Genomic DNA, 263,954 nt, shown 5'->3' with positions numbered 1-263,954 from the left:
CTATGGACCCCGGATGACAAATACAAGGTTCTTTCCTTTTTTTTTTTACTTTTTGGGTCACACCCAGCAATGCTCAGGGATTTCTCCTGGCTCTGCACTCAGGAATTACTCCTGGCAGTGCACAGGGGACCATTTGGGATGCTGGGAATCGAACCCGGGTTGGCTACGTGCAAGGCAAACACCCTCCCATCTGTGCTATTACTCCGGCCCCCAAGGTTCTTTCTGTGTAGGACTAAATATTATATTGCCAAGTGCTTTCAGACAATTTCGTGTATTGGACGTATCTTTAATCTGGGTTATGTTCCAAAGATTGGAAGTGCTGATTGCACATGGAACACTAGAATGGACAGTCTTGGGGCTGGGGGAGGGAGAGGTGAGGTCAATAAGAGGGTGCTGGGGGAGGGAGAGGTGAGGTCAATAAGAGGGTGCCTTGGCCATGGCCCCAGAGGCACTCGACCTAATTCGGAACCCAGCAGCTGCTGGCAGAAATGTGAATGGACTATGCAGTAAGCTACGGTGCCGTGCCCAGCCCCCAGGGAAAGGGTGTCTGTCTCTTCCACCATGTCCCCCTCCCTCGGCATGGTGGCCACGGCCTCAGAGCTTATTGAACAGCCAGGTATGAGCTGGCGGTGACCAGGCAACTGCAGCCTCATGGGATGGGAGACAGAAGGGCACATCCTTCTTGCCCTGTCGAGACCAGGAGTTGCCCCCCACGACCAGCTCTCTGGCATGGCCATGGACCCAGAGGCACACAAACCAATCTCAGAACTATTTGGCTTTTGGCAGAAATCCCTCCAGACTTAATTAGTAAAATATCGATTTGCTCAAGCAGGCCCAGTAACGTCTCCACTGTGAGACTTGTTACTGTTTTTGGCATATCGAATACGCCATGGGGAGCTTGCCAAGCTTTGCTGCGCGGGCAAGATCCTCTCAGTAGCTTGCCGGGCTCTCCAAGTGGGGCGGAGGAATCAAACCTGGCTCAGCCAGGCCGGCCACATGCAAGGCAAACACCCTACCACTGTGCTATCACTCCAGCCCTAGTAAAATATCAGAAATCCAAAATCTTATGGTCTTCATAACCAGCAATAGAAAACAAATTATTTCTGATGCCTTTTCAGCAGGTTTGATTGTTGAGGGAAAATTCCAAATAATAATGGTGCATCTTTTGTCGAAATAATGAATTTAATCAAAGTAGAGAGAGAGTTAAGTGGAAATCATCTGCCTCACAGGCATGGGGAGGGGTGGCATGGGGGGTATATTGGGGTTCTTGGTGGTGGAAAATATGCACTGGTGAAGGGATGGGTGTTTGATCTTGACTTAAACCTGAAAGCTTTCTAACTGTTCACACGGTGATTCAATACATAAATTTAAATAAATAAATAAAAATTTAAAAATAAAAATAAGAGGGTGCCTATCACCTGTCCCAAGGAATCCTGGGAAGGGCTATCCACATGCCCTGCACTGGGCACAGGACTTGGTGAGCAACGGGCCTCTGCACTTCAATCCCTGCATCAAGGGACTAGACCATCATGCGTCATGGATCATAAAACCTCAGAGAAGGACCCGTGCATAGTCCCGACACCACATTCAGCTGAGGATAATGTTGACTTGGTATTTCAGACCGCCTTTTTCAGGGAACCAGAGCCCTGCCCTTTTCCATGGTGGCTGCAGAAGCAGCATCAGCCTCGAAGGTTCCAAGTTCGAGGCTCTTTGGATCACCATCTGCTTTAATGGTTTCTGAGATTGGTGGGTAGCACTGTAGCACTGTCTTCCCAATCATCAATTTGCTCGAGTGGGCCCAGTAATATCTCCATTGTGAGACTTGTTGTTACTGTGTTTGGCGTATCGAATATGTCATGGGTAGTTTGCCAGGCTTTGCCATGCGGGCGAGATACTCTCAGTAGCTTGCTGGCTCTCCGAGAGGGGTGGAGGAATCGAACTCGGATCAGCCCTGGTTGGCCATGTGCAAGGCAAACGCCCTACGCACTGTGCTATTAGCTAGGGACAAAACTATTCTACCTGGCATGATTTTTAATTTTCATCTTCCATTAGAAGCAACTACACAGAATGAAGGCAATCATAACTGCCCCACTAGGCTGAGCCAATAGGCTGTCATCACCTACTTGCTGTGTTTTGAGCATCTTTCTGGGTAGGTTCCACCACTTCCATAGAGAACTTGGAGAACCCCTTTGTGTAGGGTCACTCCCCAGTGATGACTATACCAGTGATGCTTTGGGGTCTTTTTAGAAGCAAAGGATATAAAGGATTTCCCAATTTTATGTTAAACTTTAAAAAAAGAAAAACTTCTGGTGGAGGGGCTACATTTGATGTTGCTCAGGGGTTAATCTTGGCTCTGTGCTGGGGAATAACCCCTGACGGTATTCAGGTGACCCTAGGCAGGCTGAGATAAATTGGGATCAACCAAGGATGCTTTGAGCCAGGCAAGAAAGAGCCTTACCTTCTATGCTATCTTCCAGAGTAGCATGTTTTAGTTCAAAGACAAGTCACCAAAGTAGGACAACAATATGAACCTGAAAATGCTAGGACAACCCACACCAGTCCCACTAAGCAGTGACCCCATCAGAAGAGAACTGAAAAGTGAAATAGCCTTTTAGTATCAGTCAACTTTTGCAAAGCTTTTCCTAAAGTTGGGCAATTCCTCTAAATCATTTGCCAGCAGGCAATTAAGCAGAAAATCCATTACCATTGCCTTTAGGAAGAGAACACCTGTCATGCTTCAAAGGAGCACCGGAGTGCCTTCTAGATAGCTGGGCAGCGTTACAGAGATCCAGGAGAAGAGTGGGCACTGTGTACTGCTCTCTCTTGTGAAACGAGGAAATAGGTTCAGAGAGGTCTACGTTTGCTTTTTGAAGGCCACCCCCAGAATTTATAATAGGCCCCAAATTTCTGTTCAGGTCTTTGAGTCCCCAAGCTTTTCTTCTCAGTACACACACACACACACACACACACACACACACACACACTTGCACTGATGCAGCTGAACGGACAGTTGCTGCTCTTCAGTGGCTTTCCTGATCAAAGATTTTGTCCAGGACAATCTCACAATGTGAAGAAGTGATATGTGTACACAAACACCTGTAATTGGTGATTCATGTACAGTCAGTAGATTTCAAGGTTTTAAAAAATAAATTAGCAGACAGGGATGTGCTCCAGTGGCCTGGCCTGTGCCTTAGCATGTATGAGGCCTTGAGTTCCATCTCTGGCATCACAAAAATGAAAATGTAAAAAATTAACAGACCAATTTTGCAGGCTCAGGAACAGAGAGCTTCCAATGTTTCTGTACAATAAGCAGTATTTTCTTATTTTAAAATACATGTAGGCTGGTGGAGAGATGGTTGTTGGACCATTGTATGACTAAAACCAAATTGTGAACAACTTTGCAATGTTCTATCTCATGGATATTCAATAAAAAATTAAAAATTAATAAACATTGTGGAAATATAAGTAGCTGCAAAAAAAAAGAGCTCCAAGAATATGAAATTTTAGTGTGTTAATGAAACCCAAGAAAATCTTATTGAGGCACACTGATTCAGTGGGTCTATGACAGAATTTGAGGTTTTGCATTTTTGATGAGAAGTTGCAGATGCTGTTGGTTCATGCACATTCATTAAGTTGCAAGGTCCTAGGAAATATTCCGACCTAAGTGAGAGAATTGGGAGTGGAGAGAGAAAAATAGAATTAGATGGCTAAAAGTGGAAATCACTTAGACTAAAAGAAATGAATTACAGATTCTAGGTGCTTAATCTAGCCAGTCTAAATTATTGAAGTAACTCATAATAAATAATTCCTGAATTTTTGTTATTCAAAAGGTTAATCTTTTATGGTAAAAATCCTGTCTTATTTCTCACTGGCCAGTAATGGTTTGCTTGTTTGTTTGTTTGTTTTTGTACTGCGCTTTGCTCCTTTCGAATATCTATGTCCTTTTTTGTATATCATAGTACCAAAGGTTATGCACCCTAACTCAAATCTGTAATGACCAATAACCAAAATGAAACAACAATTTCTTGCTCAGTAGCATGCTATAACACTGCATTTTAAATTTACAAACCAGAGATCCTGAATTTCTCTTGCAAGTTGTCCTCATATTAAACTTGCACTGATTTATAATGTTAAAAATATATTTTTTCCGGGGCTGGAGTGATAGCACAGCAGGTAGGGCGTTTGCTTTGCACGCGGCCAACCTGGGTTCGATTCCCAGCATCCCATATGGCCCCCCAAGCACGGCCAGGAGTAATTCCTGAGTGCATGAAATGAACCAGGAGTAACCCCTGTGCATCGCTGAATGTGACCCAAAAAAGCAAAAAAAAAAAAAAAAAAAAAAAAGAATTTTTTCCTGTTCTTTAAAAAAATTTTTTTTTTGACACAGTGGTTTATACAACTTAGTGTCAGATTTTCGTGCATAAAATATTCCAGCACCACACTCTCCACCAGTGTCCACTTCCCTCCTCTGTTGTCTCAGTGTCCCTTCCTCCCACATCCCCCCTAACCCTACCCCGTGGTAAGTTTCCTCTGAAAAATAGTTCCCAGTTTCTGTTGCCTTTGGGCTTTTATTATTTTCATACTATGTATATCCCACAAATAAGAGAGCTCATGCTGTTTCTCTCACTTTCCTTCTAACTTCACTCAGAATGATACTCTCCAGATCCATTCATGTGGCAGCAAATTGCATGATTTCATCTCTTTTGCATAGCTGAGTAGTATTCCCTTGTGTGTATGTACCACAGTCTTTTTTACCCCATCATGTTCTTGGACACTTGGGTCATTTTCAGATTTGGGACTATTGTGAATAGGACTGCAATGAGCATAGGAGTGTAAAGTTTTTTATGAATAGAGTTGAGGGGCTCTTGGGATTGATGCCAAGAAGTGGAATTGCTGTGTCATATGAAAGGTCTGTTCCTTATTTTTTAATAAGTATCTATCCTGTTTTTCTAAAAGGCTGTATCAGTCAATATTCCCAAGAACAGCCCTCAATATCAGACCTGAATTCATAAATCATATTGAGGAAAACATAGGCAGAACCCTTCATAATATTGAATCTAGAGGCATCGTAAATGATTAAATGCCATTGGCCAAGCAAACAGAAGCAAAGATAAACAGGCAGGACTATTATACAAATCTAAGAAGCTTCTGCACTGCAAAGAAAAAATGATGACAAGAATAAAAAGACACTCTGCAGAGGGAGAAATTATTTGCTCACCACTCATCTGGTAAAGGGTTGATATCCAAGATATACAAAGTACTGGTATAACTTTACGAGAAAAAAAACAAACAACTAAACCCATAAAAAATGGGGGAGAGGAAAGAAATGAACAAAACTTCCTCAAAGAAGATATACAGATGGCCAAAAGGTATATAAAAAAAATGTTTTGCATCACTTAATGAGGGAAATGCCAACCTAACAACATTAAGATAACACTTCACACCACTGTGACCGGTACACATCACAAAAACACAATCAGTGTTGGGGGTGGCTGTGGGGAAAAGCTGGTGGGAATTTTTTTAAGCGATCTAAGAAACATATTAAGATGGACTAGTAAGTTAAAATGCAAATATGTTATGGTATCGTTAAAACAAAATTACATTCACTGTGGAGATTGCCTGAAAGAACAGAATAAGAGTAGAAAGTTGCTGTTTTTCTAATTGTTCACATCCTTCAATTTTTGTTGATGTGCATTTAGTCTTTGTATAATCAAACTATTAGTCCTGTGCCAGTTTGAATGTTATAATATAAATATTATCTTCAAGTCTTCATCTATTGCTTAATTTTTTCCATGGGGCTCTTCCTGTAAATGAGTCCTTTAATTTTGACCTGGTGAAACCAAAATTAAATGAAGGGAGTGGAGGGGCTGCTTTGAATCCAGGCCCAGCAGGTCCAAGCCATGGGTTGGTAAAATAATTTACCAAGAGAACCAGATGATAAAGGTAGAGTAAAATGAATCTATTAAAAGAGAAAACGCACCAGTCCGACTGACATGGTGGAGGCCTCCAGAGAGAGACACACACTTTGCACAGTCCTGAGGAATCTTTTCTTATGTATCACTGGGCTTCTGTGAAGGGAAGTTTCTGCTTTCTATAGATTCCTTCCTTCTGGGAGGTGGTGAGCAGGAGATGTGTAGCCGATCTAGCAACTGAGTTGGGTCTCAAGAGTCTCCTAGGCATAGCTGATTATGTTGGCAGAACAGTACAGCTGATTGCACCAGCAGGGATGGTCTCAGACTGCAACCATACATGGATTAAATGAGGTAAGATCCTTTGGGGGGAGGGGAGGCTTGCAAAACTACTTCAGTAATCCTTAGCATTTGCGCTTTCATAATGGCAAAATATCTTTCTTAATTCCAAATCACAAACATCTCTGCATTTTCTATAGTATTGTGGTTTTACTCCTTATATTCAAGTTCATTACAGTACAGATTTACACATGCTGGGAGATAGGAAGGTAGTTCAAGTGCAGGAGAGATAGTACAGTGGGTGAGGAGCTGGACTCTCCTATGGCTGACAGGACTTGATCCCCAGCACTGCATATGGTAAGCATTGCCAGGAGTGTTCCCTGAGCACAGAGCCAGAGGCAAACCCTGAGTCTCTCCAGGGGGGCTGGTTATCTAACCGCAAATAAAGGAAGGCAGCTTTTTTTTTTTTTTTTTTTTTTTTGCTTTTTGGGTCACACCCGGCAATGCACAGGCATTACTCCTGGCTCATGCCCTCAGGAATTACTCCTGGCAATGCTCGAGGGGGGCCATATGGGATGCTGGGAATCGAACCTGGGTCAGCCGTGTGCAAGGCAAACGTCCTTACCTGCTGTGCTTTTGCTCCAGCCCCAGGCAGCTTCATTTTTAAAATATCAACAAATTCAGTTTCTCACAAGGTATCTCATGAATCAGGGTTGGGAAGCTTTTCTGTAAAGGACTAGATGGACAAACATTTGCAGTCCTATGGCTGTATTTTCTCTTTAGGAACTCTGACTGGTGCTGTAGTGGGAAGGCACACACTAGCTAAACAAGAGTGATCATGATCCACATGTCATCACATACTATTCTTATTTGATTTGTAACGAGTGAACTTTATTTTCTAGAGGAGCTTTGGGTTTACAGTAAAATGAAGCAGGAAGTACAGAGTGTTCCCATAGACTTCTTCTGCTTACGCTGCCATTAACATTCTACCTAGAAAGGCATATTTGTTCCAATCAGTGATCCTACATCGCCACCCAAAGCCCATACTTTTTATTAGGCTTCACTCTTTTTTTTGGGTAGTCTGTGACCTTTCAGATAAAATATAATATTATGTATAATAGGGCTGGAGAGATAGCACAGCAGTAGGGTGTTTACCTTGCGCACAGCCGGCCTGGCTGAGCCAGGTTCGATTCCTCTACCCCTCTCGGAGAGCCCGGCAAGCTACCGAGAGTATCTCACTGCACGGCAAAGCCTGGCAAGCTACCCGTGACATATTCAATATGCCAAACACAGTAAGAAGTCTCACGATGGAGACGTTACTGGGCCCGCTCGAGCAAATCGATGAACAACAGGAGGACAGTGCTACAGCAAATATATATATATGTAATATAATATTTATTATTATAGGTGGGTTGGTGTGATAGCACAGCAGGTAGGGTGTTTGCCTTGCATGCGGCCAACACAGATTCGATTATTGCGCCCCTCTCGGAGAGCCAGCAAGCTACCGAGAGTATCCTGCCCGCACAGCAAAACCTGGTAAACTACACGTGATGTATTCCATATGCCAAAAACAGTAACAACAAGTCTTATAATGGAGACGTTACTAGTGCCCATTTGAGCAATTCGATGAACAATGGGAGGACAGTGCTACAGTGCTATTATTATAGACAGAAGTTTCACTATGTGCTGTGAATATTTATATTTATAGACTGAATATTTGTGTCCATCCCCCCACCTCCTGTAATAGAGTTAAATTTTTTTTTTAGTGGACGAAAGCCTTGTACTTTCTATTTTAGAATGATTATTGGATTACTTCTATTTTTTATATTGTAAGTGGTTGGTTATATTTTCTAGATTCTTATTAATAGTAGAAGGGAAGCTTAGAGAGTTGTTAAGTTGTTTGTAAAGCAACAATCTTACTGAATCCTCTAGTTTTGAAAACTTATTATTCTAGTGAGATCTCTATGTAGATCATATCTATGTAGGTAAATCTTGTATTTTTTCTTCTAATCCATCACCTTTATAATTTTATATATGAATTTAATTTGAAAATGTTGTGCTAGGACAAAATGTTAACGTTTAAAGGGCCAGAGAGAAAGCTTAAGACTGACTGCATGCTTTGTGTGCAGGAGGACTAAGTTTGATCCCTGACACAAGGTGGTCACCTGAGCACTACTAGGAACAACCTCTGAGCACTACCTGCTGTGGCTTCCAAAACTCTCCAGAACAAAAACCAAAACACTCAATACAGTCATCCCCTCAGGTCCAGTTACAGACTTTTTCCCCCACTTTGTTTGGGAGGCTCCTGAGGCACCAGCAGTCCTTAGGGCTCCAGGGGATCATATGCCAACCTGGGGATCAAACAGAGTTGGCTACATGCAAGGCAAGTGCCTCACCCCTGTATTATAGCCCCATCAGATTAACTTTCCACAGTTCCAGAAACATAAAAAACAAACCAAACCAACCACAAATACCACCATGGTCAGCACTATCCAAACATATTACATACAGTAAGGTTTTTTGAGAGACCACATGCACATAAATGTTATCATAAGATTTTTTTTTCCTTTTTGGGTCGCACCAGGTGATGCTCAGGGGTATCTCCCGGCTCTGCACTCAGGAATTACTCCTGGCGGTGCTTGGGGGACCCTATGGGATGCTGGGAATCGAACCCAGGTCAGCTGCATGCAAGGCAAATGCCCTACCCGCTGTACTATCTCTCCAGCCATCATAAGATATTTTTATGATAGTTTGTAACTGGTTATTGTTTTTCAGCTCCCACTATACCTAATTTATAAGTTCAGCACAGTCTGTTTGTGCGGGTGCAACACTGTTCAGTTAGCAGGCACCCACTTAGGATCTTGGAATTTGTTCCCTATAGTTAAAGAGGATCTATTATAAGCATTGGGCATTTCAAAGTTTAATTCCAGTGGTAGAAGAAAGTAGTACCTGAGAAAAATCATTTGCCTAAAAATGATTGTAATAGATAACATGAATCCTTAGTTATCTCTTGTGAAGGCTTTAAACCCTCTTACTGGGGATTTCTCTCCAAGTTTTCCTTTTTGTTTTTGGGCCACAGGAGACGGTGCTCAGGGCTTACTCCTGGGTCTGCACTCAGGGATCACTCCTGGAGGGTTTGAGGGACCATGTGTAGTGCTGGGGATGAATTCAGCAGAACCAAGAACCAAAAAAAAATCGCTCTACCCATTGTATCTTTCTGGCCCGCCCTGCAGGGATTTGTTTGCTGACCTCATGAAACAGAAGGTCACTCTTAGTCCTGAGGTTTAGTTCCTTATTTGAAACCCTAACAGATGGATTTGTTTTGTTCCCTCAGCCCTGCCACAGCCAAGAACTAGTTGCTTGTATGCCTGCTAAAAATGCAGATTCCTAGTCTCTACCTAGGATTTAACAGAAAAGAATGCCAGCCAACTGGACTGGATGGCTCAGTTCTCAGGACAGGAAGGATGGCCATGCCTGGGCTGGCAATGCTATGCTGGCACACTGGTGCTGGGGGCTACTGGGCCCAGGCCTAGTGGTTCTAAGCAGCCCTGGGCATATACAAGGAGTTCTTCAGGAGGCCACCTAGTTCTGGAGACTGGACTAGGGACCTCATGTATGCCTTATGTGCAATCCTTTGAGTTATATGCCTCTTATCCCACCACCCAACTCCCCAGTAGCATTATTTTAAGTGCAGTTGGCAGACAATCTAACTCCCAAGTGAATAGACACCTGTTGGGAGCCTGTGCTAGCTAAATATTAAGAAAGTTCTTGTCCTGGGGACATGTTGTCTAAAAGCTGGTTTATAGAAACCATCATCTTGGGGTTATAAAATCTAAGGGCTGACTTTCTTGTTTTTCTAGCTCTTTCCTCGTTCTTATGGCAGAACATGTTGCTAACGTGTATCAATATATAACCAAGGAAAATATTATGGAAATGATGTAATTATAGAAAAACATCATTGACCTCTAGAAGCCCAGTACATTCTAAACTTATATATCCTGAACATTCCTGTATATTTTTCCAATGTATGCTTCCTTCCAGAGACCTATAAAAGTCTGTTGCTTGTTCAATAAAGACGCTGCATGAGCACTGCTTGTACAGCCCGCCTTATCCTGTTGCCCTTCTCCCTTCACCTCTGGATGCAGCAGACACCATCAATAGAAATCTTTTTTTTTTCCCTTTTCAGAAATCTCTTTCATTTATTTTGATGCTTCTCTCCCCTCCCCCCCATCTTCTGCTATTGTTTGGAGATATTATGTACCTTGTTGTGGAATTCACTGATTATGTCCTCAGCAGCTGTTACTCTGCTGTTGAGGCCTTCCAGTGAGGTTTTTTTTTAAATTTTTATTAGTGAAACACGATGAGGTACAGTTGTAGACTTACAAATTTTTGTGCTTGGGTTTCAGTTATACAATGATCAAGTACCCACCCCTCCACTAGCGCCCATTTTCCACTACTATGGGTCCCAATATCCCTCCCACCCCCTCCATCCCTCCCCCATCCCACCCTTGCCCTATCTTTTCTTTACTCCTCCAATCAAGAAACCTGGGAGAGTGGAGGCCAGAGTGATAGTACAGCAGGTAGGGTGTTTGCCTTACACATGGCCGACCTGGGTTTAATCCCCAGCATCCCATACGGTCCCTCAAGCACTGCCAGAAGTAATTCCTGATGCAGAGCCAGGAGTAATGCCTGAGCATCTCTGGGTATGACTCAAAAGCAAAAACAGAAAAAGAAAAAAAAAACCTGGGAGAAAATAAATGTCGCCTATTCGTGTTCTTACAACAATCATGATATTACTTACTGTGCATGTTTTATGCAAAAGGAGAAGAGGAATGCTGAAAGGACCGCCCATGACTCATTGATCCGCCACCCAGATCAACCCATTGCATGAGTTGGAGACAGTTAAAACAAAGTGCCATCTCTCTCGTGGAATAGTAGAAGCTCTCCATGGCTGACAAGGGAAGCCTTGATACTTCTCAGATATCCCTGCCACAGTAAGGGGGCTGATGAGTTAGCACTAAGGGGGCCATATCCCTGGCTATGACCCCACAGCAGGAGACTGGTGACTGCGGGACAGAGAGAGGTTCTAGGAGAGGTTCCAGATCCAGCGTGGGCTGTTTCCTCTTTCTGTTTCCAGGAAAAAAAAGTGTGTGTGTGTGTGTGTGTGTGTGTGTGTGTGTGTGTATTACTGTCATGAGCCAAAAATAAAAAAAAAAATCTCAAGGAGTCAAGTATTTGTCAGATAATAAACATGGTTTTAAAAATCCATGTTGCAATTTAGTAAATTCTAAAAAAAAATGTTTGATACAAATCACTTGATCACTTGATACCCCGTTACTCATCGATTTGCTCGAGCAGGCACCAGTAACATCTCCATTCATGCCTATTGCATGCTAGTGTAGCCCAATGGCATCTACTCGTTCTAGGAACATGAAGAGCCTCAAACCGATCATTCAGGGTCTTCACAAAGAAGTCTGACCATCTCGTAGGTGGGCGTTCACGCGATCTTTTGACGTCCCGTGGAATCCAGTCAGTAATGGCTCTACTCCAGTGGTTGTCTGCAAACCTCATTACGTGTCCAGCCCATCTGATTTTTGATGTCTTGGCAAATGAGACGCGTTATAGCACAGCGGTAGGGCGTTTGCCTTGCGCACAGCCAACATGGCCGACCCGAGTTTGATTCCTCCACCCCTCTCGGGGAGCCTGGCAAGTTACCGAGAATATCTCGCCCATACAGCAGAGCCTGGCAAGCTACCCGTGATGTATTCGATATGCCAAACACAGTAACAACAAAGTCTCCAATGGAGACGCTACTGGGCCTGCTCGAGCAAATCAATGAACAATGGGAGGACAGTGACAGTGACAGTGGCAAATGAGACAGCGTCCCTGATTCTTGAGCTTTGACGGAGATTGGAACTCCGGATTCTATTTCTCATTTGAGCGAAGCGTGATACTCCACGCATAGCTCTTTCGATTCCTCTTTGAGAGACCCGAATAGCGTTCTCATCCTGTTTTCATAGGGCCCTCAGGTCTCTGAGGCATATGTTAAAGCAGGAAGAACATATAAGAAGAGATGTGCTTGGAGCTGGAGCTTCTTTGTCCTCTTAGTTATTCAACGCTCTTGAAGGCAATCCAAGCCGCTCTCTTCCTCCTGCATAACTCATGTGCCAGGTCATTCGTCATGTTGACTTCTTGACCTAGGTACACATAACTGTTGCATTCGGAGATGGTCGTTCAGTTGAGAGTGAATGGAACATCAGGAACAAGACTGTTTCTCGTGAACATTGTCTTTGTGAGATTCAGTTGTAATTTGACCTTTCCACACTCACGGTCGAAGTCAGTTAGCATTTGTGCCGCTTGGCTGATGTTTGGTGTTATTAGAACCATGTCATCAGCGAAGAGGAGGTGGTGTAGTTGGCGATCGTCTATCTTCACTCCCATTCCTTCCCATTCCAGTCGTCACATGATGTTCTCGAGGGTGGCATTGAAGAGTTTTGGTGAAATGGTATCACCCTGCCGAACCCCTCTCTTGACATGGATGGTTACTTCTTTGTAGAATGGTGAGATCCTGGTAGTGAATCCGTAATACAGCTCCCAGAGGATCCTGATGTATTGAGTTTGAATGCCCTGATTGGCTAGGGCTTCGATGACCGGTTCGGTCTCAACAGAATCAAAGGCCTTCTTTAAATCAAGAGTGGCATCTTGAACTCCTGAGAAACCTCAATGAGCTTGGTTATCGTGTGGATATGGTCAATGGTGCTGAATCCTTTGAGGAACCCGGCTTGCTCATATGGTTGTCCTTCATCTAGTGTTCTGCCAATCCTATTCAGGATGACTCAAGTGAACAGCTTGTAGATGACAGACAATAGGCAGATTGGGCGATAGTTGCCAATGTTGTGGATATCTCCCTTCTTGTGTAGTAATACAGTCCTGCTGGTTTTCCATTGGGATGAAACCTTAAGAGCAGAGCCAGTGTATTGATGAATACTGACGGCAGGTTCTTCAGGTGTTCAGGTCTGACTTTGTCTGGGCCAGATGCTCTTTGTTTTTTTACCGACGAGATGGCGTGGTGGATTACGGAAGGGAGAATGTTGGGAACAACATATCCATCCTGCAGAATTTGGTATGTGGGCAAGTGGACCTGGCTATTAAAAAGATCTGAGTAGAAGTTATGAATAATCTTCTTCATTGCCCTTCTGGAAGATGTGATAGATCCATCAGGTGTTGGAGGGCAGTCATCTTGGTCTTGTAGGTGGCGAAGGACAGGCGGGCATTACGAATGCTTTTCCCGGCTTCTGCCGCATCTGCCAGCACTGCTGCTCTTCTGTCTTTGAGGTCGTCCTTGATTGCTTCTCTGCACTGTTTTGCCAGCTCAGACGTTCACTTGTGGTTGCCTGAGGCATGCACCAAGCCACATTGGCGAATAAGTTCAAGAGTGTTCGAAGAAAGGCATTTTTTTTTTTGTGGTTATCTCTCTCTTGGCATTCCTCGCACAATCATGGAGGTGCTGAATCATTCAATCGTATTCCTCATCAATGTTGTCAACGACGGCATCTTCCCATGTTGCTGCAACAGAGCCAAAGAGCTACCAGTTGGTGGTCGTTCTGGGAGTTCTTCTTAATTAAACTTTGCATTCTTTTCTCCCCGCTCTGTGAAGTAGAATTTTGCATGAAGGAGACGTGGTCCGATCCCATTTGGAATTTTGGGACCATAGCAACATCAGTCAGGCAAAACCGCCGATTGAATATGATGTGGTCTATTTCATTGTGGAACCGTCCACCAGGAGACTCCCATGTCCAACGTTTAGATTCGGCCTTTTGGAACTGTGAGTTACCATGGATGGTCTTGGTTGACATGATGAACTCAGACAGTCTGTCACCCTGTTCATTCCATTCTAGGCCATGGGTCCCAATGTGGAGTTCATCGGCTGATCTTCTTGTTCCTATCTTGGCATTAAAATCACCAACAATGATCTTGTAGAAGTTGTGGTCTTCTTTATAAAACTTCTCCAGCTCCATGTAGAACTTCTCAATTTCTCCTTCACCATAATTGGATGTTGGTGCATAGATGACAAAGATAGAAACTGCCGGCAGTGAGCCACATCTATTCAAGTGTAATCATCTGATTCGGGTTGTTAGGCATTCGAATGAATCAATGCTCATGGCTAAGTTCGTGTTGACAAGAATACCGACACCACCGATGCCTCTTTTGTCACATGTTCCAAGGAACAGTTCTTCTCCAGTGTAGAAAACGGTGTGATGTGATTGATGCCTTCTCATTTCGGTCAGACCAATGATGTCGTACTTGATCTTTCGTGCTTGTAACATCAGGTCCTCGATGGATGCATCAGATGCCAGTGTACGTGCACTGAAAGTACAGACAATCATTTTTATCTTTCTACGTTTTGGGAGCCTAGTTCGGCCTTGAGATTTTATCAGCCTCTACTTCCAATTCCTTCTCAACTCTGCCGTATTCAGAGTTGGGGAATGAGATCCATTTTTTTTACTGGATTTGGCATATTGAATATACCACGGATAGCTTGCCAGGCTCTGCCGTGTGGGTGGGATATTCAAGGTAGCCTGAAAACATAAATAAACTTTACAGGTGTTCCTATTCAGGCATATGTTCTGTTATGATACTCTCGGTAGCCTGTTGGGTTCTCTGAGAGCGAGAGCTAGAGAACAAGAAGTCGCGCGCTCCCAGGAGCTTGGTGTGATAATCTCTGGATCCTGGCCGTTGTTGGGGTTACACGGGAGTTGGTGGGTGTAACTGTCTAGCTACTGGAAGGTCCAGTCCCAAACCGTGCAGGCTTGGAGATCTCAGCCCCGGGTCCTGCAAACCTGGATTCCTCTGCCATTTCCTATATGCGTGAGGCTCATCCAAGCGTGTGGAGAGTGGTCTCAGCATAACTTTGGCTGGGTCCCGGAGGTCTTCAGCTGTCGGGCCCTGGTGAGGACAGTCAGGCACGGGGTAGGAGACTCTGCTTTGTTCTCTTGCGGGAGCTTGGTGTGATAATCTCTGGATCCTGGCCATTGTTGGGGTTACATGGCAGTTGGTGGGTGTGACTGTCCGGCTACTGATATTTGATACAAATATCACAAATCAAAAAGAAAACTCACCTATAGGTCTGATTTTTTTTTCATGAGAGTGAGGGGGTAGCCATATTTTTGTTCAGGGATCATTTCTGGCAGGGCTTGAGGTACCATATGTTATGTTGGGCCAATTGTGTGCAACACAAACACCTGAATTGCTCTACTATCTTTCCTGCCCCAATTGTTCTTTTTTTTTCAATTTTTCATTTAAAAAAAGCCACAGGTATTACAAAAATAGCTCACTCTTATTTCAACACCTAAAGTCATATTATTATGATCATTATTATATTTAAAAAGATATCAGTACCTATCAGACACTGTCAGCGTTTATCTTTACTTAATCCTTAAAAAAATGACAAATTGTTTTTTCTTAAAGTTTTTTGCTTTATAAAATTCTTTATTGCACATCATGGAATTTATTTCAATTCCAGGGAAATGAATATACATACTAGTATGCAAAGAGGAGATTCATGCTATGAAGATCCATGAAGCTTCCAATCACTGGTCTGCAAGGAGTAGGAACTTGTTTTTGTTTGTGGTGTGTGTGTGTGTGTGTGTGTGTGTGTGTGTGTGTGTGTGTGTGGATTCCCTTGCTATGGGTGATACTCTGCTGTGTGGTTGGCCTGATGTGATCTGTGCCATATCCCAGGCCCAGCAATATTGAGGCTACCAGGACCACCCACAGCAGTGCCAGGTGCAGTGTCAGATAGAGGAGCTAGACCCTGGCCTCCACAGCAAGTCACGTGCTCCGGCTCCTTTTCATGTCTATTTTTTTGTTTTTGCTTTGGAGCCACACCTGGTGATACTCAGGGGTTATTCCTGGCTTTGCACTTAGGAATCACTTCTGGCAGTGCTCAGGGGACCCTATCCACTGTACTATCTCTCCAACCCTTCTGTATCTTTTTATTGCTTACACTTCCAGTTGTTTTTACATTTTGAGAAAACTCGTTTGCTGAAACATTTTCCATGTGAGTTGTAGAATCTCTCCCCTGATACTACAGCGTCTGATGCTAAAATCCACATTTTATTTTTAAGTAGGACTATATATAGGGTACACTGCATCACACAAAGGTCATGCAAATCCTAATCCTAATGATTTGCGTTTCATCACTGTGTGATAAATAGACATTTGGTTTGTAATTCAATATAATATATATCTGATACTCTTTTTAACCTTGTACTTTGAACACTGAAGGAAGGAGAAAAACTTGTAAATGATGGATTCTAGCCAGAGCCAAAAGCAGTTGTTCCTCAGAACTTAAGACTGAAGTACTGACTGGAGCCAGTTGTTTCTTCCTCATTCTGGCTGTTCCTAATAGATTTTAAACAGCTATGGTTACTGGATATTAAGCAACCATAGCTGTCTCTCATGGAGGGACTCTGGAGACTATCCAGACTGGGTGAGTGAGTTGTCCAAAGTCTCGGTCAGACTATGTATTGTTTCCCACAGGTGACATAGCACAGTTGGAGTTCTGGGAAGCCTGGAATAGAGAAATCTAGAGGGTCAGAGATAGTCCAAAGGACTGGAGCGCAGCTTTTGTACACTGGAATCCTGGCTTCAATGCCCAGTCCCCAGTCCTCTGATAACTGACTCAGAAGTTGGCACCAAGTGCTGCTAGGTGTGGTCAATCTCCCAGAAATACACACACACACACACACACACACACACACACACACACACGCACACGCACGCACACACACAGTAGTATTCAGTGAATAAATTTTTTAAATGAAAGAAAACAATAAAAAAAGTTCAGTTTAATTTAAAAAATCATAAGAAATAATACAAAAATGAGATTAGTATAGAAGAGCATTTCTCAACTAGGGTTCACCTGGTCCCGAGGGTCCCCCAGATGTTCCAAAGGGGTCAGAGGTGCAACTCGTATAAATGGTGGAGCTATAGTGTGAGTTTAGAAGACCAACTGATAGGATAAGGGGGCTACAGGAAGGAAACAAGGTCAGAAAACAGTTGAGAAACACTGGTATTGAGAAGACATTATAAAAGTTATAGTGAAATAAACAAGGTAAACGTAAGGTAAAGGCCCTCCCGTTGATCGTCGATTTGCTCGAGCGGGCCCAGTAACGTCTCCATTGGAGACTTTGTTGTTACTGTGTCTGGCATATCGAATACTCTCGGTAGCTTGCTGGGCTGTCTGAGAGGGGCAGAGGAATCGAACTCGGGTCGGCCATGTTGGCCGCTTGTAAGGCGAACGCCCTACCCGCTGTGAACGATAACTAAGTGGCGACGCTCTCTGCCAGGCAGGGCAGGTGTGCAATGGCTGCAGGCAGCAAGCCGCTCCTCATACACAGCAGGCTGGTATGGGCTGTTCTAAGGGACCTTGGGAATAGTCCTGCACGGCGGACCTTTCTATCTGCTCTGATGCTGGCCCCAATCTCAGACTCCAAACAGAATAAGCAGCCTGTGAGTGAGGCTCTGCGCTGGGCCACGTTCCGTTTCTGTGTCTGCCAAGAAGACCCACATCTCCAAGGAGGAGGGCTTTACCCTGTTTCATGCAGATGAGTCTGAAGACGTGATGGCTGAGAAATGACTCATCCCAAATCCATCCCTTACTGGCCAAGTGGTGGCACTGCACTCCTGTGAGTCTTGGAGCTGTCCCTCCACCCAGTCCCTACTCCCCACCCCAGTCTTCACCAACCATCCCACCCCATCACAATCAATCCTGCTTCTTAACCAAAAAGAAAAAGGGGAGGAAAAACCCAGCAACCCCAAATTCCTCATCAAAGTAAGTTTATTTTTAAACACGCCATAAAAGCTGCAAAGACTTCAATTTTCTAAAAATATAAATAGTTTTTGATGAATTACAGCTATTAATTTTCTCAGAGTAATAGCCTTTGAACGTAGTACAGCTGATCTTAAAATGTCCAATTCATCTTCCAACTCAGTTGTAAGTTCTGTTTTCCTTCAGGGCACAGAAAATCCTGACAGTTATTTTTTACAACAACAGAATATAGATACTGTAGGGTCATCTTCTAATCTGTATTTTCCAGAATTGGGTAAATCTTTGCACTCGGATATAAATGTACGAAGGTCAGTCTCCGGGAAGCCGTTTTGTTGGTAATGCTATACAAAGGAGGAGGGAAAAAAGCTTGCATCAGTAAGTCCCCTAAAAAAACTTTATTTGACATTTTAAATATATCCTTTGACAAGGGGGTGGGGAGGAGTTGTTCTAGAACATTTTAGTTACTTGTAAATTCAGGAAGATGTCACCTCTGGAGCCAATCCTGGACTTGGCTGAGGTAAGGTGCGTCTGAGAGTTTGTAGTGTTCCTGAGCTTTCTTGTAACTGTGGTTCAACCCAAAAGGGACCTGGTAAACTGAGTCTGAATCTTTCTGTCAGGAAGATTCAACCCTTACCCAGGTCTAAAATTTTCTGTTATCACTCTCTCTTGGAGCCGAATGTCTATTTTTGTTTTTCATTTGTTGTTTGTTTTTCATTTTGGGGCCCACACCCAGCTGTGCTCAGGACTTCAGGATCACTTTGGGTGGTGCTTCGGGGACACTGTGTGGTGTTGGGGATTAAAATCAGGTCAAGTGCCTGCACAAGGCAAGAAGGTCCCTCACTGCACTTATTACTACAGTGCAAACCCAATGTACAGTGTAAATGGGACAGTGTAAAACTGCCACAAGTAGTCCAGCTGATGTCGGTTAAGAATGGTACTGTTGGAGACAATTATGCACGTGTGTGTGTGTGTGTGTGTGGTGTGTGTGCATGTGTGTTTCTGTGTATACACATGCACATGCACATTCTTAGCCTTCCTCGGGAGATTTCAGCCAAGCACTGGATGTTCCTGGCAAAGATTTGAATGCTATATGGGAACACACATTTTTGGTATCTTTCTTTTGGACAGACAGCTTTGTCAAGTACCTCACTCATATTTATGAATGAAGCGAGAAAGAATCAGAAATAGCTTAGCTAGCCCATTGATAAGTGCTTAAGTCCACAGAAAGAGATTATCATCTGAAATGTGGTGTCAAGCTTGTCATGGGGAGTTTTCAAGTCAGGCTACTCGGGTATCTTAAAAGTCTCCCTTGAGTTCTCTGCGTGTAGAGTTGAAGGTAGTGAAGTTTGGGGGCACCACGGGGTGGGGTTTGGATGGATCCAACTACGTTCTTTCCTGTCACAATGGTGACTATCAACACACATCTGCAATTGGTGAAGACATTCAGTTTCTGAAATCTCATAACCACATTGAAATATCCAGGGATATTTAGTCTGTCTTTCTATATTTCAAACAACTAAACTGATTTTAAAAACACCCATGTGAGGGACTGAGAGATACACAAAGGTGAAGGCACATGCTTGGCATGTAATCTACCAGGTTCAATCCTGGCATCACCAAACGGTACCTTGATCATAACTGTGGCCCTGAAGACCACTGAGCACCTCCAGGGTGACTTGGTAATTTCCAGCACTGCACTGAGCTGGTGGCTGAAAACTGCCGAAAGAGCCCCTGGGCTCTGGGAGCCTTGGTGTCAGTCTTATGTGAAAATGACAATATAAATTGTATCTTTTCAAAGCCTTTTCCAACTACCTATTGCATACACAGCTGGTCGTTGGTGTATTAGAACCTTTCTTGTTCTGAAGATTGACTCAAAGTGTAATTAAAGCCTTGCAGGGTCTTGCAAAGAGAAATGGGCTTTTTTGTTGCATATTTCTAATAAAGAGGTGAACTGAACAAGTCTTACACAAAATTTTTGCTTTCTGAAAGGTTGTTTACCTCACTATACATACTGGGCTAGAGCAATAGCACAGCGGTTAGGGCGTTTGCCTTGCACGCAGCCAACATGGCCGACCCGAGTTCGATTCCTCCGCCCCTCTCGGAGAGCCCGGCAAGCTACCGAGAGTATCTTGCCCGCACGGCAGAGCCTGGCAAGCTACCCGTGATGTATTCGATATGCCAAACACAGTAACAACAAAGTCTCCAATGGAGACGTTACTGGGTCCGCTCGAGCAAATCAATGAACAACGGGAGGACAGTGATAGTGGACAGTGACTATATATATTGATCCTTATAGTTATAATAAGAAGCGAGGAAGTTTAATTAACATAATTAGAGGCATAGTTTTCAGCATTTATAAATAGAAATAGAATAGAAATAGAAGAAATTCTATTTCTCCTCCATTTCTGTTGTTTAGTAACACTAAAGTCCTTTTTCACCCTGAAAAAATAAACAATTCATCAAATCTCCACCCACCTCCCTGCCAATAGACACTATAATTTGTTGACACACCACGAATTCTAGAAATAATCCTGGATTTTGATGAACCTACCTTAATTGTTTCATATGTATCAGTGATGAGGGCAATGAAAAGGCTTAAAATCATATATATAAAGAGGCTGATGAATGAGTAGAGATAAATTCTGCTAAACAGCCAAACCAAGTAACTCTTCTGCTGCATTCTTGCAAATGTGGCAAACATATCGTCTCCATTTATTAGAGAGAAAAGGCACTCAGAGACCATGTTCAGAGAACGGAACTAGAAAAAAAGGAAAAGGAAAAAGTCACTTTATTCCATGCTCCTTCCCAAAGGAGCAAAATAATACTTTCCACCATATGCAAAATAATGGGGCTAGATACCCCCTATCCTTCACACACACAACCCAAGGTAACTATAGGCATTGGCTTTGTTATGTACATAATAGGTATAGTTTTCCTAGAATAACCTTTCTTGATGCTCCTCTTAATAGGATTCAGTTGAGTTGAAGTATGATGGGCTGGTCCACACCCTCTGAGCTCACACTGACCTGTCCCTCCTCTCTTTGCAAAAAGTCATTCTTGAAATGCTTCTGCAGAGAAACTCAGGTCCCAGCCCATGTCTCAGGTATGTCTCTGCTTCTCATTTGTAAAAGATTCATAGTTATTTAAACACTCTCTCTCTCCTCTCTCTCTCTCTCTCTCTCTCTCTCTCTCTCTCTCTCTCTGTGTGTGTGTAAATTGGGTGTATAGTAAAAAGTGATTCATTAGTACCTGAAGCATTAGGAGATGTCTCAGGCAGAAATCAGAAAAACTACTGGGCCTGAAAACTTAAGGCTCTATAGTCAAAGAGGACAAATTCTAAGGAACAGCCAATTCAAATGTAAATGGTGAGGGGTTTGTTTGTTTAGGGGCCACACCCAGTGGTATTCAGTGGTCATTCCCAGGTATGCTCAGAGATTGCTCTGTGTTGGGGATTAAATCCTGGGCTCCTGCATGCAAAGCAGGAGCTTCATAGGCATCTTACAGTAAAGTTATGTAAGGGTACTTAGGCCCAAGGAGATAATGCAAAGGGTTCGCGAATGTTTGCACATAGGGGACTCAGGTTCAATCCCCAGTACCACATGTTTCTCTGGGCATTGTCAGGAACAGACGTTGAGCACAGAATAGGGAGCAGATTCTGAGCACCACTAGATGTGGCTCCAAAAAAGAGAGAGGGGGAGAGGGAGAGAAGGGCAAAGTGAAGATTCTTGACTTTGGTAACACACCTTTCAAATATTACCATAAGTTTCAGCTGGTTATACTCTCTAAAATAAAGCCATACTTCAAGAAGGCTTTTCTAAAGAGCTTGCTTTAGTGGATCAAATTGAATAAATATGACTGGTGACAGAAAGGACTTAATTACCTAGCCTACTCCACCAAAGGAAAAACTGAGGCGGCCGAGAAAACCCATCCCCCTCCTGAGTTGGAAACGGTTTATAAACATGGCAACAGATATTCTACCTTCCACATTTTCAGGCCAAATCATAAAATAAATGGAGCACAGTTTAAAAGGGTAATAAGCCAAATGGCACCACTTCAAGAATGTAATAGTAATAGGGGGGAAAAATGCTGTTTACCAGTACCTTGTCATGGTAAGGCCCGAGCACAATCCATCCGCAGAAGCAGTAGCCTAAATAAATCATTGCTGCACAACAGCAGAACCTGATGACATTGGGCAGCGCTGCTTGAAGCGTCAGTATAATTAACTAGAAAAGTTCAGAGAGGCCATTAACATTTTTGTCCTTCAGCCAAAGCAATGCAGTTAACTTTGAAAGAGAGAAATACCAACAATCTGAAGATGGCTGGAATTCCTTACATTGTACTTCTGAAAGAAACCCAGGTATCGAATGACTCCAAGCCACACCAGCATGGTGGAAGTACCCAGAAGGATGCTACAGACATCATAGCTTGTTAGACTCTGAAATAGAAGAGAAAAATAGCTCAGTCCAACAGACTTTCATCTGGTCAAGAGACACTTATTAGGTAGTGTTGGAGATAGAGAAAACTGACCCTTCACCCAAACTTAACCTGATAGTTATTTCAGCCTCACCCAGGAGTGTAATCTTAAATCAAAGTTTCAGGTCAACACTATCTACATGATAATACACCCCCTTTGCCCTGAGGGAAGATGGAGTATCAAAAATAATTTCATCTTTAACTAATAACCATGTGTCACTGTGATTTTGTGCAACACTTTACTTTTTGCAAGTCCTTCCAGGAATTTTCACTTATTAGAAAGGATCCTATCCATTAATGACTCATTTAATAAGTTAATTAGAGTACCAAGTTTATGAGCTTGATTTTTATGGCACAGGTGATAAGGCATTTGTTTGCACACAGTCGACCCTGGTTCGATTCCTTCGTCCCTTTTGGAGAATCTGGCAAGCTACCGAGAGTATCTCGCCTGCACAGCAAAGCCTGGAAAGCTCCCCATGATGTATTCAATATTCCAAAACAGTAACAAGTGTCACAATTTGTTGTGAGACATTACTGGTGCCCACTTGAGCAAACTGATGAACAACGGGAGGACAGTGCTACAGAGTTACCTTGAATTAGGCACTCTTCTGGATGCTAAGGACTAAGCAGTAAATGGAACAAAACTCACTCCATTATGGAACTTACATTCTAGTGAGGATGAAAGAGACAATACCAACAATAAGTGAATAAAATCGCTTTCTGTGTTAGCTGATGATAGGGCTGAGAAAATTTAGGGAAGGGAAAAGAAATGAAGTTGGGGGGTGCATTTTAATCAGAATGCTCAGAGACCGGAACATATGGTTTTCAGGATAGCAAGCCAAGTTTGCTACCTGTTCTGCCTGGTCCACCGATCACATCCAGAAGTCATCCCCAAGTGAGAAGCCCAAAGCACCACTAAGTGTGTCTCATCCAGAAAAATATAAAAAGCAAAAATTAATAAATAGTAAAAAAATAATAAATAGTTTTCAGAGAAAGTGGCAGTTGAAGAAGGACCAAAGGAAGGATGCTAAAGACAAGCTACCCAGGCACAGGAAACAGCTGGTATAAAGACTCCAGCAGGGGCTGGAGCAATAGCACAGCGGGTAAGGCATTTGCCTTGCACACGGCTGACCCAGGTTCAATTCCCAGCATCCCATATGGTCCCCCAAGCACCGCCAGGGGTAATTCCTGAGTGCAGAATCAGGAGTAACTCCTGTGCATTGCCAGGTGTGACCCAAAAAGAAAAAAAAAAGCCTCCAGACAAGCAGTGGCTGGCAAGATGATCATTCTGGCTGAAATGGGAGGCAGAGAGGGGATCAGGGGGAAGACAGTATAGGTTAACTTAATCACTGTAACTTTTAATATGAATAGGCTGAGGAGACTGGGGAATTCTAAACAGGAAAGATATGATCAAATGCTGGCTGTTCAAAAGCAGACTGATGGAGTGAGAAGTTCCTTGTAATATAATAAGAAAAATGTGATGATAGTGTGGACCAGACTGGTAATGGTGGAGGTGCTGCAATGAAGTCTGAGGGTAGATCAATGGGATTTCCTCTAGATAAGATGTTAGGAAGGGAGGATTAATAAAAGAGGAGAACTAAGGATGAATATTTTTTGAATAGCTGCAAAGAGTTGTTATAAATTGAGTTTTGAAAGGCTATGAAGAGGGCTGGAGAGATAGTATAGGAGTTAAGACACTTACCTTGCACATGGCTGACCCTAATTCAATACATACCACCACATATGATCCCCTGAGAACTGCCAGATATGACCTACCACCCCCTCTCCCAATATCCATCCTCACGTCCCCAATAAAACACCATGGAGAGAGCTGAGGAGATAGGGATAGACAGGACAAAGGGACAGAATGCAAATCTGACATATAGAGACACCAGGTTTGATCCTCGGCACCACATGGTCCCCCAAGAACAGCTGGGGAGTACCCACCCCACCAAGTATCAAGGCAAAAGTAGTCTCCAAATACCACAGAAGAAGGCCCTCAAGTGAAAAAGGCCATGGAGGAAGAGGTTTGGACTGGATATGAAGAGGTGGGGGGGGGGGGGGGGAGGGATATTTTAGGGTATAATTTAAATCTAGAGCCCAGGTAGGCATCCAAACGGTAGTGTAGAAGTAGATCGCTGCATTTTTGAGAATGGATTTCTGTGAAGAATTCCAGGCTGGAGATTAAAACTGGAAACTACCACAAATAGATTTTCACTTCAAACCCTGGGACTGGATGAAATTACTAAGACAATACAGTTCTCTCATGCTCCCCTTATTGTTTTCCCTAAAGTGAAACCTGTGTTTTAACAATAGATGTCACAGCAATAGACGATAATGGTTATTCCGCTCTGGCACAAACCCACTTTCCCCTTTTGAGGTCCTTGCATGACTGTATTCCCAGACCCCCTCACCCCCTGCCTTCCTGGTGGCCGAATTGTCTCTAGTGGGATGTGGACAGTAACGAAGTCCTCCACTCCAGAGACTTGACTCTAAGAGCTACTGCCGTAGCATGCTTTCCCTTCCTACTGGCTGAAACCTGTCTGTCATGTAACCAAGCATCAGTCATATGGGGGTGGGGGGGGACCCAAATGACTACCAGGGAAACATGATGAAAGAAAGTCTGCCCCTGGGTGGCTGCCTGGAGCTAAGCAAATGGACAATCTGGAAAACCTTGACAGGTACCCAAGAGAGGAAAGCTCTTAGCTCAGCTGAATGCTGGCATTTTTAGATCTCTTCCCAGGAATCTAAGTCTTATAGGCACCCCAAGTACTTCATATGTATATTGAGTTGCAATCAAGGCTAGAAAATTAGAATTTTTATTAAGATTCACTTGAAATGACTGTTTGGTTTAATTGTTTATGGTTTGCAGTGTCAGGCGCCAAGTCCAGGGCCTCACACATACAAAGCAAGTTCTCTACCACTGTCAAGTTCCAATAATTCCCAGAAGTAAAACAATTAGTTTTTCATTTGATTTTTTTGATTAGCTAGAAAAGACTGGCATCTAGTCTTGGTTCAGAATTAAAACAGGAAAATCCAGAAACACCGTCAGTATGATTGAATAGGGGAAACAACATCCAATAGCAATATCTTGGCCATACTTTCCCTTCTCAGTCTCATTCTTCTTCTTTTTTTTTGGCTCAAGATCTTGGCATTTATTGTAAGAACAAACTAAAAGTATTCCTTACCTTTGTATCTGGTTGTGTACATGAATTTTTGTGTGTAGAAGAATTCACAGCCTTCCCCCAAAGCTCAGATTCATTAGGTCTCATGGAACACTTTGATCAGGAATCCAGAATGATTATGACACAGAGGTTCATACTTCAAAACACTATGCTTAAAGGATTTGCAGACTAGATTTAAGAAGATTACTATAAATTTCAACTTAGTTTGATATAAAATTTAAAGAAATCATTTACTTTGCAAATATGAATTCTGGAAAAACAATATACATTGTCGTTAATGTATACCTGATATTAGGAATGGCATTTAAAAAATTACCTTAGCTTGAATTTCCATTTTCAGGATTGATCCAATGATTGTCAATATATCACTAATAATAATCATAATATACCATCCATTGACAAATTCCATTCGATCAGAAACAGAAACTTCCTTCTTATAGTGGAGGAGGAAAAAATTGACAAATTCCTGTAGGGAAAAGGAAAGGCAGTGAATTTATCTGTCAATCAAACCATCCTTAGAATTCTTGTCACGCAATGGTCCTTACCTGCTGAAGCTGAAGTCCTCTAGCTACAGATCGAATGCAGAGGATCAAAGAAGCTAAGCACGTCAGAATAACGAAAGCATCAAAGATCATCATGTAATGTGTGTTCTTCTGAACTAGAAGGAAAAAGGGTTACTTGCTAGTGGAGTTGAACATTAAAATGATGACATCTACTTCCTACTTAAAAAAATGTAGCCTATTTACTTTCTTGCTATATTGCATACCACGGCATAAATGTTTATAATATTGACAAGTATAAACTGTAATCTATTTTCCCCCTACTACAATTCTCCAAGTCTTATCTGTGTATAGGTACAAGTGATTCTTTTTTTTTCCCTATCTCTCCTTTTTTTTTTGACACACCTAGCAGTGCTCAGGGATGGCTCCTGGCTCTGTGCTCAGGGATCATTCTTGGTGGTGCTCAAGACAACCAAATACATTGCTGAGTATGAAACCAGAGCCAGCAACATGCAAAACAAGCACCTTCACCCTTGTACTATCTCTCTGGCTCCACAAGTGATTATTTAGGTGAGTGACTATCTAAAGGTAGAATTATTGAAATTAGGCATATACATGTTTTTGGAAGGAAATCCTAGGCTACTACCCTTTAAAAACAACCCTGCCTGTTTACATAGCGACATATCTTCTCCACCACTGTGAGTAACCTGTAACGCTTGCTATACAAAGGAGTGACTGTCATTCCTAGTGGTATGAAAGGCTAGCCTTATTAGGTATCAAAGAGCTATATATATTCAAATTCAGATCTTGGCCTTTTGATTTTTTTTGTTTTAATACCTAAGGCAAAAAATTATTACTCTGCTGGAACTTTTGTTATGTATTCATGCTTATTTTTTCCGTGTATATCCTTGATCAGACTGTCAAGTTCCAATAATAGTTCTACTGACCAGCCCGGGGAAGTAGCTCAGAAGGAGAGCACCTGAGTGTTCTGAGCGTGAACACCGCAGGTACATGTGTCTCTTGTGCCCCCAGTGTGTGCAGGACTAAGTATCTGGCCCCCAGACACTGCAACATCAACAAAAGGAAGAAGGGTAAAGTCCAGCTGATGTTCCACATATCTTGGAGACCAGCAATTAAAAAATTATCCTGAAAACTCATCACTTACTTGATCCAGATACATTCCAGTCTTTACATTCTCTGATGGAAATGTCATTATCTAAACTTATCTTAATTCTTCCACTATGGGCCTTGTTGTCAAATGTAATCTGTGTAAAATAGATCAGAGAAAAGGTCAAAAACAAACCTGTAGTTTTGAAGCCAAAATACCTCTATGTTTCAGTTATGAAGTAGCATTTCTCTTAAGACTCAAGGCAATGTGAATTCTCATCCTGACTTGTTACTAACTCTGGTTCAATCTTGGGAGGTTTCAATTACATCTCTCTACTTTGATTAAATCATAATTAAAAGATTGATTGAGATGATTAAATTTTGAGCACTGTCTGGGATGCTCCCCTTCTACACACAATGCCTGTCATATAAAAGATTTTACTGGAGCTTCCTCATGGGGGCAATGAGATATCACTTCAGACATAAGATTTCAAATAGACTTGAGTTTGATCACTTTATCCCCGTGCTGTTTGGGGTGGTGGACATCCTTCTTTCAGATGATTCTAGGGGCAGCTTCATATCTGACCATTCCCAGAGCTGCTGGTTTCTAGCCACAGTCTCACACAAGGAAGAAACTTGGTATTTAAAAAAAAACTCAAGAAATGGCACTGAAGTATACACATGCACACACACACATGCACATACACACGAAGAAAACTATACTAAGGCACATCACTATCAAAGTTGTTAAATCAGAAATAAAAGAGAACATTTGTACCAAAAAATATTTTACAGGAACCCTATTGCAGAGCTTGGGAGCAGGGAGTCTTGGTAAAGTTCAGCTATGATTCTTGGGCCAGCAGTGCTGGGGACCACCTGGGCCCCACCCAGCAGTGTCCAAGGGGCCATTTCATGCCAAAGATCAAAGTCAGGATATCACACATGCAAGGCACATTCTCTAGCCACCTGAGCTACTTTACTATTTCAGAGAAAAGTTTTATTTGTTCTATTTGCTGTGCTCAGAGGCCCATGGATCACTCCATGTGATAGCCAATCAGGCCAGCACTTCAGTGCAAGGGTTCAAGGATCCAGTACTGCTCTGACCCTGCAGTGCTCGTGACCACCGGATCCATCCCAGTAGTGCTTTAGGCCCCCAAGGCCAGTAATGCTCTAGATAGCAAGTGGTGTCAGGGATTGAACCCAGGTCAGGGGCATGAAAGGCATGTGTCCTAATCCCTGGACTATGTCCCCAGCCTGATTAAGTTTTCATTTATTTCGCAATTGTGGCCATGGTGATGGCAGTGCTCAGGGAACCATACAGCGATCTGGATTGAACCTAGTGGGTCACACAGGCAGGCATGTCTTCTACTATGTAAGTCACATCTCTAGACTCCAGAACATTTTCGAAGTAGCGCCAGGAGAAAAATAGAACATGTTTAAGAACAATAGTGAAGATGACAGCATATTTTTCAACAGAAACAATACAAACTACATGAGCAAAAGCTAGAAGTGCTCGGGAAATAGTGACTATAGGCTGGAGTGATAGCACAGCGGGTATGGCATTTGCCTTGCATGCGGCCAACCTGGGTTCAATTCCCAGCATCCCATATGGTCCCCTGAATACCACCAGGGGTAATTCCTGAGTGAAGAGCCAGGAGTAACCCCTGTGCATCACCAGGTGTGACACAAAAAGAAAAAAAAAGTGATTTTAGACTTTCAGACCTCGTGAACAACCACTCAAATATGTTGTCTTGTGCATTATTGGATCACACCTTAATTCAAACAGACAAGACCTACAACTAGATGAAAAAAGAACCAGATTCTGCCTAGCGCACTTACTGTGAGAGTAAAGTCATAACAGTCAGGGAGCTCATGATGACGAATAGTCTGGAGATTAATGGCCTTCAGTTTAAATTGCAGATCCACGGTTAAGAGTCTAGAAACAGAAGAGATTCCCATATAGTGAAAATAGATAGACACAGACTAGTTACGATCCCACTGCTTCCCTCACCTGTGAAAGTCCAGTGTTAAATTGAGCTTGTTTTCTTCTAAGGTTCCAATGTGGAAAGAGTCCTCTGGTTCTACAAAAAAACATTCTGTAAAAAAATGAAAAAAGCACAAGTTATCAACTGAAATAAGTAAAACTGTACCTTGAAAGGATAATACACATAAGACTAGATATTCAGATACTCAGAATTTTCTTGAATTACATTTTATAACTAAATCTTGAGACTGGCAGCATAACTCAGTGATTACGGCACCTGCTTTGCCTATATGGGACCCCAAATTTAATCCCCAGTATCCTGCCCCCACAAAGTTACCTATAACACTTGGTTACAATGATTCACTTAAATACCACCAACATTTCTAGAGAAAATAGAGATAAAGGAAGATGAGGGTCGGAGAGACAGCACATCCTGTAAGGCACTTGCCTTGCACAAAGCTGACCCCGGCACCACATATGATCCCCTGAGCCTTGCCAGGAGTGATCCCTGAGCAGAGCCAGGAGTTAAGCCTTAAAACTGTAAGGCATGCTATCCTTCTGAAACAAACAGACAAAAAAGAGGTGAACTATATCCCATTAGTATTTTTTTTTGAGAAAGCATGGACCACACCTCATATTAAAAAAAGCTGTGCTTAGGGCTTACTCCTGGGTCTGTGTTCAGGGATCACTCTTTTCAGTGCTCAGAGATCCATATATGGTGCTTGGCTGGTTATATGCAAGGGAAGTGCCTTAACCACTGTACTATATCTCTGTCCCAAGTATACCCACATATTCTTATCTTTTGTGTGTTGGAGGCAGGATGGTGAGGAGCTTACCCAGTGGGGCCCAGGAACTGTTTTTGGTTCTGCACAATAGGGATCACTATTGGTGGTATTCAGGGAACCATATTGGGTGTTTGAGATCAAACCCAAGTTGATCATGTGCAAAGTGAGTAACCCTAAACTCTCTCTAGACCCTACATTTGTCTTTTTAAGCCAAAACTTGGAATCCTTCTTCCTTTTTTGTATATTTGGCAGCGATTTGAAACACAGTGTCTCCAAGTTTAAAATATCTATTTTTTGATAAGATATTATGTGTTGACAATTTTTCCTCAATAAACACTAAAGAAAAGGAGTCAGAATCTTAAGATTTCACCAGTTGGTGTTAGAATATTTTCCTAACTTTCTTGGGGGAAAAAGTCTGTGTTTGTTAAAATTATTTCAATATGTGGACCAGAGAAATAGTACGGGGGTTATGGGACTTGTCTTACATGTAGCCAAGCCTGGCTAAATCCCCAGCATTGTCCCCCATCACCTCCAGAACTCAGTCCAGAGCACAGAGACAGGTCACACCAGCAGTGTGACCCAAAGCTCTCACTTCCAATTATTTCAATATTTATTTCAAAATTCAGTGACCTAAACTTATGCTTTAGGTACATGTTACAAATATAGCTTTATTACTAATAATAAACTGTTGCTACTCCTCCTCGTTCTCCTTCTTACTGTTATCCCTACCTATCCGCAAAGATTCTGCCTTCTGAAGTGACATTGAGGGAAGGGAACTCTATGGGCATCAATAATTTTCAGCATCACATCTTGTTTGATATTTTCTATCAAATGACTGATTTCATATGAAACATCAGGATAGAGTAGTTAAGAGCACTGGATCCAGATGCTAACACTGCCTCTTATTAACTCCTTCTTGGTCAGATTACTTAGTGCCCTTCAACTTCATACTTTAGTCTTCCACCAAATAGAGATTTTAACAAACCTTGCTTTGTTGTTGTCATTGTTGTTTTGTTTTTGTTTCTGGCCAAATCAGGAATGGAACCCAGGACCTCATTGTTCTTGTTTTAAGAATCATGAGTGATAGAAAAGGGCTTAGAACAGTACCTGAAACATATCAACTCTAATTGGTGCATAAAATACTGGAACAGACTGCTCTGATCAATGTTTTCAAAGATGAAATCACTGATCATAGGCATAAATCAAGCAGTAAGAACAGAAACTCTAACATGTAGAAGAACATCACCGGTTTCAACTTCTGGATCGATGTCAAAGGTATCATTCCCAGGGTAGATGTTCCCTTGCTTGTAGTAGTGCTGACAGATGGCCATAGCACACTGCTCCGTTCCCTTGTTTTCATAAGCGTGATTGCCAACTGAGATGTTGCGGAGCTGCAAGTACTTCAACAAAAGAGAGAAACAGAAAGTGTGACTGCCTGCCAGCACCCAAGTGAACTAACTCATGTTTCCTTTCCTTCCCCTTTTTAGGAACCAGTAGTTGCCCGCTTGCCCTTTGGTGGGGACAGTCACACTGAAATGCAGAGTGACAGTCTATCATGCACATGCGGGCAGTGGCAAAGAACACAGGTGGATTACAAATGTGAGCTCAAGTCTCATTTCTGTGATTCTGGGCAAGTCATGGAAGTTCCCAAGCTTCTGGTTTCCTATTTTCATAATTGGAGACTCTAAACAGATGACTCAGAGGTTCTGTCTTCTTTAAAGAACTATGTTCAGGAGCTGATATTTACATTTAGTGTGGATACAAATTTTATTTAGTTTGAACTATTTCCTGAAAGGTCATAGTCAGCTTAATTATTGTAATATATGAAGTGAGATGCAACTTTTCCAGACTAAGAAGCAAAGCTTCTTCATTTTAAAAAATGTGCTGCATCCGACAAGGGGTTGATATCAAGGATATACAAAATACTGGTTGAACTCCACAAGAAGAAAACAACTAACCACATCAAAAAATGGGGCGATGAAATGAACAGAAACTTTCTCAAAGAAGAAATACGAATGGCTAAAAGGCACATGAGAAAATTCTCTACATCATTAATTATCAGGGAGATGCAGATCAAAACAACGAGATATCATTTCACACCACAGAGACTGGCCCACATCCAAAAGACCAAAAGCAACTGGTGTTGATGCGGATGTGGCGAAAAAGGGACTCTCCTTCACTGCTGGTGGGAATGCCGACTGGTTCAGCCCTTTTGGAAAACAGTATGGACGATCCTCAAAAAATTAGAAATTGAGCTCCCATTTGACCCAGCAATACCACCCCTGGGAATATATCCCAGAGAGGCAAAAAAGTATAGTCTAAGTGACATCTGCACTTGTTTGTTCATTGCAGCACTCTTTACTATAGTCAGAATCTGGGAAAAACCTGAGTGCCCGAGAACAGATGACTGGTTAAAGAAACTTTGGTACATCTACACAATGGAGTACTATGCAGCTGTCAGAAAAGATGAAGTCATGAAATTCATATACAAATGGTACTACATGGAAAGTATCATGCAAAGCAAAATGAGTCAGAAAGAAAGGGACAGACATAGAAAGATTGCATTCAGCTGGGGAACACAAAGTAACAAAATAGGAGACTAACACCCAAGAACAGCCGAGATAAGTACCAGGAGGATTACTCCATGGCTTTGAGGACAGCCGCACACGCTAGGGGAAAAGGCAGCTCAGATAGAGAAGGGAGCACCAAATAAAGGGTGTTGGGAGGTTCCTCTCAGGATGGGAAATGCATGATGAGAGTAGACTATAGACTGAACAAGATTGCCACTCAATGTCTCTTTTGCAAACCACAGCACTCAAAAGGAGAGAGGTAACAAAAGGGAATGCCCTGCCACAGAGGTAGGGTGGGATGGGGGATGGGGGTGGGAGGGATACTGGGACTGGTGGTGGTGGAGAATGGACACTGGTGGAAGGATGGGTATTCGATCATTGTATAACTGAAACCCAAGCACAAAAATTTGTAAGCCTACAACTGTACCTCACGGTATTTCACTAATAAAAATTTAAGAAAAAAATTTTTTTAAAAATGTCCTGGGGCTGAGTGATAGTATAGCAAGTAGGACTTGCACATGGCCGACCCGGGGTTAAATCCCTGGCATCTCATGTATTCCGCCAGCACCACCAGGAGTAATCCCTGAGCATTGTCAGGGGTGGCCCCAAAACAAAACAAAAATGGGCCCTTTTCCTAACTCTATTATAGATTTGCTTTAAATAGGGGTCACACCAAGTGCTGCAAGAGGAAGTGGCAAAGATCAGACAGAGGACCTGTCCCATACTAAGATATGCTCTTCCATTGAGCTGTATATCTGCTCCCCCATAACCTTTTTCTCTAAAAACATTTTTCATCTTATTTTTGTGAGAATACAGTTTAGTCATGCTCACAGCAACATTCCTTTATCATGCAAGGATCCTCTAAATAAACAAAACATTGCTTTTACAAATAATCTTATGGATCAGAATTGTCTACTGAAACTCAAAGGATTTCTGAAATGAAAATTACAAAAAGCGACCAATGTTGTTTGGCATAATTTGTGATATTAAGATAAGGATGTGATAACCTTTCTCTTGGAATTAATGAGGTAAAGGGAAGGACACAATGATAAGTTTACTAACAGATACATGTGAAGTGAGCTACGATAAAAGAAAGAAATGATTTAAATTCTGGGTCTACAAGATGAATTTTTTGTTTGTTCATTTGGTTTTTTTTGTGGGGGGGTCACACCTAGTGATGTTCAGGGGTTACTTCTGGCTCTGCACTTAGAAATTACTCCTGACAGTACTCAGGACACCATATGGGCTGCCAGGGATCAAACCCATATTGGCCACAAGAATGGTGGGAATCAAAGCTGGGTTAGCTGCGTGCAAGGCAAACACCCTACCTGCTGTACTCAGGCCCCAACAGGATGAATTCTGAAGTAGGTCTTGTTGAATTCCAATGAACAGCCAATTACCAGAGCTGACTCTGAGTTCTCCCTCCTCCTCTAATTTAGCTTCTCTTGTTTCGATGCAGTTAAAAGCTTTTTCACCTTTCATGGGAGACACTTTTCTCTTGGTTTCTGGTGTTCCTTCATAATTTTCTTTAATGAGTCCTTCTTTAGCTACTCTCTACTTCTCTGACTGTCTTTTGATTTAGTCCCCAATCTTTCTCCACATTCTCTTTGTTACTGTGACTTTGGTGGATGTGTGTGAGTGTGTGTGTGTGTGTGTGTGTGTGTGTGTGTGTGTGTCAGATTTAAATTCATATCTTCAAATCTCAATTTTACTGTTGAGTCCTATCCTCCAACTATCTACAAGACAGCTTGAGATCTTGGTCCCATATTTTAAACACCACTTATAAGCTCACAACTTCCTGACTTCTCCACAAAATTCCACCCGTGTGTAGCAATCTGCTACATGACACCTTAATTTCTAAGAGGAATCTTAAATGTACATACAGAAAAACTATTCTGAGAGTATGAGTGAAAAATGTTTGCCATAGAGGCAGGGGGAGGAAAGGGATTGGGGAGATACTGGGGACATTGGTGGTGGAAAATTTACACTGGTGGAGGGATGGGTGTTGGATCATTGTATGACATAAAAGCTTTGTAACTGTATCTCATGGTGATTCAATTTAAAATAAATTAATTAACTAAAAAAAAACTCTTCTACTATATCTCTGGGGCTGGCACAATAGCATAGCGGGTAGGGCATTTGCCTTGCACACAGCCGACTGGGGCTCAATTCCTCTGCCCCTCTCGAAGATCCTAGCAAGCTACTGAGAGTATCTTGCCCACACGGCAGAGCCTGGGAAGCTACCCATAGTATATTCAATATGCCAAAAATAGTAACAAAAAGTCTCACAATTTGTTGTGAGACGTTACTGGTGCCCGCTCAAGCAAATCAATGAACAACCAGAGGACAGTGCTACAGTGCTACTATATCTCTCCTCACAATAAATAAACTTTGTCAGTCAATCAACAGTTCAGGCCCAAACCTAGAAATGATCCCTTAGTCTCTTTCTTTTGTATTTCTCTCCTAATCAATAAGAACTTTATACATTGGAGCGATAGCACAGCGGGTAGGGCGTTCGCCTTACAAGCGACCAACATGGCCGACCCGAGTTCGATTCCTCCGCCCCTCTCGGAGAGCCCGGCAAGCTACCGGGAGTATTCGATATGCCAAACACAGTAACAACAAAGTCTCCAATGGAGACGTTACTGGGCCCGCTCGAGCAAATCGACGATCAACGGGAGGGCCTTTACCTTTACCTTTTACCTTACATTACTTTCAAATAATTCCCAGATCTAACTGTTTCTCCTCACCTTTACTGCTACTTCCTTAATCCTACAATCTGTGTCTCTTTACTGGACAAATAAAACCTCTTGTTTTGTTTGATTTGGGTTGGTTTGTTTGGAGCCACACATGGCAATGTTCAGGGCTTACTCCTGGCTCTGCACTCAGTGATCACTCCTGGTGGGTTTGGGGACCATAAAAGGTGCCAGAAATCAAACCTGATTGGCTCTAAGTCAACTGATAACTACATATTTGGAGGAAGTGGAGGGAAAGTGGTGGCAAGAAGGAGACAACCCTCTAAATGAAAAAGAAGGTAAAAGACTTGGGGAGAGGAAGTTGGAGACCTAATACAGTGGGCAAGGCACTTGTTTTGCATACAGCAGAACTAGGTTTAATCCCCGGCATCATATATAGTGCCCTGAGCATTGCCAAGAGTGATTCCTGAGAGCAGTCAGGAATAATTCCTGAGCATCACCAGTTGTCCCCAAACAAAGCACAACAAAAAGATCTAGGGAGTGGTACATTGCACACGAACCTGTGTACCTAGACTTGGGGTGTGTAGTGGAGATAACGCTGGAAAGGCAAAGGAATTACAGAACAGGTTCATACCTGTGAAGGGACCCTAAAAGCCCTTCTGAGTGCCTCCATGCATGGGGCATTCCCTACAGGCACTGCCTCCTGAACACAGAAACCTGTGTGTCATGAACCTCCTGAGCTCTTGAAACACAAGAAGAGTCAAAGTGACAGCTTCCGCTCAAATTCCAAATTGTACTCTGGCCAGACTGCCCTGCTGTCTTCAGGTGGTCTTTGGGGGTGGTTTAGCACCTGCACCAGCTGGTCCAGGTGTCCAGTTCAGGAGCAGCTGGGAACCCCTTCTAAAGCCTCTGGGAATCTGGAGTGGCACGAGTGAATCTAGAAGACAATGACCCACGGAGCTGAGTAATGTAGCACTTGTATTTCCTGAGGGGCTCTGTGGGGTTTTGATCAGGCTGGACCTCCGTCAACTCTTGCATCTGTAGTCCTACCTTGAGAGAAAATTTTTCTGCAGCTCCATTCATGCCAGGTCATCTCTTGGGAGATCTTTTAGAAATACATGAAAGGCTGGAGCTGGGTATGGGGTTCAGTGACATCCAGTTTGTGTATGAGACCCTAGGCTAAGTCCCTGACACCAAAATGGCCTTACCTCAATGAGGAGCCACTCCCCTCCCCCACCAATAAAGCAGATTAAAGTCAATTGCTCCTTGACTATAGATCATTTGTCTGTGGTTCTAATGTGATCACTGATCCTAGCACATATAATGAAACTTTTGAGCCCTTTCATTCACACACTCTTGAGTGAATGTTATGTACTGAACTCTGTGATAAATGTAGATGATGATGATGATGATGATGATGATAATGATGATGATAGGAAGATAGGTAGAGAGATGGATATATAAAAAGCTATAAGTATGTATATGTATAGGACATAGATAGATGATGCAATCAGATTGATTAATTTAGGCGAGTTCCTGAGAAAATAGTAGCCAAGCAGTGGTAGCACAGGGAGATGAGAAAGAGGGAAGCCCACTAGAAGAAGTTTATAGACTATTCTTGAGCTGCAAGAGTAAATGGTTCCAAGAATATCAGGAATTTGTTTATTTAATTTTGTAATACCAGTGGTCATGACCACATCAAACAGCAAGACAGATGCTCTATCACTGAGCCACATACCAAACAATGCTATTCTCTCTCTCTCTCTCTCTCTCTCTCTCTCTCTCTCTCTCTCTCTCTCTCTCTCTCCTTTCCTCCTGCCCCGTCCCAGCCTCCTGACCATCCATAACTGTCTCTCTGACCCCCAAGCTCATTTGCTGCTATGCAGCCACCTGCCTCCCATTTCTGCCTCCCTTGCCACCTTCTGGGCCTGTCTCGAGCTCTCCTGGGTCCTTCAGTCTAAACAACTGACCAGAAAGAGAAGCAGGCCTGGTAGTAGGTGAGAAGGAACCACAAACCTGCTCTGGGCAGAGGCTTGTGAGAAGTTTTTGGGCAACATGGTACACCACAGGGAGCAGAAGTTAAGGGGTCACCTGACCATAGTAGGGCGCACATATGTGCTGCGGGGGATTTTGGCTGGAAAAGGACAGACCTTATTAGGATTGCCCATATTTTAAGGGGAAGAAAAGAATTCAGAAGAGATGACGACAGCCAGGATACAGTATAAACACAAAATAACTTAAGACTTTGATATTGAAATATATAAATACGTGTAAAAACAAAAACCTGTGGTTGTAATACAGTGTTACATCAAACTGAACCTGAGAGATTTTCCAGGCCAATGACATCTTGAATCTAATCCCATTAGTATATCTAACTCTTTGGTCTTGGAATTACTTGGGAACTGATAAGCCTGCTCAGATCAGGACTGGGCCTCCTCCACCCAGATCTCCCATCTTCCAGTAGCTAGGCATTACACCCACCAACTGCCCCCCGGCGCAACATAATCCCATCAATGGTCAAGACCCAGAGACTATAAAACCAAGATCCCGTAAGTGACCTCTTATTGTCTAATAGGACACCTCTGCTACCGAGAGTGTCCTGCCCACACGGCAGACAGAGTCTGGCAAGCTCCCCGTGGCACATTTAATATGCCAAAACCCAGTAACAATGATGGGTCTCATTTCCCTGACCCTGAAAGAGCCTCCAATGTGGCACTTGCTAAAATCTCAGGGCTAGAACGAATGGAGACGTTACTGGTGCCTGCTCGAGGAAATCAATGAACAACGGGATGACAGTGATACTCTGAGTACCACTTCAATTGCCAAACTATTCCTTATGACACCCAAAGTTATCTCTATCAGTTCATAGTTTCCCTAGGCAATTCTCTGGACATAAGTAGACAGAAGAACTGAGCTGATTAATCACAAAACCTTCCTTATTCATCAACATTATGTTAAAGATGCTTTTTTATCTTCAACTAAAAATGCCTGCTAGTGCTTGGAAAACAGTGAGGAATCATCTACCCAATGTAAACCTCCCCACTTAATGTCCTAGGGAGGGAATTCATATATATTTCACTATTAAGATATGCATAGATTAAAAAAAAGATATGCATAGAAATTTGATATCCAGAATGGGCTGCTCATGAATGCCAACTACTAGCTTTTTAAGATTGTTTTTAAGTCCTACAAGTAAAAGTGGGCTGGAGCGATAGCACAGCGGGTAGGACGTTTGCCTTGCACACAGCCAACATGGCCGACCCGAGTTTGATTCCTCCGCCCCTCTCAGAGAGCCCAGCAAGCTACCAAGAGTGTCTCGCCCATTAGGCAAAGCCTGGCAAGCTACCCGTGACGTATTCGATATGCCAAACACAGTAACAAGTGTCACAATGGAGACGTTACTGAGCCCACTCAAGCAAATCAATGAACAATGGGAGGACACTGACAGTGACAGTGACAAGTAAAAGTGTTTTAGAGAAATGTAATTGCATTCTATCTCCATATCCATTGACCTTATCATAGTCCCCAGCTTCCAACACCACTATACATGTGCCAAAAGGAAAACCATAGCTTTCAGGAAACTTACTAAGCTGAATAGCACAGCGGGTAGGGCATTTGGCTTGCACGCGGTTGGCATGGGTTTGATTCTTTCATCACTCTCGGAGAGACTGGCAAGTTACCGACAGTATCCTGCCCCCATGGCAGAGCCTGGAAAGCTCCCCGTGGCGTATTAGATATGCCAAAAATAGTAACAACAAGTCTCACAATGGAGACATTACTAGTGCCTGCTCGAGTAAATCAATGAACAACGGGAGAAAGTGCTACAGTGCAGTGCTTACTAAGCTGAAAACAAGAATCATAAAACTATCTCCAGCTATGTCCTATTTTCCCTTACAAATGATTGGAGATTATTCTGTTTAACAATTTATGGAAGTTTACTCAATAGAAGTAAACTAGATTGTTGGCATATTTTCCCAACACAAATGCTCACTGAAAGACTGGAGACAATAAATGCGTTTTTTATCCTAGTGGTCTACAATCTCTCTCTCTCTCTCTCTCTCTCTCTCTCTCTCTGTGGATTGTGTCTTATTAAGAGTCATGTTGCACTAGAACAAGTTTTTGAAGAAGTGATAATTTTGACATGTGTTCTTCAAACTAACCAACATGGGAAACCCTGACTTGAAAAACACTTTCAATGATACCTATAAAACAAGAGGTTAGGATTTTGTATACTGTTAATTGCAAAAATTAGTTGATTAGCAACTCAGGATAGAAATCCGATTCATCAAAAAAAGGTTACTTGGTAGGGGGAGGGATATTATTACTTTATGTTATAATAAAACCATTGTTTATTTGACACAAAGGCTTATCTATTTTCAAAATGAATTTTAGAGCTTTAGTTGTTATACTCTGCAAAGTTAATATGCACACTGCAGAGTTAGTAGTTTCATTGTTTGCTAAGGACTCTTGAAAATATAAACCCTGAAAACTTAATGACCACTTACAACCTGTATAATAAGCTCTAGTTTTGAATTATTGAGGCTCCTTGGCCATATTATAGATAATGATTAATTTAATTAACTCTTTACAATTTCTGTCTTTCTCTTACTAAAGAAAAACTTTTCTCAATTTTGAATTTTGTAAAGGTTGTTGATGATTTTTTAAAAACAACTTTAAGTACTTTGCAAATGTCATTTTTACATGTCACTATAAAAACATTCACCCTCTACACCTGAATGTCAGTTTGTTCTGTAGAGGGATAACCATGTTCACCTCTATTCTCTCTCCCAATTAAAGAATGAGTACACTTGATTTACCTGGTTCACTGCAAAGATGATCTGATCGTACACATCACTTTGTGTATACACGGCATATGTGTCATCCATACGCTCCATGTATCCTTTGAGGAAGAGGTGTTTGAATGCTATAGTATTTTCTTCCTTAAAAGCTACCACCATCTGGTTACTTAATCCAAAAAGTACCAGCTTAAAAGGGAAAAAAAAAGAGGGTGAAATCAATAAAATTAAAAGGTTCCCATACAATGATTGAATTATCTATACAAGATTCCGTGTCTAACTCATCTGAATTCCATAGAAATTCAACATTATTTGTGAATTAGTTTGTTCTTAAAGACAAAAGATCTGACCTTCTAGTTTTCAAGTGAAAATGGCATTGCCCCTGTGATTGCCAGGTTCTGACAGTCCAAATACTTGCCATAACAGAATCCTTTAAAGTTTCAGAAGAGAAAGATATTCTCATGAAAACAAACTTGGAGGGAAAAGAATTATTGGTTGGGATTCCCAGGTCAATTTAGAAACTTTCAGCTAGGCCAAACATTAAAATTTCCTCTTCCTGAAAACTAATTAGAATTATGTGAATAAAATTATAGTTTAATGTAAGATAAGAAGGAAAAGGGGGAAACCCTCAAAGTCTTCTTACACAAGTATTTAAGATAAAAGGATCTAAAATCTTTTTTTTAAAAAAACAGTTCAGCTAAATGTTATATTTAAGGGGGCTGGAGCAATTGTAAAGTGTGTAGGGTATTTGCCTTGCACACAGCTGACCCAGGTTTGATCCCCAGCATCCCATATGGTCCCCCAAGCACCACAGGAGTATTTTCTGAGTGCAGAGCCAGGAGTAACCCCTGAGAATGGCCAAGTATCACTCAAAAAAACAAAATTAAAAATTATATTTAAAACTCACTATCCTCTTATTAAGAGAAAAGCTCTCACTGAATTTGTGATCTGAGATGCTTACCTGAATAGTCACCATTGCAATTTTTAGAATTTGTATGGCCAGTTTCCATGGTTTTCTACCTCGAGCCCAGAACTTCTCACAAGGGTTCATGAAAAAGAATTTGAGTTTGCGTCTCATCTGATCTTCTAATAGGAGCTCCTCGGTTGGAGATGTCCCCTGGTTATAATTGCAGCGATTTTCTTCTTCATGGGAGCTGCAGCTACTAATAACAACCTCAGGATTTGCCATCTCTAGGGGAAAGGAAAAAAGAAAAAACATTTCTATTTTGGTTTTTTTGTTTGTTTATTTGTTTTTATGTAGGAGTACTGCTATTATTCAGCCACTGATTAGCTGATTGAATTGTGCATGAACTCCACCTTCCTTTTTTTTTCATTTTTTATAATTTTATTTATTGAATCACTGTGAGAGCAGTTACAAAGCTTTCAGGTCTAAGTCTTGGTCATACAATGAAACACCCGTACCTTCACCAGTGCCCATTCTCCAAAACCAAAAACCCCAGTATACCTCCATCACACACCCTCCCCCTACCTGTGGGGCAGATGATTTCCACATTACTCTCTCTCTACTTTGATCACATTCAATATTTCGACACCAGACCCACCATTATTAAATTTGAGATTTTACCCCAACACTCAGATCTGCTGAAAAGGCAACAGTAAACAATTTGTGTTCTATTGCTGGTTATGAATTACATATGATGTCGTGTGGCTGCAGTAGGGCCACATGATTTTGAAATTCCAAAATTTTAACACTTAAATCTGGAGGGATTTCTGCCAAAAGCCACTGGGTTTCGAGATTTGCTCCTGAGTCTCTGGGATCATGGCCATTGAGCAGCTTGATCAGGAGCCAGAGAGGTCGTTTGTGGGCGATGACTTGGGGTCTCGTTGGGACGGGGAGACCAGGACCGGCTCCACCCAACAAGTTTCGTCACTGTGGGCCCAGACCTGACTGTCCAATGGCCTCTGGGGGATGACGGCCATTGAGCCGCCAAGGGGGAGCAGGCAGAGGGACAACACCCTTTCACTCCTGGGGTGGCGCAGCGACAGTAACCTACTGCGTGGTCTGGACACATTTCTGCCAAAAGTTGCTGGGTTTCGAGATTTGTTTCTAAGTCTCTGGGATCATGGCCATTAAGCAGCTTGATCAGGAGCCAGAGAGGCCATTCGTGGGTGATGACTTGGGGTCTCGTTGGGGTGGGGAGGACAGGACCAGCTCCACCCCCATCCCGTGAGGCCCTGCGTGTCTCATCACTGGGGGCCCAAACCTGACTGTCTAGTGGCCTCTGAAGGATGGCAGCCACTGGGCCGCTGGGGGGAACAGGCCAAGGCACGAAACCTATTCCCACCTGGGTTGGACCAGCACGGGTAACCTACTGCAGGGACCGGACACATTTCTGCCAAAAGCCGTTGGGTTTTGAGATTTGTTTCTGAGTCTCTGGGACCATGGCCATTAAGCAGTTTAGTCAGGAACCAGAGAGGCCATGCCTCCAAATATATAGCTGAGCCAGAGGTGGTTTGTGGGTGTGTTTCCCACATACCTAACTTTTGGCCATTTATTTTCTTGGTAAACTTTGCCCCAAGTTTTTGGGGTCTGGCCAAAGGTGCAGCAGACATTTGGGGGTATCTGGAAGTCTGAAGGCGCCATCAGGCTGCTGATGCACTCACCTCACAGGTACAGATTGACCTGCTGACGGCACTATACCCCCAATATTTCAATTTTGTAAGTAAAGGCAGACTTCTATAATTTTTGCAATTGTAGGATAATTCAAGAAATCCAAACAAAATATCTAGTTTCAAATAAGAATCATTATTCTAAACCACACTTCAGATTTTTACAAAATTAATTTGAATGTAACAGATAATTTTTCTACTTGTTTTCATTTACTAAGTGAACTTCCACCCCGTTGAAAGTTAAATTCAAAGACTCATTCTACTAATAAAAGATTTTATGTGACAGTTTAGTAATCATATGACATTTATATACATGTATTGTTATTTTATATGTATGTACATACATACATTTGTACACACATACATATGTACATACATATATATGTACATTTATATGTAGAAACATATCATGAAATGTATATTTCTGTGATCTTATGCTAATCCCTCACCCTACATTTACATTTTCTCTTCTGCAAAATGGGGACCCTAACTTTCTTATTATCTACTAAACACTGACTAAAAATGCACATAAAGTCCCTTCTAACAAAGGGTCTAACACTAAGTTAGTAGCCTTGTTTACCTGACAGTCCAGCAGCCAACTCAGCTTTCCAAATAACTATGAATGCTTTTAAGGATCAGTGTGAGCCTCCAAGGAATTAACTGCTCTGGAAGGTGACTGCAGAGCTCAACTTAAGTTCAAATACCAATCAGCTGCATAACTTGTATTTGCTTTTTATTAAAGGCATTTTTGTAGCATATTTTATTTTTCTAATTCTTAGTTTTCCTTCTGTCCCTCTGAAAAATTGTTGGTGTTTTCTTTTTAATAAAAACAAACCTTCACAAAGTATTAAAGTTTTCCAAAATAGTTAAGAAGTGATTCTTAGATTTTACTTCCAATTAATATTGGGGAACTATCTTAGATCTTACCTCCAGTTAATATTGATATTATAATAAAATGCCCACAAGACACGAGGGAGTATATCAACACAAAATAGAAAGACTGGTTCTGATAGTTTTATAATAACTTCTACTCAGAGACACTAGGGGTGAGAAATTATTTAAATATTAATACAATACTGACAAGTCACTGTTACATAATCACACTGCTTTCTAAGTCTGGAATTCACATTTTGTTTTGATTCAGCACTTAGCTAACCCAACATAAAGATACTGATATCTTCAAAGAACAGAAATCAATTATGAAAACAGGAAAAAAGTTCTAATTATCTGGATAGTGAAAAGATTAATAAGAATACTGCTGGGGCCAGAGCAGAAGTGCAGCAAGTAGGGTGTTTGACTTGTACGCAGCCAACCCAGGTTCAATCCCTGGTACCCCATGTGGTCCCCCAAGACTGCCAGGAGTGATCCTTGAGCATAGAGCCAGGGCAAAGATATGAGCACCACTATTCGATATGCCAAACACAGTAACACTATGGTCCATCTCCCAAAAAAGGATATTGCTGAGCATAAAACATTTACAATAGTATGTGCTGTACACTCTAGAGCAAATAATTAGAGCTCATTAAGTTGTTGCTTATGTTTGTTATAGGGCTGGAGCGGTAGCACAGCAGGTAGGGCATTTGCCTTGAACGCGGCCAACCCGGGTTCGATTCCTCGGCCCCTATTGGAGAGCCTGGCAAGCTACCATGAGTATCTCGTCCGCATGGCAAAGCCTGGCAAACTACCCATGGTGTATTCGATATGCCAAACACAGTAACAACAAGTCTCACAATTTGTTGTGAGATGTTACTGGTGCCTGCTCGAGCAAATCGATGAACAACAGAAGGACAGTGCTATAGGACAGTGCTACAGTGCTATGTTTGTTATATTGCTTATCAAAGTTTGAATACAATAACCCTTGCGTAGAGGCCTAGGACGAAGAAAAGTCATATTCCTTGGAATTTTTACTATAAAACATTTTATTTCCATCTTCAAAAAGGTATGGTGGAGGCCAAGAGGTAGTGCAGTGCTTAAGATGCAAGTCTGTCAGGCCCCTTACTCACTCAGGTTCAACTTCAGAACTACACACTTCCAGTTGCATGATGGGTGCTGCCCTGGAACGCCCACCAACAATCCCCTCCCTCCCCTCCACCCCCCCGCCCCCACACTCTCAGATGCAAAACATCAGCCTAGATGCCCAAGAATTGCCAGACTGGCCCCAGACCTCCTGAACACCACTTAGGAGCCCACCCTCCCATTAAAATATGATTATTGCCTATCCCTTAACAAATGTTTGTTAAATTCAAATACTTGTAAAAAAATGAACGTTTATGGCTTCAACTATGATCAAGAATCTAATAATTCTTACTTAAATAACATTGCATTCTACCATTCGATAAATATGTTAGCAGTACATTGTTAAAAATTAATCTGTGTACAGGGATTAAGGTGGTTGCCTTGTACATGGCTGACTGGGTTCCATACCTGTCACCCCGTGTGGTTCCCTGAGCCCTCCAGAAGTGATCCCTGAGTGCAGGACCAGGACTAAGATCCCAGCACCCGCTGGGTGTTGCCCAAAACCAAAAATAAAGACGTTACCAAATTATAATAATTATTTTTAAAGAAACAAAAATAAAATAAAAATAATAAATAAATCTCTAAGTAAGACTAAAAAGGTATATTTAACCAGCACTTAAAGAGATTTTGCCTATGGAATTTAAAAGTAAGATGGGGGCAGGAGTAACAGTACGGAAGGTATTTGTCTTGCATGCGGTTGTCCAGGGTTCAATCCCCAGAACAGTGTATGGTCCTCTGAACCCTGCCAGGAGTGATCCTTGTGCTCAGAACCAGAAGCAAGCCCTGTGCACGGCCAAGTGTGGCACTCAAACAAAGAATATATGTATTAAAAGAAAAAAATTACGAGATAATTTTATGTTAATTAAAACGCAAACACAAAACCAACATAGAGAAACTGTAAATAATAAAGCATGTTAGTGAATTACAAATTCGAGGCATTGAGCTCTTTCTATTTTGAGACAGGGAAAATTAAATTTTAAACAAACTAGTAACTCAAGTAAGCCACAGGAACAAATGGAAGACGAGCCACGAGGATGAATGTATCCAGCACGTCACAGCAAAGCTGCTCCAGGAGCTGGATATTGCATTGACAAGGACAAACTATTCAACTTGCTGCAAACTTTAACTCCCTCCTCCCTCCCGTGGGTAATCCTTCCAAAGGTTTACTTTAAACATCTCGACCCAGGGGCTGGGAGGAGAGGACATCCTCAGTAGAAAAAGCTCATACCTCGTTCTTGTGAGCCCTGGGTACGACTTCTTGCGCCTACAAACAGATGAAATGAAAACTCCCACGGGTTGAGGCCCGTGTTTGCTTCTGAGGGTCAGCCAGTGCACCACGGACCAGCACATAAGGACACTAGGGAGGTGGAGACCTAACTAGGTCTTAGACCTGCTCTTGGAACCGATGGACTCACAGTTACAACTTTCTCGGGCGAGCAGAAGCTGAAACGGATCTAGCTGCACCGAGCCAGAGAAAGGCAGAGAGCAGCGGGGTGCTCAGAAAAAGAGCGTCTGGTCGAGGGCAGAGCTAACTCAACCTCAGGTTGCGAGCGCTTTCCATCCACTTCACCACACGCAAACTTCTGGGTCTCTGCCTCTTTCTCTCTTTCTTTTCTGCTCTTCAGTTGTTTGCCCGAAGTGCGCACTCAGACGGGCTCTAGGGCTGGAAGCCGCTGGAGGTCACGGAGACCGTAGGAGGCTGCCGCGAGCGTTCCCCCTGCAGCTTAATCTCCCGAACCCTGGTAAAGGCTCAGAGCCCGTTTCCCTCTCTCCTTCCTCCCATCCCCGTTATTTTAGGGGCCGCCCGAGTCCGAGAGGCTCGCAGTGCTCCGCTGAGACCATTTTCCCAGGACCCCGTAACCCCCGACGGTCGTGCCCGCTTCCGCAGGCGCCTCGAGGCGCCCCGGGATTGCAGGACTGGCCCGTGGAAACGTCGGTGCCCAGCCCGCGCCCGCCACCCGCACCCTTTACTGACCTCGGGGACCGCGCACAGGGCCGACGCGCTGCAGCTCGCAGCCGGCTCCCAGCTCTGCGCGGTCCATGGCGCGGGCGTCCCGCGCACGGCCCGGCCCTCCCGCTCCGAGTCCCCGGGCAGCCGACGGCATCGCGGACGGTCCCTCCCTGCGCGCCGCGGGCGCCGATGCCGACACCTGATGCCCGGGGCGGCGCGGCGCTCGGCTCACCTGCGGGGGCCCGGCGGGGGCGCGCGGCCCGGACGAGGAGCGCCCGGGGCGGCAGGTCTTCTCGGGCGCCGGGGCTCGTCGGCACGCCCCGCGGGACCCCGGGGCTGGCCCCTCCCGTCGTTCCGGCTCCCTCCACGCCCCCTCCAGGGAAACGGGGATGCTGGGGGGGACCCCTGAGGGCGCCCTCTGCGCTCCTGCAGCCGCGTCCCGGGGAGCCAGTAGGATCTGCTCGGGGTGCCCGGTGCGGAGCTCGGACTCCGCGTCGCCCGGCCAAGGGCCGCCCACGGGGCGAGGCTTTTCTAGGTGCAGGAGCGGCGGATAAGCTGCGGCGCCCCCTGGGTACCAGTCTAGGGTCTGGTAGTGAGTGCACGGCTCTCGCCCCTCAATCGGCTAGTGTCCTGGGGAGACCCAGTGCGGGCCTTGCAAGTTTCCGACAACCGCCACGAAGCGGGCGCGTTGTTCACCGCTCTGTGCACCGCGACCCGGAGAATCTTGGAAAAGTCTCAGAAGCCATGGGACACGGAATATTTCAGATACTTTGCTTGGCCAGACTTTTATCAGGCTCCTCAACCTTCTCCTCGGCTCCCCTGGGCATTTCCTTGTAGAATCCAGCTTCAGCAAAATTCCTAAATCGGTTTAACCAGGACTCGTCCTTGCTGTTCAGTATCTTATCGTCCTCAATATCCCATAGGATTCCCCATTCTCCACCATCCCCTGATCTGTTTTCATTAGGAGGTTGCTGGCGGGGAGGGGGAAGGGGAGGAGGTGGTGGAAAGTGGTAGGCACCTGACTGTGCTCAGGAGTCACTCCTGGTGGTGCTGTGTGGTGCCGAGGATCACACCCTGAGTGCCCTCGTGCAGGGCAAGTGTCTTACTCCCAGTCTTTCCAGCTTCACCTTGTTCTGTTTCCAGCAAGAATCCTGTTAGATGAGTTTCGGCAAAGTTCCATTACCCTTAGTATTTTCCCTAAATCCGCCCTTCCCCTGGGCTATAAATTTCCACTTGTCCCTGTTAAGCCTCCTATCTCTCCTTACTATAAAATCTCATTGCAGTAGTCTCTATAATTATCTTTATGGAGCTGAATTAAGTGTATTTTACCTAACCTTCAACATAGTAAGATGGTATGACACTTCTTTAAAAAAAAAAAGAGTTAATACAATGGTTTTCTTTGGATTTAATAAAATATTACTCAAAAAGTCTAATCAGTTTGTCTTGTGTTGTGTGCTCTTGACCTTTCTGGTTAGTAGTTCTTGCAAATAAAACTAACATTTGCAAGTTCATGTGTGTTTATATGTATAATTTTTTGTTTATAATTCACATTATGTACATTCCTTAATGTACAGTAACTACAACTGGTCTCATTCATATACGAACATGTATATACATAAAACACAATGTGCTATGGGTTGTAATTTAAACAATAAGTTTTTTTAAATAAACCAAGCAAGCCCCTAAATTGACAATTTGAACATATTTGTATGTAGTACTATTGATCTTGCTAGAAGATTCAAGTATTGCATTAAGTACTGCTTAATCATGTTTGCTATATTTTTCCAGTGTTTGAATAGCTGCAGATGGGTAGCAAAGATTGAATGGACTAGTAGAAAAATGTCTTGTGACTAATTCTAATATGAGAGCCACACTTTGGGTAACACTGTACTAAATACCAATATGTAATCTTGTAGACACTTGAATGTTTAAGTCTCCCTTTTATATCACCAAAGAGCAGAGACAACATTTATTAATTCTGATTCAATATTTATCGAGCATGTGCCAGACTTGAGACACCATTCAGGCCCTTTTAAAGCAGTACTGGGGCAGATAATACAGCGAGTGGGCACTTGACTTGCACAAGAATGATTCAGGGTCAATCCCAACATTCCTTATGGACCCCCAAACACCATTAGGAGTAATTTTGAGTGCAGAGTCAAGAGTAACCCCTGAGCATCACCAAATATGAACCTAAAGTTAAATAAACAGATAAATAAAAATAAAGCAGTGCTAAAAAAAACAGATTAAGATTTACACGCAACTTTGACTAATAATTTGTTATCCTTTTGTATTAATATTCTTGGGTGGTGCATCCAATGGTGCTAAGGGTAGCTATTGGCTCAATGCTTTAGGGGTATTCCTAGACATACTGTGAGGACCATGTGGTGCCAGGGGATAAATCTGATCCTCCTACATATAAAGCACACACTCCTACATATAAAGATAGTCATTGGACTATCCCTCTAGTAATAGTTGTTGTTTAGAATATTGGGCTGGACTGATAGCACAGCGGTAGGGTGTTTGCCTTGCAAGCGGCCAACATGGCCGACCTGAGTTCAATTCCTCCACCCCTCTCAGAGAGCCCGGCAAGCTACCAGGAGTATCTCGCCCGCTAGGCAAAGCCTGGCAAGCTCCCCGTGACGTATTCAATATGCCAAGCACAGTAACAATTGTCACAATGGAGACGTTACTGGGCCCACTCAAGCAAATCAATGAACAACGGGAGGACAGTGACAGTGGCCCTGATTTATAATATTAAATTATTCATATTTAATAATATTATTTAAAATATATCTAGTGAAATTAAGGAAAACTTTTTTTTCCCTTTTTCTGCTTTTTGGGTCACACCTGGTGATGCACAGAGTTACTCTTGGCTCACGCACTCAGGAATTATTCCTGGCAGTGCTTGGGAGACCATATGGGATGCTGGGAATGGAATCTGCGTCGGCTGCGTGCAAGGCAAACGCCCTACCCTCTGTGCTATTGCTCCAGCCTCAAGAAAACTATTTTTTATTTAAAATTATTCCTTGGGAACTAGAGATAGAGCACAGAGGGAAAGGAGCTTACTTTGCATGTGGCCAACCTGGGTTTTAACCCTGCCACTCCATACATATAGTCATCCAAACCTTACCAGGAGTGATTCCTTAACTCAGAGTCAGGAGTAAACCCTGAATGCTACTGGGTGTGGCAATAAAACAAATTTACATAGTGTGTATATATGTATATATGTGTGTGTGTACACACACATGTACACGTACATATACCTTTTCACTTGAAATGATTTATTAAATATTTTTCCATATTAAGCAACCTATAGGGAATGTATTGAACTTGTTCAAAATTTAAATGTTAAGACTGGCTGACATAAATAATGGGTGCATTGTCTTTTAATGAAACCTTTTAATTGAGATAGTCACATAGCAAAAAATATCCAACAAAGATTTTATTTTAAATCAAAAGCTATGACTTGGTTGAGCGACAAATCAATTCTCTCCCTGTCCTGGTATGTGAGAAGTCTTCCAGAGAAATTTGATCTGACAGCTTATTTCCAGTTGATTACTGTGAAGTTTCATCTCCTTTGAAGAATGATCCTACTGGCAGCAAGGTTGTTTCTCTCACCCTTTATCTGGTTTGGCTCTGAAGAAAGGTTCATTGTCCCAGATTTTGCAGACATCAAACCGAGACATAGAACATCGAATAGCTTTCCTAATGCTGCTTATTCTGAAAGTGAAAAGTTTTTACTTCAATGTAATTGTATGCCTTTAAGTGTTATTGGAATGATTCTACTTTAATAATTAAAAGGCTCGAATAGAAAAATAATTACATGTAGGAGGCCAGAGCTATAATACAAGAGGTAGGCCGTTTGCCTCACATATGTCCTACGTGGGTTTGATCCCTGTCATCCCATGTGGTCCCCTGAGCACCTCTAGGAGTAATTCCTGATTGTAGAGCCAGAAATAACCCCAGAGCATCGCCAGATATGCGGCTCCTCGAAAAAAATTGTATGTAGTACTGATATTCCCGTGCCCTTGGTAATACCTGTTGATTTTGTACGTTGATCACCACCATGCAATATACCCCACTACCAATTGTTTCTGGCTCTTGGGTCTCACCTATACTCATAGTTAAATCCACTCTGCTACTACGATGCCCTGAAGCTACTTGTTTAGCTCCTGTACTGACTCTGCTGGTGACATCCTCTGTACACAGCCATCAGACCATCTGTGCAATCCACCTCTTCTTGTGGGAAGGACCAGCAATTCTTGGGGGGTGGTGAGGGGACTGTGTCCCCTTCAGTCAGGAGGAAATTCAAGTCATTCTGAGCAGAATTTCTAAGAATAAATTTTGTGTCCATTTTAATGTTTCAGTTACTTTGCTTTCTTATAGACTCTACTCCACTTCTAGAATTCTCATAACTGATCCCTCTGTTCCCCCCTACATTTTTGGTTCTTGGGTCACTCCCAGTAGTGTTGAGAGCCTACTTCTGACTCTGTGCTCAGGGATCATTTCTGGCAGGGCTCCATGCCTGTCACTGTATGTTTCACTGAGTTAAACCTGGGTCATTAGCAAGCAAGGCAAACTCCCTACCCACTCTACTATGTTTCCAGCCCTGATTATGGGTTCTCTTTTCAACAGCTAAGGTTTTTTGTTCCCAAGTCACATTTTTTCTACTCTAGACTTTTTAATATCTGTTACTCCACTAATAAATTAATTTTATCACTTTAGTCAAACCCACGGCTCATACAGAAGGCATGCATTCTACTGCTGAGCTTTCCCCAGCCCCCAGTTTTCTCATTTCTGACATGGAGTGCTCTTCTGATGCACTTTCCAATTATTCAATCTGTTTCCATACTTTCCTCAAACGTTTTGCAACTGTTTCAGAATCCCAGAAGTTAAAGTTCATGTCAGGAATACTTCCTTCTCTCTCTTTCTCCCTTCCTCCCGGGCATACTCAAGCAGACAAGACATAAAGATTCCTATTCAAGGTCTTCAAATACTGGTATCTGCACTCTTGAAAAAACAAATTCTTGGTGGGTGGATTGGAGGGGGTAGGAGATATCTCAAAGGGCTGGAGCACAAGCTTTGCGCTGAGGAGGTCTGGGTTCAATCCCCAGTACTACATGGCCCCCAGCACCACTGGGAGCAACTCCTGAGTCATTCCTGATCACAGTTGGGTGTGGTCGCAAAGAAAATGAAAAAAAAAAAAACTCAGCATTCAAAAAAAGATAGCTTTGCATGATCTGGGACCAAAGGTGGAACCCCACTATCCCATATCCCCATCAAAACCTCCAGGGATAGTCCTGGGTACCCCCAAGCACAGTTGGGGTTGTCCTGGTGGACTCTGGCACAACGTCCTGAGAACTGCTGCATTGTCTGAGTACTGACCTCTGTGGCCAGTTGGCCAAGCATTATCCCTAGACACCCACATAATTGTTTGGGCCCCCCTTATGCAAAACATTCTTAGTAAAAAGTCATATTTATTTGATTACCCTTCTTCAAATGCAATGTAAATCTTATCAAGTTGTCCAGAAATAAGGAGAACTATTTTCAGTTATTATTTCTTGACTCATTACATTTTTCACCCAACTGGTAACTTTTTCATTCAAAACTAACTTTTAAGCAATTTCAGGTTTCAGGAAAATTTAATTCTGTATTGTATGGAGAAACACTGAAGTGTCAGATAGCTGTGATGGGAATATCTCATTTCTGACCACTCCCACGAAAACACAGATGTTCAGTCAATCATAAATTTATAACAGGAAGAAATTGCTAAATATTTTCCATTTAATGTCTTATTTTTTTAACCATGTGACACATGATTCATATCTCCAAAGGGACATCCCCTTGGGGTGTCTCCAAAGAGGATAGAAAAGGCTTGGTATCTCACTTAAATCATAAGATTATTACTGCTCTGTTCTTAAATCCTTCCTGCAAAGAGTTATGATTTTTTTTGTAAGAAAAGGAAATTCTTTGGAAGAGTACAAAGAGGTCTTTTAGAGAGCTTCTTCTAAATTTGATTTCAAGAATAGTTAAAATCATGTGATTCCACGTGTATTTAAATATTTAAGCAGATACTGAATTAACCAGTGGAATTAATAAAGAAATAAGATACCATCCTTTCTCTAAAGTTCAGTGGGGTAGAAACATTGCTATAAGAAGGTCCTTGGAACAAAATATATTTACTACTGTGTATAACAGAGAAAAAATGATTAATTCTGCTGGTTGTCTGAAGGTTTTACAGAGAAGGTGATATTTGAATTGGATCTTGAAAAACACATGACTTTACTGAATAAAGGTTGAAACTGTGGCAGTGGGATTAAAAGATGCTTCTTATACACGGGCATGGTATCATGGAAAAACCTTCAAGCATTCTGGATAGGATGGGGATATAACTCAATGTAAAGTGTCTGCGTGTATGCATGATGCCTGGGTTCAATGCTCTCACTGCAAAAAGAAAAAAAGAAATAAATTTTAAAAAAGAAAATTAAGACAACAGTTTTGCATAACCTGAGTTACAGGTTTTTATTTTTCAGTTTATTCAAATATTTTTAGTGTATGTTAAATTATTTAAAGTGATTTAAGAAATTTTTCCAGTGTTAAGATACTGACACATTCAGACACTTTTTTTTTAAATGAAAAAGATACACTGTAGAGAATAATACAAAATCTCCAGGAGCTCTTTATATAAAATAAATATCTCAGCTGCAAGTCTGTTTCAAGCTAGACCACTTCATGTTGTTAACTTATTACTAATCCCAGTCTCCAGGGTTTTATACTCTTGAGTTTCTAGAGGCTATGGTTGTGACACGCAAGACTAAAATTAGCTGGTAAGATATGTAGGAAATGAGGTTAAAAAAATTCATTATCTTGCAATTATTTTTCAAGGATCTTGCAGAATCCTGTTTATGTGGAATTTCATATCGGATTGAGTCTACTCAGGCAATTTTGCTAGGATGAACCCAGTGAGAACAACTATGGCAACCTGATCAATTATGAGGAGACAGAGGCAGAATAGCTAAGAGATAGATAATTTGAAAGATACATAGAAAAGAATAATAACTGAACTTTTAATGTTGAAGTTGGATGTGAGAGGTGGAGTCAGACTATCAGATTTTAAGCTTGGCGAAAAGGGTGGATAGTGAGATTCTTATCCAAGGTAAAAAAACAAAGAAGGAAAAAATTTATGAAGGCTATCTGACAGACTATTTTTAGGAGAGTAATCCATATCCTGCAGTTCTCAGGGGACCATGTTCTACTCAGACCCAATCCAGTTTGGTCACATTGAAGGCAAGCACCTTAATCCTGATACCATCTCTCTGCTCCTTAGCTAACTTGACTCTGCTAAATTGTGATGTCTCTGGTATAGCAATTAATTCAGTGATCTATTCACTTGTTAAGTTTATTTAGCAACCATTGAACATTACTCTAGATATAAATTCGGAAGTATCCATTAGGAATAGAGTGTCAAACCAAAATTTAAGAGATGTGTAAGGCAGGAAGTACAAAATGAAGTCATGACAAATCTAGAGGGATCATTGGAGCAAAACAGGATAGCTCAGATGTCACAGAAAAAATGCTAAAGAGTGAGGAAAAACTCAGGACTAAGCCTAGAAGAAAGCAAATCTGTGTCAGGGAGGGTAGAAGTCAGAAAAAATTGTCACAGTGGTAAATCTGCCTGTGTTTTTGTTGTTGTTGTTGTTGTTTGTTTTTTTGCTTTTTGCTTTTTGGGTCACACCCAGCAATGTTCAGGGATTACTCCTGGCTCTGCACTCAGGAATCACTCCTGGCAGTACTCAGCGGACCATGTGGGATGCTGGGAATCGAACCCGGGTGGGCCATGTGCAAGGCAAACGCCCTACCCGCTGTGCTATCGCTCCAGCCCCGTTTTTTTTTTTAAAGATTTTTAAATATTTATTTGTATTTTGCTAACATAAATTCATCAGAAAATTGAAAGAACCTACATAATCTTCCAAGTCAAGTCTTATATTATTTCAGATAAATCTCAAATGTGATATAAATTTATAAACTTTAATTAGATATTTTAATTTTTATTTGGGTGTAAAAAAGTTTAGACCAATTACAGCAGTTGATTACATTACTTTATTAAATTCTATTGTCTTACAAATTAGGCAGTTATGATTCTTTTTTAAGTAAGAGGGAAATTGTTTAGAGAGATGAACTTCACAGTGTGAATCCCATATGTCCCACGGTAATAGATAAAATTAACCTTGAAGTTACTCTGGGATTCAATCTTCTTCCCCTGAGACTTCATTCCGACTCGATCCTAAACCTTAATATGAAAATTATTTTGACAAGAGGGTAAAGTCACACTTAATAGGCCGGGACACCCAGGACACCCAATTGGAACGACTTTCTCTTCCCAGGACCCGGCCCTGGAGCTGATTATAGACCACAGGGGTAACCAGGGCCGCTGAGCTAAGGGATTTAAGCCGGGAATTTAGAGAGCATCTTTCACTCGCAGAACCTGGAGATCACGCTCTAGAAGGATTTTCCACTAGGCACAGTTGAACTTTGCGCGGGGCACTAAAGGAGTCTGTCCAAACTGTCCTCAGGACGGACCTCCATCTAGAAAAAACTTAAATTGCAAAACTTGTTCCTAGTTAGTAGAAAAGGACCTCGCCCGGTTTCCAGTTGTATGACGTCAGTATCCTAATCGCCCAATCACCATATTTCTATGACTTCGACCACGAGGACCTGAATACTATTGGTGAAGATGCTTGTCAATCTCAGCAGCGACCTTGGCTCTCTTAGCAACAAGTGCGTCTTAGCAACAGCCTTCGGGGATCTGCGGTTTGAACTCTCAGCACTTGTATTTTTCCAAGGAGATTCAAACTTTTACAGCCCCAAAAGGAGTTTTCTCAAGGGTACGTCGAAGAGGCTTCCCTCTCCCCACTTCAGTTCGACAGTATCAGGTAAGGGAATCTCTTAATTGGAAAGGAGACGTGGAAAACAATTGAAACTGTAGTTTTCTCTTTAGAGGGCGTTTGGAACACTCGCAGTGAAAACTACAAAAAAGTGCAAGACTTTCCCTGTTTTCAAATTCTTCCTGCCTAGTCAGGAAGACAAAAATAGCAATGAGAGCAGTTAATGACACTCTGTGAACTTAGAGAGCAGGTCCTCGTTTTGTTCACAGGTTTTGTATCTCCGTTGCCTGTCATATTCCAGTATGGTCAGAGTTCAACAAATAATGGATGAAGGATCTTTTGATTCGCTGTGCTATAAAGAAACACATAGATTGTGTTCTAATTTTAAAACTATTTTGGTAATTTTAAATATAATTCATCTCCCCTGTGGTTTTTAAAGACTTTTTAGCTGCATCATGTCAATTGTAAGTTGGGTCACTTCCCCATCATCTTCAGTAGTTGCTTTCTTGAGTAATAGAAGCAACATTTGTCATGGGCAATTGTTGAAAGCTAAGTTTTGAAGCAGGTCATGGGCCTTTGATGGTGATGGTCCTTGTAGTAAGGGCCATGCCATCACAAGTTTTGAACAGTTGGATGAAGGATTTGCCAAGACTCATTCCTTTTTTTTTTTTAACACTTTCTAATGGCCTTTGCTATAAATATTAAAAGCAGAATATGTTTCTGTTGGTGTATAATATCTCCAGGGAGAGGCCCCGATGGCTCTTTCCCTAGCCGCCTGGGTTCTGGGGGGCCCTGGGCTGCTCACCCAGCCTTGGGGGGGCGAGGAACGTTCTCCCAGCCGGGGCAGCCCAAGTCGTGGGGCAGATGGTGGACTAAAGGAGGGCCAAGCGGGTTGATTGATCAGATGCCGTTTATTCCATTCTCCCCACGTGCCTGCCCCAGTCTCTCTGTGCCTCCCATTCTAGTCTCACACTGCCCCTCGTTCCCGACTCCTCCTGTCTCTCCCACTCATCTCTCTGCACTCCATCTCGCAACCTGGACTCTCTCTCTCTATGTGCCTGCTCCTGTATTCTACATTCTTCTCCCTCTGTCTCCCTTGCTAGTCTTTCTGCATTCCATCTCCGAGCCCTGCTCTCTCAAATCTCTCTCCAGCCCTCTAGTCTCTCCAACTCCCCAGCCCTCTGGGCTGACACCGCACCCAATCAGGAAGCCAAATCAACATAAGAAAGCCCTTCCTGACTGCCAGGCTCAAGGGTAGAAACATCATCTAGGGGTATTCCAAAGCCCTTCCTGACTGCCCAGGGGCAAAATACCTCTTAAGGTGATTTTCTTCTTTCCTCAGCCCAACCAACATCTTAATATTAGTTATTTTGTATAGACACAGTAAGAGATACATTGAGGCTTATAGGGCAGCTCTCCTGGGAACATCTTGCCAGACTCAGACTACAGTGCTCAGGCAGGGCCCAAATTTAGTTATTACTTTTTGGATCATGACAGCATTTGTCCATGACCAAGCTCTTAACTTATAGTTAGGCATTAGGCACTTTGGCCAGATCCATTTCGATGCCAGGGTAGCACATAGCTCACCGCTTGCCCTGGTTCCATTCAGTAACCTCATCGGGACCCTGCCTTTGGAGGTGCTAAGAAGTAAGGGCAGCTGAGGTTTAGGTTTAGAAAACAGAGGCCCAGGAGGAAAATATCACTGAGAGTCAATAAACTTTCACAAGGCTTAGCACTTACTGTCTTCTTGTGTCCATACAAAAAGGACATTGTTCTGAATAAACTATGCAAAGGACTTAAGGAGAGGAGAAAAACAATATTTACAAGTCAACAGAGCACAAAAAAAAGTTACAAATAAACACAGAGGAATAGGAGCACTGTGATGGGAGTAACCAAAATAAACCTAAATTACCTGAGGCTATGAAACCAATGCTATCCTAAACATTGGCGCAAAGATACATACAAAAATTAATTTATAAACATAAGTGGTTTTAACAAAAATTTTTCTACCGAATTCTTAAATTAAGAATTGGCTTTCAAAATGTTCTTCATCACTAATCATCAGGGAGATGCAGATCAAAACAACAGTGAGATATCATTTCACACCACAGAGACTCGCCAGCATCTAAAAGAACAAAAGCAACTGGTGTTGGCACAGATGTGGAGAGAAAGGAATTCTCCTTCATTGCTAGTGGGAATGCCGTCTGGTTCAGCCATTTTGGAAGACAGTATGGACACTTCTCAAAAAATTAGAAATTGAGCTCCCATTTGACCCAGTAATAACACTTCTGGAAATACATACTGGAGAGGCAAAAACGTATAGTAGAAATGACATCTGCACTTGTACATTCATTGCAGCACTGTTTACAATAGCCAGAATCTGGGACAAAAATGCCCAAGAACAGATGACTGGTTAAAGAAACTTTGGTACATCTACACAGTGGAATACTATGCAGCTGTTAGAAAAGATGAAGTCATGAAATTTGCATATACGTGGATCAACATGGAAAGTATCATGTTAAGTGAAATGAATCAGAAAGAGAGTGGCAGACATAGAAAGATTGCACTTACCTGTGGAATATAAACTAACAGAATAGGAGACTAACACTGAAGAATAGTAGAGATAAGGACCAGGAGGTTTACCCCATGGCTTGGAAGCTGGCCTCACATGCTGGGGGAACAGGTATCTCAAATAGAGAAGGGAACACCAAGTAAAGGGTGTTGGGAGGACCCGCTCGGATTGGGAGATGCGTGTCGAAAGCAGACTATAGACTGAACATGATGGCCACTCAATACCTCTATTGCAAACCACAACACTCAAAAGGAGAGAGAGAACAAAAGGGAATGAATGCCCTGTCACAGAGGTGGGTTGGGGTGGGGGGGAATAAGGTGGGAGCGGTGAGAGGGATACTGGGATCATTGGTGGTGGAAAATGGGCACTGGTGGAGGGATGGGTACTCGATCATTGTATGAGTGAAATGCAAACACAAAAGTTTGTAAGTCTGTAACTGTACCTCACAGTGATTCACTGTCACTGTCCTCCCGTTGTTCATCCATTTGCTTGAGTGGGCCCAGTAACATCTCCATTGTGACACCTGTTACTGTGTTTGGCATATCAAATACTTAATGGGTAGCTTGCCAGGCTTTGCATATTAAATAATCAGACAAAAGATCCAAACAACCCATTACTAGAAAATAGCTGCTAAAATACATGAATATGGATATATAACATATGCTTGTACACACACACACACATTCATGTTTTAATTGCCAAAGTAAGGGTTTGGTTTGTGGCTCAATGACAAAATATGGCTCATGGTCTCAGGTTCTGGGTTCAGTCCTTTACACCCCCAACAACAACAAAAAAGCCAATTAAAAATTACACACACGAGACTGGAGTGATAGCTCAGTGGGGAGGGCATTTGCCTTGCACACGGCCGACCCAGGTTCTATTCCCAGCATCCCATATGGTCTCCCGAGCACCACCAGGAGTAATTCCTGAGTGCATGAGCCAGGAGTAACCCCTGTGCATCGCTGGGTGTGACCCAAAAAGAAAAAAATTACATACACATAAGAGGTAAAGTCAGAAATCTGTACAAAATATAAAAACTTGTATTTGGGCATATGCAATTTTATTCTTCATGAGTTATAAGTTTTATTGTTAACAAATTTGCTATTCTAAGGTGCAAAGTACCATATTATAATCAGAATATTTTTCAATAAAATATTCAATAAAAAATTTATTTCAGGGACTGGAGTGGTAGCACAGCAGGTAGGGCATTTGCCTTGCATGCGGCCAATCTGGGTGCGATTCTCAGCATCCCATATGGTTCCCTGAGCACCGCCAGGAGTGACTCCTGAGTGCAGAGCCAAGAGTAATCCCTGTGCATCACCAGGTGTGATCTGAAAAGAAAAAAAAAATTTCAATAAAAATGCTCTCTCAAGGGGCCAGAGCAATAGTATAGCATGCAGGGTATATGCCTTGCAAGTGGCTGACCCAGGTTTGATCTCACCATCCCATAGGGTCCCCTAAAGCGAGCCAGGAGTGATCCTTGAGTGCAGAGCCAGGGTGTAAGCCCTTAGCATCATTGGGTATGGCCCCAAAACTTTAAAAAAAAAGCCTCTCAAATTCACTCACCGAAATACTAGTACAAATAATGGAAAAGGGTATTTGACTCAGCATTAAGTGATTCACTAATAAAAAAAAATTTGCTTTCACAAATTCTGTTTAGAAATTCATAAAACTAATTGTAACAAAAAACAACAGGATAAGAATAATCTTTTGTTTTTTTAAAAAATAAGTTATCTCACACATCTGATAAGGGGTTGATATCAAGGATTTACAAGGCACTGGTTGAACTCTACAAAAAGAAAACATCCAACCTCATCAGAAAACGGGGCAATGAAATGAACAGAAACTTTCTCAAAGAAGAAATCTGAATGGCCAGAAGGCACATGAAAAAATGTTCTTTATCACTAATCATCAGGGAGATGCTGGTCAAAACAACAATGAGATATCATCTCATACCACAGAGACTGGCCCACAACCAAAAAGAAAAAAAGCAACTGGTTTTGGCGCGGATGTGGGGAGAAAGGGATTCTCCTTCATTGCTGGTGGGAATGCCAACTGGTTCAGCCCTTTTGGAAAACAGTATGGACAATTCTCAAAAAATTAGAAATTGAGCTTGCATTTGACTCAGCAAAACCACTTCTGGGAATATATCCCGAAGATGCAAAAAAGTATAGTAGAAATGACATCTGCATTCATATGTTCATTGATTGCTTCACTGTTTACAATAGCCAGAATTTGGAAAAAAAAACCTGAGTGCCTGAGAACAGATGACTGGTTAAAGAAACTTTGGTACATCTATACAATGGAATACAATGCAGCTGTTAGAAAAGATGAAGTCACGAAATTTGCAGATAAGTGGGTTAGCATGGAAAGTTTCATGTTAAGTGAAATGAGTCAGAAAGAGAGGGACAAATATAGAAAGATTGCACCATTTATGGAATATAAAGTAACAGAATGGGAGACCAACACCCAAGAATAGTAGAGATAAGTACCAGGAGGATTACTCCACAGTTTGGAAGCCAGCCTCACATGCTGGGGGAAAAGGCAGCTCAGATAGAGAAGGGACCACCAAGTAAAGTGCTAGGAGGGCCCACTCGGGATGGGAGATGGTGGCTGAAAGTAAACAATAGACTGAACATGATGGCCACTTAATCCCTCTATTGCAAACCACAACACCCAAAAGGGGAGGGAGGGAGAGAGAGAGAGAGAGAGAGAGAGAGAGAGAGACGAAAAGGGAATGCCCTGCCAGAGAGGTGGGGTGGGGAGGATAGGGTGAGGGTGGTGAGAGGGATACTGGGACCATTGGTGGTGGAAAATGGGCACTGGTGGAGGAATGGGTACTCGATTATTGTATGATTGAAATGCAAGTACGAAAGTTTCTAAGTTTGTACCTTATGGTGATCCACTAATAAAAATTTTTTTAAAAAATAAGGTATCTCTTCTGTTGTTATTTTGTTTTTGGTTTGAACACTTGGTTGTGTTCAGGGCCGAATTTTGGCTATGGGCTTAAACCTGGTCTGTGCTCAGGGATCACTTCTGTCAGAGCTCAGGGACTATTTGTGGTGCTGAGGATGGAAACAGGAATAGCAACATGCAAGGCAGGTGCAAGATAGAACTGATCAACCTACCAAGGAGCTGTTCCTGGCTCTTTGCTCAAGAATGGCCCCTGATGTTTGTCAGAGATTATATGCAATTCTGGGATCTCACTGGAGGTTGATCACATACAAGGTAAGAACCTTAACCACTGGGCTATCTCATAAGAACCTTAACCCCAATTCTATCTCTCAGGTCCCTCTTCTGTTACTATAACTAACTATTACTATTAATAATTCTTAATACTATTAATAAAAATTTAATTTGTGAGGTCCCTGTTGTACTTTTATATTGCAGTCCATAAACTTGGCCACCTGTGACTCCAAAACTAAAACCAAGCAAACAAACTTCCAAACTAAAGAACTCTGAGGAAAAAAAAAAGAACTCTGAGGTAATAAATATGTCTTGTTTATAAAAAAATAAGTTTGTAGTGGCTGGAGCGATAGTACAGTGGGTAGGGTGTTTGCTTTGCATGCAGCCAAACCATGTTTGATTCCTCTGCTTCTCTCGGAGAGCCCAGCAAGCTACCAAGAGTATCCTGCCTGCACGGTAATTTCTCCATGGCATATTAGATATGCCAAAAATGAGTAACAAGTCTCACAATGGAGATGTTACTGGTGCCCGCTAGAGCAAATTGATGAACAACGGGAAGACAGTGCTATAGTACTACAGTGTTAAGTTTGTAGTGATTTATTATAACAGGACACTACCTCCACTACCCAGCCGCCGCCACACCCCAGGACGCTTTCCGGAGACATCATAAGACACTAAATACCCATCTTCTGGAATTACCGTACCATATTTGATAGGGTTCAAATATGGTAACACCTACGAGGGCGATTAGAGGATTAGAGGTCGCCCCAAAAGCCTCTATCCCTCTCGGAAAGACTGGCAAGCTACCAAGAGTATTCCGCCCACACGGAAGAGCCTGGAAAGCTATCCGTTGTGTATTCGATGTGCCAAAACCAGTAATTACAACTGGTCTCATCCACGTGACCCTGAAGGCTTCACCGACATGGCAGCACTGAGAAGGATGAGAAAGGAGAGGCCGATAAAATCTCAAGGCCGAACTAGGCTGCCACAATGAAGGAAGACAAAAATGATTGTCTGTACTTTCAATGCACGTACGCTAGTATCAGATGCATCCATCGAGGACCTGATGGTAAAAGCGCAAATGATCAAGTACGACATCATTGGTCTGACCGAGACAAGAAGGCACGAATCTCACCATGCCGTTTTCGACACTGGAGAAGAATTGTTCCTCGGAACATGCAATAAAAGAGGTGTCAGAGGCATCGGTGTCCTTGTCAGCGACAATGTTTATGAGAAACAGCCTCGTTCCTGATGCCCCATTCACTCTCAACGGAACGATCATCTCTGAATGCAACAGCTATGTGTACCTAGGTCGAGAAGTCAACATGACAAATGACCTGGCACCCGAGCTGTGCAGAAGGAAGAGAGCAGCTTGAAACGCCTTCAAGAACGTCGAAGAAATAGCTAAGAGGACGAAGAACCTCCGGCTCTGGGCACATCTCTTTGATTCCACTGTTCTTCCTGCATTAACATATGCCTCAGAGACCTGGGCCCTATGTAAACAGGATGAGAATGCTATTTGGGTCTCCCAAAGAGGAATTGAAAGAGCTATGCTTGAAATATCACGTTTCACTCAAATGAGAGAAAGAATCCGGAGTTCCGACATCCGTCAATGATCAAGAATCAGGGACGCTGTCTCGTTTGCCAAGGTGTCGAAAATTAGATGGGCTGGTCACGTAATGAGATTTAAAGACGACCGCTGAACTAGAGCTGTTACCAACTGGATCCCACGGGATGTCCAAAGACCACATGGCCGCCCACCTACCAGATGGTCAGATTTCTTCATCAAGATCATGAACGATTGTTTTGAGGCTCTTCATGTTCCCAGAGCGAACAGAAGCCATTGGGCTACACTGGCACGCGACAGGGACAAATGGAGACGTTACTGGCACCCACTCGAGCAAATCGATGACTAATGGGAAGTTAAGTGATTAAGTGATTATAACAGCAACTAAAAACTAACACGGCATGATTATAGGTTATTATAGTCCATTAGGCAAAACTCTTTGCCTCAAGCTAGAAATCATAAACTAAGAATTGTCAGAAGGAAGGACCAAAGCAGAAGTACAGTAAATAGCAAAACTCTTGATTGACAAGAGTTCAATCCCTGGGACCACAAATGGTTCCCTGAGCCCCACCAGGAGTATCTTGAGTATAAAGCTGGTAGTAACTCCTGAACATTGCCATGTATGTGCCCCAAACCAAATATATATTTGTATATATGTATGTAAGCACATATATATAATGTATATGTGTGCATATATATGTGTGTGTATGAATGGGCTCTCATATATGTATACTAATAGCCCATTCACTTTTCCCACACGTCTCTAATCTAAACTGCCATAACATATTAAAACTATGTTCATAATAAAATTAAATATTGAATGTTTCATGTGTGGTGGTGGAGACATACCCAGGGATGCTCAGGGGTTATTTCTGGCTCTTTGCTCATGAGTGGCCCCTAAGGTTCTCAGGGATTACATGCAGTTCCAGGGATCTAACTGTGGGTTGGCCACATAAAATGTAAGAATCTTAACCCCTGTGATATCTCTTATTTCCCTAATAAATGCCTATTAAATGGATTCACTGAGTTAGTCTCCATTGCTGTAAACCAGATCTTGAAAAGTAACTTAGATTAAGACCAACCCCTTCGTTCAGAGTAGAAGTCCATGTCTTTATACACTACCTAACCATTTTATAACTTAATATATAATGTCCTCAACTCTCAACTCCCTTCCCTGTAAGAGGAGCATATATTACCACTCATGTACACACAGGCAAGTGTCCCTATGCTGTTATCAAGATTAGACTGTGACTTGCTTGGTCAGTGAAAAGAGAAGTACACCAGTGCCAGGAAAATTAAGGAAGTATTACACAGTTCTGCTATCTCTTTCACTTTTTCTCCTGCCTGAAAGTTATTGAACAGGACCTCTTCCTTTAGCCCAAGTCCTGGAATAACACCAGAAACAACTACTCATCCCCTGTCACCTACAGGTGAGAGAACATTTCCCCCTTGACCTTTCTGGGCCGTGCAGCCACTTTGTGCAACGCATCATAAGACACTTAATACCTATCTTCCAAGATTACCGCACCATATTTTATGGAGTTCAAATTTGAACCATGGGAACACCTGCAAGGGCCATTAGAGGCGGCCCTAAAAGCCTCTATCCCTCTCGGAGAGCCTGACCTTGAATATCCCACCCACACAGCAGAGCCTGGCAATCTATCTGTGACGTATTTAATATGCCCAAACCAGTAAATACAATGGATCTCATTCCTGTGACCCTGAAAGAGCCATCAATATGCAATGTTTAGAAGGATGAGGAAGGAGAGGCTGGTAAAATCTCAAGGCCGAACTAGGCTGCCAAAACAAAGAAGGACAAAAATGACTGCCTGTAATTTCAATGCATGTATGCTGACATCGGATGCATCCATCGAGGACATGATGGTACAAGCGCAAAAGATCAAGTACAATATCATTGGTCTGACTGAGACGAGAAGGCATCAATCACATCATGCCATTTTTGACACCGGAGAAGAACTGTTCCTCAGAGCTTGCAACGAAAGAGGCCCCGATGGTGTTTGTGTCCTTGTCAACACGAACTTGGCCATGAGCACTGATTCTTTCGAATGCATAACAACCCGAATTGGATGATTGCACTTGAATAGATGTTGCTCACTGCTGGCAGTTTCTATCTTCATTATCTATGCACCAACATCCAATTATGATGAAGAAGAAATTGAGAAGTTCTACATGGAGCTGGGGAAGTTCTATAAAGAAGACCACACCTTCTACGAGATCATTGTCAGTGATTTTAATGCCAAGATAGGACTGAGAAGATCAGCCAAAGAACTCCACATCAGGACCCATGGCCTAGAATGGAACGAACAGGGTGAGAGACTATCTTAGTTCATCATGATGACCAAGACCATTCATGGTAACTCACAGTTCCAGAAGGCCGAATCTAAACGTTGGACATGGGAGTCTCCCAGTGGATGGTTCCACAACAAAATTGACCACATCATATTCAATCGATGGTTTTGCCTGACCAATGTCACTGTTGTCCCAAAATTTTAAATGGGATCAGACCACTGTCTCCTTTGTGCAAAATTCTACTTCACGGAGTGAGGAGAAAGGGTTGCAAAGTTTAAGAAGAGAACTCCCAGAACAACCACCAACTGGGAGCTCTTTAGCACTATTGCGGCGACATTGGAAGATGCCTTTGTTTACAACATTAATGAAGAATACGATCGACTGGTTCAGCACCTCCATGATTGTGCGAGGAACACCGAGAGAGATAGCCACAAAAAGATGCCTGTCTTCGAAAACACTTGAGCTCATTTGCCAACGTGGCTTGGCGCAAGACTCAGGCAACTGCAAGCATACATCTGAGCTTGCAAAGCAGTGCAGAGAAACAATCAAGGAAGACCTCATAGAGAGAAGAGCAGCAGTGCTAGTAGATGCAGCAGAAGCTAGAAAAAGCATTCGGAATGCCCGCCTGTCCTTCACCAACTACAAGACCAAGATAACCACTTTCTGATGTCCTGATGAATCTATCACATCTTCTAGAAGGGCAATGGAGAATATTATCCACGATTTCTACTCAGATATCTTCAATAGCCACGTCCACCTGTCCACATAACAAATTTTGCGGATGGATATGTCGTTCCCAATGTTCTCCCTTCCAAAATCTGACATGCCATTTCATTGGTAAAGAAGTGAACAGCACCTGGCCCAGGCAAGGTCAGACCCAAACACCTGAAGAACATGCCGTCGGTACTCACTGGCTTGGCTCTTCACTGCTACCTGTCTGCATGCAAGGTTCCATCCAAATGGAAAACCAGCAGGACTGTACTACTGTACAAGAAGGGAGACATCCACGATATTGGCAGCTCTCGCCCAATCTGCCTGTTGTCTGTCGTCTACAAGCTGTTCACTCTAGTCATTCTGAATAGGATTGGCAAAATACTAGATGAAGGACAACCATGCGAGCAAGCCAGGTTCAGCAAAGGATTCAGCACGATCCACCATATCCACATGATAACCAAGCTCATTGAGGTTTCTCGAGAGTTCAAGATGCCGCTCTGTCTAATGTTCATTGATTTAAAGAAGGCCTTTGATTCTGTTGAGACTGAAGATATCATTGAATCCCTAGCGAAACAGCATTCATACTCAATACATCAAGATACTCCATAAGCTGTATTACAGATTCACTACCAGGATCTCACCATTCTACAGGGAAGTGATCATTGATGTCAAGAGAGGGTTTGGCAGGGTGCTACTATTTCACCAGAACACTTAAGTGCCACCCTCAAGAACATCACGCAAAGACTGGAATGGGAAGGAATGGGAGTGGAGATAGATGGTCGGCAACTACACCATCTCCGCTTCACTGATGACATAATTCTAATAACACCAAACATTAGCCAAGCGGCACAAATGTTGGCCAACTTCGACTGTGAGTGTGGAAATGTTGGACTACAGCTGAATCTCACGAAGACAATGTTTATGAGAAATGGTCTTGTTCCTGATGTTCCATTCGCTCTCAATGGAATGAACATCTCTGAATGCAACAGCTATGTGTACCTAGGTCGAGAAGTCAACATGACAAATGACCTGGCACCTGAGTTGCACAGGAGGAAGAGAGCAGCTTGAAATGCCTTCAAGAGCGTCGAAGAAATAGCTAGGAGGATGAAGAGCCTCTGGCTCCAGGCACATCTCTTTGATTTCACTGTTCTTCCTGCATTAACCTACGCCTCAGAGACCTGGGCCCTACGCAAACAGGATGAGAACACTATTCGGGTCTCCCAAAGAGGAATCGAAAGAGCTATACTTGGAGTATTGCGCTTCACTCAAGTGAGAGAAAGAATCCGGAGTTCCAACCTCTGTCGAAGATTAGAATCAAGGACACTGTCTTGTTTACCAAGGCATCAAAAATCAGATGGGCTGGACACGTGATTTGGAGATGACCACTGGACTAGAGCCGTTACCAACTGGATTCCGTGGGATGTCAAAAGATCACATGGCCGCCCACCAAAGATTTGATCAGACTTCTTTGTCAAGACCCTGAACAATCGGTTTGAGGCTCTTCGTGTTTCTGGAGTGAGCAGATGCTGTTGGGCTACACTAGCATGCTACAGGGACTAACGGAGACGTTACTGGCACCTGCTCAAATAAATCGATGAGTAACAGGATGTCAAGTGATCAGTCCCCTTTAATCTGACTTTTAGGCCTAGCATTTGACAGAGGTCAGAGTTCATTTTTTTGCAGGTAGCTATCCAGTTTTCCCAGAACCACTTGTTGAAGAGGCTTTTCTTGTTCCACTTCACATTTCTAGCTCCTTTGTCAAAGATTAAGTGGTCATATATTTGGGTGTCTGTGACAGAATATTCAACTCTGTTCCATTGGTCTGCAGGTATGTTTCTAGCCCGGTACCATGCTGTCTTAATTACTACTGTTTTGTAGTACAGTTTGAAGTTGGGGGAGAGAGGGTGTGATGCCACTCATCTTCTTTTTCCCAAGGATTGCTTTAGCTATTCGTGGGGGTTTATTGTTCCATATAAATATCAGGAGTGTTTTGTCTATTTCTTTGAAAAAATGTCATGGGTATCCTGATAGGAACTGCTTTAAATTTTTATAGTGCTTTGGGAAGTATTACCATTTTGATGGGCTGGAGCAATAGCACAGTGGGTAGGGTGCTTGCCTTGCATGCAGCCAAGCAGGGCCGACCCCGGTTCTATTCCTCAGCCCCTCTCGGAGAGCCCAGCAAGCTACTGAGAGTATCTCGCCCACACGGCAAAGCCTGGCAAGCTACCCGTGACATATTCAATATGCCAAAAACAGTAACAACAAGTCTCACAATTTGTTGTGAGACACTACTAGTGCCCGCTCGAGCAAAATCAATGAACAACTGGAGGACAGTGACAGTGACAGTGACTATTCTGATAATGTTAATCCTGCCTATCCATGAGCAGGGAATGTGTCTCCATTTCCTATGTCCTCTTTTATTTCTTGAAGTAGTGTTTTGTAATTTTCCTTGTGTAGGTCCTTTGCCTCTTTGGTTAAGATAATTCCAAGGTACTTGATTTTCTGAGGTACTATTGTGAACAGGATTGTTTTTATAATGTCTCTTTCTTCTCTTTCGTTATTTTTATATAAGAAAGCCATGGACTTTTGGGTGTTGATTTTGTAGCCTGCCATATTACTAAACCAACCTATTGTTTCTAGGAGCTTTTCTGTAGACTCTTTAGGGTTTTCTAAGTATAGTAACATAACATCTGCAAATAGTGATAGCTTGTCTCCTTCCTTTCCTATCTGTATGCCCTTGACACCTTTCTCTTGCCTAACTGCAATGGCCAGGACTTCCAGTACTATAATTGAATAAGAGTGGTGAAAGTGGGCAATCTTGTCTTGTGCCCGATCTTAGAGGGAAGGCTTTTAGTTTTTCCCCATTGAGAACGATACTTGCCATGGGTTTGTGGTAGATGGCTTTGACTATATTGAGGAAAGTTCCTTCGATACCTATTTTGCGGAGAGTTTTCATCATAAACGGGTGCTGGATCTTGTCAAATGCTTTCTCTGTGTCTATTGATATGATCATATGGTTTTTATCTTTTCTTTTGTTGATGTGATGGATTATGTTGATCAATTTCTGAATGTTAAACCATCATTGCATCCCCAGGATGAATCCTACTTGGTGTATGATCTTTTTGATGAGTCGTTAGATTCTATTTGCTAATAGTTTGTTGAGGATTTTTGTGTTTGTGTTCATGAGGGATATCAGCCTGTAATTCTTTTTCTTTGTGGTATCTCTGCTTTTGGTATCAGGGTGATATTTGCTTCATAGAAACTGTTTGGAATTGTTTTTGATATTTCAATTTCATGGAAAAGCTTAAAGAGGATTGGGAATAAGTCCTCTTTAAATATTTGGAAAAATTCACTAGTGAATCCATCTGGGCCAGGATTTTTGTGCCTGGAAAGACTTTTTATTACCGTTTCAATTTCCTTGATGGTGATAGGTCTGTTCAGGTATTCCTGGTCTTCTTGGTTCAGCCTTGGGAGGCTATAGGAATCTAGGAATTTATCCATTTCTTCGAGGTTTTTGTGTTTCCTCTGTCATGCTTACTGTTGACAGGTTAAAGTACTCCCTGAGAATCCTTTGAATTTCTGTAGTTAATGTTGTAATGTCCCCCTTTTCATTTCTGATTCAGTTTATTAGGGTTTTCTCTCTCCCTTTCTTTGTGAGTCTTGCAAGAGGCTTATTGATCTTGTTTATTTTCTTGAAGAACCAGCTCTTGGTTTCATTGATCTTTTGGATTGTTTTTTGGGTTTCCATCTCGTTAACTTATGCATAGCCTGTTTTGAAGTCCAACCGATTAGACTTCTGAAATCATGCTCCTAATAACTTAGAAATTGAAAAATAGTACTGAGATGATAAGGCTTTGATATATTTGGCAGTGAACTTGGTCAGTATTATATCCTGTCAAGACTGAGGAGCAATTTCACTTTAAAAAAATTGTTTAGAGGTGTTCTCTGACAATTCAGATGAGAACCTATTGGTTACACATACAGGCGTAGAGTTGTAGGGGACAGAGATCTACCAGGATCCTCTGTCATGCTTAGTGTTGACAGGTCAATTGTAGACCAACCAGAATTTACTAATTTAAATTTCTTTCTTCCTGCAGCTTAAATTAGAACCATGGCTCCTAAAGGTCAAAAACCCAAGCCCGCAACAAAAAAAAAGGGCAAACCAGTCAAAACTAAAAAATCATTATCTGGTAGGTTTTTCCATGAAATAAATTTGTTTGGTTGGGGCCCACACTTGGCAATGCTTGGGGGTTACACTTGACTCTGCACTCAGGAATTACTCCTGGTGGTGCTTAGGGGACCATATGGGATGCTGGGGATCAATCCTGGGTTGGCTGCATGCAAGAGAAGCACCCTACCCACTGTACTATCTCTCCAGACCTTGAAATGAATTTATAGGGCTAGGGATATCAGCAGTCCAGATGATCATGATTTATGCATCTTGTGTGTATTTTTTACAGAGTGTAAAGGTAAGGATATTCATTTAAAAAATTCATTGCAATAACTACTAACTGACATAGCAAGATAACTTAGAAAGTATTCTGCACAAAGGGTAGTTTCTTTAGTTTTATTATTCTAGAATGGCTTGCTTTCATATATTTACATTTATGTTTTATATTTAAAGTTTTGTAAAAGATATTAAGAAAATAACTTACCTGATTCAAAAATATAAATTTGACATAACTTTATTCTATCCTAGTTAGAGAAGATGAAGAACCTGAAAATCTGGCAGTTGCAGGTGAGTGAAAAGACAATTCAGAATTTATGTCCCCATATTATGCAATGAGCAAATGGGAATACAGTGTATTGAAATGATTGATCAAAATGTACCTAGGTTAAAATTACACTATATCATGTAGAGTATAAAATTTAAAATTCTAAGAAAGAATTTTTACAAATTTCAGAAGTTCATCCTTGCTGCCAGGGAGAAAGCCCAAGTAATAAGGCATATGCCCAGCAAGTGTTATTAACTTTTCTAAGAATAGTATTTTTCAAATTCTAATTTACTGGTCACATTTATTTGCACCTCATGGTAAAATTCGCTATTTCTAAGTAGAACTTAAACAACCCAACTATTTTTGTTACCACTTTTATTTTTATTTTATTTATTTATTTATTTTGCTTTTTGGGTCACACCCAGCGATGCTCAGGGGTTATTCCTGGCTCTGCACTCAGGAATTACTCCTGGCGGTGCTTGGGGTACCATATGGGATGCCGGGGATCGAACCCAGGTCGGCTGCGTGCAAGGCAAACGCCCTACCCACTGTGCTATCAGTTACCACTTTTAAACAAAAAATAATCTACCAAGAGGACTTTCTTGTTGTGCTGAAACTTTCCTTTTAGAGTTCACATAGAGCATCTGTTTCATGCTTAGAAATAGAAAAAGCTGGGGAGGAAGGAGATCTAAGAGTTGAGGAGGGTTTTGTAAAGATTTGGGCTTTTAATCACATAGGATGGGTGCTATTGATGGTAATTAGAGAATGATAGTATACTAGAGTTGAGTTATGTTTTGGATTTTGTGGGGGTCTTGTTTGTTTTGTTTAAAGAGGTGGGCATACCTTGATGTGCTCAGGGCTTATTCCTAGCTCAGTGCTCACAGGGGTCACTCCTGGCAGTCTTGGGGGACCATATGAGGTGCTGGGCATCGAATCTGAGTTACTGTGTGCAGGGCAAGCATCTACTCTTTGTACACTCCTCCAGCACCAAAAGTTGACTGTGTTTTAGAGAAGGGCTTCTTACACTTGTTCCACACTTTTTCTTTCTTTCTTTCTTTCTTTCTTTCTTTCTTTCTTTCTTTCTTTCTTTCTTTCTTTCTTTTCTTTCTTTCTCTCTCTCTCTTTCTTTCTTTCTTTCTTTCTTTCTTTCTTTCTTTCTTTCTCTCTCTCTCATTGAATCACTGTGAGATACAGTTACAAAGCTTTCATGCTTGAGTTTCAGTCATACAATGATCGAACACCCATCCCTCCACCAGTGCATATTTTCAACCACCAGTGTCCCCAGTATCCCCCCAACCCAACACTCTCCCTCCTCTATGGCAGACAATTTTCCCCATACTCTCTCTACTTTGGGGTATATGGTTTGCAATACAGATACTGAGAGGCTATCACACTTTGTTCTTTATCTACTTTCAGCACACATCTCCCATCCCAAACAATCCCTCCAACCATCATTAACTTAGTGATCCCTTCTCTATTCCAGTTGCCTTATCCCCCAGCTCATGAGGCAGGCTACCAACTATGGAGCGATATTCTTGGCCCTTGTTTTTACTGTTTTTGGGTGTCAGTTTCATATTATGTTATTTTATATTCCACAAATGGATGCAGTCATTCTATGTCTGTCCCTCTCTTTCTGACTTATTTCACTCTCCATGATCATCTGCTTATTAGCAAATTTCCTGATTTCATCTTTCCTAACAGCTGCATAGTATTTCATTGTGTAGATGTACCAGAGTTTCTTTAACTTTCTTAGGCACTATTCTCTGGTACTCGGGTTGTTTCCAGCTTCTGGCTATTATGTTGTACCACACTTTCACCTGTTATTTTTTATTTGATCCGGGTAAATAAAAAAGGCATATAAATCAAACATTTACTGATAATAAAATTTTAAAAGTATGTTTAAAAACCTCTCTGTTTCAAGTTTAATTTGGCAAAAATTAAAACTCCCAGGCCAACTCCCACCAGCTGACTTTGAACACTTTACATAAACTTAGTGGGTCTTGGGTCCTTAGTTAAAAACTGGAGACAATGATAGTAATGACCTCAGGGTGTTGTTGTGAAGAGTAAGTGAAAATCCACCTAAGACACTTGTGTGCAGTGCAGTAAAGGAGTCCATCATTCCACCATTGGCAGTCACTGTCACTGACCGGTGTTCCTCACAATCCCCACTAGTGGCTTCCCAGAACCCTACTCAAATGCTCATGGAATGCACTTCTGGCCTCTTAAGTTTCAGGATGCTCCAGCATCATTCTTATCCACTCTGCTGCAGGAACACTTAAGCCCACAGCCCTCTTCACTGCCAGTCATCTTAGTCTCATTGTTGTTTTCAGGGTCTTGATAACAGAAATTTTTCTATTGAGTTTAACCTGAGGTGCTGTGGGTTCACAGGAAGTATCAGACCTTGGTCAGTTTAAGTTGGTTATTTTTCAGAGCAGATATGAATAGACTGTTGGAGTCTTGTATGGTCTAGTGGCTACCTCTTGCTTGCAGTTGTTCCTGATTGCCAGTCCTAGCTAGAAATGGTCCACCAGTTTTACTAACTTCTTTCTAGAGAAATCTTAGATACTATATTTTAGTTACCTTGAAATCAAATGATTGTGGAAAGATTATTTTATAAAACAGATCCAGCCTGAAGGGACTTTGTGGGAGCAGGTTATGGAGAAGACAATTATTATCACTTTTTAATTTCTTAAATGATAGAAATTTCCAGTCCTTTCTGCCTGCCTTAATTTAGGAAAGCAGTCCCTCCTCTGGCACTAGTTCAATAGGAGTCTCATAGCACCGCCTAGTGGTTTTCAAAGGCAAAAATGAATAACTATGCAGTGAAACTATGCAAATAATGGTGCATAAGGACCCTCGTCATGCATTTTGGAAGGATTCTTTATGTGTGAATCAAGTCAGCAGTTACCTGTTGAGCATCGCACATGTGCTAGGTTTTAGGGTGAGAATTTTTCAGGTGATTCAGCGTATGTATTTTTGTCCCCAGTTCAGGAAAATTTACATCTATTCTACATGTTTGTTTATGATAGCAATTGATTTCAATTAGAAATATTTCCCCATATATAATCACTGTTACATACTTAATCAACAATCTTTCACAAACTGTCTGAATAATTGTACCAGAGAGTCAGTAGGGATAAATATTTCTATTAAATGAATCTGTTGAGAATCCCAGCTTGAGAACACACACAATCCTGCCCTCCCTGAGGGCTCGTTGGCGCCATAGACAGGAGGATGGCAGACAGGCAGGTGTGTAGGGTGTGGAGAAAAAGAGAGAGGACTCTAGACTCAGGGAGCACGGATAGTGGAGTGTGGGCCTGGGGTACTACAGAACTGAAACTGGAGTGATAGAGTCTGACTGAAAATCAAGATAAGAAAATTAAAAGAGGGCTTGGAAAAGGACCTGACATGAACCAGAAATTGTCTCTCCTCTGCCCCAGGGCTTACTGCTGCAAGGATTGGTGTGACGGGGGATAAAGGGACAGGAGGAAAAAGAACCTTGTCTGCCTCTCCTTGCAAAGTCACCCTGGAACTAGGGACCAGAACAAGGAAAGGGGATCCCCCTAATCCACTGTCTCTACTCTCAATGGTTGAAAAGGGGGACTAGCTGTGGGAACCAAGTATACAAAAAACAAACACCACTATTTTAAAATGTGACTTAAACTGTAATCATTAAACTTTTTAAAAGGGGATGGATGGAAAGCTAGGTAACAGGTTGACTACAAAGAAAAAGAGCCCGAGAGAGAAGCAGTATCCTATCAATAGCCTAGAGAAAAAGAATAGAGAAGTAGACAAAGCAGAAGGGAAGCTAGTTGGTGAGGTCTTGGAAAGAAATGAGGAGGAAATGTAATGTTTCCCACAGTATTACTAAATGATGATATAATTACATTAATATAAAATAATATAAAAATTATATAGTAGCACAGCGGTAGGGCATTTGCCTTGCGCGCAACCAGCCCGCCCGAGCCGGGTTCGATTCCTCCGCCCTTCTCGGAGAGCCCGGCAAGCTGCCGAGAGAATCTCGCCCACACGGCAAAGCCTGGCAAGCTACCCATGGTGTATTTAATATGCCAAACACAGTAACAAAAGTCTCAAAATGGAGACATTACTGGGCCCGTTCGAGCAAATCGATGAACAAGGGAGGACAGTGACAGGACAGTGACAGTAGCAGAGCAGCTGTGTTATAGTAAGCATGAAAGACAGGATTGAAATGCCTTCTGAGATAGAGCTTACTGAGGTCATGCTCATGGTCCTGGGGTCAGCCCCCAATGCTGCCTCAGCGTCACTGGGTTTTGCCCAAGCAGTTCTTGCACCTCAAGCTGTCAGCAGCACCGCACTGTGGGGCTCAAGCACCATCGAGCCAGAATAGCCCACCCTAAGCAATACTGGGGAAGCCCCTATACTGTACAGTATATGTTATATATAATGTATATCACAAACATTGAGTGACTAGGAAGAAACAGAGAAAAGTACTAAGAGAAAGCTTTTTTTCTTGAAATGCCACATTATGAGTGATCATTATTTTTTCACATTTAACCTTTCTGATTTTTCTTTTTCTCTTTCCCACTTTATTTCGTTTTCTTTTACTTTCTTTACTTATTCTTTTCCCTTTTCCTCTGTATTTTATCTTTTTTCTTTCTCTTTCTCTCTTACCTTTCTCTCTCTTTCTTTCTTTCTTTCTTTCTTTCTTTCTTTCTTTCTTTCTTATGCATGCAAGGCATGCACCTTACCACTGAACCACAATCCCATCTCCCAACATTTACAAAAAATGGATATACTTAATTTAAAAATAAGGAGTCATTTTATTTTTTTTTAATTTTTATTAGTGAAACACCATGAGGTACAGTTGTAGAGTTACAAATTTTTGTGCTTGGGTTTCAATTATACAATGATTGAGTTCGAGCGGGCCCAGTAACATCTCCATTGAAGACTTTGTTGTTACTGTGTTTGGCATATCGAATACATCATGGGTAGCTTGCCAGGCTCTGCTGTGCGGGCGAGATACTCTCGGTAGCTTGCCGGGCTCTCCCAGAGGCGCAGAGGAATCGAATTTGGGCCGGCCATGTTGGCTGCGTGCAAGGCAAACACCCTACCGCTGTGATTGAGTACCCATCCTTCCAACAGTGCCCATTCTCAACCACCACTAATCCCAGTGTCCCTCCCACCCCCCAACCCCCCATCCCACCCTGCATCTGTGGCTGGGTATTCCCTTTTGTTCTCTCTCTCCTTTTGGGTGCTTGGTTTGCAAAAGAGGAATTGAGTGGCAATCATGTTCGGTCTATAGTCTACTTTCAGCATGCATCTCCCATCCTAGGATCCTCCCAACACCCTTTATTTGGTGCTCCCTTCTCTATCTGAGCTGCCTTTACCCCTAGCGTGTGCGGCTGGCCTTTAAGCCCTGGAGTAAACCTCCTGGTACTTATCTCAGCTATTCTTGGGTGTTATTCTCCTATTTTGTTACTTTATGAAGAACAGTTATTTTAGAAGTCTTTTAAAGGCTTAACCAAGGCAATATTAAGGAAAACATTTTATGTTTCCTATTGTTAATAATTTAAATATCCAAATTTTACCCTGTCTTTCACAGATTACCCACATATTTATCCTTTAGTGTTAACTACCAAGACTCAAGATATATTCGGCCTTCGAATAGATGAAGATGTCACAGACGAAAAACCTTATAAACTTATCAAAAAAGAAGCCATTTTTTCAGACTTCATAAACAGAGCTGCAGTATCTGATTTCTATCCATTAAAAAAAGTCATTCAGGTCAATACAGCGTTGCTCTCTATAGTTCATTCCTATCTCTAGAGGTTTCTCACGTATAATTAACAAATGTATTCAAATCTAACATTCTGTCTAGGGAAGTAGCCCAGTAGTTTATAATGCATGCTTTTCAAGCTGGTGGCTCGAATTTAATATGTGGTGTCACATGCTACTTTGAGCACTACTGAAAGCAATGCTCAAGACTGAGGCAGGAATAACCCTTGAGCACTGCTAGGAGTGCCCTCATCAAGCAAACAAATCTCATCAAGCAAACAAATCTTCATTAATTTTTGTAACTAAGTTTCTTCATGCCTCCTCTGAAATCAGCCTGATGATTCTCTAGGAGAACAAATTATCAGTGACTAATTTTATACTTAGTAACTCTGGCCAATTTTATCTAGAGTAGGAATCTATTTCTGTGTCGTTCCCCCCCTCCCCACCCCATTCCTTTTCTTTTTGGGCCACACTCAACAGTGCTCAGGGATTACTCCTGGATCACTCTTGGGGGGGGGGTTGGGGGATCACATGGGGTACCAGGGATGGAACCCGGATTAGTCACATGTAAGCTAAGTACCCTGCCTGCTGCTGTTCTCTCTCTCTGGCCTTTTTGTGTTCCTAGTCCCACTTTATAGCATTTGATTAATAATTTTGGTCCTGATTTGGTTCCAAACATGTTACATGACTGAATTTTAAAAATGTTTTTCTCTGTTTTTCCTGTTAGAATAAGATTGCATGAAATACTTTCCTAGGCACATCGTGTTTATGCGTTTTAAATTTTTTAAAGAATAAAATATTTTTGATTTTGAAAGTATTAGTGACAGATTATTACTTTGCTTACCTTTTAAGATCGATTGATTAGTGGGGATATCCATTTGGTATATGTGTCTGAATGAATTAACCATGGACTATTGATCTTCTCTGATTATATTTCTGTAGGAATATCCTGGAGATGAGATTATTGTTGTTTATGACAAAGAATTTAAATACGGACTTAACTTTTATCTTATTGGAACAGAAGAGGGCAAGGAACTCTATTTAAATGTAAGCACGCCCTAAACCCTTGTAGCTTGCTGATTGTCAGAAGGAAATGATACCTCTGAGGGAGAAGTATGTACATACATGCAGTTATTTTTGCTCAGTTGTGTTTTCGAGGGACCTCAATCAGGTTCTGGCACCTAACATAGGTGATCAGTAAGTGAGGGATGAACCAAATACTGCAGAGTAGCACACATGCTGCCTATTTGTCCTTTGTTCACCCTATAAAAGGAGAAAGCAAACTTGGGCAACAGTTCTTGGCCATACGCCTGGTCTCCTCCCATTACTGTGATGTTAGGCTGGTTTCTGAACCTCTCATCCTCAGGACACTTGCACCTAATAGAGCCAATTTCCAGGGGACTGTTGAGAAGATTAAACCAATTAATACTGGTGAAGCCCTTTTTTAATTGTTAAATATCTCTACTTTCCCGTGCATTTCAACTATTTCACTATAGTAAAAAATTTAAAACAGAGAAAGGCAACCATAAAAATAAAACTGAAAATATGTCAAAGGTAAGTAAAAGACTTTTAATTATCATTATTATTATTATTATTATTATTTTGCTTTTTGGGTCACTCCCGGTGATACTCAGGGGTTACTCCTGGCTCTACACTCAGTAATTACTCCTGGCAGTGCTTGGGGGACCATATGGGATGCTGGGGATCAAACCCAGGTTGGCCGCCTGCAGGGCAAATCTGCTGTGCTATCACTCCTGCCCTCTTTTAATTATTTTTAATGTGGTAGATATTTGAAAATTCTATGGCTTCTCTTTTTTTTCTTGCTGACTGGAAAAACTTCCTGTCTCCCAATTTGAACAAATACACATACAAGGATTCCCCTCAGAAAATGCCTCTCAGAAATCTGTTACCTTTCAAGATCATTTAAATGAAACACTCCAACGATGAACAGATTTCCTGCCCTTAGAAACATCTATTCTTTTGTTTCCTGCTATCTTTGACACTTTCTTCCACTTAAATACCTACTTATCAAGACATCCATTTCAAATTCTGCTTTTAATCACAGGATATATTTAAGGAAAACTTAATGTTGAGCTAATTAATATTTACTTTGTTATCCAATTGCCCAGTTTTTTCCTTTTTATGAATAAACTGGTGTGTGCGTGTGTGTGTGCACGCGCGCGCACGCACACACACACACACACACACACACACACACACATGCCCCTACAGACCCTATAGCTTATATTTTATTTTTTATTGAATCATCAGGAGCTGCGATTACAAAACTATCATGTTTGAGTTTCAGTCATACAATGATCAAATACTCATCCCTCCACCAGTGGACGTTTCCCACCACCAGTAACCCCAATATCTACCCCCCATTCCACCCCTCCCTCTGCCTCTCTGGCAATTTCCCTCTTTCTCTCTCTACTTATGGGTATTATGGTTTGCAATACAGATAATGAGAGGCCATCATGTTTTGTTCTTTATCTACTTTCAGCACACATCATCCCATCCCGAAAGATCCCTCCAACTGTCATTGACTTAGTGATCCCTTCTCTATCCCAGTTGCCATCTCCCCCAGCTCATAAGATAGGCTTCTAACCAAAAAGCAATCTTCCTGGCCCTTGTCTCTACTGTCCTTGAGTGTTAGTCTCATATTATGACATTTTATATTCCACAAATGAGTGCAGTCATTCTATGTCTGTTCCTCTCTTTCTGACTCATTTCACTTATCATGATAGACCCTATAGCTTTTAAAAGTTTCATTGATTATTTAATGAGTATCTTAGATTCATATTTGTAATTATTTTACCAAAGAATTAAATAAACTGATTAAATAAAATAAAACTAGTTTTGTTTCATCAAAATTTAACACATCTTATTAATAAATCTATGCAATAAATGCTTTTTTCTTCTCACATAACTTAATTTTTGACTTTTATTCTTCATCTTCTCTTATCTCCTCGATAGCTTTCTTTTTTCATCTATAACCTTTCTTTTTTGCTTGGCTTCTTTCTCATAATTAAAAAGCATGCACCAAGGAAGAAGAAAAATAATAATGAAGTCAATTTATCAATATAAAATTAAAGTTTATTTGGTCCAGAGCAATAGTACAAAAGCTAAGGCTCTTGCATGCATGCACCCAACCTGGGTTGATCCCCAGCATCCTAGGTGGTCCCCCAAGCCTGGCTGGAGTAATATCTGAGTGTAGATCCAGGATGTCTGAGCATCATTGGGTGTAACTCAAAAACAAAACAAAAAGTAATGTTTATTGCAAAATATATGTAAGTAGCTATAACCTAAGTTTGGATATATATGTGTGTGTGTGTGTGTGTGTGTGTGTTAATCCTATTTATTTTACTGTAGTCCCTGGAGGCACTAGAAGAACAGAACGAAAGTAAAATTTTTCCTGATGAAGCATTTATTTATTATCCACCTGTCTCTAAACCGTGGGTTTCACTGGGCAGTGAAAAAGAAATTGAGGAAGAATCCGTTAAGGAATCTACAAAACAGGTTAGATGTAATTTCTTGTATGTAATTTCTTTTCATCCCTTCCCTATCACTGCACATTACTTAGTCCTGAGAGATCAGTGAGGTCGGCTCTGTTTGATATGGTTTTCCTTATTTTTTTTCCTGTTAAACACTGTGGTTTACAAAGTTGTTAAAAATACAATTATTACAGGCATTCAATGTTCCAACATCAATTCCACCATCAGAATGACCCTCCCTCCACCACTGTCTCCATTTTCCTCAACTATGCCCAAGCTCTGGCCCCTTAGCAGGCACCCAACATTTTATTTTATATTGCTTGTTACAACTAAATGGCTAATGGAATTGTCAAAAATTATCAAAAATACCTAAGTCAAAGAAAATTTGTGAAAATTGTTATAGTTTACCTCTAAACTATAGTCCTTTTCTGAGGGTTTACCAAGTTGTTTCTTGCTCTTTGAGCTTTCTGTGTTAACATTTTTGTTTACTGAGCTTATTGGCTTCTATGCTCCTTCCCTGTCTAATTGAGTGCTCCTCGTGAGATGTCAGTATTGTGACATTGGAGGTTTTTCTTTTACAGAGTGATGTTTGCTACTTTAAGTGGATAGTCTTATAGCACTGTCTTATAGCACTGTCCTCCCATTGTTCATTGATTTGCTCGAGTGGGCACCAGTAATGTATCCATTGTGAGATTGTTACTGTTTTTGGCATATTGGGCATATCGATATGTCACAGGGAGCTTGCCAGGATCTGCCATGCAGGTGGCATACTCTCCATAGCTTGTCAGGCTCTCTGAGAGGGATAGAGTAATTGAACCAGGGTTGGCCCCATACAAGGCAAACACCCAACCTGCTGTGCTATCGATCCAGCCCAAGTGGATAGGACTGGTTGAATTACAATCCCTCTTTTTTTTTTTAAAAAAAAAAAAGGGTGTACATTGAAGGGCTAACCCTAGAGTATTGCAGAATGTGACTCAATATAGGAAGTAGGGTCATTGCATATATAATCAGATAAAATGAGGTCATATGATCTGAAGGAGAACGGGACCCCTAATCTGATATGATGGAGATCCTAAAAAAACACAGCCATATAAAGACTCAGCAAGAATATCATGGGAAGAAGGAAGCAGAGAGCAGTATGCTATAGCTAACTGCTGAAGGACACAAAGGATAGCAGAGAGGCTCGAACTCAGATTCCCTCAGGTCCTGCTGTAGGAACCAGCCTTCCAATACCCTGGCCTCACACTTCTAGACTCCACAACTGTAATACAGTACATTCCTGTTGCTTTATTTACTTTTAGTTTTCGCTATGTGGTAGTGGAGATGCTCCTCAGCGACCCCAAGGTCACCCCTGTTGATGTTGGGTCCAGCCAGAGATATTTGTCTTGTTGGCTGGTGCTCACCCCAGCATGTTTTGTGGTCACCGTAGCTTTACCTTCTTGGGGCAGGACCCGGGTGGTGCTAGGAAAGAACTTGGGGCCTCGCTTCTGCAGGACATGTGCTTCAGCCCTTTGAACTACTTTCACAAGCCAGTTTCTTCATTTTTTTCAACCCTCTGAGTCCTCAAAGTTTAGTTACAGCAGTCCTAGGAAACAACATAGTGGTGGCCCCAATGTAGGCCCCAGAGGAGGATTTGTGAACAAGCCATTTATTGTTATGAAAATGTCCCATATGGTGATAGGAAAAGTGGCAGAACAAGGACATACATAGCAGAGCCCCAGAAGAGTACAATCTCAGGCAAATGCCAGAGAGAAGCAGCTTCATCTTAAACACTCAGGACGAGGTTTCCCAAAGCGTCGCTGTGAGGCTGAGGAGGTGATAGTTTCAGGTGCTACTAAAGAGCATGTTTTGTTTGCCTGATTAGGAAGGTGGATTTCCAAAGGGTTCTGAGTGATTTTTTTCATTTTTATGAAAATTTTCATTCTTTCATTTTTGGGCAAACGTGACTGGGAATGTCTGCAGAATTTTGGAGTGTAAATCACATCTCAAAGTGATTTCAAATGAGCCTAGGAAATAAGATTCTGTATGTCTTCCATTGGCCCCACATGGACAAGATAGGAACTGTCAGACACGTTCTGGTCTTTGTTCCGTGGGGCAGAGTGGTTCTGGGACTTCTGCCTTAGACCAAGAGCATCTTGCATGTAAGCACAGGATATGGTGGCTCTGGGCACAGAACACACGCATCACTAGAGGCTCAGTGGCCAGTATGCAAATAGCTATGAGGATGTGTGCAGGACACTGCCACTATCCACCACCAATCCACTTTGATTCTCCAGAGGTGTAATCACATGAACCCTTATTGCTAACCTGTGTTGCAGATTGCATACATGATTTCTCGAAAACGCTATGATTTTGGTGCACCAGTTCAATTCAAAGACCATAATGCTTCCAGTGTAAAGGACGGTTACATCGAATGTACATCTTACCCAGATAAAAATTTTACCGTTAAGATATTTGAGAAAGATGTTGGCATGCAAGTAGTTCCTAAAATCAAGGACACAAGTACTCAGACAAAATGGTAAGTCAGCTTGAGCAAAGATCATGATTATTTTGAGGAATTTTTATAAGAAGTAGAGATGGGTTGACAAAGATAATGTTGGTTTCCACAAAGTAATTCAATTTAGGAATATTTAGAGCACTCAACAACGATGTTTAGAATATTGGTAGTAAAATGTGTATAAAGTAGGAAAAGGAGAGAAGTTGTTGATAAAGACAGTGATGGCCTCAAAAAAACCCACCTAAGTGATTTTTCTTTTACAGCCAGTCATTTTATATCACTTCACTCCCTATACCTTGTCTTTGGTTTCCTGTCACATTTAGAGTTCTTAGTATGGCATATGTCTGCCTTTCTAGCCTTAATCTTCTTGCTTCCAAACAAGTTGTATCTTCTGGCCTTATGAGATGCTTCCAGTTCCAAGAATCCCCATTCTCTGGCATTTTTCTGCTCCTGCCTATGAGACTCTTCTACACGAAATGAACTTCACTGCCTTTTGGGGGAACTGTCTTCATTCTGCAAGTCCAGCTCAGTAGCCCCAAGTCTGTAATCTCCTAGAAACACAAGGTCAAATCAGGTATTTCCTCTCTAATAAGATTTTGGAGTTATTTTTGATGGTAGCAACAATGGCTCATGTTGTCCTCATCTGTTTGCTGTCTGCCTTAGATTCAGAGCACTTTGCAGGTACATACCCTATCACTTCCACACAACAATCTCTTAACTGAACTTCATTCAGTAAATGTATCTGTGTGAAATGGATTTTCAAGAGTACGCATTAGGCATTTGGACTAGACTTTGAGTGTTGTAAAAGGTAGATGTTTTTAACTGAGGCATTCTTTTTTTATTTATAAGAAAATTTTATTTTGAAGTAATTTTATATTTACATAAAGCAGACCATGAATGTTGGATATGTATATGGATTTGAGACATTGAAAAGGGGAAACTATGTTTGTTAAAATATGAAGCGGTTCAAGAAACTGGGATGAATAGTTGAGAACATTGTGGAGTTTGGGCAAGTTCTGAAGCCAGAGAGGCAGGAAGTTAAGGTAATTAAATAAAATGAGGCATACAATACATATCAGAGTAGAGAAAAAGAAAAACCCAGAGTTGTAGTGAAGAACAAAGTGAAAATATGCTGCCATTAAACCAGGTAAACTATGACCAGTGTCAAAAATGAGGTAGTGACAGTAAGTAGAAAGAAAACAGGGAGGGTGGGAAAAGATGTCACTACAAGATTCAGTAACTCCCATCATTAAAACAAACAATCCAAACCCAACCATATCAGCCTCTCTAACCTAATCTAATGTCTCTTTTGTTTCCTAATATTGTCACACAACCATTTGGCCTGTGACAACTTGTATATGTCTTTGAACTAATTTCTGGCTCGTCTTTCTTCAAATGTATTATTAGGACTTATCCACAAAATGCCGCTACCCAATACTATGCAAGAGAATTTTCAGAAGAAGAAAAAGAGGAACTGGGAAAATCAAAACATTTGGCTGATTTCCTTGGCAATGTGGTCACAAGGTAAAAATTAGCTAAAAAAACCCAAAATTATATAGTGGGCTTTAGCTCAGACACCCATTTTGATGGCCTCCAGCTCCTCCTTCTCAAAAACTATTTGGTAGAGTACAGGGAAATCCAGAAAGAAAAAATCAGAGAAAAGTCTTCATTTCATTTCTCTCTGGTAAATCCCCTCCCATGTCTGGCAGAGAGGGTAGCCTCAAGCACTGAACTTCTCTCTTGGAAATTCATTTTCCATTCAGACTGAAACTGAAAGAATTTTGAAAATACTTCTAGACTTGAAACAAACTTCAGTCTTGAAGCATACCCTATTCTGTATAAGTAGTGTATATACAACAAAAAATCCTGTATTAATTAGTTCAAGCTACCATATGTAGATGAAAAAGCTGGGAAGTTTTTGAAAATATGATCTTGGACCCAGCAGAGATGGGATGGAGCCTGTGTCTCTGCATTTCCAACAGCTCTCGGCCATGCTAATGCTACTGCTCCGGATATTACATTTGAACTAGCAATACTTAAGTAGAGTGCTTAAGAAATGCTCTCCTTTAAAAGATGACCTGCAAAAAGAATTTAACCAAAAGAATGTCCAGTTAAGTAATGTATCTAGTGTTGTTACTTGTAGACAGAGGTATTAATAGTTCTTCCTTCCCTCTTCCCTTTGCCACAGTTCCCAGACCGTGAGACTGTCAGGATAGCCTGAGAACATGTGGTAGCACTGGGGTTTGAATTCATGGCCTTCTGTTTGCTGCGCAAGTGCTTTAAGTCAGAGCTATCTTTTGGCCCCTTAATTGAATACCATTTTAAAAATATAATATTTTTTAAAAATTAATTTATTATCCTTTATTTCATTTAATTTTAGGAGTATCTTATAATAGTATAGATATATTTGATTAAATAAAGAATATTTTGGGGTGGGAGTGATAGTACAGCGGGTAGGGAGTTTCCCTTGCATACCCCTGACCCAGGTTCAATCCCCAGTATCCCATATGGTCCCCTATGCACTGCTAGGAGTAATTCCTGAGTTCAGACCCAGGAGTAACCCATGAGCATCACTGGTTGGATGTGACTCAAAAAGCAAATAAATAAATAAATAAATGATATTTTATTCTTTTAGGAAATTAATAATTGATGAATACTCTTTTAGCTTAAAATACCTAACAAGAATTCAACTTTCAGACCTCAAGGTAAAACCCTGGGAGTTATTTTCCTAATTGTAAAAAAATTCCTGAGTGTTAAACCCCAAGCATATATAGGGATAGTAAACATTATATTGGCTTACAGTAAAATTTCCCCCAGGAGGTGAAGAGATATTCTCTTTAATGCTTGGGGTCCACTGGGCATACGGCCTGTTGTACTTCGAAAGCCATACAGTGCCAGGAATCAACCTCAGCCTTGTACATGCAAGCCATGGGATCCAGCCCTCTGAACTATCTGTCCAGTTCCACTTAGAGTAACTTCCAAAATGAGACTCATCAAAGGACAATACTGAATATTCTCACTCATTTGTGATTTATAGAATCACAAGTCTAGTAAATAGAAGGTAGCAAAAGTGGGAAACCTCTGACTCTAGATTTTGAAAAACGAAAATATCAGGAAAGAAGAGAGATGGAAAAGGGTTGAGGGCAAGAAGAGGTTTGGAATGAATATAAGGGCAAGGGACAGGGCCTTGGGCTCATGTGTGGTATAATAATATTATAGGGTCAGAAGTCAGAGAAATACAGGAGATCAGGCACCTGCCTTGCAAGCAGCTGATCTAGTTCTATTCCCAGCATCACAAATGATCCCTTTAACACTGCCTTGGGTCATTCCTGAGCACAGAATGCACATATCTAAACCACTAGACCCAACACTGTTGAAAACATGGGACCGAAACTACAATAATTCCAATAATTCCAATAAAAATGTGTTTGTTGAGGAGTCAGGTTGCAGGGAGGTGGGGAATCTAGTCATTGGTTGGGGAATGCAGTCATTAGTGGTGGGTTTGGAGTTGTTTTCTGGAAGCCCTATTTGTCAACAACTTTGTAAATTTATGATGTCTAAGTAAAAACATTTTTGAAAGACTGTGGTCAAGCTCAAATTCCTAGATTAGATACAGGGATGAGCCAAGCCCTCTGAAGTTTTCTGTTGTTTCTGCCATGACAGGAGCCTCCCACTTTGTTGAGGTTCCAGGGATCACCCCTGGATCACTGTATAAGGCTGTATCTGTCACTGTCACTGTCCTCCCATTGTTCATCGATTTGCTCGAGTGGGCCCAGTAACCTCTCCATTGTGAGACTTGTTACTGCGTTTGGCATATGGAATACGTCATGGGTAGCTTGCTAGGCTTTGCAAAGCCACTCGGTAGTTTGCCGGGCTCTTTGAGAGGGGCGGAGGAATTGAACTCAGGTCAACCGCGAGCAAGGCAGATGCCCTACCAAAAAAACTGGGGGAAAAGGCGCCAGGGATGGAACCTAGGGCCTCTACCACATGCAAGGCATAAGACTGTATAGGGAAGGTTAAATTCAGGGCCTCATGCATGCAAAGCTGTACCTCTGAGACACATGCCTAGGGCTTCAAGATATTTCTTGAAGAAATAATATTATAGGGTCAGAAGTCAGAGAAATACAGGAGATCAGGCGCCTGCCTTGCAAGCAGCTGATCTAGTTCTATTCCCAGCATCACAAATGATCCCTTTAACACTGCCTTGGGTCATTCCTGAGCACAGAACCAGAAGTAGACCTTCAGTACTACTGGGTGTGACTCACTCTTGAACAAAATAAACAATTTTGCATTTTTGGCACAATAATTATTCATTGTATGTGATTTCTGGTGTATTGCAAGAGGTGTAGTAATGAAATTAAATGTTTTATCACAGCACAACTAAAGCCACCAACACATACACATTGTATTTCTAAATTCCGTATATTCCCTTGAAAATCTCCTATCTGATGTTTTGGTTAATGTGTGTGGTCTGTATGTGTATAGTGTACATATGTACATTTACATATAAAAGGAATTTTAATTATATATTAGTATTTAGTGTATGCGATCACTTGGTACAGAATATCACTAAGAAAGTTGCCTTTCTGTCAGTTTAGAGTTTTTAGGAAATAAATGAAACCAAGTTTAATGTGGCTGTTTACTGAAGAAAATATAGCAAGTGCTGAGGATGGGAGAATCTAGGTAGAGAGAACTACAGAGGACCAAATCTCATCCAGGTCTACAGGGTCACACACACACACACACACACACACACACACACACACACACACACACACACACACTTCCTCCAGTTAGAGGAATCCTTTATGGGCCAAAGCTGGCTGGCTGGAGTCCTAGTGATGACAGGCTTGTCATCAACCTGAGCAGAGCATGGCTGCGGCTGGAAGAAGATCCTAAAGTTGAAGTAGCACAGGTGGGATACCCTGGCAGCTAAAAGGACAATTTCTCAGATGTTCTGAGCAGCATATCACTGTGATTTTTTTCTCTTAAGCCACTTATCACCTGGAAATAATCATCAGTTACCCACTAAAAGACATGTCACTAGGACCAGAGAGATAGTACATGGGCCAAGGTGCTCATCAGTAAGTTCCCCAAGCACAGAGCACCCCCCAGGTGCTCCCAAACCCAAATAAAATCAAATAAGCCATACCGTTAAATACTGAAAACCAGTATATAATTGCCTTTTCTATTTTATTTTATTAAACAAAACAGTGTTGAAATAGCCCTGCAGCAAAATGAAATCATGAATACCTTCTATGATGATTGGAGGTGTCTGGCGGAGGAGGAAGGCACCTTTGGGGACAAGACTGACACCCACCTGAAGGAGTACCAGTCCTTCACTGACCTGCACAACCTAATGGAGAAAATGATCACCTGCATCGCCTGGCATCCTGTTATCTACGGTCCGACTAAGGCACTCCAGGAGGGAGGGCGGAGGAGGATGTGTTCCGGGGTGGCATTTCAGTGGGACATTGCTTTCACAAGGCAGACTGCAGAGAGTTCCCTTTCATTAAGGACTGCTGGATGTCAGGCACTTGACAAGTCTTTCCAGCACCTTCTCTTGCTCCTGTGGTGTCCCAGTTCTGTAGGGCACACAGCCCTGTAGGTGTCAAGGAAAGGATCAAGTTCAGCAAGGGAATGATGGACTCAGTTCCCTCCAGGAGCAATTCCGTGAGGGTCTGGGGCCAGTTAGAAACCAAGGCTGCCTTTTCTTCTGCACGCTGCCCTCTGGCCATTGCATAAGAGAGAACCCTCCCAACCCCCTCCCCACACACCACCACCAAACCCTTGAAGATAGTGATGAGTAGAGGTGAAACTGTTTAAACAAAGGGGGATACCAATTCTTTTTTTCTCCTTCCCTCTCATCTATTTATTGGGAAATAAGTTTTAAAAAGAAATTTTTTAAGTTAAAAAACTTAAAAAAAACTTGATAAAGAAATTCTTTATAAATCCTTGAAGTCTAACATTTGTTTTATACTTAGAGTATATCTCAATTTGGGCATCACATTACAAGTGCTGGAAAAGTTACAGGTAGCTGCTGTCTACATATTAAACAAGTAAAACTCCAGAAAAACCCATAGTCTCTTCTAGAATATTTCTACTCAGATTTCCTCAGGGTTAAAATGAACAGCGATGTTATAGGACAGCAGAATCTAGGAAGAAGTCTACTGATTTTAAATCCTCATTGTGTGTCCATCAGGGCTCATAGCTGTGTCTTTGGCTGTGCGAATGACCTATGAGGAGAGAGTTCACTCATCTGGCAAACTATTGCTGCAACCTTCACTGATCCTTTTCTGGAGTTTCTCTGATCCCATACATCCTCAGGTAATGGAGGAGCATCTTCCACACACAGTCTAAGATTTCCAAATACTGCTTTTACATGACTTTTTGGCAGACTGAATCGCAAATGACTTGGTGACTTTGAAGTGCTAGAACCCTTCATAAAACAAGACTTTCTTTAGAACAGAATGTGCTGTCAGGTAGTCAATGCAAGATCAGAGCCTACACATAGTTTATTGAAAATGGTTGCTGAACAAATAATGAGTTCTTTAAACAAGAAAACTGTGAGAGGATAGTTAAACTGCTTCTAAAAGGCAATCCCTTGAGCCAGGAGATAGCATAGCAGTTAGGGAGCATGATAAGCTTGATTCCCATCACCATGTGCCCCTCAAGCATTGCCAGGTACAGATTCTGAGCACCAAGGGGATGCTACTTCCAGGACCACAAAGCTGGAGCATCACAGCATCCCCTGACCCTGACATGAACTACCTTCCATGCTGGCAGAGAATCATTAGCAGTACTCTTGAGCACTGACTAGGAAGACCTCTCCCCCTAAATTAAAAGTAAATAAACAGCAAACTCTGATTTGGGTTTTTTTTGTTGGAGGGACACACCCAGCGATGCTCCAGGGGTTAATCCTGACTCAACACTCAGAAATTATTCCTGGCAGTGGTCTGGAAACCATGTGGGAAGTGGAATCAAAACAGGGTTGACCATACGCAAGGCAAATGTCCTACCCACTATAGTATTAACTCAGTTCCTGTCTTCTTTGGACTTTATTTAATCATGAATTGTGGCCATATAAATGGATTTTAGCCTACCATTCATTCCAGCAATTCTAAGGACCAGGTCCTTTGGGTATTTGAGTTTATTCGCCTTCTATATTGTTTAGAAATTCTGAGTATTGTCAGTGATAAGACTTACATTTTCTCTCATTCAACAAATTAGTTTTGAGTGCTCACTAGGTGCCACGCTAGATATATAGCAGGGAACAAAATGGGCAAGTGCACTGCCCTCACAGAGCTGACCCCCTGAACTTCTCATATCTGAATACATGGCTAGTATCCAGAAAAGGAGCAAAAGCAACTTTCAAGCTGCAGGTAGGATTCTGAGAAATGAGTCCATAAGAGCTAAATGCTGACAGTAGTTCTTAAATATAGAAAAAAATGTTTTTGTGTGTGCTAGTATATTTTTCTAGCTATGATATTCATAAGTTTTCTCATTGTCTGGCTTGTGGGGTGTACTGCAGCTAATGCTGGAAAGCCCAGAGGATATCTTCTGCTTCGATTTCTGTCCAAGTGATCCAAATATCATTGCTGGAGGCTGCATAAATGGACAGGTACTGACAGATTTCCTAGATATTTATTTATTTTAAATTTCTTTATTTTATAAGGTAGTTCACAATATTTGACTACATTTAATATTCAAACACCAATCCCACCACCAAATTTGGGATGTTTCCATCCCAAGCATTGATCCCTGTCCCAAAGCACAATCAAAATAATATATTTTGAATTGTCTGTTATGAAGAACCATTGAAAATGCTTACAAAAATTGTTCATATAGAAAACACTGTGAAGATTGTTCTATTTTAGCAGGGACCATTAAGACATTCTTTAGGATATCACTAACATGTTGTTAAAGGTTGAGTGATGTGAGCTTTCATATATATATATAATATGAAAATATGTATACATGCATATATATATTTCCCTTTATGATTTGTTGCCTATTATCTGAACCCCATCAAATGTGGTGTGGTACTTATGGAGAATGGGTAGGGAGTGTCTTATGATGTGTCCAGGAATACTTGCAGTTGTGCATGAGGCTCGGCCTAAGCCTATGGTGAGCGGCCTTGAGCATGGCAGCGGTTGGAATCTGGAGGTTTTCGGCTGCCTGGGCTGGATCCCTTGTGGCGAGGAGGGCTCTCACCTGCCCCCCTCTGGGGTGCCCCAAGTGAAACAGCCTGGCACAGAGTTCGGTGGCATGGCTATGACAGGCTTCATGTTATGCTCCCTAGATATTTATTAATTAGGAAACATTCTGTGACCAGTTTTTGTTTGTCTTTGTTGTTTATTTAGTTTTGGGGCCATACCCAGGATGCTCAGGGGATACTCCTAGCTCTACATTCAGGAATTACTCCTAGTGGTGCTCCAGGGACCGTATGGGATGCTGGGGATTGAATCTGGATGGTCTGTGTGCAAGACAAATGCCCTGCCTGCTATATTATCTCTCCAGCCCTTGTTTTTGTTTTTTAATTTAAAGACTCAACTCAGCAGAAGGAAGGCATGCCCATTTTTACACTGGTTACTGAAATAGTGCTTATATGGGCTGGAGCGACAGCACAGTGGGTAGGGCGTTTGCCTTGCACACAGTCAACATGGCCGACCCGAGTTCGATTCCTGAGCCCCTCTCAGAGATCCCAGCAAGCTACCAAGAGTATCTCACCTGCAAGGCAGAGCCTGGCAAAATACCTGTGACGTATTGGATATGCCAAAAACAGTAACAACAAGTCTCACAATTTGTTGTGAGACGTTACTCGTGCCCGCTCGAGCAAATCGATGAACAATGGGAGGACAGTGCTACAGTGCTACTGAAATAGAAAGGTGTGTTAGGCTAGAAAGGTGTGTTAGGCTTGTTATGGGGGGTCTAAAGTTGTGCACAGGATAACCCAGTTCTAATAACTGGAACAAAACAAGATCATATCTATTTGTGTGCTGGAATAGAGTCATACAGTGTATGAGACTTCATAGAAAATAAAAACCCAGGAGCATTAATATCTCTTGGTCATGGTGTGTTCTGAAATTTTGCTGGGGGGTGGGAGTTAGGGGAGGACCCAGAATTTAAACAGAAGTTCATTGGCAAATACTTATATACCTTGGGATTTATGTCCCAATAATTTGAATCATTTTTATTTTACGTTTTCCTCTTAATTTGTGTATCATTTAGGTTTAATTCTTCCATCCTATAAATGTCTGTTTCTTCAATATGCAAAGCAAAATTCTTAAAGCTATTTAGGATCAGTTTAAATTTATTATGATCCACTGGGTTTGACTATTATAGGCATATATGGTTTTTTTTCTCGGGCGGGCAGAAAGCTCTCTTGTAATTAAAATGGAGATGTTGGTAGCACTCATCCTCCTCTGTATGAAAGCAAAACAACCAGGAAAACAAATGATCTTCCAGAGATGTGTTCAACAATAAACTGGTGGCCATACTGATAACCTCCCAGCCCTGCCAATGCTGAAATGCCTTTTTCACTCAATGTGGAAGAGAAAGTGAGCTTTGAAAAAAGCAAATGATGAAATCAACTCATTTATAATCTTGTAATGCTGATATTTTGTCAGCTTTGTTATGTACATTTTATGACTTTTAATATTTGAAATTACTTCAGTATTGAACATTGTCTTTTATCTTGATTTTTCAAAAAATTCCACCCAGGTATATGTGCAAACTTAAGAGTTGGTGATCATGTTCAATTAAGTTAAGCCATTTTCCAGTCTATTTGAATGATTAAACACTTGACCTTTATTTTGAAGTAAAGACTTTTTCTCCTTATACAAGGCAACTCTCTTCATGATCATAGCATGTTCCCCCAAAATTCCACTCATAGTAGACAGAATTGCAGGCTATCTATCTTGGATTGTTATAACTAGTGACACTTATTATCACAAGCAAATCAAAGTACAAATTATATTAGATTTAAAAATTTCTGGTTTATTTAATGCATTGTTAAATCTGATTTTCCTCCAAGATAATTGGTTCATCCATGTACAAACACCAATACATTACTGAAGACCCAACTCATTATTTTCTGAAACTGTATTGTGATAACATTTATTTTCATTTTAGATTGTCCTATGGGACATTACTTCACATGCAGAACGCATAGAAAACATTAAGACGGGTGGTAATCGAGGTAAAAAGGCTGTCCTCAAGGTTAGTTTTGTATTACTTTTCTTTTCCTTAAAAAATATTTTTACTCACTATTTTTATTGAGGTACCAGAATTTGCAGAGTCTCCTGCCCCCAAGGCTGGCTCTCTTCACTGGGGCCCCTTGGAGGGGCGTGGGTTGAGTTTCCCTCCACATCCCGAGGAGCCTGCTCGGATTGGGATTGGACCTCCTTCACCCAAATCCCCCATTTTCCAATAGCTAGGCACTCACCCACAAACTGCCCCTGACCCATGCAATCCCATCAATGGCCAAGATCCAGAGACTATAAAACAAAGCTCCTGGAAGCACGCGGCCTAGTTCTCCCTCTCTCAGAGAACCTGGCAAGCTACCAAGAGTATCCTGCCCACACGGCAGAGCCTGGCAAGCTTCCATGGCATATTTGATATGCCAAAAACAGTAACAATAATGGGGCTCATTCCCCTGACCCTGAAAGAGCCTCCAATATGGCACCATTGGGAAGGATGAGTAAAGAGAGGCTGCTAAAATCTCAGGGGTAGGACGAATGGAGACGTTACTGGTGCCCGCTTAAGCAAATCGATGAACAATGGGATGACAGAGATACAGTGATCCCAGAATTTGCAGTACTGCTAATCATACTTTTCATGCAGACATCATCTCAGCACCACACCCATCATCAAAGAACCTGTATCCCTCCACCTTGTACCCTGGGCCCCTCCATGTAAGCTCAGTTCTATAGATAAAAGTCTTCAGTTCTGGTGACTTTGACCATTTATTCCCGTACTGTATTTCTTTTTTTAATCTCACATATGAGAGACGTCTTTCCTTTTCTTTATTTTCTTTTTCTTTCCTTTGGCAGAGGTGGTGACACATACACACAGAGATGAATAGACCTAATCTCCTGAAATTTCACAACATTGTAAATCAATGATGTTAATAAAGTAAATTCTTTTCAAAAATATATTCCTTTTTTAGAAGTATGTACATTTTAAAAATTGGCATGGATAATTCTGTGCTAATATATTTTAAAGTTTCCGTGAAATTGGTAAATCTTACAACATACAATTTAATTCTGTGCACACTAAGAAATGCTCTTCCTCCAAAACAGCATCTCATTAGGCCAAGGGGCCAATAATTCTTGAGTTTATAAAAAAAATTGAAGACTATAAAGAAGAGGGAAAATTATAATCTTCTCCCTTCGTGGTCAGTGTTGCCGTTATTGTAGTATGGGTGATCACAGGCTTGCTTGCACACTCTGCATGGTGCTCACTGGGGTCTTACTTTTAGCTCTAGAACTTGTGTATGTGCTCACTCCAGGTTCCACACCTGGCCGTGGTGCTCACACAATTTTAGTTGCAGTGCTCATGGGTGGTGACACACTTTAGTTGCCATGCTTACACAGTCCTGACAGTGTTGTGCCAGAGCTTGTACCCTCTGTTTCTATGTGAGGGGGCCCAGACCAAGTTTGGACCTTGTTTGGAGCATGTGGGTGGCATCAGATACTGAAATTTCAGACTCATGCTTGCAAGTCAGGCACTTTATGCCACTGAACCTGCCCTGGTTCCATCGACAACCCATTGCTTAAAGGTATGATCCACAGAAAAATGAACATATACTTTTCCCTCTAACTGGATATTACTTTAAGTTGCAACACTGAGGAGAGTATAAATCTATTCATCAGTTCTCTAAAGTTAGATCTTATGTTCATTTTTTTTCAGCCTATGTTTCTTCTTGAACCAGAAAGTAATACAAAACCAACACATATCCAGAACTGTGCAGTCTCCTCAATAGAAAATGGACATAGGAAACTGATTACAGATTTACACTGGCTGTCTGATGCTTTTGAGGTGAGTTTTAATAGTTTCATACTTTTCTTCTGTTAGATTGTAAATTTGGGCAAAGTTTTATTCAAAGAGCATGTCTCAAGTCAACAGGCATTTTAATTATGGAATTACCAGGAATCTGGGTCATGGCTTCAAGTCAAATATCTGACTTGGAGATAAGATGAGGTCAGTGTTTCAACTTTGGAAGGCTTATAAGCTATTAAAGTATGTAGATATGTGAACATTGATTTGATTTGATAGTATAGAAGATGAGGTTTGATAGGTAAAGAGTATGTTTTGCAACCTTTTTTTGTAGAGTTAAAATGTATAATTTGAACTATTTGGAGCACACAATTTGAAGATCCGTGACATAAATCAATATGTAACATTGCTGAGAGTAATTCAGGGGAGTTTTGGTATCACAGCCCATGGTACTCAGGGATTACTCCTGTCTGTGTGCTCAAGAATCATTCCTGGTGGTGCTCAGAGGACCATATGTGTGTGAATTCAAATTGCCTTGTACAAGGCAAGCACCAAGCCCACAGTACTATCTCTGCAGCCTCACAAGAGAGTCTTGAATTGAATGTGCTAGGAGACTAATTGTAAGATTTAGTGCTGAGAGCAAGCTCTGCTGTTGGACTTTGTGATTCTGTTCAGTTCACAGTTGGTGTTTGTGAATTCAGAAACCAGCATTAACTCTCTTAAAGTCTCATTTTGGGGCATGTATGGTCAGCTATGTACTTGGAAGAATTAACAGGTGAGATTACCTAAGACTATCCTAAAAAATTAGCTATGAGTACCTCAAGGAAATAGATTATATAAAGATTATATAATCAAATAGAGTACATGCACTATATCACTGTCACTGTCCTCCCGTTGTTCATCGATTTTCTCGAGCGGGCCCAGTAACGTCTCCATCATGAGACTTTGTTGTTACTGTGCTTGGCATATCGAATATGTCACGGGTAGCTTGCCAGGTTTTGCTGAGTGGGCGAGATACTCTTGGTAGCTTGCTGGGCTCTCCAAGAGAGGCAGAGGAATCAAACTCGGGTTGGCCATGTTGGCTGCGTGCAAGGCAAATGCCCTCCCCACTGTGCTATCGCTCCAGCCCATATGCACTATAATTATACATTAATTATATACATAATATTAATTACACAATTTTTTATATATTATAATCTAATTATAATTATATAATAAAATAGGTTATACAAAGCAAGAATAGTTGGAAAAGTGATAATAAGCCAAAATAAATAGACCAGATATTGTCTCTGTTATTTATAAATATTTCACTTATTGTAATGAAAGTTATAGCAGAAGAGAAAAATCATAATTTTAACTCATATTATCCTAGCAAATCAATCAAATGATTATACAATTGAATAAAAATCACAAATCAACTGAGTTGAACTTAGTTGGGAGTGGTATGGAGGGATAGAAGGGTGTGAGGGAGGGAGGGAACCCTGGGACAGTGGTGGAGGGAAGTGGACACTTTGGTGGAGTGTGATATTGGAATGTTGTGTGCATGAAACCCCATCATTAACTGTATGGTAAATAATGGTGCTTCAAATAAAATATAAATCATAGGGGAACAAAACCTCAACAAATCAGAATAGGATATCACATTTCTGCTATAGGGATAGTTTCCTATGCTAGTTAATGTAAAGGAAAAATATACACATGTAAATTTCTAAATTGAAATGAAAAGAACAAATAACAACATGAAAAACTTTAATCCAAATATGGCAAATAAGAAAATTATCTATAAATAACAAAAGACATTCTGAAAAGAAATTATTGCATACACATGAAATTACTCCAATTTTCTAGTATTAAATAACAAGGCAACAATATTGTGTCATTTAGAACCTATTAAATTTTGTTGTTGTTGTTGTTGCTGTTGTTTTTGGGTTTGGGCTCACACCTGGTAGTGGTCAGTGCTTTCTCCTGGCTGTGTACTCAGAGATCACTCCTAGTGGGGCTCTCGGGGAGCTATATGTGGTGCCAGGGATTGAACCCAGGTTGGTTGCTTCTAAGGCAAGCACCCTAACCACTATGCTATCTCTCCAGCCCCAGGATCTATTTAATTTTTAAGTGGGTGTTTTAAGAAATAGCCTGTGTTACAAAAACTTTGGGGGTTACGCCTGACTGTGGTTAGTGCTTATTTACTTCCAGTTCAACTGGATGTGTGCCAGTCTCTGTGGCATCAGATGATAGCTCATTGTTGCTTTAATTTGCATCTTCCTGATGATTAATGTTATAGAGAAATTTTCATGTACCTTTTACAGTTGATTACTTCTTGCATTTTTAAAAATAGATTAACAGAATGGGAAATGTTTTTGAGAATAGAAATGGAGTCTCCTGTCAACTCGTCACATGTTCCACTGATTGGTATGTTTCATTTGAAACAATTATTTAATAATCTTTATATAATAATATATATAATATAATAATCTTTATATATATACTGTATAATCTTTATACAGTACAATGTTTTTAGATGCTTCTAAAATCATTCTTCTTCTGTTCTGTAAGTTGTCTGATTGAGGCAATGAAATCTGAAACAAGAATGTTATAGATTGTTTCCGCTTTTCAAAAAAATCTTTCCACAGATACAATATTTTTCTAAAAGACTTAACGGGGGAATGTTTTTTTGTCACTGAATTATCTGTGAAAGTCGGTGCCCTAACACCAAGATTTGCATGCCTAAAAGTGGTATTTAGTCAGAACAGCAGACCAGAAAAATTTGTCCAAAGCCTTTAGCACCAGATTAAGGAGTCTGGAATAAAGATCACAAAACTAGGACAGGACTGAGGAAGAGGGAAAATCCTTCGAGATGAAAGGCTGGTTGTTCTCAAAAAAAAAATTGCATTTTCTGGTGTGAAGCGCATAATCATAGCAATAAGCAATAATGCTATTCCCAGCCTAGCTCTTGTCTGACGTATTGTCCTCCCACACAGGTCTGTAGAGTCAATCATCAGGAAGCTTAAAGAAACCATTCACTGGAAATTTACTATCCTGTATCTGTCCTGCTTTCAATAAAAATACAAGCAGGATATCCTGTTGTGTGTCAGAGACAACACAATTGGTTGTGGTGCTAGGGAGCTTCATGGCAATGCAGGGGAACAAACTCACAGCTCTATTTCTGCCAGGTAGGTGTTCTACTGCTGGGCCTTATCACTGGGTCCTGCTCATGTTCACATTAGGTTGTTCATTTCTTTTTTATTGTTGAGTCATAAGAATTCTTTCTTACCAACTAATTTCAATTTCAGTAAGATAGGATAGGAGATAAGGCCCTTGCAACACATTTAACATTGGTTTTGTTGTTTAAATTCATTTGAATTTATGTCTGGATGTTATAGGAGTGGACCAATTTCTGTTAAAAACTAGTTTGACAAAACTGAATTCTGTCATCCTTGGTGGTGGGGAGGGGAGGAAAGGAATTAAGAATCACTGCCCATGAACCAGAGCTAGTCTTGCTGTGATCATAGCTCCTCTAGCTGCCCACAATGCCATCTCATTTAGGAGAGCAGTCACTGCCCCAACACAATAGCAACAAAACAGCTGTGAGGAAGCCCAACAGCCTTTGCCAGTCACCTTAGTGGTTCCTGGATGCAGTTTCCCATGAGGCACAGCAACAATAATGGAATGATCTCTAAGCGCAGCGCCTGAATAAGCTCTGAGCACTGCTGGGTGTGCTCACACACCAGGAGAAAGAAATAAAAACACAAAAATCTCTATCAAGAAATTGAAAAAGACAGCCACAGGATGAGAGCTGATTCTTTCTATCTATCTATCTATCTATCTATCTATCTATCTATCTATCTATCACTGCACTGTAGCACAGTCCTCCCATTGTTCATCGATTTGCTCAAGCAGGCCTAGTAATGTCTCCATCATAAGACTTGTTGTTAACTGTATTTTGCATATTGAATATGCCACAGGTAGCTTGCCAGGCTTTGCTGTGTGGGCAAGATACTCTAGGTAGCTTGCCGGGCTCTCCTCGAGAGGTGGAGGAATTGAACCCGGCTCTGCCAGGCCAGCTGCGTGCAAGGCAAATGCCCTACCGCTGTGCTATCGCTCGGGCCCATCTGTCTATATACATACATAACATAAAAATATCACCCAAAGGATTTATATCCTTTTGGGATCTGGGAACATGGATTTGGGTTTTGTGCCACATCCACCAGTGCTTGGGGTCAATTCCTGGCTCTCCACTCAAGGGTCACTTGGTGGTACTAGAGGATCATATGTAGTACCAGAAACTGCTACTTGCAAGGCAAGTGCCTTTCTCCTATCCTATCTTACTGCAATTCATATAGTTGGTAAGAAAGAACTCTTATGACTCAACAATAAAAGGAAAATGAACGGCCTAATGTGAACATGAGCAGGACCCAGTGCTAAGGCCCAGCAGTAGAGCATTTACCTGGCAGGAATAGAGTTGTGAGTAGGTTCCCCTGCACTGCCATGAAGCTCCCTGGCACCACAACCAATTGTGTTGTCTCTGACACACTGCGTGCCAATACCACAGCATCAATAATAAATTCGCTGGTATTTTTTCATTTTAAAAAATGAGCACAGATTCTCAGTAGACATTTTTAATGATATGAATAACCAATAAAGTATATGAAAAGATAAATGTCATTAGCTGTCAAGGAAATTCAAATTCAAATGACAAGGCAATATAAAATAGCCGAAACTGTCTTTGGAAAAAAAAACACAATAAGAGGACCCAGACTTTGTGTGTCTAAACTCTCTTCAAGTTATGGTAATAGATATAGATGTACTGATACTGGCATAAAGATACACACACACACACACACACACATGCACACACGCACACATGCACACATGCACACATATTTAGTATATCAATGAAGAGTTTAATTCAGGATGCTGAAACAATTTGATAAAGAATAGTTTGTTACCAAGAAAATCGGATAGTCACATTTAACAGTGAAGTTGAATCCCTGCTTTTCAGCTTTCACAAAAATTAACAAGAATGAAATAATGGTGTAAATGTATGACCTAAAACTAAAACTCTCAGAGAAAAAGCTCTCAGAAAAAAATTATAAAACTCTCAGTCACAAATGTTCATGACATTGGATAAAGGTGATTTCTACAGCCAAAACACAAGCAGATGCAAAATAAAAGTTAGTTTTGAACCACAATGAGATATCACTTCACACCACAGAGACTGACCCATATCCACAAGAACAAAAGCAATCGGTGCTGGCGTGGATGTGGTGAGAAAGGGACACTCCTTCACTGTTGGTGGGAATGCCAACTGGTTCAGCCCTTTTGGAAAACAGTATGGATGATTCTCAAAAAATTAGAAATTGAGCTCCCATTTGATCCAGCAATACCACTCCTGGGAATATATCCCAGAGAGGCAAAAAAAGTATAGTCGAAGTGACATCTGCAATTGTCTGTTTATTGCAGCACTCTTTACAATAGCCAGAATCTGGAAAAAACCTGAGTGCCCGAGAACAGATGACTGGTCAAAGAAACTTTGGTACATTTACACAATGGAGTACTATGTAGCTGTTAGAAAAGATGAAGTCACAAAATTTACATACAAGTGGTACTACATGGAAAGTATCATGTTAAGCGAAATGAGTCAGAAAGAAAGGGATAGACATAGAAAGATTGCATTCATCTGGGGAACATAAAGTAACAAAATAGGAGACTAACACCCAAGAATGGTCGAGATTAGTACCAGGAATTTTACTCCATGGCTTGGAGGCCAACCACACATACTAGGGGAAAAGAGAGCACAGATAAAGAAGGGAACACCATATAAAGGTGTTGGGAGGATCCTCCCAGGATGGGAGAAGCATGCAGAAAGTAGACTATAGACTAAACATGATGGTCACCCATTGCCTCTTTTGCAAACCACAACACCCAATAAGAGAGAGAGAACAAAAGGGAATGCCCTGCCACAGAGGCAGGGTGGGATGGGGGGGATGGGGGGTGGGAGGGATACTGGGATTCGTGGTGGCGGGAAATGGGCACCGGTGGAGGGATGGGTATTTGATCATTGTATAATTGAAACCCAAGCACAAAAATGTGTAAGTCTGCAACTGTACCTCATGATGTTTCACTATTAAAAAAATTTTTAATAAAAAAATAAATAAAATTTAAAAAGTTAGTTTTGATGAGATACCACTTAGTATCCACTAGAATGTCTATAATAAATATAAAGAAAATAACAAGTGCTGGCAAGTATATGGAAAAACTGGGATATTCAGTTTTATAAGAATGTACAAATGATACAATTGCTAAAAAAGTTAAATACAAAAGTTACTATATTGCCATAAATTCTTTTAGATACAGAACCAAAGTGATAACACCTATCTACACAGTACACTTAAGATGTTTGTAGCAGCATTACTCATGAAGGTTAACAAGGAGAAATGGGCACTGGTGGAGGGATGGGTATTTGATCATTGTATAATTGAAACAGAAGCACAAAAATTTGTGAGTCTACAACTGTACCTCATGATGTCTCACTAATAAAAATTAAAAAAAAAAAAGGAGAAACAACCCAAGCTATCTCTTTGTCATCAGTAGTTTCACTGGGGATTAGGTAAATAAGATGTGGTGTATCTATATAAGGAATAAAATGTGTGCGGATATATATTATGCATAGATAAACGCTGAAAGCATGCTAAGTTGAAGAAGCCAATCACACACACACACACACACACACACACACACACACACACACACATACACATTCAGTGATCTCAGAACAGGCAAATCTACAGGGATAGGAAGTAAAGTGGAAGGGTGCTGGGGCGCGCGCACACACACACACACACACACATTCGGTGATCTCAGAATAGGAAAATCCATAGGGAAAGGAAGTAAAGTGATCAGGTGGAGGTAGGAGGGAGTGGTTAGTGGTAACACGGTTTTACAAACGATGTGTACAGGGTTCTTCTGGAGGGGAGTTGCATGGGTCCTTGGTGAAAATCTTTTAAAATTGATTGTCATAGCCATTTAAATTCACTCTAATTGTAACATGTACACTTAAAATGAATTATGCACTTTAAATAGGTGAGTTTTGTGGTATGTGACCTACATGAATACAACTGAAATTCTCTAAAAAATACTATGAGTGGGGCTGGAGTGATAGCACAGCGGGTAGGGTGTTTGCCTTGCACGCGGCCGACCCGGGTTCAATTCCCAGCATCCCATATGGTCCCCTGAGCACCACCAGGAGTAATTCCTGAGTGCAGAGCCAGGAGTGACCCCTGTGCATTGCCAAGTGTGACCCAAAAAGCGAAAAAAAAAAAGACTGAGTTCTCTAACCTCAATTCTCACATATGATGTTGGTATTAAGGCTAGTGATGTCATTAAGCATAAATTTTATAATTTTCTAATATACAAAAATGTCCCATTTCATAAAAATCTTGGTTTCAGGGATATTAAAATAAATCATGGTTACATTGCTAATGTATAACTGCAAGGGTTGTTCTAAGTTTACTCCTCTCATTTGTACGTAATAAAGTAGTAAAATGTAAACTTTTTTTAAGCACAATATGCTTTTGGGATGTCAGATCACAGAAAATTTTAGTTCCTCAACCACCCAGCCAACCACCTGCACAAGCACCTCCTCAGCCAACAGAGAAAAGGAAAGAAGAAATTGTTGAAGTTTCTTTGGATGTGCCACCTACATTTTCACATCTAGATCTCTCCTGGAAACCCATCACTAAGGTAAATAACATGGGATTTAGTTGATTTAATTCCTTGGATATATAATATAATTTAACGCACATATAATTTTATATAATAAGCATAGATACAGACAGTCTCGTAGTAATACAGTTCATGTTAACAGTGGATTTGACAATTCATGTATTTATTCAACCTATAAAGACTTTGAGCAATATGATGCCTGTCTAGATTAAGTCAGAAATAACAATTACTGTGAACTTACTATTTATTCCTATATAGGAAAGCTACAAGTAAGAAGAAATTTGTATAACAAATTATTTATTATAGATTCAATTATATATTAGTTGCTCAAAATTGACCACTCAACTTAGCCTGGGGAAAAGTCCATTTTAACTCTATTGTAATTCAAATTCTGTATATTTTGCACATCAATAATAGGAAATAGTTCTGTAATACCAGTGAGAAAACAAAACTGAAAACTGAAGAAGAAATTATTTTAAATTGTCATTGAATGGTAGGTCTTGGAGCAAAAACAATTTTTAATGAAAATATGACTGTGGACGGGGGATATAAGTGGAAAGTATGAATGAACTTGTAGCATGGGATGGCTTTCTTTAGAAGGTCTGATTCTAATGCCATATATCTGCATCACTAGAGTTACATTATTACTGTGTATCTGTCCCAAGTAGAAGAAATGGCCCAGCGAAGTGACAATATTCTTGCATCATGTGGGATTATGTGGTTAGTTAGATACTCAGGTGTCTCCTGGCAGGGAGATCTCTCCATCACTAGGGCGGTTTTCTTCCTCTGGAGGTACAGACCTCCACAATCCCCCCAAATCTGGGAAACTCAACTGCCTAATTGGTGCAGGTGAGAGTGCCCGTGTCTGTATTTCCCCTGACAGATGCTTTAAATGTAGAGACTGTGTTTGAGAGACATCAAGACCCACATGGGGTCTGCTCCTAGGATGTTTCCCGGATTCTATGTTCTGGAGCTTTATGTGTAAATTAAAAGAATAGTTTTAAGGTTTTGAAAATTTGGAAACATTTTAAAACAAAATATGTCATCTGTGGGAATAGCCAGTCTTGCTGGAATTTTTGTGATGGGGCTCTTTTAAGAAAAAAATTATTATCTGGGGGCCGGAGTGATAGCATAGCAGGTAGTGTGTTTGCTTTGCAAGCAGCTGACGCAGTTTTGATCTCCGGCATCCCATATGGTCCTCCACGCACCACTGAGAGTAATTCCTGAGTGCAGAGCCAGGAGTAACTTTTGCGCATTGCTGGGTATGACCCAAAGAGCTAAAAAAAAAAAAAAAAGAGAGAGAGAAGAAAAAAGAAATCACACGGGCTGTTTGTTGACCTGTAAATACTTTAGAAAAAAATCACTTTAGAATTATTGCTAACTCATGGGCAAACATCCCGAGGGAGACAAGTTGTAAGAACCATGGAGGAAAAAGTCAATTGTGACGTTTTCCCACTCCGTCAAGGCCCTGTCCACTTCTGAATCTTAGGAGTAAATGTGTCCCCAAGGTGGGGGCACTCAGCAGTGACAGGTAGGTGCACATTCCCTGATCAATGTGTCGGTGCTTCCTTTAATGAAAAACTTAGGCAACAGGAGAAGGAGACGTTATTTTATATTAAGATTAAATGCCAAACATCTTTCAAAAATAAACTACACATGGGATTTGGGGATATGGGAGTGAAGTCCTCCTCCAAATTTCCCTTCAGCAGCACAATTTTAGAAAGTTGATCTGGGTGCTTTCTGTGGGGAGATGTAACCAGAAATCTGAGAAGAAAGAGCAGGAAGGGAAGGAGGGCCACAGTAATCTGAGGGCAGAAGGAAGAAGGAAAAGGCAAGAAGATATTAGCACAGCGGGTAAGGCGTTTGCCTCACACTTGGCCAACCAGGATTTCTCCGCCCCTCTCGGAGAGCCCAGCAAGCTCCCTATGGCGTATTCGATATGCCAAAAACAGTAACAAGAAGTCTCACAATGGAGATGTTACTGGTGTCCACTTGAGCAAATTGATAAACAATGGGAGGACAGTGCTACAGTGCTACAGATTTCAGGATATATAGAACTAACCTTTATTGTGTATTCTCCCCAAAGATGAGGCTGTCTAAAGGTGAAACAACTTTAGATCACTGCCCGACAAAGTTAACGCTGAGTAAAGACCATTTCGCATACAAAGGACAAGGTAATGGCTTTTGCTTACTAAAAGATTTAATTCTTTGAGTGTTTGTGGTTCATTATGTCCACCCTGAGTTTCTTCTTAGAATAGCCTATTTTTTTTTTCAAATAATGCAGAAAATCAAGACTTCTGATGTGGAGCTTTATCCAAGCTGTAACAGCTATGTAACTGGCAGGTTAAAACTGTCTTGACACACAAAACAATTTCCCAGATTTTACTTCAATCTTACCAACATTTATTCAACATATTTATGAATTTTACAAAACTCATCCCATTGAAAAATTTAAATAAGCCTCTTTGGTAAGGTTTAGGGGCCCAAATATGCTCATGGAGCTGGGGGGCCGCTTCCACAGAGCTGGGTCAAATGTTCAGTACTAAGGCAGCAATGCAGGGTTGTGTGACAAGACAGTGCTAGAGGCCACCAGGGCTGTCCCTGGCAATGGCTCAGGGACCGATTCTGTGTTGGGAGTGGAACTCAGGTTTCTGCATATACAAGTTATGAGCCCCAGATCACTGAGCTATCTCTCTGGCCCCATATAAATCTCGCTTGTAAAGTCTGATGAGAACCTTACAAATATTATATACGCAAAGAATAAATCTACAGAATCAAACACATCTCAAGTCTAGCAGAATGAGCTGTGAAATGTGATGAAGCCAACCATATGAAGCTAACCATCCTTAATTGGAATGTAGTAGAAAAATTAATATATACGAGGTACCTTTTTATTATTATTATTAGTGAAACACCATGAGGTACAGTTGTAGATTTACAAATTTTTGTGCTTGGATTTCGGTCATACCATGATCAAATACCCATCCCTCCACCAGTGCCCATTTTCCACCACCAGGATAATATCCCTCCCCCCCCCATCCCCCCATCCCCCCCATCCCCCCCTGCCACTGTGGCAGGGCATTCCCTTTTGTTCTCTCTCTCCTTTTGGGTGTTGTGATCAGCAAAAGAGGCATTGAGTGGCAGACATGTTCAGTCCAGTCTACTTTCAACCTGCATCTCCCACGAGGTACCTTTTTAAAAAACTTACTTTTTAAAAAAGCCACCTTGTACATATTAATTTTTTTATGTATTATTGCTCCTTTCCAAAGGCTGGAATGATAGTACAGTGGGTAGGGCATTTGCTTTACATGCAGCTGACCTGGGTTCAATCTCTGGCATCCCATATGGTCCTGCAAGCACCGCAAGGAGTAATTCCTGAGTGCAGAGCCAGGAGCATCGCCGGGTGTGACCCAAAAAGAAAAAAAGAAACAAAACCTAAAAACTTAAATTAAAATTTAAAAAAGTAAAGAAACAGTGTTAGCTGAGATCTCCAAGCCTGCTTGGATCAGGACTGGGCCTCTTCCACTCAGATCCCCAGTTTTCCTATAGCTTGGCAGTCACACCCACAAACTGCCCCCTGTGCCATGTAATCTCATCAACGGCCAAGATCCAGAGACTCTAAACTAAAGTTCCCGGAAGAGAGCGATACAGGATTTCCTGCTCTTAACTCTAGCCCACTGATGTACCTAAAGCACACGTGTGTTTGGCTTTAACATACTTGCTTGTATTCTTTTATATACAGGCCCCAGAATGAAATACAGCAACCTTCACACACTTCCCTCTTATTGTGGTGGAAAGATGCTCACTGGTTGGGTGGGTGTTTGAATATTATCTGTAATGAACTATTGTGAACTCTTTATGAAACTAAATGTATAAAAATTGTAAAAATAAAAAAAGACACTGTTAGATTATTAGATTAATCTCAACTGAGTCTGTGCATTTTTGTTGAAGTAACTTAAGGGCGTTCATATTAAAATAAAGCTATTGAAATGAAGATATATCTTATAAAGCATATTAACAATAAATAATTAAAATAAAGGTATGTTTGGATATTCTACCTTGAGCACAGCTCATAAATAAAAATGTGTTTAGTTTTCTTTTGTTGTGGTTGTTGTTGTTGTGTAGGCTCCCAGTGTGAAGGGGATCCTGGGACCTCTCCCATTGATATTCAGCTTTAAAAACAAAGTGTTCGTTGGGGGCTGGAGCGATAGCACAGCGGGCAGGGCGTTTACCTTGCACGAGGCTGACCCGGGTTCGATTCCCAGCACCCACATGGTCCCCCGAGCACCGCCAGGAGTAATTCCTGAGTGCAGAGCCAGGAGTAACCCCTGAGTATCACCGGGTGTGACCCCCCTCCCCAAAAAAAAGCAAAAAAAAAGTTCCTAGATTAAGAAGTGTTTTTCAACTATCCACCTTATCAAAAGGATCTCCAAATATAAATTTTTCGGTTAAATGATAGAAGTTCTAAAAGGAATTACCTTCAACATTCAACTTGAGCAAAATATGACTTGTTGAGGTTGAATTCAAAATATACATTGTAGATGCAATGCAAGAACTGCTGAAAACGGGGAATCACTGAATCTTTTTAGACCTGTTCAAAACAATGCAGATATCTCTGCTTTCTAAAAGTTTGCATTGTATCACTTGACTTTTACCAAAAAAACAATAATAAAATCTATGTTTGTATTCGTTTTCACTAATTGAAAAAAAAAATGAAGAGAACTGTTTTATGGCAAAAGGTGAAAAGTAGAAAGAGCATTCCACCTTTTGCAGCAGCTGATAGAGACAGTGTGTACGGAGCAGAGAGACTGGCAGTGCCACGCTACTTCACAGGGAACTCATTATTCATATCTTCATCATGTTATTCCTGCTTACTCCATGTTAGTGTTATTGCAGACTTAATATATTATTTGATTTGACTTAGTTAGCTATCTGGGGAGTTTGAGAGAGCTCAAACTTTACCTCTAACATAAGAGTTGACTATTTTACCTTCTGCCATTTCTTTACTTTTTTTTTTCTGACAAGGATAGATTTAATGTGGGATTCTAGGACCACATGACTATTTCTAATTTTCCTTTTTTTTTCTTTTTTTTATTAGTGAAACACCATGAGGTACAGTTATAGACTTACAAATTTTTGTGCTTGGGTTTCAGTTATACAATGACCAAGTACCCATCCCTCTACCAGTGCCCATTTTCCACCACCATGGGTCCCAGTATTCCTCCCACCCCCCATCCCATCCTACCTCTGTGGCAGGGCATTCCCTTTTGTCTCTCTCTCCTTTTGGGTTCTGTGGTTTGCAAGAGAGGCACTGAGTGGCAATCATCTTTGGTCATTTCTTTACAATTTGATTTTTTAAAAAATGCTGTCCTTTTGGCTAGCTTTTGGCTAGCAGGGGAAAACTGTATCAAAACATACCATATATTAGATCAGGAAGAGAGCTCTAAGGCTGGAGCCCAAGCACCGAATGGTCCTTGACATACTGCCTGGGGTAAACCCTGAAGGTGGAGCACAGCCCAGAGTAGCCTCCAAACCCCCCAGGAGTAGCCCACAAACACAAACAACAAACAAAATATCCCATTGTGTGTGTGTGTGTGTGTGTGTGTGTGTGTGTGTGTGTGTGTTTGGGTTCACTTCTCTCTAGAGGGAATCAAAGGCCATTTTTCTCCTACCTAAATTTCTGGATTCTTTTGTTTTTTCATTTTGGGGGGAAAGCACCCACACCCAGTAGTGAGGATTTGTCTATTTCTCCTTGAAGTTCTATCATCTTTTGTTTCTCATGTTTTGAAGCTCCTTTATTAAAACTGTTATGTCACTTCGATGAATTGCAATATTCTTACTCTGAAATATAATTAGTCTAATATTATGATAGCCATCCAACTTTCTATTTACCTAACTTATTTTTGGGTCACACCCAGTGATGCACAAGGGTTACTCCTGACTCTGCACTCAGGAATTACCCCTGGCGGTGCTCAGGGAACCCTATGGGATGCTGGGAATCGAGCCAGGGTCGACAGAGTGCAAGGCAAACACCCTACCCGCTGTGCTATTGCTCCAGCCTCAAATTTCTTTCTTTCTTTTTTTTTTTTTGCCTTTTGGGTCACACCTGGCGATGCTCGGGGCTTACTCCTGGCTCTCAGGAATCACTCCTAGCAGTGCTCAGTGGACCATATGGGATGCTGGGAATCAAACCTGGGTTGGCCGCGTGCAAGGCAAACGCCCTATTTGCTGTGTTATCACTCCAGCCCCCCCCCCCCAATTACTTTTTATTATCAAGAGTATAATACCTTTTTGTCCTTCATCCTTTCCCTTTTATTTATTTATTCGGTAGTTGAAGTAACATTGAATTAAGCATTACATTAACTTCAAGAGTGCACATTTAGGTTTTTTCTTCAATCTCCTTCTGTGACTTCATCTACTCTGGCCTGATGGTACCTCTGATGCAGATACCGTCCTGTGCTTCTTGGTCTCATTCTGCTAATTCTGCTTACTGAGCCTATAGCGCTGCTTGGACCCTGAACCAGAATCTGCCCTCTCTAACATGCTGGGACCACACTCAGTCTTAGCATCTCATATTCTGCTGCCATCTAGTGACCGCACGCTGCGCATTCTTTGCAATGCAGTGTGCAAGCCGTTCTTGAAGAATTTCTGTTGTTTACTCAAGAGAACGCCTTTGCACTATGTGCTTTTGTCCTAACTTTACTTTGTTTTTATAAAGTTATTCATAATAATTCATTACATTTAATATTCAAATACCAACCTCACCACCATTGCACCTTTCCACCACCAAATTTTGAATGTTTTCACCCCAAATCCCTAACTGTGCCCCCCAAACTGAAACAACTAATTTTGTATTGCTTATTATGAATAATCTGCTAAAAATGGTCTAATAAAGTTTCCTTAGAGGAAAGTGTGTGAAGATTGTCCTATTTCATCCTGGAGCCATTAAGCCCTTGTATAAGAGATTACTAACATGTTTGTGAAACCCAATCAAATGTTGTGTGCTACTCTTGTTAAATCAGTGGAATAGAGTATGAGTGGTTACTCCAGGAATTCTAAAATCTAGAACATGATTATACAGTAGCAGATTCATTCCTGAGTGAGGCCTATGTTGCTCTCTCCCAGGAGCTTAAATAAAGAGTCTCTGAATCTTGGTCGTTGATGAGATTATATGGCAGGGAGACGGGGCGGGGTGGAGGGAGTGTGGAGAGTGGGGGTGTCTGGAGAGTGGGGGGGAGTCATAGTTTGTGGATGTGGCTTCCAAGCTACTGAAAAACTTGGGAGATGAGGGGAGGAGGCCCATTCCCACTCTGAGCAAGCTTGGAGAAAAGTCATGGGCCCTGCATACCTATATTTTTCTGCGGATTCCCTCATGGGTGTGACTCATCTGAGCCTATGGAGAGCTGCTCTGGGCATGGCGACAGTTGGGTTTCAGATGTTTTCAGCTGCCGGGGCTCTGTTGGGGCAGGGAGGGAAACTCAATCTGCTCCTGCCTCCGAGTTGCCCAGGTGAAGACAGTCTGGAGCAGGACCTGGACATACTATGTTGCTCTCTTCCTGCTCTATGTGCTTTTGGAAGCACTTCTGGGATGTGGTCTCATGATTCCAAGAGATGAGGCCCACAGGGGTCATATCTTCCCCGTTTATAAGCTCATGTTAGAAAATATATTCTCAATGAACACGGATTTATATGCAAATTATGTGCATGTTCTACTCTGCTAAATACACTTACATAGATTTTCTTTTTAAAAAATAGACATTGAAACGAGAATGAAGAATTTGACACAAACATTTTAGTCATTGCAATTTTATATATTAAAATATACTGATAAAAATATACTTTTTGCTCTTTGGTACATGAATAATATCTTTTAGTAAGCACAATGTAATTGCAGGTGCTGTTGTTTGAAGTGGTGATTGATACTGTGGTTTAGCTATTAAAAATTCGTTTTGGCTTCTTTTTGTACTTATTCTCAACAGTTAACTGGTGGGAAAAATAAAACATAGGTCCCAATGACTTAGAGCAGCCTTCTTACACTTACTCATTTGTGACTGTTTTCACCTGGGACACTTTCACATGACTCCATGTCTGCAGGTATATAAAACATTTGCTGATAATCGTTGATAAAGAAATCTATTTCAAAGCAAAAGTTCTCAAATGGGGTCACCACTACAGTTGAAACAGGGCTTAAAGTATATTGCCTCGCAAGTGTATGGTTAGGAGTTCAAATCTCTAGTGTCACCACATCGAGACAAGATGCTAGGAGCTTTGCTGTTTGAGCCTAGAAGCTATGTTATCTGTGGCCCCCAAACACTGCACAGACAGGGGTGTGTGAGCACCACAAAACGGTCCAACCCTGGCAGAGCTACTCAAAGAATGTGCAAGCACCAAAGCCAGGAATCACGCCTGAGCACTGCGGCAAGCACCTACAGAACTGTGTCTCGGTTAGGAGTGCCAGCCCCAGCACAGGTGCCAACCCACAACCACAGGGCAGGAAAATGGGGTAAAAACTGAGGCTGTGTGTGAGCGCCACAACCTGATCTGGGACTCTAGTGAGCACAGCCAGGAGTGTGTGGCCTCTGGCCATCACACCAAGAACAACAATGATGTAGGGAGGAGGGAGTGAAAAAAAAAAATTACTTACAGCACAAAGGAGGTATTGGTTGACTGTATCTAATAAATGGTAAGCATTGTTTTTAGTCTGGAGTTACCCTATATGAACATGTATCTATACATGTATCTAGATGAAGATGTATCCATACATGGTCATTTTTTTATATAGCTGCATATTGTTGGTTTTTTATGGCTTTTTTTCTCATGGATGATATAATCCAGAGAATGTTTGGGGGGTTTATGAGCATATATTTTTCTGCCATCTCTCCCAGAAGTTAAATATTATAAATTCTGCAACATTATTTCAATTACATAAATATTACATCAATTACATAAATAAAACCTTTTTTTGTTTTTGTTTTTGTTTTCACACTATACCCAGTGCTCGAGGCTACTTCTGGCACAGTGCTCATGGGGAACTCCTGCTGGTGGTTGGGGGACCATGAAGTGCCAGGGATCAAACCCAGGGTTATCACATGAAAAATACGTGTTTCAGTCTTTTGAACCAACTCCGCAGCCCTAAATACTACATTGAAAAAATTCTAAGATCTGGAGAGATAATAAGAAGATAAGGTGCTTTCCTTGAATGCAAAAAACCCAGTTCAATCCACAGCACCACATATGGTCCCTCAGGCCCCACCAGTCATGACCCCTGGTCGAAGAGTCAGGAGTAAGCCCTGAACATCTCTGAGTGTGGAACCCCCCCAAAATACAAACTAAAATGAAAACTAATGAATAATTTGAGAAAACGCCTGAGATGTATCTATAGAAAAGAAAATAGGATACAACACTAAAATTTCAATTTTCAAAACTAAATCTTTATATTTTCTCCATTAACAATAGTGGAAAACATGCAATGTTTTAATAGCTGCAATCTATGAGAGATGTAATAATAAATTGTTTTTGCATCTTAGTTTTGATCATGGATGACAGTTTCTTATGCTTTTTTCTCATTTCAAAGGTCTCAATAAAAAAGATTTGTTTTAGATAATAATAAAAGCTTTTTAGACATCAAGCACTTTTACAAAGAAAGAAATTCTGGATGATGTTTCAATTTCAACCCCTGAATTAGCTATGATCTTATGATTTGTATGTATAATTACAGCTCTAATATAATGATTGATGTTCATTAGCAATGAACCTGAGCTATTCAGAAAACATATGTTTTATGCTCATGTGTAATTAACACACATATTTTATAACAAGTAATACATTTAAAATAAATTTAGATATCATTTTCTAAGTTAAGAAATTTTTGACACTAACAAGGTTACTTTTAAATGATTTGAAGCGTTTTCATTTGATGTCAACTGAAAAATGGCATGAGTTTTTTATTAGAGAGTTATTGAGACTATCAAAATAAACTAACCAAAGGGTTTATTTTCTGCCCCATTTTTGCTATAAATAAATTTATAATGATGTGAAGTGATTTTCAAATGGTGTTCAACAGAATTTTTGAGAAGTAGGCAGGGGAGAGGGCAGCAAACACTCTCCCAGAGCCTTGAGACTGATTAGTATTTCATGTAGGGGATCTATATAAGCTTTGGCTTGAAAAAATTATTCTTCTCCTAAATTTTAAGTATAAAGATGCTTTTTGTTTTGTTCTGGTTTTGGGTCACACCCGACAGTGCTCAGGGCTCTCGTTCTGCCAGGAATCACTCCGTGGTGGAACTTGGGGGACCACATGGGTTCCCAGGATCAAACTCAGGTTGCCCATGTGCAAGGCAAGTGCCCTATTTGCTGTACTATAGCTCCAACCCTAGAGATACTTTTATGTCTGTTCATCATGCTGGGGAGGGAACAGGACAAGGAATGTAAAACATAAACTAACTATGTTTTATAATAATCCTTTTATCCTTACTCCACTGAAAGACAAGTCAGCCCAGATCGCAGCAATGAAGATAGGAGATATGAGCCTATACAATAATCTGGAAGTGGGGATGACTGATCACTTTAAGCCAATAGAAGACTTCTGCACAAAGTTCTTTGTGGGAACAGAGGTGAATCACAGTTACATGTTTTACTAATTGTTGTAATTACATTGAAATGCATGGTGATAGCTCTTGATTGCTTTATGAAGACTTGCAACATTTATACTGTTTTCATAAGATGTTTATTTTCACTAAAATCTTGACTTTAATGCCTCAGATTCATATTTGAAATGTTCATGTACAAGGATTAAAAAAATCATAAATCAGGTCTGAATTTTTCTACTAATAACTTATTGATAAATTATCAAATATAGTAGAACAACCTATAAACAGTGCTGAATACTAAAAATGTACTTAATTCTATTCAAAGGATTTGATCATTGGTTATGACTGCCATTTCTTATACTTATAGCTAGAACAAACATGATTTCATGCTGATTGGGCATTTTCTATATAGAAAAATTCTGTGCCAGGTAGTCTTTAAATCATATTACATTGAATCCCAATCACGCTTAAGGTTGAATTTATAACCATTTTACAAGACTCAGATTATACAGACAATTTGAAGAAGCAGAATTCATTTCCTTGAAGTGTCTTCCCAGGCCAGGCCAGAGCTCAGCCTTACTGTGTGCAATTTGTGTGAATATTTTGGTGCCACTCTGGAGTTAGTCAACTTCCCAGCTCTTGAGACAGAAATGCCTGCTGAGCAGTGTAAGGCTCTGGACTAGAGAGGAGTCAACACCAGGGTCCTCTCTTCATACATCACTGCCCAAGGATCTGACACCTTGACAGCATGATTCATCTCCAAGAAGTGGCGGGGGTGGGGGGGGGGAGGGAGGGGGTTGGGAGAAGGGAGTGAAGGGTTGGGGGAGGTGGGGGGGCACATGTAGTTTGTCTGGAGATTGAAGGTTTAGAAGGAACCTGAAACGTCAAGGTGAGAGAGTCCAACCTCAGGAGAAGTACCCCAAAAAACAATGGGGAATTAGAAAAGTTATAAAAGGACTTGTCAGGAGACAGCAAAAGAGTTTGGTGTGAGAAGGGAAGCTCTGCCTAGAATAGAAACCAAGATGGAGGCCCAAGCAAAAGGCCTTTTTGTCATGTTAGCCATCATTTAAATTACTTTCAGTAAGCAACGGTACAATACCAAATGTCCATGTGTTTATGATTTGGGTTTCGTACTGCCTTTTAAAGAAGTTTTTAGGGGCTGGAGCAATAGTGCAGTGGATAAGGCATTTGCCTTGAATGCAGTCAACCTTGGTTCAATTCCCAGCATCCTATATGGTCCCCTGAGCACAGCCAGGAGTGATTCCTGAGTGCAGAGCCAGGAGTAACCCCTGAGCATCACCAGGTGTGAGCCCCCCAAAAACAAAACAAAAATTGTTTTGAAAATGGTGGCAAGTACAAATAACAGAAATGCTCCCTGTTCACCAGTCTAAATGTGCAATTTAGTAGTAGGTAGGTAGATTCCTGTCACTTAAGTCTCCATGGTCGTTGCCCATCTTAGTGCTTTTTTCTCCTCACTACTGAATTTCTGCACACATGAAAGCTGATCTCCTCATTCTCTTCTGCCCCAGGACATGGCAACCACCATTCTATTTTCACTCTCTATCTTTGAGACTGTTCTACCTCATATTAGTGGAAGCATATTTATCTTTTTAAAAAAAAATTTTATTACTGAATCACTGTGAGGTACAGTTACAAGCTTATGAATTTTCGTATTTCAGTCATACAATAATCGATTACCCATCCCTCCACCAGTGCCCATTCTCCTCCACCAATGTTCCCAACGTTCTTCCCACCACCCCCACCACCCCCACCACCCCCACCCTACTTCGCCTCTGTGGCAGGGCATTCCCTTTTGTTCTCCTTCCTTTTGGGTGTTACAGTTTGCAATGGAGGTATTGCGTGGCCATCATGTTCGGTCTGTAGTCTATTTTCGGCATGCATCTTTCAACCCGAATGGGTCCTCCCAACATCTTTTACTTGGTGTTCCCTTCTCTACCTGAACTGCCTTTTCCCCCAGCATGAGAGGCTGGTTTCCAAGCCATGGAGCAGACCTCCTGGTCCTTATCTCTACTACCCCTGGGAGTTAATCTCCCATTCTGTTATTTTATATTCCACAGATGAGTGCAATCTTTCTATGCCTGTTCCTCTCTTTCTGACTCATTTCACTTAACATGATATTTTCCATGTTGATCCACCTATATGCAAATTTCATGACTTGATCTTTTCTAACAGCGGCATAGTATTCCATTGTGTAGATGTACCAAAGTTTCTTTAACCAATCATCTGTTCTTGGGCACTCAAGTTTTTTCCAGATTTTGGCTATTGTAAACAGTGCAGCAAGGGAACATATTTATCTTGAAGCACATCAGAGCTTTAAGCAAGTAATAGTGTAACAAAAATCAATCCCTCTAGGAAGACAAATGGCTACGAGATCTTTAAAAAGAAATGAAAACTTATTACCCTCTGCTTAAATTCTTTAGTGAAGATTCGGTGAAACAAATAAGAACTAAGTTTTTAAAACTGTAGCACTGTACCACTGTCCTCCCATTATTCATTAATTTGCTCTAGCGGGCACCAGTAACATCTCCATTGTGAGACTTGTTACTGTTTTTGGCATATTGAATACACCACGGAGAGCTTGCCAGGTTCTGTCCTGCATGCAGGATACTCTCGGTAGCTTGCCAGGCTCTCTGAGAGGGGTGAAGGAATCAAACCTGGGTCAGCCGAGTGCAAGACAAATGCCCTACCCACTTTGCTAAAACTATATGAGGGACCAAATCCAGAACCACATACCTTTAAGGTATGTGTCCTGCCAATGAGTCACATCCAGTCCCTAAAACTCAAATTTTTTTGTGGTCCCCAACACCTCACCTACCTCTCTCCTTGACCATCCAGAATGGAGTTGAGTCCAGAGTAGCCCCCAGCACACTGGCATGACCTTATACATACAAAGCACATGTTCTGGCACACTGAACTGGTTTAGAAACCTACTTAAAAGGATGTTAAGCTCTTATCTTAAGTTGGGGGTATCAGACAAAATAACCTGATAAATCACCTTCAAATCTCTGTAGCTCTGTCATTCACTGACTCTCTCTATTGTCCTTCTCTGGCCTCTTTCTGCCTCTCTTTGCCCCCAAATCACTCCACTTTTTCTGGTCTCTAAAATACTGTAAATATAAATAAAATACTGTAAGTAAAGCTAAAATAGTTACTGCTTATGTTACTTGGATAGAACATAGGACATTTTTTCCTGTACTCATTTTGAAAAGGCAATGATGACCATATTATGAATTCATATTTCTTTTCTTATCCAAGAATATTTATTAAGCCCTGATTGTGTAGCATGCTAGGGAGAGAGATCACTGGGTAATTGAATTCACTCTTTTCCTTTCAGTTCACTGAGACAACTTTCTATTGACAAATATTTAACAGCCCAGTCATTGGAACCTGTGTGCATAGATTATCTTCATGATTGCCTATTTTTTTTACATCACTTATTGTTAGATTGAAAACTCAACAAACTAATCACTTCACTTAATCACTTAACTTCCCGTTAGTCATCGATTTGCTCAAGTGGGCGCCAGTAACATCTCCATTTGTCCCTGTCGGGTGCTAGTGTAGCCCAATGGCATCTGTTCGCTCTGGGAACATGAAGAGCCTCAAACCGATTGTTCATGATCTTCACGAAAAAGTCTGACCATCTGGTAGGTGGGCGGCCACGCAGTCTTTTGACATCCCATGGAATCCAGTCAGTAACAGCTCTAGTCCAGCAGTCGTCTTTAAATCTCATTACGTGACCAACCCATCGGATTTTTGACACCTTGGCAAATGAGACAGCGTCCCTGATTTTTGATCCTCGACGGATGTCAGAACTCCGGATTCTTTCTCTCATTTGAGTGAAACATGATATTCCAAGCATAGCTCTTTCTATTCTTCTTTGGGAGACCTGAATAGCGTTCTCATCCTGTTTGCGTAGGGCCCAGGTCTCTGAGGCATATGTTAATGCAGGAAGAACAGTGGAATCAAAGAGATGTGCCCGGAGCCGGAGGTTCTTCGTCCTCTTAGCTATTTCTTCGACGTTCTTGAAGGCATTCCAAGCCGCTCTCTTCCTCCTGCTCAGCTCGGGTGCCAGGTCATTTGTCATGTTGACTTCTCGACCTAGGTACACATAGCTGTTGCATTCGGAGATGGTCGTTCCGTTGAGAGCAAATGGGGCGTCAGGAACGAGGCTGTTTCTCATAAACATTGTCTTCATAAGATTCGGCTGTATTCCTACCTTTCCACACTCACGGTCAAAGTCGGCCAGCATTTGTGCCGCTTGGCTGATGTTTGGTGTTATTAAAACAATGTCATCAGCAAAGCGGAGGTAGTGTAGTTGCCGACCATCTATCTTCACTCCCATGTTTTCCCATTCCAGTCGTCGCATGATGTTCTTGAGGGTGGCACTGAAGAGTTTCGGTGAAATGGTATCACCCTGCCGAACCCCTCTCTTGACATCAACGATCACTTCTTTGTAGAATGATGAGATCCTGGTAGTGAATCCGTAATACAGCTCACGGAGGATCTTGATGTATTGGGCTTGAATGCCCTGATTGGCTAGGGCTTCAATGACCGCTTCCGTCTCAACAGAATCAAAGGCCTTCTTTAAATCAATGAACGTTAAACAGAGCGGCATCTTGAACTCCCGAGAAACCTCAATGAGCTTGGTTATCGTGTGGATATGGTCGATGGTGCTGAATCCTTTGCGGAACCCGGGTTGCTCGCATGGTTGTCCTTCATCTAGTGTTCTGCCAATCCTATTTAGGATGACTCGAGTGAACAACTTGTAGATGACAGACAATAGGCAGATCGGGCGATAGTTGCCAATGTCATGGATGTCTCCCTTCTTGAACAGTAGTAAGGTCCTGCTGGTTTTCCATTGGGACGGAACCTTGCATTTAGACAGGTAGCGAGTGAAGAGCCGCGCCAGTGTATTGATGAGTACTGACGGCAGGTTCTTCAGGTGTTCAGGTCTGACCTTGTCTGGCCCGGGTGCTGTTTGTTTCTTTACCGACGAAATGGCTTGTCAGATTTCGGAAGGGAGAACGTTGGGAACGACATATCCATCCTGTGGAATTTGGTATGTCGGCAAGTGGACATGGCTATCGAAGAGATTTGAGTAGAAGTCATGGATAATCTTCTCCATTGCCGTTCTGGAGGATGTGATGGATTCATCAGGATGTCGGAGGGCAGTCATCTTGGTCTTGTAGTTGGCGAAGGACAGGCGGGAGTTACGAATGCTTTTCCCAGCTTCTGCCGCATCTACCAGTACTTCTGCTCTTCTCTCTTTGAGGTCTTCCTTGATTGCATCTCTGCACTGCTTTTCGAGCTCTGACGTTAGCTTGCGGTTGCCTGAGGCATGCGCCAAACCACGCTGGCAAATTAGCTCAAGAGTTTTCGAAGACAGGCGTTTTTTTGTGGCTATCTCTTGGTGTTCCTCGCACATTCATGGAGGTGCTGAACCAGTTGATCGTATTCCTCGTCTATGTTGTCAACAATGGCATCTTCCCATGTTGCCGCAATAGTGCCAAAGAGTTCCCAGTTGGTGGTCGTTCTGGGAGTTCTCTTTTTGAACTTTGCAGCCCTTTCTCCCCGCTCTATGAAGTAGAATTTTGCAAGAAGGAGACAGTGGTCTGATCCCGTTCGGAATTTTGGGACAACAGCAACATTGGTCAGGCAAAACCGTCGATTGAATATGATGTGGTCTATTTCGTTGTGGAATCGTCCACTGGGAGACTCCCATGTCCAACGTTTAGATTCTGCCTTCTGGAACTGTGAGTTACCATGGATGGTCCTGGTCGACATGATGAACTCAGACAGTCTCTCACCCTGTTCATTCCATTCTAGGCCATGGGTCCCGATGTGAAGTTCTTCAACTGATCTTCTCGGTCCTATCTTGGCATTAAAATCACCCACAATGATCTAGTAGAAGGTGTGGTCTTCTTTATAGAACTTCTCCAGCTCCATGTAGAACTTCTCAATTTCTCTTTCATCATAATGAGATGTTGGTGCATAGACAACGAAGATAGAAACTGCTGGCAGTGAGCCACATCTATTCAAATGTTTACGTCCGATTTGGGCTGTTAGGCATTCGAATGAATCAATGCTCATGGCCAAGTTTGTGTTGACAAGGACACTGACGCCTCCGACACCTCTTTTATCGCATGTTCCTCGGAGCAACAAACTAATATTTTTGTTATTCAATGAGATCAGTTTTTAACTTCTTCTTTCCCTGCTATATTAAATCATTCTTCGATTAATTAACCAATGCTTTGTATTTGTTTAGGTTACAGTTCATCTTAGCAATAGAATGAAAGGTCTTTTGTCTCCTAAATTGTCACTGTAATACTGACCAGGAACCTGTAATATTTTTAGGAAGGTGAAGTGATATACACAGATTGGAAAATGGAAAGAGACCCTGAAACTGGCCGATTTTTGTGTAAGTTTTAGCAATTGCTTCATTTTGAAAGAGTTCATTCTTTATGAAGTTCTGAGAACCCTGACCTTGCCAACTGGAGGAAGGTACGTGAGATTCTGAATCTACATTTATTATGCCTGGTGAGGAGTAGTATAATTGTCACTTGGAAACTTATTAGAAATAGAGAACATGGGTCTTACCTAAGCCAACTGAATTTGATCAGGATTTATCTCATCCGTGGAGAAGAAATAGAATTAATCAATACACCTAGGTGAGATCGCTAGCACAGTGGGTAGGGCATTTGCCTTGCACGCAGCCAACCCGGCCGACCCAGGTTTGATTCCTCCACCCCTCTCTGAGAGCCCAGCAAGCTACCTAGAGTATCTTGCCCCCCCACGGCAAAGCCTGGCAAGCTACACATGACGTATTCGATATGCCAAACACAGTAACAAGTGTCACAGCTGAGACATTACTGGGCCTACTCGAGCAAATCAATGAACAACAGGAGGACAGTGACAGTGACCTAGGTGAGATCAACTCAAGGCTAGACGAACATCAGCTGCCTTTGAAAAGAGCTGACCATTCCACAACTTCTAGATTCCAAAGTCATTCAATGTTTTCTTGAGTGTGTCCATTATCAAATATCTGTAAGAGGTGACATATGCAAGGATAATAACCACATCCCTTCACTATCTAAATCTTTGGATCTACTGTTGAGAATACATATTTGTAAAAAAGAGAAGGTATCTATTCTCAAGATTACAATTAATAATAAAAGTTCCATATCTATTTAACTTTAATATGTATGAATATATCAACTGAGTCATTCATAGTTGATACATAGTTATGTTGGTATCTGTCATTAAGCAATGTAATTTCTAAGAAGTCTTCAGTCTGTTCCAGTCCTACAGTTCTGAGAGTGTGCTTCTGTGACTTGCACATTCTGTTGCTTAAGAATTTGTCAAATACTTTGGCTTTATCCCCAATCAACATATTTAAAAATCTGGCGAATGTGTCAATAAATCTAAGTTTTGTTTTTTGGGGGGTTTTTTGAGGGGGGGTCACACCTAGCGATACACAGGGATTACTCCTGGCTCTGCACTCATGAGCTACTCCTGGCAGTGCTCAAGGGACCATATGGGATGCTGGGAATCAAACCCAGGTCGGCCGTATGCAAAGCAAATGCCCTACCTGCTGAGCTATCTCTCCAGCCCCAATAAATCTAAGGTTTAATGGTCCCTCTGATAATTCTGATACAGGTCAAAATCTGAGAATCACTATTTATACTAAAATGTCCAAATGTCATTGACTATGAATGAGTTTTTGTAACAACTGATTGATTATTGAAGAACCCATCCTTGTCTTGAATAGATTCAGAGCACTGAGTTTTACTATAACTGCAAATACTTTCTTAAGAGATTTTTATGACATAAAAAATGGGTTTGAATTACATTTCAAAGTATGGAATACCCATAAGTAAATCAAGAGGCTATTATCAAGAGTCTAATAACCTTAAGTAAAGCCAGGACTACAAGAATCCTGTGTGTGGGATTAGTGAGGGGTTGCAGGTTTGCAGAAAACTGGGTGAGCTGGTTAGTTCTGTGTCTGGTTGGAAGGAGGGACTGGCAGGGCCCAGAGATCAGAGGTCATAGGAAACAGCTATAGGGACTCAGGTCTTTTTCCCATATTTTATCCCTTCCACTTCTATCATCCGGAATCAGAGGTACACCTACTTTTTCCATTGTTGTCCTTTGACTGGAAACCCAAATGTGGTTGAAAGGAGGGGGCATTAAGAGAAGATAAAATGTAACACAAAGGAGGATCAAGTGCTTGTAGAACTGAAATGGGGTTTTCACTTCATTTATTCCCAAATCTATGGTTGAGAGTTGAGCTCAAAATACATATTGAACACAGTGAATTGAATTAGACTCAACTTCCTTTATGCCTGTTCATGCATCTCCTTGTGACTAATTCATGAATGTTTCATTATTCATGATTCATGTACCGAATAACAGGTGCCATGTAATATGCTATACCCCAGGCTATATCTTAAAATGTAATAACCTAGGAGCCTATCCATGACTTGAATGTGCATAGGTGGACACTGGTTCCTCTTGGTCTCAACAATTTTCTTGGGGTCCCTTCTTCGGAGAGCCCGGCAAGCTACCGAGAGTATTCGATATGCCAGACACAGTAACAACAAAGTCTCTTCTGGAATCAGCTTTCTAAATTGGTTTTTAAAAGAGCCTACAAAAAGTGTTTGGTTCTTTGTCTTAAATCAGCTTTGTTCCATTAATAAAAAAAACCCGTAACAAACTTAAAAACCAAACACTGTGTGTTTGAATATCACAGGTTTATTCTTGGTTTCATTCGTTCGTTCATCAAATTATTAGAGAATCTACTAATAGAGCTGTGCCAGATAGTCAAGATGCTCTAAAGGAGTCCAATGACTTATTTTGACAAATGATGACATTACATAGATATTAGTGATATGCTTGGACGCAAACACCAAGTGGCATGAGATACTGGGGAGGGACTGACTTTCTTAAACTGGTAAAGAAAGGCCCCACTGTCAATAGGTCTGTGGTGGGGGGTTATGGTCTCTCGTGGTGAGAATGTGAAGCAGCTTCACAAGTCTAATGCAACAATCCCCAGGAGGTTTCTTTTTTAAAAAAATATTTTATAAAATTTATCCTCACCCACTCCTTAACCCATTTCACCTACTACTTCATAGCTGCCAATGTACTTGCCTTATCAATGAGCTCAGTTTTCCATTTGTGCTCTGAAAAATCCTCTTTAAAAAAATTGTTTACTTTTTCATTAATTTGTTGTGAATGACAAAGTTATTCATCCTTGGGTTTCAGGAATGCAATGTTTCAGCACCGATCCCTTCACTTCCACCAATGCCGCCTCCCCCACTTCTCTCCCACTCTGAGAGGAATTCTTTTCTTTTTTTATTTATATTTTTTATTTATTTATTTTAATTTATTTTTTATTTTATTGAATCATCATGAGATAATTACAAACTTTCATGTTTGGGTTACAATCACACAATGATCAAACACCCATCCCTCCACCAGTGCACATTCCCCACCACCAATGTCCCCAGTATACCCTCCCTTTCCCACCCACCTCCTGCCTCAATGGCAGACAATATTCCCCATTCTCTCCCTCTACTTTTGGGCATTATGGTTTGCAATACAGATACTGAGAGGTTATCATGTTTGGTCCATTATCTACTTTCAGTACACATCTCCCATCCCGACCAATTCAAGAAGAATTATTTTCAAAAATAACTTTGACATTGTGGTTTCCAGTACTTTGCAAATTGGGTTTCTCATGCATAGCAATTTACTGCCTTTCAGCCTGCTTATTGTAATTTTCTTATAATAAGCTGGCCGGGAGTTCTGGCATGCTACTTAATAACCTAAGAACAGCACCATGCATTGTGGAATGGAACAAAAGCTTTCACAGGAGAAAGGGAAGGAAAGTCACTGTAGGGTGAAGTCTCCGACATACTTCTTAGAACAGTACTGCTCTTCCACCACAGTTTTTCAGAAGGGATTTCCGGATGATCCTGCTTCCTTGGGGAAATAGTTGATCAGAGAGGGGTGATCAAAGTGGGAACACCTGAGGAGGCTGTTGTGGTCCTCTGTGAGAGGATGGTGGCTCAGGTAAAGGTGTCACAGAGTGGAATGGGTCATTTTTGTCAGCCAGCACTGCAGGACTTGGAGATGATGCTCACTAACTGACGACAATCCTAGGTTCTCAGGAATAAGAGCTGCAGTAAGAAGGAAGCGTTGCCGATTCGTTGCACCTTCATCCATACTAGCACTATCCTCTCCAGAAGGATAACCACAACAACCTCATCTGCTAACTCTTCTTTCCCATGCTTCTAATCTGTTCTTCCTGCAGCCGCCAGATAGTTCCATGGAACCATATTGTCTTCTAGAACTAAAAGACTCATTGAATCACTTTGCATATAATCTAAATTCCTTCTTCTATAAGGCTGTGGATGGTCTAGACCCTCCCCCGATCTTGTTCGCTTCCTGTTTTTTATGCTGGGAATATTAGAATGCAGCCCCATTACCTTTCTGAGATTTAGAATGACTATTCAACACTTTTTTCTTTAGGATTTTGGTCATGGTTCTGAATCACCAAAATGAAACCATTCCAAACCGCCACTCTGTTTTATTTACTTGTTTATTTATTTTGCTTTTTGGGTCACACCTGGTGATGCACAGAGTTTACTCCTGGCTCTGCACTCAGGAATTACCCCTGGCAGTGCTCAGGAGATCATATGGGATGCTGGGAATCGAACCTGGGTTGGCCACGTGTAGGGCAAACACCCTACCCGCTGTGCTATCACTCCAGCCCCACCACTCTGTTTTAGAAGATTCCTCACCAGAGAAGTCTTTCTAAACATTCAGCCAAAATTATGATTGTCTTCTGTTGTTCTCTCTGATAATTAATATTTTTCATAATAATTTCCACATTTAAATATTTTCATTGTTTTATTATTTGTTTGGGGCTGGAGCGGTAACACAGTGGGTAGGACATTTGCCTTGCACGTGGCAACCTAGGTTTGATTCCTCTGTCCCTCTCAGAGAGCCCAGAAAGCTACCGAGAGTATCCCGCCCATACAGTAGAGCCTGGCAAGCTCCCCGTGGCGTATTCGATATGCCAAAAACCATAACAATAAGTCTCACAATGGAGATGTTACTGGTGGCTGCTCAGGCAAATCTATGAACAACAGGAGGACAGTACTACAGTGATTATTTGTTTTATTATTTGGCTGCTTCGGGCTCTATGCTCAGAGGTTGCTTCTGGCATTGCTTAAGGGATCATTTGGTGTTGGGGATTGAACCACAGCCTCCCACATGCAAAGGATGTGCTCATCCTTTTGAGTTCTCTCTCTGGACATATTTTTAGTATATGCTTTGGGATTATTTGTACTGTGTATTCATCTTTTCCACTAGATGGACTAGATAGTAAGCTTCATGAAAGTGGGACCATGTTTGCTTATTAACTCTTGTTTACCCACCCATCAACAATTTCCGGGACTGACAATGCACAGAATTTATTAACAGAATGAATAAGTGAGTAAATGAGAACAAGCAGTATTTCCTCTGAGCCGTAAAAATGGTCCTGGAGGGAAATTCTGTGTATATGCCACAGAATGAGGAGCAGCTGTCCCCTGACAGATGAGCCATTCTTGGGACCTTTGCTTCTCCATTCTCGGTCATTAATTGGGTCCAAGTCCTCTCCACCTTGAACCTGCCTATCTCCCAACCTGTATACTGTTCCTCATGGAATGAAAGCCATATTATTATAGATGAAAGATGATCTTTTCCACTCCAACAGCAAAGAAGCCATTGAACCTGTATGCCGTCCATGATGGATCTGTTCACACGGTTCAGAGGTCACCTTTCTACAAGGACATCATCCTCACCATTGGTGGATGGAACCTGGCCATCTGGAAAGAAGGGGTTACTGTGAGTTGCCTGCAGAACAGAGCAGTGGGCGTGTGGTCCTTCGTTACTGAGAGACACAATATGAACACAGGCTGTTGTGACATAAAAGTGCCCAGGGGACACTTTTAGAGAAATTGGAACAGATGGTCTGGGTTCCAGCTTGTCAGCAGAACCACTGGGAGTCTTTTGAAAATGAACCCTTTGCTTTTCTTTCCCGAGGGGAGCTAACAGACCTTACAAACTCCTTGTTCTCTGAAACCTTTGAAGGTCTTTTCTTGGAAATAGATTGTGAGGCAGCTGACTTGAATTTGTGCTCTTTTTCCCCCCCTTCAAATACAAGAGGAGGTGCTGATTCTGCTTGAGGCCCAAAGAGAAACAATAGGCCTGTCAACTTTGCTTCTGCTCAAGGAATATGTCAGAAGGTTCCAAAAGGGGACCTAAGAAAGCTGAGGGGCACATCACCAGGCCAACCAGAGACATGTATGAGCCACAGAGAGGCAGTCAGAATGAGGAAAGACCTAGAGCTAAGCAGATAAGCAAAACTGAGGAAATCTAGAAAGACAGACAAAATCCAGTGAGGCGAGAGTGTGGGAATTGGTACTTTTTTGGGGGGAGGGGGTCACACCCGGTGATGCACAGGAGTTACTCCTGGCTCTGCACTCAGGAATTACTCCTGGCGGTGCTTGGGGGACCATATTGAATGCTGGGAATCAAGCCCGGGTTGGCTGCATGCAAGGCAAATGCCCTACCCTCAGTGCTATCGCTCCAGCCCCATTGGTACTTCCCCCCCCCCCCATTGGTACTTTTAATGGGAGTATAGATTAATATGTTCCTTCGGTGAGTGATTTTAAGATGACTGAAACCTGAAATACATGAACAAGTATTTTACAGGTACAGTGTGTCTATTCTTTGAATAAATTACATATGTTCTTTGGATAAATTATATAAATACTACATGAATTTTATTTAAGTAAATAACAGAAGTTGGAAGTATGGCTCAAGTAGTAAAGTACAGCATAGCATGGAGGAGGGCTTGAGTTTTACCCCCAAGGGGAAGAGGAAAGGGGAAGGGAAAGTAGAGGAAGGGAAGGGAAGGAAGGGAGAAAATTTTCTTTGAACTAATAGTTTTGTTTCTGGGGATGTACACAAATCCTAAAAAAAAAAGTATGACTATGAACCAGTTTGTTGTTAACTCTCAACTACTATTTCACTATTTCAGAAAGAAATTTTACTCTGTGCCAACATACTTATGTATGGTCTTTTTTTTTTCTTTTTGGGTCACACCCAGCAATGCACAGGGGTTACTCCTGGCTCTGCACTCAGGAATTACTCCTGGCGGTGCTCAGGGGACCATCTGGAATGCTGGGAATCGAACCCGGGTCGGCCTCGTGCAAGGCAAACGCCCTGCCCGCTGTGCTATCACTCCAGCCCCGTTATGTATGGTCTTTTAAAAAAAATAATGATGGAGTAGATTTAAAGAAAATTTAGGAAGATTGTCCAAAGATTACATAGGCATCAGGATGTTGGTTATCCACAAAAACTGAAAGAGCTGCCTGATGTGACAAGAACAGGCTTGGAGTGTCCATGAATTATGTCCTCCTCTGTTGTCCACTGGATCATTAGTTTCTTACACATAAATGGAAGGGTAGGAGATAGTTCTATGGATTAGTCCAGGCTCAACAAGAGTAAGTAGAAAAATGAATTACGGGGCTGTGGGTGAAGCATGATCTCAGGAAGGAAGGAGCATTCTGATCTATTCCTGCGAAAACTTCCCAAAGAAGTCAATATCCTCTATGAAAGAGAAAAGATCTTGAAATCACTTTCAAACAATGTTATAAGCCACTGAATGCAGCTCACAGAATTGGCTTTTTGTTTGCGTTTCCTGGCCACCTGAGCTGTTTTCCATGGGAAGCAGACACCTGACAACAAAATAAAGCTGTAATCATCATAATCTTTATTTATTTATTTATTATTCCATCACCTCCACAGAAAGAGCCATGGGCTTTAGCAGTAGTTGTTTAAAACCATTAACAACCCATCTGGAAGGTTTTTATTTTTTCTAAAAAGCAATCATTAAAGGACTAGAAAGGGACTGAATACAGCTTTGCATGCAGGTGACCAAGGTTCAATCCCCAATACCACATAATGCCCAAGAGTGAATCCTGAGCTCAGAACTGAGAACAGCCACAGCCTATGTGGTCCATCTCTGAAAGTCACTAAAATAGGGGCAACAAGATAGTAAGATAATATATAAGAAAAGAGTGATGACATGTAAAAGCTCTATAAGAAAAAAGGAATGACAAGTCCTAATGCATCTAAGTTTGCTGTTATATAATTATAATCATGTGATTTGTACTTGAAGTTGTGGGAAATATCCCTCATATAGTAGTAAAATATTTTAATTTGTCTTTTTGAAAAATGTGTTTAAAGGCTGGACCTCTCCTTCAGTCGTCCTGTTCAGCAAAAAGGTACACCTCAGGGCACTGGTCCCTCACCAGGCCTGGAGTCTTCTATGTTGGCCGAGAAGATGGATACATTGATATCTGGGATCTCTTGGAGAAAACCCATGAACCAGCCCATTCCCAAAACATTTGTATAACTAACATTACCTTCATCAAACCCTGGACCTTCTCTGGTATGTCAGTTCTTACCAAATAATTTTAGGTCCTTTTGTCTTTGTATAACTTAGGAACTGTTGTAGGCATTTTCCTAGAAAAATCTCCTTTCTTTTCTCAAGTTTTTGTTTCCCTTTCTTTCCCCCTCCCTTCCTTCTCTTGCAGGTTTTCTCTTCCATTCCCTTCCTGTACCTCCTCCTTCCCTTCTCTTTTCGAACCATATGTTAGATGCAGCTTTAGCTTCCCTCGCTGTTTTCTTTACCAACAATTGTTTCTGAAGTCAATGTTAGTATATTTTTAGTTGCCAAGCAGAAGCAATTTTGATTCACACAATGTAAACAACAAGCTTCTCATCTTCTTCATGTCATACAGAGTAATCCCTATGTCTCTGTGACATTGTTTCTGCTTCATTTCTGAATAGAATAAATTTTGAATCTCCAAAATTTAGCTACCTCAACAAATTTTAAATATTATGACATTTTGTGGATCTTCCTTGAACAATACCAACCAATTTCTCTTCCTGAGGTCAAAGGACTCTTTGAGGTCATATATCTATTTAAACTCCAAATTAGCTATGAAAGGAAATATTGTATAACAAAGCAAGCAACGATCAAAGGATGTGTCTATGAAAAAAAAATCTATTTCCTTCATCCCAATCTTTGTTTCAGCAAAGTCCTATGTTCTGTGTAAATCAACTGCTTTTTCATTTGTAAAAAGCTATAATAAGATAGTCCAGCGGGTAGGATCTTTGCCAACCCGGGTTTGATCCCCAGCATCCTGTATGGTCCCTTAAGCATCATTAGGAGTAATTCCTAAATGCAGAGCAGGAGTAACCCTGAACATCGCCAGGTGTTAACCAAAAAAAGAAAAAGTTTCTCTCAAAGGGCTGGAATACGTGTCTTATATGAGCTAGGCCCAAGATTGATCCCTGATCATTGTGACTCCACAGCCACAGTAATCAGTGGTGGTCCTCGAGGCCCAGCACCACTGGATCTCAGCAGAACCTCCTTGCTAGGCATGAATACCAAACTGTCAGTCTGGCACTACTGGGCCAAATATTGCCAGGAGTAGCCTTGAGGCACATTTGTGGTACTTCCTCTTAAACCCTATATTATCTCTTCAGCCCCAAGAAACATTACAATTAAAGATTTAATTTTCAGAATCTTTAGTATCCTAGCCTATCAACTGCCTTGTCTTATAGGTGACCGCAGTATTTTCCTGTCTTTATCACTTCTGAGTACCCAGGAGGGCTTAACAAGCCTGAGAGTTAGCCATCTGAAACTGACCCTCCGAAAATTAGAAGGGAAACAACTGCAAATGATGAGATATAAAATTAAAATCCTCAAGCACATTTGTGTTTTATGTCCAGTTTAAATGATCAAGGAAGCAATTTGTTTTTATTATAAGAAAAGTGGTTCTGGTTGTGCCTTTGAAATTCATCTGGGTAATGGTGGTGTCCTTGAGACTTTTCTTTTTCTTTGGTAAAAATTAGCTTTGTGGTTTATCTTTGAAAGTCTTTCCATGTGTTGTTCCTAATTTCTTCTCAAGACTGCACAGAAGTCCGAGCCACGGGGAAAGCCAGGCTAAGTCAGAAGCCAGCTCCTTATTTAGGCACCAAGAACACAAAGTCTGTTGTGGGAGGCTCAGCGGCTCAGCTTTCATTTCACCAAATGGAAAAAATGACTTTTATATGTTAGCCTTCCCAATCACGAACATCTGTGAAGATGGGAAGATCATCACAACCACAGCAAGTCCTTTGGGAAACCATGAAACAACAAAACATTGCATGTTTAACCTCTTAGGTGGCTTTCTGAGTGCTGAATTGCAGTTTTTTTCACCCCGTTTTTATTTTCTTCATCTTCTAGCTAAGCAGCAGTTTGTAGCCATTGCCGATTTTTATGGAACTCTGCATATACTAGAAATTCCTTGGTCATTAAGTCACGCTTCCTCCAATGAGGTCAGTAACTTTTGGCTTTGAGGATTTATCTGAACAGATGTTGCTGAGTTGGGTTTTAATAGCATATTTAGAAATGACAACATTTGGAGAAGGAAGTGGAACAATAGTTCCACTATTGCCTAGTACCCTGCTAACCCAAGTTTGAGTCCTTGGCATTACGTATGCTACCCCAATCACCACTAGGAGTAATCCCCGACTACAGAACTAGAAGTAATTCCTGAGTACTTCTGGGTATGGAAACTTCTTCACACAACCCCTCCAAATAGAAATGACAGCACTTTTGCACTAATGAGAGAATTAAAGAATGCCAAGGCCATGCAGACCACAACACCCTAAAGGAGAGAGAGTGGCACCTCTCCTGCCACAGAGGTGCGGGAGATGGGAAAGGGGGGGATGGGAGGGATACTGGGAACATTGGTGGTAGAGAATGGCCACTGGTGGAGGGATGGGTACTCAATCATAGTATGACTGAAAACTAAGCATGAAAGTTTGTAAGTTTGTAACTGTACCTCACGGTGACTCATTAAAAATAATAATAATTATAATAAATTTTTAAATTATTTTAAAAAAAAGAATGTCAGGGCCAAGCTTATAGCTCAGTGGTAGATAGCACAGTGATAGAGCACTTGCTTTGCATGTGTGAGGCCTGAGTTGGTTCTGTACCATGAAAAACAAACATACAAAACATATACTTGTAAATAAAGGGATATGGCCTTTTCCCCTTTCCCCTCTGGAGAAGCCTTTTCTTTCTTGGATACATATTTATCTTTCTGTCTCACATTTCTCTAAATTTCTTTCAGTAAAAATGATCTTTCTTTATTAAGAAAAGACGGTATGAATTTCTGTTGTATGGCTTTAAAAATATTCCTTGTCAAGATCATAGGGAGGGAGGCCAAGTAAAAGAAGCTCAGATTAGAGAACTGGCTTGTGGGTTCCTAATCCTAAAATGACATTTTCTAGCTATAACCAAAGCAAAGGACCCTTGTTTCAGTTCTTCCCTTTCTTGGAGAGTCTTTACTGGCATTTTTATTCATCTACGGACAGGAGTATTTAGTTGTATAGCTAATGTGCATGTAAAAAGAGCAATGAGTATAAAAACATCAATACAATCAGGCCAACATGAAACATGCAGACTGCAGCTGCTGCCAACCCCGGCATCTGAGGCTGGACACTGATAGGCCGGGCCTCTCCCTCCCGCTCACCTTATCCAGGCTCTCTGCTGGTTTTTCTGCTGTAGTGTTATGTCCACTGTCACACTGGGTAGCAGAACTCAGCTTGATCCACCTACCATCTGTATTTTTCAAGTTTCATTGTTATTATGAAACTTCCCTCTGTCTCAGAAATAGAAGAAAGGAAAGGAGTTGGTGGAGGAGACCCATCATGGGCTGGGGAGTCAGCTATCTAGTAAGGGCACATATTCCTGCCTGCACAGAGACCTAAGTTTGATTCTGGTCCTTGAATGTGGCTGCCTATGATTCTCCTGGATCTGAGCCTTACCATATCTCCATGTGGTCCAGTTGCCCAAGTATCAGTGGAAGTAGCTCCAGGGGGCCTCTGGGCACTATTTGGAAAGTCCTCCTCTGCCACACACACACACACACACACACACACACACACACACACACACACACACACACACACAAAGCAGTCCCTGATTATTCTAGAAGAGTGAAGTGTTTTGCTGCTTTTCCCTTCCAAACTTAGTCCCTTTCTAGAGCTCTCCAATTTACAGATCTCTAAACCTTAACTAAGTAGCCCCTAATTAAGAAATTTCCTCTAGCTATGGACCTGCAGATGGAGTAGCAAGTAGGCGATCGACCCGCTGACTGACAAGTGTCAGGAATTCTTCAGAGCCTTGAGAACATGGGCTGTGCATGTGGGCTCCACATTCCTTTGTTTCCAACAGATATCAAGCATGAACCACTACTTTGAGAGAGAAGTCAAGCATCTGGAATATGTTGAACAGCGCAAACTTATTCGTAAACAAGAAAAGATTCAAATAGAGCTTGAAAATGAGAAGAAGAAAGTTGTAAGTTTTCAGAACTCATGTTTACTTATATATCTGTTTGGCTCTATTCCATGGCTTTGGTAGTAAACCATGCTTTTCGTAGTCTTCCCTTACCCTCTTTCAGAGGGCAGAGAGATGTTTCCTGGGATTTTTGTTTTGACTTTTTGGGGGATGGGAGGGTCTCACCCAGACAGGATACTCTTGTCTCAATTCACAGGGATTGGATAGCGTAGTGTTTTAGGGGGTAGGGAATGCAAATGTACTCAGCCTGTTGAACTATCTCCCTCTCCTCCTGCACCCCCACCAGAGTATTTATCTGATTGTTTGTCTTGCCCTAAGAACCACCAATTGGACACTGGAATGTGCTCACATGCTTCCCTCTAGTTCTCTACTCCCCTCCACCCCCCACTCTCCCCCAAAAGTGGACAACAGCTCCCCATCACTGTGTAAGAGTTCTCCCACCCTGTTTTGCACACCCCTTCCAGAGAGAATGATTAGGTCAGCTGCTTTAAAACCCCACACGGCAGAGCCTGGAAAGCTCCCCATGGCATATTCGATATGCCAAAAACAGTAACAAGTCTCACAATGGAGATGTTACTTGTGTCCACTCAAGCAAATCGATGAACAACGGAAGGACAGTGCTACAGTGCTACAGTGCTTTAAAACACCCATTTCTCATCTTTTGGTATTTCTAGTTGTCAATGTTTTTACACGGGATGATGTGCTCCTTTTCTTCCCCTAGAGGACATATGTGAAGTCCAAAGAACTACTCGAGGCTGAGTTGAAAATGGACTATGAGGAGTACTTAAGTCTGGAACGGTCCATCCTTGTGAATCTTGGCCTGTCCAAAGTAACAGAGAAGTAGTACAGAAAAATGCAGGGAAGCAATCATGGTGGGGTTGGCAGGGACTATATAGAACTTTCTTTTCTTTCCCTTTTTTCCTTTTATTTGCAGTGCATGGAATTGAACACAGTCTCACACATGGAAGACATATATTCTACCACAGAGCCACATTTCTGGTTCCTTTTTATTTTTATTAATTATTTTTATGTATCATAAGCTAACAAACTGCACATTAAATTGCTTTATTTATAAATATTAAACATTATTTCTGTGCTGTTAAAACCTTTGATTTATAACAATATGATATTTATTTCAATTTCTGGACAACAGAGTTCCAAACTTTGTACTGAATATGAAAAACATCAATAATGAAACTGTCATTTTCATCTAGTAATGTGATGCTACAGTTTGGTTCAGAACTTCTCCATGCCCAGTCCTTTCATCCAGACTTATTTGTTTCAGACTGAAGCAGAAATCAAGCTTTGCTGCCATACCCAGGTGGCTTTTGTGGTTGTCTTTTCAAAAGATTGTTTCTCCTGAGCCACTGATCAGATTGCATGGTTGTATGCCAATGAAATAGCACAAATTGAATCCAGAAATATATTGGCTTGAGAGAGAGAGAGAAAGAGAGAGAGAGAGAGAGAGAGATTGTTATAGATTATTCAGGGAACGAAAAATTACTTTAGCCATAGAAAACAAGTCAGTGGTTGAAAAAACGAGAGACTTTATGTACAAAATAGATGCAGAAGAATATTTGATAAAATATGACATCCAGGACCAAGGACAAATTAAAAGGATTTGAGCTAACAACCTGTGATCAGTCTCTGGCACCACATGCATCCCACCCCATATCCAACCAGCACTGCTGGTGGTCCGCAGCATTGCTGGGCCCTAAGCAACACTCATCTTCAGTCAGCCCAGTCAGGCTGAGTGTTGCTCAGAATGATCCCTGGGCTCCATGAGTACTGCTTGGAAGACATAACCTTCTCCCAAACCAAATATTCATTTATAATAGAATAAAAATAAATTCTTGGTCCTGACCCCGCGCAAGGCTGTCTTCACCAGGGCAACTGGGAGAGGGGTGGGTTGAGTTTCCCTCCCCGCCCCAGCAGGACCCCTGCAGCCAAAAGTGCAGCCATGCTCAAGGCCACTCTCCACTTGTTCAAGACTTGGACAAGACTCACCTATGAGGGAACCTATAGGAAAGACCTCATGTATGCGGAACTGTGACTGGATCTCCAAGCTCACTCCGAACAGGACTGGGCCATCTTCCTCCAAGCTCCCCAGTTTTCCAGTAGCTTGGCAGTCACACCCACAAACTGCCCCCAGCATCATATAATCTTATCAAGAGCCAAGATTCAGAGACTATGAAATAAAGCTCCCAGAAGAGAGCGCCCTACAATGTCCTGGAGCACGTGGTCTCAACCTATTATACTCTAGACCATTGATGTACCAAAAGTAGCACACATTCATTTGGGTCTAACATATATGCTTATAGTCTCTTATACAAAGCCTCCATTGACTCCAGGATGAAATACAACAATCTTCACATACTTTTCTCTATGGTGGTTGGAAGGTGCATGGTGCTGGGATTGGTGTTCAAATATTAAATGTAATGAACTACTGTGAACAACTTTATAAAAATAAAATAAAAATAGAAAAAAAATAAAAATAAATTCTTAGAAACTACAGGAGGAAGAAAAATGTCTCGATTTGATTGAGGTCACCAAAAGACAATCCTTGGTGGGAAGGTGCAATGGTGGTGGGATTGGTGTTGGATATTGGGTATAATAAATGAAGAACAACTTTATAAAAAAAGTAATTCACAATCACGACTATCCTGTTGTTCGTCGATTGCCTCGAGCAGGCCCCAGTAATGTCTCCTTCGTCCTAGCCCTGAGATTTTTTAAAAAGTGCCATATTCAAGGCTCTTTCAGGGTTAGGAGAATGAGACCCATCATTGTTACTGGTATTTGGCATATTGAGTACACCACAGGGAGTTTGCCAGACTCTGCCGTGTGGGCAGGTTACATTCGGTAGCCTGCCATTTTATCCAAAGTAAGAATAAGATAATAAGATGTCTTCTGGGAGCTGGGTTTTATAGTCTCTGGGTCTTGGCCATTGATGGGATTACACGGCGCCAGGGGGCCAGTTGGTGGGTGTGACCTCTGCCTACTAGAATATGGAGGATCTGGGTGGAGGATGCTCAGCCCCGATCTGAGCAGGCTTGGAGATCTCGGCCCGGGACCTGCATGCCTTTGTTTCTCTGCCAGTACCTTTGTGCATGTGAAGAGTGGTCTCAGCATGGTGGTGGCTGGTTCTCGAGGTCTTCGGCTGCCAGAGCCCTGGTCGGGGCAGGGAGGAAAACTCAACCCGCTCCCCTCCAAGGGACCCCGGTGAGGACAGCCAGGCGCGGGGGCAGGAGACTCTTTATTATAAATAAATAAATAAATAAAAGGTAAAGGTAAAGCCCTTCCGTTGTTCGTCGATTTGCTCGAGCGGGCCCAGTAAGGTCTCCATTGGAGACTTTGTTGTTACTGTGTTTGGCATATCGAATACTTCATGGGGAGCTTGCCAGGCTCTGCCGTGCGGGCAAGATACTCTTGGTAGCTTGCCAGGCTCTCCGAGCAGGGCGGAGGAATCGAACTCCAGTCGGCCATGTTGGCTGCGTGCAAGGCAAACGCCCTACCGCTGTGCTATCGCTCCAGCCCTAAAATAAATAAATAAATAAATAAATAATAAATAAAGGTCCTCCCATTGTTCATCGATTTGCTCGAGCGGGCCCAGTAACGTCTCCGTTGGAGACTTCGTTGTTACTGTGTTTGGCATATCGAATACGTCACGGGGAGCTTGCCAGGCTCTGCCGTGCGGGCGAGATACTCTCGGTAGCTTGCCGGGCTCTCCGAGAGGGGCGGAGGAATCGAATTTGGGCTGGCCATGTTGGCTGCGTGCAAGGCAAACACCCTACAGCTGTGCTAAAATGAAATAAAGACAACCCTACGGTGAGCTCATAATTCCTCTAGCTATGGAAAAAGATAGGATACTCATGTTCTTATCATCTGATCCTTCATTCATTAGGGGCAATAAGGGGAGAAATGAGAAAACACGTGAATCCATGTTGTGTAGGAGCTAGTTGTATCTCACTAAGAGGCTCATGTAGCAGAAGAGTGACTTATAGGGAGAGGAGGTGTAGGGAGAAGAGCAGGAGATGGAAAAGTAGCAAGTTGTGACTGCTTCTGTTAACCAACTAAAGATGCTGGATTAGAGTTTACAGATAATAGGAATCAACAGAAGGGCTGAGCAGGAAGGTGACACATTAGCTTTAATTTTCAGGAAAATGATAAATGAGTTTGAGCAGTGAGTTCATGACATAAAATCTATTAGGAGTTGATGGTAATCAATAGTTCAAGGTAAAAGCCCATGAATGTCCTGTCCTGGGACTTCCTGGTGCAAGTAGAAATGGGAAATTGATTGAATAGAGGAAATAAAATTCAGAGTTCTAACAAGGGATTACACTTGTATCTAGGCATGGCAAGCCTTGGATTATAAACATGATTAACAAGCAGTGAGAAGGTGAAGACAGGACCAGAGGTGGCATAGGAACAGTGATGGAAGGTACATTGGTGGTGGTGGGTACAGTAACTTTGCACACCAGTATCATAAACTTTAACACTATCATAACCATCTTACCTAAACTGCAATTAAAAAAATTAAATTAGGTACTGGAGCAATAGCACAGCAGGTAGGGCATTTGCCTTGCACAAGGCCGACTGTGTTCGATTCCCAGTATCCCATATGGTCCCCTGGGCACCACCAGGAGTAATTTCTGAGTGCATGAGTCAGTAGTAACCTCTGTGAATCACTGGGTGTGACCCAGCAAAAAAAATTAAAATTAAATTAAAAATTAAATTAAGGAGATCATTCAGTTGACACCTTCAGTTGGGTGTCCAAAGTTTCCATCCAGGGAAGAGAAGGAACAGGTGTCCTTCCCTGTGAGAAAGCTCCCTGTTGACCAATCACACTGCCTGGGGGACCTGTAATAATCTGGGGAGTCAGATAGGAATTTGAAGGTCCTGAATGAGGTTGTTCCACAACCCACATCTGCTTGATAACTCTAGTGAGCAGATGGTTATAAACCTGAAGAATAAGACATTTTTGAGACCTGTTCTTGAAGAAAAAGTCATTTAGAATTTCTATGCCAGCAAGGAAAGATTTCCTTAAAGAGGAAAAGCAATATGAAAGGAGAACCAGTAAGAAGAAATTTCACCCAAATAAACAGGCCCATGCTACAGCTTCTGACACTCTCTCACATTATTGATACTGAAAGGTTATCAAGAATATCCCTTACCAATATTGTAAGTCTACCACTGTACCTCATGGTGTTTCATTATTAAAAACTTTTAAATAAATAAATAAATGAAAAGCACTGGTGGAGGGATGGGTACTCGATCACTGTATAACTGAAACCCAAGCACAAAAATTTGTAAGTCTACGACTGTACCTCATGGTGTTTCAATAATAAAAACTTATTTTATAAAAAGAATATCCCTTACCTACTATTTAACCCTCAAATCTTGTTCAGCACGACCATTCCCAGTTATTATTGTCATAGAAGTCTCTTCTCTAACTTACCTGCCCTCAGCCCCACACACATTTGTGGTGGTGAAGATATTTTGTTTGGGTAATAAATGCAAAAGTAAAAAGTTATTAATTTTTTAAAAGATTCTGGAGCTGGAGAGATAGTATAGCAGTTAGAGCACTTGCAATGCTCATGGCCAACCTGCATTCGATCCCCTGCTCCCCATTTGGAGCCCTGACAGGAATGATCCCTTAGCACAGAGCCAGAAGTAAGCCCTGAGCACAGCTGAAGGTGGTCCCAACCCCCTTTCCCCCACCCACCCACACACAAATCAGTCTTAGGCACTTGAAAAATCAGATGTGACCATTTAACCATCTGTATGATTTGAGACAAGTGACTTGTACTGTGAAACATAGGCTTTCGTTATTAAGTCAAATTGAGAGTATTTACTTTGAAACATTTTATGAGGGATAATTGAGCATCTGCATGAGTGATACCCAATAAACCCCTGCCAGCCTCCTTGCTTTAAAGCTCAGGCAAAGCCTTGAAATCACCCTTCATTTCTCTTTCTCTCAGAATTCACACCCAATCTGTGAGTACATTTTGTTGAACACACTTTTAAAATAGATGCAGAACCTGATCACTTCCCTTTTTCTTGTCCAACTACCATGGTCCAAGGCTCCATCCCTCTCTCCATAGCCATGGGAGGATGCTCTGAATGGAGTCAGAAGCTGTCATCAGTCTCTGAGAAACTCAGCGTCCCAGCAAGCCAAAAGTTACTGTACAAATGGCAAACCCTCTACCTCCTCTTCTCCACTGAACTAAGAGTGATCAAACAGGCCATGCGAGTCCTTTGCCCCACACACATGTGTGTTATTCTGTGCTTTCTTTGGCAATTTTCACTATGTTGTTTAGAGTACCTAATCTGGGCCAGGCCATTCAAATTTAAACAGGTTTTCAATGTCAATTAGAAAGGGTGACATTTGAGTCAAAGGACTGATATAGGTGAGGGATGTTTCCTTATCCCTCTCAAGAAACAGCATGTTGCATCACTGCTCCCCAATTCAGCTGACTTCTGCTCAGTTTTGCCTAATATAAGTAGGTGTGTGACCACTAGTCCCCACCATACACCCCACCCCCATGCAAAAGATGGGAACATAAGGCTATTCCCCAGGGCTGCACATTGTTCTAACAAAAGCAGAGTTTGATTTGGCATGGAAGAAATGGATAATGGGTAAGTCCTGTCTGCCTTAGAATGATCAAGTAAAGGGCTGAGAACAGTGCCGAGTCAATAGCAAGCAGGAAGTACGTTTGCTATTATTTTGTCTACCTTCCAAAAACAACACGATTACAATGTTTTCTCTAGAAACTAAACACAGGGCTCCTCTTGCTATGACAGCAGTTGCTATCAGTTTGGTTATTTCCCGTGTCTTTATGACCTGCTTTTAATTGTCTCATCATCTCACCAGCTGGTGGTTACCAAAGGGGCCACATATACAGTCAGAACTCAAGGTTCAGGGGCTGTCCCAACTGCTTGTCGTATAAATCGCCAGGTAGTCATGGGGTGAGGACAAAGTCAGGTATACTTAAAAACAAGCCCACAGATCCCAGGCAGGCACTCAATATTTCCTTCTCTCAATGTGCTAGAACAGCCAAATCACCTGCAACGTGGCAATGTGGGGGAAGATGCTGGGATAGAAGACTGTGGTCTTGAGGCCAACTCTAAGATAGGGTTAGGTATGCATGAGATTCATGAAGTGGGGAGAGCAGGAGCCAAAGAGCCTTCAAGCCAAGGTGCAAGTCTGTTGCATCTGGTAGGAGAGAAGGGAAAAGTGAAGGTAAGGTTAGATTCTCCACTCTGCTTCCTCTCTCTTCTCAGACTGAGTCTTTGCAATGGGTCAACTTTACCAGGCAGCCTCCTCTTCCCTGGAATAAGTTCTCCCTAATGGCTCCTAACTGCTCAAACTGGTGTCCATTCTTCTGGTCTAGATCCCCTGCTGGCACACAAGTTGAATCCCAGCAGGTGGACACAGCTGAGCTCAAACCAGGAGCCAACTCCCGGAAATTGAAAGGGAAATGGAGGAACTGATGTGCATCCTTCCCTTCTTCACTGCTCTAATTTTCTTGCCCACTGACCATTTCCCCTTAATTGCACTCATCTTTTTTCTGCCCTTAAGCCTTTTGGTCAGTATCCAGTGCAGTCAGTGAAAAAAAGAAACAAAACTTGAGATTCAAGCAGACCTAAAACAGAATCTCAGTTTCCTCATCCTAGGGAAGCTGCCCTGTCCCCTAAGTCTTGGTTCTGTCATCTGTAAAAGGAAGCTATAATTACACATTGCCCCCCCCCCCAAAAGATAACACATGTCAAATACCAGGCACAAAGTTGGTGCTTTATAAAGACTGCCTCCTTTCCTGCAATCTGCAGTCTCACGTGGGCTCACGTTCACCCGAACATCCTAGTGTTCCCTTTTTGTCATAGGCAATACTGTCTGATTTGAACATTTTGTTTGGCTATAGTATGTAATTGTTTTGTTTCAGCACAGCGGTAGGGCGTTTGCCTTGCACGCAGCCAACATGGCCGACCCGAGTTCGATTCCTCCGCCCCTCTCAGAGAGCCCAGCAAGCTACCGAGAGTATCTCGACTGCACAGCAGAGCCTGGCAAGCTCTCCGTGATGTATTCGATATGCCAAACACAGTAACAACAAAGTCTCCAATGGAGACGTTACTGGGCCCGCTCGAGCAAATCGATGAACAACGGGAGGGCCTTTACCTTTACCTTTATAGTATGTAAAATTGAAAAGGTACTTCCCCCCGCCCCACACACACACACCCAGCAGAACATAAAATGCTTATGGCAACTCAGAAAATTAATCATCGGAATAATTCTTGCTTTATTTAGATGAATGGTTCAGCTTTACAAATCGCATTTTACCCACCAAGCAATTTTGTATAATTAAATGAGTAATGTCTTCAGGTCTTTAGATAGATAAACACATCTTTTGTGTGTGCTGATTGACTGCAGAACACGGTGGCCTGGGAACATCACACAGCTGCACTAATCCACAACTGTAAATGATTAACATCTGCCTAATCTTATGCCCAGAGCGTGACTCTGGCCATGGCATTCTACAGTTGCTAGGTTGCCATTCCAGGTCAGAGACAGTGAAACTAAGCAGGGCCCCCACCACTGAAACGAAATACCATGGTGAAGTGCAAATTAAATCTCATGTGCTGAATTCACTCCTTCCAGGATTGAGGAGCTGTTTGGGGTACAGGCTGTGCCTCCTTGGAAGAGAATCCCTAGCAACAAAGAAGCCAAATGTGGATGTTTACTGGGGAAAGAAGGTTTTATAAAGAAGAGAACTGTAACTGTTTTCAAAAGCTGCTTGTTCACATATATGAGAAATCACTGTCACTGTCACTGTCCTCCTGTTGTTCATTGAGGGGCCCAGTAACATCGCCATTGGGAGACTTGTTACTGTGTTTGGCATATTGAATACATCAGGGGTAGCTTGCCAGGCTTTGCTGTGCGGACGAGATACTCTCAGTAGCTTGCTCTCTGAGAGGGGTGGAGAAATTGAACCCGGGTCGGTCGGGTCGGCTGCGTGCAAGGCAAACGCCCTACTGCTGTGCTATTGCTCCTGTGCAGTAAATATGGTAAACAGTATTGTTTGCACTTCTCAATAGTAATGCCATTGCACAAATCTGAAGAAGATGGGAGTTGGGAGTGGAGAGATTACTCTAAGTCACTTCGGCATTTAAAAATATAGGCTGGTTTTATTCTTTTCTTCTTAAAGAGGTAAAAGGAAAAAGGAAAAGTGTTAAACAGAAAATGTGACATGCTTCTGTCAACTAAATATATGACAGGGCTGGAGCACATGCTTTACATGCAGAAAGCCTGTGTTCTATTCCTGGCACTGCATAGTTCTCCTGAAGTAGCCTCTGAGCACTGCTGGGTGTGACCCCCAAACTAACAACAATATCAACAAATAGATATTCTAGATATTCCAGCCCTTCTTAGGAGCCATGTTTTAAAAAGAGAATCAAAAGATTAATTCTCTTTTAAATAAATATTTTTTTAAAAAAGCTATACTTTCAAATCTAAAATAAGGGGCTAGAACACTCCAAGGTACAACATAATCACTATGACAAATGCCAAAAATAGTGACAGAATATTGAAAGCAGCCCATAAAAGACAGAGCAGAACTATCAAATGAGGCCAGCAGAAAATATTGGGATGCAGTTCAAAAAAATCAAATGGACATCTCACCAAGAATACTTTACCATTTAGATTATAATTCAGTTTGAAAGAATGATAATGATAGAAAGCTTCATGGTCAAGAAACAGCTTAGAAACTTCAGAGCACTGAAACTAACTTCATAAAAAGTTCTGGAGGGGTGTCTTTATTTTTCAAACCATTTTTATGAGGTAATGGGGTTTAATACTCATTATAATTCTCATGCAAACATTATTATTCCAACACCGCAGCCATGAGCAGAAAAGAAGGGGCTTAAAAATAAGACAGACTGCACAAACACACATAACTTCTTTAAAATGATGGCAATAAATTACTTTATTATAATAACTCACCCATCTTCAATGGCCTGAGTTCACTAATTAAGAGACATAGAATAGCAGAGTTGTTTGGGGTGTTTTCAAAGCTGCTCCCCCCCCCCAAAAAATAAAGTTGATTTAAAATGGTCATTCTCACACTCTTCTCACCTGTAGTTATTTTTTATTTATTTATTTTCTTTTTGGGTCACACCCGGCGATGCTCAGGGGTTACTCCTGGCTTTGCACTCAGGAATCACTCCTGGCGGTGCTCAGGGGACCATATGGGATGCTGGGTATCAAACCCGGGTTGGCTGCGTGCAAGGCAAATGCCCTACCCGCTTTGCTATTGCTCCAGCCCCACACTGTAATTATTTTTATAATAATTTAGAATTATTTCAGAAAACTGAACCCAACTTTCTGCTGCCTATAAAAGGCACTCCTGAACAGTCATGATAAATACAGACTCAAAGTCAGAGGCTGGAAACGATCTTATAGACAAAGAATTCCATTAAAAGACTGAGGTGGCCATACTTATATCAGACAACATAGACAAAATTTTAAAAGACTGCAGGGGGGGCTGGAGTGATAGCACAGCAGTAGGGCGTTTGCCTTGCATGCAGCCAACATGGCCAACACAGGTTTGATTCCCAGTATCCCATATGGTCCCCCGAGCACCGCCAGGAGTAATTCCTGAGTGCATGAGCCAGGAGTAACCCCTGAGCATCGCCGGGTGTGACCCAAAAAGAAAAATAAATAAATAAATAAATAAAAGACTGCAGGGAACATAGGTAGTCATTTTATAATAATTAGGAGATCTATACTTGCACGCGGCTGACCCAGGTTCAATTCCTCTGCCTCTCTTGGAGAACCCAGCAAGCTACTGTTTTCCAAAAGGGCTGAACCAATCGGCATTCCCATCAGCAGTGAAGGAGGGTCCCTTTCTCGTCACATCCAAGCCAACACCGGTTGCTTTTGTTCTTTTGGATGTGGGCCAGTCTATGTGATGTGAAATGATATCTCATTCAATGCAGTTCCTATAAAAAAAAATACCCATGGCATTTTCCAATGCTATAAAGCAAATGCTATTAACAATTATATGGAGGAATAAAATCCCCCAAATAGTGAAATAAATCCTAGGAAAAAAGAAAGTTTACTTTTCCCAACTTCAAGTTATACTATAAAGAAGTTATAGGAACCAAGACAGTATGATATTAGAATAAAGACGGACTCTAATATCAATGAAATAGATTTGAGAGCCTAGAGATAAAATCTCAGGTATATAGTCAGCAAATCTCTAAATAGGAGTTAAGAGTATGGAGTGGAGCAAGGAAAGCCCTTCAAAAATATGGTACTGGAGAAATTGGTTAGTTACATGCAAAAAAGGAAAAAAATCTTAGAACCTTATCTCACACTATAGACAAAACTCAACTCAAAACAGATAAAATTACCTTTATATCAGACTAGATCACAAATTATCTTGAGGAAAGCATAGCCAAAATCCTGCAAAATTTTGAATCTAGAGACATCCTTAATGACTTTTTTTTGCAGCCTGAGCACTGCTGGATATGTTCCTCAAAACAAAAACTCTTTTTTAAAATTTCAGTAAGTTATGTAAGGGGCTTAGGTATGTAGCTCAGTGCTATAGTACTAGCTTTGTATGTAGCAGCTCTAGAATTGATCCCTGGAACTGCGAAAGAAAGAAAGAAAAGGAAAGAAAGAAAGAAAGAAAGAAAGAAAGAAAGAAAGAAAGAAAGAAAGAAAGAAAGAAAGAAAGGGAGAGGGAGGGAGGGAGGAAGGAAAGAAAGAGGAAGGAAGGAAGGAAGGAAGGAAGGAAGGAAGGAAGGAAGGAAGGAAGGAAGGAAGGAAAGGAGGGAGGGAGGGAGGGAGGAAGGGAGGAAGGGAAGGAAGGAAGGATGAAGGGAGGGAGGGAAGGAGTTAGGGAGGGAGGGAATAAAGAAAGAAAGAAGAGAGAGAGAGAAAGATATGTGAGCACTGCTAACAAGAGAGTGATTCCCTGGTAACCCTCTGATGAGCACATGTATAAACAGTACATAAGCTGCCTCATGCTCCACAACCAGAATGTGCACAAACAGCTGAAGCGTGAGAATCCAGAGAACATATGTGTAGCACAGATGCGATCCCTGGCAAGGACCAATTGTGTGAGCAACATAATGTGTGCAGCCCCTGGTCCTTGGAACAATAACAAACAGCTGAGTGGGGGAAGAATAAAGGGGACACTTCTATTAAGGAATAAATTAGGCACCATCTGAAGGAAGATGGTAGAAAAAGGAGCAAAGTTCATAAACACACTGCCTTAATTGTAAATTTAAAAAAAATTTAAGGGAGGAGCAAAATGAGAGAACTCCCAGGTCTGCAAACAAATATAGAACTAAGAACAGAATGTTTTGCAGGGCCCTGCTGAGAAGGTAAACCAGAGAGACCATCAGATACTTCTAGTGGACTCTCCATCAGAAAACACAGTAGAGTGTCGGGGTCCTGACCAGTCGACCCCGGCACACTGAAGTATGATTCCCCGAAGTCTGTGCAGTTACTCCCTATGGGAGAGGGAGTGGTAGGAGGGAAGCCTCTGCCCTGGACCTACGCGCACGGCGGACTCAAGCTGCCTCAGAGAAAGAACCAGGCGGAAGGGGAAAAGCTGGTAATCAATCAGCAATCCATTTATTAGCTCTAGCACAGGGGTTTTTATACATACGTTTCAGGGGGCAATCCACGTGTATTACATTTACCTTGTCAGGTTCAGTACAGATGTTAGTTAATAATTTACATCTACTGCTCTCAGGGCCAGGTGTATCAACTCAGGCAAACGGTAACTACTACATCCCTCATCCTCAACCAGTGTGCCTATGTGAGGCGTGCTGGAGTAAGCCCCTTGGCCCCTGTAAACAGGGCCAGCTCTTGCTTTAAGGCCAGGGGATTTGGTCAAAATCTCAGGCTGGTTGCTGAGACCCCAACAGCAGAGCAGCATCTGAAGGCACAATTAAAAAGCTGTGCCTCCCCTCCCCAGGCAGCGGGAGCAGAAAGAGAGCTGACACTGGGACAATGCTCATGTACAATTGTAGAGAATACTCGAGCCACAACACCAATTCCAAGGCCTTTATTGTGCATAGATGGCTTCCAGCAGCCCAGGGAAAAGCTGTGAGCACAGTAGAAACAAGAGACCAATTACCCAGGGGCACTGGCTGTCATGACAATCTGAGGGTGGAAAAGTGGGAGGCAGATACACAGCTGCAGTTAATGATGCTACACTGAATACTTGCACATTGCAGAGAGACAAGACAGAAAAATGTTTCCAGGTTGGCTTGACCCAGGATGACAGCGAGGCACACGTACAGAGACACATGCAAACACAAGCATCCTGATGGATACTAGGTTGGGGATACTTCTAGGGTCATCTTGACCCGTGAGAACAGTCAGAGATGCAGCTGAGGTTTGCATGATCATAGGCACCCTGATGGAAACCTGGCCATGGATACTTCCCAGGTCACCTTGACCCAGGAGGGGAGTCCAGCAGATGACATACATGGACAGTACATACATTACTCAGACCAGCTTGTACTTGAAGTTTCACACCTTGCTCACATAGAACCGTATATCACTTAATCACTTCTTGTTAGTCGTTGATTTGCTCGAACAGGCACCAGTAACGTCTCCATTTGTCCCTGTCGCGTGCTAGTGTAGCCCAATGGCATCTGTTCGCTCTGGGAACATGAAGAGCCTCAAACCGATCGTTCATGATCTTTTTTTTTTTGAGGAAACTTTTTAATAATACAGGGAGAAATAGCTTCCAAATAACAACAATATACACCTTTCTATTAATTCTTAAAACACTGTAATAAAAATACATTATTTGTTAACAATTTTTTTATTTTTATTTATTTATTTATTAAATTTATTATTTTTTATTTATTTCTGTTTATTGCAGCACTCTTTACAATAGCCAGAATCTGGAAAAAACCTGAGTGCCCGAGAACAGATGACTGGTTGAAGAAACTCTGGCACATTTACACAATGGAGTACTATGTAGCTGTTAGAAAAGACGAAGTCATGAAGTTTACATATAAGTGGTACTACATGGAAAGTATCATGTTAAGCGAAATGACTCAGAAAGAAAGGGATAGACATAGAAAGATTGCATTCATCTGGGGAACATAAAGTAACAAAATAGGAAACTAACACCCAAGTATGGCAGAGATTAGTACCAGGAATTTTACTCAATGACCTGGAGGACAACCACACATGTTAGGGGAAGGGGGAGCTCAGAAAGAGAAGGGAACACCAAATAAAGGGTGTTGGGAGGATCCGCCCACGATGGGAGAGCATGCTGAGGGTAGACTGTCGACCAAGCATGATTGCCACTCAATGCCTCTTTTCCAGACCATGGCACTCAAAAGGAGAGAGGGGGAAATGCCCTGCCACAGAGGCAGAGTGGGATGGGGGCTGGGGGGGGGAGGGGATGCTGGGATCCGTGGTGGTGGGAAATGCGCACTGGTGGAGGGATGGGTGTTTGATCATTGTATAATCGAAACCCAAGCACAAAAATGTGTAAGTCTACAACTGTACCTCATGGTGCCTCACTATTAAAAAATAAATTAAAATAAATAAATAAATAAATAAATAAATCGTTCATGATCTTGATGAAGAAGTCTGACCGACTGGATTCCACGGGATGTCAAAAGACCGCGTGGCCGCCCACCTACCAGATGGTCAGACTTCTTCATCAAGAACCGTATATAATGAATACAATGAAGGAATTCAGCCAATTGAATGGACAGGGACAAAAGTCCAAGAAGGTCCTTGACCACATCAGATCATTCTAAACTTCCCAAGGAAGATGTCAAAACAATATAATCCTTTCGATGTTCAGTGAATTGAAGAAATCTGTGGAATAGATTACCAATGTGCTCAGAGAAAATTTAATGGTAAAAACCCCAAATAAATGAAGGAACTAAGGAGGATAGTAGCTGAATCCTTTAAAAAAAATAAAAGCATATCAGTGCTACTCAACCGCAGAATCAAAGAAATATTCAATAAGTGACCTAAAGTACAAGCTAATGACATGACCAATACAGAGGATAGAAAATAAGAATTAGAAGATGAAGAGAACATAAAAGCTATATAAAGCTATATGAAGCAGCATTAAACAGCATTAAAAGAAAAATCCCTGGGCTGGAGCAATAGCACAGCGGGTAGGGCATTTGCCTTGCATGCAGCCAACCCAGGTTCAATTCCCAGCATCCCATATGGTCCCCCGAGCACTGCCAGGAGTGATTCCTGAGTGCAGAGCCAGGAGTAACCCCTGGGCATCGCCAGGTGTGACTCAAAAAGAAAAAAAAATCCCCATGGTTATAGAAGTCCCAGTAGAAGAGGAAAGAAAGGGGAAGAATTACTTGTAGAAGAAATAAGAATTTAGAACTTCTCCAGTATAAGGAGAGCCTATGATGCACAAAATTCAACCAGTTCCAAACAAAACAAACCCCAACAGAAGAACAAGATATATTTTAATATAAATGGGGAAAAAACAAAGAGACACTCCTAAAAGCACCCAAGGAGAAGGAAAGGTTCACAAATAAAAGTACCCCATAAAACTTGTGCCATAGTTCTGAAATGAAACTCTACATGCTTGACATGAACAGAATAAAATATTTAAATTGTTGAAAGAAAACAATCTCTAAGAATTCTCTATTCTGCCAAATTATCACTCAATTTTTCTTTTTTCTTTCTTTTTTTTTTCTTTTTGGGTCACACCCAGCGATGCACAGGGGTTATTCCTGGCTCTGCACTCAGGAATTACTCCTGGCGGTGCTCAGGGGACTATATGGGATTCTGGGAATCGAACCTGGGTTGGCCACATGCAAGGCAAACGCCCTACCCGCTGTGCTATCGCTCCAGCCCCTCAATTTTTCTTTACCTCATCTGAGGGCCTCACCTGGCAGTGCTCGTAGGCTACTCCTGGGTCGGTGCTTAGGGGCAACCCCTGGAAGTGCTCAGGAACCCATATTTGGTGCCAGGAATTTGAACCAAGGTCATGATTAATACAGCCTCATTCAAGGCAAAAATCTTACCTCACGCCCATCACTCAGTCTTAAAGGAATGATAAAAATATTTTCAGAGAAAGAACAGTTAAAAGACATTCCTGACCTCAAAACCAGCTCTTCCAGAAATACTAAATGTTTTTTTTAAGGCAAGAAGACTCTCTACTCATAAGCAGAAAGATACATATAACACATAAAATGCAGGAAAGAAAAAAGTAAATATTAGGACTACCAGAGAGAGCTCTAGACTTATTTGCTTTGAACTTATAAAGGGAAATAGGCTTAGAACTTCAGATAATAACATCAAAGAAAAAATATATCTTAAAAGTAACTAGAAGAGACAAATGTAAGCAGATCACTACATTAAAGGTCAGTATCAAAATGCAAGCAAAGGAAATAAAGGAAAGATAAAGGAATAAAGTCAGACTGTAAAAATACCCAAAAGCGTTATAAAATCACAATAAATTCCTTTTTGTCAAAATTTTTTCTCTGTCAGTGGATTCAACTACACTATCAAAAGGCAAAGAGTGTCTTATGGATCACAAATAAGAATCCAACATCTGGTGCCTACAAGAGAGAGACACTTAATTCTCACAATAAAGCACAGGCTTAAAATTAAAAAATCATAAAATAATCATCCAAAGGTGGTCATACTTACATCTGATCAAATAGCAATCAATTAAAGAAGGCAATAAAAGATGGGGAGGAACATTATATACTGATGATAGATCAATGCATGAAGACTTTACTCATTAGCATATGTGCACCAAATGAAGGGGCAGCAAAGTACTTAAAGCAACTGCCAATAGAACTGAGAAGCACAATATAATAGTAGTGGCAGACTTTAATTCTTCTTTCTCATTACTGTACAGACCAGACAGAAATCAGTAAGGAAACAAGAGCCCTAAATCAAGATTTTGAACTAGTACTACTAACTCCTCTAAGACCAGGCACAGGCATAAAGGTCTACTTGTACCACTGTTACTCAAAATATTCTTAGAAGACTTCATAATAGGGGCTGGAGCTATACTACCATGGATAAGACACTTTCCTTCCATGTGGCCAACCTAGGTTTGATTCCCAGCATTCCATGTGGTCACCCAAGCTCTTCCTGAAGTGATCCTTGAGCGCAGAGCCAGGAGTAAGTCCCAAGCACCACTGGGTGTGATCCCCTCAAAAAAGAAAAACAATCAAAACAAACTAAAACAAAACAAAACAAAAGAAGCCCTCATAATAGTAATAAGGGAATAGCAAGAAATCTAAGACATTCGAATTGGGAAGAAGTTAAAGTTTAACTATTTAAAGAAGTTAAAGTTTTACTATTTAACTTCTTCCCAATTCGAATGTTACTAAATATTATTATTTGCAAATGACATGATAGTATATATAGAAGACCCTAAAGACAACACAATAAAATTGTTAGAAACAATAAACCAATATAGTAAAGTAGCAGACTATAAAATCAACACACAGAAATTTGTTGCATTTCCCTATGAAAATAGTAAACTAAAAGAAAAATTTAAAAAACTATTTCATATTTTGTCCAAAACATCAATACCTAACTTAACAAAGAAGGTAAAGTCACTATTAAAAGAAATAGGAGAGGATACAAAGAAATGGAAAAATAGTACTTGATCATGGATTTTTAAAAAATTAACACCGTTCTGGGGGTATGGTGCTGCCAGCAGGTCCATCTGTACCTGTGAGGCAAGTGCATCAACAGCCTGATGGCACCTTCAGACTTCCAGATACCCCAAAATTGTTGCTGTGCCTTTGGCCAGACCCCAAAAACTTGGGGCCAAGTTTACCAAGAAAGTAAACAGCCAAAAGTTAGGTATGTGGGAGACACACCCACAAACCAACTTCGGCTCAGCTATATAATTGGAAGCAAGGCCTCTCTGGTTCCTGATAGAACTGCTTAAAGGCAGTGATCCCAGAGACTCAGAGACAAATCTTGGCACCCAGCGGCTTTTGGCATAGATACGTCCAGTCCCCACAGTGGATTATTGGTGCCAGACCACCTCAGGGGGGAAGGGTATTGTCCCTCCGCCTGCTCCCCCTTGTCAGCTCAGTTGCCACCATCTTCCAGAGGCCATTGGACAGTCAGGTTTGGGCCTGCAGTGACGAGACACGTGGGGCCTCATGGGGTGGGGGTGGAGCTGGCCCTTTTCTCCCCACCCTAACAAGACCTGGAGTCGCTGCCCACAAACAGCCTCTCTGGCTTCTGATCAAGCTGCTTACCAGCCACAATCCAAGAGACTCAGGAACAAATCTTGGAACCCAGCAGGTTTGGGCAGAAATCCCTCCAGATTTCATTGTTAAAATTTTGGAATTCCAAAATCTCATGGCCACTACTGCGGCCGTGCAACATCATGTTATTCATAACCAACAATAGAAAATAAATTGTCTACTTTTGCCTTTTTGGCAGATCTGAGTGTTGGGGTAAAATCCCAAATAATAATGGTGGGTCTGGTGTCGAAATATTGAGTTTAATTAAAGTAGAGAGTAATGTGGAAAACATCTGCCCCAGGTAGGGGGAGGGTGTGTAATGGGGGGTATACTGGGGTTTTTGGTTGTGGAGAATGGGCACTGGTGAAGGGATGGGTGTTTAATTGACTTAAACCTGAAAGCTTTGTAACTGCTCTCATGGTGATTCAATAAATAAAATTATAAAAGGAAAAAAAAGTAAGGTGGAATTCATGCCCAACTCAATCAGCCTAACCAATGGCTGAATAAATAGCAATACTCCTACATAAAAAAAAAACACTGTTAAACTGACCATATTTCCTAAAGAATTATACATATTCAATGCAATGCCATCAAAATTTCAATGGCATTCTTTAAGGGCATAGACAAACACTACTAAAATTGGTATGAAGTACAGAACTCCTGAATAACCAAAGCAATTCGGAGAAAGAAAAGATGAGAAGCATTTAAGTTTCTGATTTTTAAATTATGTTATAAAACATAGTGAAAAAAACAGCATGGAACTAGAATAAAATCAGACTTTCAGCCCAATGGAATAGAATTGAAAGCCTGTAAAAAAAAAATACCTCTCAGGTGTATAAACAATGATAAAAAAGCTAAGTGTATAAAGAAGAAAAATTTCAACAAACGGTCTGGGGAAACTAGATAACCTCATGCAAAAACAAAACAAAAAGGAATTGGACCCCTTTCCCATATCATACACAAAAGTTAATTCAAATAAGATTTAAGTATGATGTGAAGGCTATAGTGATAGCAGAGTGGGTAAGGTGTTTGCTTTGCATGCAGCTGACCTGGGTTCAATTCTCATCATCCCATATGGTCCCCTGAGCACTGCTAGGAGTAATTCCTGAGTGCATGAGCCAGGAGTAACCCCTGAGCATTGTCGGGTGTGACCCAAAAAGAGAAAAAAAAATAATTACTTGATATCAGACCTTAATCCATAAAAATCATTCAGAAAAACATAGGCAGAACACTTCATAAGTATCTTCATTGGCCAAGTATCACTAGGAGGAATCTCCCTCCAAAAGTTGTTTTGACTAGCAAATGTCATATTTGTGTCTGTATAATTTTATAATAATATTTTCTTTTATCAATATTCTACTGATTATTTGCTAGAGCTCCAATTTTTTAGTGACTCAAGCTCATGTAAAGCATTAAAGTATTAGCTATATTCTGAGAAGCTGAGATGGTTGATCAAAAACTTGGTATTTCAGAAGTGAATATGACATGGAACTGTAGCGGCAACGTTGAGAGTTCACTGTTAACAGAAAAAAAACTGAAACTAAAGTGTTCCTGTAATATTCTCACACATATCCTTGAAAGGGGTTTAGTAAATTCTCCATTTATTAGTACAAAGAAACCTTATTGGTATTTTATTCATATGATAAGACTACAACCTTTCAGATGAGACTGTAGAACTAAATAGAAAGTAAGTTTTGTGGAGAAAGAGGAAGACGGGATGGATTCCATGTGTTATGGGGCTGGGTAAATCTGCATGGGTTAATTAAGGCTCAAGCACCAGAGGTGGCATATGGCTACTGAGATTTGAGGAGAACAAGGATTTATCAAGATAGCTAGGAATATGCACTATTTTGACCACTGTAAAAATTAACTATGCTGCCCACGAACAGCAATTGCCTAGTAATGACACAGAAAATCTTTGTAAGTTGTTTTTGGCTGCCAGTACACAGTTCAGCATTTCCTTTTCCTGTTCCACTAGAAAAGGGCCCCAAGGTTCCTTCTGTCACATTTGGTCACTGTAAAAGGAAGCAATAGGAAGTGATTGTTAGGGAAGGACATCCTGTACTACTGATGTTTCCACAAAAGGAAGGAAACATCCCTCCAGAGAGTCTTATTGAGAGTATGACTTCCAGCTTTTGCCATTCTCCTCCTCATTATTAACTGCTCCCCAATTTACATAGAATGACTCAGCTAACTGGTAAATTGAGCAGGAACTTGAGCTGGCTTGGTTGCAAACCTCTGTTCTATGACCCACACAGCTGACCCACAGTCTGCCTGTCAGTAATATGCGTACTTGTTTGCTTGTTTTTACAGCCCTGCCAGGAGAGACTTTTATTTTCCTTTTTGGGTCATAGTCAGCAATACTCAGGAGTTACTTCTGGCTCTGTAGTCAAAATTACTACTGGCTCAGGGGACCAGAAGGGATGCCGGAGATCAAACCCAGGTCGGTCATGTGCAAGGCAAACACCCAGCTCACTGTACTATTGCTCTGGCCCCAAGGCTTATTTCTAACAGCTCCATCAGTGGCTGGCTGGGAATGATCAGATAACAGAAACGTAGGAAAAAGTCCACTTGGTCCTAGATCTGTCATTGTTCAATTTACCTTTATCAGAGGTATAGAATTCTGATCTCCAGGTGTCTGGTTCCCATGTCTTAGTTCTAATTTTAATAGGGAACGATAGGTGTGTTGTTTGTCTCCTACTATACCTACATTAACCCAGAAGTAGTTTGGAAGAAGATAATCAGGTTAAGAATGAGTTCAAAGTGTAAAGAAAAATATCGGATATATATATATATTTTTTTTTTCCAGAGATTTAGCTCTGTGAAGAACACAAAGTAGAAAATCAGGCTGTGCACAGAAAAGGGCTTTCTACTAACTGTGCTGTGGAAAATTCTTCACATCTCTCCATCACCAGCTCACTTGGGCAAATCTGGATGACCCCAAAAGACAGTTGTCATCACACATCTGACTTCCAATGTAGTTTGACTTCTCTTGTGTCCCAATATTTATGACTAAAGGGGAAAAGATGGAATTATAATCAGTATTTCCCAAATAGTGTGACCCTGGTATCCCCTAAATGTGGGACACTCTGGGTGTGGTCACACATACAAATCATAACTTAGAAATTTTCCCCAAAACTAAGATTTTAGCACAGTTAGAAAGATCCAAAATAGCAGCTTCTAAATAGTAATGCATATTTTGGATATCTTGGTTTCCTTTCCACACAACTTTCAATTATCCCAGACATCTATCATTCATAAACAGCCTTTGCATTTCTACCATATTCAAGTGAAATACTATTTTTTCTTTAAAAAAAAAATGAGGCGGGGTGGTTGGGTCACACCTGGAAGTGTTCAGGGCTTGCTTACTTCTGGTTCTGTACTCAGGGATCACGCCTGGCAGGGCCCAGGGTAGGTGCTGGGTATCAAACCCAAGTCAGCTGTGTGAGAAGTAAGCACCTTACCCGCTGTGCCATCTCTCTAGTCTCCTGGATATAACTGTTTTTGTTAATTCTTAAATATTTTCTTGATAGGTATCCAGAAGGGATATTGCTAGATTGCATCATACTGCCATCTTTAGATTCCTGAGGAAGCTCCATACTGTTTTCAAAAATGGCTGCACCAAGTTACTATAAAACAATACAAGACATACCAAATATTAAAGTAGACTATGACAGATACATGATCAAAAAGCTACTGCATGCTTATGACAGAATCTAGTAGGCAGGGGGCTGGAGCAATAGCACAGCAGGTAGGGCGTTTGCCTTGCATGCGACAGACCCGGGTTCGATTCCCAGCATCCCATATGGTCCCCTGAGCACCGCCAGGGGTAATTCCTGAGCGCAGAGCCAGGAGTAACCCCTGTGCATCACTGGGTATGACCCAAAAAGGAAAAAAAAAATCTAGTAGGCAGATGTATGGGTGTTCACTGAATATAATTTTCACTTTTCTTTTAAGTGTTCATAATAAAATGTTGATGAAAAAGGACACTGATGTGCTTTATGTATAGACTGATTGACTTTCCAGGTGAATTTTGACATGGAGTACAGATCAAACAGATTCACAACCTTGGACAGACAGTACTTTATGCTCTGACATTTCTTATCTGCCAGTTTAGACAAGCTGTTTTCACTTACCTAATGATTCAAACTTGCACTTAAGTTATAATGTGGGTTTTACAATGGCTATGGGGGTAAAGTTAGGCAAGAACAGACGCAAACTGTCTGGCAACCTGTTTCTTTCTTGAACAAAGGTCAAGAACAAGAGGTCACTGTTCAATGTCTGCAGCTGTGAAAAAAAAATAGTGAGCTACAGGTCTGATAACTTTGGCAAAAAACATCTTGAATGCGAGGGACTTTCCCTTTTTCTGATTCATCAGACTTTTCTAAGTTGGAATCTTAAACTCTCCTCGGAAGAGTTTATTTTGGAGAGTAGAATTTCCAGTTAAAGCAATATGTTGAGGCCCACACCAGGTTTGCACTACATTAATACCTTCACTAGATAAAAAGAGAAAGATCAACTCAAATGACTTAGTAGCATGCTAAAAACATTTTCAAACAAATAGGATTAAGTCAACCTAACTCAGATGCAATATTTTCACTTTCTTGAAACAAATATTTGGTATTGAGAGAAATTAAAGTATTAAATGCTATGCGTGTAACTCAAGTGTTCTCTGCTATTCTAGAAATGCTTGTAGGTTCAATAAGATTTATAAAAATGGACTAATAAATTAAGAATTCTAATAAAATGAAAAAAAAGTACTCTAGTTTTAACAAAAAAATGTATCACACCAAAAATAAGAGGACATTTCTCATAATTTCTCAAAGGAAATAAATGATGCATTTATAAAAAAAGCACTTTTAGACATTTTCCCTATGGTGATGCTTAATAACCATAATATATATTGTCGGGGAGTGGGGTTGGGTTATGTGTGGTGGCACTCAGGGTTACTTTCCACTCATTCTCAGGGTCGCTCCTTATTTGGTGCCCCAGGACTGCTCTAGGTGGGCAATCAAGTGATGTTGGAGCTATTGGTACACTACGGATTCTAATTGGTACACTACGGATTCTAATTGGTACACTACGGATCCGTAGACACATACCATAGTATGTGTCTACGGATATAGACACATACTATGGTATGTGTCTATATTATGTACTCTCCAACCCTTAAAATTGAAATTACTTTTTAACCTGAAAAACATTAGGAGTGCCTGATCAGAGGAAATCATGGTTGATAGTTAAGACCATAGGAAGATCCTAGAAAATTATACCAAGCTGGTATAAAAAATGTTTAGAAAAAAAAAAAGACTTAGCATTACTGAATATAATTGTCAAAGGAAGTTTATAGCTACAAATCAGGAATTTAGATAGCAAAAAATGAAAAAAGACACAGAGAGAGAGAGAGAGAGAGAGAGAGAGAGAGAGAGAGAGAGAGAACAGTGCCTGTCATAGAGGCAGGCAGGGGGTGGGGGGTGGGGGGTGATGATGGGAGGGAACCTGAGTGTTGGAGTACACGGAGCTTAGGTTTATCAGGTTGCACCCATCACAGTGCTCCCGAGTCACTCCCGTTACTTTGTCTGTAACTACTTCTTTGTGCTCTCTTCCCCAACCAATTTGTAAGGTCTCATCCTTCTTAGACACTGAAGCTGTACTGTAAGTTAATATTGCCTTTCTCCTCTCCTTATATCTTTTGAATAGTTTGCTTTAATGCAATGTCCTTTTTGTATAGATACAGGAAGACAATTAGTATTATGCTTTATAACTTAGGAGTTGATTGGCATTGGATATTATTCACTCCCGGGCATCTGCCTTCTCAACTTAAGCCTCAGCTGCCCTCACTTCCTAGCACCCCAAGGGCAGGGTCCCAACGTGGGACTGGATGGAACCAGGGCAAGCCGGTAAGTTTGTGCTACCCTGGCATCGCGATGGGCCAGGCCAAGGTGCCACGATTCTTAAGTATAGGTCAAGAGTTAGATCATAGGCAAATGTTGTCATGATCCAAAAGTAATGACGAGACTAGGACCCTGCTGCTAAGAATAGGAAAGATATCTGGCCTGAGCACTGCAGTCTGAGATCGAGATGGCCCTGGGAGAGCAGTTCTATAAGCTCAAGTATTTCTTACTGTGTCCATACAAAATGATTAATATTATGTACGCTTATATGTTGGTTGGACAAGGAGAGGAGAAACACATCCTAGAAGCAGTTTTCCTGTGTGTCCTGACTAGCTTGGATGAGACTGAACCTTTCTCCCCTTCTAACTGCCTTCAGTAAATGATTTCAGTATATTGAGGCAGTTTCCCTTATCTCACAGGAACCTAGCTGGCCTTAGGTATGCAGATCCCAGGTACTAAACCAGGCCTGATCTTTGGGATATAGATGCCTGGCTCCAGGAGATGTAGATTCCAAGCTCTAGCAGACTGGTCTTTGTTGTGCTAATCCAAGTGCTTGTAGTTTGTAAAAGGTGAGGCCAGGATTACTGGCCTGTGGATGTAAAGAAACAATGTATGTTTTGCCTCAATGTTCTTTCTGTAACTCCCTTTGATGACATCACTATATTGCGCCCTTTAGAGGTACTATGATCTATATAAGGGAGATTTCAGGGCTCTCTGGGGGGACACATGCATCAGAGAACCTGGGAAGATGGGACTGAGGAGGGAAGCTGAGAGAACAAGGGCGCACGTGCTTGAGAGATCCTGGGGCCTCCATGACATACATCTCTTCCATGTAATAAACTGCTGCTAAGACCAACCAGCCTGGCCCTCATTTCCTTCCTTCGCCTGACCATCGCCATCGACTTCTGTGGAGTGGGGAAACGTCCTGACCATCGGCCTTTTTATTTTTTGTGTGTTTACACACCTGAGGACACTGGTGTTGGGAAATGTACCCTGGTGGAGGAACGGGTGTTGGAATACTGAATACTGTATGACTGAAATCCAATCAATCATGAACAACTTCGTAAGGGTCTATCTCACAGTGATTAAATAAAAAAGTTAAAAAATAAGTTTAGTATTTCTATTTAAGAAGGCAGATATTATGGTCCCCTGAGCACCGCCAGGGGTGATTCCTGAGTGCAGAACCAGGAGTAACCCCTGTGCATCTCCAGGTGTGACCCAAAAAGCAAAAAAAAAAAAAAAAGGCAGATATTAACTTTAAAACAATTCTCATCCAGAAACAGCTCAACAGTCTGAGCCAGGAGTAGTCCCTAAGCACCACCAGATGTGGTCACCCCCCCATCCCCAAAGAAATCCTCACCATTTCTCATCCAAATAAAGCTGAAAAGAGTGGGGCGATGGCTCAAAGGGTTGAAAGACATTCTCTGCATGTGGGAACCCAGAATTTTATCCCCGTCACCTCATGGTCCCTACCTGGAGCATCACACTACACAGGAATGGCTCTGGGTGTCACCATCCCCCCAAAAGACAAAAGACAAGTCAAACAAAATAAGTGTAACCTTCTAAGTATTTCAGGTTCCTTTAAATTACTCATATTCTGAAACATTCAATGTTAGGTATGAAATGTTATTTATTACATATTTTTATAGTAAAAATATGATGTTAATATTTTAACACCTCTGTTTAAAAACAATGAAGTTCAAAGGAGTAATCCTGAAAATAATTATAATTAACAGCATGGTACCAAGGTTATAACATTTTAATAAAATTTTTACATTTATGGAACAACTTATAAATTCATACAATATATATGATATAAAATAAGGGAAGAATATTGATATAGTCTTTCCATGACACATTTAAAGTATTTTTTAAAAATTGCTATTTAATATATGTACCTGCCACATATTCTTTTGATATTCTTTGCATTGTTATACAAAGTTTTAAAAGAGGAAGTTTTTTTGTATAAAAATAGATATTCATCTATTTAACAGTTGGGTTTTCAAATAACAAGGTGTTCCATTTACCAATGTATAGTCATAGAAATACTTAAATATGTTAATATTTTAAAATCAAGGAGCCAATTTCATAGTGGCTACTACATCTTTAAGTTGGCAATTTGATATTTTTGGTTTTTTTCCTTTTTGCTTTTGGTCTTTGGCCACACCCATCAGTGCTCAGGGCTTACTCCTGGTTCTGTTCCCAGGTGTGCTCCCCTGGCAAGTTCAGAAGACCATAGGTGGTGCTGGGGATGGAACCCAGGTCAAATGCATGCAAGGCAAAATGCCTTACCCACTATATTATCTCTCCAGCACCAAGGCAATTCAATTTTTAAAAAATTTTAAAAACACTATTTTGTAGGTACAAAGTCTAAAAAATACATCCCAGTGGTTTTTTTTTAAATCTTTCTAAATTTATATTTCAAACACTGCTGTGACTGCTATGATGACTATATTATAGGTAAACTTAACCAAAATAAATTAATTAAAAAAATCAGTAACATCTAATATGCTGGCAAGATTTCTTTAGGAGCAAAGGAGGGCAACGATATAGTCAATGTTACAAATGTACTACTACAAATAAATATATTTTAAGTATAATTATTTCATTTTAAAAAGGCAGAATATAAAATGTGTAAAGAACATTTTTATTCTTGATCAGCAGTGCAAAAATCTAGTACTTAATACCTTACAAAGTTAGAGGATTTCAATTTAAAAGATGACTTTTCTCTGGAGATCTGTGACTTTTTGTGAACTAGAAAAAGTCTATTATCTCTATTCAGATACTTCTAGAGTGTTTAGGTTCAAGTGTTTCTATATAACTCCTCCTTTTACTTCAATGTTTTTTTTCCCTGAAGAAGGCACTGATTGGTAAGCTAATATTTTTGGCCTCTTGACACACATACTTTAAATGTATATGTGATTCTGTATTCAATCCTTCCCCCACTCTAAAACCTATACATATATGCACTTATAAATATATACATATTTTCAGGATTATAAAAATATTTAATTTTATAAGCTTAAATAATTATTGGATGTTAATACAGAATACACTTATATTTGTATACTTTACCTTTATTTATAAAAACATTTTCTTATAGCAGCATTTGCATTGCAAATGAAATGTGATCAAACAACGTTGCAGTAAGTAGTTACATACTGCAGAAGAGACTAAGCAACTGCAATACTTTCTAAAAGAAACCCATGGTTCAGCTATATAAGAGCAGTCCTACAATGTACAAAAATATGAAGGTCTAATAACATGTTTGAATTTTATAAGTGCATTAAAAAAGTTATCTCCAAAGAACTGATTGGCAAGAATGATCAAAATATCCTCAATTATCTGTAGCTATGTCTTGGTTATCTTCATCTCCAGGAAAAAAATTTCTGAAGAGGATCAATAAAAATCATATTAATGGATAGTGTTTTTAATTAAATCACATGAGCTGATTAGAAATTAACTGAGGACTTCAAAGGTAAAAAATGAAAGCATGGCTGTCACAGGTATGAGATTTATTTGAAGCTTTCAGGCCGTTAGGAAAAACCAAATAAAACTTTTTCCAGTCTCAAGCACTCATCTGAAGTTTGTTTTTGTTGAGCTCACGCTCTAGATTTCCAATCAAAGTATCAATACTCTCTTGAAGATCTTTGAGGTTGGCTTTTTGATCTACTCTAGAACCAATTGTCTGCATTGTCAAATATGTCTGAAATGTGCACTCTCTGGACATGGGGATTGGCTGCTTAATCATTATATCTGGTCCATACACTTTGCTACAGTTTTCTCCATTTTCTCTATCTTCTGATAGAACATGTTCATAATCCACATCATTTAAACTTTCTTTTGGATTTAAGAAGTAGTTTTCTCCACAGCTGCTCCAGTCTCCTGCATAACGATTGCTAAGTGGACTGTCTAATTTGGTTTGCTTTGGCCTAAGAATTCTTGATGAATCAGTACCACTTAGATTTAGCATGTAAGGTCGTTCTTTCTTCCGTCTCAAATAATTTAGAGAAGACTTCTGCTCTGGGAACAAACTGCCTGTTGATTCTTTGACAGTCAAACGTTGCACTAGAAACAAAGAATACATTTGCTTTAGTGACAGTAATCTAAACACCTCTAAAAGAACAGAGCAAAGGATAAACCACCTAATAATCAACTGCAAACATGCATGAAAATAAAAACATGCACACTAACAGCAAAAAGCATTCCATAATTCTTTTTCTATTACCAAAAGTAATCAAGGTTAGGGACAGAAACTAGTAGAATGTTCAGTGGTGCTAATTCATGCTATATCAAAGCATCCCCAAACAAGTCAAATTTCAAATGTTGATTAACTTTCTGTGCAAGTTAATTATTATCTAGCTATAATTCAAACAGTAGTTAAACTAGTAGCTTCTTCTAAATTAAAAGTATAGCAAAAAGCAGGCAAGGCATGTGGGTATACAAACAGAACAAAACAGAAATTCTTTTGTCTGCAAACATCTAAACAAGGCAAGAACATCTACAGTGATCACTTTGAAAGTTCTGACCTACGTGGGTTTTGCAATTCTATTAGCAGCAGTGTCACAGTTTACTATGCAGCCCAAATTTCACTTGATAAAGTGCACAAAAACTAGACTTGACCACTAATTACCTGGGTTTGATTACACAGCATTACTTACTAACAGTCTTCTTTTATGGCCTGAAATAGTACAGATATTTTACTTTCCCATTTTTGTTAGGAAACTAACAATCTTCAATAACATTCCCACATTAAGACTAATTTCTTCTAAGCCAATGGATGCAATGTGCTAGCCATATAGCTTAACATTAAAGGAAATAACACTTCATAATAAAGAAAAGCTTTTTTGGTGTCCTTCAACAGGGATCCCCTATGGTGGGGCTATTAGGAGAACCTCTTGGTGCATGTGAAGGCACTAGGGTTCATTATAATTTGGTGTGTGTATGCTGAGGTGCAGTGGGCTGAGCCACACCTAACAGTGCTCAGGGCTTACTGCTGGCTCTGCCCTCAGGTGACTCTTGGTGATGGACGGTATGTGGTGATGGAGATTACAACTTCGGTCAGCAACATGCAAGGTGCCTTATCTCTTATGCTATGTCTTCTGACACAGCTTTAAGATTTAAACTCACAGCCTCAGGTTTGCTAGTCAAGCATAAAGCAAGGCTTTGCTTTGTATGCTCTTGTATACAGTGAACCAAACATTTACAGACCTTCCTATAAAATAAAATGGACTTAGTTTGAATTGTGGTGGCATAGCTATTAAAATTTGCCCAAAATCTTTCTTTCACTGCTTGTTTATTCTGTTCATAAATGTTGTTTCATTTATATTTCACTAAAATAAAGGGAACCTACTATCCAACATAAAATATTTGCTTCTTTGTACAAAATAAGATAACTAAAAACCAACAAATACAATAACTCTAGTTTTCCAAATTTACAGTGATACACATAACATTTTTGAAATAATATATAATTTTAATAATATTAATTTGTATCTCTACATTGCTTCACTTATCTATAATTTTATGATGTCTACTTAAATATAATTTTGTGATTGCTATTATTTATCATTAATAATACTTAAAAACTCTGGATCTAAAGTATGTTCTTTGGGGCAGGCACTCTCAAACAGTGCTCAGTGATTCTTGGTCAACCTGTCAACCTGGCTAGATCAGGGGACTATGCGATTCCAGAAACTGAACTGGGGTAAGTCGCATACAAGACTTGTGCCTTAACCCTTATAGTATCTCTAGGGCCCCACTAATCTAAAATTTTAGAGGAAATAAAGGTCTGATATTAACTTTAGGGTGATCTTTAATATTAGTAATAATATAGTATATCCCTATTAAATATACAGAGAAGATGGTTAATTTTAATCCTAAAAAAAATGTTCTAGTTCTCTCTGCATTACTACCTATTTTCAAAATAACATTTAGGCTTAAATATACGGTCTCTGGAATATAAAGAAAATGTTCCTTAAAGTTTTAAGATGTAGCAAGTACTTAAAAATATTTTATTATGATTTACACCCATAAGATTAGGAATTTTACTGGCAATTTTCTTAAGATTTTTGTCTATAATTACCTTATTTGTCTATATATTGTCTTGTAAGCGCTCTTTTACTTTATTAGGACCTGGGAATGTAAGGGTGAGAAAATTACAGTCCCTGACCTTATGAAGTTTTGTCTAATGGAAAAAAGGATTATGGAAAAACATAACTTTTTCCAAGTAGAAGCCTGCCCCCAAACCCACTCACCAATAGAAAATGTAATACAGCACATAGTTCTGTACAATAAATAGCTCTAAAGCTATTCCCCATGTGTAGCATAGAAGAATGACCTGGCAGTAACTTTTAATATTATTCTTAAAATAACAAATCCATTTTAAAAGCAACAATTTTGTGAAGAAAAAAAAAGGTCCTTTTTCCTTAACAAAAAAGGACTATTTTAGTCAAAAGTGAAGTGTGCTTCCACTTCATCCTCCCACCTGCTGCCAATCTGGCCCTAGTGCTGCTTCCAAATCCCTGAGGGCTTGGCAGAAAACAATCTGAAAAACTATTGGCAAGGACGATTTTTGCCTCTTAGTGTCAACAGGCGTGAGTTCTAACTAATTATTCTAAAGATGAAAGTTTTCAAATATAAATCCAAAGTAAATGATATGCTTGCCCAAAATAAAAAACAGAAAAAAATTTTTAAAAAAGCAATACAAGAAAAGTTAAGAAAGTAAAAAAGGTGGAGGTCAGGAAAGGTGGTAAAGCTCTTGTCTTGCATGCGGTCAAACAGGTTTGGACCTTCAGCGCCACAGTTGGTTCTCTGAGGGCATCAGGAATGACCCTAAGCACAGAGCAGGAGTAAACCCGGAGCACTACCAGGTGTATCCCCAAAATACACACACACACACACACACACACACACACACACACACACGGGAAGATGGGCAGAAGAAAGAGGTGATTCAATTCTTTATAGTTGTTTCAACTCTTCTTACTTCTGGGCTGGGGAAAGTTCCAAAAGGAATACAAGATATGAATTTTTCCGAGTGCTGAAAAATCATCATTCACCAAGTTAATATAGCCCATTCTCTATGTCCTCATCAATTTTAGAAAAAGCAAAATCTCATAAAAGATTTTCTGAACAGTATCTGGGCATATTTAATGATTAGCTAATTCAAAGAACCCATCATTTTCATTAAGAAGAATATTTCTGTTGAATCACCCACCTGGCCAGAGCTGAAGTAAGTAATGAAGAACCTCAATGTGTTTTTTAAAATTCAAAGCCGTTGCAAGTTCTTCTGAATCTGTAAAGACTCTGTTGTTGTGGTTAGAAGTCTCCTGCCTCTGACTTAACAGGACTGGTCCAAAGCACACAGCCAAATTCTGGCATGTCATCTTATTTACTTCATGATAAGAAGCCACCAGTTTCAAATGATCCAATAACATCTTTAAAGTTGCCTAAATTAAATCAAATTTCACTAATATAAGCAAATTTAACAACAATATATAACAGACAATACAGATAGACATCCTGTCAGTTTTTGGTTTTGAGGCATATCCTTCAGTGCTCAGGACTTACTCCTGGTTTTGTGCTCAGGGATCACTTCTGGTGAGCTCTCAGGGAGTTTACCTTCTTGGGGGTGTTTTAGGGACCAAATGTGGCGCCATGTTTTGAATCCTATTCGGCTGTGTGCAGGCACCCTACCCCTGTACTAACCCTCCAGCCCCTGTGATTTCCTGTCACTTTTTAAAAGTTGGGTTCAGGAGTTGGAACAATAATACGGGGATAAAGGTTCTTGCCTTGTAGATGGCTGACTGTGGTTTGGTCCCTGGCACTGCAAATAGTTTCCTGAGCCCCTCAAAGAATTGTCCCTGAACACAGAGCCAGGAATAAACCCTGAATACAACTAGAATGGCTCAAAAACAAAAACCAAAAAATCCTTCTTAATTGAAAATAAAAGTGTTTCAAGAAGTTGTTTGATGCTAAATATTTGTACATTAATATTAAAACTCTTTCTTACAGAAACTTTACACAGAACCTTTAGCTTTCAACAATACAGTTTGATCCATTAAATGGTTAAAATATAGTAGCATCCCCTTACCATGGTTTTGATTTCAAAGGTTTCAGTTACCCGTGGTGAACTACAGTATAAAAGTATTATGCTCATAAGATGTTTTGAAAGAGAGATTACATGAACATAAACTAAATTTCAGTATTTTAAAATTGTTCTATTTTTTACTAGCTATATTTGTTAATCTCTTGCTGTGTCTAATTTATAAATTAAGCTTTATCATAGTATGAGTCTATAGGTAAAACAATTTATAAACAGTTCAGTACTGTCTAAAGTTTCAGATATCCATTCAGAGTTTTGAAATGTATCCTGTGTGAATAAGAGAGGACCCCTATATATACTCAGAAAATTTACAAAATACAAATAAATCCCAAATTATTGCTGGAATCCTTCAAATAACATATGATCAACATTTTTCCTCTTTTCTCCTCTCCAAAACGACAACAGAAAGGCCTGTAATGGAAATGTAGTAAGGGTAAGTGTATTCATTTTTTAATAGGGGTCACACCAGGTGGCATTGGGCAAGGGATGGCAGTGTCAGGGATCAAAGTCAGGGCCATGTACATCTTACACATGTATTCCACCACTTGAGCTCAATTCTATCTCTTGGCTCAAGTGTTTATGTTTTTAAGTTCAGATACATCCTTAAGTAAAATATAGAAAATTACTTTTCTTAAATCTAGGAAAGCTAACCATTTTAGAATACAACCACATTCTACCATGATCCACATTAGTAATAGGTTAATGACTTTCCTGAGTAACAAAAAGTAAACATTCCATGAAAAAGAAAAGTATATATGAAAGTGAAATAAAATATAGTACAATAAATCAATAGGATCTGAACAAAATCACATCAAAACAACTACTTACTGAAAAAAATATTTTTAATCCTTGCAGAAACTAGGAGTTTGCTCAAGAAATGAAAAAAAGATTTCATTTTAAGAAATTATGGAATGGAATGATGTTTTCTAAGCAGCATGTGATCAGTCATTTACAAATGAGTATGTGATTTCATCCTCAAAGTTGCATTGAAGAAATTAATACCAACTAAAATCTACTAATTTAAAAATCATTTTAAAATTAAAAAATCAAAACGACCTATTATTTCTGAAGCCAGCAGTGAGTGACAAGTGGATTTGGTGATTAAAAGATGATTAGTAGTCTTGGCAAGAACAAGTCCAGAGAAATAGGGTAGAACCACATTACAAAGTGCTGAGCAGTAAATGAGTGGTGAGAAAGTGATGACAGCTGGAATAAACATTCTTGCAATATTTGGCTCTGAAAGGAAGGAGTGAAGGGAGTATGATATGTAGAGAAGATTACAACTGATATTGCAAAATCAAAACCAAATATGTTGACTCATAAAGCAATTCAAATAATAAATATTTGTTCCTCTTTTCCATTCACTAAATATTTCCCAACATACGCAGGAGCCTTCAGACTTATCTCTTATAGGTATCAGTACATTATACTGTGAACAACAAAATCACACATAAATGAACCTATAAAATATAGCAGATACAAGCTCAACAGGAAGTCAAGAAACAAAACCTCTAATATGGGTGATATGTGTGGTGTTGAAACATTGTACACATACAATGTTCCAACATTGTACACCTGAAGCTCTATTAATAACAATAGAGTTATTGTTATTGGTCACTAAAAATTTAGTGGTCACTAAATAAAATTTCGGAAAAAATTAAATAAAAATATTTGATCTCTGAAATAAGTGAATATGAAAACATGTATTTAGGAGTCTGAAAATGTCCATATCACTTAAATCAGATATTCTGATCTCAGATTCTATGCTAAATAACTGAATCTGTAAAGAATTATTGTGTAAAAATTTATATGCAAATAAGTTCAAACCCAAATATTATACAAAATAGGATGTGATTATGTCAAATTAATTCACTGGAATATAATAAAATCTTTTTAGAAAGAATGTTAGTAGCAAGAGCACTAGGGACAGAAAGTTCTTTTTAAAATTATGTGGCAAACTACAATGCTCACAAGTTAAATAACCATGGGCAAGTGCCATAGATTCCTGATGTTCATTTCTGAGCTTACGTCTAAGCTGACGGGCTGGAGCGACAGCACAGCGGGTAGGACGTTGGTTTGCCTTGCCACAGCCAATCCAGGTTTGATTCCTCCACCGCTCTTGGAGAGCCCAGAAAGCTACCGAGAGTATCTCGCCCACATGGCAAAGCATGGCAAGCTACCCGTGAGGTATTTGATATGCCAAAAACAGTAACAACAAGTCTCACAATTTGTTGTGAGACGTTACTGGTGTCCGCTTGAGCAAATTGATGAACAACGTGAGGACAGTGCTACAAAGCAGTGCTACATATAAACTGACAATTAACTTTGTGTTGGAAAAGCAGTATTTCTACCCATTACCCACCCCCTCTGCTTCTGTCTACCTCTTTGGAGATATTCCCCTGCCTCCACCCCAAAAGAGAACTGAAAGCCAGCCTAGTTGAACAGAACACAGGACCTTGAGGGGAATATAGAAAACTTGTCAATTAAAAGTTACAAGTTTAACACTGCTACCCACTAACTCTTGGACTTCCTATTCCTATTGATAAGAAATGCAGTTAAACAGCTTCATCAGGACAAGCCCTGTCACATCATCACATCACCTTTATATCCCCTTCAGTTCTAACACACTACAACTAACCATAGGTTAAGAGGGACTCTGTAGAACCAGCCATCCTTGAATCTTCCCAAAAGATAATCTGAAGAAACTGGTTCCCAGATTTAAACTTCTCTGGAGGGAATGATTAATGTGAAAGAGGAAAAGAAAGGAAATGGTGCTAGTTAAGGAGAAAGGAAATGATGCTAGTTAGGGTTCTTCCAGACTTCACACTAAACCATGTACCACAAAATAGTTGGCATATTTTAAAAATACTAAAAGGAAACAAATATGCCAATTAGTATGCCTCTGTCATTCAACAACTGTAGAGTCCTGTTTTTTCTTTCTCAAAAATTTCCAATTTTTCTGTAATAAATACACATTTTATAATAAGATAATAATACTCTGTACAAATATAAGAACTTTTCATGCCTAAATTTACATAAAGATAAAATTACTTTCTCAGTTTATTCTCCTTAGAATTGGTGTCTAGATTTACACCGTTTAGGAAGACTCCAGCTAAGGTCAAGTGAAACTCAACAAATGTCACAAGCTCTGGCATTAAGTATATAATTTATTAGCAAGCTTTCAAGAATCGTGTGTGCTAATCACACTTACCTTCTCAACATCAGGAAGACAATGCAGCAGGTCCACAGTGTATTCAGAGTCACTGGGGTCATTCTCACAACTGTTTGATGACATTTTCAAAGGATATTTTGTCATTGCATCTAATACAGCTTCATAAAGCTGCTTTGTTATCAGAGGAGAAGGAAGTTCTCTTAAATAATCCTTCAGAACACCTTTAGAAAATAAAAAAACCAGAAAGAGTTGGTGACAGGGCTTCAGCATGGTGACTGATTGATTGACTGATTTTTTTGGCTTTTAAGTGTTATTAGAGCCAACATTAAATCTTCTTAAAACAATAAAAATATATGGGGCTGGAGCAATAGCACAGTGGGTAGGACGTTTGTCTTGCATGTGGCCGACCCGGGTTTGATTCCCAGCATCCCATATGGCCCCCCGAGCACTGCCAGGAGTAATTCCTGAGTATAGAGCCAGGAGTAAACCCTGTGCATCGCCAGGTGTGACCCAAAAAGAAAAAAAAATTTAAACAAAAATATACATAAACAAGGCATTACAAAAAACACAACCAGGAGGTGTGGTGCCACCAGCAAGTGTATCGGCAGCTTGATGGTGCCTTTGGGCTTCCTGATACCTCAAAATTGCCTTTGGCCAGATCCCAACAACTTGGGGCCAAGTTTATCAAGATATTAAATGGCCAAAAGTTAGGTATGTGGGAGTCAGGCCCACAAACCACCTCTGGTTCAGCTATCCAAGCTCATTTATTGGCATTATTTCAGAGACCCCATAGATAAATCTCGAAAGAAATCAAAAACTGTAGTTAATCTCAGACCCTCACATGGCTGAATAGACTGGGGTAAATCAGAGGCAGGGGTAGGTTGGTCAGGGGCCCGCACAAGCAGAGCCTCTTGCAGCCACTTGCTTCCACAATCCAAAATTGCCACCAAACCCTCAGCCTGACTCCACGTCTCAGGATGGACCTCACCAAGACAAAATCTGCTGAAAACTCAGATATACAACTTTTGTGACTGAAATCTCCAGGCTTTCTCGGAGCTGGTAAGGGGTACTGCCCCCCACTTCCCAATACTCCTGGAAGCACTGGCCGTCACCCCAACAAACCAACTCATGTGCCACCATGTAAGCTCTACTACCGTCCTTGCTTCAGAGACCCATAAATAAATTTCGAAAGAGATCAAAAGACGCAGTTAATCTTATACCATGGCTGAACAGGTCAATTGGAAGGGGGGTGAGCTGACCTGGTGCCCACCAAGGCAGAGCCCCTGGGAAGTTGCTTGTTTCCACAATCCAGAATTGCTGCCATATCCCCAGTCTGAACTCCACAGTTTTAGGACAGACCTCACCAAGACATAATCTGCTGAAAATTTGGGTTTGAGGGTTTTGTGACTGAAGTCTCCAGTCTTTTTCAGGTTTGGGATGAGCTATCTCACCCCACCTCCCTGTATTTCCACAAGGTTTGGCAGTCACATCTACACCTCAAAGCGGCCACTCAATTGAAAAGCTATTCCAGCCTTGCTGTCCAAATGAAAATACTTAATGCCTGAACAAACACCATGACCTCTTAGCACCAGTACTGCAATCAATACTACACAAAAGGAAATGGAAAGAGAGAGCAAGAAGGAAAGTGCCTCCTATAGAGGGAGGCTGGGGGTGGGGCGGGGGGGGATGGTGATAGGGAAATAGGGGACATTGGTGGTGGGAAATGTATACTGGTGGAGGGATGGGTGCAGGATCATTGTATGACTGAAACCCAATTATGTTTTGTAATGGTCTATCTCATGGATACACAGTTAAAAAATTTCTTTTAAAAATTAAAAAATAAAAAAAAGCAAAGTGAAGTTCATGCCCAATTCAATCAGCTTAATCAATGGCGGGCTAGAGCGATAGCACAGCTGTAGGGTGTTTGCCTTGCACGCAGCCAACATGGCCGACCCGAGTTCGATTCCTCCACCCCTCTCGGAGAGCCCGGCAAGCTACCGAGAGTATCTCGCCCGCATGGCAGAGCCTGGCAAGCTCCCCGTGACGTATTTGGTATGCCAAACACAGTAACAACAAAGTCTCCAATGGAGACATTACTGGGCCCACTCAAGCAAATCGATGATCAACGGGAGGGCCTTTACTTACTTTACTTACTTAATCAATGGCTGAATAAATTGCAGTATTTCTATGTTAAAAAAAAACACAACCATTTCTTATTCTTACAAATTGCTTTAGCAACTGACTTTTTCTGAACACATAAAATGAAGATAACATGCATAATTTCAAATTACCATACATATTTAGATGCTACTCATTTTTTAAGTAAGCAATTTTGGATACAAATCCCCTGTTGTTTATATCCTGCTATAAAAGGTCCTTTAAGTGTATGTAAAATAAAATTTTAAAAAAACAGGTCATACCACCAAGTAAAGGGTGCTAGGAGGGCCCGCTCAGGATGAGAGATGCAAACTGAAAGTAGACTATAGACCGAACATGATGGCCACTTAATACCTCTACTACAAACCATAACACCCAAAAGGAGAGAGAGAGCAAAAGGGAATGCCCTGCCACAGAGGCGGGGTGGGGTAGGATTGAGAGGTGGGATGGGGGTGATGGGAGGGATGCTGAAACCGCTGGTGATGGAAAATGGGCACTGGTGGAGGGATGGGTACTCAATCATTGTATGACTAAAATGCAAGCACAAGTTTGTAAGTCTGTTACTGTACCTCATGGTGATTCACTAATAAATTTTTTTAAAAAATTATTAAAAAAAAAAAAAGCAGGTCATAGGGGCTGAAGCAATAGCACAGTGGGTAGAATGCTTGCTCTGCACATGGCTGACCCTGGTTTGATTCAGCATGATCCTCTGAGCTCTGCCAGGAGTGATCCCTGAGTACAGAGTCAGGAGTAAGTCCTGAACACCACTGGACCTGGCCAAACACAAAACAAAACAAAACAAAACAAAAAACAAAGAGAGGTCATAGAGGCCTAGGATGTGGTTCAGTGGTAGCTTTTGCCTTGTATGTATGAGGCCCTGGGTTTGAGTCCCAGAACCACTGAAAGTAAGCAAGCAAGCAAGCTAGCTAGCTAGCAAGACACACTAACATTAACTGAAAACTAATTATATGAAACTTTAAATTCTAGAATTTTAACTACTATTAAAAGCATACCAATGGTGGAGCCAAAAGTGGGTAAGAGATTTGCTCTGTACATGGCCAACCCAGGTTTGATCCCTGGGATCACATATGGTCCACAAGCAACGCCAGGAGTAATTCCTGAGGGTAGACCCAGGAGTAACCCCTAAGTATCACCAGGTGTGGTCCAAAACAAACAAACAAACAAGAAAACCAATGGTTCAAAGTAGTCATGTGTGTCTTTCCCAAATTTGAGGCTTGAGTACCTACTTGGAAGTAGTGCCATAATTTGAAAGACAGTGGAGAAGCTAAGAAAGGGGAAAAGAAAAGCACATTTTATGGAGAAGAACATATTGAGTTTCAGACTTTCTTTTTTATGGGGTCCAAGGTTGCTGGATAAAAAGATTTGAGGCTGGGAAAGATATTGTGGACATCGATCTAACATGATTAAATGGACAATGAACAGTGAAAACTTGAGAAGGACAGAGATGATGAAGGAAACACACAGTGATGTGTGAGGGTCTGTTACTGAGAGAAGGCTCTGGAAACAGCAAGTCTGAAGAGGCTGACAAGTGGCCCTTCCAACTGTGACTGAGGACAGTAACTAAAGGAGTGAGTCATATGAAGGGATAGGGATGAGAGTAGGGGAAATACATGCTGCCAAGGAAGTCAAGGATGTTTCGGGAATCAACTGTATCAAATGATAACCAACAATAGTTAAGTTACGTCGGAATGGTATTTACGAGAATAGAGTTTCTCAAACTTGGCTGCTCTTTGATATAATCTAAGGATCTTTTTAAAATAAAAAAAGATTCCAGTGCTTCATGCCAGCTGTACTAAATCATAAGCTACAGGGTCAGGACTTGCGTCCCTGTGCTCTGAACAAATTTGTGTTGTGAATCTAAGGCAACAGGGTTTTGTAACTAGGTATATGAAACAATGATCTGGGGATAAAAACATTTAAGGACTGGAAAAAAAAACAAACATTTAAGGACTGGGATGAAACTGTTCACCAGAGAAGGAAGCTGACAAAGCACAAAAGCAGAGTTTGGGGAGGAGAGAGGACAGAATCAGGATGCAGCTGGTTAGAAAGAACTTTTCAAAAATAAAGAAAGAAGGGCGAGGAGAAGGCCCAGAAGCAAAAAATGAACTGCTCTTGCAAGCATGTGTTTTTGGAGGTTGGGAGTTTGCTCTTTTTTTTTTTTAAATTTCTATTTTTGGGTCACACCCGGCGATGCACAGGGGTTATTCCTGCTTTGCACTCAAAATTACTCCTAGTAGTTCTCGGGGACCATATGGGATGCTAGGAATCAAACCAGGGTTGGCCGTGTGCAAGGCAAACACCCTACCTGCTGTACTATCACTCCAGCCTTAGGAGCTTGCTCTTTAGTGCCTCTCCTACAAGCCCAGTGCTGGGGAGTGCAAGGGAGGGGTGGGGGGAGTGAGGGACTAAGACGTGAACACCACAGCCACAAGAGTGCAAGCACCAACTAGAGCACAGGATTCCTGGTGAGCACCACACTAGGCCTGAGTATGACTTTCCTGTCATTATAACAATAGTAAGAAAGAAAGGAAGAGAGGAAAAAAAGGAAGAAAAAGAAACATAAAGTTCTCCAGAAATCTGCTTTGATAGAAAGGGAAAACTACAGAAGGCAAAGGAAGGGCAGAGACCAAAAAAAGAATTTAGTTTAAGACAGGAGAGATCTATATACATTTAAATGCTTATGTAAAGACAATTTAAAAATGAAAAAAGAAAGCTTTTAAGATGAGAGAGGGAGAGAGGGAGGGAAGGAGAGAGGGAGGAGGAAGAGGAAGGGGAGGGGAGAGGAGGAGGAGGAGGAGGAGGAGGAGGAGGAGGAGGAGGAGGAGGAGGAGGAGGAGGAGAAGCAAAACGCCTAAAGAGGAAATAAAATAAAATGATTTCATTTCCTATATAAGTAGGAAATAAAATCATTGCAAAATGTGAGAGAGATCATCTTATTCTGTTGGTGAAGTGAAACACAGGTTTGCAGCCCCGGTCACAACAAACTGGTCATCTGATGGTTTCTATTTTCTTGGTGAAGTAAGGTGGCAAATTCACATACTGAGAGGCACATGGGTGAAATGATATTTGAGGAAAGAAGCTATGCAATAGCCATACTCTGGAGAAGGAAAGACAGAAGAGAGGGAGTTGGAAAGAGGGAAGAAACCAGAGCCCAGTTCATTTATAAAGTCCACAAAGTCATACCAATACAAAGTTATATAATTTTTTCTAATTCTCAAGAAGTAACAAAGATTATAGACTTAAAAAACAATCTAGAGTTTCCAGTCCAAACTTACTGACCAGAAGTACTTTCCACATTGCAAGGAAGAAGTGGAAACATTTTGCTAATAGTTCTAGCAATGTGAATCAAAGGAACTAGGTTCAAAGAAGGCTGAAGCAGATAAAGCCTGCAGGACAGACCATTAAATAGTAGAGAAATGCCCAGATAAATCTCTCAGTACCAGGAAAATTACTCCTGGGTTTTAATCTGGTCAGCACACAGAAAGGAAGGAAACTACCCAAAGCAGAGGAACAATTTTGGGAGCTCATGCAGTGTATTTGTTCTAAGCATCTAAAGACAAAAGCTTCATAATTCATGGCTTTGTGGCAGAATACTATGGGGTGAACTGTGTCTCCCCCACCAAGATTCATGTATTTACTTTATAATTCTTCATACTTTGGAATATTACCATTTGAGTTAAAAAGAGATCACAAATGGAGCATAATCCTACATACCCTTCTGAGAAAGAAGAAAAGTGGGCTAAGACACACACACACAGAGGGAAGATGATGTAAAGAAATACTATGAGAAGAAGGACTGCACTTTTGTGAAGTATAAAACAACATAACATGAGACTGACACCTAAGGATGGCAGACACACAGGACAGGTAGATTGCTCCATAGCTGGAAGCCTGCCTCATGAGCAAAAGGGAGAAGGCAGCTGGAATAGAGAAGGGATCACTAAGAAAATAACAGCTTGAGGAACTGGTCAGGATGGAAGATTTGTGCAGAAAGAAGATAAAAGATCAAACATGATAACCTCTCAGGGTCTGTATTACAAACCATAATGCCCAAAAGTAGAGAGATTACGGAGAATATTGTCTGCCATGGAGGCAGGGGGAGGGTGGGAAAAGGGGGTTACACCTGGGATACTGGTGGTGGGGAATGTGCACTGGTGGAGGGATGAGTGTTCGATCATTGTGTGATTGTAACCCAAACATGAAAGCTTGTAACTATCTCATGGTGATTCAACAAAATTAAAAATAAAAAATACTATGAGAATACTATGAGAACCCTGTGTGAAGATGGAGTAGAGGAACACATCTACATGCCAGAAAACACACCTGACAAGGACCTCAGGCAACATCACCAAATTTTTCCAGAAAGACATCCGACAAATCAACAAAAGCTGTGAAGAATTAAAGGATACTTCCATGAGCTTCACAGCGATTAGCATCCTGCTGATATTTTCAGCTTCTAAAACCAAAAAATAATACATTTCTGCTGTTTTAACTGTTAAATCAGCCATAGAAAATACATATAATATGTAGGAGAATTCTGCTTTAGTAATCAATAATGAACAGAAAGGAGCATAATTTGAAAACTTCTCTCATTCTACTTAAAAGCACCACTAAAAAGGATCAAACTCTTTCCAACTGCATAACCAGAAAAAGCTCAGAAGTATTAACAGGAAAACAAAAATATTCAACACCAAAGAAAGCACAACTTTAAAAGTATGACATCCAATAAAGAATTAGCAGGCAAAAGCCTATCATAGGTAACACTGTAAATTTAATCTGCAGCATCACAGAAAGGCGGGGGGGGGGGGGGACGCGGGGGGAAGCATGTATTTAAAGAATAGGACCTACATGAGAAGAAAAATCAACAAACTGACCCTGAAATTATGCAAATGATATCATCAGTATACAGAACATGAAAAGTTATGATGTAGTGTTTCAGGGGCCAGGGTAATAGTACAGGAAGTAGGGTGTTTGCCTTGCCTGTGGCCAGTTTGGATTCAATTCCACCATTCTATGTCGCTCTCTGAGCCCTGCCAGGAGTAATTCCTGAGCACACAACCAGGAGTAACCCCTGAGCATCACCAGATGGGGCCTCCAAACAAAGAAAAGTTACTATATAGTGTTTCAGATGTTCAAGAAGCTAGAAGAAAATCTGACCAGGGCTGGAGAGACAGTACATAAGGTGCTTGCCTTGCACGTGCCATCCATGATCAATTCCCAGCACCATATATAGTTCCCTAAACAATGCCAGGAATGATCCCTGAGCGTAGAGACAGCAGTAAGCCCTGAGAATCCCTGGTTGTAACTCCGAAACAGGCAAACAAAAACAGAAAAAGTGACTATATCAAAAGAGACATAGTAAGTAAAAATAATGCTGGGTGAAGTTAGGAGAGGGACAGACACAAAGTGGTCTCTCATTTGAGGGATATAAAGAAACAAAGAAGGGTTATAACAAATGCCCCAAGGCAATAGAAACTGAGATCTGGTTTTCAGTAGGAAGCTTGGGGGGGGGGGGTGGCAAAATTAGAATAGAGGGACACTCAGGCAATAGTAATGGTGGAGGGAAGTGGACCAGTTATCAGAAGATCAGTTATTTGAAGACACAGCACTAGAAACAGTGATAAAACAAGAGTACCAGTGAGCTGTAGAACAAACTGGAGTGACATCATATTTGAAATCTTAAGGGAATGAGTAAGGGGTCAAACCACAATTATAATCAGAAAATGTGACATCACTCTCTCAACAAATAAACAGAAAACAAATAAAGACATAGATAACTAGAAAAACATTATCAATCAATTGACTGTACTGAGACCAGCATACCATATCCAAAGACATTGGAATACATTCTTTTCAGGGACTCAAGTGGAACATTTACCACAAAAGATCATGTGTCAGACCTCATTTATTCAAGTTCAAATAAATATAAAAACAATTAAAGAATATGAAACAAATTCTATGATTATAAAACAAATTAAATTAGAAATGACTAATACAAAGATATTGGGGCAATCCTGTAGGATAACATTGGTTTGTCCTTTCTCCTAAATACTTTGATGCAAGCTAACATTTTTTAATAATTCTAGGTTAAATACGTAAAGGTATTTTGGAAAGTATTTTAAACTTAAAAATAAAAACTCAAGGCTCAAGAGATTTTATCTCAGGTAAACTGCCTGCTTTGCATGCAGCTGACCTGAGTTTGTTCCCATCACCACATATGGTCTTCTGAGCACACCAAGAGTGATCCCTAAGCACAGAGTCAGGAGTAAGCCCTAAGCTGAGTGTGGCCCAAAACAAACACACACACACACACACACACACACACACACACACACATGCACGCACCACAGAAAACACATTAATAAGTAAATAAATAAATAAAAACCCTCATTCTACCAAAATTTGTGGGATGCAGTTTAAACAAAGTTTGGGGGAAATGTAGCATTAAATGAGTAAAGCAGGGATGTTTTGAATGAATGATCTCATTTCATATGTATGTAGCTAAAAAAGTGGAACATAAAATACTCAAAATAGAAGAAAGGAAAAATATAACCATCAATTGAAATTAATAAAATGAATAATAAGCAAAACAATAGAGAAAAATCAACAAAATTACTATTTGTTTCTTTGAAAAGAAAAAAAATTGATAAAAAAAGTTGACAAAAATCATTACACTAGGTTGCCCATTACCCCTCTACAATCTCCCCCCCCCACCAAAAAAAGCTATAATAGGGGACATACGATGACTAAAATCAGGAATGAGGAAGATATTACTACCAACCTTATAGAAATAAAGGGTTTATAAGTGGAAACTAAGTCAATAAATTACTCAGATAAAAGCATGAACTCACAGAAAGACAGAAACTACAAAAGATGACTCATAAAGAAGTATAAAATCTGAACAGACATCACAAATAACAGAATTCATATTTTTAATTTTCTCACAAAGAAGAATCCAAGTCCAGAAGACTTTACTAGATAATCCCAAATATTTAAATCAAATACTGAATTCTTCTCAAATCCTTCTCAAAAACATTTTACATCTCATTCTATAACAGTACAACCCTGATACTAAAACAGAAAAAGCAATGTAATGAAAAGAAAACTAAGCCAAATGCTCTTTAGGAATACAGACAAAATTCTTCAACAAATACTGGCACTAAAGTTGAAGCATATATTTATTGTTTTTATTGAAGTGCCACGGATCAAACCAGATCTCATGCAAGATGTACACTTTACACTGAGTTAGCCTGAGCATAAAACATACTTTTAAAATAAGTATACACATGGGGGAGGATGAAGAAGAGACAATGAAAGAGGGAGAAAGGGAGAAAGGGTGGGAGAGAGGAGAGAAGACTTTGGATGATGATAAAAAAACAAATTATCTTAGGTCATAACTAAAGTAGAACTCATATAAAAATCACTGCAGACAAGAGTACTTGATACACAAATGTTTGAGCATTTGTACAATAATACCACTGACATATTATTAGGACTTTGGCAATATAGCCGTAGTTAAGATAGTGAAGTCTTCACTGAATAATTGAGATGGCCCAAGTGTAGTGCACCTGATATTAAATAGGAAAGCCAGAGGAAGGATAAGTCTGTGCCAAGTGTCTCAAGATATTTGGCATACTACTTTGTCTTTAAAAGAGCCTGAATACTCTATCCAACAGTGAGAGGTAATATTCTACTCAACAGAAAAATAACACTAAGGAAACAAGGAAATATTGACCAAACTTCTTCCTTGACATACATAAATGCTACATATATAAAATTTCATTGCTATAAAAATCAATTCATGATATATGTACATTGATGAAGATGATAATGCATTTTGTAGAATGCAATCATTGTCTACTCCTATTCTTGAACTTATATCATGTGATCTTTACTTATGTTGTTAGTTTTGCAGTCTAAATCTAACCACATTAAAGAGCTATAGTTAGTGTAATGAGGGCAACTGCACTACAATTAGAAAATGGAAATGCAATTTCTATAGCAGTCAAACAAAGGCACTACTAACCCTCCAGGGTACAATTTTTTAAAATTCTGTATTTGTTCCTCAACAAGGCAAGACTTGTTATTCCAAAAAAAATCTCTCTATGCTCTGGTAGTTTGAGACTTTCCCTATAATATAATTATATTAAATTAAAACCTAAAAGATTTCCAGAAAAGATAACTTTATAACTTAGGAAAACATTTATTTCAAATACCATTATGCTTTCTAAATAACCATTAACATAAGTAGAATTTTCAACTAATCCAAGTTCAAGATTATTTACCATAACCTGAGGGCAAATAAAGGAGAATAATTATTAACAAATATCAAGCACTAAAAGCATGCTCAATGTGCATTATGTTCAAAGAAGCAAAACTTATAGCTCTATTTCTATCATCTGAGCTCACAGGTAGAAGAGTCAAAAGATTTTATAAAATGGCAGCAATTTTACAACTCATACCACATTGTGACATAAGACTGTTATAACTGCTCACTGATTTTTGAATTAGATACATGTCCTCATTCCAAGAACTTAATAACAGACAGACAGGAATACATCACAAGGACTGAGATAGTGTATGTCTAGTTTTCTTGCCTCCGGAGCTTAAGAGAACGCCTGTCATATAATATGTATTAAATATTTGTAGGTAATGCTCTTATTTGCTAATTCCCCCAAATCAACACTACCATTCTCCCTTGAGTCTCTATGAGATCTTGTGCATAATTTATCACAATTCCAATAGTATTTTTCAGCCAAATCTTAAAACATTTCATTGGCATTTTACCAAGAATAAAAATAGCTCTAAGCAGGGCTGGGGGAACAAGGAAGCAGAAAATAGCTCTAGGTTCTTTTGAAAACAACTTAATGAAATGGAATAATTGGGAAAAAGGGCCAAATATTCAATATATAAGTTATGAAAATTTTTCGGTTCAGAAAATGTTATAAATGTAACATTTATTGACTTATTTTTATGTTCTACATATGCTATAAAATTAAGGCTTTTTTTACATAACTGATAAAACCATATATCTCATCTTTTAAATTGAGTACAGAATATAATTTCCTGAGAATTTACATTTTAAAGTATCTCAAATAAATGAATAAAATAGTTCATTTGTTGACTTTAATAAAACACCATTACAGCAAGAAAAATGTTGTAGCTGATAGCAGAGAGAAAGAAACTACCAAAATATGTAAAAAAAAAAATGGAAAATACATAGATATAAACTAAAGCACCTGTAGGTGAAAGGACAGGACACCTGAGTTTTGTTTCAAAATAATCAGTTTTTTTTCAAAAAAAAAATCAAGTGAGGATAATATATATTTGATAGAGTTGCTCATGTGTTCATTAGGGAAACCACATAATAGATACAAGGATTTTCCAATTACTCTCCCTACTTTTATAAGTGCTCAGCAGCTTTAATAATAAAAAGGAAAACAACAAAAAACACATGGAATTTAAAAAAAAAAATAGCTCCTGGCCAAATTCAAAGGCCCTTTTCATCCTAGATGAGTTTCATACAGAATAATACTACACCATACCTTTCCTGAATTGTGTTGTTACTTTTCTTCCAATTTTACTCCTTTCCTCTTAATCATTTCAGCTATTTCTTCTAACAGTCTACAGACTTTGGAGATCACCAAAGTTCTTCTCTCTTCATATTTCAAGGACAGTTGTAAGACATTAACTAAAACTTCACGCCAGTGATCCTCGAATTGCCATTTTCCACCCCTGCCACCCCCCACCCCATTCCTCAGATATACAATAAGTGTATTTCTATACTATCCATTTGCTTTATTCACCCCTTGTGTAAATTCTTTTAAAAGCTCAATTTTACTCCACCCTTTTTTTTTCAACTTTGTTTGATACATCCACTTTGATCCACCTACTGTAACCTCAAATGCAATTTAAGTTTGAAAAGAAAGAAAATTCACATCTTTTTCTACATTTTCTCAAAAAAAGCAGTAGCTCTCCTCTCAACGTTTTTCCTTGGAGGTGGGGCAGGAGACCCTTGCAAGCAGGGGTCCAGGGGCGCTTCCACCAAGACTTGGTCAACTGGTCAAGTGATTCAATGCTAGAATCTAAGGATGCAGATTTATTCAAGCAAATCTGATGACACCAATCATTTGGGCAACCCAGTTATCCCTGGGTGAGGAGGAGGCCCTGGAGGGCCACAGTCAGCAATGTCAGGAATCAAACTTGGGTCTAGTGAATGCAAAGCATTCATTCCCGAGCAATCTCTGGATCTCCTCTCAGTTTCCTTAGTTTTTCTAATGGTACCCAATCAACAAGGTAACAAAGTCATATTTGTCCTGGACCTCTCTTTCGAGGCTATTTTGTTTTATTTCTGTTGTTACAAGCCTCCTTTAGCTCTCATTACGTTTTAGCAGACTGCAGTCAAAATCTCCAAATTGGTTTTCCCTCCACTGGCCTCTTCCAATTTCAATCAATCATATAGATCTGCCAGATGATATACCTGAAGACTATAAAGATTTTACTCCCTAATTAAAAAATCTCTGATGGATCACTTCTAACAAGTGAATAAATTTAAGTTTTCTAACCAGATAGCCAATGTTGTTTATATTACCTAAGCTAGTCAAACTGAACTCTGATGTTTCATTTATCTCTCTATGAAGAAAACCTTTTTTCCCTACTAGCTACTTAGTCATCATTTTTTTATTTCTTGGGGTTATACGTGGCATTGCTCAGGGGATATTCCTGTTTCTATACTCAGGGATCACTCTCAGTGGTGCTAAGAGGAACATATGGGGAGACAGAAATTGACCAAGTTTGGCTGGCCAAGACAGCTGCATGCAAGGCCAAGTTCCTTCTGTACTATAGCTCTGGCTCTCTACAACTAATTTAACATAGATCGTACTTTTGTCCAAAATGTGTAGATTTTTTAGGGCATGTACTATGTACATATTTTATTATCCCTCCACAGAAAATAACCCAGTAATGTTTCCAGAAAACAAAAAAGAAAAATTTCAGAATAAAACCAAATTAAATTTAGGGTGCAAAATAGTATTTAAATTATCTTCCTTGCAGATGTGGTTTTTAAAAAACTAGTATGAAAAATGATGTCCATTTATTACCTGTTATTACATTTATATCTGGGTACTGGTTTTCACACAGAACAACAGCTTTGCTATCCCTCTCAAAAGCCTCTCGAAGTTCTTTCTTGACTGCTGCTGAACCGCATAACCGGTATAGGCCTACTACCTAAAAAAAAAAAAAAAAAGGGAGAAATATAGTATGTATGAGTCATATAACTAAAAGACAAGCAAATATGCTCTGATAGCATTTAATTTAAAGGACTTTGAATACAGCTTTTGAAATCTTGCCCTACACTATTAGGATTAGTTTAACAAAAACATTATATTCTTCCAATTAAATTCAAACAACAGAGTGTTATTTCAATAGTGCCAGCTAACTTATAAAATAACACAATCCCTTCTCTTTAGATACTGGTTGCTATACTCAACCAGGATCTCTATGCCCCAGCATCATGCCCTTTCATATATTTTAATCTACAGTTAAGTAATACAGAAATGGCCAACCCAGGATTTGGGAGTTATAAAGCCCTCATTCTATCACTTCTTGCTTGGTGAATTCTAATAAATTATTTAGTACTCTTGACACTCATTTTCTTTACCTATAAAATAAGTCTATAGTTGAAATAAGGTTCCAGTATATTATTTCTAGAAAGTTATACTTTTAGGAAAAAATAATAAAAGATTCTCAGAAATAAAATAAAGTAAGATTTTTTTAAACTTGGTGAATTAATTTATTATAGGTTATAATTAGGGCTGGAGCGATAGCACAGCGGGTAGGGCGTCTGCCTTGCACGCAGCCAACATGGCCGACCCGAGTTCGATTCCTCCCCCCTCTCGGAGAGCCCAGCAAGCTACCGAGAGTATCTCGCCCGCACGGCAGAGCCTGGCAAGCTCCCCAGGACGTATTCGATATGCCAGACACAGTAACAACAAAGTCTCCAATGGAGACGTTACTGGGCCCACTCGAGAAAATCGATGATCAACGGGAGGGCCTTTACTTACTTACTTACTAGGTTATATTTAAAATTTAAATAATATGTCAAAGGGCTTGAGAGATAGCACAGCATTTAAGGCACTTGCCTTCACAAGGCAAATACAGATTCAATCCTCAGCATTCTATAATGGTCTCCAAGTACTGCCAGGAGGAACTCCTGAGCACAGAGCCAGGAGTAATCCCTGAGCACTGCTGGGTTTGGCCCAAAAAACAAACAAAAAAGAAAAAAAATCCCTATAACTCAAAATGTATAAAAGATACACAGATGTCATCCATCTTCTCCAAAACTGCATTTAAAAATACCACTTTTAGGGTCTGGAGAAATAGTATGGAGGTTAACATACTTCCTAACATGCATCTGACCCCGAGTACCACTGGGTATGGCTCAAGCTATCACCACTCACAATTTTTTTCTTCTAAAACACAAGTATCTCTATATATTCTAAAGTATTAAGAAGTTCACTCTAACTTCTCTGAGAGGAAATTGGACCAGCGAGATACTACGGAGATTAAGGTCCTTTTCTTTGCCTGGTTTGATCCCCAGCACAACATATGGCCCCCTGAGAACTGTCAGAAGTGATTTCTGAGCAAAGAATCAGGATCAAGCCTTGAGTACAGCTGGGTGTGGCCCCAAAACAGTACAGCTGGGTGTGGCCCCAAAACAAAGTAAAATAAACTCATTGAAAGGAAATTAATGCACTGCCTGTAAAAAGAAAAGATGAAAGGAACCAGAGATACAGTATAGGGGTTTAGGCATGTCTTGCATGCAGACCGACTCTGGTTTGATTGCCAGAATCACCTGGTATTCCAAGTATCACAAGAAAGGGTCCCTGGGCCTCCTGAAAGGCCACTTGGGGGATCACCCTCCCCCTACCCACAAAAAGATCACAAGTAATCACGCAATTAATTTAAGTTTTAGTCTGGGGGTCATGTCTGGCGGTGCTCAGGGATTATTTATGGCTCAGTACTCAGGGCAGGTGAGGTCCACTTCTGTTCGCTCTGGGAGGACCATGTGATGCCAAGGATTAAATCAGGCCTCCTAATGCAAAATATGCACTCCAGCCCATCAAAGACCATTTGTGAAGCTAAGGCACCTTAAAGTAAAGAGTTATGATAGAGAAATTATTTCAAGGCTGAAATAAAATAGAAACTCTCTGATAATCTCAATAAATGAATTACTTTTAAAAAGCTGTAAATAACCTAGAGAAGAAACACATAATGAAATTTCCAGGATTACTTTTGAGTCTAACATCTTCTGAGTCATTAAATAACAGAAGACACGGATGGGTCACAATACAGGAAAGTGTAGATAATGACTACAGGAAAATATTACCCAAAATATTTGATGTGATAAGCTAACATATATTAATTAGAAGATGATAAGCCTACAATTATTTCTAAAAGGAAGTACTACTACTTAAAGGATGTACTAGAAAAAAAATTAAATTTCTTACTTTGGGGCTGGAGTGATAGTATAGCGGGTGGGGTACTTGCTTTGCACATGGCCAACCAAAGTTCAATACTCGGCATTCAATATGTTCCCCTGAGCCCACCAGGAGTGAATCCTGAGTGTAGAGCCAAAGCAATTCCTGAACACCGTCAGTGTGGTGAAAAACAAACAAAAATCCTATCTTATCCACATTCTTTGTGCATTTGTATTGAGAATAGCTTATATCAACTCAATAAAAATGTGGCAGAACTATAGATGATCCAGAAAATGAAATAAAAATATTAAACTAGAATAAAGGAAATACTACCAAGTTAAAACTAATTGACTTGATTAGATCCCTTCTGGTATAAGCACAAAAAATTCCATAAGAATGCATTCCCTTAATGCCCTGGGACAAAGGCAGGGTGGGATGGGGGAATGGGGGGTGGGAGGGATACTGGGATCCGTGGTGGTGGGAAATGGGCACTGATGGAGGGATGGGTATTTGATCATTGTATAATTGAAACCCAAGCACAAAAATTTGTAAGTCTACAACTGTACCTCATGGTGTCTCACTAATAAAAATTAAAAAAAAAAATGCATTCCCTTGAAGTTGAATAGAGGAATTTAGAGAAAAATTAAAGAATACTTAAATACTTAAATTATGTGCTAAATTAGTGGAACATATAATCCCAAAATATCAAAATTATAAATACATATTTTTTCAAAAGTTAATAAATGACCAAGTATAAGTTGGAAGGAAACGATTTTAGTATATAACCTTAACCTCAGAGGCTGACTTCCAAAAACAAATCTTAAAGTACATGCTTGGTGCCCTTCAATAAAAGGTAGAATTTGTGCTGGATGAACCATAAATAGTATTTCTACATTAATTTTTCCCACTGAAATCAGGAGATGGATGATGGTAGCCTTCAAAGTCTGGAAGATTCAAAGGCCCATGCTATTAGTTTTTTATGAATACTAAAACCTGCTTCTCACAGAGAAAAAAATAACACAAAAAGAATAAAACTGAAATAGTATGCTAGTTTGTAATATGCAGGCACACACACACACACACAAAGCCCTTCCTTTGGCTATGCCGGCAGTGGTGAGGGAGAAGCAAAAGAGATGAAATGAAGGGCTTTAAAAGTACAGTTCTGGGGGCTGGATAGGGTATTTGCCTTGCATGTGGTCAACATGGGTTAGGTTCTGGCTCCCTTATGTTCCTGCGAGCCCTGCCAGGAATGACCCCTGAGAACTAGGCCAAGAGTAAGCCTTGAACATCACCAGGTGTGGCCTAAAAACAAAAAAGAAAGCACAGACCTCCCATTGTTCATTGATTTTCTTGAGTGGGCCCAGTAACATCTCCATCGTGAGACTTGTTGTTACTGTGTTTGGCATATTGAATACATCACGGGTAGCTTGCCAGGCTTTGCCATGAGGGTGTGATACTCTCGGTAGCTTGCCAGGCTCTCTGAGAGGGGCGGAGGAATCGAACCCAGCTCGGCCGGACCAGCTGTGCACAAGGCTAACACCCTGCCGCTATCATTCCAAGAAAGTATACAGATCTAGGGCCAGAGAAATAGTACAGGGGTTAACTGAGGCACTGGTCTTCCATGCAACTGACCCTAGCTGGATCCCTGGCACCATATCTGATACCCTAGCACCACGAGGAGTGATCCATGAGCACAGAGCCTGGAACAGCTCCTAAACATCATCAGCTATTGGACAAACCTCCCCCTACATATGAAAAAAAAATGAATTAAAAAATAACTAATTTTAAAAAAGCTCCAGAAATTAAGTGACTTGCTCAACATCACACAACTAATAAAGGAGGATAAACCAAACATCTCATATTGAGATGTTTCTTGCATCTCAATATGAGACTCCACTAACTTAGGTTTTCTCTTATTCCATGTTAAGTTCCAGACTAGTTATTTCAAACTCCTTTCTATATGTGAAAAAAAAAATCATACTTTCAGATTCAATGATATCCTCAATGTTTCCAATCAGAATAAATGTTTTAATGGGCTATTTTCATTCTTATTTAAAAGTAAAGTTATTATTAGTTGGATCTCTCTTTATCCTCTATGTGATCTAATCACAAAAGTTAAAGAGACAGATACAAATATGCTTCCCAAAGAGTGGGACTAAGGAAAGGAGGTGGCAACTAAGGGTGGAGAGCTCAATTCAAGAATCAAATCGATCTGTAAGATTCATGTTGGGACTTCCTACATTGGAAACTTATACTACTCTTTGACTTAATCTGCTCTGGATTTTTCCTAGATATGTCATTGTAAAACAATTTGATCTTTAAATGTGAGCATTGTGCAGCTCTATATCACAACATAAATTGAGGAACCATCTAGGATGTTCTCAATTACAATACAGATTAAGTTTGAAGTATGAATTATATACCCTAAACAGTAATGGGGAAAAAGTGAAAACAGAAAAGATGTCTAAAATTTTTTTTTACTTTACCATAAATTCCTTCTATCAAGACTTATTATTATAAATAAATACAACTGATTTAGATAGACCAAAAGGCACTGAAATAATACCTGACATCCTCTCTTCTCAATTTCCATAATACATTTCTGTATCAGGAGTGGCACCATCAATCCTATATTTTCTTTCTCTACAACTTTTCGAATGTCAACACCAAATATTACTGACTCTCGATTCATATCTAGTCCATGAAGAGAATTTTCCCACTGTTCGAGAAGAGTCACTTTCACATAAATAAGGCCTCTAGGTTCGAGTTTGACAGCCAACTGATGAGTCTTGGTCACTCTGAACAAGGTGGGGAGAACGATAGTTCCATGACAACACACGCGATTTTTCCTTGGAGTAGGTTCCCAGCTGAACACCACTAATTTCAAATGCTGCGCATTTTCGATTTCTATGTTGAATGTGTGATCCATGTCTAAAAATGTTGTCCGACATGTGAGCAAAGCTGTCCTTGCTTTATTTACTGAATCTACTTGAATGGCACAAAATACATCTTTTGAATCTATCCGAGGAGGTTTTAAATCCTCTGCCCCATAGAAATGCACACTCATGAGTCCAGATATGTACTGGGAACACTTAGGTTGATCAGAAAAACTGTAATGTCTAAAGGCATCAATGTCTATTTCATTCTTGCTACAATTATTTGAAATTATTTCTTTCCCCTTTCCAAATTTGTTTTCAGATCCAGACTTGCTAGATTTAGTTATAAGGTCAGGTGAATCTCCATCACTGAGGTAACCACCTTTGCAAGAATACTTAGAACTCATAGAGTTTTTCTTCTGGTAGCTGTGCTGAGAAGACACACTAGTATCCAGATGGTACAGACTTATAACATTCCTCTTGGCAGCTGTGGTAGTGTTTCCAGAAGGCAGAATAACCGTGTGATGGACTTCTTGACAACCACATTTAGACATGGATGGAGTATCATCTGAACTATTTACATAATTCAGGGTTCCCTTAACACTCAGTTTTCGGCTAAGTTCGGGTAGCCTTTTCATTTTCATGGAAAGTTTCCTCACAGTTCGTGGAGACTTTATTTTATCTGGGAAAGACCAATTAATTGAACTGCCTTTTTTCACAGGGCTAGGGCTTGGAGATGATGGTTCTGTAACACCCAATTCAATCTTATGTGTAGCAGCTAAGATTCCAGGACCTTAAAAAAGAAGAAGAAGATAGTATAAGATAATTTGATTCCTACTTTACAAGCCATCAATTAAATACCTCTCTTATATGTATGGTAATTCTTCCATTGTCACATATCCATGTAACCATTGTTACACCCTCACCATGTTCAAGCAGAACAGCATTGCTCCCTCTAATTTTCCTTCAATTCTGAAGGTTAGAGAAATAGCTGTATAGGTTCCGTTAAAAATCTGTGGCACAGTAGTATACTTTAACTGAGTATGTTAGTTTATAACCATAAACAGAAAACATAGATAACAGAAAATAAGAAAGCTTCCTATTTTAATAGCTTTGCCTATTAAAACATGCTTAACATATTCCTATTTTAATGTTCACTTAGAAATTTCACTCTAATATACTTTCACACAGCAGTGCCAGTTTTAAAAAGTTAAAAAAAAAAGTAAGTTTATAATCTCAACAACTAAGAGTCCTTCCTTGTTCTTTTTTTTTTCTTTCCTCTTTACACAATTAAATCTTTATTTTCCTTAAGACCCTGAGTAACAAGGATTTGTCTTCCTACTCTATCATTTTTTTAGCCACATGTTTTGCTTGGTTTATATATAAGAATTAATATTACATCAAATAACCAACATTTTAAGAAATAAATGATTGTGTGATATAAATAGGAGTTCCACATCTGAAACCTGTTTTGATTTTTTAATGTTACACAGAGCAGATATGGTAACTTCAGTAAAGTTCTAAATTGCAAGTAAAGATCTTGGTTTTTTTTTTTATTAGTGAAACACTATGAGGTACAGTTGTAGATTTACAAATTTTTGTGCTTGGGTTTCGTTTATACAATGACCAAATACCCATCCCTCCACCAGTGCCCATTTTCCACCACCATGGATAATATCCCTCCCCCCCTCGTCCCCCCCATCCCACCCTGCCACTGTGGCAGGGTATTCCCCCCTGTTCTCTCTCTCCTTTTGGGTGTTGTGGTCAGCAAAAGAGGCATTGAGTGGCAAACATGTTCAGTCCATAGTCTACTTTCAACATGCATCTCCCCTCCTGGGAGGATCCTCCAAACATCCTTTATTTGGTGCTCCCTTCTCTATCTGAACTGCGCTTTCCCCTAGAATACCCGGCTGGCCTCTAAGCTATGGAGTAATCCTCCTGGTGTTGATCTCAGCTATTCTTGGGTATTAATCTCATATTTGTCCTTCCTTGTTCTAAAACTCTATCAGAATATATCAACAGATTCAGATTATATACAAAGAACTCTAACTAAGATGAGCTGAATACTGACTATCATAAGTCCAAGTAAATTTTCAAAACTGCAAACTATTTTCGTTATTGCCTTTAAATTTCAATATATTAAAAGTAAAGAGAAATCACAGTCAGTTTTCATAAATAAATCCTTGAAATGCTTGAACGCCTGATAGCACAGCGGGTAGGGCGTTCGCCTTACAAGCGGCCAACATGGCCGACCCAAGTTCGATTCCTCCGCCCCTCTCGGAGAGCCCGGCAAGCTACCGAGAGTATTCGATATGCCAGACACAGTAACAACAAAGTCTCCAATGGAGACGTTACTGGGCCCACTCGAGCAAATCGACGATCAACGGGAGGACCTTTACCTTACCTTTACCACACAAAACAATCTTTTTATCTAACTGGACAAATCATTTATATTGGGACTACAGAGATAGTACAGGTGGTTAAGTGCTTGCCTTGCATGAAGCAAACCCAGGTTCAATCCCCTGCACCACACCACTGGTCCCCTGTCCCCACCACGGATGATCCTTGAGCACAGTACCACCAAAACTTCTCTTCAAAATAAAAAAATTTTTTTAAATACAGAAAAGTACAAATAAAGTAAGTGACAGCTTAAGGCACATTACCAAGAGATTAACTATTATAGATATGTGGTAAAAATCATTTTAAGTAGTTTATTATCAAATTATCATTTAGTTATTATTAAAAATAATAACATCAGTCAAGATTTATTGAGCTTGACAAAGTATGAAAAATTAATTTAGTATGTATAGCCCTCATTTAATTCTCATAATAACCCCATGAGTTAAGATATCATTAGCACTCCTTACTCTAGATAAGAAAGTTCATGCACAGGCTTGTCTAATTTGTCTAAGATCACATACTGGTAGGTGGTAGAACTGGGCTTAAACCCTGAGCATGAGCTTTCAGGGCCTCTAATCTTGAACACTACACTTTCAGTCCCCCTGTTCTAAACATTTTTCTGCCTATACATTAAATTGATTTTTAAAGAATTTTTTTCAACTATTATTATGAAGTATTTCAATCAACCTTCAATTTTCAGTTCATAGAAAATAAAATTAGTCATTTTTATTTTTAAATTTAAACTTGTTCCTAGAAAGTTTTCACACTAATTAAAAAAAAGAACGCAAAACGTTTTTCAAAATCTCATATTGGGAATCCTGGGACACCCGCCTGGTAATGTGAGGTGTGGCTCTCTCTCCAGCACCCTGTTACTACCCACATGACCAAGTATGTTCTCAGCGGCTCTGCTGTTTGGAATTCCTAATGTCACCACGGTGTGCACTCACCTGCCAACAACAACTAAAATGTCCAACCCCCAACAAGTAACCATAACTAAAAAAAATGGGGGGGGGGCGGGGGACAGGGTGTAAGAAGTACCACAAAGCGTGTGCAACTCCCAGTTGCTGCAACAAAGCAAGAAAGGGGAAAACTTTTTAAAAAATGCTATCATTAATTTAATTTACATAAATTTCCATTGTTTCTTTACAGTTAGGAGCATAAAATGAAGAAAAGCCTTTCGATTAATGATGTTCATAAAATTGGTTAATCACAAGCAAAAAATGAAATTGAATCACTACTTCCCACTATACACAAAAGTTCATTCAAAAGATATAGAAGACCTCAGTCCTGTACTTGAATCCATAAAATATATCAAGGAAAACAGAATTTTGGCATTGACATGGTATTGACTTCAGGGGTGTCATCAACAATTCTACTCCAAAAGTAAGATAATAAAAAAAATAAGCAAACAGGGACTAGACCAATAATACAGTGGGTAAGGGTGCTTGTCTTGTGCATGCCTAACCTGGATTCAATTCCTGACAACCATATGGCCCCCCAGCCCCCACCAGAAGTAAGCCATGAGCATCATCCGGTGTGCCCCCAAATCAAAACAAAACACCAACAGGACTTCATCAGTCTAAAAGGCATCTGCACTTAGAAAAAAACTATGGCTAAAATTAAAGGCCCTCTTACTGAGTTGGAGAAAATATTTATATCCTATACTTCTAAAAAGGAGACTAATATCTAAAATATATAGAGCACCAACACAACCCAACAAAAACAAAGACAAAAGCAAAACAACCCCTCGAACAATGAAAAGAACTGAAAGGATACTTCCTCAAACAGATGGCCAGTGAAAAAGTAAAAAAGAAACCCTCATTCACTGTTGTTGGGAATTTAAACTGGCTTAACCTCTATGGGAAATCGTATGGAAACTTATTTAAAAAGAAGAAAAATAGAATTACTGTAATTCCACTCTTTGATACATATCTCAAGAAAACAGAACATTAATTTTAAAAGATATATGAACACCTATTATATATAATGGCCAAGACTTTGGGAGGAATACTGGGATCCATGGTGATGGAAAATGGGCACTGGTGGAGGGATGGGTATTTGATCATTGTATAATCAAAACCCAAGCACAAAAATTTGTAAGTCTACAACTGTATCTCATGGTGTTTCACTAATAAAATTTTTTTAAAAAAATAAGAAAAAAAAAGTCTGTATTGGAAACAATCCAGGTACCCAACAATACGTGAGAGGTTAAAACTTTGTGATCTAAAGGTCTATGATAGATAGCAGAGCCTATAAGGGGCTTGCTTTCATGCAGCCAACCTCAATTTGACCCCTGATAGCATATATGGTCAATTCCCTGAACCCTGAGGTTCCTTGGGGTCAAGAATAATCCTGGAGAATTTTGCTCCATGGCTTGGAGGCCAGCCATACATGCTAGGGGAAAAGGGAGCTCAGATAGAGAAGGGAGCACCAAATAAAGGGTGTTGAGAGGATCCTCCCAGGATGGGAGAAGCATGCTGAAAGTAGACTATAGACCAAACATGATTGCCACTCAATGCCTCTTTTGCAAACCAAAACACCCAAAAGGAAAGAGAGAACAAAAGGGAATGCCCTGCCACAGTGGGGTGGGGGGATGGGGGGTGGGAGGGATACTGGGACCCGTGGTGGTGGAAAATGGGCACTGGTGGAGGGATGGGTACTTGATCATTATATAACTGAAACCAAGCACAAAAATTTGTAAGTCTACAACTGTACCTCATGGTGTTTCACTAATAAAAATTAAAAAAAAAAAAGGAGAAGAATCGTGGAGCAGTGAGGACTAAGTACTTGGTGTGGTCTCAAACAAACAAACAAGAAAATTTTAAATAAATAAATTGTGGTATACATACATAATGGAATACTACTGAGTTATAAGAAAAGATGAAATCCTACATTTCTTTACAACTTGAACAAAGCTAAAGATTGTCAAATTAAGGGGGAAGTCTGCAGAAAACAAATAGATGATCTCAGTCTTACTTGGAATATAATAAAAAAAAATGAATGGACTACAATGAAAACAAATCCTTTTGACTGTGTCAACAGAATTGAGTTTACCGCGTAAGGGTGGAGGATAGGAGGACATGGAGAGAAGGAGTCTCATATAGTGATGGAAGGGCAGAGGTACTCTAATGAGGGTGCAGTGCAATAACACTGTGTATCTAAAGTAGAATACTAATACTACTATAAATCACAGTGCCCCATTTGGAAAAGAAAAAAAAAGAAAGAAAGAAAGAAAAGTCTAAGAGAAAAAAACAGAAATGGTTCCTTTAGAGAAACAATCTAGCAAACGAAAAAGGGAGCCATTACATGGTGATGGACAGAAATTAGATTTTGATGACAAACATAACTTAGCATATACATATGCTGATGCATAAGTCTGAATACCTAAAATCTCTATACTGTTGTAAATCAATGTTAATTTACTTATTGTATTTTGGGAGGTATTTACTGTTTTTGGCATATCGAATACGCCTCCAGGCTCTGCCATGCGGGCGGGATACTCTCGGTAGCTTGCCAGGCTCTCCAAGAGGGATAGAGGCTTTTAGGGCAGCCTCTAATCGCCCTTGCAGGTGTTCCCATGGTTCAAATCATATTTGAACCCCATAAAATATGATGCGGTAATCTTGGAAGATGGGTATTAAGTGTCTTATGATGTGTCGCGCAGCCCCGAAGTGGTAGTGGAGGTAGTGGAGGATGAGAACGCTATTCGGGTTTCCCAAAGAGCAATCGAAAGAGCTATGCTTGGAGAATGACACTTCACTCAAATGAGAGAAGGAATCCGGAGTCCCAACCTCCATCAATGATCGAGAATCAGGGACGCTGTCTCGTTTGCCAAGGCATTGAAAATCAGATGGGCTGGACATGTAATGCAATTTGGAGACGACCGCTGGACTAGAGCCATTACTGACTGAATTCCACAGGACGTCAAAAGATCGTGTGGCTGCCCACCTAAGAGATGGTCAGGCTTTTTTGTTAAGACCCTGAATGATCGGTTTGCGGCTCTTTGTGTTCCTGGAGTGAGCAGACGCTATTGGGCTACAGTAGCACGCGATAGGGATGGATGGAGACGTTACTGGTGTCCACTCAAGCAAATCGATGAGTAACAGGATGTCAAGTGATCAAGTGATTTTGGGAGGTCTACACTCTAAAGTTGTCGGGGGTCATTGCTGGCTCTATGAGGAAGACATTTCCAGTGGTGCTCATGGAACAAATCCAGGGCGCCCACATGTAAAACATGTACTCCAGTCTTTTAAGTCATATCACTCATCCTCTTATTTCAAGTGAAAAGAAAACAATTTTTTTTAAAGTAAAAATAATCTAGCATTATCTCACGGTCTCCCATCCAAGTACTAACCAGGCCCGACCCTGCTTAGCTTCCGCAATCAGACAAGATCGGGCGCATTCAGGGTGGGCTAGAGCAATAGCACAGCGGTAGGACGTTTGCCTTGCATGCAGCCAACATGGCCGACCCGAGTTCAATTCCTCCGCCCCTCTCGGAGAGCCCAGCAAGCTACCAAGAGTATCTCGCCCGCACGGCAGAGCCTGGCAAGCTCCCGGTGACTTATTTGATATGCCAAACACAGTAACAACAAAGTCTTCAATGGAGACGTTACTGGGCCTGCTCGACCAAATCGATGAATCTCACGGTCATGGTCCTCCTGTTGTTCATCGATTTGCTCGAGCGGGCCCAGTAACATCTCCATCGTGTGACTTGTTGTTACTGTATCCCTAGCATTCCATATAGCTCCCCGGGTCCCACCAGGAGTGATCCCTGGGCAAAGAGCTAAGCATAACTTTTAAGCACCAGCGAGTATTTTCCCAAATTCTACTGGTTTACTTAAAATAAGAGACTGTTTTAGATGAGTCCTGCTTTGGCCTACAAATTGTCAAAGCCTAAAAGAGTATTCAATATATTGTCCAAAAAAAACGAAACAAAAATAATTAACTTGTCATATTTGAGCTATTCCTTATAAAGATTTTTAATGATCCTGATATAAAACTACTGCAATATTATATTTCACAATTAAAGTGAGAAATGTTCATCACAAAAATAGTCAATATTGATAATCGTGGGCCTGGGAGATGGCCCAGGGGGCTGAAAGACATGCTTTGTATATACAAGGCTCCAAGTTCAATTTCCAGAACCACACAGATCTTCAAATACAATTAGATGCAGCTGAAGGAGCCCCTGAGCACTGCCTAGTGTGGCCCGTGTGGCCCCCAGCACTGCTGGGCCAAACCAACACTGCATCACCATACCTGAGCACTAAACCATCAGACTGACCCTGCTAGGCCACACATCACCAGGAGTGACTTCCAGACCCCTGGACACCACTGGGAAGCCACACTCATAAAAAAAAAAATACATACAACAAAAATCAGTAGATTAAATGATCCTTTCTCCAATTTCCCTTGTTGTTATGATGACTTCCTCCACCCCTCTCAGAGAGCCCGGCAAGCTACCGAGAGTATCTCGTCCGCATGGCAAAGCCTGGCAAGCTCCCTGTGATGTACTCGATGATATGCCAAACACAGTAACAACGTATCACAATGGAGACGTTACTGGGCCCACTCGAGCCAATCGATGAACAACGGGAGGACAGTGCTACAGTGCTACAGTTATGATAACCAGAGTCACAGCCTGACAGTGCCACATAGCTTTTGAGCTGTAATGCTTACTGGTACCAGCACATCAGGTTGTGGTACTCACATACTTGCCCGAAGTGCTCATCTTTGGTTGTGGTGCTTGCACACCTGCTTGCTGGAGTCATACACTAATCTTGGTACTCTGGCACACTGTGGTTTTAATGCTCCTTGGGGCTCACTGTGGTGTCCACACATGTGCTTGCCAGGGTCCACCCTTCCAGGCTACAGTGCTCACACATCTTTTAACTGTAGTGATCACTGGGGTCACACCCCTTAAGTTACAGAACTCACACACATCTGGTTCTAGGGTGGCCAAAGGAATCAAGTGCTTACAATACCAGGAGTCACAGACAGCTCTAAGCCGGCAGGATCAAGCTCAGTTCACGTGGTAGCAACAAGGACTACCTGCAATTCTTGGCCTAATGCTTCAAGGCAGCCTCTCTAAACCATGGAGTTATCCAGGGGCCCTAAATGACCTTTCTCTAAAGTATTAATATAATATTCTCCCTTCACCATCTCTAAGTGTTCTAATAACAAAGAAGTCATTTCTTTCTAGAAAAAAAAGACTCTTTTAAGTGTGCCTGCTGGGCTTTTCTGGTAAGCAACTAATAAATTGAGAGTTTGATAAACTAGACAAAACATCCCCTTGTGCTATAAACTGTAGTACAATTCTACTGGCTCACTTATAATAATAGACTGTTTTAGACCAGTCTTGCTTTGGCCTACAATTTGTCAAAGCCTAAAAAAAAGATATTCAGTATATTAAATCTGTTTTATTAAATTTCACAGAACTTCTCCAATAGAAAAGACTGAACTTATTAAAACATATTAAATCTGTTTTATTAAATTAAACAGAACTTCTGCAACAGAAAAGACTGAATTTATGATAACAAAACAGTATTTTTTCCTCATTTAAGAGATAAAACATCACCAAATTTATCAGTCACTTAAAATTATACCACTGGGGTATAACTGTGTATTTCACGGTGATCAATAAAAAATAAAAATTATACCACTGGGGCCAGAAAGATAGTTTAGAGGTTAGAACATTTGCCTTGCAAATGGCTGGCCCTAGTTCAGTCCCTTGCACTGCAGACTGACCCCAGAGCACTGCCAGGAGCGATCCCTGAGCATAGATCCAGTAATTTCTGGGGACTTCTGGGGTGCCCCCAAATCTTCACCAAATTAAAAACATAAAAATTAAAATCAACCACCATTTATACTAATAACAGACTAGCTTATGAAAACAGTACAAAATAAAAGTTATTTAAATATTAAATTATGAACTAGGGTAAAAAATTAAGTGAAACTTATATACTTTATCATCTAGCACTTTTATCACTGGCTCTTAGTAGAAGCTTAGTATTACTAATGAAATTAATTACTAAATCAACCAATCAATTCTTAATTACCTAAACTGATTGACCTTTTAGGAAACACAATATTACCTATAATACTTCTCAGTCTCAAGGATCCTATAATGGTGCTTAATAATTAATCAAATAGACCATGATAAAGTTCACTACAATCAGTAGAGGAAACAATTTGTTTATACACAAAATTTGAGAATCAAATAGATTAGGGCACACCATTAAATACTACAAAGACTGAACAATGTTAATGACAATCTACATGTTAAATAATGATGATGCCAAGAAAAAATGACAAAATAACAGTTCACTATTATTGATACCTAGATAAAACACACACATACATATGGAGTTAATATACAAAACAAGTCAGTTGAGTTAGATTGATTACAAAACTTTCATTCATATTAAAAACACTAAAGCTTTTCTATTTCTTTTTGGGCAGGGTTCGGGGAGAGTGCAACTGGGAACTGAGACCAGTGGTGGTGCTCAGGAGTTATTGCTTATCTGCACTCAGGAATCACTCCTGGCAGGCCTGGGGGATTATATGTGACGCAGGAGATCAAACCCGGGCCAGCCACTTGCAAGACAAGCACCTTACCTGTTGTACTATGGCTCCGACCTAAGTTTTTCTATTTCTTGATCAAAAATTTATTTTGAAATTAAGCCATTCTCTGTGCCTACTTTTCAACAGCTCTCTGCCAATATTATTTTTAATATCATTTTATTATCACCTGTGTTACAAGCTATTATAAAGTACTGATTTCTCTTTCCACCCATATTATGAAAGAAAGAGTTGCTCTCACTCTTGAATTAGAAATGCACACAAACACAAAACTTCTAATCACCTTCAATCTTAACATCCAGGAAAGAAACAAACTGTCCAAACACTGTCCTCCCCTTGTTCATCAATTTGCTCTAGTGGGCCCAGTAATGTCTCCATTTTGAGACTTGTTGTTACTGTGTTTGGCATATTGAATATGTCATGGGTAGCTTGCCAGGCTTTGCCATGTGGGCGAGATACTTTCAGTAGCTTGCCGGGATCTCCGAGAGGGGCAGAGGAATCAAACCCGGCTCGGCCAGGCTGGCTGTGTGCAAGGCAAACGCCCTAGCCAGGAAAGAAAAACTACTAGTATTCCAGCTTAGTTTTTCAGCATTTTTTAAAAAGCAGATATCACACCGCACACACCACACACTCTTTCATAACTGGATTATTCTCTAACAATGAAATATTAACTCCACCTCCTCACATTTCTCAGAAAAAAAAGGATTCCAATGCAAATCGTTTACTTGTAAAGTGTAGGGTGGGAGAGAGCTCAGAAAGTTGGTGTAAAGCCTTGTAGGCCTGAGGCTTGAGTTCAATCCTTGGTACTACATATGCCCACCCCAGGAAACACCAGATCTAGCCCAAGAGGCCCTCCAAGGACTAGCTAGGTAGTCCTGGTAGCACACTGCAGCAGTGGGTCTGAGCAGCACTGCATTTTTCTTTTTTTTTTTTTGGACTGCATTTCAGTCCAATATTGCTGGACTGAAGCACTGTGCTATCTGTTCATCTGTTCAACCCAGTTGACCAATTATCTCTGGGAGTGGCCCCAAGGCCTGCAGAGCATTATTCAGAAGCATCTCCATACACACACACACACACACACACACACACACACACACACACACACACATCACTATGTGTAACTGAATTTAATTGATCTCATTAAATTTTAGGAAACAACATAGAATTATTCTAAAATAGGAGAGAGCTGGGTAATCTTATACCAACTCCTGTAAGGACTGGTTGAGGAGTACTTCCAAGATGTCCTGAAGGAGACTCCCTAAAATGTCAGGAAAGTTTTCAAGCACAGAAAAAACTGCACTATTTACAAGTAGGCTAACCCCCCCACTCAAAGGGCTAATAAAAACCTAAGTGCCAGGGAGGAGATACTGACAGTACTTGTTACACCTATACCTTTGAAAACTTTGTATCAACTTGGGCTTTATTTTGGGGGGAGGGCATACCTGGTGGTCCTCAGGGCCAGTCCAACCTAGCTCAGTCCTCAAGGGTGGCTCTTGGCAGTGCTCAGAGGACCGGGCAGTCAAACTCAGGACTACCACATGCAGCTTGTGCTCCAGTCCAGCTATCTCCCTGAACTTGTCATTTGAAATTTTTTATTAAAATGACTTGGGGCCAGAGCAGTAGTAGAGTGAATAGAGCACTTGCCTTGCTGAGGGTCTGGTCCCTAGCAAGGGTCCCTCGAGCCCCATCAGGAGTGATCCCTCAGCACAAAGAAGGAGAAAGCCCTGAACACCTCCAGATTTGCTGACACCAAAAAATTAAATTAAAAAGGACTTATTATCAAACAACTGATTTCTACTCAACACTTGATATTTATAACTAAGCATGATTTATGCTCTATTACCTAGATATAGTGTTTGGGATTACATTTGAAAAGACAGTCATCAGAAAATTGCAGGCAATCAAGAAAAAATATCCACTACAAGAAAAACTATATGAAATGCTGGGTTTTTTCTGATCAAAAAAATGTTGAGGAGCCAGGAAACACCTCAATGAGATGGAGGGACTGGTTTGCATAATCCTGGATTTAGTCCCTAGTACCACATGGGCCCTGAGCACTGCCAGGGGTAACCCCTGAACACTGCTGGGAGTGACCCAAAAACAGAAGAAAAAGAAACAAACAACAACAATAACAAACTGTTTAATTTCAAAAGTCTCATTCTCTTTCACTCCCAGTGATTCCATTCTTCCAACTAAGAGAAAAGTCAGTCAGAGAAAAGTCATTATTGTCTCAAAGGATCAAATAATAACCAATATATTAAAGCACAACAGATTATACAACCAAGCCTGTGATAATAATTAACCAACTATGTATATTTAGAAGTTTATATTTTGAATTATTTTTGCTTTCATGAAAGCACATTCACTGTATAAAGGAGCAAAACATAGCTACCTTCAAAAAATTGAAGAACAGAAAAAAAAGATATATAATTATCTTTACCTGAAAAAGGAGATTTCAACATGGAACTGTGATCCATTATACCTTCCTGCGTCTTGTGTCCAAGTCTTTGCTTGCACTGCTGCACAAACTCTGTGGAATGGATGGAATCTAGAGGAATCATTTCATTTGACTGTGCAGTCTGAACATTACCTCTGTGTTCAGAAAAGCACAATAAGTCTTCAGTATGCTGTTCTGCCTTCATGAGGTCACTACTGGAGATTACCCTCAAACTGACAGTGGGAAACTTGAGGACAGCAGAGTTTGCCTCATCAAAACGCAAGGCATTTGGAAAGTCATCATCTTCAGGAATGGGATTGTACCATATTTCTCCTTCATCATCTGCATCATTTTCCTCATTAAAATCTAAAGAACAGTTCCTTGGTAATGAGGAATCTGTAGCATTACACACCATATATGTACAGTATTCTTCAGATGACTTGAGGCAAGGTCGTGACAGCTGATGTTTAGGAAGAGAGACAGGTGAGATGCATACATCTTGACATTTCTTATTTTCTCCTTCCAAATTAAAAGATCTCAAAGTACTCTGATACAGCCAATTACGTTTCTTAGACACAGTAATACTATTAAGTGGCTTATGACTTCTGAATCCAATATTATTCTTCAGATTTTCAAGTTCTCTTCTCTTCATTGAAGAACCATAGACATTTTCAAATAAATCTGTTTTAAAGAAAAAAATAAGGTAGAACATAATGCTTAGAACCAGGTATCTTTTCTCACAGTAAGCACATCATAGCTATTTAACTTAAGGCACTAATATAAGCAAGAACAGAAAAATGAACAAATAGTCCCTTCCCTACAGAATTCAGTCTATCAGGGTTCATAAATCAACACATGTTAGTAATGACTGGGATTTCTAGATTTTGATTGAACCCTTTTGCCTATTACACTAACATCTAAATCTATTTCACATGTAAACCCCAATCCTATATTATTTAGTAGCATTTCAGATCTTCAAAGATTATTGTGGGGAGATGCAAAAAAAATGTGTAAAATAACACAACTCACAAGGACTATGCATCATATCTTTTCTCAGAAGTCTCCCAAAAAATCCAAAATTTTAGTAGTTAGATGTATTAAGTCCTACCAGAGTTCCTGACATACACCAGAAACAAGCTTCTGCTTGTACTACATTCCAAAAAAACTATAATGAGAAAAAATAAGCTACTTGGAGTGGAGAGAGTACAGCAGGTAGGACAACAGCCTCATATGACCATCTGGGTTCAATCCCAGGCATCCCATAGAGTCCCTGGAACAGTGCCAGGAGTAATACCTGAGTACAGAGCCAGACAAAACACTTTAGCATTGCTGGATATGGCAAAAAAAAAAAAAAAAAAAAAGAAGAAAAAGGAAAAGAAAGCTATTACCACCCCCTATTCAAGAAATCAGGGTACTTCCACTAATACAGTACTTAATTAATAAGTAATCATAAGTTCATACAATTGAATACAATGCAGCAATATTCATGAAAATACAAACCACAAGGACTTGGAAACCAACTAGTCTGATTGCTGAATATTTCAAAATAAATGATGCTGAAGTTTAAGTTTAGAAATAGTTATGTTATTATAATTCATGATGAAGACCAAATTAATTGTTGGCAAAGCTGATCATAAGCATAACTGAATACATATTTATATAAATTATCTTATACAAATACCTTTACATGTAAATAAAATATTTATTATAAACTTATGCAAACTAAATGTATGAACTGAAAGAAGGCACAGGTGAAAAATATACAAACATATGTGGAAGGTCAGAGAAATAGTACAGTGAGTAAGGCACACAGCCTAAATGGATTCAATCCCTGGTACTGCATATCACTGGTACCACCAGGAGTGATCCCTGAGCACAAAGTCTGAATACCACTGGGAATAGTCCCATAAACAAAATAAAAGTGGAAAATTGAAAGCCACAACAAGTGTTTATTGTCTTGCAAGTAAGTCATAGTAATATTAACAGATTCTAATTAAGCATATTTACTTTGCAAATCTAAAAAAAATACAGAAATAGAGGTTAAATGGGATTTGTCTGGGTTGTTTCTTTTCTGTTTGGTTGGTCTTTTTGCTTGTTTGAGGATCACATCCAGCAGTGATCAAAACTTACTCCTGACTCTGTGCTCAGGTATCACTACGGGCGGGTCTAGGGGAATATCAAATGGGAAGTCAAGGATCCAACCAGGGTCGGTCACATGCAACCAGAGATCAAATGTTTTTCACTAATAAAAATACTCTCTATAGTGGTGAACTACTAAACTCATTTTTATTCCCAACTACTATTTTATAATAAATCAAAATGATTTATCATGATTGAACATATAACAAGTGCTCAAAATTGTCAGAAAACTTTATTTAAAAGCATGTATTCCAACCCTCACTGAAAATGTAAAGTATCCACACCTTTCATCACTTAATAATTTCTACCACAGAAAGTTATTTTCACTTATTTCTCTTTTAAAAAATGTCAAATTGAAAGTATTCTTATGAACATCACATTAGAATTAAATAAATATAAGTAGGCCTACTTAGAGTCAGGTTTGGCAGCCAAGATAAAATGACTAGAAAAAAATTACCACCTTAGATTAATGAGCTAGAGAGAAGCTCAATGGACTGTGTACATGGACTGCGTACATGTATTACATGCAAGAAACCAGATCATATTCCCAGTACATGGTCACAGCACTGCCTAGAATGATTCCCATCCCACCCCTAGCAGTGAATCAAGAGAAGCCCCTGATTATTGCTGATTGTAGCCCCCAAACAAAGCAAAACAATCTTAAATTTATATATGAGTATGTACACGTTACATGTCTGTATCTTTCCCAGATACATCTTTAAAAAAAAAAAAAGGATAGGATGAAAAGAAGTATTTTTGGTAGGATTTTTTTTCCCCCTTGAGAAAAGCAATTAAAAACTGTTAATAAAAAGTCTCTGTGCTAGTTCTGGTAACAGGAAAGTACAGAAAACTTCAAGAATGTTTTTCAGTTTCACAAAAGTAACTAAGAAGACCAAAGGCAGAAAAAGCGAAAAAGCAAAAAAAAAAAAAAAAGCAGAATAAGTTCCTAAAGGGATGTACTTTAGCTCAATTCCCATTGTTCCCAAAGGCAGTCTCCTCAATTCTGATTATTTCACAATCCATCCAGATCCTAATGATCTGGGACGAGGCAGTATTCTCACAAAGCCTGCTTGCCTTTCTATCGATAACAGCTAACTGAGCGCCAGACATAGGACCAAATGGATTATCATTTCATCCTCACCCCACGCTGGATTCAGACTACACAGAGTGTGTACCTCAACCAGCGCCACAAGCTTCATAAGTGGTAGTATCTAATCAGAAGTCCAGAGTTCCTATTCTTTTACTCAATATACTACATGACACACTGGTGAAGGGACAGTTGTTGGAACATTGTATGACCAAAATCCAATCATAAACAACTTTATGCATCTCATGGTGATTTAAGTCATATGTATGTGTGTGTGTGTGTGTGTGTGTGTGTGTGTGTGTGTGTGTGTAGGCCCAGGATATCTAAGGGGGCCATAGGTGAAGATTATATAAATGGCTGGGGGTCCCTCCAAATGAAATTTGGTGGATAATTGGGCATTCAAAGTAGAGAAAAAGGTTAGAAGATAGTTATGATCATAAAAAGGTTGAGAACTACTAATAGAGACCATTTCAACTTAAAGTATTACTTACAACGATAGAGCAAAGATCTTTAAAGAGCTCAGTGTGTATACAGTTTCTCTGAAAACCCTGTTAAAATGCAGATTGAATAGGTCTGAGGATGAGACCTGAATGAAAATCTATACTTAACCTCCAGTAAAACTGTTGCTGTTTCGTACATTAGTATTGAGGTTCTTCACTAGTCAATACCCCAATTCTTTATCTTGATACATTAGAGTTTTGGAAAAGCATTCTACTTTATTCTGATTCTTGGTGTTCAAACCAGTCTTTATTAGAACAGTGATGTCTTTTGACATAAGTTTTTTTTGTCCAAACTTAAACTTGCTATTTACATGAAACAAATTTAAGTAGTGTCTTTCATATTATTCTCACTTGGCACCAACAAAAGTGAGATTTTTGGGGGCCGGAGCAATAGCACTGTGGGGAGGGCGTTTGCCTTGCATACAGCCAACCCAGGTTCAATCCCCAGCATCCTGCACTGCCAGGAGTAATTCCTGAGTGCAGAGCCTGGAGTAACTCCTGTGCATCACCAGATGTGATCCGAAAAGCAAAAAATAAAAAATAAACTCACTTAAAAATGTAGGGCTGGGACTAAAGCGATTACTTCAGCTGGTAGGGCATTTGCCCTACAAGCAGCCAACCAGGTTTAATTTCCAGCTTCCTATATGGTACTTGAGCACCACAAGGAGTGATTCATGAATGCAGAATCAGGAATACCACTGAAGCATCACCAAAGTGACCCAAAAAGAAAAAAAAAGTAGGCTTTCAAACCAACACATGACTTTCTGTTGACTTCATAATTCTCAGAATTTTCCTGCCACCACCAACTCCAATGTTCTATGATATTCTTAAAAAAAAAAAAGCAACTTGAGTCACAATTGCAGAATTTCTAAGCTAGATGCCAAATTTAAAGTAAAAGATAGCAAAAATAGAAATTATTTGTCTGCTACTAATCTTGAAAAGGGTTAATACATAAAAGAAGCTGTGGGAAAATCCATTTTAAATGTAGTGTGTGTAAAAACAGCTACAGGGGCCAGAGTGATAGTATCTTAGGTAGGGCGTTTGCCTTACACGTGACAAACCCAGTTTTGATTCCCAACATCCCATGCGGTCTGCCCAAAACTGCCAGGAGTAATTTCTTAGTGGCAGAGCCAGGAGTAAGCTCTGAGCATCACCAGTGTATGGCCCAAAAAGCAAACAAACAAAATAAAATAAGAGCTACAAATACATAAAAGAAAATATAGACAGAAATGTGCTTTACAAGTGCCAATATCACTTGAAGGTATAATATACATGATCACTAAAGATTTAACAACTGGAGAGAGTATAGCCAAAGGAATGCATTTGTCTTGCACATACCCACTAGACCTGGGTTTGATTCCTGACAACCCATATGGTCCCCTGAGCTTTGCCAGGATTGATCCCTCAGCACAATGCAGGAGTAAGTCCTAAGCACTGCCTAGTATAGCCTAAAAACCTCAAAAAAAAAAAAGCTCTAAAAGTTTTAAGCAAAACACCCCCAATTTTTTTCTATCACAGGTCATGTAGCAGGAAAAACTAGATCCAGTGTAGGATCACTCTTTTTCAAAGCAAGAAAAGGTAAAAAGGAGTTCAACATAGTGCTTTTGAATTTATTTCTGAGTTTTATGTGTTAATTAAAACTTATTTATAAAGATTTCTTTATAGATAGCAAATATTAAAATTCCTTAAGGCTTGAATTAACATGACAATCTTTACTATATGTAATGATCTTGTATTTCTTAAATAACCATCTCAATCAGCAACAAATTGGCCAATCTGAATACCATATATCCAATTGCATCAAGTCATTGGCATTCTTGATTACAAAATTGAGATTACCAGCCAGTGGGGCAATGGAAGAGATGTACTAGAAGTGACATCAGGACAATGGGTAGTAAAGTAACTTTACAGATTAAAATCATAAATGTTAACACCAGTATATAACTGTGCGGCTGGAGCAATAACACAGCAGGTAGGGCATTTGCCTTGCATGCGGCCAACCCAAGTTTGATTCCTCTATCCTTCTCGGAGAGCCTGGCAAGCTACCAAGAGTATCCTGTCCGCATGCCAGAGCCTGGCAAGCTACCCATGGAATATTCGAAATGCCAAAAACAGTAACAAGTCTCACAATGGACATGACTGGTGCCCACTTGAGCAAACTGATGAACAATGGCATGACAGTGACAGTACTACAGTACTAAACTATAAGTGAAAATTAGAAAAAAAAATCATTGGTATTACTGTACTGTTTTTTGTGGTTCTTAGGAAGACCCCAAAAATCAAAATGGAAAGTTTGGCTTTCACTTAGCCTCAAATTTTTCTAAAATACTTTAGTAGGTTAGAGGTTTTTCATTATCTATGGTTACAAATTTCAAATATAACTTTACTTTGAAAGAAAAATCCTCACAAGTATTATTTATAGGAAAATGTTGTAATAAACTTTTTTTGTGTGCCAGGATCAAACCTAAGGTCCAACATGTGCCTGAGCTACATCCAGGATCCTTATTTAACATTTTTATGTAGCCAAAGATGTACTGCCTCATCTGAAGTATGCTAGCAATTTTTTTAGAAAGTTACTTTTTAATATTATTTTAAAATAGGACACAATTTAGACTACATAAACATTTAAAGGGTAAAGTTTTTAAAGGGATATAGCGATAGTTTTCTTTAATGTCCTTAAACCTATCCTAGGATTCTCCCTAATCTTCACTTCTTTGCAACTTTCAGGAAGTTATAGCTGTAAACCTTGCTGAAATTCTATTCACCAACTCAATTCAAAACTTAATAGAATTAATTGGCTCAAATCTCTAAAGAATAAGGTCTGTCTGAACTTTGATAAATCAAGGGTTTAGAGTCACAGACACCTGAACTTGAATCCAGGTTAGTATACACAAATGATATTCCAGTTTGAGTGACAGAGAAATACTATTAACCCTTCTGTTTCTTTTGTGTTGAAGGTAAGTGACACCTGTCCTAACTCAATGGAGGGTAGAGAGTTAGCAGTAAACACTATACGAGAATTACATAATATATACACACAATGGTTTTAATAATTCAACTAACCTTCATAAAAAGTAAAAAAAAACTTCCAAATCTGTAGCATATATGCAAACATTACAGAACTTACTTTGATTGTCCCTAAAACATGAATTGGTGGTCTGAAAGGGAGTAACATCTCAGAAAGTGTTTCAAATTATGTTTAAGTTTTTGCTTAGATTTTTGAAAATTATATAAAATACTATCACATAGTACTTTTAATTAAACAAATTCATTCATAAGTTAATTACTTTTTTAATTCCTGAATGTTTGCACTACAAATCAGAGCATTAAGAACTACCAGATGTTAATTATTTAAGCTTTGTAACAAAACGAGAGAAAATTTGTGACTAAAGGTTTATATATATTTTTGTGCTGACAGAAAGTAAAATTTACAAAGATTTAAATAAATCAAGATCAGGTGAAGATATTACACAAAAATATAAATAAATGATTAAACTGTTTTATACTCAAAAATGTTCATTATAAACCTTACACTAAAAATGTATCTGTTATCCTTTTAGTAAATATTAAATTCCATTCTCCTATTATTCAAGCAAAAGAAAATAAAACTAAGGAAAAATCTGACAGATGTGGACTGGAGACTTATTGGAGATAGATTTGAAACACTTTATATACTCTTTAAGTAAATGTTTTAATTTGTCCCATATGTGCGATTAGATATTAGAAACTTTCTCCTGTTTTGTTTTTTGTTTAAACAAAACCAATGTGTACTAACCCAGTCCTATAGGATCTGCGAGTCTTTCCAGCAAAATTGTCCAGTACCACGAATGCTCTTTACATTTCAGTACTAGTCTTGTGTTCACTCTTAATCTTTATCTTCAAGAACGCAGTTCGAAACATCGTGTTGATTTTGGTTCACTCTGAAAGTATTATGCTTCTTTCAGGAGAACCGTTTCTTCTGTTTACAACATAATTAAGTGATTTCTAGAATTGGTAACCTAAGCCTTCGGTGAAAATTAAAAACCAGGCTCATATAAAATAGGGGACAAACTCCTATCCTGAGGGCAAATATGTTCACAAATGACTAGATAGATGCTGCACCTATTTTTTTAATAGAAGTTCATAGGGTTAAAATACGAGTGCCCTTGATTTTCCAACTTAAAAAAAAATTGGGCTTTGTTGTTAGAAAGAGAAGTAGTGAACAATCTGTTGGATAAGACTTGACTTTTTTTAAAAATAAAAAGAAGGAACTGATAATAGCTCTTTTGGTTGAGTGTTTGATTTTGTGTATATGGGGTGGGGGGCGAAAATGGGAACAGGGAGAGGGAGAGGAGGGAGGGAGGAATAAGAAGGGGGGGGAGAGAGAGAGAGAGAGAGAGAGAGAGAGAGAGAGAGAGAGAGAGAGAGAGGAGTTAAATGACTGTTTATGAAGCCCGTAAAAGTCTATCCTGGATCCAATTCAAATTCACAAACTCCACAAAAGTCTGCGCGGATCTGCCTAGAGCGACGAAGAATAAAAAATCCTGGCAGCACCGCCCATCTGGAAACCCTCTGGAAGCGCGGGGTAAACTTCACCTTTGCTCCAGGAGGTGCTCAGGAGCCGGCACACGGGTTCTTAGGGAAGGAAAAACACACCAAAACAAAAAGCCCCAAGTTCCCCCCAGCCATTGTCTGGAGGGTGAGCGCGCAGCAGGCGTGGGTGCAAGTCGCGGATCCCCCTGCAAGTGGCGGTCAGCTGCCACTTCCCCGACGGACGGTCGCGGCGCCCCGGCGCTAGGCTAGGCAATCTGCGCGCCGCACCCGGCCGGCCGCGGGTGACAAACTTTAGGCTCCGAGGGTTCGCATTCTCCCCGCCTGGCAAACCTACCTGTCAGCGCCATCCTCCGGTCTGCGGGCACCTCGAGCACCGGGCTTTCGTGCATTTCCAACGCGCTCAGATTCGGGGGGGTGGCCGGCGTCCCTGGGACACTGGGGGCTGTCCCGCGGGCACGACCCTTCATGCCCAGGGACAGCAGACGTCCCTTGTACATCCACTTCTGCAGCTTCTTGACTGTCACCGCGGGCGGCCTGAGGACCGGCAGCTCGTCCTGGCCGGCTCCTTTGCTGCTGGGAATCACCGCGGACCCCGAGCGTTCCCCGCCGGGGCCCCCAGGCGCGCAGAGTCGGTTCTCCGGGCTGGGCGTCGGGGTGCGGGCGAGCGCCGTGGCCCTCGCGCCGTCCCCGCTCCAGCCGTCCATCCCGCCTCCACGTGGCGAGGCTTCTTCGTCCGGGTCCCCACGCGGGTCGCCCCCGAGCCAGCTGTCGCTCGGCCACCGCTGGAAGAGAGGAGGTTGGGCACAAGCCCGGAGGTTCTCGAGGCTCCGGCTGGACCACAGTCGCATCCGCGGGCTCCGTCGGAGACCTCCCCCGGGCTCCCTCGGGGGCGAGCGGGGCGGGGACACCTGCTGCCCGCGACGGCCGCCGCCGCCGCTGCCGCCGACTGCGCGCGGCTCCTGGTCTCCGGGGCGGGCTGCGCGGTGGGCAGCGCCGCCAGGGGACGGCGGCGGGCCGGGTGCCCGGGCTCCCGCGGGGTCGCCGCCGCGCTCCGCCCCGCCCCGGCCGGCCCGGCGCGCGCCCGAGTCGGGGGGCAGGTCGTGCATGGCCCGGATCAGCAGAGCATAGGCCTCTCGCAACTGGGTCTGCAGCCTGCCCGTCTCGCCGCCGCCGCCGCCCTCCGCCCCCGGGGAGGAGCCCGCCGCGGGGGGAGGCGGGGGCGGCCGCGGCGCCTCCGCCTCCCCCTGCGGGCCGCGGGGCTGCGGCTCGGGGTCGCCCGTCGCCGCCGCCGCCGCCGCGCCGTCCGCGTCCGTCTCCTCGGACGCGGCGGCCTCGTTCCCGCCGCGCGGCCGAGCCCCGGGCGCCCCCGGCCTCTCCGGGACCCGCGGGCGGCGCGGCGCGGCTCCCGGGGCCCGCTCGCCTGCGGGGGCGTCCGGAGCGTCTCGGTGGGCCCGGAGCGCGGGGGCCCCGACGGCGCACGGCCCCCGCCTCGCCCGGAGCCTGGACAGCGTCCTCCGCACAGGGTCCGCCATCCCCGCCGCCTCAGCACCCCGGCTCGCCCCCGCCGCGGGCGCACGGCTGAGAGGCGCGCTGGCGCGGGCGGCGGCGACGGCGGCGGCGGCGGCGGCGGCTCCCCATGACCGGCGCTGGCCCTCGCGGGCTCCTCACATACTTGGCATAACTCCGCCGCGGGAAGCGGGGAGGGCGGGGGCGCCGCCGCAGCGCGCATGCCCCGAACCCGGGCCGCCGCCGCGGGGCGCGGGGGGCCGAGCGGGCCTTGCCGAGTGGGCGCGAGACAGGCTGGAACCGGGCTGGCGGGGCGCGGGGAACGCGGGTGGGCGGGAGCGCACGCGGGCCCGTTGCGGGGCGCCGCGGGCAGCGCGCAGGCGAGCCCAGGAGCGGGTGGGAAGGGGGAACCTGGGCTGCAGGCTGCGAAGTTCTGGTTGGGAGAAAAAGTGCCCGCCCGCACTGCCACCCACCAGCTTCCCAGCAACTCCCCTTGCCACCGTTGCGCGAGGCGCGTCCAGTTGAGCAAGTCCATGCTTGAGGGAAAAACATTGTTTTGACGGACCAGGTATGAGTACAGGTGGATCTCAGGGCACGGTGTCCTAGAAACGTACTGAAGCATGTGGATTGCGTGTGGGGGGGGCGGGGGGAGGTAGCTCTCTGAAGGACTTTTGCAACACCCCTCACCCCCTTAACTCTCTGGATCGAATGCATAGTAACACATAAATGATTCTGACGGCCTCAAGATCAAATATCATTTTTCAATGCCCCCTTTCATCACTTCATTTGGATTACATTCAATGAGTTGAAAAGCAGCGCTGTTGGTTGGAAATCCCCACTCTTGCAAACATTAGATCCCGCGCTACACACAGAAGTTGTAAACAAGAGTACCACACGGTACAGGACAGCAGTGTTCTTACCTGCGATAGGTAAGAATCGTTGTCAACCCTGGTGCAGTAACCTTTCTTTGCTGTTCACATACACATTAGAAGGGGCCCATGAGTGGCTCACAAACATACTCGTAAATTCCTGGCACGATTGATGTGTGCGCATAGTAAGACCTCAAGAAATATTGAATGAATGCTTGCGTAGCTGAATAAAACAGTTTAGCTCCAACTTGCCATTTCTTTGTCTCTACTTTATTCCGCCAAGGCTCCAGTCTCAAAATGTGTTTTGATGTACATTACCTTTGCTTGGTATTGTTTCTGCCTCCTGGAATAACTTTGTATCTCTATTTGCAGACATGTTTCCCGTTGTTTTTTTTTTAACATATAGTACTATTTTTAATTGACTCACTGTGAGATACAGTAACAAAGCTTGCATGATTGAGTTTCAGTCATTTTCCACCACCAGTGTACATTTTCCACCATCAATGTCCCCAGTATCCCACCCCAACCGCAGCCTCTTTGGCAGACACTTTCCTTCTTACTCTCTCTACTTTTGGACATTAGGGTTTGCAATAGAGGTACTGAGAGGCCATCATGTTTGATCCTTTGTCTATTTTCAGCACACATCTCCCATCCCTGCAATCTCTTCAACCATCATTGACTTAGTCCCTTTTCTATCCCAGCTGCCTTCTCCCTCAGCGTATGAGGCTGGCTTCCAATCATGGAGCAGTCCTCATAGCCCTTGTCTCTACTGTCCTTGGGTATTAGACTTATACTATGTTATTTTATATTCCACAAATGAGTGCAGTCATTCTGCGTCTGCCCTCTCTTTCTGACTCATTTCACTTAGCATGATACTTTCCATGTACATCCACTTATAAGAAAATTTTATGACTTCATCTTTTCTAACAGCTGCATAATATTCCATTGTATAGATGCACCATAGTTTCTATAACCAGTTGTCTGTTCTCAGGCACTCGGGTCCAATCTTTTTTAGGACACAACTTCTTTCTGACATAATCTCTGATCATTCATTCTCCCAAATTCCAATAGTATTTTATTCATGCCCACTTACAATATATTTGCTGCTTTTGTTTTATACAGAGCTTGCCCTATCTTCCTTAAAGATAATAATAATAACACACTCACTAGGAAAGACAAATTGAGGGCCAGAGAGATAACACAGCTGATAGGTGTTTGCTTTGCACATGACCAACCCAGGTTCTATCCCCAGCACCTTGTACAATTCCCTGGGCCTCGTCAGGAGTGATCCCTGAGTACAGAGCAAGGAGAAAGCCCAGCACACCACCATGTGCTGTCCACAAGCCAAAATAATTTTTAAAAATTGAACTTCCTGTGACAGGAATGCCCTGCCACAGAGGTGGGGAGGTGGGGGGGGGGGGTGGACGGGGGGGGGGGGGGGTGCGGGGAGGAATACTAGGATCATTGGGCACTGGTGGAGGGATGGGTACTCAATCATTGTATGACTGAAACACAAGCACCAAAGTTTGTAAATCTGTAACTGTACCCCACAGTGATTCACTAATAAAAAATCTTTTTAAAAATTGAACTTCCTTCTCAACTGCATAAAAACACAGCCTCATATACTATAGGTGATATGTTGGTTTTGTGGGTTTTTTTTTTTTTACTAACGTCAATTTTAGAGGAAATAAGTGGCTTTAAATTTCCAATCTACTGCCTTACTCTCCACTTGATCATATTGAGTTAGAGGATTAGAGTTGTTTAAAATTCTTTCGGAGATGAGCAAGAAAAAGGCTTTGTTAAATAATCTTAATTTTCATCTAGAAAAATGCTATGAAATGTTGCACTATAATTTGCATACATTAGTATTTATAGTTCTGCAATATTTTTACTCCCTGGAACAGAGCCATTTAATGAATAGTCAAGGCATAAAAGTATGTCCCTGTGAAATATTCCCACAGGAAATGACTGATAGTAAAGCTGCCAATAATGGTAGCTATAAACACAACTTGATCTCTATCTCAGATGGTTTTCATTCCAACTCCAAGTTGCACAACCATTTTATCCTCTGCAGTTAACAGTTGCTAAGAATACCATCAGTTGGTACATAAGAAAACATTCATAGAAAAATATAAACTTGAAGGTGTAGATTGAATTTAATGTTTAAGATTCACCTTGTGGACTTTAGGTGTTTGTTTATTTATTTATTTATTGGTTTGGGAGCCACAACCAGTGGTGCTCAGGGTTTACTTCTGGCTCTGTACTCAAGGATCACTCCTGATGAACTTGGGGAACCATACAGGGTGCCGAGGATACAACCTAGGTTGCCATATGTAAGGCAAGTGCCCTATCCACTGTACTATAATTCTGTCTCCATATTTTTGAATTGATTTTGTTTTTGTATTGAGACTGGAGATAAGGCCAGGGAAATGGAGAATCCCACATGGTCCCCTGAGCACCACCAGGAGTGAAATCTGAGCTCAGAACTAGGAGTAAAACCCAAGCAACTCCAGGTATGGCCCCAAAACTATTTTTTAATGGAATTGAAGAAATAATACAGAATTTAAGACTTGCTTTGCTAGGATCCCGCATCACTGTCAACAGTGACCCTGCCAAGTATGGCAAGATTCAGAACCAAATATGATGCTGCATAGCACAATTCACCTTTATTTTACTTTAGAATTGAGAATGTTCTGTCACATAAATTCACGATGCTTTTGAGATATGCTTAGTCGTGTCACACAAAAACTGGTAAGGCAGTTGTGACTATATTGTTTAATGAACTTACAAACAAAAAACCCACTTTGTGTATGGATTTCCATGAAAAGCTTAGAGAAATGTAATTCTAAGACCATGCCCACAAAGCTTACGTTATACGAAGACTATAGGATTGAAATGCCAAAAATAATTTGTAAAATTCTTTTTGTGTTTTAACTAGACACTATTATCCCCATTATCTCAATTTTCATGTATTTCCAACTAACATGTTTCCATAAAAATTAAGGGAAGGGGGGCTGGAGCAATAGTGCAGCGGGTAGGGCATTTGCCTTGCATGCAGCTGACCCGGGTTTGATTCCTAGCATCCCATATGGTCCCCTGAGCACCGCCAGGAGTAATTCCTGAGTGCAGAGCCAGGAGTAACCCCTGTGCATTGCCGGGTGTGACCCAAAAACAAAAACAAAAATTAAGAAAAGGGAATGATGCATTCTACAGAGTTGGTACTTGGTTCTTGCTGACTTGGAAGTCCTGTTGAAACTCTATAAATCAGCATCTGTGTTTTCTCACTATAACAAAAAATGGAACAATACAGAGTAATAGGACTCAAGTAAGCAGGGAGCAAAAGCAGAGATGCAGGGAACTCAATATGGGAAAAGGATGTGAGAAAGAGCAGGTGGAGGCAGAAGTTACATTTAACAATAGAAGGAGAAAGTCGGTTATGCTATTTTCTATACAATTTTGGGTTTGTTTCTGTCTCACTGGTGCTCCATCTTCCATTACAAGCTGACAGGAAACAAAGCAAATTTGAGTCTGAACTTACCACTTCACTCTCGAAAGTACCTTATGGGGATGCCATATGGTACCATCCAAACTAATGAATCATGCTTCAGCCTAAAACTGACAACATTACCACTGTCGTGAGAAACAAAGACAGCACCTTCACAACACAGTGGTTTTACTATTAACATTTTTATAATTAAAAACATCACAATTAGCAGTATTTCTTTGCTATGGTTTTGGGGTCATATTTGGGGGTCCTCAGAAGTTATTCTGGTGGTATTTGGTGGATCATGCAGTGCCAGGGATCAAACCCAAGCCTCTTGTACAAAACTTAACTAGTGCCCTGAAGTACAATTGGCAATATTCTTTGCCTCATGCCCTAAACTCCCAACCAAAGAAATAAAATTATTTTAGGTAAGTTTAGATGTGTTTTAAAACATTTTAGAAATAGGGGGCAAGGGACTGGAGCTATAGTACAGCGGTTAGGGTGTTTGCCTTGCACACGGCCGACCCGGCTTCAATTCCCAGCATCCTATGTGGTCCCCCAAGCACCGCAAGGAGTAATTTCTGAGCGCAGATCCAGGAGTAACCCTTGTGCATCGCCAGGTGTGACGCAAAGAGAAAGGAAGAAAGGAAGAAAGGAAAGAAGGAAGGAAGGAAGGAAGGAAGGAAGGAAGGAAGGAAGGAAGGAAGGAAGGAAGGAAGGAAGGAAAGAAGGGGAGACAGAGCGGTAGTGCAGGAGGGAGGGTGTTTACCTTGCAACAGATGACCCAGGTTTGATCCACAGCAGCCCCTACGGGACCCCAAGCACCACCAAGAGTAATTCCTGAGTGCAGTGCCAGGAGTAAACCCTGAGCACTGCTGGGTGTGACCCCAAATCAAAACAAAACAAAAATTTAGAAATAATTAATGTTTTAGAACAGTGTTTGCCAAAGTTGAAAATCACCCCAGGGAGTGGGGTCTCTGGATTGATCTTGAGGTGGTCATAGTGTAGTATGCAATTGTTGGGGCGTTTCTGTTTACCCCCTTCAAGGAGATAAATTTCCAGGGGTCTTCTGACTAACTTGTTTTGTTTTGTTTTGTTTTGTTTTGTTTTGTTTTGGAGGCCACACCCAGCTGTGCTCAGGGCTTTAACCTTGACTCTATACTCAAGGATCGATCCTGGTGAGCTTGAAGGACCAGATGGGGTTCTAGGAATCAAGTCCAGGTTGACTACATGCAAGAAAAGCGCCTTACCCACTGTAGCACTGTAACATTGTCCTCCCATTTTTCATCAATTTGCTCGAGCGGGCAACTGTAATGTCTCCATTGTGAGACTTGTTGTTACTGTGCTTGGCATATCGAATAAACCATGGGGAGCTTGCCAGGCTCTGCCGGGCAGGCTTGATACTCTTGGTAGCTTGACGGGCTCTCCGACAGGGGCAGAGAAATTGAACCTGGGTCAGCCGCGTGCAAAGCAAACACTTTGCTCCAGCCCACCGTACTCTCTCCAATCCCTGCCAAGTAAATTTTTTTTAAGGGCACGGTAGTCCAATAAGCTTAGGAACCTCAGTTTTAGAATATTCACTAAGGGCCAGAGAGCTAGTACAGGGGTTGAGGCACTTGACTTGCACATGGCCAACCCTCGTTCCGAATCCAGCTAAGTCCCTGAGAGCACGTCCAGATGTATCTCAAGGGGAAAAAAGTCTTAGAGCTATCACTGGTAGATCAAAGTCTTTAGAACTTTCCCTAGATCAGATTCTCTGACTGCATATTTAGGATATATGGAATAGCTACTACACTCTGGAACTTATTTTTGAATAAGAAAAGAGAATAGACATAATTGTGCTTGCACTGACTTTAACCTTACAAGTTCCAGATCAAGTACATAATTGGTCACCTTTCAGAAAACAATATTTTATAAAATTTAGTATTTTATGCACCCAAACTTTGGAAAGCTACTAGTTGAACATTAGTGATTCCCAGTTAAGTCTTGTCTACAACAGAAGTAAATTTTACGGTATATTTCAATGTAACTATAAATCAATTCATTAAACCATGATATGAAGCTTTTAATTTTTAAAGGTGGACAAGCTATAATTTCTGATACATATTCTTTGTATTTAGTGCTATTTTTCTGGCCCTGTGGGAAGGACTTGCCATTTCTGGTATATTTACTAAGAAAAGGCCTGAGAGACAGATGGATTAGAGAGGATGAGGTTTTGGTGATGAAAGGCTCAATCCAAAGCAAACCTGTGGTAATTGAAACTGTATCTGTTTGAGCTAGTCCTTAAGGAGAGTCATGAAGCGACTTTGGGTCAGGGGTGAATAGTAAAATATCCCAGTGACACTGGTGAACTCTGACATACAGGAAGAGTAAGAAAAAAAATAACTGTTAAAATCTAAGAAGGAACAATTTCTGATGGGGCATTCACTTATTCTTTGTTTCATTTCTTTACTGTTGGTTTACAATATTATGGGATTTCACTCTTCCATTTTTGTGTAATTATCGCCATTGTAACTACTAAAGTTCCAGAACTTTCCCAACAACAAAAGAATCTTTCACTCATTCCTCTTACCCTCCTCTTATTTCCTTCTGGAAACCATCATAATTTTCACTGAGAGTTTGTGGATATTCTCCCAATTCGTTTGCATTAGTAGATCACATATGAATGAAACCATCTGATGTTTTACTTCCTTAGTTCACTTAATATAACCACAAGATCCATACATTCGGGGGTAGAAGAGGTGACTCCAAGGGTTGGAGCTCATGCTTTGCATGTGTGAGCACCAAGGTTCCAACCCTAACATCATATGGATCCCTGAGTATTGCCAGGTGTAGCACTCCCCCCAACCTGAAAATCCATCTGTTTTGTAGTAAAGAGCACAGTTTTCTCCTTTTTAATGGCATAATAGTGTTCCATTAGAACTATGTAGAAACATCATAGCTTCTTTAGTTAGTCATCTGTTGATAAGTAGATTCCATGTTTTCGCTACTATAAATATTTCTGTGAACATTGGGATATCAATATCAATCGACGAATAACAGGATGATGAAATGAAAATGAAATGGGATGTCAATACCCTTTTAAAAAATGAGTGTTTTCATATTCTTTAGATAAATGCTTAATATGGTATTGTTAGATCACATGGATTTTCATTTTTTATATGTGTTTTTCTCTGGGTTTTGGGCCACACAATTCATAGTGAATACAGTGTTTCCTATCTGACAGTGCTGAGGGGAATACGAAGTGCCAGGGACCAAATGCAGGCTTCTGGCACACAGCGCGTGCCTACAGACACACAATCACTTCTCTAAGGCTGAGGTCCTGCTGTATAAAAACATGGAAGAAAAAAATTATATTTTCTTCCATGTATTTTATATTTAATATCTAAGTCTTTCATAATTTTGAATAAATTTTTGTCTACAGTGTTAAATGGTGGCCAAGATTTAACTTTTTGCAAGTGGCCATCCAGTTTGTCCCAGCACTATTTGTTAAAGAGTCTTTCTTTTTCTCTTGTGTATGATTTAAGACATATAATTCTAGATTATATATTGAGATATTAGTGATGTTCATCTCTGGGCTTTCTATACTATTCCCTTGATCTCTGGCCCCATTTTGTTCTAATAGTATACTTTTGATATGCATAATTTTAGATACTATTGTTTTTCAGTATATTTGATGTCAGTTGGCATGCCTCCATTTTTCTTTCTCTCTGAATTTCTTTAACTATTTAGGATCTTTAACTGTTGACACAAATTTTAGTATTTTATCTTCTATCCCTTTCAAAATGCCATATATATTTTGTTTTGTTTTGTTTTAGGTTTGGGGGCCACACCCAACAGTGCTCAGGAGCTATTTCTGGTGGTGAGCTCAAAGGTCACTCCTGGCAGTGCTCAGGGGAACATATGGGATCTCAGGGACCAAACCAGTCACCCGCATGTACTGCAAATGCTTAACCTCCCATAATCTCAATCTCTGTATTCCCGCTCCCTCCCTCCCCCCCCCCCCCCCCCCCCCCCCCCCCCCCCCCCCCGTCATAAGTATTTTGACAGGGTTTGCACTGAATTTGTAGATTGCTTTCAATAAAATAACTACTATATTGTTTAGTTATTTTATTCATGAGCACAAAATGTCTTGTCTTTTCATTTCTTTGAGTTTTTTATGCCTTACTGTTTCATGTCTTAATGTTTAATGTTTTTACAGCTTCAGTGTATAGATCTTTCTACTCCTTTAGATTTGCTCCCAGGTATTTTATCTTCTTTGATGCAGTTGTAAATGGGATTGTTTCCACAGCACCCAAAAGGAGAGAGAGAACAAAAGGGAATGCCCTGCCACAGAGGCAGGGTGGGATGGGGGGATGGGGGGCGGAAGGGTTACTAGGATCTGTGGTGGTGGAGAATGGGAACTGGTGAAGGGTTGGGTACTTAATCATTGTATAATTGAAACCCAAGCACAAAAATTTGTAAGTCTACAACTGAACCTCTTGGTTTGTCACTAATAAAAATTTTTTAAAAAAGGGATTGTTTCCTTAATTTGCCTCTCCTCCAACTTGTTTGCACGTAGAAATGCAGCAGATTTATGTGCATTGATTTTGTATCCTGCCACTTAACAGTAATCAATAGCTACTTTCAGTAGTTTACACACATATAAATGTGTGCGCGCACACACACACACACACACACACACACACACACACACGGGCTGGAGCGATAGCACAGCGGGTAGGGCGTTTGCCTTGCATTCGGCCGACCTGGGTTCGATTCCTCTGTCCCTCTCGGAGAGCCCATCAAGCTACCGAGAGTATCCCGCCTGCACGGCAGAGCCTGGCAAGCTCCCAGTGGTGTATTCCATATGCCAAAAACAGTAGCAACAAGTCTCACAATGGAGATGTTACTGGTGTCTGCTCGAGCAAATCGATGAACAACCGGAGGACAGTGCTACAGTGACAGTGCTGACTTTCAGTTGTGTTTGGTTACCTTTTCTAGTTCCTTCAGGTTTAAGGTTTGACTGTTTTTTTTTTTAATTAAATACTTGTTCATTGATATAGGCCTGCAGAGTGATGTTTCCTCTTAATACTGCTGTTGTTGCATCCCATAAGAACTGCTGTCTCTCCCCTTTGTTTTTTGTTTTTGTCCTCCAGGTAATATTTTGTTTGTCTGTTACTTCTTTTCATTGATCCAAGTTATTCAGAAGCATGTTGTTTAGCCTGCACATGTTGGGGTATCTTTGATTGATTTCTGCCTCATGTCATTATGATTAAAATACTTGATATGATTTTATTTTCACATATTTACTAAAACCCAGCTCCCGGAAGAGAACAGCGCAGTCTCCTGGTCAGCACCTGGCTGTTCTCGCCGGGGCCCCTTGGAGGGGAGCGGGTTGAGTTTTCCTCCCCACCCAAACCAGGGCTCCGGCAGTCGAAGACCTCCAGAACCACCCACCACCATGCTGACACCACACTCCGCACACATGAAGGTACCAGCAGAGGAACAAAGGCACGTGGATCCCGCGGCTGAGATCTCCAAGCCTACTCAGATCGGGGCTGAGCATCCTCCACCCAGATCCTCCAAATTCCAGTAGGTGGGGGTCACACCCACCAACTGGCCTTCTGCCACCATGTAATCCCATCAATGGCCAAGACTCAGAGACTATAAAACCCAGCTCCCGGAAGCGCATGACCGCATTTGTGGCCATGTGACATCTTATCATCTCATTCCTACTTTGGACAAACTGGCAGGCTACCTAATGTAAACTGCCCACACGGCAGAGTCTGGCAAACTCCCCGTGGCATACCCAATATGCCAAATTCCAGTAACAATGAAGGGTCTCATTCTCCTAACTCTGAAAGATCCTTGAATATGGCACTTTTTTAAAATAATCTGAGGGCTAGGACGAAGGAGACGTTACTGGGGCCTGCTCGAGGCAATCGACAAATAACAGGATGGTTGTAATTGATTGTGATATTTACTAAAAGGTATTCTGTGCCTCAATATATAATCCTTCTGACCCCTTGAGAATATTTCATGTGTAATTAAGAAGAACATGTGTTCATTTCTTTGGGAATAATGTTTCTATATGTACCTATTAAGTGAATCTCTTCAAATAACGATTTATTTAATGCCATTATTCCTTTGTTAATGTGTTTTGGTCTGGATTATGTGTCCATTACTGAAAAGAGTATATTAAAATCCCCTATAATTGTATTTTTGTCACAGTGATCTTTGAAGTTTATTCATAATTTCTTTTAATATTTGACAGCTTTAAACCATAGTCATTTTAAAAAGTTCTCCTTTCCCTCTGTTCTTAAGATGACCACATTTAGTCTTGCTTGCCAGGGGTCACACATCACATTATGGGTCCTGCACACTCCATTGTTTGCTGGAGGAAGTCCCATTCTACTAGCCTCAGTGTTTGCAGATGAATTCACTGAAGGTTCCACTTTTCATAAGTGCAGTTAGATAGACTGAGGATTTTTTTCTACATGAGGTAAAAGATTAAATAGTGCTAGTTTGTTTGTTCAAACCACACATAGTAATGCTCAGGGCTCTCTCTTGGCTCGATGCTCATTCTGGACAGTGCTCAGGGGGATTATAAATGGTGCCAAGATTAAATCAGGGCTTGCTTCTTGCAAGGCAAGTGCCTGACCCTTGTATTCTCTTTGGTCTAAAACAATGATAGGTTGTTGGTTGTGGTTTTGATTCCTTTTTATTTTTTCCTTCTTGAAAGCCCCATTTAAAATCTGGCAAGCTAGTCAGCTAAGGGCTATATCCGTGTCTATGTGTGTGTTTTTGTTGTTGTTGTTGTTGTTGTTTTGCTTTATTAAGATATAAATAAATATGTAGTAATTTAGTGTCAAATGTGCCATATGATTCAATAAATGTATATATTATGAAATGATCAACACAATAAACCTTGTTGACATCTGTCACCAAACGTAGCTATAAAACTTTTTCTGTGATGAGAACTTTCATTTACTTCTATAAGTGAGGTATCGTGATTTATAAGAGTCATGTTTATGCTTTAGGCATACAATGTTACTGTACCACACCCACCACCAGAGTGCCAATATCCCTCTACCACTGTCCTGGTCCCTTGTCCTCTGCCCCTCCCCCCGGCTTGGTGGACTCCTTCCTGTTGGCAGTATCTCCAGGTTTGTTTTCATTGGCCACTGCCTATTCCCTGGCTTTGCTTTTTTATATTCCTCATAGAAGTCAGATCACTGTAGCACTGTCCTCCCGTTGTTCATCGATTTGCTCGAGCGGGCAACTGTAATGTCTCCATTGTGAGACTTGTTGTTACTGTGTTTGGCATATCGAATACATCATGGGTAGCTTGCCAGGCTTTGCCATGCGGGCAAGATACTCTCAGTAGCTTGCTAGGCTCTCTGAGAGGGCGGAGGAATCGAACCCAGGTCGGCCTGGCCAGCTGCATGCAAGGCAAATGCCCTACTGCTGTGCTATTGTATTTAAAAACATTCCTGGGTTGAGGGCTGTGTCTCAGTGGTGGAGCTCACGCCTGCCGTAAATGTGGGAGGCCCCTGGTTCCAGTTTCCATCCCACATCAGCAAGTACAATTTCTTGTGCCACAAAACAAGCACCATCCACTGTAATACAATAAAATCTGATTGTTTCCCTAATAGACTGCAGCTCACTATTTAAAAGGCATTGGTCTAGAACAAATCTCTTGGAAAATGAGAGGGGCTCATTTGATAAGATTAATAAAAACCATTTTTAAATTCTATAAAATCACACTATTAAAATTTATTATTTTAGTCAGATCATGTGATGAAAACTTTTAAGATCTATTATCCTAGCAACTCTCAAATATGCAATGCAATATATTTTTTGAAGTAACATTGGTTTACCACACACAACATAATATTATTAACTATAATCACCGTGCTCAACATTAACACCCCCATGTCTCTTGCATGTTTTTTACTGGGAGTTTGTTCCTACTGACCCCTTCTTGTTTAAGATTTTTTACAATATATTTTTGTCTTGACAGGAATCGGATTTAAAAAACAGGTCCTGGCAACTATTTAAAGCAATTCAATTTTGAGAGCAGCAAAATGATGTGCATTGCAGGGGTGGCAAGACAATATTGAAATCTAAAACTAAGAATGGTAATTCTAAACCAAAGCTGAGGTAGGGTAGTGGAAATTATTTACAATCAGAAAGAACTCATTTAAATCTTAAATGGCCACATAACCCCCAAAACACTGATAACACTGTTAGTGCAAAAATGGATTTTTCCTGAGCTTGTGGGTTTCTGAGAATTATATGAAAGACTTGCATACAAAATTCAGATGTTTCAGAAGTTAATTATACTGTTCAAATAAATGGGTTTAGGTTCCTAGTATATGTTCTCTCTTTTTCTCTCTCTCTTTCTTTCTCTTTCTCTCTCTGTCTCTGTCTCTCTCACAAACACACACTCTCCTCCCCCCACATCTCTCTCTTTCTGTCTGTCTGTCTCTGTCTCTGTCTGTCTCTGTCTCTCTCTCTGATACACAAACACTCCCCTCCTCCCACATCTCCCTCTCTTTCTGTCTCTGCCTGTCTCTGTCTCTCTCACACACAGACATACTCCCCTCCCCCAACATCTCTCTCTGTCTCTGTCTCTCTCTGTCTCTCTCTATCTCTGTCTGTCTGTCTCTCTCTCTCTCTCTCTCTCTCACACACACACACACACACACACACACACACACACACACTCCCCTCCCCCCATGCCTCTGTCTGACTTTCTCACTCTGATGAGTTACCACATCCTGCTCCCCTCTAGTAATAGGATTATCTGGTCTGTCCCCATGCCATCCTTGTCTTCAGAGTGTGTATTACTGATCTGGAATCGGTCTAGCAGAAACCCTGTCACCTGTGTCTCCTTGCTGGAGTTTGCTGCTCTGTAACTGGTCCCTGGGGGGCCTCTCTAGACTGTAACCCAGCAGTTTCCTATTATTCAGACTTCCTTAGTGCATGTGGGTGGGACACCTGTGCCTTGTCACTGTCTGGCACAGCGGTGTGCTAGAGGAAGACCATGGCCTGGGGACTTCCTTTCATCTGCAACTTTCTGCCATCCCCAGCCATCTCATCATCTACCACGACTGGAAACACTTTGATCTGTTGGATGAACTAGTTTACCTGTTGTTCCACCTTTCAATTCCCACTATATCAAATCCATTGCCCCTTCCTCCAACTGCCATAACCTCTCCTTGTAGAATATGAAATGAGTCATTCTTTATCTTTGCCAATTCTAGACCCCCATTCCTTCCAAAACATCATGACCCTTTTAAAATACTTGATTACCTCCTGCCTCTGGTTTTGGTACTCATCTGCCAACTTTCCATGCATTCTTGTATCTGCCTGATTATCTATTTCTCTACATCATTTTTCTTATCATCACTAGTGGTGATTTTATTAATAATAACAAAAAGACCCATGCTATCGCCTGGCTCACAGTTTTATCTTATCATTCCCCCACCTCAAACATCCAATTCCATATCATACTTTAGACTGTCAAAACTGTCTTTATAGGAGCTAGAGCAGGTAGGGCATTTGCCTTGCACACAGCCAACCTGGGTTCGATTCCCAGCATCCCATATGGTCCCCCGAGCACCACCAGGAGTGATTCCTGAGTAACCCCTGTGCATCGCCGGGTGTGACGCAAAAAGCAAAAAAAAAAAAACCAAACCAAAACAAAACAAAAACCTGTCTATAAACTGGCATTTTAACTCCGCTATAAACTCCACTACTCTCCTTCCCCAACCCAGCGTCATCTCTTTCACCAATTCAACTCTGACCTCTACCTGTTCTCCGCTCCCTCTTCACCTTGCCCTCAAGTCCCACTGGCTTTCTTGTTCCCAAGGAAAACAATCACATTGATTCTTGTACACACTACACCACTCCTGCCTCAGGGCCTTTTACTCTGCTGTTCCCTCCCTTGAGATGATTTCTGAGTTACTCACTCCCTCCTCCTTCCCTCCAGGTCTCATCCCAAAAGTAACCTCTGCAGAGAGCTCTGTTTAAAACGATAATAATGCAGGTAAGAGGAGGTGACTCAATGGAGCCCCAGATTCAATCACTAGCACCCTGGTCTCCTGAGCACCAAACAGGGAAGCCGCTGAGAACTATCTCTTTTCTCCTTTTGTTGTTGTAATGATTAGACATAAAGTACGCTTCACTGTGCGTTTGTGATGCCTGCACATTGCATCAGAGGTCGCCCACTTTGATAGGGTACTGTCTGGTCATATACAAGTAGCCTGTGGTATTCCCACACTTCGCGGATGTTCTTGCTAGGGATTGCACACTTTAATTATGGTGCTCACGCAAAATTGGTTGTGGTGCAGCCAGAAACTGCTTGCAGGACTGGCAGACACAATCAGCCAGGACCACACTCAGAGCATGCAGCAGCTCTACGCATTGAACTCAAGACCTTACTTGCAGGGAAGGTACTCTGAATCCTAGCATCAAAAACTGCAGGTGAAGCAACTTTTAAACAATATATGTGTGCTTTGTATACTGGTTTTATATACCTATGGACCCAAGTCACACAAAAATTTCAAGGGAAAAGTGGGTCATGCTTGAGTGGAAAAATTTTTCAAGGAGCCCTGTCGTATACCAGTAAGTGATCTACCAGGGCCTAAAAGAACTTTTTTTTTTTTTTTACTACACCTGGTATAGCTCAAGGCTTACTCTTGGCTCTGTGCTTCATTTCCTTTTCTTTTTTCTTTTTTGGTCTTTTTTGGATCACACTCACATATGGAATGCCAGGGATCAAAACTGGGTTGGCTGTGTGCAAAGTAAATGCCCTCCCTGCTCCAGCTCCCTGTGCTTCATTTTCTAAAGTTTTTTTTATGTAATCAAAGTGATGTTTTCTTTAAAAACCAAAGATAACTTCACAAATATAAAATAACATAGAAAAATGCTTTCTGACTTCCCCTCTGTCTCTCTGTCTCTCTCTCTGCCACTCTCTCTCTCTCTCTGTCTCTCTCTCTGCCACTCTCTCTCTCTCTCTCTCTTCACCAAACACACACAGCTTTTAGAGTGGAATTCAACTCATGAAGTATAGTTCATGCTAGGAAATCATGTTTTTCAATATTTCAACAGCATCATTAGTAGAATAAAATAATAACTGGTAATATTAAACCATCCTAGAGTATGATGTTTTGTTTTAAACATCACTATGATACTTGTTAGTACATTTGATCTAACATTCTGAAGGAAGAAAAATTTAAAATGTGTTTTGCAAGAATTACCCAAGAGTCGATGTCACTTTTACCAGGATCTTAGTGAAACGACACTGAAAGTATTTTTTTTCATAAAACACAGAAGTTCAGAAATTTGAAGACTTTGTTCTTACTATGCATTCCCATCTACTACCTCATAATTTCATAATTACATACCCAGAGATTGTTCAAATAAAAAGGGAGCAAAGCTCCTAAACAAAGTTCAATGCATAGATCAAGACTGCCTGGAGGGATGACCAGTTTTATGTCTCTGTTTACCACAAGAGTAAATTAAATAAATGCATATTTAATACATGAATCACAGTTATTTGGTCTACATTCTACAGATGGGAGAAATCAGAGGATTCTTTCTCTGACAGAAATAATTAACAAAAGGGGGCCAGAGCAACAGTACAGCAGGCAGGGCTCTTGCCATAGACACAGTGGCCCCAGGTTCAAATCCTGGCAGTCCATATGGTTAAGGTTCCACTGAACCCATAAGGAGTCATCCCTGAATGCAGAGGCAGGAGGAGAAAGCCCTGTGCACTGCTGTGTGTAGCCCATAGGGAAAGGGGAGGGAAGGGATTGTTAATGAAAGGCTGGGGAGATATCCCAAAGGGTTACAATTGTATACCACAGCTCCAGACTGGATCCCCACCACATGTAATCTCCCAAACACTGCTGGCAGCAATCACAATCACCTAACACAAAACCAGGAGTAGCCTGCAAGCAGTCTTGGGTATAGCCCCAAACAAAAATCAATTGCCAATGAAAACTTAGCATGTACCACAAATTCAATGAGTTTCCTCTAGCATGCAATCATAGCAAATACAGCAAAGTATCTGTGAAGCGCAAAGATAAACTAAGATTCTGCATTCCCTATTTTTCAATTATGAAATAAGAACAGAATGCTTGCAGAGCGTTTGGGATATCTCAAAAGTAAATAGTAATAGGTAGGCTGGAGAAGAGCAGAGTTCAAAAACCACCAATTCAATTTCCTCTCTTTAATTTGAGGCCACATCTGGTGGTGCTCAGGAACTACTCCTGGCTTTGTGCTCAGGGTTTGATCCCAGTGGTGCCTGGGGAACCAGGTGGTTCTAGTCGTGAAGCCCAGTGCTTCCACATATATAGCATGCACTCTGAACTTTTAGATCATTTCCCCAGCCCCGTCAATTATCTCTTGTCTAGATACCCTGTAAGCTGAAATGGTATTAGGCCCCCCAAAACAGAGAGTTCCAGGAGAAACCTATTTCTCTCAGAATTGAAAAGGAACTCTTGATGCTCAGAAATGTGCATCTTTTCTTGGATTTTCTTCCCTCTGTTCTCTCATGCTCCAACTCCTGAGCCTTCCTGTAGTAGCAATAGCGGATGTCACAATGGTTGCCTACAAGAAATAGCACTAAGGCAGTGTTCCCAAAGTGGGCATTAAAACCTCCAACAGAGCCCTGGACTGCTCCAGGGGAACAGTAGTAGTCTCAGGTGCAATTGGGAAACACTGTGTTTTCACTTGAAGAAAGTAAATTTCCTGGGCAGCACTGAGAATCTTTTTTTCCAAAAATGGAATAGCAGGCCAAATAAATTTGAGAATGTCTAAGGACAAAGATGCTTGTCTCTGAATTGTGGAGCAAATGTTCATTGACTTTTTCCTTTTTCTATCCTTCTTCTGCTTGATCCTTAATGAAAACTGAGTCATAAAACTTTATGGAAAAGGGACAGAGAGAGACAGAGAGACAGACAGACAGACAGACAGACAGACAGACAGACAGACAGACAGAGAGAGTACAAAGTGTGAGACACTTGCCTTACATGTGCTCAACCCAAATTCAGTCCCTAGCACCACAAAGGTCCTCCACAAAAGTCACCCCTGAGCATAGAAAGTTGTAAGTACAAAGTCCTGAGCATATAAGGGTGCAGCCAAAACCACCCTCATCCACCCAAAACCAAAATCAAAACCAGATCTATGGAAAAGTGAAGTAATTAAAACCTCAACTAGACTGTCTTAGGACGAAAGAATGGAAACATCAAGGAACTGAAAAGCAGTTAAGAAATTGTGCCATAGACTAGATGTTGCGTGGTCCCCAAGATTCATGTGTTGAAACATAACCTCAATATAATGGTGCATATATATATATATATATATATAATGGTATATGTCTAGTTCATGAGGCTGGAACTCCCACAAATAGAAATCATGCCCTTATACAAGAGACCCCCAGGAGCTGGAGTGATAGCACAACAGACAATCTGCTTGCCTTGTAAGAGGCTATCCTGGATTCAATCCTCAGCACCCCATATGGTCCCCTGAATCTACCAGGAGTGGTCACTGACTGTAGAACTGGAGTAAGCACTGAGTATCATTTGATGTGGCTCCAATCCCCAAAAAAGAGACAGAGAGACTCTCCAGACCAGGAGATAGCTCAATGGGATGGAAGTATATGTTTTGTATGCAAGACATCTGGGTTCAATTCCTAATACTACATGGTTCCCTGAGCACCACCAGCAATGGTCTCTGAGTACTGAGTGTAGTCCTAAAACAAATAAAAGTAAAATAAAGACCTCTAGGGGTGGAATGATAATACAGTGGATAAGCACTTGCCTTGCATGCAAGCAGCTTGGGTTTAATCTCTATCATTCCATATGGTCTCCCAACCCCATGAGAAGTGATTCCTGAGTGCAAAACTAGGAGTAACCCCTGAGCACTGCTGGGTGTGGCTCAAAAACAAACAAAAAATAAATAAAAAAAATAAAGACACACGACCCAATGCCCCAAATAGGTGCCTGCTTTTTCCATATGTGAAGGAGCAGAAGGTTTAAAAAAAAAAAAGTTACCCTGAAACAAGAAATGGGCCCACATTACATAACAGATCTGCTTATATCCCAGTCTTGGATTTCTAGATTCTAAACCTAAAAAAGAAGTGTGTGCTATTTAAGGCCCCAGTTTATGACATTCTTATTGCAGCTCAAGCAGACAGAGACAGATTCTTATATGCCTGGATTACCACTGAGCTCTGTGCAGTGTGGATCTAACCCTAATTAGCATACCAGAAACTCTGAAAATTGCACTAACAGATACATCACCAGTCATGTTTCAGAGACCCATGTCCCATGACCAGCAGGTGAACCATTGGTAGTAGACAAATCTGAACAGTGTTACAAAAGACTTGAAGAATTGAGCTGACATTGATTAGAACCAGAGCCCACAGAAGGTGGGTTGAAACTTGCAGCTTTAATCTAGCCAGATCAGTTGTCTGGAAAAAAAATCAAAACAACATTCTCTATAGGATTTAAACAATAGCCAGGGTTTCATAATACTCAATATGTCCAGGGTGCAATCCAAATTATTAGGGGCTGGGTCTGGAGGGCTAGCACAGTGTATAATCTATGAGTTCACAGCCTGGTGTCGTTATACACAAAGCACAATCCTGCTGAACCAGACAACCCTACTATCTGTGATCCCCAGAACCAACCAATAAATAAATAATTTAATTTATTTGAAGTTACTAGGGCTACCAGGGCCTAGAAGATGCCACAGTGGCTTAAAGCATTTGTCTGTGTTCAAAGAAATAGTTCAAGGAGTAAGACACTTGCCTTGTACGCAGCTGACCTGGGTTCAATCCTCATCACCCTATGTGTTCCCCAGAGCCCTACCACGAATAATTCCCGAGCAACAATTTATACCCCAACCCTTAAAATTTTTTTGCCTAGTAATTACAAGGCCACAATCCAAATCCTGATGCTGTCCACCGCTCAGCTGTTAGGGATCCCGGCCATAAATATGGAGATGACTTACTGACTTAGGAAGTACCCATTGTAAGCATTGTGTCCTGAGCTTACTTTCTGGTACTACGCATGTACAGACATGATCCTGAATGCTCCATGACCTGGAAAGGGGTGAAGAAAAGGGGTGACTGATGCAGAACACTGCAAAAAGTTTCATTAGCCTGAGGAGGTAACTCAAAGGGATGGGTCAAATTCTTTTTTCACTTGAGACCTAGAGTCCAATTCCTGGCACCACAAGCATATTCCCCCAAGCCCCGAGTAGAGTCCTGGCACCTCCCCCAGCATTGCAAAAGAGGCCTCTAGTAGAGCAAATGAGTAGGGATATAACGAACCAGGACACTTGCATCTGGAAAGATAATAGAAAACAACCAAAGCCAATGTGACACAGATGTTGGAATTATCCAACAAAAAAATCTTTAAAGCAGCTGTTATATAAATGCTTTGAAAATTGCAAATGGAAAAATAGAAAGTTACGGCAAATGAGTAGGAAGCAAAAAGAAGAACCAAATGAGAGATTTTAGAATTAAAAAATACAGGGACCAAAATGAAAGCAAAATTTCACTTGATAGGTTCAAAAGAATAGAAATAACAAAGAGTCAATGGGCTTGTTGAAGATGTGTCAACATAAAATTAACAGTCTGACCAACAGACTTTTAGAAAAATGAACAGGAGCAGGAACCTGGGCACTAATAATAAAAGGGGTGACCTTCATGGTATCTCAGGTCCAGAGTCACGGTCCTCTTGTTGTTCATCGATTTGCTCGAGCAGGCCCAGTAACGTCTTCATCGTGAGACTTGTTACTGTGTTTGGCATATTGAATATGTCACGGGTAGCTTGCCAGGCTTTGCCATGAGGGCAAGATACTCTCACTACTCTCAGTAGCTTGCCAGACTCTCTGAGAGGGGCGGAGGAATCGAACTCAGGTCGGTCATGTTGGCTGCGTGCAAGGCAAATGCCCTACCCACTGCTATCGCTCCAGACCAGGTCCACAGTGGGAAAATGTAATTCTGAAAAGATGTGCAGGAGTGTAGAAATCGGGGCCCAAAGAGATAGTACAGCAGGTAGGCCACTTGCCTTGCAGTTGGCCACCTGAGTTTGACCCCCAGCACCACATATGGTGCCTTTGTGCCCTGTCCTCCCCCCCAAAAAAAAACTTCTGAAGTTTGACAAAATATAGAAATATTTATATTTAAGAAAGTAGTGAGTTCCTTAGTGAAAGTTACACAGAAAATAAATATTTTAAAGCAATTGAAAGACTGGAGCAATGGCACAGAGGATTGGGTGTTTGCCTTGTATGCAGTAGTCCATATCTGAGCCTGAGCACCCATATGGTTCCCTGAGCCCCACCAGAAATAATATTTGAATGCAGAGCTAGATGTAAGCCCTGAGTACCACCAGGTATAGACCAAAAGCCAAAATAATAATAAAATAAAAAGAGCTGAAGAAGAATTATTCACAGTTGGACAATGATTCAAATAACTAGATTTCTTACCAGAACATGGAACTCAGAAGAAAGTAGCACATTTTTCTTTTCTTCTTTATAAAAAAATTAAGACATCATGATTTGTTTCAGGCAGACAACACCAGTCTCACACTGGTGTGCCCCTTTTTCAACCACTGTTTCCAGTTCCCTCCCACCCAACATTATTTTATATTACTTGCTCCAACAAAACTTAAAGGAATGACAAATGGAACTACCAGAAAGTAAATCAATAAAAGTCGATTCATGATGACTGATTGCTGTTTTTAACTTTCTTAATCTGAAGAGGGCAACCACATGCCTCATTAGTGAGTGCCATATTCAACGTCATATTTTGGGAAGTTTCTCCTATCCTTTACAGCAGCTCTTTTAATTTTTCTTATAAAAACTGATTTCAAGGCTATGAATTCCCTAAGCTGTTGCCAGCTCATAACACTCAGTTTTATTTCTCCAAACCTGAATGAGAATCCAGCTGGATAGAGTATTCATGTTGAGATGTTCATTTCATTGAGTTTTGTGCTATATCCCTAAATATCGTACTTCTGATTAACAGTTTCATATGATAGATCTGCTGTATATCTTATGGGTTTTCCTTTGTATTTAAGTTCCTTTTTTGATCTTGCTGTATTCAGTATTCTGTCTCTCTCTTTGGAATTTGTCATTTTGAGTATAATGTGTTTTGGAGTTTTCCTAGTTAGGTCTACTTTCACTAGAACCCTTTGAGATTCTTGGATCTTGGTTCCTATATTCCTCAACTGTGGGGAATTCTTTTTTTTTAAATTTTTTAATTTAATTTTTATTAGTGAAACACCATGAGGTACAGTTGTAGACTTACAAATTTTTGTGCTTGGGTTTCAATTATACAATGATCAAGTACCCATCCCTCCACTAGTGCCCATTTTCTACCACCACGGGTCCCAGTATCCCTCATATCCCCCATCCCCCCACCCCACCCTGCCTCTGTGACAGGGCATTCCCTTTTGTTCTCTCTCTCTTTTTGTGCATTGTGGTTTGCAAAAGAGGCATTGAGTGGCAATCATGTTTGGTCTATATTCTACTTTCAGCATGCTTCTCCCATCCTGGGAGGATCCTCCCAACGCCTTTTATCTGGTGCTCCCTTTCTCTATCTGAGCTCTCTTTTCCCCTACCTAGCATGTGTGGCTTGCCTCCAAGCCATGGAGCAAAACTCCTGGTACTAATCTGGGCCACTCTTGGATGTTAGTCTCATATTTTGCTACTTTATGTTCAACTGTGGGAAATTCTTATCAATGATTTATTTAATTATTATTTGTACAACACATTAACCTTCCTGTTCTTCAGGGACTCTAATGATTCTTATATTGTTCCTCTTGAACTCATCCCATAGTTCTCTGGTATGCTGTTCATTTATTTTCAGACTCTTTTTCGCCTTCTGTTGTTTCCTAGTGGTTTCTTTCTTCTTGAAACTCCTTGATCTCTTGCTCAGCTGCTATTGCTATTATTCTGCTACTCAGAGCCTCTATTCAATTTTTTTTTTCTTTTTGGGTCACAACCGGCGATGCACAGGGGTTACTCCTGGCTCTGCGCTCAGGAATAACCCCTGGTGGTGCTCAGGGGACCATATGGGATGCTGGGTATTGAACCCGGGTCAGCCGTGTGCAAGGCAAATGCCCTACCCGCTGTGCTATTGCTCCAGCCCCTCTATTCAATTTTTAATATCACCTACCATGATCTTAATTTCTTATTGTAGTCTTTTTTTTTTCATTTCAACTCTTGTGTTTAGCTAACTACCTCTGCCAATGTTTCTTAGAACTCATTGAACACCAGGGTGTCACTAAGACATTGAGTAAATCTGAGAATTTACTGAACTGATTGGTATTTATATTTTCAGTGATAATGTTCTTGCTCATTGAACTTGGTGGACTTCTATGTGTTTTCCCCATTGGTTATCTAGTTGTATGACTATGTTGAAAGTGAGTTTTGCAGTTATACCCCTGGAAGATGCTGAGGGATTAGACTGGAGTTTGCTCTTTTTCTTCTCTGCCCATCCTCACAGAATGACAGAAAGGATAACTGTGAGCAGCATATAATTTGTTGAGTAGATCTGTTGCTTCAGGAGTTCTGGTGTAGGCACTGAATATAGTGTATATCAGGTATGAAGGCTGCTGGGATCTAGCTGGTATGGAGAGGCTCTCCCTCTTGTTTCAGATTAAGCCAATTGATGTCAGCCAGAGGCAAGTCTCACCTGGAATGGTGGAGCAGCAAACAGAAGATCTAAAATCAATATTTTACCATTTCAAATGAAATGTAAAAATCTAACAGCATATAGATCCTCTTTTTTGTTTGGTTGGTTGTTTGTTTTGTTTAGGGGCTATACACAGTGTTTCTTAGGAATTTCTTGGTCCTCTTACTCTTTCATTCTCTCTTTCTATTATTCTTTCTATAATTCTTTCATCTTACTTGTATATACACAGAGATCCTGGCAAGCTACCCGTGATGTATTCGATATGCCAAAAACAGTAACAATAACGGGTCTCATTCCCCTGACCCTGAAAGAGCCTCTAATACAGCAGTGTTGTGAAAGAGGAGTAAGGAGAGACTGCTAAAATCTCAGGGCTGGGATGAATGGAGATGTTACTGGCGGCCACTCAAGTAAATCAATGAACAATGGGATGACAGTGACACAATGATACATGTATATACGTTGAATTTTCATTTGGAAGGTTTATAATTTGGGTCTGATGAGATTGCTCAAAAGACTGGAGAAGACACTCTGCACACAGGAGGACTGGGTTCCATCCCTGAACCATTATCTGAAACAACTATGAGCACAGAGCTAGGAGTAGCTCCTGAGCTACACTGAGTGTGGCTCAAAACAAAACAGACTATAAAAACTTAAAGAAATTCTAGCTCTTTTTTTCCCTTTAATTGAATCACCATGAGATACAGTTACAGAATGTTCATATTTGAGTTTTAGTCATACAATGATCAAACACCTATCCCTTCAACAATGTACATTTTCCACCACCAATGTTTGCAGTATCCATCCTGCCACACCCACCTGAGCCCACCTTTGCCTCTATGGTAGACATTTTCCTTTTTATTCTCTCTCTACTTTTGGGCATTATGATTAAGATATTCTAATTCTTCCTCTTAAGTATTAAAACTATTTTGAAGATATTAAGAGGAAAAGAATTGTCTGTTGTGTTTAAATAAATTATACCATTATAAATTATAAATTTCTGTTCCTTTCTTTTCATCCTTCAATGAAATTATTTTCTAGAATCAGATATTTTCTCCTCAACAGGGCTTATCTGGTTACCAAGGACTAAAAGCCTAATCTACCATCAATCTAGTCTACACTGACTCTACAGTAAAACAACATTCCTACGGGCAACAATCCAGAACCTTGGTGGCAGATTGATTATGTTGGATTCCTTCCAACATAACCTCCTTGGAATGGAACCATCCTGATATAAATGTGTTTTCTGCCTATGCCATAAGTCATGGACTTTCAGAAGAATGCCTTGTTCTGTCTCAACTTTGATTTTGTATAACCAATCCATTTTGCAACAAATGATTTGTGGCTGAGAATATATGCTCCAGAACCCATGATATAACACTTCTTGGTCTGCTCCGTAGAAGTAGTTAAGTAAGTAAGTAAAGTAAAGGCCCTCCCGTTGATCATCGATTTGCTCGAGCGGGCCCAGTAATGTCTCCATTGGAGACTTTGTTGTTACTGTGTTTGGCATATCAAATACATCACGGGGAGCTTGCCAGGCTCTGCCGTGCTGGCGAGATACTCTTCGGTAGCTTGCCCGGCTCTCCGAGAGGGGCGGAGGAATCAAACTCGGGTCGGCCATGTTGGCTGCATGCAAGGCAAACGCCCTACTGCTGTGCTACCACTCCAGCAGAAGTAGTTAACTTTCTAGAATGGACTAATCTATGGAAGTCTCACTTATAGTGTTTCTGGGAAACAGTGCCCTATGAAAGGATGATATTCCCTCTACAGGGTGCAGTAAGTGCTTCTTATCAGCCACTGATGCTGTGTATAAGAATGCTGGACTTCTGGAGTCTAAAGGTTTTCTAAGTTAACTCAGTATATTACAAATATGTGCATATATATGTATGTATATATATATCATAGTCTGAGTGTCTGAAATAACAGAAATTTATTTCTCATAGTTCTGAAGGCTGCTGGGTCCAAGATTTAAGTAATGGCAGATTTATTCTGGTGGCAAGCATACATCTTGCTATATAGGCCATTTTTTTCCCCTCTGTGCTCAAATGACCTTGTTTAGGTGCATGATGATAGAGAACTTTTGGGTCTCTCCTTCCTATAAAGGTACTAATTACAACCACGAGGGCTTCATCTTTGTAACCTCATCTAAATCTCATATTTCCCAAAGCCCCCACCTTCAAATGCCATCATCTTGGGGATTACTGTTTCAACATACAAATTTCATATGTACACAGATTTGCAATCCTTAAAAGATAGACTTGTCCTGGGATGGAGCAGTTGTTTCTTTTCACTGTTATATCTAACACTCTCACAATAATTTTGCCTTCTGTGTCTGAAACTTTGAGCCCTGTTGACTTGGAGATCTTAATCCCCAGGAGAAGAATGAACCCATCAAGGGTCACAAAAATAGAATTCTCCAGTAAATTCTAATTTGAAACTGCTACCTGGAAATTGGGAGGGGGGAACTTTTTGTGATACCGATCTAACAGAATGGTAAGTATACATCAGTTCAGTTCTTGATGCAATAATACCAATAGCAAACAATATCTCAAGGACATACAATGGCTATTTACTTAGGGAAGGCAAATCAGTTGAAACAGCACTTATAACACTATAGCTTTTGGCTACACATACCTCAGCTTAAGTGCAGGAGCAATAGTTACCTACAGCATACCTTTAGGAACTAGGTTTAGAACTGGCATGTTATTTCTGCAGGGCATAACATCACTCTCAAAGTTGCTTATATTCAATTTTTCTAATCCCTATGTTTTGAGTTTCTAACTAGTTTCTACAATTGTCCTGAATTTAGTCTGCTTCAAACTTGATTTTTCCTGGGATTTCATTTTCCTGGAAAGATGCTGCCCTCTTCCTTCTAAAACCAGCAAGTAGAAAACTCTTATCCTAATTGGTAATTCTTTTTTTTTCTTTTTTCTTTTTGGGTCACACCCGGCGATGCATGGGGTTACTCCTGGCTCTGCACTCAGGAGTTACTCCTGGTGGTGCTCAGGGGACCATATGGGATGCTGGGAATCGAACCCGGGTCGGCCACGTGCAAGGCAAACGCCCTACCCGCTGTGCTATCACTCCAGCCCCGATAATTCAGTAATTTTTTATTTTTCTATGTTTGTATTGGATTTTTTAAAATAATGTCAGGGACGGACTGGAGTGATAGCACAGCGGGTAGGGTGTTTGCCTTGCACACAGCCAACATGGCTGACCCGAGTTTGATTCCTCCGCCCCTCTCGGAGAGTCCGGCAAGCTACCCAGAGTATCTCGCCCGCGCAGCAAAGCCTGGCAAGCTACTTGTGACGTATTCAATATGCCAAACACAGTAACAAGTCTCACAGTGTTACTGGGCCCGCTCAAGAAAATCAATGAACAACGGGAGGGCAGTGACAGTGAATGTCAGGGACAAAAACTAGGGCCTCACACATGGTAGGCATGTACTCTACCACTGGGCCACATTGTCAGACTCTGCTACACTGCTGTGTTCCTAAAGTAACACCTACTCTAATCTCACCTGAGCTGCTAAATTCTAGCAGGAATTCTAAACCAATTCCCATGATCTTTCCCTATAAAGCACAATGAGTAAGGATTAAGTTTTATGAAAATCTTATTCTATGACTTTTTGATCCTATGCTTCTGGGAAGACTTGGGAACTCAGTGTTCCCACTTAACAGAAGAGAATATGAAGCTCAGGGAAGGAAAGTAACTTCTCCAGGATCACAGATCTGCTAAATGACTATTATAATCACAATTAAACACATATATTTAATGTATTTTTTATATATATGTTATCCCAAAGCCTAAGATTTTCCTCTGTGCCAATCTTTCTCAAAGTAAGTGACTATCCCTCTTGGTTCCTGGAACAAGTCAGGGAAACCTGAATTACTTACCCAAGTAATAGCCTCAGGTTACTTGGGTATAATGGGGTGGGCTGGTGGGGAGTGGGTATTTCCTTTCTGTTTGTTCACTTAAAGAAGGTAGATTTCCAGGGGTGGGCAGTACTGAGCTGTTTTTGTTTTTGTTTCTTCTGAAAAGGAGGTGGTACACAAAATAAGTTTGGGAATCTCTGCTCTATACTCTATTTCCCTTCTTGTTTTCTAAACAGCACTTGCTTCTTTACCTCACTGTAATCACCACCTTAACCCTTTATTTATCAAATGATTTCTAGAGTTTCTCCAGGAAATCTAAACAGGTCATTGCACGGTCTTGGGAAAACTGCCCACTGAGAAGCTAAACCAAGACTTTTGATTATACAGTTCTGGGAAGACTTGGCACAGGAGGAAGAAACCAAATATTGGCTGGATGGAAGTGAGTGGGAAGGCATCTCTGTGAATGGAAACATCTGAGCAAAGGCATAGAGATGGGAAAGCACAGAGAATGCTGGGGAACAAGGGGTCAGCTTCAGCAGGACTATGGGGTTTACTAAAGTTGCCAGGTAAAAGGGAGAAGAAGAGGATTGACATCCCATTTGGAGGAATATGTGAGGCAAGGCTGTGTATGACTAGAGAAATGAGTGCTTTCCCTCAAATGGAAATCACCACAGGGGAGAATTACTGCCAAGACCTGTCAAGGCTGAAGGGAAACAAAGATTTCATTCCTGGTACTCTGTTAACAAAAGAATGAGCCAAACTATAAACGAATTCTCAGTGTAAACATTCCTCAACTGCTCTTGGGGAAACAGAGAGCCTAGTATACTGAGGGCTCTAAGAAAATGCATGAGTGAGGTCAATTAGAGGCCAAGACAGAAAGGCAGAGGGGAGTTAGGAAGAGAAATATAACTAAAAGACTGTCAATGAAGAGCCCACGGGGAATCTCCCCTTGGGAATATGTGAAACAGACATTCATCAACATCAACAAGATAAATAGCAGCATGCGCAAAAGCTAAATTTGAACTCATAATCAATAACAAGTTTTTGGAAAAGTATATTGGATTTCTCTAAAACACAGACATCCTAGAAATATAAAATTCCATCCTGATCATGCAACTTTAACATATAGAACTGGACTCTCTCACCATCAGTTATCCCCTACACCCCTTATAGAGATAAATATTTCTGAACTAATAAAAATAAGAAGGATCACTAATGATTTTTGATTACCTATCATCTAAGAAAAGGAAGGAAATGATCTTGTCAGTGTCCTCTGAAAGATACACAATGAATCTGAGTGGCCAAGTTGGTTGGTTCCTTTCATATGTCCTGAATATTAAAAGTCAATTAAAAAATAGGAATTTGGTTCTCCAGGATAATAAAATGTTCCAAGACTTTGAAGTTTAGAGGCTGTAGTTTCAGTTTGGACTATTGACAGAATTTTGGTTCAGAAATCTGCCCAATTTAGTTATCACATCCATTTTCCTACACAATTTTAAGTGTGAGGACTTTCCCCGATAGCACAGCGGGTAGGGCGTCTGCCTTGCACGCAGCCAACATGGCCGACCAGAGTTCGATTCCTCCGCCCCTCTCGGAGAGCCCGGCAAGCTACCGAAAGTATTCGATATGCCAGACATAGTAACAACAAAGTCTCCAATGGAGCCGTTACTGGGCCCGCTCGAGCAAATAGATGATCAACGGGAGGGCCCTTTACTTCATCACAACACTTTTTGATATCTTCACGTTTTTTGTATTAGCTGTCCCTATGTTCTGAACACCTACTCTCCTACATTCACCTAATTCCCACCCATTGCTTAGCTTTTCAGGTCATTTTATTCCTAGGATACATTCTACACTTCTTTCTTCAGTTGACCAGGAACTCCATGATGTGACTTCCGCTTGCCTCTCCATCCACAGTCCTTATTCCTCTCCCTCTTCACCTCCAACTATACAGGCCACATTTCTGTTGCTCAGACAGGCAAGATATTTCTTGGTCAGGGACTGGCAAGGAATTTGTTTCCAGAAAATGCATGGCAGGTTTCTCATTCTTTAGGTCCCAGTTCAAATGTTAGCGTTAAAATTTTGGGTGCTAACAGAGATCACAAATGATAGTTATTTCCTTTATTAGTTTATTTCACATGATTTGTGAAATATGTTTCACATGCTTTGTCTCTATGTTTCTCATGAGGATTCTAGCTCCATAGCACAGAGGACAAGCAGAAGATTCTTAAATTTTAGCTCAAATATTGTTCTATCTTCAGAGTGTGGCATGGTCACTAGTTGGTAAATAAATGAATGAGAGGAAAATGGAGGTCAATGAAGCAAGAGGCAGTGGTCTAATAGAAACATAAATCAGAGTAAAAGAATCACTGAAATAATGAAACTGAATTCAAAATTTAGAAAAAAAAAAAACAATTACCTCTTTTGGGTAGAGAAACTTGCCTTTATCTTGTCCTTACTACAAAAGCTTAAGATAAGGAAGGTTGAATCCTTAATCAAGAATCTTTGTTTAGATTTGCAGATACAACAGGGTGTGCCTCAGGAGACAAGCCCAGAGAGAATTTATCAATCACTGAGCACACATCAAACCTCCAACCCACCCTTTCTAAAAATGTGCCTCACTATTCTTTTTTTCTTATAGAAACTGCTCTTTGCAACTGTGTGGACAAGATCATGACTTTGAAAGTAGGCATCTGTCTTCTTCCAACTGTCAGCTAGTGGCCAATAAAGTTTTTTCTGTACTTATTACTGAGTATCTGGATTGATGGGTTCCTCAAGAAGCAGTGGAATCAGAAGGATTGTAGGTATTGTAGGAATTGTAGGTATTGTAGGAATGCCTATAATACCACAAGAAAGTCACAATATCAATAGCAGGGTACCACTTACAAGCCTTGAAGTTACTTATTCTGGGATAAATAAGCAATAAACCTATTGGTTCAAATAAAAGAAGTTAATAAAAGAAGTTCCTTCAAAGTTGTCCATTTAATATTAAAATCATAGCAAATTTTTAGTTTAATTATCTGATAATACTTGAGACCTCCCTCATCACACAGTGAATAAATGGGATAAATATTTGAAAAGTTCTTCCAATTTGAATAAAAGTCACTGGTAAATATCTTCATAAAGGCATCTTTTAAAAAAGGAGTTGGTAAAATAAATAATTGGTTAATGCTGAATCATTTAGTATTTTCTTTTTGTCGTTGTTGTTTGGTTTGGTTTTCAGGTCACACCCAGTTGTGCTCAGGCCTTATCTGTGCTCAGGTTTCAGACCTGGTAGTGCTCAGGGGACTGTACAGGCAGTGCTGGAGATAGAACCCAGGTCATCCACATGCAAGCCAAGTATTATCTTTCCAGCCCCTAATTAACTATATTCTACCATATAGAAGTCCATTAAAATTTTTTTATTAAATCACTGTTAATTATAAAGTTATTCATGATTGAGCTTCAGACATTCAATGACCTTCACCAGTGTCCACTTCCGTTCACCAATGACCTCAGTTTTCCCTAAAGGAGTTAGTTCTATTTCAATTACCCACTTTAGAAGAGGGTAACAACATATGTATAAAATTACAAATTATTGGGGCTGGAGCAATAGCACAGCGGGTAGGGCGTTTGCCTTGCACGTGGCCAACCTGAGTTCCATTCCCAGCATCCCATATGGTCCCCTGAGCACCGCCAGGAGTAATTCCTGAGTGCAAAACCAGGAGTAACCCCTGAGCATTGCCAGGTGTGACCCAAAAAGCAAAAAAAAAAAATAAATAAAATAAAATAAAATTACAAATTACATAAATTATCTTAAAAATAATTTATGAATATAACTTCTGATTTGCTTTGTAAATATTATCTTTAGTAAGAATCACTGAAATGAACATTAAGGAAGTAAATAGATGCTAGTTTAGATCCCTGGTGATAATAAAGTCAGAATGATCCAGTTGGGTCTCTCTCCACTTCAAAAGGTAAGTGCTATTCTGATAAGAGTTTTTGTTATTGCAAAGTACTAACTGCTGGAGATACTAAAAAATATTTGCAACATGAGTTGAATGGAAATCCTAATCTCTCATCTAATTACCTTTTCTGCTAAAATATCTGCTAGTAGTTTTCATAATACTGGTTTGTATTTTCGTAGTTTTCTCAATTTTGTCTTCATTTATCTCTATTTCCATTTTAGGAATAAAGAGCCAGTACTAAGAATTTACTTTGTAACAGTGAATATTAAAGATGGCTATAACTTTAGAGAGGATTTTTTTCACAGACTAAACATATTTCTTTGAACAATCAAAAATGAAAAATAATGAAATTATCTTTCCATGGGAGCATCAACATCATAAATTATGGTGTGGGGGTGATGGTTTAAAAAGTCATATGCAATTCCTAGCAACAATACACCTGAGCTCACTAGAAAGGACATCCATTAGGTGCATGTGTTGATTCTCTATTTTAGGACTGTTCTTGAGAGCTAGGTTATAGGGAGGCGCTTTAGCCTATTGGCTGGCTATAAATAAAATTTGAATCATTTTTATCTTCTCCTAGGAGGAGTTTATAGAAATACCAGGCATAGCTTTAAGTATAGCGATTTATACAAGCACCTCTCTAAATATATGTTTTGGGATTGTTGCTAAGCCAGGTAATAAGGGGCATTACCACTTTTGCTAAGGCATATTTGTGTGACAGATTAGACCCTGTTCAGGCACCTATTTACAGGTCAAAGCCTGCAGCCCTGAAAGGAGAAAGCAGGGAGCTCACTCAGTCTGGCTTCCAGCTCTCAGGCAGCTGTGTAATCCCACTGAACCAGTTTGGCAGCTCACTCAGCTACTGCTGCAGCTTGCAGATAAGACCCTCCTGGAAAGCCTGATAGCTCTTGTCAATAAGGAAACTGCAGAGGGCACCTGGAATTTTCCAAAGCATTAAAACAGATTCTCTGCTTTGAGAAAGTATTGACACCCAGTCATTATAGAGAGCCTAATAAATAAGATTTTTTTGTTTGCTTAGAAAAAATAAGTGATAATATCTCAATCTTATCTTGGTCACAAGCATCCATTGTTTGTTTACCTGCTGCCTCACTGAAGAAAAAGGAATCATTGAACAATACTAATGCTGTATTTCCGCAGTTCTTTGAGCAATGGTTTGGAAAAAGCAATGGAAACACGACTTAACTTTTTTTTTTTTTTTTGCTTTTTGGGTCACACCCGGCGATGCACAGGGGTTACTCCTGGCTCTGCACTCAGGAATTACTCCTGATGGTGCTCCGGGGACCATATGGGATGCTGGGAATCAAACCCGGGTCGGCCGCGTGCAAGGCAAATACCCTACCCACTGTGTTATCGCTCCAGCCCCATGACTTAACTTTCTTAACTTACCTAGGTGATAGGTAGTGCACATCCTATGTTCTTGCACAAGCATGGGTTTTCTTTCTTTTTTTTTTTTCTTAAGCATGGGTTTTCTTGCCTCTAGAAAAGGATAACTGAAGCATAGTGTTCTAACTGTAGTCCATAGTAAAGTGAGGCTTCCATTCAGATGAACAATGGTTCTGCCTAGCACATACTGACACATAACTTCCTTCTAATCTGTCACTAGACTTTCTGCTTTGCAAGCCCCATTTGCTAAAGAGAGAATAAGTTTACTAAAATTAGATGCCAATAAGCCTCTCATTGTGAACAGAAAATTTTATGAAAGAAAATTAGAATTTAATACTCTTTAAAAAAAAGAAAAATAAAGATGTAACAAAGAAAGGCAAAGGATTGACAGGTAGACAATGGTAAGAGGGCCAGCCAAAGGAATTAAGAGAAAAATGTGGTGCATGTGTCTAGTTTAGCTGTTTGAAAATGTTCCCTATCTCACTGAGGGTAATCACTCAAGATTTTTTGATAATTTTCACTACATACTGTCCTTGGGCTATAATATCACTGTTCAGTGTAAGAGGTAAAGTTTCTTTCAAGGTTGGGGTTTAAGTTTTTTAGGTTGAGGTCAGAGAGATAACGTAGGAGTTAAGGTGCTTATCTTACAGCTGACCTCCCTTTGATCCCTGACCCTAGGTGGTTCCCGAAAGCACTGCAGGGAGTGACCCCTGAGTCAGAGTAGCCCTTGAGCATTGGCTGGATGTGGCTCACAAACAAAAAAGGGCTTAGATTTTTGGGATGTAGGAATGGGCTCAGTAGTAACAGCACAGTCGTCTTGCACGTATGAACTCCTGGCTTGAATCCTGGTATTGCAGGAGAATGAGGAGAACAAGAGGAGTACCTGTAAAAAAATTTTCCTTCCCATCTGTCTTTCCCTTTCCTTTATTGTTGTTGATGAAGTTTCAATGATGTGATGTTTCATGCACTCTTAGATGGGGTGCTTGCTAGAGGTCACACATCAGGTTGTAGCAGTCACACTGAACAATGTTACACAGTGAGGCTTATACTCATTTAAGTATGGAGCTCTCATGCAAACTGGTGGAAGAAGCACTCTGTTGGGACACAAAAATTATGGCGAACGTATTCACAGAGTCTCTGCAGAGTTCATGTGCTCGTCATAGGTCACGCTTTGTGGTGGTGTGTTCACACTTCTTTTTATTTGCAGAGGTTACACCCCTTTCTTTGGTGTTCACTCACATCTGGTTTATGTGTGGTTGGAAATCACTTGTGGCACCAGGAACCACAGACTGCAGTGCTGCAAGGATCGTGCTTGGAATACGTAGGACACAGGATTGAGCTTGTGTTTGTATGCTTGCAAGGCTGGTGTGCTAAACTCCTGCCTTATTCACTATTCCTCTAGCCTCTCAAATCTGCTTTTATAAAAAAAAAAGTTTACCGTTCCAAGGAAGGGGTCTCTGTGTGTGTGTATGTGTGTGTGTGTGTGTGTCTGTGTCTGTGTGTGTATATAATGGACTCACTAAATAATAACTGAGAACACTATGGTTCTTCTGTGTTTACCCCATAAAGAAGGTACTATCTCATAAGTATGTCATAGTAATTTGATTACACAAAGTATAAAACAATTTCAAAAAAAGTTGGGGCAAGTGGACAAAACAATTAAGTTGCAGGTTTCCAAATATGATGAAAACTCCAATCACTTGATCACTTGATCACTTGACTTCCCGTTAATCATCAATTTGCTCGAGTGGGTGCCAGTAACGTCTCCATTTGTCCCTGTCGTGTGCTAGTGTAGCCCAATGGCGTCTGTTCGTTCTAGGAACACGAAGAACCTCAAACCGATTGTTCAGGGTCTTGACAAAGAAGTCTGACCATTTGGTAGGTGGGCGACCATGCAATCTTTTGACGTCCCGTGGAATCCAGTCGGTAATGGCTCTAGTCCAGCGGTCGTCTCCAAATCTCATTACGTGCTCTGGAAAGAAAGATGGCGGCCGCACGGGAGCCTTGTGGACAGCAGGTTTGAGCCGGGGGTGGGAGCGGCAGGGACCTCATGGGAAGGGGGGCGTAATGGGCCGTCCTTCACGCCCGACCGAGGTTGCCAGCTGCCCCCCACGAGCGGCTCTCCGGCACGGCCACGGGCCCGGAGGCACAAGGACTTAGCACAGAGAGCCACCCGCTTGGAGCAGAAAAGCAAATGGACTATGTGTTAAACCGCGCCAGTATGCCTGCCCGGAGGGGAAAGGGTGTTGACCCGCTCGCCCGCTCCTCTCTAGAAAGAAAGATGGCAGCCGCACGGGAGCCTTGTGGACAGCAGGTTTGAGCCGGGGGTGGTGGGAGCGGCAGGGACCTCATGGGAAGGGGGGCGTAATGGGCCGTCCTTCACGCCCGACCGAGGTCGCCAGCTGCCCCCCACGAGCGGCTCTCCGGCACGGCCACGACTCCAGAGCACAGAAACCAATCTCTTAACTATCTAACTTTTAATAGAAATTCTTCCAGGGTTAATAAGTAAAATAGCAGAAATCCAAAACTGTGCGGCCGCAATTGCAGCCGCGCGACATCATTTTATTCTTAAACCAAGATGTAGAAAGCAAATCATTTCACAACGCTGTTTCAGCTTGTCTGATGGGGGGGTCATAAACTCTAAACAATAATTGTGCATCTTCTATCGAAACAATGTATCTAGTCAAAGTAGATAGAGTATTAACTAGAACTCATCTGCCTCTCAGGAATTGGGAGGGGTGGGAGGTGGGGTTCTATTGGGGTTCGCGGTTAAAAAATAAGTATTGGTAAAGGGAAATGTGTTTGATATTTACATGACTGAGACCTAAACCCGAAAGCTCTGTAACTTTTCCCACAGTGATTCAATAAAGAAATAAATTATAAAAAAAAAAATCTCATTACGTGTCCAGCCCATCTGACTTTTGACACCTTGGCAAATGAGACAGCATCCATGATTCTTGATCTTCGACCTCCGGATTCTTTCTCTCATTTGAGTGAAACGTGATACTTCAAGCATAGCTCTTTCAATTCCTCTTTGGGAGACCCGAATAGCATTCTCATCCTGTTTGCATAGGGCCCAGGTCTCTGAGGCATATGTTAATGCAGGAAGAACTGTGGAATCAAAGAGATGTGCCCAGAGCCAGAGGTTCTTCATCGTCTTAGCTATTTCTTCAACGTTCTTGACGGCGTTCCAAGCCGCTCTCTTCCTCCTGCGCAACTCAGGTGCCAGGTCATTTGTCATGTTGAGTTTTTGACCTATGTACATTTAACCTATGTTGCATTTGGAGATTGTTGTTCCATTGAGAGCAAATGGAGCGTCAGGAACGAGGCTGTTTCTCATAAACATTGTCTTCATGAGATTCAGCTGTAGTTTGACCTTTCCACACTCACAGTCGAAGTTGGCCAGCATTTGTGCTGCTTGGCTAATGTTTGGTGTTATTAGAATGATGTCATCAGCAAAGCCGAAGTGGTGTAGTTGCCGACCATCTATCTTCACTCCCATTTCTTCCCATTCCAGTCCTCGTATGATGTTCTCGAGGGTGGCACTGAAGAGTTTTGGTGAAATGGTATCACCCTGCCAAACCGCTCTCTTGACATCGATGATCACTTCTTTGTAGAATGGTGAGATCCTGGTAGTGAATCCGTAATACAGCTCACAGAGGATCCTGATGTATTGAGTTTGAATGCCCTGACTGGCTAGGGCTTCAATGACCACTTCTGTCTCAACAGAATCAAAGGTCTTCTTTAAATCAATGAACGTTAGACAGAGAGCATCTGGAACTCCCGAGAAACCTCAATGAGCTTGGTTATCGTGTGGATATGGTTGATGGTGCTGAATCCAGGCTTGCTCGCATGGTTGTAGTGTTCTGCCAATCCTACTCAGGATGGCTCAAGTGAACAGCTTGTAGATGACAGACAGTAGGCAGATTGGGCGATAGTTACCAATGTTGTGTATGTCTCCCTTCTTGTACAGTAGTACAGTCCTGCTGGTTTTCCATTGGGATGGAACCTTACATTCAGACAGGTAACGTGTGAAGAGCTGAGCCAGTGTATTGATGAGTACTGATGGCAGGTTCTTCAGGTGTTCAGGTTTGACCTTGTCTGGGCTGGGTGCTGTTCGTTTCTTTACCGATGAAATGGCATGTCAGATTTCGGAAGGGAGAACGCTGGGAATGACATATCCATCCTGCAGAATTTGGTATGTCGGCAGGTGGACGTGGCTTATCAAAGAGATCTGAGTAGAAGTCATGGATAATCTTCTCCATTGCCCTTCTGGAATATGTGATAGATCCATCAGGGCGTCGGAGGGCAGTCATCTTGGTCTTGTAGTTGGTGAAGGACAGGCGGGCGTTACAAATACTTTTCCCGGCTTCTGCCTCATCTACCAGTACTTCTGCTCTTCTCTCTTTGAGGTCTTTCTTTATTGCATCTCTGCACTGCTTTGCAAGCTTGGACGTTCGCTTGCGGTTGCCTGAAAACTCTAATACAGAAGAAATAAGACTAAAGAACTTTTTTCAAGTTATAAAAAGAAATGTTTTAATAATTGTTCTTCGAATCTGTGAAGTTTCCCAGCTCTGTGATCAAACCTGAAATGAATGGAGGCTTTTACTACATTTTCTTATCTCAAAGTTGAAACATGTGGAAAAAGCTTTCAGAGATACTTAAAACTTTTTATTGTTTTAAGTCAAAATCGGGCTGGAGCGATAGCACAGCAGGTAGGGAGTTTGCCTTGCATGCAGCTAACATGGCCGATCCGAGTTCAATTCCTCCGCCCCTCTCGGAGAGCCCGGCAAGCTACCGAGAGTATCTCGCCCGCACGGTAAAGCCTGGCAAAGCCCTGTGATGTACTCAATATACCAAACACAGTACCAACAAGTCTCAAAATGGAGAGAGTACTGGGCCCGCTCGAGCAAATCGAAGTCAAAATCAAATAGATTATCTAATATTATTGATTTCCATGATCCTCTAAGTTTTTCATTGTTTCATTTTATCTTGTGCTGTTGTGGGGGGCCACTTCCAGCGCTCAGTGAGGCTAAGCATGGGAATGTGATGTAAACAAAACATGGTCGCTACCATCTGAGCACACCCAGTCATTAGTTTTCTCTCTTTCATTTGGGGAGTGGGGGGATACACCTGATTACGCTCAGGATTAACTCCTAGCGGGGATTGAACCCAGGTTTCCTGTGTATAAGGCAAGTGGCCTTCCCACTGTACTATTTCTCCAGCTATAGGTTTCTCTTTAAATTAATATCCAATTTATTATGAGATGTAGCAAATGTGTACTCCAAAACCATAAACATCAACACTATTGTAACTATTTTATCTGAATTGAATAAGAAAAATCCTATTTTCTATCTATAAGTTTATTGGGAAATTTGCATTTAGTTACTTTCCCCAAACTCCGCATGAGGTTGTTTTCACTCGGGGCACCCCAGAAAAGGGCGGTGAGAGCCCTTCCCACACCAAGGGACCCAGCTCTTGCAGCCGACCTCCACTACCCAATCACCGCCACACTCCAAGTTGCTTTCCACACACTCGGGCCGAGCCTCACATATGAGTGAACATATTCCTGGACACACCATAAGACACTCCCTACTCTGTCACTGTCACTGTCACTGTCACTGTCCTCCCGTTGTTCATCGATTTGCTCCAGTGGGCCCAGTAACATCTCCATTGTGTTTGATGGGGTTCAGACAGTAGACAACAAATCATAGAGGGAAATATATATGTATGCCTCTCGGAGAGCCCAGCAAGCTACCGAGAGTGTCCCGCAAGGCAGAGGCTGGCAAGCTACCCGTGATGTATTCAATATGCCAAAAACAGTAACAATAACAGGTCTCATTCCCCTAACCCTGAAAGAGCCTCCAGAATTCGGCAGCATTGGGAAAGATGAGTAAGGAGAGGCTACTAAAATCTCAGGGCTGGGACAATGAAGATATTACTGATGCCAACTCGAGTAAACCGATGAACAATGGGATGACAGTGATACAGTGATACTTCCCCCATAATATTTTCTCTGTGTTTTGTTTGTTTGTTTGTTTGTTTGCTTTTTTTGGGCCACACCTGGTGGTGCTCAGTGGTTTCTTCTGGCTTACACTCAGGTATCATTCTTGGTGGGCTCAAGGGACCGACCATATGGGATGCTGGGGATTGCACCCAGGTTGATTACATGCAAGACAAGTGCTTTACCAGCTGTACTATCACTTGGCTCCAATGTTTTCATTTTTCTTACTATGAGCAACATTTTAAAATTCAAAAGCAACATATAAACTTATAAGAAAATAGAAATGGCCTTAAATCTCAATATCCCCATATAACTACTGTTAACATTTTGCTAACCATCTTTCTATGCATCTTACTTTTTTTTTTCTTTTTGCTTGTTGGGTCACACTCAGTGATGCTCAGGGATTACTCCTGGCTCTGCACTCAGGAATTACTCCTGGAGGTGCTCAGGGGTCCATATGGGATGCTGGGGATTGAACCCGGGTTGGCCTCTTGCAAGGTAAACACCCTACCCACTGTACTATATCTCCAGCCCCTGCATCTTACATTTCTATATACAAATTCATGTAAACTTACATAAATGAGTTGTGCTTTCACTTTCACAGTGGCAATTAAATTTAAAAAAACTATAATTACTCGAAGGCCCGAAAGGTAGTACAGGTGGTGAAATACTTGCTTTGCATGTGATCCACCCCAATTAGAATCCTGAAACCGAATGTGTTGTCCAGAGCACAGATAGGATTTAATCTTAGGCAGAATCAGGAACAGCCTCTGAGCGCTGCCAGGTATATCCCCCAAATGTAAAATATATATATTATATTATATTATAATATATAATATGTATATACATATCTGTATATAAGTATATATTAAAACTTCTCTGCATTTCACTTGTCTCATGTAAATTGTCATAGAGATCCCTATAAGAAAACTGGCATAGTTCTAACTAGTTCCTTTTAATGAATTCATGATTTTTCTATTTTTTTTGCAAACCTTGATTAAATTACTGTTTTTCTACTTTTTTTTTGTAATCAAAGATCAAATTTGGAATTTCACACATGCAAGGCAAGCACTCTACACAGAGCTACATCCCCTGGCCTCCAATATTTCATTCATTTTTTTTTTAAAGAAACAATGATTCAATAAACTTCCTTGTATGATCTTTCTGTGCGTGGTATTGTTAAGATATTTGTCATTTTAAATTTCACTTTCTAGAATATTCAAACAATTCACATTTTCACAAACAGTACACAAGTGTCTTTCCACAGATTCCTTATGATGGTAGTTTTCAGTTCTTGAACCACATCTAGCAAGCAGTGTCTCTTTTCGTGGTGAGGGGGGCGGTCACACCTGGTGATGCTTCACACACACACACACACACACACAGGCACACACACACACTCACACACACAAACACAGAAAGGTACACTCAGGCCATTGAGCTATCTCTCCTGCCCCTAAAATAGTAGTTTTTATCTTTCTTTACTATTTTTGCCTGTTATGTAAAGGGATATTTTGTTGACCTTTTAGTTTGTAATTTCTAAACACCTTATATTGATATTTTTCTCCTGGTGGCCATCTTGGATTTGCTTTTACATGAAACAGTTATTTTCATCATTTGTCCAGGTTTTTTGTTTGTTTGCCTTTTTCTTAGATTTTTGTACAGTAAACTTTTGGGAGGAGGAGGGGAATGTGGTTTGGGCCACACTTAGTGATGTTCAGGGCCTGTGGCCCTGAGGTTCCTGGTATACAAAGAATATGGCATATGGCATACTTCATGGGTAGCTTGCCAGGCTTAATGATCTCTTAGGCCCTCAAGTATAGCAAAGTCTTAACCCTTAACTTTTTACATGCACTGAGAATGTTTCATCTTATCTATTTTACATGTATTGAATTCATTTGTGGGCTGGAATGATAGCACAGCAGGTAGGGCGTTTGCCTTGGACGCAGCCTACATGGCCGACCTGAGTTCAATTCCTCCACCCCTCTCGGAGATCCCAGCAGGCTACCGAGAGTATCTCACCCGCAAAACCTGGCAAGCTACCCATGAAGTATTCCATATGCCAAACACAGTAACAAGTCTCACAATGTTACTGGGACTGCTCGAGCAAATCGATGAACAATGGGAGGATAGTGACAGTGACAGTGAATTCATTTGTGTTGTTTTCTCCATACTATATACGTGATAGTTATGTATTTTTCCACTTCTGATTTCCTTACTAAACATCTCTTGAATGTCTGTGATAAAATTTCCTCATAATTGTTTTTTTCTTCCCCATTTAAATATCAAATCCACCTGAAACTTATGTTTATCCAGTATAAGATTTTTTTATTCTAAGATATGAAATCAAGATATTGTTAGAAAAATATATAAAATAAATATCTCCTGGAGGCCAGAAAAATCCTACAGGAGGTGAGGCACATGTCTTACATTTGGCCTCTTCGGCCCTGACCATGTTCAATCCCCTGTACCACATATGTTCCCCAAGCACCTTCAAGAGTGATCCCTGGTGGCTGGAGCAATAGTACAGTAGGTAGGGCGTTTGCCTTGCACGTGGCCAACGTGGGTTCAATACCTGGCATCCTGTATGGTTCTCCAAGCACTGCCAGGAGTAATTCCCAAGTGTCCCTGAGCATGGCTGGGTGTGACCCAAAAAAAAGGAAAAAAAAAAAAAAGAGTGATCCCTTCTCACCAAAACTCTTCAGTGCCACCCTCGAGAACGTCATGGAATGGGAAGGAATGGGAGTGAAGATAGATGGCTGGCAACTACACCACCTCCACTTTGCTGATAACATCGTTCTAATAACACCAAACATTAGCCAAGCAGCACAAATGCTGGCCGACTTCGACCGTGAGTGTGGAAAGGTCAGACTGCAGCTGAATCTCATGAAGACATTGTTCACGAGAAACAGACTGACCTTCCATTTGCCCTCAACGGAATGAACATCTTCGAATGCAGCAGTTATGTGTACCTAGGTCAAGAACTCAACATGACGAATGACCTGGCACCTGAGTAGCGCAGGAGGAAGAGAGTGGCATGGAACGCTTTCAAGAGCATCGAAGAAATAGCGAAGAGGACGAAGAACCTTCGGCTCCAGGCATATCTCTTTGATTTCACTCTTCTTCCTGCATTAACATATGCCTCAGAGACCTGGGCCCTATGAAAACAGGATAAGAACGCTATTCGGGTCTCCCAAAGAGGAATCGAAAGAGCTTTGCTTGGAGTATCACACTTCACTCAAGTGAGAAAAAGAATCCGGAGTTCCAACCTCCGTTGACGCTGTCTAATTCACTAAGGTGTTGAAAATCAGATGGACTGGACACATAATGAGATTTGGAGACAACCACTAGACTAGAGCCGTTACTGACTAGATTCCACGAGACGTCAAAAGATTGCGTGGCTGCCCACCTACAAGATGGTCAGACTTCTTCATCAAGACCCTGAACAAATAGTTTGAGGCTCTTCGTGTTCCTAGAGTGAGCAGATGCCATTTGGCTACACTAGCATGCAACAAGGACAAATGGAGACATTACTGGTGCCTGCTCGAGCAAATCAATGAGTAAGGGGATGTTATGTGATCAAGTGATCAAGTGATTCCCTAGGCACAGAACCAGCAGGAAGCCCTGAGCACTGCCAGGTGTGGCTCCAAACCCAAAACCAAAATAATACAAATCCACTGAAGTCAAGTACTAGATTTTCCATGTGCTAAATTTCCACATGTTCTGAAACCAAGAGTATATTTAAAATATAAACAATCAAAACAGCATAGGCACACATGAACCAAAACAGATGCTGTCTGTAAATCACAGCTACAAAGACACCGGGCAAACCAAGCAAAGAGCAGCCCTGCCTTGAGTCTATTTCTGGCTGCTCTATTCTGTTTTAGCTGCCTATTCCCATGCCAGGATCATATGGTTCTAATTTCAGTGGCTTTGGGAGTATTTCAATATTTAAGAAAACATGCCCCCCACGTTGTTGTTGTTGTTGTTGTTGTTGTTTTTATAACTTCTTTGGATTTTCTTGGACATATATTCATGGGAGAGGGGTCTAGTTTTCTTGGGACACACCCAGTGTACTCAGTCCTTAGATTATTCCCAACTTGGTGCTTAGGGACCATGTGGTATTGAGGGTCAACCTCAGGCTCCCACATACGAAGGATGTTCTTCAGCCCTTTGAGCTATTCTCTTCAGACATAACTCCTTATACATGAACCTCATAGTTTATTTATTTACTCTGCCCACAAACTATTTTCACACTCTTATCATAATTATTTTATAAGTATTTATTTTGAGTGTCAGTTTTGAGAACTGTTATATGGTAGTAGTTCTCTCATTATTTATCCTCACCTTCTTGCTCGGTGATGCAAATTTGGATTAAGGTTCATAGATCCCGGGAATAAAGACGGTTTTTCAAACTGTCTTGCAGCTTGGAGTGGCCGTGTAACTAAATTCTAGCCAAGGAAATACATGCAACTTCTAGCAAGTTCCCTAGAGTAAAGCTGTGGGGCACTTTCTGAATGTCCCTTGAGAAAAAGATGCTCCCATTCCCTCAACTTGTGACCCTCAACTGCTTCCTACTCCGAGAATTGCCACACAACTGACCCCTTTCAATCTCCAGCATCATGTATGGAAAGGACCAGCCTGTATGTGATAACTAATTTCTAGCACCTTTGCCTTATGGGAAATCTATTCTAAAGGATTATCCTGGCTCCAGAGCTGAGTTCTTTGAGGCAAATGCATTACCATTTATCTCTTTTTGTTCAATAATTGCCTCCCCAAAATAAATGTCCTACTATCAATCTGTCTTGACACCTTTAATTGCCTCCCCCCAGATGAATGTTCTACTGTCAATTTCTGTTTCCACAACTCTTTACAAGGAAAATAGACATGTCCTTAAAAGCAAGAGTAGTTTGATATTGTGATTATGGGGCTAGGAGAAAATTGGGCCACATTTAACTGTGCTCAGGGCTTACTCCTGGTTCTATACACAGGGATCACTTGCTCAGGAGACATATGTGGCGCTGGGGATGGAATCCATGTTGGTGACAAGCAAGGCAAGTTCCTTAGCCTCTGTACTATCTCTCTAATCTGACATTACCATTTATAAAAATATATATATATTTGGTGCTTCTCCACAATTCCTGACTTACAATTCCCAATGTCTTAAGAATTTCCTAATTAGGGGCTGGAGAGTTAGCACAGCGGGTAGAGCGTTTGCCTTGCACATGGCCCACCCGGGTTTGATTCCCAGCATCCCATATTGTCCCCTGAGCACCACCAGGAGTAACTCCTGAGTGCAGAGCCAGGAGTAACCCCTGTGCATTGCCAGGTGTGACCCAAAAACCAAAAAAAAAAAAAGAATTTCCTAATTATTCAGTGTTGTTACATTTGATTCATGTCATGTTACTTTTGAACGTAACTTTTCGAAAACTAAGGGTGGGGGCTAGTTGCCAAAAAATCAACATGAAAAGATGTTGGAACTTCCATTTTCACCCCAAGACCTCTAGGAGGGAGGGAGGCATTGAAGATTGAACTTAATTGTCAATAGCCAATGATTTAATCAACTATGCTAACAAAGTCTCCATAAGAACCCCAATGGTTGGGGTGGGGTTCAAAGAGATATCTGATTTGTTATCATGTGGAAATTTGGGGAAAATGCCACTCAGAGATGGTAGGAAAGCTACATGACCTTTTAAATTTTTAGTTTATTGTTATTTGTTGGAGCAATAACACAGTGGTAGGGCATTTGCCTTGCATGCAGCCAACATGGCCAACCCGAGTTCGATTCCTCCGCCCCTCTCGGAGAGCCCGGCAAGCTACCGAGAGTATCTCGCCCACACGGCAGAGCCTGGCAAGCCACCCGTGATGTATTCGATATGCCAAACACAGTAACACCAAAGTCTCCAATGGAGAAGTTACTGCGCCCGCTTAAGCAAATCAATGAACAACGGGAGGACAGTGACAGTGACAGTTATTTGTTATTGTTTGGGGGTCATACCTGTAGTGCTCAGGACTCACTCCTGGCAGTGCTTGGGGAAACACACGGACTTCCAGGCACTGAACCAGGACCTGTGAGGCAAACATCCTGCCTGCTGTTCTATCTCTCCACACCCTCCAAGCCCTTTGTAAATATCTTGCTTCATGCATTTCTTCCATCTGACAGTTTCTGAGTTGTAATCTTCGCAACAAATCAGTGATCTAGTGAGTATGTCGTTTCCTTGAGTTCTGTGAGCAGCTCTAGCAAATTAATCAAACTTGAATAGGGATCTGAGGAATCCCTAATTTATAGTTGTTTGGTAGGAAGCCCGGGTAACAGTCTGGGCTTGCAACTATTGTCTAAATCAAAGGCAATCTTAGGAGACAGGGCCCTTTACCTGTGGTACCTGATGTTCTCTCCAAGTTGATAGGGTCAGAGTTGAACAGAATTAAATTACATTACCATATATATGGGGAAGCCTGCACACCCCAGTGAAATTGATCTCAGGATGCTCAACACAAAGAAGATCTCCCCTTTGTGTCTCCCCTCTCCCCAACTTTTTCTTGCTGACTGGAGCCTCTGCTGAGTGTTAGAAGAAAGGAAGCCTGGGTCTCCATTAAAGAGCACCTACTCATTTCTTTCTTGTTTTTCTTTTTTCTTTTTTGGCTTTTGGGTCACATCCAGCAATGCTCAGGGGTTACTCCCAGCTCTGCACTCAGGAATTACTCCTGGAGGTGCTCGAGGGACCATATGGGATGCCAGGGATCTAACCTGGGTTGGCAGTGTGCAAGACAAATACCCTACCCGCTGTACTATATAGCTCCAGTCCCCCTACTCACTTCTTAATGGGCTCAGTGTTTCGACTTTCACCAAGGGGAAAAATTATCCCAAGAATATTTAACTGCATACATTTGAATATAAACTAATGCTGAATGATTGATCTTTTGTCATATCATATCCTCTCATAAAAGAACATGTTGATATTTCATATGTATCAATAAAATCTTATATTCTTTGTATCAATTTCATGTCTTTTGAACTTAATTTATTCAAAGGTAGCTCACAGCTACTTCAAATACTATAAAGAAAATGTTTTCCCCACATGCAATTGTCACTGATTTTCTTTTTCTTTTTAGTTAGGGAAAAGTTATTTTTTCAACTGAGTATTGATATGATCTTAAAATGCATATTTATTGTATAGTGGTATTACCTAACTCCAGAGTCAGACTTCCTAGCTTTAAATCCTGACTTCACTTCTTATTTTGGACAAATTACATAATATACCTGATTTCATATTCTTTATACATATTGGGGGGCATATTTGCTGGTGTTTGGGGGCTTGGAGGGGGCTCAATTCTAAGGGTCTCATAAGCAATGGACATGCTCCAGTCCTTTGAAACATACATACTTCACACAATCACTGAGGGTCCGGAATCACTGGGGCTCCATAATTTATGATGCTACTAGCTAACAGACATCTTTGGAATAAAATAGCACTGTAGCACTGTCCTCCCGTTATTCATTAATTTGCTCTAGTGGGCACCAGTAATGTCTCCATTGTGAGACTTGTTACTGTTTTTGGCATACTGGATACACCACGGGGATCTTGCCAGGCTCTGCCGTGCATCAGGATACTCTCAATAGCTTGCCGGGCTCTCCAAAAGGGACAAAGGAATCAAACCCGGGTTGGCCACATGCAAGGCAAACACCCTACCCGCTGTGCTATCGCTCCAGTCCTAGGATGAAATAGAACATAGAAAATGTAATTGCACTCTGAAACACCTTGTACCAAATGTCATACTCGTTACTTTCACTCACTTTCCCTTGATCAGAACTAATGATACAGAGGGTGGAAAAATAGTCCAGGAGTTAAGGCACTTGCCTTGCATCCCCTGACTCTACCCCAGTTCGAAACCCAAGCACCACATACGGCCCCCTAAGTATCACCAGGGCTCACTTCTGAGCACTCAGCCAGGAATGGTCCCTGAGCACCACTGACTGTGGCCCTCCCAAAGAGCAAAACAACAAATAACTAGTCATGAGGCCTTGCTAATGACAAAGGGGCTGGAAAGTATAGCGTTGCATTATCAGTAACAGAGACACACACACAGATGGAAGCAAATGCCTCTAATACACCCACTCACTCTCATAATGAATTCGGTCTGTTGTAACAATTTTGGTTCCTTAATTCTTTCGCATGATGTTATAAAGCAAATAATCAGAACTTGAATAAAATGTATCCTACAGAAAGTGTTGGAGTTAGGATTTCTTTTTCAATTTCCCTTCCCATCTCTTTTTCATTGTCATGCCGACATCCAGGGTTACAGGTCATCCATGTTGCACCTCTAGCGCTGGGGTCATATCGGCAGTACAGCAATATGCACACCTGGTGAGGTAGGGTGGGGCCAGGGAGCAAATGCCCAGCCTCACACCTGCAGGGCTGGTGCCCTGCCCCTGAGTCACATCCCCAGAACTTTAGATTGTTAACAAAGACATAATAACAATGAACAATGATAGAAAACAGCTACCATTTATTACACATTTATCATTGGATAAGACTTTCTCCTGGCTTATCTCACATTGTGAAATCACTACCTGAAGTTCAGATAAAGAAGTGAGTCTCAGGCAATTTAAGTAATTTGCCCAAGAACACAGGTGGTAAAGAGCAGGAACGGGGGGAGGCAGAAATTCGATTTATCAGGACTGAACCCAAAGTTCGGGTCTTATCCATTTGGTCATAGAGTAGCACATGTTTCCCAGCTGGGCCCAGTGAAATGCTTTATAGACACAGCTAAACTGCAAAACCTCTAACAAACTGGTATAGGGGACACTTTACACTTTGATTCACATAAATTAAGAAGATTATATGATCTAGTGAAACCCTTCCCATTTTCTTGACAAGAAACTCAACAGTAGGATAAAGTTAAGCCATGCAGGGACTGAAGAGATTATACAACAGGTAGGGCACTTGCCTTGAGTACAGCTGACTCAGGTTCTGCCCCAGTGCCATATATGGTCCCCAAGCATCACCAAAAGTGATCCCAGAGCACAGAGCCAGGAGTAAGCCTGTATGGGTCCCCGAGCACTGTTGGGCATATTCCAAAGAAGGGAAGGGAGTGGAGGGGAGTGATGGAGAGGGGGAGGGGGAGGGGAAGGAGGGGATCAGGTAAACTAGTGTTGTATACAGGTGTTTCATGGAAATCAGGACGAAGGATGAAGACAAGTCTATTTTATTCAGTAGGGTGGTCCTTTGGTGTTCCTGGAAAACAAAATAGTTGGGGTTATTTCTTAACCTTTACTCTTTACTTGGAACACAGAGAGGGCTCAGGTAAAAGTCAATATTGTCACTAGACCAAACTCCCTGGCCTTCTAGAGGCAACTACTTTTATTGTTTTCTTTTATGAGGCCACAGTATTTTTTTTTTTTGCTTTTTTGGGTCACACCCGGCGATGCACAGGGGTTACTCCTGACTCATGCACTCAGGAATTACTTCTGGCAGTGCTCAGGGGACCATATGGAATGCTGGGAATCGAACCCAAGTTGGCCGCGTGCAAGGCAAACGCCCTACCTGCTGTGCTATCGCTCCAGCCCCAGCCACAGTATTTCTTGACATAAACACAAACAAACGTGATTCTTTATAAACATTTAATTTTTCTATATCAAATTTGGTTTTACAGGAAAATACAGAGATTTTCCATTCACCTCTCTCCTCACCAAATATATATCAACTATCACCTCCCCCTTTAGCGACCTGGCCCTTAACTGTTATATCTGTTACAGCGAACACTGACTTATTTTCATCCTGATTCCATATGTATATAGCTCACTCTTAGTGTTGCACATTCTATAGCTTTGGGCAAATGGATGCTCTCATGTATCCATTATTATGTTACTATATGGAGCATTTTCATTGCCCTAAGTATTTTCTGTGCTCCCTCTATCCCTCTGCCTTGCCTCAACTCCTGACGAAGGAGTTTTATTATATCCACAGTTTTACCTTTTCCAGATCTTCGTATATTTGAAATCATACAGTATATATTCTTTTTAGCCTTTTTAGTTTTTCAATTAGTCATATGCATGTAAGTTTCTTTGGTGTCTTTTTATGACCTGGGGACTTACTCTTTTTTTTAGTGCTGAAAAATATTCCCTTTTATTTTTTTCAGTGAATGTTTTAGTTTGTTTGCTAATTTGTTTGAGGACCACACCAGTGATACTCAGAGCTATGTCCAATTCCGTATTCAGAGATTAGTCTTAGCAGTGCTCTGGGTTCCATGTGGTATCAGGGATTGACCCAGTCCTTCTGAATGCAAAGCATTCACTCAGCCCATTGACCTCTCTCTGACCCTAATACCATTTCTTTTACAAAAATAAGTAGCAAAGAATATACATCTTTTACAACTTTCTTTTTTTCTTTTCATTATATTATGTCCTAGAAAATTTTCCATACTCACACAAAGCTTCTTTATTTTCCTTTTTTTCTCCCACTATAAATTATTTCATTGTGTAGATAAACCATAGTTGTTTTTTTTTAAAACACTAAGGTGCTTTAGTTCAGCCAATATTTAGCTATTAGCAGTGAAAAACCTTGTACATGTATCACATTTTACACGTAGAGGATTAAATGTAGGATAAAGTTCCAGAAGTGGGATGGCTGTAGATTTTGCCAAATTGTTCTTTCTGAGCTTGGACCATTTTGCCCTCCTACTTCCGTTGTATGGGCACACTTTATGCCAGTAGTCTTACAAGAGTGTATTGTTAAGTGGAATGTTTTTAATCCAGTTGTTGAAAAATAGTAGTATTACTTTGCATTTTTCTTAACAATATCCTTTAGATTCGACAATTGCTTAGAAAAAAATCATTTGGACTGGAGTCTATTTAGTACTCTCTTAATCAATGATTAACCCCCACACTCATTAACCCAAATGACTACATTAATTTGGAGTCCTACTACCAGCTGAAAACTGTATAATCTCCTCAATAGATAATCTCTTAATCGGCCACCCTCCAGAACTCACGGTTGTTCCTCTCAGACGAGAGTATATAATGAGTCCCCCATAACCATGCTACCCAACTCCGCGCTAGGCATTTTCACTCGGGGGGCCATAGAGGGGGGTGGGTGAGAGCCCTCCCCACCCCAAGGGACCCAGCCCTGGCAACAGACCTTCACTGCCCAACCGCCGCCATGCTCCAGGCCACTTTCCACACGCTGGGGCCGCACCTCACATATAAGTGAACATATTCCTGGACTGCGTGACCGCTTTTGCAGCTGCATGACATATCATAAGACACTTCTTACCCATTTCCCATAATTACCACACCACATTTGATAGAGAAATATATATATATATATATGAGCCCAGCAAGCTACCGAGAGTATCCCGCCTGCACGGCAGAGCCTGGCAAGCTAGCCGTAGCGTATTCGATATGCCAAAAACAGTAATAATAACAGGTCTCATTCCCCTGATCCTGAAAGAGCCTCCAATATGTTGGGAAAGACGAGTAAGGAGAGGCTGCTAAAATCTCAGGACTGAGGCCGGAGCGATAGCACAGCAGGTAGGGCATTTGCCTTGCACACAGCCAACCCGGATTCGATCCCCGGCATCCCATATAGTCCCCCAAGCACCGCCAGGAGTAATTCCTGAGTGTAGAGCCAGGAGTGACCCCTGTGCATCGCTGGGTGTGACCCAAAAAAGGCAAAAAAAAAAAATCTCAGGGCTGGGACAAATGGAGACGTTACTGCTGCCTGCTTGAGTAAATTGAAGAACAATGGGATGACAGTGATACAGTGATATAGTGTTACTACCAGCAGTGTTGAGGGGATCACAGGATCGCACCTGGTCGTACTCATAAGCCCTGAGGTGCTGGGGGTTGAACTCAGATACTCACCAGTTCTCTATCGCTGAGCCCAGCAGGCTTCTTTATTCAATAACTCCTCAGAGCCTTTCTATTTCCATGTACATTGTGGATTCCTAAGAGAGAAGAATCCTACATGCTGCAAATTAAACTCTTTCTTGTGACATCTGTAAGTACTTTTCTTGGCACACACTTCCAGAAACATTGATGGAGAAGCTTTAAGAAGTTGAGTTGCATTTATACCTAGTCAATTGTTAATTCCAAAAGTGGCTGGAGTGTTTGTTTGGGGGCCACACCCTGTGATGCTCAGGGGCTACTCCTGGCTCAGTGCTAAGGAATTACTTCTGTTGGACTCAGGGGATCATATGGGGTGCCAGGGATTGAACCCGGATGGGCCAAGTGCAAAGAAAGTGCCCTACCCACTGTACTATCTCTCCAGCCCCATGCCTGAGTTTTTAGACATGAAAATCTATCTCAGGATGGGAAAGCTAACTCAAAGAGCTAGAGTACAAGCATCGCAGGCAAGCATTGATCCCCAGCATCGCATGGTCCCCTGAGCACTGTTAGGAATGACACATTCTCTACCCAGCACCAAGAAAGAAGTAACTCACCTCCCTGTTCCACAGCTACCAGGAGAGAGGCCCCAAACCTGCAGCAAACAACAACCCTATTGTTATAGTTTTTTTTCTCTCCAAATGTTGAGGAAAGGAATAGGGAGGTTCTCAATTAATTGAAGGTTAGTAATAGTTGCCGTCACTGATGTATATGAATCAGAATCCCGGCTTGCTTAGCTTCCCCTGGGTTCAGCCCAGGGAATAAGGACATTGGTAAATTGCTCTTTATTAGTCTTCTTTCCCCCTTGGCTGCCTTGTTCAGTCCCCCATCAAAAACAGGCTGACAGGAAAAGACCTGAACGCTCATTTGCGCTAAGCTGCTAATGTGGGTTCATTTGTTCAATTACTTATTGCACAATTTCTGACTTATGGCTTTGTTCTGGGTCCCTGGGTTTGTCCCACAAGAAATGGAAGGCCTTGCTGGACTCCCCAGCAGTCTCTAATCCAGTTAGGAAGATAAGAGATGCCCAGCAGTGAGGGAACAATATCAGCACGATTAAGTGACAAGATGAGAGTTAGGATAATGTTACTGCTCCCAGGGAGCTCCTCTCTCGGGACCTTCTCTGCCACCAACTCTCTGGTAATGCTTAACTGGGAGTGTTCATTGTGGAATTTCCCCATTCCACAAGCCACGATAAGGAGGCATTTTCTCCCCCCCCCCCTTTTTTTTTGGTGGAGGGTGGAGAGATGTTCCCTGGCACTCTCCCTTGGTTAGCTCTGGGTGCCTCCTGCAGGGAGGCCAGCCAGCTGCTAGGGAAAAGCCCACAGCAGAGCATATTTCTTCAGAGGCCCCTGGCTCAACCATTAATGTCGACATTAATTTTGTCATTAATGTATTGACATTGGTGGTGTCAACAGTGTAGAAAGCAGGGGGAGAGTCTGGTGGTTGGGGAAGGCAGGTGTACGTTAGAATTTATCTTATTTTTTTTCCCTCATCCAAATTTGTCTATCATTTTCATAAATCCTTTTGTCAACACCAAATAACCAGATTCTCAGTTGGGGTGTATGTGAGTAGTGTTTGGGAATCTGAGTAGCTTCTTGAAATGGTCTAAAAATATTTTCTCAGACCAGTTAAAAGACATTAGAAATGCCAAAATGTATTATGGAGGACTGACACTGGTAAAGAATTTAAAGTTTAAGATTTACAGGATGTTATAAAATGTTGAAAGTTCTTATTTAGATGTGACCTCTAGAGGCTAGAGTGATAGTAATGTGGGTAGGGTGCTTGTCTTGCATACAGTGGACCCGGATTTAATCTCTAGCCTCCCATATGATTCCCGGTACACAGGAATTACAGTAGCAATTCTTGAGTGCTGAGCCAGGAGTAATCCGTGAACATCATTGGGTGTGACCCAAATTCCTCCCCCCACCCCACCCCCAAAAAGAGAGAAAATGTGGCCTCTAGGACTTCGGGGCAGTCAGAAAAACTTTATGCTTTGTGACTCTGTCTTAAATTCCTACAAAAAATGTATTTCTATAATCAAATACCGTGACAAAATACTTAATTACAAAGATGCTCATTTTAGTGTTACTTATAGTGGTGAAAATGCATGGTAATAATGTTAATGTCCAATAGAGAAATATGAAAATTAGCTTTAAAAATGTTAACAGTAGGCTTATGTATGTGGTTCACTCATAAATGACCTGCCTGGCATGTGTGAGGCTCTGGGTTTGATTTCTGGCACCATGAAAACAATTTTTACTGATAACATTGATAATGCTTAATGTTAAATGAAGCAAAGAATATCAATATTGTTTAGAATATGCACACTGTAGCACTGTCCTCCTGTTGTTAATCGATTTGCTCGAGCGGGTCCAGTAACATCTCCATTGTGAGACTTGTTGTTATTGTGTTTGGCATATCAAATACGTCACGGGTAGCTTGCCAGGCTGTGCCATGCAGGCGAGAATACTCTCGGTAGCTTGCCGGGCTCTCCGGCCAGGTTTGCAAGGCAAACGCCCTACCTGCTGGGCTATGGCTCCAGCCCAATTATGCATAAAAATTGTATGTTGAATATTAACAGATTTTTCAATCAAAATTTCTAATTTCTTATTTTTCCCCAGAACTTCTATAGTGAGCAAGTATCATTTTCCTATTCCAAAAAAAATTAATGAGGGTCCAAGAAATAATGTAGGGGACAGGGCGCTTGTGTTGCAGGCAACTGATTGAGTTTGCTCCCTGGCATTACCTATGGTCACCTGAGCCCAGCCAAAAGTGATACCTGAGTGCAGAGTCAGGATTAAGCCCTGAGCACTACAAAAAGTGGCCACAAACTGAAACAAAATTAGAATTTAATTTTAATAGATACTACTATTATACAAAATTTGTGTCTAATGTTGCTGTTGGGGGCTGGAGCGATAGATAGCACAGCGGGTAGGGCGTTTGCCTTGCATGCGGCCGACTGGGCCAACCCGAGTTCGATTCCTCCGTCCCTCTCAGAGAGCCCAGCAAGCTACCGAGAGTATCTTGCCCTCACGGCAAAGCCTGGCAAGCTACCCGTGACATATTTGATATGCCAAACACAGTAACAACAAGTCTCACAATGTTACTGGGCCTGCTCGAGCAAATAGATGAACAATGGGAGGACAGTGACAGTGACAGCTTTTTGGGTCACACCCAGCGATGCACAGGGGTCACTCCTGGCTCTGCACTCAGGAATTACCCCTGTCAGTGCTCAGGGGAACATATGGGATGCTGGAAATCAAACCTGGGTTGTCACGTACAAGGCAACCGCACTACCCAATGTGCTATAGCTCCAGCCCCCATGGTAATGTTTTTAAAAAATCTAATCCTCCTTTACCTAATGCTCCTAGGATTAAATCCAGCAAATAACAAAAACCCATGAGGCTGCTAGCCAATAAAAGGGAAAAACTCCAAAACCTCCCAGGCCGAAAGACTAAAATGGGAGCTTTGGTTTAGCAAGACTGACATAGAGTAGATTGTCTGCTGCTTTTACAGTAAAACAAAAGTGGAAAAAGGATAGAAAAATCTTGGCAGTTCATAATTAGCCAAAGTGACTGGATGAATTCAGCAACTTCTAAGTAAGCTAAAAGTACACAGGGCAGTGGTCACATTATCTTTTTTAAAAAGCCACTTTCTGTCTAAGGCTTTAAGTCAACATCTCCAAGTAGGCGCCAGAGGTGACTAGCTAGAAATCTACTTCAGTGAAAAAGTACCAAAATCCTTTTCACACAATCCAAGCAGCAGAGCAGGAGAGCTCGTGGGAGGACTTTCATGCGTGGTACTGAATTCCAAGTGCTTCAGGTCAGAACTAAGTTGCTTACTTCAGGTTTCCAGACAGCCTGGAACCCCAAAGTAAGCCTTTCTCCTGGGTGGCAGCTGGGTGGAGAGAAAAAAGGGCTTGAAAACTCAAAAGAACCCTACAAATATAAGGGCTTATTATCTTTCTTCCCCAACTATGGAGCAGTCTAGAGAAATTAACCCTCTCATTTGTTAACCTCAATAACAGGCTTTAACAGATCTGTAGCCACGGAGGGCTCAGATAATTGCCCTAATTAGTTTGGTATGGAGGGAGGCAGGGGTAAGGGGGATTTGGAGCTCAAGTAATTAAGCCTAAATCAAAAGGAAAAAAAAAAAGAAGAGTTTATGCCTTACAAGATTTTACATATGGATTCCAGATGTTTGGGAATAAATTTTACTGCTTAGGTTTTTAAGGCCACTTTTTGTACTTAGGAGAGGATTGGAGGGGAAGGCCTCTAGGCAGAACACGGCATAAATAATAAGTGGGCAAGAGGCTTCTATTGAGTGTAAGATAGATCCATCATGTTTTGTGTGTGTGCGTGTGTGTGTGTGTGTGTGTGTGTGTGTGTCCAAAATGAGAATTAGCAAAAACTAAAAATAGGGTCTTGAAATGTGCCCCCAGCTTCTGCGTCTCAAGGCAGTTATTTCTGAGTTGGCTTGCTTGTAGTTTTGCTGGCAGACAAGTTATTTTTGTTTTACTTGGAAGTAATTGTTCTGTTAGTGCACTGCTGTCTCTTTCAGGAATTCTAAATTTAAAAATGTTTTGCAAATTCCCAGGCCTACCAAGGAAGGATGCTAGAGTTTTGGTCCCATTTAGAAACAGAGACAGGTAATTATACCCAGAATAGAGCTACATTTTTACTTCAATGATGCACAAGATTCTGTTTCTTCTTTTTCAGAAAACAGTAAATAAAGAGAGAGGTTGCAGACCCCGAGGACCTTAATGTGACAGGTACACAGGAAATGGCCTTTCAGATTCAGTCTAGAAACCTATCATTTCACAGGCTTGCCTGTAAGTTTTATAAAGAGATCATGTCAAAGGCATGCCTAGGTTCTGGGAAGGCTGTGCATATGGCCCTTCCCACACCCAGGTGCTGTGATTCTAAACTGAGCTGTAGTTTGAAATATCAGAGGAAAGCCATTTGAGACAAAAATCGTAACTTAAGGCTACCTCTCCCTGCTTAAAAATATGTAGACCTTGATTTGTCTTGTATGCGGCTGACCCTGATTCAGTCCCTGGCATCCCATATGGGTCCCTGAGCACAGCCAGGAGTGATTCTTGCATGCAGAACCAGGAATAAGCCCTGAGCGTGGCCAGGTGTGTCCCTACCCCATTCAGAAAAAAAAAAAGTAGCCAATGAGAAATAAGTGAAAATTAAAATACATTTTTGATTGGGAGCCAATACCCAGTGGTGTTTGAGGGCAACTCTTGGTGCAGGGCTTGAAAATCACTGCTAGAAGTGCTCAAACCCAGGACTCCTGCATTACAAAGCATGCATTCCAACTGCCAGATCTAACTCGCTGGCCTTAAAAATGCATTTTTTCAGAGGCAGAAGGCTATATTCTCAACCCTATACATCCCCCCACCTCTATTCCCATTGTCAGGGCCACAACACTTGGTTGTGGTGTTTGCCATGACGTTGCATGGCCATAGTGGTAGTGCTCATGCACGTTGTGATCACAGTGCTCAAGGATCGCTGTAGTCTCATATAAATATATCAGGGTTGTATTCTTGGTCTCCATGCTGGTACGTCTTTGGTTGTGGTGTTCACATACTGGCTCTAAGACCTCTCTGGAGTTCCCAGGCAGCAGGTCCACAGGGAACCACATGTGGTGCATGTGGGCTGCCCAGGGCATCAAACTTAGGGCCTCATACTTGTCTGAACAACTTGTTAATCATGAGCAGGCCTGGGCTCCTCAGCACTATGACCTTAGCACTGTAGCACTGTCCTCCCGTTGTTCATTGATTTGCTTGAGCAGGCACCAGTAACATCTCCATTGTGAGGCACGTTGTTACTTTTTTTTTTTTGGCATATTGAATATGTCACAGGGAGCTTGCTAGACCCTGCCATCCGGGTAGGATACTCTCGGTAGCTTGCTGGGCTCTCCAAAAGGGACAGAGCAATCGTGCAAGGCAAACAGCCTACCTACTGTGCTATCACTCTGGCCATTCAAATTAATTTAGGTCTACAGTGTCGTTGAAACATATATTCATTTTCCCCAAAACATTTATTGATTTTACTTTTTGTTTTTTGCTTCTTGGGTCACACCCAGCAATGCTCAGGGGTTACTCCTGGCTCTGCACTCAAGAATTACTCCTGGCGGTGCTCGGGGACCATATGGGACGCTGGGAGTCGAACCCGGGTCGGCCACGTGCAAGGCAAACGCCCTACCCGCTGTGCTATCTCTCCAGACCCTATTGATTTTACTTCACAGGAATTTATCAGAAAAATGTTTCTGGAGTATTATACAAATGTTATTCCTCTGGCTAGTGAATTGGTTTGAATTAAAAATCATTTGAACACTTACATCCTCTGGTGTTGAGGAAACTATTTTTTTGTTGGGGGGGAGTTCTTTCAGTCAAACAGATGCCACCTGTTCTAACTGCTGTG

At 41.0% G+C, this 263,954-nt stretch overlaps 3 protein-coding genes across 6 annotated transcripts; 1 reads left to right on the top strand and 2 right to left on the bottom strand.

The window, feature by feature from the left end:
• Window positions 1–18,227: 18,227 nt before the first annotated feature.
• On the bottom strand, window positions 18,228–46,847 carry MCOLN3 (mucolipin TRP cation channel 3). The gene is made up of 13 exons (XM_056123505.1): window positions 46,740–46,847; window positions 41,079–41,308; window positions 40,139–40,306; window positions 31,302–31,455; window positions 29,298–29,382; window positions 29,126–29,222; window positions 27,345–27,444; window positions 26,225–26,337; window positions 25,996–26,145; window positions 22,355–22,456; window positions 22,122–22,244; window positions 20,573–20,779; window positions 18,228–18,362 (listed from the first exon to the last, which is right to left on the bottom strand). Exons 1-13 carry the CDS (start codon window positions 46,804–46,806, stop codon window positions 18,228–18,230), a joined length of 1,731 nt encoding a protein of 576 aa, XP_055979480.1. The 5' UTR covers window positions 46,807–46,847.
• Window positions 46,848–55,452: 8,605 nt separating this feature from the next.
• On the top strand, window positions 55,453–132,424 carry DNAI3 (dynein axonemal intermediate chain 3). Its single transcript, XM_056122856.1, has 22 exons — window positions 55,453–55,651; window positions 70,652–70,690; window positions 76,252–76,433; window positions 77,367–77,471; window positions 79,797–79,943; window positions 82,237–82,436; window positions 83,823–83,939; window positions 87,630–87,820; window positions 88,618–88,742; window positions 89,947–90,036; window positions 92,550–92,636; window positions 94,329–94,457; window positions 96,751–96,824; window positions 101,975–102,155; window positions 104,224–104,311; window positions 112,623–112,750; window positions 119,102–119,165; window positions 124,509–124,639; window positions 127,049–127,253; window positions 129,099–129,190; window positions 131,097–131,219; window positions 131,941–132,424. The coding sequence occupies exons 1-22, from the start codon at window positions 55,453–55,455 to the stop codon at window positions 132,061–132,063; spliced, it is 2,820 nt and encodes a 939-aa protein (XP_055978831.1). The 3' UTR covers window positions 132,064–132,424.
• A 24,555-nt stretch (window positions 132,425–156,979) lies between these two features.
• On the bottom strand, window positions 156,980–207,066 carry SYDE2 (synapse defective Rho GTPase homolog 2). Of its 4 annotated transcripts, XM_056122771.1 has the most exons (8): window positions 206,179–207,066; window positions 197,589–198,266; window positions 184,855–185,957; window positions 179,910–180,036; window positions 166,672–166,853; window positions 162,573–162,804; window positions 159,987–160,034; window positions 159,310–159,421 (listed from the first exon to the last, which is right to left on the bottom strand). In XM_056122771.1, the coding sequence occupies exons 1-7, from the start codon at window positions 206,948–206,950 to the stop codon at window positions 159,997–159,999; spliced, it is 3,132 nt and encodes a 1,043-aa protein (XP_055978746.1). In that variant the 5' UTR covers window positions 206,951–207,066; the 3' UTR covers window positions 159,310–159,421; window positions 159,987–159,996. The 4 variants fall into 4 exon arrangements, with proteins under 4 accessions (XP_055978745.1, XP_055978746.1, XP_055978748.1 ...); XM_056122770.1 differs by lacking the exon at window positions 159,987–160,034 and having other exon boundaries at window positions 156,980–159,421; XM_056122773.1 differs by lacking the exons at window positions 159,310–159,421; window positions 159,987–160,034 and adding an exon at window positions 164,517–164,696 and having other exon boundaries at window positions 162,673–162,804.
• Between the last annotated feature and the right edge of the window lie 56,888 nt (window positions 207,067–263,954).

Source organism: Sorex fumeus, unplaced genomic scaffold (assembly GCF_029834395.1).
Source record: "Sorex fumeus unplaced genomic scaffold, SorFum_2.1 ptg000047l, whole genome shotgun sequence".
In the NCBI taxonomy this organism is placed as follows: domain Eukaryota; kingdom Metazoa; phylum Chordata; class Mammalia; order Eulipotyphla; family Soricidae; genus Sorex; species Sorex fumeus.
This window is presented reverse-complemented; position numbering and strand designations above follow the sequence as displayed.

Excerpts from the sequence above, each read along its gene's own strand:
- MCOLN3 (XM_056123505.1), bottom strand. The coding sequence starts at position 46,806 with ATGGACCGCGCAGAGCTGGGAGCCGGCTGCGAGCTGCAGCGCGTCGGC. Across the intron at positions 29,383-31,301 it reads CGATCCAGAAGTTGAAACCG|AATGTTTTTTTGTAGAACCA; the intron begins GTGATGTTCTTC and ends ATTTTTTTACAG. Across the intron at positions 22,245-22,354 it reads GTTTCTTTCAGAAGTACAAT|TTAATTATACTGACGCTTCA; the intron begins GTAAGGAATTCC and ends GAACTTTTCTAG.
- DNAI3 (XM_056122856.1), top strand. The coding sequence starts at position 55,453 with ATGCTTGTCAATCTCAGCAGCGACCTTGGCTCTCTTAGCAACAAGTGC. Across the intron at positions 92,637-94,328 it reads GTAAAAAGGCTGTCCTCAAG|CCTATGTTTCTTCTTGAACC; the intron begins GTTAGTTTTGTA and ends ATTTTTTTTCAG. Across the intron at positions 104,312-112,622 it reads TTTCGCATACAAAGGACAAG|ACAAGTCAGCCCAGATCGCA; the intron begins GTAATGGCTTTT and ends CTCCACTGAAAG.
- SYDE2 (XM_056122770.1), bottom strand. The coding sequence starts at position 206,950 with ATGCACGACCTGCCCCCCGACTCGGGCGCGCGCCGGGCCGGCCGGGGC. Across the intron at positions 198,267-206,178 it reads CCGGAGGATGGCGCTGACAG|ATTTATTTGAAAATGTCTAT; the intron begins GTAGGTTTGCCA and ends TCTTTAAAACAG. Across the intron at positions 159,422-162,572 it reads CTTACTTCAGCTCTGGCCAG|TGCAACGTTTGACTGTCAAA; the intron begins GTGGGTGATTCA and ends CTTTGTTTCTAG.